At 47.5% G+C, this 254,796-nt stretch overlaps 2 protein-coding genes across 6 annotated transcripts in view; one reads left to right on the top strand and one right to left on the bottom strand.

The window, feature by feature from the left end:
* Positions 1–11,699: 11,699 nt before the first annotated feature.
* On the bottom strand, positions 11,700–188,841 carry LOC140483550 (cytosolic 10-formyltetrahydrofolate dehydrogenase-like). The gene is made up of 23 exons (XM_072581754.1): positions 188,554–188,841; positions 173,112–173,298; positions 159,455–159,689; positions 153,599–153,764; positions 150,971–151,072; positions 149,716–149,805; positions 90,635–90,769; positions 87,892–88,017; positions 84,349–84,440; positions 73,966–74,113; positions 73,539–73,658; positions 72,580–72,707; positions 68,858–69,008; positions 68,487–68,557; positions 66,130–66,235; positions 63,009–63,096; positions 61,900–61,993; positions 58,987–59,086; positions 55,820–55,918; positions 47,679–47,844; positions 45,871–45,976; positions 45,455–45,654; positions 11,700–13,597 (listed from the first exon to the last, which is right to left on the bottom strand). Exons 2-23 carry the CDS (start codon positions 173,236–173,238, stop codon positions 13,542–13,544), a joined length of 2,706 nt encoding a protein of 901 aa, XP_072437855.1. The 5' UTR covers positions 173,239–173,298; positions 188,554–188,841; the 3' UTR covers positions 11,700–13,541.
* A 31,891-nt stretch (positions 188,842–220,732) lies between these two features.
* lamb2l (laminin, beta 2-like) overlaps positions 220,733–254,796 on the top strand; it is a 178,829-nt gene continuing 144,765 nt past the window's right edge. The window contains exons 1-4 of one of the 5 annotated variants that reach the window (XM_072581750.1): positions 220,737–220,752; positions 226,692–226,851; positions 227,658–227,729; positions 246,957–247,126. In XM_072581750.1, the coding sequence (XP_072437851.1) occupies positions 227,699–227,729; positions 246,957–247,126 (201 nt within the window). In that variant the 5' untranslated portion in view covers positions 220,737–220,752; positions 226,692–226,851; positions 227,658–227,698. The other 4 variants (XM_072581749.1, XM_072581753.1, XM_072581752.1 and 1 more) reach the window with 4 other exon arrangements.

Raw genomic sequence — 254,796 nt, 5'->3', positions numbered from 1 at the left:
CCACAGTATGTAGATTGCTCAACAAGGGGCAAGGCCACATTGCATTTGGTACTGGGTAATGAACCCAGGCAGGTGTTAGGTTTGGAGGTAGGTGAACCCTTTGGTGATAGTGACCACAATTCAGATATATTTACTTTAGCGATGGAAAGGGAGCAGTATATACCACAGGGCAAGAGTTATTGCTGGGGGAAAGGTAATTATGATGCGATTAGGCAAGATTTAGGATGCATAGGATGGGGAAGGAAACTGCAGGGGATGGGCACAATTGAAATGTGGAGCTTATTCAAGGAACAGCTACTGTGAGTCCTTGATAAGTATGTACCTGTCAGGCAGGGAGGAAGGAGTCGAGCAAGGGTGCTGTGGTTTACCAAAAAGTTAAATCTTTTGTCAGGAGGAAGAAGGAGCCTTATGTTAGGATGAGATGTGAAGACTCGGCTAGGGTGTTTGAGAGTTACAGGTTAGCCAGGAAAGACCTAAAGAGAGAGCTAAGAAGAGCCAGGAGGGGACAGGAGAAGTCATTGGCGGATAGGATCAAGGAAAACCCCTAAAGCTTTCTATAGGGATATCAGGAATAAAAGAATTACTGGAGTAAGATTAGGGCCATTCAAGGACAGTAGTGGGGGAAGTTGTGTGTGGAGTCAGAGGAGAAAGGGGAAGTGCTAAATGAACATTTTGTGTCAGTATTCACACTGGAAAAAGACAATGTGGTCGAGGAGAATACTGAGATACAGGCTATTAGACTGGATGGGATTGAGGTTCACAAGGAGGAGGTGTTAGCAATTCTGGGAAGTATGAAAATAGATAAGTCCCCTGGGCCGGATGGGATTTATCCTAGGATTCTCTGGGAAGCCAGGGAGGAGATTGCCGAGCCTTTGGCATTGATCTTTAAATCGTCATTGTCTGCAGGAATAGTACCAGAAGACTGGAGGATAGCAAATATGGTTCCCCTGTTCAAGAATGGGAGTAGAGACAACGCTGGTAATGATAGACCAGTGAACCTTACTTCAGTTGTTGGTAAAGTGTTGGAAAAGGTTATAAGAGATAGGATTTATAATCATCTAGAGAGGAGTAATTTAATTAGGGAGAGTCAACACAGTTTTGTGAAGGGTAGGTCGTGCCTCACAAACCTTACTGAGTTCTTTGAGAAGGTGATCAACAAGTGGGTGAGGGTGAAGGGAGATTAGATTAGATTAGATTCCCTACAGTATGGAAACAGGCCCTTCAGCCCAATAAGTCCCCACCAACTATCCGAAGACTAACCCATCCAGATGCATTCCCCTACCCTGTATTTACCCCTGACTAATGCACCTAACACTATGGGCAATTTAGCATGGCCAATCCACCCGAACATCTTTGGATCATGGGAGGAAACTCACACAGTCACAAGCCAATGTGCAAACTCCATACAGCTAGCTGCCCAAGGTGGGAATCGAACCCAGGTCCCTGGTGCTTTGAGGTACCACTGAACCACCGTGCCACCCATATGTGGTGGACACTGTGCCGCCCATGATGTAGTGTATATGGATTTCAGTAAAGTGTTTGATACGGTTCCCCACAATAGGCTATTACAGAAAATACGGAGACATGGGATTGAGGGTGATTTAGCGGTTTGGATCAGAAATTGGCTAGCTGAAAGAAGACAGAGGGTGGTGGTTGATGGGAAATGTTCATCCTGGAACTCAGTTACTAGTCGGGGATTGCAAGGATCTGTTTTGGGGCCACTGCTGTTTGTCATTTTTATAAATGATCTGGATGAGGGTGTAGAAGGATGGGTTAGTAAATTTGCAGATGACACAATGGTTGGTGGAGTTATGGATAGTGACGAAGGATGTTGTAGGTTACAGAGGGACATAGATAAGCTGCAGAGCTGGGCTGAGAGGTGGCTAATGGAGTTTGATGCGGAAAAGTGTGAGGTGATTCACTTTGGTCGGAGTAACCGGAATGCAGAGTATTGGGCTAATGGGGAGATTCTTGGTAGTGTAGATGAGCAGAGAGATCTCAGTGTCCATGTACACAGATCCCTGAAAGTTGTCTCACAGGTTGACAGGGTTGTTAAGAAGGCATACGGTGTGTTAGGTTTTATTGGTAGAGGGAGAGTTTGGAGCCATGAGGTCATGCTGCAGCTGTACAAAACTCTGGTACGGCCGCACTTGGAGTATTGTGTACAGTTCTGGCCATCGCATTATAGGAAGAATATGGAAGCTTTGGAAGGGGTTCAGAGGAGGTTTACCAGGATGGTGCCTGGTATGGAGGGAAGGTCTTACGAGGAAAGGCTGAGGAACTTGAGGCTGTTTTCGTTAGAGAGAAGAAGGTTGAGAAGTGGCTTAATTGAGACATTTCAGATAATCAGAGGGTGGACAGGGAGAGCCTTTTTCCAAGTATGGTGATGGCGAGCACAAGGGGACAGGGCTTTAAATTGAGGGGTGATAGATATAGGACAGATGTCAGAGGTAGTTTCTTTACTCAGAGGGCGTGGAATGCCCTGCCTGCAACAGTTATAGACTCACCAACTTTAAGGACATTTAATTGGTTATTGATAGGCGTATGGATGATAATGTAATAATGTAGGTTAGATGGGCTTCAGATTGGTTCCACAGGTCGGCACAACATCGAGGGCCGAAGGGCCTGTACTGCGCTGGAATGTTCAATGTTCACCATGTCTAATTCTGGCCTCTTGAGCATCTCCAATTTAATCCGAGGCTTCTGCTCCATGCTCCCAATCTCTCAGATCCCCTCCCTTTCTCCATCCCTACTTGCTCCTTGCTTTTCTACTTTAAAAATCTTTATGAAATCACCTTCTTTGACCAGGCTATGGGACATGATGGTGTAGTGGTACTGCCACTGGGCTAGCTCTCCAGAGGCCCAAGCTAACGCTCTGGGCATGTGGGTTCGAATCTCACCACGGCAGATGTTGCTGCTTGAAATCAATTCCTAAATCTGGAATGATGACCAGCTGCTGCACTTAAATCCTTATGGGAAGGAAATCTGCTGCCCTTACCTTGGCTAATCTCCACGTGACTCCAGACCCATAGCTCTAAAGCAGAACTTAACTGCCCTCAGAAATGGAATTATAACACACTTACTCTGTGCATTTGCAATTTAGGACAGGCAATAAACGTTAGAGTTGCCCAGATCCCAAGGCAGAGTGCAGAAATGGGAAGGTTATTAATCCGGAGACTGAACTAATGTCCTGGGGACCTGGGTTCAAATCCCAGCACAGCAGATCTGAATTCAAATTTTTTAAAAATCTGGAATTATGAATCTGTCATGTTGATTGTTGGGAAAATCCCTTGCAGTTCATTAATGTTCTTAAGGGAAGGAAATCTGCCATCCTTACCTGGTCTGACCTACATGTGATTCCAGACCAATGTGGTTGACTCTTAACTGCCCTCTGGAAAGGCCCAGCAAGCCACTCAGTCCAAGGGCAGCCCAGGGTGGGTAACAAATGCTGGCCAGACAGTGACACCAATGACCCATGAGTGAATGAATGAACCAAAACAGAAAAGAAGGAGAAATTGGAGCAGAAGTCCGCCATTCGGCCCCTTGACCTGCTCCGCCATCTGATATGATCCAGGCCTCGACCTCCCTTTCCCACTCCATTGGAAGAGAGTCACAGGATTGTGATGGTGCAGAAGGAGACCCTTTGGTCCACCCTTTCCTGGTGCCGATCCCCTGCCTGTTCCAATATCCCTGCACACCATTTCTATCAGAATAAAGATCCAATGGCTCGATTAAAAACTTTTGCTTTCCCTACAAAATGAAATATATCCTTCTCAGCTTTGACTGTAATTGAGAGTATCTGCAGTCAATAATTCGGCTCGCTCCTCTGATTTGGCTTTGGAGCCACATTTCAGGTAATAACTACCCCATGAACCGTGGTTTTATTGCATTGATTTGATGATGTTTAAGATGCTCTTTGAGTTGTAATTTGGAAGATGTTTTTGAAGGAGCCTTGTGGGTTTCTGTTAGTGCGTTTTATCGATGGTACAGCGTTCTTGTAGTGGAGGGGGTGAATGTTTCATGGACTGGTTGGAGTAACGCTGGTAGGATACAGATTGCAAACTCTGCCCCTTACTCCCAGTCTCAAATGGTGAATGGCAAAAAATAAGCACATGGTACATCGCTGCCTCCTAGTGCCCCAGCCGCAGTATTACAAGCCCTCCGCCTGCACTGACTTGACGTGTATGGTCTTTGCAAAACTCCCCAGTTCTTTTAATTCACTCACAGAATGTGGGTCAGCATTTATTGTCCATCTCTAACTGCCCAGAGGGACATTAAGAGTCAACTGCATTGCTGTGAGTCTGGAGTTACATGTAGGCTGGAGAAGACCAGGTAAGGATGGCAGTTTCCTTCCCCAAAGGGCGTTGATGAACCAGATGGGCCTTTCTCAATAATGGATTCATGGTCATCAGTAATTCTAGATTGTTACGGAACACAAATGCCACCATCTCCTGTGGCAGAGTTCAAACCTAGGCTCCCCCAGAACCTTACCGGGGATTAGTCTGGATTAATAGTCCAGTGAGAAGACCTCGTGACCATCATTCCCAGTAGGGCTGGTGGATTGAAAAGGAATGTGTTGGCATTGCCCATGTTGCTTTCCTCAGCAGTAGAGACTAATTGTGGGTCAGTGCAACAGGAACCGTTGTTTGTTTGTGTAACCTGGAGATCAGTCCTTTCACTGCAAGGTCATCAGCTCCTAAAGACACAAACACCTTTGATCAGTGTTAAAAATCACACAACACCAGGTTATAGTCCAACAGGTTTAATTGGAAGCACTAGCTTTCGGAGCGACGCTCCTTCATCAGGTGGTAGTGGAGGGCTCGATCGTAACACAGAATTTATAGCAAAAATTTTTACCTTTGATCAGGGCATCCACATTTCCCAGGGGAAGCAGCTGGAAAATGGTGGAATGGCTGCAAATACTGACTGAATATTTCCCATTGGAACCCTTTACATTGCGACAGTGCCCACTCCCTCAGCACTGACCCCCCCGTCAGTGCCCACTCCCTGAGTACTGACCCTCCGACAGTGCTGCACTCCCTCAGCACTGACCCTCCGACAGTGCCCACTCCCTCAGCACTGACCCTCCGACAGTGCGGCACTCCCTCAGCACTGACCCTCCGACAGTGCTGCACTCCCTCAGCACTGACCCTCCGACAGTGCTGCACTCCCTCAGCACTGACCCTCCGACAGTGCCCACTCCCTCAGCACTGACCCTCCGACAGTGCTGCACTCCCTCAGCACTGACCCTCCGACAGTGCCCACTCCCTCAGCACTGACCCTCCGAGAGTGCAGTATTCCCTCAGTACTGATCCTCCGACAGTGCTGCACTCCCTCAGCACTGACTCACCGACAGTGCCCACTCCCTCAGCACTGACCCTCCGACAGTGCGGCACTCCCTCAGCACTGACCCTCTGACAGTGCTGCACTCCCTCAGCACTGACCCTCCGACAGTGCTGCACTCCCTCAGCACTGACCCTCCGACAGTGCCCACTCCCTCAGCACTGACCCTCCGACAGTGCTGCACTCCCTCAGCACTGACCCTCCGACAGTGCCCACTCCCTCAGCACTGACCCTCCGAGAGTGCAGTATTCCCTCAGTACTGATCCTCCGACAGTGCTGCACTCCCTCAGCACTGACTCACCGACAGTGCGGCACTCGCTCAGCACTGACCCTCCGACAGTGTGGCACTCCCTCAGCACTGACCCTCTGACAGTGCAGCACTCCCTCAGCACTGACCCTCTGACTGTGCAGCACTCCCTCAGCACTGACCCTCCAACAGTGCAGTGTTCCCTCATCACTGACCCTCCGACAGCGCGGCACTCCCTCAGCACTGACCCTCCGACAGTGCGGCACTCCCTCAGCACTGACCCTCCGACAGTGCGGCACTCCCTCAGCTCTGACCCTCCGACAGTGTGGCACTCCCTCAGCACTAACCCTCCGTCAGTGCGGCACTCCCTCAGTACTGTCCCGCTGTGATGAACACTAAGGGGTGAGAATGGCTCTGAGCCACAGCTGAAATATCTTGTCGACACACATTTCCAGTTCCTGTGTGACAGCCTGTCTGGTTATAAAGAATAAGAGCAGGGCTGTGTCTGAATGCTGCATAATGCTTGTCATCTCCTGCTCCTCTCCATTGTGTGCTGTGTTTGAGTCAGGAGACTGCTGTCTGTGTGTGTGTGTGTGTGTGTATGTGTGTGTGTGTGTGTGTGTGTGTGTGGGTGTGTGTGGGTGTGTGTGTCTGTGTGTGTGTGTGTGTGTGTGTCTGTGTGTGGTGTGTGTGTGTGTGTGTGTGTGTGTGTCTGTGTCTGTGTGTGTGTGTGAGAGGTGTGTGTGTGTGTGTGTGTTTGTGTGTGTGTGTGTGAGTATCCGTCAGCATTACCCTCCCAGAGCTGCTCCCGTTGGGCATAATCCCAAGAAACTGCTCCAGATTTTTCTCAACAAAATCTCTGTTACTATTGTCAATATTTGATTAATGGAAATATTGGCGTGGTGTTAATTTGTCTGAAGAAGGTTATTGTGAGTCATCATTATAATTCATGTTTCTAACATTGACCTTTATCACCTTCATAACTCATGTCTTTATCACAGTTAGCAGTGAAATAGGAGTCAATTGTTGATATTTTCTTGTAATTCCCAGGTTTCACTCCTCCATGGGAATTTCTCTCTTTTCTAAATGAGCCATGCTCTCCCATTTCCCAGGGGGAATCTGATTGCAACAGCCTGCAGTTGACCAAGAGAGATTCGCAATCCCGGAATAACGAGGTGGAGTGGCCCTGATCCTGGAATAATGAGGTGGAGTGATCCTGGTCATAGAATCATGGAATGTTACACTACAGGAGGTCACTTGGCCCATCATGTCTGTACTGGCTCCTGAAAGAGCTACCCAGCTGGTCCCACTCTCCAGCCCTATCTCTGTAAATTCATCCCTTTCCAATCTACACCCAGCTCTGCTTTGGAACCTCCAATGGAACCTGCCTCCCCGACTCTCCCAGGCAGCGCATTCCAAATCCGAACAACTCTGTGAGTAAAGACATTTTTCCTCATCTCACTCTGAGCCCACTTGCTGACAGTCTTGAAATTGGGACCCCTAGTTACTGACATGCAAACCATTGGTAACAGAATATCCCTCTTTACCCTGTCAAAGTTGTTCTGAACACCTCAACCAGGTCACCTTTTAATCTTCCCTGCCCCCAAAGCAGAATAAGCCCAATTTCTCCAATCTCACTTCATATCTAAAATCCCTCATTCCTGGAATCATTCCAGTAAATTTTCTTTACACTCTCTCCGGGGCTTTTTCCTAAACAAGGTGCCCAGAACGGAATGCAATACTCCAAAGGTGGTCTGACCAATGATTTATTGAGCTGTATCATCACCTCTTTAGTTTTATACTCTATGTCTCTATTCATAAACCCAAGGATCCTGTAACCCTTCTTCACAACTGTCTCAGCTTGCTTGGTCCAAATATACAACATCCACAGCACCACCCTCATCCACTGCCTGGGTCACCTTGTCGAAGACATTTGTCAGGTATGACTTGCCCTTGACAAAGTCATGTTGACTGTCTGTATTCATTTATTTTTCTCGAAGTATATATTTACCTTTCCCTGTATTAGGGTCTCTGCCCGTTTTCCCAATGTTGCTGAAGGGCTGACAGGTCTGTAGTTGTTTGAGTTATCCTTTGTCCTTTTCTTAAACAATGGTGTCATGTTTACAATCCTCCGCTCCCCCAGGAACGATCCTGTTTTCAGAGAGGGCTGGAAAACTTCTGTCATTGGCTCCGCAATTTGTTTCCTTCCCTCCCTCAGCAATCTGGGATGCATCCTGTCTGGGTCTGCTGATCCTGGAATAACGAGGTGGGGAAACACTGTTCCACAGCAGTCAGGAATAGAGTACTGAGTGCATGCATGTTGGGTAAAAAGGTACAGTCAGTTCTACTAGAACATGTCCTTCATTCACATGGGTTGGCTGTAAACTGATTGGAGAATAGCAAACACTGTTTCTAAAATGTGTACTTGTAAAATGCGTGTGGCTATAACGTGGTTAGATCGCCAACACTTTAAGTGTTATTGTATTGTGTGGCTTTTGTAGGGTGCGGGGTCACACAGGAATGTAACTATCTCGTTATAGAAGAAATGACTACTTTTCTTTAGGCAGAAGTGGGTGCTGCAGACGCTGGAAATTGGAATCAAGATTAGAGTGGTGCTGGAAAAGCACAGCAGGTCAGGCAGCATCCGAGGAGCAGGAAAATCAACATTTCGGGCAAAACCCTTGTAAATTTTCATAAACTTGTATAAATTTACTGTAGTTTGTGATGGCATTAACCTGAAAGTTCCAGTTTAAATCATGCATTTGCCAGCCTTAGGTAACTCTCAGCTTCCACAGAAAGAGCAGTTTAATAGAGAAGGTGACAGGCATTTTGTGTTCGGGCAGAAGGACAGTGAGAGTGGGGATGGGGTGAGGAGAGCATTATTGACATAGTTACAAATATTATACAGGTAGTTCTTGTATAAAGCATGTTCTGGCAGCGCAACGTGGCTCTAACGTTGCTGAAGAACTAGGGAATGGTATTTTCGGGAGACCTTACCCCTCTTTGCAATAGTGCAGTGGTTGTTTCACACTTGCTTCGTTCTGCCCATTCACCAACATCAGCTACCATCAGAGCATGTGAGAGGTCCGGTCCTATACAGTGAACAGTTTCAGCTCCAACATTAAACCAGATCCATTTACTCCTGCAATCACAACCGCACCTGAAGCTGGCGATGATGATCACCCTCTGTCCCTACATTAACAATATTTTCTCAATGTAATGTGTTAAAGTTTGGGAGAAGATTTGTAGCTCGGGTGCTCATTGTTGTGGTTCTGTTCGCCGAGCTGGGAATTTGTGTTGCAAACATTTCGTCCCCTGTCTAGGTGACATCCTCAGTGCTTGGGAGCCTCCTGTGAAGCGCTTCTGTGATCTTTCCTCCGGCATTTATAGTGGCCTGTCTCTGCCGCTTCCGGTTGTCAGTTCCAGCTGTCTGCTGCAGTGGTCGGTATATTGGGTCCAGGTCGATTGATTAAATCAGTGGATGAGTGCCTGGACCCAATATACCGGCCACTACAGCGGACAGCTGGAACTGACAACCGGAAGCGGCAGAGACAGGCCACTATAAATGCCGGAGGAAAGATCACAGAAGCGCTTCACAGGAGGGTCCCAAGCACTGAGGATGTCACCTAGACAGGGGATGAAATGTTTGCAACACAAATTCCCAGCTCGGCGAACAGGACCACAACAGTAATGTGTTAAATTTACATTTGTTTCGTTAATAAATATAATTTTGATCTTTATTCAGGCTGTGCTAGACTGTGTTGGACATTTGGGTGATTTTTGAGCGATCGTGAGTGATATTTTTGCCGGTTTGCCCCAACCCATTTTTCCCATAGGCCCCATTATTTATTTTAAGCGACTTTCTTTGAAGCGAGGTTTGGCTGGAATGCAACTACAGTGTTATAGAACTATGCCTGTGACAACATGAGGCCTACCTTCAGAGGAGTCAGGGACCTGTACACTGTGACAACACGAGGACTAACCTCAGAGAAGTCAGGGACGTGTACATTGTGACAACATGAGGACTACCCTCAGAGGAGTCAGGAACATGTACACTGTGACAACACAAGGCCTAACCTCAGAGGAGTCAGGGATGTGTACGCTGTGACAACATGAGGCCTACCCTCAGAGGAGTCAGGGAGGTGTACACTGTGACAACACGAGGACTACCCTCAGAGGAGTCAGGGATGTGTACACTGTGACAACATGAGGCCTACCCTCAGAGGAGTCAGGGAGGTGTACACTGTGACAACACAAGGACTACCCTCAGAGGAGTCAGGGATGTGTACACTGTGACAACATGAGGCCTACCCTCAGAGGAGTCAGGGAGGTGTACACTGTGACAACACAAGGACTACCCTCAGAGGAGTCAGGGATGTGTACACTGTGACAACACGAGGACTACCCTCAGAGGAGTCAGGGAGGTGTACACTGTGACAACACGAGGACTACCCTCAGAGGAGTCAGGGATGTGTACACTGTGACAACTTGAGGCCTACCGTCAGAGGAGTCAGGGAGGTGTACACTGTGACAACACGAGGACTACCCTCAGAGGAGTCAGGGATGTGTACACTGTGACAACTTGAGGCCTACCGTCAGAGGAGTCAGGGAGGTGTACACTGTGACAACACGAGGCCTACCCTCAGAGGAGTCAGGGATGTGTACGTTGTGACAACATGAGGCCTACCCTCAGAGGAATCAGGGACATGTACGCTATGACAACACGAGGCCTACCCTCAGAAGAATCAGGAATGTGTACGCTGTGACAACACGAGGCCTACCCTCAGAGGAATCAGGGATGTGTACGCTGTGACAACACAAGGACTACCCTCAGAGGAGTCAGGGGACCTGTACAGCCCCTTTTTAGCTTGTGATTGTTTACAGTTGAAAGGAGGGTCAGCAGCAAAGCTTTATATTAAGCAAGGTGAAGGTTACTTCATTGTAAAACAATTACTGTATTTACTCCAGTTATCTAAAACATACATATATAGTGATTAAAAGGAGGTCATGATGAAGGATGTTTATAAAGGTGAATGTAAGATCAGTTTCCAAGATCGTTATGGGCTTGGCTTGTTTAAAGGCTTATGTTAATGTTATGAAAGGGTTGAACATTGAAGTCAAATTCTATGATGACTCTTGTAGTTGAATGCTCAGTGTTTGCATTACAGTTGGAGATGACCGTTGAGAGTATGGTGCTGCAAAGACACAGCAGGTCAGGCAGAATCTGAGGAGCAAGAGAAACTGCAGTACAGTTGGACTCAGCAGGACGTGGCAAAGACAGAGAGGTTACTTGTTCCTTGTTCTGTGGTTACAGTGTTTGCAGATTGCCTGGTGTTTCAGCAGCATGTCCGTGGATTTCCATGTGCTGCCTTTGGTTGACGACGGTGTCTCTGATGGTGTCTCTTGGAGTTCTTTGTGGGGCTATGGGGGTGGGGAGGGGTGTGATCGGGTGTTTGGTCACAGTCCTCTAAGCATGAACAGGCTGCTATCCCAATACTTCCATATGAAGCACGAGATTGGTCTAGGCCTGGAGTGTAGGTCAAATCAATTCATGTCGTTGAGATAATTAACTTTTCAAACTGTATCTTGAACATCTCTAATTCTCACATCACAGTGGGTTAGGAAGAGCTAATCCCACCTGAAGGTGAACCATTGTCAAGGGGGTTTCTATTTCTCCTTGGTGTGTTTTTCCTGAGATAATTACAAATTCAACCAAATACCAGCTGAATCCTCAAGTATAGTCATGTGATTTCTGGAAGCTATTTCTGTAAGTTGGTTTGTTCACTTTGAAGACAAATTGTCTTTCTTGACAAAATATTGAATATTGTAATTACACAGTCATGGAATGACAGTGGCAAAAGTGATACCAGGAAATCTTCTTCACCAGTTGAACGGTTAGGATCAGGACCACCCAGTCTGTCAGCCTGCTGGATGGAGGTTTAACTGAGATTTTCAGATGAGAATGAGATTAATATCTGGAAATAAGCAAGATACAAAGTAATGGGGAGAAGGTGCTGGGTGTGATCCTCATTTGGAGAGGCAGTGTAGATATGATGGGCTGAGTGGCCACCATCTGTGCTGTGAGACTGAAGAACAAGCAATTGCAGAATAAATCTAATTCAATAGCATTTATTACCAAACTATTAAACATCACGTACAAATCATTGACAGTGACTGCAAAGTGCAAAAGGAAACATGGCTCCGTTGGTTGGGGTGGGGGGAGGGAAACGGCTTTGTGAATCACCAGGGATCTCCGGGAATCCTCTGAGAGGTACAAATGGCCAGTTGAATCCAGGTATAGCAAGAGATTGCGTGAATATCCAATCACTGTCATTTCTCCAGTGGATTACTCCTTGTTTAGTGAACATGACTGGAGCCTGACTGGTACATTCCTGGGATCCACCTTGGGTAAGATCCAAGGGTTGAAATGAAATCTGATAATTGCAGCCTGAGTGGGTTACTCAGTACAGAACACAGCACAGATTCGTTGACCCAAATGGCCAAATGGAGCTCTGTACGGTTTGGTTGTAAAATTCATATTGAGGAGAAAAATCCAAAGTTCAAATGTGCTGTCTGGCTAGGGGTACCGTCATTAGCTTTGCTCACTAGGCTGGAAAGAGAATGGAACTAGAGTATAGTAATGGAGCAGGTCACTGACTCCTGTTTGATAGAGAGAGAGAGAGAGAGCGAGAACAAGCCAGGGAGAGAGACTGGGGTGGGGGGGGGGAGAGAAAGGGCAGAAGTGTAGAATATGGGGATAGACAGCAGAAGAGATAGAGTTGTGGCGGGGGGGGGTAGGGAAGGGGGGAGAGAGGAGATGGAGAGTGTGCAGCAAGGATTGGACAGAGAGGATGGTGTTACTGAGATGTTTAAATGAATCAAACAGTTGATAGCGTCAACAGAGAGAACCTGTGGTGGGTTTGGTACAGGGAGTCAGGAGACCAGAACAAAATTATATTCCCTCAAATTTAAAACCAGGCTGAGCAGGGCTGTGGTCAGAAAGCAATTCTCCACACAACGAGGAGTTGAAAACTGGAATTCCCAAAGATTTGTGGACATCAGTTGGAGATTTCAAGATTCTTGTTGGAAAAGGGCAGCAAGGGATTTGGAGCGAAACTGTTGGTGAAGTTGAGGTGATCTGATTTGATTTTGGTTTTGATTAGATTTATTATTGTCACATGTACCAAGACACAGTGGAAAGTATCATTTTACATGCTATCCAGACAAATTATACCTTCCATCAGGGTAATAGAACAGAATGCAGAATATGATGTTACAGCTACACAGAAGGTGCAGAGAAAAATCAACTCCAATATTTGAGAGGTCCATTCATAAATCTGATAACAGTGGGGAAGAAACTGTTCTTAAATCTGTTGGTGTGTATTTTCAAACTTTTGTATCTTCTGCCTGATGGAAGAGGGTGGAAGGGAGTATAACCAGGATGGGAGGGTCACAGGGCAACCTCAAGGACATTTTTCAAAAATCTGTTGGTTGGTTGTGAGGGTCACTGGCTGGGTCAGTGTTTATTGTCCATCTTTAGAATGTGCCCCGATGGCTTCCTCCCTCGTCCAATACTTAACTGACGATTGACTTCTGCTGATTGTAAAAATATGGAGGAGTTAAGGCCAAAGATTTTGTACGCAGACTCTCGATCAATGATGGCAATAACACTGGTTATCAGTGCATCATAGAATGGCACAGGACAGAAAGTAACCATTTAGTCACCCGAGTCTGCTCCGGCCCTTTCAAAGAGAAATCCAGTTAATTACAGTTTTCCACCAATTGGCCAAATACTGGGAATGGGGTCAGAGGTGTTGCTAGAATTGCATCATTATTGATTATTAGGAAATGGTTATCTGTTTATTCATTCCTTTTTCAGAAAGTGACATGGTCAGTGACGAGAATCGCTGGAACAAACAATCTCCCTTCTTTTCCTGCTCTCAGTCCGTTGCTAATATTCAATGGTGACTGTTTTGGTCCTCAGATACTCGTTCAGAGCTTCTTGTCCTGTGGAATAAGAGAGGGATAGTAACAGTCAGCAGGAAATGACGCTACCTCATCCCAATTCCTTCTGCCATCAACCGAGGAACACAAGGGAGGCCATTCTGACACTCAATCACATTACTGACCCTGACCATTACAAGGTTGACCTGTAGCTTAATGCCTTTGTTCCAGAATGACAAGGACACATGAGAAATTAACCCTCACTAAGTACTCCCCAGTGCCCCACAGGATTACAACCAGGGAGCACGTCAGTTATATGGGGGTAGGGGTTGGGGGGGCAGGGGGAGTGCTGTGAGGTGGAAAGCGGGAACAGCCAGGAGCCACTCCCAAACTCACAACCACTTCCATCTAGAAGGACAAGGGCAGCAGGTACATGGGAACACCCACCCCCTGCAAGTTCCCCTCCAAGCCCCGCACCATCCTGACTTGGAAATATATCACCGTTCCTTCAGTGTCACTGGGTCAAAATCCTGGGCACTGTGGGTCTACACACAGCACATGGACTGCAGCGGGTCAAGAAGGCAGCTCACCCCCACCTTCTCAAGGGGCAACTAGGGACGGGTAATAAATACTGGACCCAGCCAGTGACACCTCCATCCCATAATATTTTTCATTATTCATTCACAGGATGTGGGTGTCACTGACTAGGTCAGTATTTATTACCCATCCCTAATTGCTCAGAGGGTGGTGAAGAGTCAACCACATTGCTGTGGGGTCTGGAGTCACATGTAGGACAGACCAGGTAAGGATGGCAGCTTCCTTCCCTGTGGGATATTAGTGAATCAGATGGGTTTTTCTGACAATTGACCCATAGTCATCATTAGACTCTGAATTCCAGAAATATTTTGAATGCAAATTCCACCATTGTGGGGGATTTGAACCTGGGTCCCCAGAACATCACCTGGATCTCTGGATTAAGATTAGTGATAATACTACTTGGTCATCACCTCCCTCTGTAAACAATCATTCCAATAAAGTAAGCTTTCATTTTAGGCAGTCAAAGCAAAGCGGCTACCCCACTTTGTGGTCTGCTGCAGAATTCTGTAGAATGCAGTGTGACACTATCCCCACACACAGTGTATGTGTTTGTATAGCTGCCCTCCAGCTGCCTTCATCAGGATTCAATGTGTGATTGCCGTTTTGAAGGGATGCAGTTTAAATTGCATGAATTAGATATCCTTTTATCTCACTGCACCTGTTAAAGCTGAGTATGTTACAACCAATAGAGTTATTTTCCTGTTAGAGCACAACCCTGCTGTGAGTTATTTTTGTGCTGAGCGGCTGTCAGTGGGAAAGTTGGTTATTCTGGGGGTTTGTGCAGGAATTTTCCAAATGCTGTGGCAGTTAGTGGGACAGTGCGGGGACAGTTAGTGAGACAGTGCTGTGGCAGTTAGTGGGACCGTGCGGTGACAGTTAGTGGGACAGTGCGGTGGCAGTTAGTGGGACAGTGCGGGGACAGTGAGTGGGACAGTGCGGTGACAGTTAGTGGGACAGTGCGGTGACAGTTAGTGGGACAGTACTGTGGCAGTTAGTGGGACAGTGCGGGGACAGTTAGTGGGAAAGTGCGGGGACAGTTAGTGGGACAGTGCGGTGACAGTGGGACAGTGCGGTGACAGTTAGTGGGACAGTGCGGGGACAGTGAGTGGGACAGTGCGGTGACAGTTAGTGGGACAGTGCGGTGACAGTTAGTGGGAAAGTGCGGGGACAGTGAGTGGGACAGTGCGGTGACAGTTAGTGGGACAGTGCGGTGACAGTTAGTGGGACAGTACTGTGGCAGTTAGTGGGACAGTGCGGGGACAGTTAGTGGGAAAGTGCGGGGACAGTTAGTGGGACAGTGCGGTGGCAGTTAGTGGGACAGTGCGGTGGCAGTTAGTGGGACAGTGCGGGGACAGTTAGTGGGACAGTGCGGGGACAGTGAGTGGGACAGTGCGGTGGCAGTTAGTGGGACAGTGCGGGGACAGTTAGTGGGAAAGTGCGGGGACAGTGAGTGGGACAGTGCGGGGACAGTTAGTGGGACAGTGCGGTGGCAGTTAGTGGGACAGTGCGGGGACAGTTAGTGGGACAGTGCGGTGGCAGTTAGTGGGACAGTGCGGTGACAGTTAGTGGGACAGTGCGGTGGCAGTTAGTGGGACAGTGCGGGGACAGTTAGTGGGACAGTGCGGTGGCAGTTAGTGGGACAGTGCGGTGACAGTGAGTGGGACAGTGCGGTGACAGTTAGTGGGACAGTGCGGGGACAGTTAGTGGGACAGCGCGGTGACAGTACTGTGGCAGTTAGTGGGACAGTGCGGGGACAGTTAGTGGGAAAGTGCGGGGACAGTGAGTGGGACAGTGAGGTGACAGTTAGTGGGACAGTGCGGTGGCAGTTAGTGGGACAGTGCGGTGGCAGTTAGTGGGACAGTGCGGTGGCAGTTAGTGGGACAGTGCGGGGACAGTTAGTGGGAAAGTGCGGGGACAGTGAGTGGGACAGTGCGGTGACAGTGAGTGGGACAGTGCGGTGACAGTTAGTGGGACAGTGCGGGGACAGTTAGTGGGACAGTGCAGAGACAGTTAGTGGGACAGTGCGGGGACAGTTAGTGGGACAGTGCGGTGACAGTGAGTGGGACAGTGCGGTGACAGTTAGTGGGACAGTGCGGTGGCAGTTAGTGGGACAGTGCGGTGGCAGTTAGTGGGACAGTGCGGTGGCAGTTAGTGGGACAGTGCGGGGACAGTTAGTGGGAAAGTGCGGGGACAGTGAGTGGGACAGTGCGGTGACAGTGAGTGGGACAGTGCGGTGACAGTGAGTGGGACAGTGCGGTGACAGTTAGTGGGACAGTGCGGTGACAGTTAGTGGGACAGTACTGTGGCAGTTAGTGGGACAGTGCGGGGACAGTTAGTGGGAAAGTGCGGGGACAGTTAGTGGGACAGTGCGGTGGCAGTTAGTGGGACAGTGAGGTGACAGTTAGTGGGACAGTGCGGTGGCAGTTAGTGGGACAGTGCGGTGGCAGTTAGTGGGACAGTGCGGTGGCAGTTAGTGGGACAGTGCGGGGACAGTTAGTGGGAAAGTGCGGGGACAGTGAGTGGGACAGTGCGGTGACAGTGAGTGGGACAGTGCGGTGACAGTTAGTGGGACAGTGCGGGGACAGTTAGTGGGACAGTGCAGAGACAGTTAGTGGGACAGTGCGGGGACAGTTAGTGGGACAGTGCGGTGACAGTGAGTGGGACAGTGCGGTGACAGTTAGTGGGACAGTGCGGTGGCAGTTAGTGGGACAGTGCGGTGACAGTGGGACAGTGCGGTGACAGTTAGTGGGACAGTGCGGGGACAGTGAGTGGGACAGTGCGGTGACAGTTAGTGGGACAGTGCGGTGACAGTTAGTGGGAAAGTGCGGGGACAGTGAGTGGGACAGTGCGGTGACAGTTAGTGGGACAGTGCGGTGACAGTTAGTGGGACAGTACTGTGGCAGTTAGTGGGACAGTGCGGGGACAGTTAGTGGGAAAGTGCGGGGACAGTTAGTGGGACAGTGCGGTGGCAGTTAGTGGGACAGTGCGGTGGCAGTTAGTGGGACAGTGCGGGGACAGTTAGTGGGACAGTGCGGGGACAGTGAGTGGGACAGTGCGGTGGCAGTTAGTGGGACAGTGCGGGGACAGTTAGTGGGAAAGTGCGGGGACAGTGAGTGGGACAGTGCGGGGACAGTTAGTGGGACAGTGCGGTGGCAGTTAGTGGGACAGTGCGGGGACAGTTAGTGGGACAGTGCGGTGGCAGTTAGTGGGACAGTGCGGTGACAGTTAGTGGGACAGTGCGGTGGCAGTTAGTGGGACAGTGCGGGGACAGTTAGTGGGACAGTGCGGTGGCAGTTAGTGGGACAGTGCGGTGACAGTGAGTGGGACAGTGCGGTGACAGTTAGTGGGACAGTGCGGGGACAGTTAGTGGGACAGCGCGGTGACAGTACTGTGGCAGTTAGTGGGACAGTGCGGGGACAGTTAGTGGGAAAGTGCGGGGACAGTGAGTGGGACAGTGAGGTGACAGTTAGTGGGACAGTGCGGTGGCAGTTAGTGGGACAGTGCGGTGGCAGTTAGTGGGACAGTGCGGTGGCAGTTAGTGGGACAGTGCGGGGACAGTTAGTGGGAAAGTGCGGGGACAGTGAGTGGGACAGTGCGGTGACAGTGAGTGGGACAGTGCGGTGACAGTTAGTGGGACAGTGCGGGGACAGTTAGTGGGACAGTGCAGAGACAGTTAGTGGGACAGTGCGGGGACAGTTAGTGGGACAGTGCGGTGACAGTGAGTGGGACAGTGCGGTGACAGTTAGTGGGACAGTGCGGGGACAGTTAGTGGGACAGCGCGGTGACAGTTAGTGGGAAAGTGCTGTGGCAGTTAGTGGGACAGTGCAGGGACAGTTAGTGGGACAGTGCGGGGACAGTTAGTGGGACAGTGCGGTGGCAGTTAGTGGGAAAGTGCTGTGGCAGTTAGTGGGACAGTGCGGGGACAGTTAGTGGGACAGTGCGGGGACAGTTAGTGGGACAGTGCGGTGACAGTTAGTGGGACAGCGCGGTGACAGTTAGTGGGAAAGTGCTGTGGCAGTTAGTGGGACAGTGCGGGGACAGTTAGTGGGACAGTGTGGGGACAGTTAGTGGGACAGTGCGGGGACAGTGAGTGGGACAGTGCGGGGACAGTTAGTGGGACAGTGCGGGGACAGTTAGTGGGAAAATGCTGTGGCAGTTAGTGGGACAGTGCGGGGACAGTTAGTGGGACAGTGCGGGGACAGTTAGTGGGACAGTGCGGTGGCAGTTAGTGGGACAGTGCGGTGACAGTGAGTGGGACAGTGCGGTGACAGTTAGTGGGACAGTGCGGGGACAGTGAGTGGGACAGTGCGGGGACAGTTAGTGGGACAGTGCGGGGACAGTTAGTGGGAAAGTGCTGTGGCAGTTAGTGGGACAGTGCGGGGACAGTTAGTGGGACAGTGTGGGGACAGTTAGTGGGACAGTGCGGTGACAGTTAGTGGGACAGTGCGGTGGCAGTTAGTGGGACAGTGCGGTGACAGTTAGTGGGACAGTGCTGTGGCAGTTAGTGGGACAGTGCGGTGACAGTTAGTGGGACAGTGCGGTGACAGTTAGTGGGACAGTGCTGTGGCAGTTAGTGGGACAGTGCGGTGACAGTGAGTGGGACAGTGCGGTGACAGTTAGTGGGAATGTGCGGTGACAGTTCGTGGGACAGTGCGGTGACAGTTAGTGGGACACTGCGGTGGCAGTTAGTGGGACAGTGCGGTGACAGTTAGTGGGACAGTGATGTGGCAGTTAGTGGGACAGTGCGGTGGCAGTTAGTGGGACAGTGCGGTGACAGTGAGTGGGACAGTGAGGGGACAGTTAGTGGGACAGTGCTGTGGCAGTTAGTGGGACAGTGCGGGGACAGTTAGTGGGACAGTGCTGTGGCAGTTAGTGGGACAGTGCGGTGACAGTGAGTGGGACAGTGAGGGGACAGTTAGTGGGACAGTGCGGTGACAGTTAGTGGGACAGTGCTGTGGCAGTTAGTGGGACAGTGCGGGGACAGTTAGTGGGACAGTGCGGTGGCAGTTAGTGGGACAGTGCGGTGGCAGTTAGTGGGACAGTGCGGGGACAGTTAGTGGGACAGTGCGGGGACAGTGAGTGGGACAGTGCGGTGACAGTGAGTGGGACAGTGCGGGGACAGTGAGTGGGACAGTGCGGGGACAGTGAGTGGGACAGTGTGGTGACAGTTAGTGGGACAGTGCGGGGACAGTTAGTGAGACAGTGCGGGGACAGTTAGTGGGACAGTGCTGTGGCAGTTAGTGGGACAGTGCGGGGACAGTTAGTGGGACAGTGCTGTGGCAGTTAGTGGGACAGTGCGGGGACAGTTAGTGGGACAGTGCTGTGGCAGTTAGTGGGACAGTGCGGGGACAGTTAGTGAGACAGTGCTGTGTCAGTTAGTGGGACAGTGCAGTGGCAGTTAGTGGGACAGTGGTGTGACAGTGGGACGGTGCTGTGTCAGTTAGTGGGACAGTGCGGTGACAGTGAGTGGGACAGTGTGGGGACAGTTAGTGGGACAGTGCTGTGGCAGTTAGTGGGACAGTGCGGTGGCAGTTAGTGGGACAGTGTGGTGACAGTTAGTGGGACAGTGTGGTGACAGTTAGTGGGACAGTACTGTGGCAGTTCGTGGGACAGTGCGGTGGCAGTTAGTGGGACAGTGCGGTGACAGTTAGTGGGACAGTGCGGGGACAGTTAGTGGGACAGTGCGGTGGCAGTTAGTGGGACAGTGCGGTGACAGTTAGTGAGACAGTGAGGGGACAGTTACTGGGACAGTACTGTGGCGGTTAGTGGGACAATACTGTGGCGGTTAGTGGGACAGTGTGGTGGCAGTTAGTGGGACAGTGCGGTGACAGTTAGTGGGACAGTGAGGGGACAGTTAGTGGGACAGTGCGGTGACAGTGAGTGGGACAGTGCGGGGACAGTTAGTGGGACAGTGCGGTGACAGTTAGTGGGACAGTACTGTGGCAGTTAGTGGGACAGTACTGGGACAGTGGGACGGTGCTGTGTCAGTTAGTGGGACAGTGCAGTGACAGTTAGTGGGACAGTACTGGGACAGTGGGACAGTGCTGTGGCAGTTAGTGGGACGGTGCTGTGGCAGTTAGTGGGACGGTGCAGTGGCAGTTAGTGGGACAGTGCGGTGGCAGTTAGTGGGATGGTGCGGTGACAGTTAGTGGGACAGTGTGGTGACAGTTAGTGGGACAGTGCGGTGGCAGTTAGTGGGACAGTGCGGTGACAGTTAGTGGGACAGTGCGGGGACAGTTAGTGGGACAGTGCGGTGACAGTTAGTGGGACAGTGCGGGGACAGTTAGTGGGACAGTGTGGTGACAGTTAGTGGGACAGTGCGGGGACAGTTAGTGGGACAGTGCGGTGACAGTTAGTGGGACAGTGCGGGGACAGTTAGTGGGACAGTGCGGGGACAGTTAGTGGGACAGTGCTGTGGCAGTTAGTGGGACAGTGCTGTGGCAGTTAGTGGGACAGTGCGGTGACAGTTAGTGGGACAGTGCGGGGACAGTTAGTGGGACAGTGTGGTGACAGTTAGTGGGACAGTGTGGTGACAGTTAGTGGGACAGTGCGGGGACAGTTAGTGGGACAGTGCGGGGACAGTTAGTGGGACAGTGCAGGGACAGTTAGTGGGACAGTGCTGTGGCAGTTAGTGGGACAGTGCTGTGGCAGTTAGTGGGACAGTGCGGGGACAGTTAGTGGGACAGTGTGGTGACAGTTAGTGGGACAGTGTGGTGACAGTTAGTGGGACAGTGCGGGGACAGTTAGTGGGACAGTGCGGGGACAGTTAGTGGGACAGTGCTGTGGCAGTTAGTGGGACAGTGCTGTGGCAGTTAGTGGGACAGTGCGGGGACAGTTAGTGGGACAGTGTGGTGACAGTTAGTGGGACAGTGTAGTGACAGTTAGTGGGACAGTGCGGGGACAGTTAGTGGGACAGTGCGGTGACAGTTAGTGGGACAGTGCGGGGACAGTTAGTGGGACAGTGCGGGGACAGTTAGTGGGACAGTGCTGTGGCAGTTAGTGGGACAGTGCTGTGGCAGTTAGTGGGACAGTGCGGTGACAGTTAGTGGGACAGTGCGGTGGCAGTTAGTGGGACAGTGCGGTGGCAGTTAGTGGGACAGTGCTGTGACAGTTAGTGGGACAGTGCGGTGGCGGTTAGTGGGACAGTACTGTGGCGGTTAGTGGGACAGTGCGGTGGCAGTTAGTGGGACAGTGCGGTGACAGTTAGTGGGACAGTGCGGTGGCGGTTAGTGGGACAGTACTGTGGCGGTTAGTGGGACAGTGCGGGGACAGTTAGTGGGACAGTGCGGTGACAGTTAGTGGGACAGTGTGGTGGCAGTTAGTGGGACAATGCGGTGGCAGTTAGTGGGACAGTGTGGTGACAGTTAGTGGGACAGTGCGGTGACAGTTAGTGGGACAGTGCGGGGACAGTTAGTGGGACAGTGCGGTGACAGTTAGTGGGACAGTGCGGTGGCAGTTAGTGGGACAATGCGGTGGCAGTTAGTGGGACAGTGCGGTGGCAGTTAGTGGGACAATGCGGTGGCAGTTAGTGGGACAGTGCGGTGACAGTTAGTGGGACAGTGCGGGGACAGTTAGTGGGACAGTGCGGTGACAGTTAGTGGGACAGTGCGGTGGCAGTTAGTGGGACAATGCGGTGGCAGTTAGTGGGACAGTGCTGTGGCAGTTAGTGGGACAGTGCGGTGACAGTTAGTGGGACAGTGCTGTGGCAGTTAGTGGGGCAGTGTGGTGACAGTTAGTGGGACAGTGCGGGGACAGTTAGTGGGACAGTGCGGTGACAGTTAGTGGGACAGTGCGGGGACAGTTAGTGGGACAGTGCTGTGGCAGTTAGTGGGACAGTGCTGTGGCAGTTAGTGGGACAGTGCGGGGACAGTTAGTGGGACAGTGTGGGGACAGTTAGTGGGACAGTGTGGTGGCAGTTAGTGGGACAGTACTGTGGCAGTTAGTGGGACAGTGCGGTGACAGTTAGTGGGACAGTGTGGGGACAGTTAGTGGGACAGTGTGGGGACAGTTAGTGGGACAGTGTGGTGGCAGTTAGTGGGACAGTACTGTGGCAGTTAGTGGGACAGTGCGGTGACAGTGAGTGGGACAGTGTGGGGACAGTTAGTGGGACAGTGTGGTGGCAGTTAGTGGGACAGTACTGTGGCAGTTAGTGGGACAGTGCGGTGACAGTTAGTGGGACAATGCGGTGGCAGTTAGTGGGACAGTGCGGTGACAGTTAGTGGGACAGTGCGGGGACAGTGAGTGGGACAGTGCAGGGACAGTGAGTGGGACAGTGCGGGGACAGTGAGTGGGACAGTGCGGTGACAGTTAGTGGGACAGTGCGGGGACAGTGAGTGGGACAGTGCGGTGACAGTGAGTGGGACAATGCGGTGGCAGTTAGTGGGACAGTGCGGGGACAGTTAGTGGGACAGTGCGGTGACAGTTAGTGGGACAGTGCTGTGGCAGTTAGTGGGACAGTGCGGGGACAGTTAGTGGGACAGTGCTGTGGCAGTTAGTGGGACAGTGCGGGGACAGTTAGTGGGACAGTGCTGTGGCAGTTAGTGGGACAGTGTGGTGACAGTGAGTGGGACAGTGTGGGGACAGTTAGTGGGACAGTGCGGGGACAGTGAGTGGGACAGTGCGGTGACAGTGAGTGGGACAGTACTGGGACAGTGGGACGGTGCTGTGTCAGTTAGTGGGACAGTGCGGAGACAGTTAGTGGGACAGTGCGGTGACAGTGAGTGGGACAGTACTGGGACAGTGGGACGGTGCTGTGTCAGTTAGTGGGACAGTGCGGAGACAGTTAGTGGGACAGTGCGGTGACAGTGAGTGGGACAGTACTGGGACAGTGGGACGGTGCTGTGTCAGTTAGTGGGACAGTGCGGAGACAGTTAGTGGGACAGTGCGGTGACAGTGAGTGGGACAGTACTGGGACAGTGGGACGGTGCTGTGGCAGTTAGTGGGACGGTGCGGTGGCAGTTAGTGGGACAGTGCGGTGGCAGTTAGTGGGACAGTGCGGAGACAGTTAGTGGGACAGTGCGGTGACAGTGAGTGGGACAGTACTGGGACAGTGGGACGGTGCTGTGGCAGTTAGTGGGACGGTGCGGTGGCAGTTAGTGGGACAGTGCGGTGGCAGTTAGTGGGACAGTGCGGTGACAGTTAGTGGGACAGTACTGTGGCAGTTAGTGGGACGGTGCGGTGGCAGTTAGTGGGACAGTGCGGTGACAGTTAGTGGGACAGTACTGTGGCAGTTAGTGGGACAGTGCGGTGACAGTTAGTGGGACAGTGCGGTGACAGTTAGTGGGACAGTACTGTGGCAGTTAGTGGGACAGTGCGGTGACAGTTAGTGGGACAGTACTGTGGCAGTTAGTGGGACAGTGCGGTGACAGTTAGTGGGACAGTACTGTGGCAGTTAGTGGGACAGTGCGGTGACAGTTAGTGGGACAGTGCGGTGACAGTTAGTGGGACAGTACTGTGGCAGTTAATGGGACAGTGCGGTGACAGTTAGTGGGACAGTACTGTGGCAGTTAGTGGGACAGTGCGGTGACAGTTAGTGGGACAGTGCGGTGACAGTTAGTGGGACGGTGCTGTGGCAGTTAGTGGGACAGTGCGGTGACAGTTAGTGGGACAGTGCGGTGGCAGTTAGTGGGACAGTGCGGTGGCAGTTAGTGGGACAGTGCGGTGACAGTTAGTGGGACAGTACTGTGGCAGTTAGTGGGACAGTGCGGTGACAGTTAGTGGGACAGTGCGGTGACAGTTAGTGGGACAGCACTGTGGCGGTTAGTGGGACAATACTGTGGCGGTTAGTGGGACAATACTGTGGCGGTTAGTGGGACAATACTGTGGCAGTTAGTGGGACAGTGCGGTGACAGTTAGTGGGACAGTACTGTGGCGGTTAGTGGGACAGTGCGGTGGCAGTTAGTGGGACAGTGCGTTGGCAGTTAGTGGGACAGTACTGTGGCAGTTAATGGGACAGTGCGGTGACAGTTAGTGGGACAGTACTGTGGCAGTTAGTGGGACAGTGCGGTGACAGTTAGTGGGACAGTGCGGTGACAGTTAGTGGGACGGTGCTGTGGCAGTTAGTGGGACAGTGCGGTGACAGTTAGTGGGACAGTGCGGTGGCAGTTAGTGGGACAGTGCGGTGGCAGTTAGTGGGACAGTGCGGTGACAGTTAGTGGGACAGTACTGTGGCAGTTAGTGGGACAGTGCGGTGACAGTTAGTGGGACAGTGCGGTGACAGTTAGTGGGACAGCACTGTGGCGGTTAGTGGGACAATACTGTGGCGGTTAGTGGGACAATACTGTGGCGGTTAGTGGGACAATACTGTGGCAGTTAGTGGGACAGTGCGGTGACAGTTAGTGGGACAGTACTGTGGCGGTTAGTGGGACAGTGCGGTGGCAGTTAGTGGGACAGTGCGTTGGCGGTTAGTGGGACAGTACTGTGGCGGTTAGTGGGACAGTGCGGTGACAGTTAGTGGGACAGTACGGGGACAGTTAGTGAAACAGTGCGGGGACAGTTAGTGGGACAGTGCGGTGGCGGTTAGTGGGACAGTACTGTGGCGGTTAGTGGGACAGTGCGGTGGCAGTTAGTGGGACAGTGCGGTGGCGGTTAGTGGGACAGTGCGGTGGCGGTTAGTGGGACAGTGCGGGGACAGTTAGTGGGACAGTACTGTGGCGGTTAGTGGGACAGTGCGGTGGCGGTTAGTGGGACAGTGCGGGGACAGTTAGTGAAACACTGCGGGGACAGTTAGTGAAACAGTGCGGGGACAGTTAGAGGGACAGTGCGGTGACAGTGAGTGGGACAGTGCGGGGACAGTTAGTGGGACAGTGCGGTGGCAGTTAGTGGGACAGTGCGGTGGCAGTTAGTGGGACAGTTCTGTGACAGTTAGTGGGACAGTGCGGTGACAGTTAGTGGGACAGTGCGGTGACAGTTAGTGGGACAGTGATGTGGCAGTTAGTGGGACAGTGCGGTGACAGTTAGTGGGACAGAGCGGTGACAGTTAGTGGGACAGTGATGTGGCAGTTAGTGGGACAGAGTGGTGACAGTTAGTGGGACAGCGCGGTGACAGTTAGTGGGACCGTGATGTGGCAGTTAGTGGGACAGTGCGGTGACAGTTAGTGGGACAGAGCGGTGACAGTTAGTGGGACAGTGATGTGGCAGTTAGTGGGACAGTGCGGTGACAGTTAGTGGGACAGCGCGGTGACAGTTAGTCGGACAGTGTGGTGACAGTTAGTGGGACAGTGCGGGGACAGTTAGTGGGACAGAGCGGTGGCAGTTAGTGGGACAGTGCGGTGACAGTTAGTGGGACAATGCGGTGACAGTGGGACAGTGCGGTGACAGTTAGTGGGGCAGTGATGTGACAGTTAGTGGGACAGTGCGGTGACAGTGGGACAGTGCGGTGACAGTTAGTGGGACAGTGCGGTGGCAGTTAGTGGGACAGTTCTGTGACAGTGAGTGGGACAGTGCGGTGACAGTTAGTGGGACAGTGCGGTGACAGTTAGTGGGACAGTGTGGTGACAGTTAGTGGGACAGTGCGGTGGCAGTTAGTGGGACAGTGCGGTGGCAGTTAGTGGGACAGTGTGGTGACAGTTAGTGGGACAGTGCGGTGACAGTTAGTGGGACAGAGTGGTGACAGTTAGTGGGACAGTGCGGTGGCAGTTAGTGGGACAGAGTGGTGACAGTTAGTGGGACAGAGTGGTGACAGTTAGTGGGACAGTGCAGTGGCAGTTAGTGGGACAATGCGGTGACAGTTAGTGGGACAGAGTGGTGACAGTTAGTGGGACAGAGTGGTGACAGTTAGTGGGACAGTGCGGTGGCAGTTAGTGGGACAATGCGGGGACAGTTAGTGGGACAGTGCGGTGACAGTTAGTGGGACAGTGCTGTGGCAGTTAGTGGGACAGTGCGGGGACAGTTAGTGGGACAGTGCTGTGGCAGTTAGTGGGACAGTGCGGGGACAGTTAGTGGGACAGTGCTGTGGCAGTTAGTGGGACAGTGTGGTGACAGTGAGTGGGACAGTGTGGGGACAGTTAGTGGGACAGTGCGGGGACAGTGAGTGGGACAGTGCGGTGACAGTGAGTGGGACAGTACTGGGACAGTGGGACGGTGCTGTGTCAGTTAGTGGGACAGTGCGGAGACAGTTAGTGGGACAGTGCGGTGACAGTGAGTGGGACAGTACTGGGACAGTGGGACGGTGCTGTGTCAGTTAGTGGGACAGTGCGGAGACAGTTAGTGGGACAGTGCGGTGACAGTGAGTGGGACAGTACTGGGACAGTGGGACGGTGCTGTGTCAGTTAGTGGGACAGTGCGGAGACAGTTAGTGGGACAGTGCGGTGACAGTGAGTGGGACAGTACTGGGACAGTGGGACGGTGCTGTGGCAGTTAGTGGGACGGTGCGGTGGCAGTTAGTGGGACAGTGCGGTGGCAGTTAGTGGGACAGTGCGGAGACAGTTAGTGGGACAGTGCGGTGACAGTGAGTGGGACAGTACTGGGACAGTGGGACGGTGCTGTGGCAGTTAGTGGGACGGTGCGGTGGCAGTTAGTGGGACAGTGCGGTGGCAGTTAGTGGGACAGTGCGGTGACAGTTAGTGGGACAGTACTGTGGCAGTTAGTGGGACGGTGCGGTGGCAGTTAGTGGGACAGTGCGGTGACAGTTAGTGGGACAGTACTGTGGCAGTTAGTGGGACAGTGCGGTGACAGTTAGTGGGACAGTGCGGTGACAGTTAGTGGGACAGTACTGTGGCAGTTAGTGGGACAGTGCGGTGACAGTTAGTGGGACAGTACTGTGGCAGTTAGTGGGACAGTGCGGTGACAGTTAGTGGGACAGTACTGTGGCAGTTAGTGGGACAGTGCGGTGACAGTTAGTGGGACAGTGCGGTGACAGTTAGTGGGACAGTACTGTGGCAGTTAATGGGACAGTGCGGTGACAGTTAGTGGGACAGTACTGTGGCAGTTAGTGGGACAGTGCGGTGACAGTTAGTGGGACAGTGCGGTGACAGTTAGTGGGACGGTGCTGTGGCAGTTAGTGGGACAGTGCGGTGACAGTTAGTGGGACAGTGCGGTGGCAGTTAGTGGGACAGTGCGGTGGCAGTTAGTGGGACAGTGCGGTGACAGTTAGTGGGACAGTACTGTGGCAGTTAGTGGGACAGTGCGGTGACAGTTAGTGGGACAGTGCGGTGACAGTTAGTGGGACAGCACTGTGGCGGTTAGTGGGACAATACTGTGGCGGTTAGTGGGACAATACTGTGGCGGTTAGTGGGACAATACTGTGGCAGTTAGTGGGACAGTGCGGTGACAGTTAGTGGGACAGTACTGTGGCGGTTAGTGGGACAGTGCGGTGGCAGTTAGTGGGACAGTGCGTTGGCAGTTAGTGGGACAGTACTGTGGCAGTTAATGGGACAGTGCGGTGACAGTTAGTGGGACAGTACTGTGGCAGTTAGTGGGACAGTGCGGTGACAGTTAGTGGGACAGTGCGGTGACAGTTAGTGGGACGGTGCTGTGGCAGTTAGTGGGACAGTGCGGTGACAGTTAGTGGGACAGTGCGGTGGCAGTTAGTGGGACAGTGCGGTGGCAGTTAGTGGGACAGTGCGGTGACAGTTAGTGGGACAGTACTGTGGCAGTTAGTGGGACAGTGCGGTGACAGTTAGTGGGACAGTGCGGTGACAGTTAGTGGGACAGCACTGTGGCGGTTAGTGGGACAATACTGTGGCGGTTAGTGGGACAATACTGTGGTGGTTAGTGGGACAATACTGTGGCAGTTAGTGGGACAGTGCGGTGACAGTTAGTGGGACAGTACTGTGGCGGTTAGTGGGACAGTGCGGTGGCAGTTAGTGGGACAGTGCGTTGGCGGTTAGTGGGACAGTACTGTGGCGGTTAGTGGGACAGTGCGGTGACAGTTAGTGGGACAGTACGGGGACAGTTAGTGAAACAGTGCGGGGACAGTTAGTGGGACAGTGCGGTGGCGGTTAGTGGGACAGTACTGTGGCGGTTAGTGGGACAGTGCGGTGGCAGTTAGTGGGACAGTGCGGTGGCGGTTAGTGGGACAGTGCGGTGGCGGTTAGTGGGACAGTGCGGGGACAGTTAGTGGGACAGTACTGTGGCGGTTAGTGGGACAGTGCGGTGGCGGTTAGTGGGACAGTGCGGGGACAGTTAGTGAAACACTGCGGGGACAGTTAGTGAAACAGTGCGGGGACAGTTAGAGGGACAGTGCGGTGACAGTGAGTGGGACAGTGCGGGGACAGTTAGTGGGACAGTGCGGTGGCAGTTAGTGGGACAGTGCGGTGGCAGTTAGTGGGACAGTTCTGTGACAGTTAGTGGGACAGTGCGGTGACAGTTAGTGGGACAGTGCGGTGACAGTTAGTGGGACAGTGATGTGGCAGTTAGTGGGACAGTGCGGTGACAGTTAGTGGGACAGAGCGGTGACAGTTAGTGGGACAGTGATGTGGCAGTTAGTGGGACAGAGTGGTGACAGTTAGTGGGACAGCGCGGTGACAGTTAGTGGGACCGTGATGTGGCAGTTAGTGGGACAGTGCGGTGACAGTTAGTGGGACAGAGCGGTGACAGTTAGTGGGACAGTGATGTGGCAGTTAGTGGGACAGTGCGGTGACAGTTAGTGGGACAGCGCGGTGACAGTTAGTCGGACAGTGTGGTGACAGTTAGTGGGACAGTGCGGGGACAGTTAGTGGGACAGAGCGGTGGCAGTTAGTGGGACAGTGCGGTGACAGTTAGTGGGACAATGCGGTGACAGTGGGACAGTGCGGTGACAGTTAGTGGGGCAGTGATGTGACAGTTAGTGGGACAGTGCGGTGACAGTGGGACAGTGCGGTGACAGTTAGTGGGACAGTGCGGTGGCAGTTAGTGGGACAGTTCTGTGACAGTGAGTGGGACAGTGCGGTGACAGTTAGTGGGACAGTGCGGTGACAGTTAGTGGGACAGTGTGGTGACAGTTAGTGGGACAGTGCGGTGGCAGTTAGTGGGACAGTGCGGTGGCAGTTAGTGGGACAGTGTGGTGACAGTTAGTGGGACAGTGCGGTGACAGTTAGTGGGACAGAGTGGTGACAGTTAGTGGGACAGTGCGGTGACAGTTAGTGGGACAGAGTGGTGGCAGTTAGTGGGACAGAGTGGTGACAGTTAGTGGGACAGAGTGGTGACAGTTAGTGGGACAGTGCAGTGGCAGTTAGTGGGACAATGCGGTGACAGTTAGTGGGACAGAGTGGTGACAGTTAGTGGGACAGAGTGGTGACAGTTAGTGGGACAGTGCGGTGGCAGTTAGTGGGACAATGCGGTGACAGTTAGTGGGACAGTGCGGTGGCAGTTAGTGGGGCAGTGTGGTGACAGTTAGTGGGACAGTGCGGTGGCAGTTAGTGGGACAGTGTGATGACAGTTAGTGGGACAGTGCGGTGGCAGTTAGTGGGACAGTGCGGTGACATTTAGTGGGACAGTGCGGTGGCAGTTAGTGGGACAGTGCGGTGACAGTTAGTGGGACAGTGCGGTGGCAGTTAGTGGGGCAGTGTGGTGACAGTTAGTGGGACAGTGCGGTGGCAGTTAGTGGGACAGTGATGTGGCAGTTAGTGGGACAGTGCGGTGACATTTAGTGGGACAGTGCGGTGGCAGTTAGTGGGACAGTGCGGTGTCAGTTAGTGGGACAGTGCGGTGGCAGTTAGTGGGGCAGTGTGGTGACAGTTAGTGGGACAGTGCGGTGGCAGTTAGTGGGACAGTGATGTGGCAGTTAGTGGGACAGTGCGGTGGCAGTTAGTGGGACAGTGCGGTGACAGTTAGTGGGACAGTGCGGTGGCAGTTAGTGGGACAGTACTGTGGCAGTTAGTGGGACAGTGCGGTGGCGGTTAGTGGGACAGTGCGGTGGCGGTTAGTGGGACAGTACTGTGGCGGTTAGTGGGACAGTGCGGTGGCGGTTAGTGGGACAGTGCGGGGACAGTTAGTGAAACAGTGCGGGGACAGTTAGTGGGACAGTGCGGTGACAGTGAGTGAGACAGTGCGGGGACAGTTAGTGGGACAGTGCGGTGGCAGTTAGTGGGACAGTGCGGGGACAGTTAGTGGGACAGTGCGGGGACAGTTAGTGGGACAGTGCGGTGGCAGTTAGTGGGACAGTTCTGTGACAGTTAGTGGGACAGTGCGGTGGCAGTTAGTGGGACAGTGCGGTGACAGTTAGTGGGACAGTGCGGTGACAGTTAGTGGGACAGTGATGTGGCAGTTAGTGGGACAGTGCGGGGACAGTTAGTGGGACAGTGCGGGGACAGTTAGTGGGACAGTGATGTGGCAGTTAGTGGGACAGTGCTGTGGCAGTTAGTGGGACAGAGCGGTGACAGTTAGTGGGACAGTGCGGGGACAGTTAGTGGGACAGCGCGGTGACAGTTAGTGGGAAAGTGCTGTGGCAGTTAGTGGGACAGTGCGGGGACAGTTAGTGGGACAGTGTGGGGACAGTTAGTGGGACAGTGCGGGGACAGTGAGTGGGACAGTGCGGGGACAGTTAGTGGGACAGTGCGGGGACAGTTAGTGGGAAAGTGCTGTGGCAGTTAGTGGGACAGTGCGGGGACAGTTAGTGGGACAGTGCGGGGACAGTTAGTGGGACAGTGCGGTGGCAGTTAGTGGGACAGTGCGGTGACAGTGAGTGGGACAGTGCGGTGACAGTTAGTGGGACAGTGCGGGGACAGTTAGTGGGACAGTGCGGGGACAGTGAGTGGGACAGTGCGGGGACAGTTAGTGGGACAGTGCGGGGACAGTTAGTGGGAAAGTGCTGTGGCAGTTAGTGGGACAGTGCGGGGACAGTTAGTGGGACAGTGTGGGGACAGTTAGTGGGACAGTGCGGTGACAGTTAGTGGGACAGTGCGGTGGCAGTTAGTGGGACAGTGCGGTGACAGTTAGTGGGACAGTGCTGTGGCAGTTAGTGGGACAGTGCGGGGACAGTTAGTGGGACAGTGCGGTGACAGTTAGTGGGACAGTGCGGTGACAGTTAGTGGGACAGTGCGGTGGCAGTTAGTGGGACAGTGCGGTGACAGTTAGTGGGACAGTGCTGTGGCAGTTAGTGGGACAGTGAGGGGACAGTTAGTGGGACAGTGCGGTGACAGTTAGTGGGACAGTGCTGTGGCAGTTAGTGGGACAGTGCGGGGACAGTTAGTGGGACAGTGCGGTGGCAGTTAGTGGGACAGTGCTGTGGCAGTTAGTGGGACAGTGTGGGGACAGTTAGTGGGACAGTGCGGGGACAGTGAGTGGGACAGTGCGGTGACAGTGAGTGGGACAGTGCGGGGACAGTGAGTGGGACAGTGCGGGGACAGTGAGTGGGACAGTGTGGTGACAGTTAGTGGGACAGTGCGGGGACAGTTAGTGAGACAGTGCTGTGACAGTGGGACGGTGCTGTGTCAGTTAGTGGGACAGTGCGGTGACAGTTAGTGGGACAGTGCGGTGGCAGTTAGTGGGACAGTGCGGGGACAGTTAGTGGGACAGTGCTGTGGCAGTTAGTGGGACAGTGCGGGGACAGTTAGTGAGACAGTGCTGTGTCAGTTAGTGGGACAGTGCAGTGGCAGTTAGTGGGACAGTGGTGTGACAGTGGGACGGTGCTGTGTCAGTTAGTGGGACAGTGCGGTGACAGTGAGTGGGACAGTGTGGGGACAGTTAGTGGGACAGTGCTGTGGCAGTTAGTGGGACAGTGCGGTGGCAGTTAGTGGGACAGTGTGGTGACAGTTAGTGGGACAGTGTGGTGACAGTTAGTGGGACAGTACTGTGGCAGTTAGTGGGACAGTGCGGTGGCAGTTAGTGGGACAGTGCGCTGACAGTTAGTGGGACAGTGCGGGGACAGTTAGTGAGACAGTGAGGGGACAGTTAGTGGGACAGTGCGGTGGCAGTTAGTGGGACAGTGCGGTGACAGTTAGTGAGACAGTGAGGGGACAGTTACTGGGACAGTACTGTGGCGGTTAGTGGGACAATACTGTGGCGGTTAGTGGGACAGTGTGGTGGCAGTTAGTGGGACAGTGCGGTGACAGTTAGTGGGACAGTGAGGGGACAGTTAGTGGGACAGTGCGGTGACAGTGAGTGGGACAGTGCGGGGACAGTTAGTGGGACAGTGCGGTGACAGTGGGACAGTACTGTGGCAGTTAGTGGGACAGTGCGGGGACAGTTAGTGGGACAGTGCGGGGACAGTTAGTGGGACAGTGCGGGGACAGTTAGTGGGACAGTGCTGTGGCAGTTAGTGGGACAGTACTGGGACAGTGGGACGGTGCTGTGTCAGTTAGTGGGACAGTGCAGTGACAGTTAGTGGGACAGTGCGGTGACAGTTAGTGGGACAGTGCTGTGGCAGTTAGTGGGACGGTGCTGTGGCAGTTAGTGGGACAGTGCAGTGACAGTTAGTGGGACAGTGCTGTGGCAGTTAGTGGGACGGTGCTGTGGCAGTTAGTGGGACGGTGCAGTGGCAGTTAGTGGGACAGTGCGGTGGCAGTTAGTGGGACGGTGCGGTGACAGTTAGTGGGACAGTGTGGTGACAGTTAGTGGGACAGTGCGGTGGCAGTTAGTGGGACAGTGCGGTGACAGTTAGTGGGACAGTGCGGTGGCAGTTAGTGGGACAGTGCGGTGGCAGTTAGTGGGACAGTGCGGGGACAGTTAGTGGGACAGTGCGGTGACAGTTAGTGGGACAGTGTGGTGGCAGTTAGTGGGACAATGCGGTGGCAGTTAGTGGGACAGTGCGGTGACAGTTAGTGGGACAGTGCGGTGGCAGTTAGTGGGACAATGCTGTGACAGTTAGTGGGACAGTGCGGGGACAGTTAGTGGGACAATGCGGTGGCAGTTAGTGGGACAGTGCTGTGGCAGTTAGTGGGACAGTGCGGTGACAGTTAGTGGGACAGTGCTGTGGCAGTTAGTGGGGCAGTGTGGTGACAGTTAGTGGGACAGTGCGGGGACAGTTAGTGGGACAGTGCGGTGACAGTTAGTGGGACAGTGCGGGGACAGTTAGTGGGACAGTGCTGTGGCAGTTAGTGGGACAGTGCTGTGGCAGTTAGTGGGACAGTGTGGTGACAGTGAGTGGGACAGTGTGGGGACAGTTAGTGGGACAGTGTGGTGGCAGTTAGTGGGACAGTACTGTGGCAGTTAGTGGGACAGTGCGGTGACAGTTAGTGGGACAATGCGGTGGCAGTTAGTGGGACAGTGCGGTGACAGTTAGTGGGACAGTGCGGGGACAGTGAGTGGGACAGTGCGGGGACAGTGAGTGGGACAGTGCGGTGACAGTTAGTGGGACAGTGCGGGGACAGTGAGTGGGACAGTGCGGTGACCGTGAGTGGGACAATGCGGTGGCAGTTAGTGGGACAGTGCGGGGACAGTTAGTGGGACAGTGCGGTGACAGTTAGTGGGACAGTGCTGTGGCAGTTAGTGGGACAGTGCGGGGACAGTTAGTGGGACAGTGCTGTGGCAGTTAGTGGGACAGTGCGGGGACAGTTAGTGGGACAGTGCTGTGGCAGTTAGTGGGACAGTGTGGTGACAGTGAGTGGGACAGTGTGGGGACAGTTAGTGGGACAGTGCGGGGACAGTGAGTGGGACAGTGCGGTGACAGTGAGTGGGACAGTACTGGGACAGTGGGACGGTGCTGTGTCAGTTAGTGGGACAGTGCGGAGACAGTTAGTGGGACGGTGCTGTGGCAGTTAGTGGGACGGTGCGGTGGCAGTTAGTGGGACAGTGCGGTGGCAGTTAGTGGGACAGTGCGGTGACAGTTAGTGGGACAGTACTGTGGCAGTTAGTGGGACAGTGCGGTGACAGTTAGTGGGACAGTGCGGTGACAGTTAGTGGGACAGTACTGTGGCAGTTAGTGGGACAGTGCGGTGACAGTTAGTGGGACAGTACTGTGGCAGTTAGTGGGACAGTGCGGTGACAGTTAGTGGGACAGTGCGGTGGCAGTTAGTGGGACAGTGCGGTGGCAGTTAGTGGGACAGTGCGGTGACAGTTAGTGGGACAGTACTGTGGCAGTTAGTGGGACAGTGCGGTGACAGTTAGTGGGACAGTGCGGTGACAGTTAGTGGGACAGCACTGTGGCGGTTAGTGGGACAATACTGTGGCGGTTAGTGGGACAATACTGTGGCGGTTAGTGGGACAATACTGTGGCAGTTAGTGGGACAGTGCGGTGGCAGTTAGTGGGACAGTGCGGTGACAGTTAGTGGGATAGTGCGGTGACAGTTAGTGGGACAGTGATGTGGCAGTTAGTGGGACAGTGCGGGGACAGTTAGTGGGACAGTGCGGGGACAGTTAGTGGGACAGTGATGTGGCAGTTAGTGGGACAGTGCTGTGGCAGTTAGTGGGACAGAGCGGTGACAGTTAGTGGGACAGTGCGGGGACAGTTAGTGGGACAGCGCGGTGACAGTTAGTGGGAAAGTGCTGTGGCAGTTAGTGGGACAGTGCGGGGACAGTTAGTGGGACAGTGTGGGGACAGTTAGTGGGACAGTGCGGGGACAGTGAGTGGGACAGTGCGGGGACAGTTAGTGGGACCGTGCGGGGACAGTTAGTGGGAAAGTGCTGTGGCAGTTAGTGGGACAGTGCGGGGACAGTTAGTGGGACAGTGCGGGGACAGTTAGTGGGACAGTGCGGTGGCAGTTAGTGGGACAGTGCGGTGACAGTGAGTGGGACAGTGCGGTGACAGTTAGTGGGACAGTGCGGGGACAGTTAGTGGGACAGTGCGGGGACAGTGAGTGGGACAGTGCGGGGACAGTTAGTGGGACAGTGCGGGGACAGTTAGTGGGAAAGTGCTGTGGCAGTTAGTGGGACAGTGCGGGGACAGTTAGTGGGACAGTGTGGGGACAGTTAGTGGGACAGTGCGGTGACAGTTAGTGGGACAGTGCGGTGGCAGTTAGTGGGACAGTGCGGTGACAGTTAGTGGGACAGTGCTGTGGCAGTTAGTGGGACAGTGCGGGGACAGTTAGTGGGACAGTGCGGTGACAGTTAGTGGGACAGTGCGGTGACAGTTAGTGGGACAGTGCGGTGGCAGTTAGTGGGACAGTGCGGTGACAGTTAGTGGGACAGTGCTGTGGCAGTTAGTGGGACAGTGCGGTGACAGTGAGTGGGACAGTGCGGTGACAGTTAGTGGGACAGTGCGGTGACAGTTCGTGGGACAGTGCGGTGACAGTTAGTGGGACACTGCGGTGGCAGTTAGTGGGACAGTGCGGTGACAGTTAGTGGGACAGTGATGTGGCAGTTAGTGGGACAGTGCGGTGGCAGTTAGTGGGACAGTGCGGTGGCAGTTAGTGGGACAGTGCGGTGACAGTGAGTGGGACAGTGAGGGGACAGTTAGTGGGACAGTGCTGTGGCAGTTAGTGGGACAGTGCGGGGACAGTTAGTGGGACAGTGCTGTGGCAGTTAGTGGAACAGTGCGGTGACAGTGAGTGGGACAGTGAGGGGACAGTTAGTGGGACAGTGCGGTGACAGTTAGTGGGACAGTGCTGTGGCAGTTAGTGGGACAGTGCGGGGACAGTTAGTGGGACAGTGCGGTGGCAGTTAGTGGGACAGTGCTGTGGCAGTTAGTGGGACAGTGTGGGGACAGTTAGTGGGACAGTGCGGGGACAGTGAGTGGGACAGTGCGGTGACAGTGAGTGGGACAGTGCGGGGACAGTGAGTGGGACAGTGCGGGGACAGTGAGTGGGACAGTGTGGTGACAGTTAGTGGGACAGTGCGGGGACAGTTAGTGAGACAGTGCTGTGACAGTGGGACGGTGCTGTGTCAGTTAGTGGGACAGTGCGGTGACAGTTAGTGGGACAGTGCGGTGGCAGTTAGTGGGACAGTGCGGGGACAGTTAGTGGGACAGTGCTGTGGCAGTTAGTGGGACAGTGCGGGGACAGTTAGTGAGACAGTGCTGTGTCAGTTAGTGGGACAGTGCAGTGGCAGTTAGTGGGACAGTGGTGTGACAGTGGGACGGTGCTGTGTCAGTTAGTGGGACAGTGCGGTGACAGTGAGTGGGACAGTGTGGGGACAGTTAGTGGGACAGTGCTGTGGCAGTTAGTGGGACAGTGCGGTGGCAGTTAGTGGGACAGTGTGGTGACAGTTAGTGGGACAGTGTGGTGACAGTTAGTGGGACAGTACTGTGGCAGTTAGTGGGACAGTGCGGTGGCAGTTAGTGGGACAGTGCGCTGACAGTTAGTGGGACAGTGCGGGGACAGTTAGTGAGACAGTGAGGGGACAGTTAGTGGGACAGTGCGGTGGCAGTTAGTGGGACAGTGCGGTGACAGTTAGTGAGACAGTGAGGGGACAGTTACTGGGACAGTACTGTGGCGGTTAGTGGGACAATACTGTGGCGGTTAGTGGGACAGTGTGGTGGCAGTTAGTGGGACAGTGCGGTGACAGTTAGTGGGACAGTGAGGGGACAGTTAGTGGGACAGTGCGGTGACAGTGAGTGGGACAGTGCGGGGACAGTTAGTGGGACAGTGCGGTGACAGTGGGACAGTACTGTGGCAGTTAGTGGGACAGTGCGGGGACAGTTAGTGGGACAGTGCGGGGACAGTTAGTGGGACAGTGCGGGGACAGTTAGTGGGACAGTGCTGTGGCAGTTAGTGGGACAGTACTGGGACAGTGGGACGGTGCTGTGTCAGTTAGTGGGACAGTGCAGTGACAGTTAGTGGGACAGTGCGGTGACAGTTAGTGGGACAGTGCTGTGGCAGTTAGTGGGACGGTGCTGTGGCAGTTAGTGGGACAGTGCAGTGACAGTTAGTGGGACAGTGCTGTGGCAGTTAGTGGGACGGTGCTGTGGCAGTTAGTGGGACGGTGCAGTGGCAGTTAGTGGGACAGTGCGGTGGCAGTTAGTGGGACGGTGCGGTGACAGTTAGTGGGACAGTGTGGTGACAGTTAGTGGGACAGTGCGGTGGCAGTTAGTGGGACAGTGCGGTGACAGTTAGTGGGACAGTGCGGTGGCAGTTAGTGGGACAGTGCGGTGGCAGTTAGTGGGACAGTGCGGGGACAGTTAGTGGGACAGTGCGGTGACAGTTAGTGGGACAGTGTGGTGGCAGTTAGTGGGACAATGCGGTGGCAGTTAGTGGGACAGTGCGGTGACAGTTAGTGGGACAGTGCGGTGGCAGTTAGTGGGACAATGCTGTGACAGTTAGTGGGACAGTGCGGGGACAGTTAGTGGGACAATGCGGTGGCAGTTAGTGGGACAGTGCTGTGGCAGTTAGTGGGACAGTGCGGTGACAGTTAGTGGGACAGTGCTGTGGCAGTTAGTGGGGCAGTGTGGTGACAGTTAGTGGGACAGTGCGGGGACAGTTAGTGGGACAGTGCGGTGACAGTTAGTGGGACAGTGCGGGGACAGTTAGTGGGACAGTGCTGTGGCAGTTAGTGGGACAGTGCTGTGGCAGTTAGTGGGACAGTGTGGTGACAGTGAGTGGGACAGTGTGGGGACAGTTAGTGGGACAGTGTGGTGGCAGTTAGTGGGACAGTACTGTGGCAGTTAGTGGGACAGTGCGGTGACAGTTAGTGGGACAATGCGGTGGCAGTTAGTGGGACAGTGCGGTGACAGTTAGTGGGACAGTGCGGGGACAGTGAGTGGGACAGTGCGGGGACAGTGAGTGGGACAGTGCGGTGACAGTTAGTGGGACAGTGCGGGGACAGTGAGTGGGACAGTGCGGTGACCGTGAGTGGGACAATGCGGTGGCAGTTAGTGGGACAGTGCGGGGACAGTTAGTGGGACAGTGCGGTGACAGTTAGTGGGACAGTGCTGTGGCAGTTAGTGGGACAGTGCGGGGACAGTTAGTGGGACAGTGCTGTGGCAGTTAGTGGGACAGTGCGGGGACAGTTAGTGGGACAGTGCTGTGGCAGTTAGTGGGACAGTGTGGTGACAGTGAGTGGGACAGTGTGGGGACAGTTAGTGGGACAGTGCGGGGACAGTGAGTGGGACAGTGCGGTGACAGTGAGTGGGACAGTACTGGGACAGTGGGACGGTGCTGTGTCAGTTAGTGGGACAGTGCGGAGACAGTTAGTGGGACGGTGCTGTGGCAGTTAGTGGGACGGTGCGGTGGCAGTTAGTGGGACAGTGCGGTGGCAGTTAGTGGGACAGTGCGGTGACAGTTAGTGGGACAGTACTGTGGCAGTTAGTGGGACAGTGCGGTGACAGTTAGTGGGACAGTGCGGTGACAGTTAGTGGGACAGTACTGTGGCAGTTAGTGGGACAGTGCGGTGACAGTTAGTGGGACAGTACTGTGGCAGTTAGTGGGACAGTGCGGTGACAGTTAGTGGGACAGTGCGGTGGCAGTTAGTGGGACAGTGCGGTGGCAGTTAGTGGGACAGTGCGGTGACAGTTAGTGGGACAGTACTGTGGCAGTTAGTGGGACAGTGCGGTGACAGTTAGTGGGACAGTGCGGTGACAGTTAGTGGGACAGCACTGTGGCGGTTAGTGGGACAATACTGTGGCGGTTAGTGGGACAATACTGTGGCGGTTAGTGGGACAATACTGTGGCGGTTAGTGGGACAATACTGTGGCAGTTAGTGGGACAGTGCGGTGACAGTTAGTGGGACAGTACTGTGGCGGTTAGTGGGACAGTGCGGTGGCAGTTAGTGGGACAGTGCGTTGGCGGTTAGTGGGACAGTACTGTGGCGGTTAGTGGGACAGTGCGGTGACAGTTAGTGGGACAGTGATGTGGCAGTTAGTGGGACAGTGCTGTGGCAGTTAGTGGGACAGAGCGGTGACAGTTAGTGGGACAGTGCGGGGACAGTTAGTGGGACAGTACTGTGGCGGTTAGTGGGACAGTGCGGTGGCAGTTAGTGGGACAGTGCGTTGGCGGTTAGTGGGACAGTACTGTGGCGGTTAGTGGGACAGTGCGGTGACAGTTAGTGGGACAGTACGGGGACAGTTAGTGAAACAGTGCGGGGACAGTTAGTGGGACAGTGCGGTGGCGGTTAGTGGGACAGTACTGTGGCGGTTAGTGGGACAGTGCGGTGGCAGTTAGTGGGACAGTGCGGTGGCGGTTAGTGGGACAGTGCGGTGGCGGTTAGTGGGACAGTGCGGGGACAGTTAGTGGGACAGTACTGTGGCGGTTAGTGGGACAGTGCGGTGGCGGTTAGTGGGACAGTGCGGGGACAGTTAGTGAAACAGTGCGGGGACAGTTAGTGAAACAGTGCGGGGACAGTTAGAGGGACAGTGCGGTGACAGTGAGTGGGACAGTGCGGGGACAGTTAGTGGGACAGTGCGGTGGCAGTTAGTGGGACAGTGCGGTGGCAGTTAGTGGGACAGTTCTGTGACAGTTAGTGGGACAGTGCGGTGACAGTTAGTGGGACAGTGCGGTGACAGTTAGTGGGACAGTGATGTGGCAGTTAGTGGGACAGTGCGGTGACAGTTAGTGGGACAGAGCGGTGACAGTTAGTGGGACAGAGTGGTGACAGTTAGTGGGACAGCGCGGTGACAGTTAGTGGGACCGTGATGTGGCAGTTAGTGGGACAGTGCGGTGACAGTTAGTGGGACAGAGCGGTGACAGTTAGTGGGACAGTGATGTGGCAGTTAGTGGGACAGTGCGGTGACAGTTAGTGGGACAGCGCGGTGACAGTTAGTCGGACAGTGTGGTGACAGTTAGTGGGACAGTGCGGGGACAGTTAGTGGGACAGAGCGGTGGCAGTTAGTGGGACAGTGCGGTGACAGTTAGTGGGACAATGCGGTGACAGTGGGACAGTGCGGTGACAGTTAGTGGGGCAGTGATGTGACAGTTAGTGGGACAGTGCGGTGGCAGTTAGTGGGACAGTGCGTTGGCGGTTAGTGGGACAGTACTGTGGCGGTTAGTGGGACAGTGCGGTGACAGTTAGTGGGACAATGCGGTGACAGTGGGACAGTGCGGGGACAGTTAGTGGGACAGTACTGTGGCGGTTCGTGGGACAGTGCGGTGGCAGTTAGTGGGACAGTGCGTTGGCGGTTAGTGGGACAGTACTGTGGCGGTTAGTGGGACAGTGCGGTGACAGTTAGTGGGACAGTACGGGGACAGTTAGTGAAACAGTGCGGGGACAGTTAGTGGGACAGTGCGGTGGCGGTTAGTGGGACAGTACTGTGGCGGTTAGTGGGACAGTGCGGTGGCAGTTAGTGGGACAGTGCGGTGGCGGTTAGTGGGACAGTGCGGTGGCGGTTAGTGGGACAGTGCGGGGACAGTTAGTGGGACAGTACTGTGGCGGTTAGTGGGACAGTGCGGTGGCGGTTAGTGGGACAGTGCGGGGACAGTTAGTGAAACAGTGCGGGGACAGTTAGTTAAACAGTGCGGGGACAGTTAGAGGGACAGTGCGGTGACAGTGAGTGGGACAGTGCGGGGACAGTTAGTGGGACAGTGCGGTGGCAGTTAGTGGGACAGTGCGGTGGCAGTTAGTGGGACAGTTCTGTGACAGTTAGTGGGACAGTGCGGTGACAGTTAGTGGGACAGTGCGGTGACAGTTAGTGGGACAGTGATGTGGCAGTTAGTGGGACAGTGCGGTGACAGTTAGTGGGACAGAGCGGTGACAGTTAGTGGGACAGAGTGGTGACAGTTAGTGGGACAGCGCGGTGACAGTTAGTGGGACCGTGATGTGGCAGTTAGTGGGACAGTGCGGTGACAGTTAGTGGGACAGAGCGGTGACAGTTAGTGGGACAGTGATGTGGCAGTTAGTGGGACAGTGCGGTGACAGTTAGTGGGACAGCGCGGTGACAGTTAGTCGGACAGTGTGGTGACAGTTAGTGGGACAGTGCGGGGACAGTTAGTGGGACAGAGCGGTGGCAGTTAGTGGGACAGTGCGGTGACAGTTAGTGGGACAATGCGGTGACAGTGGGACAGTGCGGTGACAGTTAGTGGGGCAGTGATGTGACAGTTAGTGGGACAGTGCGGTGACAGTGGGACAGTGCGGTGACAGTTAGTGGGACAGTGCGGTGGCAGTTAGTGGGACAGTGTGGTGACAGTTAGTGGGACAGTGTGGTGACAGTTAGTGGGACAGTTCTGTGACAGTGAGTGGGACAGTGCGGTGACAGTTAGTGGGACAGTGCGGTGACAGTTAGTGGGACAGTGTGGTGACAGTTAGTGGGACAGTGCGGTGGCAGTTAGTGGGACAGTGCGGTGGCAGTTAGTGGGACAGTGTGGTGACAGTTAGTGGGACAGTGCGGTGACAGTTAGTGGGACAGAGTGGTGACAGTTAGTGGGACAGTGCGGTGGCAGTTAGTGGGACAGAGTGGTGACAGTTAGTGGGACAGAGTGGTGACAGTTAGTGGGACAGTGCAGTGGCAGTTAGTGGGACAATGCGGTGACAGTTAGTGGGACAGAGTGGTGACAGTTAGTGGGACAGAGTGGTGACAGTTAGTGGGACAGTGCGGTGGCAGTTAGTGGGACAATGCGGTGACAGTTAGTGGGACAGTGCGGTGGCAGTTAGTGGGGCAGTGTGGTGACAGTTAGTGGGACAGTGCGGTGGCAGTTAGTGGGACAGTGTGATGACAGTTAGTGGGACAGTGCGGTGGCAGTTAGTGGGGCAGTGTGGTGACAGTTAGTGGGACAGTGCGGTGACAGTTAGTGGGACAGTGCGGTGGCAGTTAGTGGGACAGTACTGTGGCAGTTAGTGGGACAGTGCGGTGGCAGTTAGTGGGACAGTGCGGTGGCGGTTAGTGGGACAGTACTGTGGCGGTTAGTGGGACAGTGCGGTGGCGGTTAGTGGGACAGTGCGGGGACAGTTAGTGAAACAGTGCGGGGACAGTTAGTGGGACAGTGCGGTGACAGTGAGTGGGACAGTGCGGGGACAGTTAGTGGGACAGTGCGGTGGCAGTTAGTGGGACAGTGCGGGGACAGTTAGTGGGACAGTGCGGGGACAGTTAGTGGGACAGTGCGGTGGCAGTTAGTGGGACAGTTCTGTGACTGTTAGTGGGACAGTGCGGTGGCAGTTAGTGGGACAGTGCGGTGACAGTTAGTGGGACAGTGCGGTGACAGTTAGTGGGACAGTGATGTGGCAGTTTGTGGGACAGTGCGGGGACAGTTAGTGGGACAGTGCGGGGACAGTTAGTGGGACAGTGCTGTGGCAGTTAGTGGGACCGTGATGTGGCAGTTAGTGGGACAGTGCGGTGACAGTTAGTGGGACAGTGATGTGGCAGTTAGTGGGACAGAGCGGTGACAGTTAGTGGGACCGTGATGTGGCAGTTAGTGGGACAGTACGGTGACAGTTAGTGGGACAGAGCGGTGACAGTTAGTGGGACAGTGCGGTGACAGTTAGTGGGACAGTGCGGGGACAGTGAGTGGGACAGTGCGGGGACAGTTAGTGGGACCGTGATGTGGCAGTTAGTGGGACAGTGCGGTGACAGTTAGTGGGACAGCGCGGTGACAGTTAGTGGGACCGTGATGTGGCAGTTAGTGGGACAGTGCGGTGACAGTGGGACCGTGATGTGGCAGTTAGTGGGACAGTGCGGTGACAGTTAGTGGGACAGCGCGGTGACAGTTAGTGGGACCGTGATGTGGCAGTTAGTGGGACAGTGCGGGGACAGTTAGTGGGACAGTGCGGTGACAGTTAGTGGGACAGCGCGGTGACAGTTAGTGGGACAGTGTGGTGACAGTTAGTGGGACAGAGCGGTGACAGTTAGTGGGACAGTGCGGTGACAGTTAGTGGGACAGTGATGTGACAGTGAGTGGGACAGTGCGGTGACAGTTAGTGGGACAGTGCGGTGACAGTTAGTGGGACAGCGCGGTGACAGTTAGTGGGACAGTGCGGTGACAGTTAGTGGGACAGTGATGTGGCAGTTAGTGGGACAGTGATGTGGCAGTTAGTGGGACAGCGCGGTGACAGTTAGTGGGACAGTGCGGTGACAGTTAGTGGGACAGTGATGTGACAGTTAGTGGGACAGTGCGGTGACAGTTAGTGGGACAGTTCTGTGACAGTGAGTGGGACAGTGCGGTGACAGTTAGTGGGACAGTGCGGTGACAGTTAGTGGGACAGTGCGGTGACAGTTAGTGGGACAGTTCTGTGACAGTGAGTGGGACAGTGCGGTGACAGTTAGTGGGACCGTGCGGTGGCAGTTAGTGGGACAGTGCGGTGACAGTTAGTGGGACAGTGCGGTGGCAGTTAGTGGGACAGTGCGGTGGCAGTTAGTGGGACAGTACTGTGGCAGTTAGTGGGACAGTACTGTGACAGTTAGTGGGACAGTGTGGAGACAGTTAGTGGGACAGTACTGTGGCAGTTAGTGGGACAGTGTGGTGACAGTTAGTGGGACAGTGCGGTGACAGTTAGTGGGACAGTGTGGTGACAGTTAGTCGGACAGTGCGGTGACAGTTAGTGGGACAGTGTGGTGACAGTTAGTGGGACAGTACTTTGGCAGTTAGTGGGACAGTGCGGTGGCAGTTAGTGGGACAGTGCGGTGGCAGTTAGTGGGGCAGTGTGGTGACAGTTAGTGGGACAGTGCGGTGACAGTTAGTGGGACAGTGCGGTGGCAGTTAGTGGGACAGTGCGGTGACAGTTAGTGGGACAGTGCGGTGGCAGTTATTGGGACAGTACTGTGGCAGTTAGTGGGACAATGCGGTGACAGTTAGTGGGACAGTGTGGTGACAGTTAGTGGGACAGTACTGTGGCAGTTAGTGGGACAGTGCGGTGGCAGTTAGTGGGACAGTGCGGTGACAGTTAGTGGGACAGTGCGGGGACAGTTAGTGGGACAGTGCGGGGACAGTTAGTGGGACAGTGCGGTGGCAGTTAGTGGGACAGTAATGTGGCAGTTAGTGGGACAGTGCGGTGACAGTTAGTGGGACAGTGCGGGGACAGTTAGTGGGACAGTGCGGGGACAGTTAGTGGGACAGTGTGGGACAGTTAGTGGGACAGTGCGGGGACAGTTAGTGGGACAGTGCGGTGGCAGTTAGTGGGACAGTACTGTGGCAGTTAGTGGGACAGTGCGGTGACAGTTAGTGGGACAGTGCGGGGACAGTTAGTGGGACAGTGTGGGGACTGTTAGTGGGACAGTGCGGGGACAGTTAGTGGGACAGTGCGGGGACAGTTAGTGGGACAGTGTGGGGACAGTTAGTGGGACAGTGCGGGGACAGTTAGTGGGACAGTGTGGGGACAGTTAGTGGGACAGTGCGGTGACAGTTAGTGGGACAGTGTGGGGACAGTTAGTGGGACAGTGCGGGGACAATTAGTGGGACAGTGCGGTGGCAGTTAGTGGGACAGTGCGGTGACAGTTAGTGGGACAGTGCGGTGGCAGTTAGTGGGACAGTACTGTGGCAGTTAGTGGGACAGTGCGGTGACAGTTAGTGGGACAGTGCGGTGACAGTTAGTGGGACAGTACTGTGGCAGTTAGTGGGACAGTGCGGTGACAGTTAGTGGGACAGTGCGGTGACAGTTAGTGGGACAGTACTGTGGCAGTTAGTGGGACAGTGCGGTGACAGTTAGTGGGACAGTACTGTGGCAGTTAGTGGGACAGTGCGTGGACAGCTAGTGGGACAGTGTGGTGAAAGTTCGTGGGACAGTACTGTGGCAGTTAGTGGGACAGTGCGGGGACAGTTCGTGGGACAGTACTGTGGCATTTAGTGGGACAGTGCGGTGGCAGTCAGTGGGACAGTACTGTGGCAGTTAGTGGGACAGTGCGTGGACAGTTAGTGGGACAGTTTGGTGACAGTTCGTGGGACAGTACTGTGGCAGTTAGTGGGACAGTGTGGTGACAGTTAGTGGGACAGTGCGGGGACAGTTAGTGGGACAGTGCGGTGGCAGTTAGTGGGACAGTGCGGGGACAGTTAGTGGGACAGTGCGGTGGCAGTTAGTGGGACAGTGCGGTGGCAGTTAGTGGGACAGTGCGGTGACAGTTAGTGGGACAGTGCGGGGACAGTTAGTGGGACAGTGCGGTGGCAGTTAGTGGGACAGTACTGTGGCAGTTAGTGGGACAGTGCGGGGACAGTTAGTGGGACAGTGCGGGGACAGTTAGTGGGACAGTGCGGTGACAGTTAGTGGGACAGTGCGGGGACAGTTAGTGGGACAGTGCGGTGGCAGTTAGTGGGACAGTGCGGTGACAGTTAGTGGGACAGTGCGGGGACAGTTAGTGGGACAGTGCGGTGGCAGTTAGTGGGACAGTACTGTGGCAGTTAGTGGGACAGTGCGGGGACAGTTAGTGGGACAGTGCGGGGACAGTTAGTGGGACAGTGCGGGGACAGTTAGTGGGACAGTGCGGTGACAGTTAGTGGGACAGTGCGGGGTCAGTTAGTGGGACAGTGCGGGGACAGTTAGTGGGACAGCGCAGAGACAGTTAGTGGGACAGTGCGGGGACAGTTAGTGGGACAGTTCGGGGACAGTTAGTGGGACAGTATGGTGCGATTATCAGCATACTCTTCCTAGTGATACTGTGACATCTGGAGTGGACCTTTGGCTGTTTGGTTTGTGTGTATAGAGCAGCCCCTGATCCAGGAGTTCAGGCAGGTACTGTACCTAGATCCTTGCCAAAGCCAGATTGTTTAAAGCCCCCGAATGGTGCTGCCACGTCAGTTTTGTTGTAGGTGTTGATGAAGACAGTTCCAGCTTGTAGTTTCTCACTGACGTACAGAGCTTTACTGAGATCACGGGTGAACACGCCTGAAGCCAAACCATACTCGGTGTTATTAGCTCGTCTCAGCACCCCTTCGAGATCCCTGTTGAAACAAAACCCAGAGTTGGCACAACAACATCACTTCACAATGCTCAAGTCACCCTATGCCTGTAGAATATGACTCAACTTCAGCCCAGAGCAGACTCAGCGTCACAATTATTAAGCATTCCATCATCATCCCTCAGTCTGCCCTGTGCTGCATACATTTACCACATCTCTTTTGCAGTGAGTGGGGAGCAGGGAGTTTGAGAGAACCTACCCATTTTGAAATTTGGAGATAATCATGATCGGCCCAAAGGATTCCTCCTTCGCAATGAACATACTGTCCTGTACATCAGTAAACACTGTCGGTTCAAAGAAAAATCCTGTAAAAGAACCAGAAGCTCACAGTAATTGTACACAATATATACTGTTCATATCCAGGCAATGTTCAATGGGAAACAGTGTAGAAGGAGCTTTACTCTAACCCTGTGCTAGGTTGGAGGGTCAGTACTGAGGGAGTGCAACACTGTCGGAGGGTCAGTGCTGAGGGAGTCCTGCACTGTCGGAGGATTAGTGCTGAGGGAGTGCAACACTGTCGGAGGGTCAGTACTGAGGGAGTGCTGCACTGTCGGAGGGTCAGTGCTGAGGGAGTGCTGACTGTCGGAGGGTCAGTACTGAGGGAGTGCTGCACTGTCGGAGGGTCAGTGCTGAGGGAGTGCTGACTGTCGGAGGGTCAGTACTGAGGGAGTGCTGCACTGTTGGAGGGTCAGTGCTGAGGGAGTGCAACACTGTCGGAGGGTCAGTGCTGAGGGAGTGCAACACTGTCGGAGGGTCAGTACTGAGGGAGTGCTGCACTGTCGGAGGGTCAGTGCTGAGGGACTGCTGACTGTCGGAGGGTCAGTACTGAGGGAGTGCTGCACTGTCGGAGGGTCAGTGCTGAGGGAGTGCAACACTGTCGGAGGGTCAGTACTGAGGGAGTGCTGCACTGTCGGAGGGTCAGTGCTGAGGGAGTGCTGACTGTCAGAGGGTCAGTACTGAGGGAGTGCTGCACTGTCGGAGGGTCAGTGCTGAGGGAGTGCAACACTGTCGGAGGGTCAGTGCTGAGGGAGTGCAACACTGTCGGAGGGTCTGTACTGTTGAATGTGCCATTTTTCATAGCATGCATTTCTACCTGAAACAACATGATTAACACATTATAGGAAGGGTGTGGAAGCGTTAGAGAGGGTGCAGAGGAGATTTCCCAGGATGCTGCTGGAGTGGAGGGTGTGTCTTATGAAGAAAGGTTGAGGGAGCTAGAGCTTTTCTTAGTGAAGAAGGATGAGAGGTAACTTGATAGAGATGTCCTTGATGATGAGAGGCATCGATAGAGTGGATAGCCAGAGAGTTTTCCCCAGGGTGGAAATGGCTATCATGAGGGGGCATAATTTTAAGGTGATTGGGGGAAGGTTTAGGAGAGATATCAGAGGTAGGTTCTTTACACAGGGAGTGGTGGGTGTGTGGAATGCACTGCCAGCGGTGGGAGTAGAGTCAGAGACATTAGGGACATTTAAGCGACTCTTGGATAGGCACATGGAAGGGTGTGTAGATTAGTCTGATCTTCGAGTAGGATAAGAGGCAGGCACAACATTGAGGGCTGAAGGGCCTGTACTGTGCTGTATGTTCTATGTATGTTCTATGCATTGAGCCATTGTTGGAGTACTGCTTGTGGGATCTTGCTATGCACAACTATCTTCCTGTGTGCAGACAATGACAATAATTCATAAAGTGCTGGAATGGCTCTATTTTACCATGGGGTGTTCCAAAGGTACCAAACAAATCCAGATTGTTTTTGATCAGTCATCTGTGATAGGAACACATTGGGATTTGTCTGGGTCCTGTGATAGGAACACATTGGGATTTGTCTGGGTCCTGTGATAGGAACACATTGGGATTTGTCTGGGTCCTGTGATAGGAACACATTGGGATTTGTCTGGGTCCTGTGATAGGAACACATTGGGATTTGTCTGGGTCCTGTGATAGGAACACATTGGGATTTGTCTGGGTCCTGAGGTTACTGTTTGTGTAAATCCTGCTGCATTCACACACCTGGCCGTGGGACTTGCTTCCCTCCATATGCGAGTGTGGCCCCTTCCTTCACCCCTGTAGCACAATACTCAATCAGCTTGTCCAAGTGGGCCTTATGGTTCTGAGGTCCATGGTCTGTTGACCTGTCCAGAGGATTGCCAATCTTCATTTTCTTTACTTCTTCAACCTGTTAGATAGTAAGAAAGGAAGAAGGATAGAAATGAATTCTGAAGAAGAGTCTCAATGGACTTGAAAGAATGGGTCAGGGGACCTTTCTAGATGGTAGAAAGTTAAATACAGTGGATGTCCAAAGAGACTTGAGGGTTCAAGTGCATAAATGTCACAAACAGAAAATAATCAAGAAAGCTAATGGAATGCTGGCTGATTGGAATGCCGAAGTCATGTTTCAGTTATACAAGACCCTGGTTAAAGCCGACTTGGAGCAAAACTAGGCACTATACCTGAGGAAGGATAGATTGTCCTTGGAGGGAGAACAATGTAGCTTTACAAAAATGATACCTGGACTTTCAGGGGTTAAGTTCTGAGGAGAGAGCATACAAAATAGCTTATTTTCTCTGGAATTTAGAAAGTTAAGGGGCAATCTGATTTAGTACTCATGACAATAACAGGAAAACTATTCCCACTGGTTGGGGATTCGTGAACTAGGGGCATAGCCTGAGAATTAGTGCCAGACTGTTCAGGGGAAATGTTAGGAAGCACTTGCACACACAAAGGGTGGGAGAGTTTTGGGATTCTCTTCCACAAACAGCGGTGGATGCTGAATCAGTTGTTAATTTTAAATCTGTGGTAGATCATATTTTTTGTTCAGTGAAGGTATTAAGGAATATGGGCTAAAGGCAGTTATATGGAGTGAAACCACAGATCAGCCGTGAAATGATGAAATGATGAAACATGCTGGAGAAGTTAAATGGCCTACTCTTATTCCTATGTTTCTTTGAACTGTTAATTCTGTTTTTCTCTTCACAAATACTGCCAGATCTGCTGAGTTTCTCCCATATTTTCTGGTTTCATTTCAGATGCCCAGGATCTGCAGAGTTCTATTTTTAATTAAGCCCAGTGTTGGCTCCACAACATTAGTCTCCAAAGAATGTTCCTTATATGGATCATAATCCTCTCATTTTACTGGAATGATTCTATGACATACATCTGAGTGTGTTCCATTGGAGTTTAATACTGCAACCATTCAATTTGAAAATAATGCATGCAGTGGAAAGGGACAATATTAGAGCCACATTTTAATCAAGATATGGAGGGAAACAAATTCATCAACCAAATGGATTTGTGTGGAATATGATTGTTATGGAAATTCTGATCTGTGTAATGTCAATATAATATTAGCTTTAATATATAGTAGAAATAGTGATGAGAGATTGCTGCCAGAAAATGAAATTGCCTCTTGAGGATTCCTTTCTATTTTGGGGGCAGTATAGAGCTGTGACAAAGATTTATAGTATATTCTTATTACTTGGAACTTGGTTTTAAAGTAGAGTCATAGAGATGTACAGCATGGAAACAGACCCTTTGGTCCAACTTGTCCATGCTGACCAGATATCCCAACCCAACCTGCCAGCACCCTCCAAACCCTTCCCATTCATATACCCATCCAGATGCCTTTTAAATGTTGTAATTGTACCAGCCTCCACCACATCCTCTGACAGCTCATTCCATACACGTACAACCCTCTGCGTGAAAAAGCTGCCCCTTAGGTCCAGCCAAACAGCCAAGCTTGTATCCATGCTAGCACCTTGCCTCTAACACCACAGGCCCTTATCGTACTCCTGTGCGGCACATCGTCAAAGTCCTAATTGAAGTCCAGGGAGATGACATCCATTTGCACATTATCCAGATGTGATTCTCTCCATCTCTGAGACAAAGACTAACTCACTGATATTTCTCACTATATTCTCAGGAAAGCTCAGGGTTTTTTCCAGTCCCATCTACTTGACCACTAAAACAACTTAACATTTCAATTCAGTTCTAGTGGTCTGGAGACTGCCTAAATAATACTGTTTCTCTGCTGGAATAGAACATCGAACAGTGAACATTACAGCACAGTACAGTACAGACCCTTCGGCCCTCAATGTTGTGCTGACCTGTGGAACCAACCTGAAGCCCATCTAACCTACACTATTCCATTCTCGTCCATATGTTTATCCAATGACCATTTAAGTGCCCTTAAAATTAGCGAGTCTACTACTGTTGCAAGCAGTGTGTTCCACACCCCTACAACTCTGATTAAAGAAACTACCTCTGACATCTGTCCTATATCTATCACCCCTCAATTTAAAGCTATGCCCCCTTGTGCTCACCATCACCATACTTGGAAAAAGGCTCTCCCTGTCCACCCTATCTAACCCTCTGATTATTTTATACGTCTCTATTAAGTCACCTCTCAACCTTCTTCTCTCTAGCCAAAACAGCCTCAAGTCCTTCAGCCTTTCCCCTCCATACCAGGCAACATCCTAGTAAATCTCCTCTGAACCCTTTCCAAAGCTTCCACATCCTTCCTATAATGCAGTGACCAGAACTGTACACAATACTCCAAGTACGGCAGTGCCAGAGTTTTATACAGCTACAGCATGATCTCATGGCTCCAAAACTCAATCCCTCTGTCAACAAAAGCTAACACATTGTATGCCTTCTTTACACCAGCCTCATTCCTGAAGATTGGCTTATGCCTGAAACGTCGATTCTCCTGCACCTCGGATGCTGTGTTTTTCCAGCACCACATTTTTCAACTCTGCCTTCTTAACAACCCTATCAACCTGGGTGGCAACTTTCAGAGATCTATGTACATGGACACCAAGATCTCTCTGCTCATCTATCTTACAAATTAGCTCAGTGCTCTTTATTCCTGTTGCTTCTTCCAAAGTGAATCATCTCACACTTTTCCACATTAAACTCTATCTGCCACCTCTCAGCCCAGCTCTGCAGCTTATCTATGTCCCTCTGTAACGTACAACAGCCTGCAGCACTATCCACAACTCCTCCATGCGTAGTGTCATCCCCAAATGTACTAATCCTTCCACACCCTCATCCAGGACATTTATAAAACTGACAAACAGCAGTGGACCCAAAACAGACCTTTGCAATCCCCCACTAGTAACTGAACTCCAGGATGAACATTTCCCATCAATCACCACCCCCTGTCTTCTTTCAGCTAGCCAATTTCTGATCCAAACGGCTAAATCACCCTCAATCCCATGCCTCTGTATTTTGTGCAATAGCCTACCATGTGGAACCTTATCAAACACCTTACTGTAATCCATATACACCACATCAACTGCTTTACCCTCATCCACCTGTTTGGTCACCTTCTCAAAGAACTCAATAAGGTTAGTGAGGCACAACCTACCCTTCACAAAATCATGCTGACTATCCCTAATCAATGCATTCCTCTCTAGATGATTATAAAGCCTATCTCTTACAACTTTTTCCAACACTTTATTCACAACTGAAGTATGGCCCACTGGTCTATAATTACTGGGGTTGTATCTAATCCCCTTCTTGAACAGAGGAACCACATTTGCTATCTTCCAGTCTTCTGGCACTATTCCTGTAAACAACGACAACATAAAGATCAAAGCCAAAGGCTCTGCAATCTCCTCCCTGGCTTCCCAGAGAATCCTGGGATAAATCCCATCCGGTCCAGGGGACTTATCTATTTTCCCCCTTTCCAGAATTGCTAACACCTCATCCTTGTGAACCTCAATCCCATCTAATCTAGTAGCCTGTACCTCGGTATTCTCCTTGACCACATTGTCTTTTTCCAGTGTAAATATTGACGAAAAATATTCAGTTAGTGCTTCTCCATCTCCTCTGGCTCCACGCACAACTTCCCACTACTATCCTTGATTAGCCCTAATCTTACTCTAGTCATTCTTTAATCCGTGATATACCTATGGAAGGCCTCAGGGTTTTCCTTGATCCTATCTGCTAACGGCTTCTCCTGTCCCCTCCTGGCACTTCTTAGCTCTCTTTTTAGGTCTTTTCTGGCTAACCTGTAACTCTCACACACCCGAACTGAGCCTTCACATCTCATCCTGACATAAGCCGCCTTCTTCCTCTTGACCAGAGATTCCACTTCCTTAGTACACAAAAATGAATCTTTTCTTTACCATTGCAACCTGTTTCAGCATTTTGGCCCCTTTATTATCATAAAAAAAGCTCAACTGCACAACATTTTGGCAATTATCTCACCAGGTTATTTGGTTATCCAGTTTAATCACAGGACTTCCTAAAAAACACAAGTTCCTTTACTGAACTGAAAACTAAAAGCTCATTTAACTTTACTTGATAAATGTGAGGTGTTGCATTTTGGAAAAGCATACCAGAGCAGGACTTATAGACTAATGGTAAAGTCCTGGGGAGTGTTGCTGAACCAAGAGACCTTGGAGTCCAGGTTCATAGCTCCTTGAAAGAGAAATCGCAGGTAGATAGGATAGTGAAGAAGGCATTTGGTATGCTTTCCTTTATTGGTCAGAGCACCGAGTATAGGAGTTGGGAGGTCATGTTGCAGCTGTATAGGACATTGGTTAGGCGACTGTTGGAATATTGCGTGCAATTCTGGTCTCCTTCTTATTGGAAAGATGTTGTGAAACTTGAAAGGGTTCAGAAAGGATTTACAAGAATGTTGCCAGGGTTGGAGGGTTTGAGCTATAGGGAGAGGCTGAACAGGCTGGAGCTGTTTTCCCTGGAGCGTCGGAGGCTGAGGGGTGACCTTATAGACGTTTATAAAATCATGAGGGTCATGGATAGGATAAACAGACAAGGTCTTTTTTTTGAGGTGGGGGAGTCCAGAACTAGAGTTTAGGTTTAGGGTGAGAGGGGAAAGATATAAGACCATAAGACCATAAGACACAGGAGCGGAAGTAAGGCCATTCGGCCCATCGAGTCCATTGCGCCGTTCAATCATGGCTGATGGGCCTTCTCCCTGTAGCCCTTAATTCCTTGTAACATCAAAAATTTATCAATCTCTGCTTTGAAGACATTTAGCGTCCCAGCCTCCACTGCACTCCGCGGCAATGAATTCCACAGGCCCACCACTCTCTGGCTGAAGAAATTTCTCCGCATTTCTGTTCTGAATTGACCCCCTCTAATTCTAAGGCTGTGTCCACAGGTCCTAGTCTCCTCCCTTAACGGAAACAATTTCCTAGCATCCATTCTTTCCAAGCCAAGTACACATTTGGAGTATTGTGGGCAGTTTTGGGGTCCATACCTCAGGAAGGATGTACTGGCCCTGGAGCATTCAGAGGAGGTTATCGAAATGGTCCCAGGAATGAAAAGTTGAACATATGAGGTATGTTTAAGGACTCGATGGAGATTAGAAGGACGAGGGGGGATCTAATTGAAAATTACATGAGGGCACAGCCTTAGATTAAAGGGAAGACCTTTTAGAAGGGAGATAAGGAGAAACTCCTTCAGCCAGAGAGTGGGGAATCGAAGGATAATATACCCACAGAAGGGTGGGGAGGCCAGGTCAATGAGGAGATTTAAGACTGAGATTCTTGATTGTCAAGGGGATCAAGGGTTACAGGGAGAAATCAGGAGAATGAGAAATATCAGCCATGATTGAATGGTGGTCAGAGTCAAAAAGACTACATATGTCAGTCCTATACTCGAAATGTCAACTTCTCTCCCTCCTTATGCTGCCTGCCTTGCTGTGTCCCCCTCCCTCCTGATGCTGCCTGCCTTGCTGTGTCCCCCTCCCTCCTGATACTGCCTGCCTTGCTGTGTTCCCCCAGCCTCCTGATACTGCCAGCCTTGCTGTGTCCCCCTCCCTCCTGATGCTGCCTGCCTTGCTGTGTCCCCCTCCCTCCTGATACTGCCTGCCTTGCTGTGTTCCCCCAGCCTCCTGATACTGCCTGCCTTGCTGTGTTCCCCCAGCCTCCTGATACTGCCTGCCTTGCTGTGTCCCCCTCCCTCCTGATACTGCCTGCCTTGCTGTGTTCCCCCAGCCTCCTGATACTGCCTGCCTTGCTGTGTCCCCCTCCCTCCTGATGCTGCCTGCCTTGCTGTGTCCCCCTCCCTCCTGATACTGCCTGCCTTGCTGTGTTCCCCCAGCCTCCTGATACTGCCTGCCTTGCTGTGTCCCCCTCTGTCCTGATACTGCCTGCCTTGCTGTGTCCGCCTCCCTCCTGATACTGCCTCCCTTGCTGTGTCCCCCTCCCTCCTGATACTGCCTGCCTTGCTGTGTTCCCCCAGCCTCCTGATACTGCCTGCCTTGCTGTGTCCCCCTCTGTCCTGATACTGCCTGCCTTGCTGTGTCCCTCCCCCTCCTGATACTGCCTGCCTTGCTATGTCCCCCTCCCTCCTGATGCTGCCTGCCTTGCTGTGTCCCCCTCCCTCCTGATACTGCCTGCCTTGCTGTGTTCCCCCAGCCTCCTGATACTGCCTGCCTTGCTGTGTCCCCCTCTGTCCTGATACTGCCTGCCTTGCTGTGTCCCCCTCCCTCCTGATGCTGCCTGCCTTGCTGTGTTCCCCTCCCTCCTGATACTGCCTGCCTTGCTGTGTCCCCCTCCCTCCTGATGCTGCCTCCCTTGCTGTGTCCCCCTCCCTCCTGATACTGCCTCCCTTGCTGTGTCCCTCCCCCTCCTGATACTGCCTGCCTTGCTGTGTCCCTCCCCCTCCTGATACTGCCTGCCTTGCTGTGTCCCCCTCCCTCCTGATGCTGCCTCCCTTGCTGTGTCCCCCTCCCTCCTGATGCTGCCTCCCTTGCTGTGTCCCTCCCCCTCCTGATACTGCCTGCCTTGCTGTGTTCCCCCTCCCTCCTGATACTGCCTCCCTTGCTGTGTCCCTCCCCCTCCTGATACTGCCTGCCTTGCTGTGTCCCCCTCCCTCCTGATACTGCCTCCCTTGCTGTGTCCCTCCCCCTCCTGATACTGCCTCCCTTGCTGTGTCCCCCTCCCTCCTGATACTGCCTGCCTTGCTGTGTCCCCCTCCCTCCTGATACTGCCTGCCTTGCTGTGTCCCTCTCCCTCCTGATACTGCCTGCCTTGCTGTGTCCCCCTCCCTCCTGATACTGCCTGCCTTGCTGTGTCCCCCTCCCTCCTGATACTGCCTGCCTTGCTGTATCCCTCTCCCTCCTGATGCTGCCTGCCTTGCTGTGTCCCCCCCCCTCCTGATACTGCCTGCCTTGCTGTGTCCCTCTCCCTCCTGATACTGCCTGCCTTGCTGTGTTCCCTCTCCCTCCTGATACTGCCTGCCTTGCTGTATTCCTCTCCCTCCTGATACTGCCTGCCTTGCTGTGTCCCTCTCCCTCCTGATACTGCCTGCCTTGCTGTGTCCCCCTCCCTCCTGATACTGCCTGCCTTGCTGTGTCCCTCCCCCTCCTGATACTGCCTGCCTTGCTGTGTCCCTCTCCCTCCTGATACTGCCTGCCTTGCTGTGTCCCTCTCCCTCCTGATACTGCCTGCCTTGCTGTGTCCCCCTCCCTCCTGATACTGCCTGCCTTGCTGTGTCCCTCTCCCTCCTGATACTGCCTGCCTTGCTGTGTCCCTCCCCCTCCTGATACTGCCTGCCTTGCTGTGTCCCTCTCCCTCCTGATACTGCCTGCCTTGCTGTGTTCCCTCTCCCTCCTGATGCTGAGTTGATATTTCACTCAGGTTGAGTGTCCTCCATATCCTGAAGAAGGGCTGATGCCTGAAACGTCGATTCTCCTGTTCCTTGTAAGTTGCCTGACCCGCTGCGCTTTTCCAGCAACACATTTTCAGCTCTGTCCTCCATATCTAGTCATGATTAAAAGCTGGCCATTATATTGTGTCTTCCCTCTGCAAGCATTATTTTCAAGTTGTATGGTTGCAGCGTTAATCTCAAATGTACGTATCGAATCATTCCAGTGAAAGGAGATAAGGGACATTCTCTGCCGACTTGCTGGATATATTAAGGGGATTACTGTGTGATAGAAGGTTAGATTGTTCTTTGTGTTGTTTCCAAATGGTCTTTTAAATACATATCTTTTGTTTAATAAATGTGTTATCTTTGTTATTCAATGACAGAGCACCATGGTGAACAAGTTGGGCTTACATTTTGTTTAAGAATTGGAATATGTTAGTGTCTGAGGGAGAAAGTGATTCTGCACCCATCCAGGTTTGAGACCAAGTGCATTCTGACCTGAACAGGCAGAGGACTGTCAGACTCACCACTTTTTGCAGAAACTGATCGTGAATAGATTCTTCAATGAAAAGCCGGCCAGCAGCGATACAATTCTCTCCCTTGTTGAAAAACACAGCCCCCATTCCCTAAAGAGAAAGTAAATGTTAAAGGTACATTCACATTAATAACCGTCCCACTGCCCGGGAGGGGAGCTGAAGCAGGAAATGTCACAACCTTTAAAAAGTACTTGAATGAGCACTTGAAGTGTCATAACCTTCAAGGCCTAGTGTAGGAAAGTGGGGTTACTGTGGATAGTACAGGCAGTGACTGGTGGGAAAGTGGGGTTACTGTGGATAGTACAGGCAGTGACTGGTGGGAAAGTGGGGTTACTGTGGATAGTACAGGCAGTGACTGGTGGGAAAGTGGGGTTACTGTGGATAGTACAGGCAGTGACTGGGTTTTGAGTGGATCTGTCCTTGAGTTCATTTGTAAATCGATTTGAACCAGTTGGAGCTTTAAAATTACACTCCTGCGTGGGACCGTGTTTTTAAGGGTGAGCATTTGTAAGTCGGACGTTGGTAAATAGGGACACTCGGAGTCTATTTTTGGTGGTACTGATTAGATGGGCCAAAGGATGTCTCTGTCCTGTAACCGTATGATAGGTAATATATTCCTGCCCTACGGTGTTGGGAGACTGGCATCACTACCCATTCACAACATCAGCCACAGTGTTGGACTGGAGTTACGTATGGATCCAGGCTCGGTAAAAAAAATCCCTAGAGTGTGGAAACAGGCCATTCAGCCCATCAAGTCCACACTGACCCTATAAAGAGCATCCCACCCAGACCCGAGTTCACCCCCTCCCCCCACCAGCATGCTCCCTGTGACCCTGCATTTCCCATGGTTAGCCCACCTAACCTGCACAACTATGGACAATTTAGCATGGCCAATCCACCCTAACCTGCACATCTTTGGATTGTGGGAGGAAACCCACACAGACGTGGGGAGAATGTACAAACTCCATACGGACAATTGCCAGAGGCTCATAGGTGAATTCCTGGAAAGACATGTGTTAAGCAGTTGGACTTTATCCCATAGGTTAATGATCACCTTCTTCCAGCCCCACTCTGCAAGTTATTCAGATTCTTTTAACTTTATTTAATTACTTGGCTTAACTCATAACCAATGAATTATTACCATTTACTCTAACAATAACCATCACACAATCCAATCTTGCCGTCCAGCCTCCTGCCTAGTGAGGATGATTTCTACATTTCTAAAGATTGTGAACAGTTCATGGCAGAATCAGGGGAAGAGCTCTTCACCTCTTGAGTGATCTGGGATTGTATGTATTAAAGCCTACGGCCTCCATGGTTTTATTACCAGAACAATAAAGATCACAAACAGTAGATACAGAGAATGCTGGAGAAACTTGGCACGTCAGCAACAACTGTGGAGAAACTGAGTTAACATTTTAAGTGCAGTATGACTCTTCTTCAGAATTCTAAATAAAAAATCTGTTTCTCTATCCAGTGATGCTGCCAGACCTGCTGAGTTTCTCAAGCAATTTCACTTTTACTTCCGATCTCCAGCATCTGCAGAACTTTGCTTTTATTTTGGAGGTTTTGTGAAAACCATTACAAAGATTGGGTAAGCCTCAGACGGGGAATTGTGTTAACATCTAGACCTCACCCTTTCATAAGGATGGCAATGTCTTGGAAAGGATGTGAAGGAGATTAACCAATGTCAGGGATGGTATGGGGAGGCGCGGTTTCAGTCATGTTTAGAGAGGAGAGAAGGTTGGATTTCGGAAAGCAAGACAGTGGAGTGGAGGCTCCATGCAGGTGTTGGAATCAGGAAGAAACTGTTCCCATTGGCTGGAGACTCAGTAGCAGCAGAGGGTGGGGGGGGGGGGGGGGCTCTCGGATTGAACATTAATGTGAAAAATATCAAAGAGAGGGAGGATTTGTACAGAGTTCACTGATACCATTTGAAATGATTTGAATGTGAAAGTGAATGGATGAATAAATAAATTAGGTCATATTTTCAGGACTTTGAGCAGAGAAGGATAGTGGAGAAACTGGACAGCTGACCAAACAGCTCACCTGACCAAGCTCTGACGGCTCGTGATTTCAAATAGTCCTGTTGGACTATAACATGCTGTCATGTGACTTCTGACTTTGTCGATTCTAGTCCACCACGGGCACCTCCACCTCACATCAAAGAGTTAGCACTGGTGCGATAGACCAGTTGGCCATTGGATGTGATTCAATGATTGAAAAAACAACCCAGTACTTCCTGCTTGGTTCTAGTGAAAGTCTGCCTGGTTCCAAGCTCTTTAACAGATAGTCTGACTATAAAGTCCTTAAGAAATATTCTCCAAGTGAAGTTTGGGAAGATCAAAACCATTGTGTTCAGCTCTCATGATTAAGTCCTCTCCCTAGCCCGAGTCAGTCTAAAACCAACGGTTCACAATCTCACATCCAACTTGACCCCCAGTGGAGTTTCTGACCCCATTATCCCTCGGCTTCCAATTCAGGTCCATCTACTTCCAATGAAGATGGCAGCCTCCCCAACTCTGCTTCAGTGCTGCTCAAACTCTTCCCTATATTTTTGTTACCTGCAGTTTTGACTGTTCCAAGGAGCCAGTTGCAATGTATGAACCTGAACGCTGGGTGTCAAGAGATCTTTCAGACAAGGGGTGAATTGCAATCCTCACCTGTCCTTCCTTCAGCTGACAGACACACGTGCACTTTATAATTGCACAAAGTGGACAATAATCACAAGCAGAAATTCTGGCTGCCCCAGGGGTGGATACTCAGCTCCTTCTCTCTTGTTAACCTCAGCATCCCCGCAACCCCCCTCCCCCCCACGCCAAATCAGGCTAGCCCAGTCCTGGGGCCACAGTCCCTGCAGCTGACAGTGGGTGGGTTGGGGAATGGGGGGACAGGATGGGGTGGAAGGTGCTGCACTGAGGTGGGGCATGTCTGGAGTCCAGTGTTGTTTTGTGTGGGGGAGTGACCAAGCCCTCTCTGTCTGGGTGGGGGGTCCAGGGTTCGGATCCATTCACCCCAATGAGGATCGAGGGTTAATGGAAGAGAAAACCAGAGCTCCTCTCAGTCCAGTTTCTCTGTTGCACGATGACTATCAGTTAGAAAGATCCGCACTAATTTTAACCATTTCAGGGTCATAGTTTTGAGTTGAATCTTCTTACCGCACGTACAGCTTTGACTAAGTCACAGTCACTGAAGATGATGAGAGGAGACTTTCCCCCCAGCTCCAGAGACACCTTCTTCACATTAACCAGGGCACAGCTGCAAAGGGAGGAACACCACAGTTTCAAATGGAGAAAACACAGGTTCATTTTCAAATTTCAAGAAAGCACAAGGTCTCTATTTCCTTAGGAGGCTAAGGAAATTCAGCATGTTCACAAAGACTCTCACTTATTTTCATAAATGCACCATAGAAAGCCATGACTTGGAGGAGTCAGTGTTGGACTGGGGTGGACAAAGTTAAAAATCACACAACACCAGGTTATAGTCCAACGGGTTTAATTGGAAGCACTAGCTTTCGGAGTGCTGCTCCTTCATCAGGTAGTTGTGGAAAGCTAGTGCTTCCAAATAAACCCGTTGGACTATAACCTGGTGTCGTGTGAGTTTTAAGCATAGAAAGTATCCTATCTGAATGCATCAAATGTGGTTTGGCAGCTACCCTTCCCAAGACCGCAAGAAACTACAGAGAGTCATGAACACAGCCAAGTCTCTTATACAAACCAGCCAGCCATCCACTGTCTCCATCTAGACTTCCCACTGCCTCGGGAAAGCAGCCAACATCATCATGGACCCTTCCCACCCCCGTTACACTCTCTTCCATCAAGGAGAAGATATAAAAGTTTGAAAACACATATAAACAGATTCAAGAACAGCTTCTTCCCCGCTGTTATCAGACTTTTGAACGTATCTCTCAAATGTTAATTCTGATCTCTCTCTCTCTGCATTTTCTCTGTGGCTGTAACACTGCATTCTGTGCTCTGTACTGCTACCCTGGTGCACTTTGTATGGTATGATCTGCCTAATGCTGTGTGCCTAATGCTGTGACCGCCAACCGCCGACCGCCAACCTCCCCCACCACCCCCCCCCGCCCCACCCCCCCCCCCAAACCCCCAACCCTGCAAAACTGAATTGGCTGGACAGCTGGTTTACAGTGCAGAGGGATGCCAACAATCTGGAACCACACTGACTGAAGTTCCTATGAAGGACTCTCCATCTCACCCTCTCCCCTTACCCTAGTGACCCTTAGGCTAAACCACTTTCCAGTCATGTCTTTCTAACCAGACAGCAGTCTTGTGGTCTGGTAGGACTCTGGTGACTTGAATGTTTATTTTATTCTTCCAATATATTTTTCTTATTCTCTCATGGGATGGGGATGACATTGACAAGGCTCAATCTTGTTGCTCTCTCTGCCCTGGAGAGGTGGTGGTGAGCTGCCTTCTTGAACTCTTGCAGAGAGCCCCACATTACGGTCAGGGAGGGGATTCCAGGATTCTGACCCAGCCACACTGAAGGAACGGCGATTTATTTCCAAGTCAGGATGGTGAGGGGTTTGGAGGGGAACTTGCAAGGGATGGTGTTCCCATGTATCTGCTGCCCTTGTCCTTCTAGGTGGAAGTGGTTGTGGGTTTGGAAGGTGCTGTCTGAGGAACTTGTAGATCCTACACACTTCTGCTACGGAGTGTGGACGGTGGAGAAAGCGGTGAATTGTGTCAGTTCAAAAAGGTCTCCGACAAACTTCTCAAGGAGGAATGATATAGAGTCATAGAGTCACATGGGTGGACAGTACCATTGAGTTCCAATCTGCACATTTACTGGAATGGAGCTTTTCACTCTGGCACTGGGGTTTGAATCCAAACTCACTGACTGAGGTCAGTCAAGCAAAATTGAGAGAAAATTTAATTTAGATTGAATGAAGTATTTAGCAGTTAGGGTAATGAATGGGGTAACATTGAGGATTGAGGTGCAAATGTTAATGAGGTCTCTGGGGAGAACCCCCTTGCTCACTTCCAAATAATGGTCAGGGGATTTAAAAAAAAACTTCTCCCCATTTTACCATGACCATCAAGCCAGGGCATCAACCCTGGTTCAATGGAGAGTGCAGGAGGGCATGCTGGGAGCAGCACCAGGCATACCTGAAGATGAGGTGTCAACCTGGTGAAGCTCCCAAACAAGACTACTTGCACACTGAACAGCTTAAACAGCAAGTGACAGACAGAGCTAGGCAATCTCAAACCAATGGATCAGACCTAAGCTCTGCACTTCTTCCACATCCAGTGGTGAATGGTGGTGGGCAATTAAACAACTCACTGGAGGAGGAGGCTCCACAAATATCTCCATCCTCAATGATAGAAGAGCCCAGCACTTTGGGGCAAAAGATAAGGCTGAAGCATTCACAGCAATATCAAAAAATGGCTGCTGGCACTGGATATTGCAAATGGGTTTTGACAACATTCCAACAATATTACTGAAGACGTGTGCTCTAGAACTTGCTACTCCCCTAGCCAAGATGTTCCAGTGCAGATACAACACTGGCATCTAGCTGACAATGTGGAAAATTGCCCAGATATGTCCTGTACACAAATAGTAGGACAAATCCAACGTGGCCAATTACTGCCCCATTCAGTCTCCTCTCGATCATCAGTAAATTGATGGAAGTAGTCACCAACAAGCAGCACCTGCTCAGCAATAACCTGCTCAGTGATGCCCAGTCTGGGTTCCCCCCAGGGTCACTCAGCTCCTGACCTCATTCCAGCCTTGGTTCAAATATGGACTAAAGAGCTGAATTCCAGAGGGGAGGGGAGAGGGACAGCCCTTGACATCAAGACAGCACTCGACCGAGTGTGGCACCAAGGAATCCTGGCTAAGCTGGAATCAATTGGAATGAGGGGGAGTTCTCCACAAAGATTCAAGAAGGCAGCTCACCATCACCTTCTCCTGGGCAATCAGTGCTGGCCTAGACAGCAACAGCCATATTCTATGTATGAATAAAATGTTTCTCTTTTCTTTAATCAAACATTATCTTTGATAAAATGAAGGTGATTCGCTGGTCACATTCCGTCCAGTTTCACAGATACCTTTTCATAATTTGTTTCCCGACTGGGGTGGATCCGGTAAAGCCAAGCTTTCGAACATCAGGATGGTCAGCTATTCTTTGTCCAATCAATGAACCTGAAGACAGAAAAGGGACCTCTGACAGAACAGATCGAAAACTACATCTCGGAGCAAATTACTGCAGATGCTGGAATCTGTACTGAAAACAAAATGTTGGAAATCACAATGGGTCAGGTAACATCCATGGAGAGAGAGCAAGCTAACATTCTGAATCTAGATTAATCTTTACCACAGCTTCATCAGATGAAGAGCCATCTGGAGTCGAAACATTAGCTTGCTCTCTCTCCATGGATGCTGCTTGACTCACTGGGATATCCACCACTTTATGTTTTCAGATCTAAAACCCCAGGAGATCCTCACAGCAATACTGCAGGACATGAGGGTCACATCTGATCAATGACCCTGGGTGGGCAGTTCCCGTCTGGAACAGGAAGAGCTAATAAATGTTTCCCGGGGGGGGAGGGGGTGGTCAAGTAGTCAGGAGTTCAGGTCTCACCCCACAGCCCCTTGAGTCCATCATTCAGAGAGTCTCAGTGCGATACTGAGGGAATGCAACCCTGTCCCAGGTGCTGTCTCTCAGCTGAGACCTCAGCACAGAGGCTGGTCTCTGACCTCGTATTTTGAAGAAGGACAGAGGAGTTTTCTTGGGGGCTCTGATCAATATTAAAACCTCAAAACAAGATCACTCAAAGCAGATGATCAGCTGTTATTGTACTACTATTTGTGAAATCTTGCTGCATGAAAATTGAATACAGATTTTCCTAAAACAATGAACATTTTCAAAAAGTCCTTCGTTGCCTTTGAAGCACTTTCGGATAACCCGAGGATGCAAAAGGTGCCATGCAAATGTAGCTCATTACTCCAGTTAGGGAACAATCTCAGCCAATGATTTCGCGCGGAATCTTGTCCAGAAGATGATCCCAGTTTTTGCTCAATTTTAACTGGTTTTAACAACCAGCTGCCTCTGGTTGAGAAATCCCAGAATGAGATCGCTGGGATTTCCTGCTGAGTGTCACATGGCTGCCCACTAACCGGTTGGCTTCCTCTGTGTGAGGCCATTCTGCCTGCATACCTGCTCCTGGCAAAATGTTCACGACTCCCTTTGGGAATCCAGCCTTCACTGTCAGCTCTGCGAATTTCAACGCTGTCAAAGGAGTCACCTGTCGAAATGAACCAGACCATCCCTATATCAGTAACAACTCTCTGATCACCCTCCACACCTCACCCAGCTGACACCCAACCTGCCCCATGGCCATGATACTCCACCTGGCACCTTTCCCTAAAGCAAGACTGAGACACACTCTCCATTGGCATCACCCAGGACACAGCCAGAACACTGACCATTGGCATCACCCAGGACACAGCTGGATCAGTGACCATTGGCATCACCCAGGACACAGCTGGATCACTGTCCATTGGCATCACCCAGGACACAGTCGGATCATTGACCATTGGCATCACCCAGGACACAGCTGGATCAGTGACCATTGGCATCACCCAGGACACAGTCGGATCATTGACCATTGGCATCACCCAGGACACAGCCAGAACACTGACCATTGGCATCACCCAGGACACAGCCAGAACACTGACCATTGGCATCACTCAGGACACAGCCGGAACATTATCCATTGGCATCACTCAGGACACAGCTGGATCACTGACCATTGGCATCACCCAGGACACAGCCGGAACATTATCCATTGGCATCACCCAGGACACAGCCAGAACACTGACCATTGGCATCACCCAGGACACAGCTGGAACACTGACCATTGGCATCACCCAGGACACAGCTGGAACACTGACCATTGGCATCACAAAGGACACAGCTGGATCACTATCCATTGGCATCACCCAGGACACAGCTGGAACACTGACCATTGGCCTCACCCAGGACACAGCCAGAACACTGACCATTGGCATCACCCAGGACACAGCTAGAACACTGACCATTGGCATCACCCAGGACACAGCCAGAACACTGACCATTGGCATCACCCAGGACACAGCCAGAACATTATCCATTGGCATCACCCAGGACACAGCTGGAACACTGACCATTGGCATCACCCAGGACACAGCCAGAACACTGACCATTGGCATCACCCAGGACACAGCCAGAACACTGACCATTGGCATCACTCAGGACACAGCCGGAACATTATCCATTGGCATCACTCAGGACACAGCTGGATCACTGACCATTGGCATCACCCAGGACACAGCCGGAACATTATCCATTGGCATCACCCAGGACACAGCCAGAACACTGACCATTGGCATCACCCAGGACACAGCTGGAACACTGACCATTGGCATCACCCAGGACACAGCTGGAACACTGACCATTGGCATCACAAAGGACACAGCTGGATCACTATCCATTGGCATCACCCAGGACACAGCTGGAACACTGACCATTGGCATCACCCAGGACACAGCTGGAACACTGACCATTGGCCTCACCCAGGACACAGCCAGAACACTGACCATTGGCATCACCCAGGACACAGCCAGAACACTGACCATTGGCATCACCCAGGACACAGCCAGAACATTATCCATTGGCATCACCCAGGACACAGCCGGAACATTATCCATTGGCATCACCCAGGACACAGCTGGAACACTGACCATTGGCATCACCCAGGACACAGCCAGAACACTGACCATTGGCATCACCCAGGACACAGCCAGAACACTGACCATTGGCATCACTCAGGACACAGCCGGAACATTATCCATTGGCATCACTCAGGACACAGCTGGATCACTGACCATTGGCATCACCCAGGACACAGCCGGAACATTATCCATTGGCATCACTCAGGACACAGCTGGATCACTGACCATTGGCATCACCCAGGACACAGCTGGATCACTGTCCATTGGCATCACTCAGGACACAGCCGGATCACTGTCCATTGTCATCACCCAGGACACAGCTGGATCACTGTCCATTGGCATCACTCAGGACACAGCTGGATCACTGACCATTGGCATCACCTAGGACACAGCCGGAACACTATCCATTGGCATCACCCAGGACACAGCTGGAACACTGACCATTGGCATCACCCAGGACACAGCCGGAACACTATCCATTGGCATCACCCAGGACACAGCCAGAACACTGACCATTGGCATCACCCAGGACACAGCTGGATCACTGTCCATTGGCATCACCCAGGACACAGCCAGAACACTGACCATTGGCATCACCCAGGACACAGCTGGATCACTGTCCATTGGCATCACCCAGGACACAGCTAGAACATTATCCATTGGCATCACTCAGGACACAGCTGGATCACTGTCCATTGGCATCACCCAGGACACAGCCAGAACACTGACCATTGGCATAACCCAGGACATAGCCAGAACACTGACCATTGGCATCACCCAGGACACAGCCGGAACATTATCCATTGGCATCACCCAGGACACAGCCTTATAAATGATTAAAAGTAGTGGACCCAGCACCGATCTTTGTGGCACTCCACTGGTCACAGGCCTCCAGTCTGAAAAAACAACCCTCCACCACCACCCTCTGTCTTCTACCTTTGAGCCAGTTCTGTATCCAAATGACTAGTTCTCCATGAATTCCTTGAGATCTAACCTTGCTAACCAGACTCCTATGGGGAAACTTGTCGAATGCCTTACTGAAGTCCATATAGATCACATCTACTGCTCTGCCCACATCAATCCTCTTTGTTACTTCGCCAAAAACCTCAATCAAGTTTGTGAGACATGATTTCCCACACACAAAGCCATGGTGACTATCCCTAATCAGTCCTTGCCTTTCCAAATACATGTACATCCTGTCCCTCAGGATTCCCTCCAACAACTTGCCCACCACCGACTCCAGGCTCACTGGTCTATAGTTCCCTGGCTTAGGTTTATTTGGAAGCACTAGCTTTCAGAGTGCAGGTCCTTCAATCACCTGATGAAGGAGCAGCGCTCTGAAATCTAGTGCTTCCAAATAAACCTGTTGGACTATAACCTGGCGTTGTGTGATTTTTAACTGTCCGTCTGGAATCTGTGTGGCTCAGAGTTTGAGGGAATTATGAATCTGTCCATTCCAGCCCCCTTACACCACCCCAGTGTTCTCTGATTTCGGCTTCACTACTCTGACATTAAAACAGGAATTCACTCCAGTGCTTAGTAAGGGTCTAGAGCAGCCAACGTACCTGAGCTGGTTTGAGGACCACAGTGTTCCCAGCAGCTAGACAGGCTGCAGTCTTCCAGGCCAACATCATCAGCGGATAATTCCAGGGGATCACAATTCCACACACACTGTCTCAACAGAGAAACAGGAACATGGCTGGTTATTGTGAGAGTGACTGGAGTTTCACCCACAGAAACGGCAGCTCAGGCTGCACTGCCCACACCTTGGAATATTCGTGAAAAGTTGGCATATGATTAGATTCCCTACAGAGTGGAAACAGGCCCTTGGGCCCAACCCGTCCACACCAACCATCCGAAGAGTAACCCACCCAGACCCATTTCCCTGTAACTAATGCACCTAACACTCTGGCCAATTCATCTGACCGGCACATCTTTGTGACTGCAAGCAGAAACCGGAGCACCCAGAGGAAACCCACACAGACACAGGGAGAATGTACAAACTCCACACAGACAGTCACTGGAATCGAACCTGGGACTCTGGTGCTGTGAGGTAGCAGTGCTAATCACTGAGCCATTGTGCTGCCCATATCAAAGGCCTTTCCAGACACAGGAAGGGGCTAGTGAAATCACATCTGTAGTACTGTGACCAGTTTTGGTCCCATTACATAAGGACAGATATTATTTAATTAAAGGCAGTTCAGAGAAGATCCTTGGATTGTCTTATGGACAAAGGTTGAACAGGTTGGGACTCTGCTCCCTGGAGTTTACAAGAATGAGAGGTGATCTCATGGAAACATGTTGGATTCTTAAGGGGCTTGACAGGATCAATACTGAGAGGATGGTCCCCCTCATGGGAGGGTCTGGTACCAGAGGGCACAGTCTCAGAGTAAAGGGGGCACCAATTTCAGACTGAGATGGGGAGGAATTTCTTCTCTCAGAGGATTGAGAGTCTTTGGAACTCCTTACCACAGAGAGAGCTGTGGGGGCAGGGTCCGTGTGGATATTTAAGGCTGAGAGAGAGAGAGGGATTCTTGATCAGTCCGGGAATCGAGGGGAAAGGGCAGGGAAGTGGAGATGAGGAATGTCGGATCAGCCAGGATCCTATAGAATGGTGGAGTAGGCTCGAAGGGCTGAATGGACCACTCCTGTTCCTATTTCTTACAGTTCTTACCAGTGTAGTACAAAGAGAGAGCAGCACTGTTGGAGGGTCAGGGCTGAGGGAGCGCCGCACTGTCAGAGGGTCAGTGCTGAGGGAGTGTCACACTGTCAGAGGGTCAGTGCTGAGGGAGTGCTGCACTGTTTGGAGGGTCAGTGCTGAGGGAGTGTCGCACTGTCAGAGGGTCAGTGCTGAGGGAGTTTCGCACTGTCGGAGGGTCAGTGCTGAGGGAGTGCCGCACTGTCACAGGGTCAGTGCTGAGGGAGTGCTGCACTGTTTGGAGGGTCAGTGCTGAGGGAATGCCACACTATCGGAGGGTCAGTGCTGAGGGAGCGCTGCACTGTCGGAGGGTCAGTGCTGAGGGAGCGCCGCACTGTTGGAGGGTCAGTGCTGAGGGAGTGCCGCACTGTCGGAGGGTCAGTGCTGAGGGAGTGCTGCACTGTTGGAGGGTCAGTGCTGAGGGAATGCTGCACTGTTGGAGGGTCAGTGCTGAGGGGGCACCGCACTGTCGGAGGGTCAGTGCTAAGGGAATGCCACACTGTCAGGGACATTGAGATGAGACATTAAACTGGGGTCACATTTTGACTGTTTGTTGAGAACCTTGCCACTACTGTGTGGAAATGTGATTGAGTTTTTAACTCGTGTCTTTACCAATAGTTATCCTTTACCAATAGTAGGACAACAATATTGTGACTGTTGTGACACAGCTCTCTGTGTTTGCTGGCTGTGACAGGATGTGCTGTTTTCTTTCCTGTGTAACACGGTACTTCAAAATAACCCAATTGTGTTGGTATGTCATCATGTTACTTGCTAAATGAAAATCTTTCCCTCTTCTGACTGTTAGTAAATACAGTCTTGCTTTCTCCAACAACATTGTTGAACCAGTCCAGTATTGTTGGGTCATTTTCTTGATGTCAAAGCCTTACTGTATTTATTTGAATACTGTCCGCAGTTAGAGAACTGTTATTTGAAACCAAACCTTGTGAACTGTTGCAGGTGAAAATGAGAGCTGCTTTCTGGAAAATTTCAAAAGTGAGGTCTTGCAATGCGTCACTTGCTCATTCACGACAGTGAGGAACTGAGTTTTGGTACAGATTGGCATTTTGTTCAGGTCCTCTTCATGTACTCTGTTGTGGGGCTCAGGTGGCTCCAGTGGTCATGTCCCTGCCTCTAAAACAGAGGGTCTGGGTTCAAGTCCCAGCTGCTCTGGAGGTAAACAACCAATGCTCTTACCCAAGAAATAAAAACAGCCAATACTCTTACCCAACTGGCTCCCTCTTAGTGAAGGTTAAGTTGTGATTGGGCCGAGCTTGGTTAATGGGGATGGTGCAGCCCTAGACAGGGAGAGAGAGATGGACATCATTAGTGATAAAATAAACTGGCTCTCTCACAGACTCATTCAGGTAACTGTGTGCACAGCTCTATACAACTGTTCAGATGGGTGCAGGTATATAGGTATGTGCAGGTATACAGGGCATGTGCATATATATTTGCATGTGCAGGTATATAGCCATGTGCAGGTACCCAGGTGTGAGCAGGTAAACAGAGTGTGTGAAGGTGAATATAGTGTGTGGTGAATCATGGAAGGGTCTGTGGATTCTCGTTCGGGAATTATGGTTAAGATAAACTCCAACCTGAATCTTGTCGCACCATCCAGCGAAGTAGCGGAATGTTTGGATGGACATTCCCACATGGGTCTTTAGTGCCAGAGTGTACACAGCGCCTGAGTCAATAGCTTCAATTGTTGCCAATTCCTCCTGGTGTTGCTCCATTAAGTCAGCAAGTCTACAGGGAACACCAATCCCCAGGAACAGATGATCAAAATATACATTCAGGTAGCGTCTATGAGTGCTTTAACTAATGGGGTCAAGGTTCATCAATGGGGCTTTGATGCAGGTTGGTCTGTCCCCAGCTTTGTCCCTGCTCCATCGCTTCCTGTGAGAAAACTGCTCTTCCATTTGTGACTGAACACCCACAATATCCTTCCCCAGCCACTGAACACCCACAATGTCCTTCCTCCAGCCACTGAACACCCACAATATCCTTCCTCCTGCCACTGAACACCCATAATATCCTTCCCCAGCCACTGAACACCCACAATATCCTTCCTCCTGCCACTGAACACCCACAATATCCTTCCTCCTGCCACCCTACAGACACACAGCAAGACCATCCATGTGCACAGCCATGTGCACACCCATATGCACCCCCATGTGCAGTCCCATGTGCACACCCATGCACAACCCCATGCACAGCCCCATGTGCAGTCCCATGTACACACCCATGTACAGCCCCATGTGCAGCTCCATGAGCAACCCCGTGTACACACCCATGTACAGCCCCATGTTCAGCCCCATGTGCACACCCCATGTAGAGCCCATGTGCCCATCTATGTGCACACCTATGTACACACCCATGTACACATCCATGTACACAGCCATGTAGACAGCCATGTGCAGCCCCATGTGCAACACTGTGTACAGCCCCATGTACACACCCATGTGCAGCTCCATTTGCAACCCCGTGTACTACCCCATGTACACACCCATGTACACACCCATGTGCAAACCCATGTGCAGCCCCACGTGCAGCCCCACGTACAGCCCCATGTGCACACCCATGTGCATACCCATGTTCATCCCCATGTGCAGCCCCATGCACACACCCATGTGCAGCGCCATGTACAGCCCCATGTACACTCCCATGTACAGCCCCATGTACAGCCTCATGTACAGCCCCATGTACACACCCATGTGCAGCCCCATGTACAGCCCCATGTACACACCCATGTGCAGCCCCATGTACAGCCCCATGTACACTCCCATGTACAGCCCCATGTACACTCCCATGTACACTCCCATGTACAGCCCCATGTACAGCCCCATGTACACTCCCATGTACAGCCCCATGTACAGCCCCATGTACAGCCCCATGTGCAGTGCCATGTACAGCCCCATGTACACTCCCATGTACAGCCCCATGTACAGCCTCATGTACAGCCCCATGTACACACCCATGTGCAGCCCCATGTACAGCCCCATGTACACACCCATGTGCAGCCCCATGTACATCCCCATGTACACTCCCATGTACAGCCCCATGTACAGCCCCATGTACACACCCATGTACAGCCCCATGTACACACCCATGTACAGCCCCATGTACACTCCCATGTACAGCCCCATGTACACTCCCATGTACAGCCCCATGTACACACCCATGTGCAGCCCCATGTACAGCCCCATGTACACTCCCATGTACAGCCCCATGTACACACCCATGTGCAGCCCCATGTACAGCCCCATGTACACTCCCATGTACAGCCCCATGTACACACCCATGTGCAGCCCCATGTACAGCCCCATGTACACTCCCATATACAGCCCCATGTACAGCCCCATGTGCACACCCATGTGCATACCCATGTTCATCCCCATGTGCAGCCCCATGTATACACCCATGTGCAGCCCCATGTACACACCCATGTGCAGTGCCATGTACAGCCCCATGTACACTCCCATGTACAGCCCCATGTACAGCCCCATGTACACACCCATGTGCAGCGCCATGTACAGCCCCATGTACAGCCCCATGTACACACCCATGTGCAGCCCCATGTACAGCCCCATGTACACACCCATGTACACACCCATGTGCAGCCCCATGTACAGCCCCATGTACACACCCATGTGCAGCCCCATGTGCAGCCCCATGTACAGCCCCATGTGCAGTCCTACAATCAGCTGCCATTCGTTTCAAGCTCTCAAATGCCCTTTCTGAATTTCCCCATCACTTCCTCCTTCATCGAGACCTTCCTGGTATCTCCTGAGCTGTGATGGTATGTCGTACTGAGGCTCAGAGTTTAACATTGTCCTTCCAGCAGTGTCTGAAGATCAATTACTAAGTTAATGAAGTAAATGCAAGGCATCAAACCCCATGCTGTCCCTGTCCTGGGAGTGTTTGATGGGGGGACAGTGCAAAGAGAGCTTTACTCTATATCTAACCCCGTGCTGTCCCTGTCCTGGGAGTGTTTGATGGGGGACAGTGTAGAGAGAGCTTTACTAACTCCTTGCTGTCCCTGTCCCTGGGAGTGTCTGATGGGGGACAGTGTAGAGGAAGCTTTACTCCGTATCTAACCCCATGCTGCCCCTATCCTGGGAGTGTTTGATGGGGGGACAGTGCAGAGAGAGCTTTACTCTGTATCTAACCTAGTGCTGCCCCTGTCCTGGGAGTGTTTGATGGGGGGACAGTGTAGAGAGAGCTTTACTCTGTATCTAACCCTGTGCTGTCCCTGTCCTGGGAGTGTTTGATGGGGACAGTGTAGAGAGAGCTTTACTCTGTATCTAACCCTGTGCTGTCCCTGTCCTGGGAGTGTTTGATGAGGGACAGTGTAGGGAGAGCTTTACTCTGTATCTAACACCGTGCTGTCCCTGTCCTGGGAGTGTTTGATGGGGGGGACAGTGTAGAGGGAGCTTTACTCTGTATCTAACACCGTGCTGACCCTGTCCTGGGAGTGTTTGATGGGGACAGTATAGAGGGAGCTTTACTCTGTATCTAACCCTGTGCTGTCCCTGTCCTGGGAGTGTTTGATGGGGGACAGTGTAGAGGGAGCTTTACTCTGTATCTAACCCTGTGCTGTCCCTGTCCTGGGAGTGTTTGATGAGGGACAGTGTAGATGGAGCTTTACTCTGTATCTAACACCGTGCTGACCCTGTCCTGGGAGTGTTTGATGAGGGACAGTGTAGATGGAGCTTTACTCTGTATCTAACACCGTGCTGTCCCTGTCCTGGGAGTGTTTGATGGGGGGGACAGTATAGATGGAGCTTTACTCTGTATCTAACCCCGTGCTGTCCCTGTCGTGGGAGTGTTTGATGGGGACAGTGTAGAGGGAGCTTTACTCTGTATCTAACCCTGTGCTGTCCCTGTCCTGGGAGTGTTTGATGAGGGACAGTGTAGAGTGAGCTTTACTCTGTATCTAACCCCGTGCTGTCCCTGTCCTGGGAGTGTTTGATGGGTACAGTATAGAGAAAGCTTTACTCTGTATCTAACCCCGTGCTGACCCTGTCCTGGGAGTGTTTGATTCTGATACTAGTATCCAATAGAGAGCTAACACCATTCTCTTGTCCTCCCCTCTTTTTCCAAGGCAGCAATGAAAATATTGAATAGTTAATTCTTAAAACTATTTCCATTATATTTCAGAAGCCTCCAATCACTAATGTACGGTCTCCAATAGAAATGACAGTCTGCTGTCAGCTTCTCACTCCGATTTGCTCATTTACGTGGTTCCTATTCTTTGTGGTGACCTGTTGGTTCTGTTTCTCTCTAAGGTTTCTGTGAACGCACTTTCAGTACTTACTTGTAGATGAGTCGACCCCGGTCTCTGGGATTCATTCTCCCCCATTCTCCAGTCTCAAAAGCCTCTTTCGCTGCTGCCACAGCTTTGTCAACATCAGCTACCTGAGCAAGCGACACTCTGCAGATAACCTGGGAGGTAGAGGCAGTGAGAGAGGGACTGAGAGAGTGGGAGATAGAGAGAGAGACAGCACGGCGCAGGGAGAGAGAGAGAGAGAGAGAGACATCACGGCGCAGGGAGAGAGAGAGAGAGAGAGACATCACGGCGCAGGGAGAGAGAGAGAGAGAGAGAGATCACGGCGCAGGGAGAGAGAGAGAGAGAGACAGCTCGGCACAGGGATAGAGAGAAAGAGAGAGATAGCATGGCTAAGGGAGAGAGAGACATGGAAGGAGAGAGAGAGAGAGAGAGAGAGAGAGAGAGAGATAGCACGGCACAGGGAGAGAGAGAGAGAGACAGCTTGGCACAGGGATAGAGAGAAAGAGAGATAGCATGGCTAAGGGAGAGAGAGACATGGAGGGAGAGAGAGAGAGAGAGATAGCACGGCACAGGGATAGAGAGAGAGAGAGAGAGAGATAGCACGGCTAAGGGAGAGAGAGAGTGGGGGAGAGAGAGAGAGAGACATCACGGCACAGGAAGACAGAGTAAAGATGGGAACGAAAGAATGAGGGAGAAAACTCAACATACAGCAGAGTTGGAGTGGAGGGACAGGGAATGAGTTTGGGAATGTGGCAGAGAGAAAGGGACTGAAATAGCGAGTATGAGATACATGTCACAGCGGCATACAGCACAGACACATGCCCTTCAACCCAACTCGTCCATGCTGACCAGGTTTCCTAAACTGTGTTTGGCGTGATGGAGAGAATGAGATATTGGAAAGGGAAAGAGTGAACAAGGATTCCCTCTCATTCTCTCAGCTAAAGGCAGTTCTGTGGGGAGATGTGAACCAAACATTCAGAACTCACAGAGCCATCGGTTGGGTTAATCGAATTGTAACATTTCCCCCCTTCGGCATCGACAAACTGCCCATCGATAAAGACTTGATGGGGCATTCGCAGAGTCAGGTTATTGATGTTCAACTCAACCTGCCAATTCAAACAGAACAATAATGGTCAGAAATCGGATCACTTCACGTGAACATTAACACTCAATGAGGGCGAGGGGGGGCTGGGGGAGATGCCCCTGTACCGGATCATTCTAAGATTCGCAAAGGGCATGACTGAATTTCTGAAAGGGAAGGGTTTCAGACTGGCAGAAACACAAACAGGCCGAGACCATGACCTTGTTTCACTGACGCTGTCATCATTCCAGAGACAAATCTGCTTTAAAAAACCAGGACAATCTTTAACCTGTGCTGGGTTATTTATAATTATTATTGCAAGCTTCACGTACGTAATCTATTAGCAGCTCTTCCTCATCATCTTCACCACGAAGTTTCTTCACAAGTGTTTGTGTCAGGTCCCCGAATGTCGTCGCCATGTACACATCTTCATTCTGCAGCTGAACACCCTGACACTTTAATTTGATCTCCTCCACCAATCTGCAGACAGCAAGAACAAAGAAGATTCTGACATCTGTTCAGGGACAGTGAAGCCTCTGATTGGGATCACCCTCTGCCACCGCAACGGTTACACCATCCTCACCACAGACCCCTGAACTCAAGGCACAATGAATTCAACACAACACCATCTCAACACCACTTCAACACCGCCTCAACACCATCTCAACACTGCCTCAACACCGCCTCAACACCACCTCAACACCATCTCAACACTGCCTCAACACCGCCTCAACACCACCTCAACACCACCTCAACACCGCATCAACACTGCCTCAACACCACCTCAACACCATCTCAACACCGCCTCAATACCACTTCAACATAGTCTCAACACAGTCTCAACACCGCCACAACACAGCCTCAACACCGCCTCAACACCACCTCAACACCGCCTCAACACCACTTCAACACTGTCTCAACACCACTTCAACACCATCTCAACACCGCCTCAACACCGCCTCAACACCACCTCAACACCGCCTCAACACCGTCTCAACACCGCATCAACACAGTCTCAACATCGTCTCAACACCACCTCAACACCGCCTCAACACCGCATCAACACCGTCTCAACACCGTCTCAACACCGCCTCAACACCGTCTCAACACCGCATCAACACAGTCTCAACACCGTCTCAACACCACCTCAACACCGCCTCAACACCGCATCAACACCGTCTCAACACCGTCTCAACACCACCTCAACACCGCCTCAACACCGCATCAACACCGTCTCAACACTGCCTCAACACAGTCTCAACACCACCTCAACACCGCCTCAACACAGTCTCAACACAGTCTCAACACCACCTCAACACCGCCTCAACACAGTCTCAACACCGTCTCAACACCATCTCAACACCGCCTCAACACCGCCTCAACACAGTCTCAACACAACCTCAACACCGCCTCAACACCGCCTCAACACCACCTCAACACCGCCTCAACACCACCTCAACACCATCTCAACACTGCCTCAACACCGCCTCAACACCACCTCAACACCACCTCAACACCGCATCAACACTGCCTCAACACCACCTCAACACCATCTCAACACCGCCTCAATACCACTTCAACATAGTCTCAACACAGTCTCAACACCGCCACAACACAGCCTCAACACCGCCACAACACAGCCTCAACACCGCCTCAACACCACCTCAACACCGCCTCAACACCACTTCAACACTGTCTCAACACCACTTCAACACCATCTCAACACCGCCTCAACACCGCCTCAACACCACCTCAACACCGCCTCAACACCGCATCAACACTGCCTCAACACCACTTCAACACCACTTCAACACCACTTCAACACAGCCTCAACACCGCCTCAACACAGCCTCAACACCGCCTCAACACAGTCTCAACACCGCCACAACACCGCCTCAACACCGCCACAACACCGCCTGCACAGTCTCAACACAGTCTCAACACCGCCTCAACACCGCCTCAACACCGCCACAACACCGCCTCAACAGTCTCAACACAGTCTCAACACCGCATCAACACCGCCTCAACACCACCTCAACACAGCCTCAACACCGCCTCAACACAGTCTCAACATTCTCAACACCACCTCAACACAGTCACAACACCGCCTCAACACCACCTCAACACCGTCTCAACACCACCTCAACACCGCCTCAACACAGTCTCAACATTCTCAACACCACCTCAACACCACCTCAACACAGTCTCAACATTCTCAACACCACCTCAACACCACCTCAACATTCTTAACACCACCTCAACACCACCTCAACATTCTCAACACCACCTCAACATTCTCAACACCACCTCAACACCGCCTCAACACCGCCTCAACACAGTCTCAACACCGCCTCAACACAGTCTCAACACAGTCTCAACACAGTCTCAACACAGTCTCAACACCGCCTCAACACAGTCTCAACACAGTCTCAACACAGTCTCAACACAGTCTCAACACCGCCTCAACACCACCTCAACACCGCCTCAACAGTCTCAACACAGTCTCAACACGGCCTCAACACAGTCTCAACACCATCTCAACACCGCCTCAACACCACATCAACACCGTCTCAACACCGCCTCAACACCATCTCAACACCGCCTCAACACCGCATCAACACCGTCTCTACACCGCCTCAACACAGTCTCAACACCACCTCAACACCGCCTCAACACCGCCTCAACACAGTCTCAACACAGTCTCAACATCGTCTCAACACCACCTCAACACCGCCTCAACACCGCATCAACACCGTCTCAACACCGTCTCAACACCACCTCAACACCGCCTCAACACCGTCTCAACACCGCATCAACACAGTCTCAACACCGTCTCAACACCACCTCAACACCGCCTCAACACCGCATCAACACCGTCTCAACACCGTCTCAACACCACCTCAACACCGCCTCAACACCGCATCAACACCGTCTCAACACTGCCTCAACACAGTCTCAACACCACCTCAACACCGCCTCAACACAGTCTCAACACAGTCTCAACACCACCTCAACACCGCCTCAACACAGTCTCAACACCGTCTCAACACCATCTCAACACCGCCTCAACACCGCCTCAACACAGTCTCAACACAACCTCAACACCGCCTCAACACCGCCTCAACACCACCTCAACACCGCCTCAACACCACCTCAACACCGTCTCAACACTGCCTCAATACAGTCTCAACACCGTCTCAACACCGCCTCAACACAGTCTCAACACCATATCAACAACGCCTCAACACCGTCTCAACACCGCCTCAACATCACCTCAACACCATATCAACACCGCCTCAACAATGCCTCAATACCGTCTCAAAATTGCCTCAACACCATCTCAACACAGTCTCAACACCGCCTCAACACCACCTCAACACTGCCTCAACACCACCTCAACACCACCTCAACACCGCCTCAACACCACCTCAACACCACCTCAACACCATCTCAACACCGCCTCAACACCACCTCAACACCACCTCAACACCACCTCAACACAGTCTCAACACCGCCTCAACACCGCCTCAACGCCGCCTCAACACCACCTCAACACCACCTCAACACCGCCTCAACACCACCTCAACACCACCTCAACACCATCTCAACATCGCCTCAACACCACCTCAACACCACCTCAACACAGTCTCAACACCGCCTCAACACCGCCTCAACGCCGCCTCAACATCACCCCAACACCGCCTCAATACCGCTTCAACACAGTCTCAAAACCGCCTCAACAACGCCTCAACACAGTCTCAATACCGTCTCAACACCGCCTCAACACCGTCTCAACACCGCCTCAACACCATCTCAACACTGCCTCAACACTGCCTCAACACCGTCTCAAAACTCCCTCAACACCGCCTCAACACCGTCTCAACACTGCCTCAACACCGCCTCAACACCATCTCAACACTGCCTCAACACTGCCTCAACACCGTCTCAAAACTCCCTCAACACCGCCTCAACACTGCCTCAACACCGCCTCAACACCATCTCAACACCGCCTCAACATGGCCTCAACACCATCTCAAAACTGCGTCAACACCACCTCAACACCACCTCAACGCCGCCTCAACACCGCCTCAACACCATCTCAACACCGCCTCAACGCCGCCTCAACACCGCCTCAACACCATCTCAACACACCCTCAACACCACCTCAACACCGCCTCAACACCGCCTCAACATCGCCTCAACATCGCCTTAACACCGCCTCAACACCGCCTCAACACCGTCTCAACACACCCTCAACACCACCTCAACACCGCCTCAACACCATCTCAACGCCGCCTCAATACCGCCTCAACACCGCCTCAACACCGTCTCAACACACCCTCAACACCGCCTCAACACCGTCTCAACGCTGCCTCAATACCGCCTCAACACCACCTCAACACCGCCTCAACACCGCCTCAACACCATCTCAACACACCCTCAACACCACCTCAACACCGCCTCAACACCGCCTCAACACCGCCTTAACACCGCCTCAACACCATCTCAACACCGCCTCAATACCGCCTCAACACCGCCTCAACACCGCCTTAACACCACCTCAACACCACCTTAACACCGCCTCAACACCATCTCAACGCCGCCTCAACACCGCCTCAATACCGCCTCAACACCGCCTCAACACCGCCTTAACACCGCCTCAACACCATCTCAACGCCGCCTCAATACCGCCTCAACACTGCCTCAACACCATCTCAACACCGCCTCAACACCGCCTTAACACCGCCTCAACACCACCTCAACACCACCTCAACGCCGCCTCAACACCACCTCAACACCATCTCAACACCGCCTCAACACCGTCTCAACACCACCTCAACACCACCTCAACACCGCCTCAACACCGCCTCAACACAGTCTCAACACTGCCTCAACACCATCTCAACACCGCCTCAACACCGCCTTAACACCGCCTCAACACCACCTCAACACCACCTCAACGCCGCCTCAACACCACCTCAACACCACCTCAACACCGCCTCAACACCATCTCAACACCGCCTCAACACCGCCTCAACACCACCTCAACACCACCTCAACGCCGCCTCAACACCACCTCAACACCATCTCAACACCGCCTCAACACCATCTCAACACCGCCTCAATACCATCTCAACGCCGCCTCAATACCGCCTCAACACCGCCTTAACACCGCCTCAACACCATCTCAACGCCGCCTCAATACCGCCTCAACACCGCCTTAACACCGCCTCAACACCATCTCAACGCCGCCTCAATACCGCCTCAACACCGCCTCAACACCACCTCAACACCACCTCAACGCCGCCTCAACACCGCCTCAACACCATCTCAACACCGCCTCAACACCGCCTTAACACCGCCTCAACACCATCTCAACGCCGCCTCAACACCATCTCAACGCCGCCTCAACACCACCTCAACACCGCCTCAACACCGCCTCAACACCGCCTCAACACCACCTCAACACCGCCTCAACACCATCTCAACGCCGCCTCAACACCATCTCAACGCCGCCTCAATACCGCCTCAACATCGCCTCAACATCGCCTTAACACCGCCTCAACACCGTCTCAACACACCCTCAACACCGCCTCAACACCGCCTCAATACCGCCTCAACACCGCCTCAACACCGCCTCAACACCATCTCAACGCCGCCTCAATACCGCCTCAACACCGCCTTAACACCGCCTCAACACCATCTCAACACCACCTCAACACCGCCTCAACACCACCTCAACACCGCCTCAACACCACCTCAACACCGCCTCAACACCACTTCAGCACTGTCTCAACACCACTTCAACACCATCTCAACACCGCCTCAACACCGCCTCAACACGGCCTCAACACGGCCTCAACACCACCTCAACACCGCCTCAACACCGCCTCAACACGGCCTCAACACGGCCTCAACACCACCTCAACACCGCCTCAACACCGCCTTAACACCGCCTCAACACCACCTCAACACCGTCTCAATACCGCCTCAACACCGCCTCAACACCGCCTCAACACGGCCTCAACACCATCTCAACACCGCCTCAACACGGCCTCAACACCGCCTCAACACCACCTCAACATCGCCTTAACACCGCGTCAACATCGCCTTAACACCGCCTCAACACCGCCTCAACACGGCCTCAACACCATCTCAACACCGCCTCAACACCGCCTCAACACGGCCTCAACACCACCTCAACACCGCCTTAACACCGCCTCAACACCACCTCAACACCATCTCAACACCGCCTCAACACGGCCTCAACACCATCTCAACACCGCCTCAACACCGCCTCAACACGGCCTCAACACCATCTCAACACCGCCTCAACACGGCCTCAACACGGCCTCAACACCATCTCAACACCGCCTCAACACGGCCTCAACACGGCCTCAACACCACCTCACTTGTTTCTTCATTCATTCATTCAAGGGATGTGTGTGTCGCTGGCTGGGCCAACATTTATTGCCCACCTCAATTACCCTTTAGTGGCTTGTTTGGGCATTTCAGAATGCATTTCTAACATTGGCAGTTAGAAGTCAATTACGTTGTTGTGAGTATAGAGTCAGGGGCATATAGGAGTACATAATGACTCAGTGGTTATCACTGCTGCCTCACAGTGCCAGGGACCCGGGTTCAATTCCAGCCTCATGTGACTGTCTGTGTGGAGTTTGCACATTCTCCCCATGTCTGTGTGGGTTTCCTCTGGGTGCTCCAGTTTCCTCCCACAATCCAAAGATGTGCAGGTCAGGGTGGATTGGCCATGCTAAATTGTCCATAGTGTCCAGTTATGTGCAGACTAGGTGCGTTAGCCATGAGAAATGCAGGGTTACAGCGATAGAGTAGAGGCTGAGTCTGGGTGGGATGCTCTTCAGAGGGTTAATGTGGACTCAATGAGCCGAATGATCTGTAGAGATTCTATGACATGTAGACCTGATCAGGTTTCCTTCCTTAAAGGACACTAGTGAACCAGATGGGTTTTAACAACAACTGGCAATAATTAACATTGATCATTACTTATTTTTATTGAATTCACATAGCACCATCTGCTGTGGTGGGGTTCAAACTTATGTCCCTGGAACATTAACCAGGGGTCCAACTGGATTGCTAGCCCAGTGTACACTACCACTAACCACTTGGCTCAGTAGCTTCCCTGCTCGGATTCTATGTGAAACTGTCTAATTGACACTGCTGGGACCATTCATTGCAATATAAAACCAAGCGTGACCAAAGTTCACAGACTCTGAGGTTCGTACGAAAGCCCAGATCACAGCAATCCTCTGCCTCTGGCTGTGGTTGGTTGGTTAATATTTTGCCTTACTAATGCAGGCTGCTGTCATGTGGTTCACCCAGTCACTGTCAGAGCCATTAAACTCAATGTTCATCATTCTCCAGCAAGCCAGCAATCCTCCAAGTCAGTGTGCCTGACAGACACACCCCTCTCTCAACAATGATTAGCCAATTTCCCATTTAATCCATTCTTGGCATTGGCTCTGGAAAATTCAACTTTATTGCCCCTCCCAAGTTGCTGTAAAAACAGGAGAGGGGGGAGGTGGAGGTTAGGAGGCTTGTTAAACTTCTTCATGACTCCTTGGTAAATGTTTAGAAACATAGAAACATAGACAACAGGTGCAGGAGTAGGCCATTTGGCCCTTCGAGCCTGCACCATCATTCAATACTGATCATCCAATCTCAGTATCCCATTCCCACCCTCTCCCCATACCCCTTGATCCCTTTAACCAGCTCCCTCTTGAATATATCTAACAAACTGACCCCAACAGCTTCCTGTGGGAGAGAATTCCACAGGTTCCCAATTCTCTGAGGGAAGAAATTCTTCCTCATCTCAGTCCTGAATGACTTACCCCTTATTCTTAGACTGTGACCCTTAGTTCTGGACTTCTCCGACATCGTGAACATTCTTCCCACATCGAGCCTGTCCTGTCCCATCAGGATTTTATTTGTTTTTAGGAGATCCCCCTCATTCTTCTAAATTCCAATGAGTACAAGCCCAGTCGATCCAGTCTTTCCTCAGGTGTCAGTCCTGCCATCCTGGGAATCAGGCTGGTGAACCTTCGCAGGACTCCCTCAATAAGGACAAGGAGCATGTCCTTCCTCAGAGTAGGAACCCAAAACTGCCCACAATCCTCAAGGCGTGGCCTCATTACAGCCCAGTATAACTGCAGCAAGACATCCTTACTCCAGTCCTCTTGCTATGAAGGCTAGCATGCTATTAGCTTTCCTCACTGCCTGCTGCACCTTCATGCTAAACTTCAGTGACTGTTCCACCATGACACCCAGGTCTCGTTGCACCTCACCTTTTCCTAAACTGCCACCATTCAGTTAAATATCTGCCTTCCTGATTTTGCCACCAAAGTGGATAACCTCACATTTATCCACATTATATTGCATTTGTCAAGTACTTACCCACTCAACAAAGACACCCTGCAGCCTCTTAGCATCCTCCTCACAGCACACTCTGCCACCCAGCTTAGTGTTATCTACACATTTGGAGATATTGGATTCAATTCCTTCATCCAAATCATTAATGTATACTGTGAACAGGTGGGGTCCCAGTACTGAACCCTGTGGTACCCCACTCGTCACTACCTCTCACTCGTTTATTCCAACTCTCTGCTTCCTGTCTGCCAACCAGCTCTCTATCCATGTCAATACATTACCTCCAGTACCATGGGCTTTAATGTTCCTTACTAATCTCTTCTGGAACCTTGTCAAAAGCCTTTTGAAAGTCCAGATAGACAATGTCTAGTTTGATATAACTGAGGGCCTGAGGAGCCAATTCCATCTGGGTAGGGCTGGAGTCACATGTAGACCCAGAGGAAGGGCTGGTTTCCTTTCCAAATGGCTATCAGTGATCCGCTGGGTTTTAAGGTTTCACTGAGAGCAATTTTTACTTGTGAAAATTTTTTAAATGGAATCGAGGTTTTTTCTTTGCACCCAGTGGGACCTGAGCTCACGTTCTCCAGATCTGGGTTACTTGCGCACAAACATTCCCATTGCTTTCTTACACTGTCCACAAACAACATCACTGAAGGTCAGAAAATAAAGACAAGGAAGTGCTGGAAACATTCAGCCGGTTGTGGAGAGCGAACAGGGCTAATGTCCCACCTCATTAGAACAGAGGAAGGGGAGAAGGTGGCCTAGTGGTATTATCGACTGAGTGTAAATCCAGAGACTCAGCTAATGTTCAAGAGGCCTGAGTTTGAATCCTGCTACAGCAGATGGTAGAATTTGAATTCAATAAAAACCTGGAATGAAGGTTGTGGTCTAATGATGACCATAAAACAATTGTCAGGGAAAACCCATTGAGTTCACTAATGTCCTTTAGGGAAGGGAACTGCCATCCTTACCTGGTCTGGCCTACATGTGACTCCAGACCCACAGCAATGTGATTGATTCTTAACTGCCCACTGGGCAATTAGGGATGGGTAATAAATGCTGGCCTGTGCTAGCTTCATCCTGTGAATGAATAGTAAAGGGCAGATAGACCGTGACAAATTCTGAGTGACAATGAAGCAAAAGGAAAGTGTTGAAGACAGTGACGTTTCATGACGAAAGACTTCCATAAAGAAATACAAATGTGTCCAAAACCATGAAAGAACAGCCCAGTAACGGTGACTGAACTCAGCATTGAGTTCTACAAATGTAGGTAGCTGGTTCCATTGCTTTCTCTATTCATTTACAATCTGCTGTCTAAACCCTTCCCAAACCCACCTTTTCATTCTTTACCCAATTCCAGAAAGCCTTTGTCATATCATCTCTCCTGACTGTTCCAGACCTTCCCTTGTGCTCCTATTCCACCCAGTCCATGACCCTTCCCTCCCCAACACACCTCGCTCCCTCTGCTCCCTGACCTTTGACTCCCACCAAAAGCACCAAGCCCCAGCCCCTACCCTCAGGCTCCTGGCTCCACTCCAGACTGGGTCCTGGGAAGGTGGGGGTGGGAGGGATCCTGTCATCATTCGATCTCCACTTCACTCCATCCCCAGATGGGGAGGATGACGGATGGCCACCCCCTGCCACTGCCAGTTCAGGCCATGAGGTCAATTCATGGTCATTTAAGCCCCTTATTCCAATCCCAGTAAGTGCTAACCCCCTCCATGGCCCTTTGGTTGTATTGTTCCTTCATAATGCTAAAGATTGGGGGACCTCAAATGTCAATACTCACCTGCTCTAACCTGGGGCCTGGTCTAACCTGGGGCCTAGAATAACCTTGGGCCCGGTCTAACCTGGAGCCCAGTCCAACCTGGGGCCTGGTCTAACCTGTGGCCCGGTCTAACCTGGGGCCTGGTCTAACCTGGGGCCAGGCCTAACCTGGGGCCTGGTCTAACCTGGGCCTATCTAACCTGGGTCAAGATTAGAGTAGTGTTGGAAAAGCACAGCAGGTCAGGCAGCATCCTGATGAAGGGCTCCTGCCCAAAACATCGATTTTCCTGCTCTTTGGATGCTGCCTGACCTGCTGTGCTTTTCCAGTGCCACTTGATCTCTGATCTCCAGCATCTGCAGTCCTCACTTTCGTCCTCACACTCTAACTTGGGGCCAATCTAATCTGGGGCCAGTCTAATCTGGGCCTGTTCTAACCTGGGACCTGTTCCAACCTGGGCCTGGGTTAACTGGGCCTGTTCTAACTGGGCCCGGTCTGACCTGGGGCCCAAGGTTATGTACAGCTGAGGAGGGATGAGGGGCAGTACCTGACCACATCCATCGAGGCAGCTCCTGATTTGAAAAAATCGGTTGAATCTACAATTTCTGTGACATTCGAGAGGATGCCCTTCCAGATAACCTCATCAAAACAAAACATGGAGAAACATTAAAACCCAGGGAGAGGTACAGACACAGAATCAACAACTGGTGCCTCACTAAAGCAACACATTCTCAGAACAGAAAAACAATAAAAATTCAAGCAGTTTTTAAAAAGTATTCACTTAATTTTGTACTTATCCAAATGTAGATGACAGTGTGAAAATGAAATACAACCAGCGGCAATTTCAAACACTCCCAGGACAGGGACAGCACAGGATTAGATACAGAGTAAAGCTCTCTCTCTGAAAGTTGCCACCCAGGTAAATAGTGCAGTGAAGAAGGCATATGGCGTACTGGCTTTTATTGGTAGAGGAATTGAGTTCCGGAGTCCTGAGGTCATGTTGCAGTTGTATAAGACTCTGGTGCGGCCGCATCTGGAGTATTGTGTGCAGTTTTGGTCGCCATACTATAGGAAGGATGTGGAGGCACTGGAAGGGGTGCAGAGGAGGTTTTCCAGGATGTTGCCTGGTATGGTAGGAAGATCCTATGAGGAAAGGCTGAGGCACTTGGAGCTGTTTTCATTGGAGAAAAGAAGGTTTAGGGGTGACTTGATAGAGGTGTACAAGATGATTAGGGGTTTAGATAGGGTTGACCATGAGAACCTTTTTCCACGTATGGAGTCAGCTATTACGAGGGGGCATAGCTTTAAATTAAGGGGTGATAGGTATAGGACAGATGTTAGGGGTAGATTCTTTACTCAGCGGGTTGTGAGTTCATGGAATGCCCTGCCAGTAGCAGTGGTGGACTCTCCCTCTTTATGGGTATTTAAGCGGGCATTGGATAGGTATATGGAGGATAGTGGGCTAGTGTAGGTTAGGTGGGCTTTGATCGGCGCAACATCGAGGGCCAAAGGGCCTGTACTGCGCTGTATTTTTTCTATGTTTTCTATGTTCTATACTGTCCCCCATCAAACACCCAGGACAGGGACAGCACGGGGTTAGACACAGAGTAACGCTCACTCTACACTGTCCCCCATCAAACACTCCCCAGGACAGGGACAGCACAGGGTTAGATACAGAGTAACGCTCCCTCTACACTGTCCCCCCATCAAACACTCCCAGTAGAGGGACAGCACAGGGTTAGATACAGAGTAACGCTCCCTCTACACTGTCCCCCATTAAACACTCCCAAGACAGGGACAGTACAGGCTTAAACACAGAGTAACGCTCCCTCTACACTGTCCCCCATTAAACACTCCCCAGGACAGGGACAGCACAGAGTTAGATACAGCGTAACGCTCCGTCTACACTGTCCCCGCATCAAACACTCCCAGTACAGGGACAGCACGGGTTTAGAGACAGAGTAAAGCTCCCTCTACACTATACCCAAAAAACACTCCGAGTACAGGGACAGCACGGGGTTAGATACAGAGTAAAGCTCCTCTACACTGTCCCCCCATCAAACACTCCCAGGACAGGTACAGCACGGGGTTAGATACAGAGTAACGCTCCCTCTACACTGTCCCCCATTAAACACTCCCAAGACAGGGACAGTACAGGCTTAAACACAGAGTAACGCTCCCTCTACACTGTCCCCCATTAAACACTCCCCAGGACAGGGACAGCACAGAGTTAGATACAGCGTAACGCTCCGTCTACACTGTCCCCGCATCAAACACTCCCAGTACAGGGACAGCACGGGTTTAGAGACAGAGTAAAGCTCCCTCTACACTATACCCAAAAAACACTCCGAGTACAGGGACAGCACGGGGTTAGATACAGAGTGAAGCTCCTCTACACTGTCCCCCCATCAAACACTCCCAGGACAGGTACAGCACGGGTTTAGAGACCGAGTAAAGCTGCCTCTACACTGTCCCCCATCAAACACTCCCAGGACAGGGACAGCACGGGGTTAGATACAGAGTAAAGCTCCCTCTACACTGTCCCCATCAAACACTCCCAGGACAGGGACAGCACGGGGTTAGATACAGAGTAAAGCAATGTGAGCCATGTGTCCCAACTTCAGACTAACCTGTCCTACTTCAGGGTGAAGTTTTCTCAATCCTTTCAAGTTGAAGTTACTCGGTGAGTTAACTGAAGTCACCCTGATGAACCCAGGCCCAGGAGGACTGAATCTGGGAATACTGAACCCCTTTGTGAGGGGCCTCCTACCAGCCAGGCAGAGGGAGAGGTAACTAACTCCTTCAGGACACATTCATTCCAAATCAGAATTCAGAGATAGATGGGGCTGGAGTTGTGGCTGTGGGGAGATTCAGTCTGAGGTGATGGGATACTGGAGGACCAGATGGTCCCACTCTTGTTCATATCTCTAAGCAGAGATGTGACCCATCAGACTATTCCCTTCCTGCCTCTCCTGTGTGTTTATCCAAAATCCCCTTCAATACATTAATATAATTCCCCTGGCGCAGGGCCCTGTGGGAATGAGTCCTCCACTCTCCCCACTCTCTGTGAGAGTGAGTCCCACATTCTCCCCTATTCCCTGAGGGGGTAAGTGTCCCACATTCTCCCCCCACTCTCTATGGGAGTCAGTCCCACATTCTCCCCCACTCTCTGTGGGAGTCAGTCCCACATTCTCCCCCCACTCTCTGTGGGAGTTAATCCCACATTCTCCCCCCACTCTCTGTGGGAGTCAGTCCCACATTCTCCCCCCACTCTCTGTGGGAGTCAGTCCCACATTCTCCCCCCACTCTCTGTGGGAGTCAGTTCCACATTCTCCCCCCACTCTCTGTGGGAGTCAGTTCCACATTCTCCCCCCACTCTCTGTGGGAGTTAATCCCACATTCTCCCCCCACTCTCTATGGGAGTCAGTCCCACATTCTCCCCCCACTCTCTGTGGGAGTCAGTCCCACATTCTCCCCCCACTCTCTATGGGAGTCAGTCCCACATTCTCCCCCCCAATTCTCTGTGGGAGTCAGTTCCACATTCTCCCCCCACTCTCTGTGGGAGTCAGTCCCACATTCTCCCCCCACTCTCTGTGGGAGTCAGTTCCACATTCTCCCCCCACTCTCTGTGGGAGTTAATCCCACATTCTCCCCCCACTCTCTGTGGGAGTCAGTTCCACATTCTCCCCCTCACTTTCTGTGGGAGTCAGTCCCACATTCTCCCCCCCAATTCTCTGTGGGAGTCAGTCCCACATTCTCCCCCCACTCTCTGTGGGAGTTAATCCCACATTCTCCCCCCACTCTCTGTGGGAGTCAGTTCCACATTCTCCCCCTCACTTTCTGTGGGAGTCAGTCCCACATTCTCCCCCCCAATTCTCTGTGGGAGTCAGTCCCACATTCTCCCCCCACTCTCTGTGGGAGTCAGTCCCACACACTGTCCCCACTCTCTGTGGGAGTCAGTCCCACACACTGTCCCCACTCTCTGTGGGAGTCAGTCCCACACACTGTCCCCACTCCTCAGGTGAAACCTTTCCCCTGAATTCCCCATTGGACAGTATCCGATTGAACACAACATGTCTTCAGCACTTACTCGGAGTTGCTCTTTGATTTTCCCCTCCACTTCAGTTAGCTGTAAGGAGGAACTTTCTGAAGAGGAAAAGTATTTGGAGGCTGGGATCATTTTACCATCTTCAAACTGCAAACTCTTCACCAAAAGCTGTAAGGAAACCACGTGGTTCACAAAAACGTTTCCTCAATAAGGTACCGGGGGCAAAGGTCAATGTGCAATAGGACATCATCGCATCATCCATTCACCATCGCTCACAATTACTCACTATTACTCTCAATTACTCACCATCTGCATTGATTACTCACCATTGCACTCAATTACTCAACCATCACTCTAGATTACTCACTATTACTCTAAAATACTCACTATCATTCTTGATTAGTCACCATCACACTCAATTACTCGCTATTACACCCATCACTCTCAAATACTCGCCAGCACTCTCCATTACTCACTATTACACTCAGTTACTCGTCATCACTCACCATTATTTACCAGCACTGTCCACTATTAAACCTCAACTCTTGATTACTCACCAACACTCTCAATTACTCACTATTACACTCAATAACTCACCATTGGTCTCCATTATTCACCAGCACTCTCCATTACTCACCATTGCTCTTAATTACTCACCATCACTCTTGATTACTCACTATTACACTTGATTACCGACCATCACACTTGATTACTCACCATCAATCACAATTACTCACCATCACTCTCCATTATTCATTATCACTCTTGATTACTCACAATCACTCTCCATTACTCACCATCACTCTCGATTACTTACAATCACTCTCAATTATTCACTCTTACACTCAATTACCCACCATCACTCTCCATTACTCACCAGCACTCTCCATTACTCACCATTGCTCTTGATCAGAGCTGAAAATGTGTTGCTGGAAAAGCGCAGAAGGTCAGGCAGCATCCAAGGAGCAGGAGAATTGACGTTTTGGGCATGAGCCCTTCTTCAGGAAAGGCTTGATTTCACATTATTACTCTCAATTACTCACCATCATTCTCGATTACTCACTATTGCGCTCAATTACTCACCATCACTCTCCATTATTTATCAGCACTCTCCATTACTCACCATTACTCTTGATTACTCAGTATCTCTCCTTATTACACATTATTACCCTAAATTACTCACCATCACTCTCCATTACTCACTATTGTACTCAATTACTGACTATCATTCTTGATTACTCACCATCACTCTTGATAACTCATTATTACTCTCAATTACTCACCATCACTCTCAATTACTCAGCATTGCATTCAATTACTGATTATCACTCTCAAGTACTCACCATCACTTTCAATTACTCACTATTACATTCAATTACTCACCATCACTCTCCATTATTCATGAGCACTCTCCATTACTCACCATTGCTCTTAATTACTCATCATCACACTTGATTGCTCACCATCACTTTTGATTACTCACTATTACACTCAATTACCCACCATCACTCTTGATATCTCACCATCACTCTCAATTACTCACCATCGCTCTTAATTACTCGCCATCACTCTCGATTACTCACTATTACACTCAATTACCCACCATCACTCTTGATATCTCACCATCACTCTCAATTACTCACCATCGCTCTTAATTACTCGCCATCACTCTCGATTACTCACTATTACACTCAATTACTGACCATCATTCTTGATTACTCACCATCACTCTTGATTACTCACCATCACTCTTGATTACTCACTATCACTCTTGATTACACAATATTACTCTCAATTAATCACCATCACTCTCAATTACTCAGCATTGCACTCAATTACTGATTATCACTCTCAATTACTCACCATCACTCTCAGTTACTCACTATTACACTCAATTACTCACCATCACTCTCCATTATTTACCAGCACTCTCCATTACTCAGCATTGCTCTCAATTACTCATCATCATACTTGATTACTCACCATCACTTTTGATTACTCACTATTACACTCAATTACCCACCATCACTCTTGATTACTCACCATCACTCTCAATTACTCACCATCACTCTTGATTACTCACCGTCACTCTCAATTACTTACCATCGCTCTCGATTACTCATCATCACTCTCCATGATTCACTATTGTACTCAATTACTGACCATCACTTTTGATTATTCACCTACCTCTTGATTATTCACTATCACTCTCAATTACTCATTATCACACTCAATTACTCACCATCACTCTCAATAACTCAATTTCTGATTATCACTCTTGATTACTCACCATCAAACTCAGTTCCTCACAATTGCTCTCAATTACTGACCATTGCTCTCAATTACTCACCATCGCTCTCAACTACTTACAATTACACTCAAGTACTCACCGTCACTCTCAATTAATCACCATTACTCACCATTGCACTCAATTACATTTCATTGTACTTAATTACTCACCATACTCTCAATTACTCACCAACACTCTCAATTGCTCACCATTGCTCTCAATTACTCACCAACACTCTCAATTACTCATCATCACTCTCAATTACTCACTATTACTCTCAGTTACTCACCATCACCCACAGTTACTCACCATTGCTCTCGATTACTCACTATCATTCTCAATTACTCAGAATTGCACTCAATTACTCATCAGCACACCCGATTACCATGACAGTTTGATTACACCAGAACTGGGTCATATTTATTCCTCTGCTCGTTTCAATCAGAAAACTTTCTGAAGATGCAGAATCCAGAGTTTGAAGAACAGGATTATTACCATTTTCCCATCATTCCCAAAGAGGAACAGACCATTCCTGCTGACAATGGCAGGGGCATGAGCTCCCTGAATTTCCAGGGTCTGACCCTGGGGCGAGGCGTTACTGACCAATGTCGAGCCAAAAAACGTCAGCTTCTGAAATAGAAGAAGGACAACATGATCTTGTTTGTGCTACACACCCACATGACAGTAAAGAGGCCATTTAGCCCTTTGAGTACATCCCAGTATTCAATGAGATGTTGATGTTCCTAAACAGCCATTTCTGCTCCAGCCCTTTCCCATTGCTGGTCTCAGTGTTGGCGAAAAGAGTCCAAATACCAGGTCCATGGCAATAAATGACTGTTATGTGAACTTTTAACTTAATACTTTATTTTCCACTTTATACCTAAGAGTTTGTACCTGTGACAATGCTGTCACTTTAAGGGGTTATTTTGTCCAGGTTTTTTTGAAGTGAGGCAGTAAGGCAGAGGCTCAAAGCTGTCTCTCAGAGAGTAAACAGTTTGTGAGGCCTTGGTTTATGCTGGAACAATGGAACAGCCTGGGTGTGGCCAGCTATCACAGATCCAGATTCCTGGCTTTTGTTTTTTTTCAGTAACATAAGAAGCTTTTAAGGGTCTCAACAGAGTTAGAGCCTTCGGAGCATATTTGCTCACTGCTATTCTCTCTGAATCGTCTCTTGTTCTTTCCTCCTGGATTGGAGAACTGCATGTGAGAATCGGTGTCTCAATTTGCCTTTTTTGCCAAGGGGTGTGTTTATGGGATGTTACTGTAGTGGAACAGTTTATTAGTAATAGTTCATGTATCCATTATTCTCTTAAATTTTCCAATAATCCAGTTATTCCACAGTCCTCTTTCTTGTGGTTGTATTTGTGTTTACATAAACTGTGTTTTGTTTAACATCAAGCAGTTTGACCAATCACATTTCATCTGGAACATTGCACCTCACACCTACCTTTCAAATAAGAAAAACCTAGAGTCTGGGCTACCTTCTTAAGATATATTGAGAGGGTCTGGTCTGGTCCATAACAGCACCTTTGTCTGTAACATAGGCCCAGAGATCGGTGACTTTAAACACTTTTCACTGTAATCCTATATCCCTGTACTCATGCACAGGTGATAATAAACCTAATCCAAAAACTGAATTTTATCCCTTGGTAGTTTTGGATAGCAAAAATTGCTCAGTTTCAGGTTGAAAAACTAATATGTGCTGTAGTTTCAGTTGTCGTTTGTGGAAATCTTTTCCAACTTCCCTCACATCCTTTGTGGTTCCTAGTGTCACTCTAGACCAGCCTGGTGCTAATGTTTTGACTCCCCGCCCCACACCCCTCCCTTTCTCCTGGACTGGCCAGCAGCTAAAATCAATTTGCTCCGTTTTACCTTCTTGGTTCTCCTCAATCCCATTCAAGCTTTGATCAAATTGCCCCCTTAACCATCTAAATACTAGGAAATACAACTGAAACATGCAATCCATCCTCATTCTTTAACCCCTTGATTTCAGGTATCAGACACAAACAACAACAGAGGAACACAACAGGTTTGGCAGCACCTGTGGGAGAGAGAAACAGAGTTAATGTCCTGAGTCTAGTTTGACATGTCACCCGGACTGAAAAAGAAATCACTTTGGTAAGAACAGGACTGAAAGCAGCTAAAAGGTGGTATAGGGTGACAATAAAACTAATGGATGGTGAACAAGAAAAGTCAGAACAGAAATCCTGTTGGAGAGTGGAGCAGAACGTCTTCAAGCTGGACATATCTGGGCTACTAACAGTTCTGAAAAATGGTGTCTGGACTTCAAACGTTAACTCTGTTTTCCTCTCTCCACTCATGCTGCCAGACCTGCTGAGTTTCTCCAGTACTTCCTGTTTTTGTTTCAGACCTCCAGCATCCACAGTTCTTTGTTTTATTTTAACCCTTTCAGTAACACTGTGCACCCTCTAAGGCCATTGTCCACCCTAAGGTGTTCTGCCCAGAATTGCTTTGATTCACTCCAGGTTTAACCAGGCTTGGGTGTAGCTGGAGCATGACTTTGACTGCTCTGAATTCCAGTTGTTTTGATATAATGATTGCTATATAGTACGTGTGTAGAGATTGCTATATAGTACGTGTGTAGAGATTGCTACATAGGAAGCATGTACGAAATGCAATATAGTACGCGCGCAGAGATTGCAATATAGTACGTGTGGAGGGATTGCTACACAGTACGTGTGTAGAGATTTCTATATAGTTCATGTGTAGCAATTGCTATATAGCACACGTATAGAGATTGCTATACAGTACGCGTGTACAGTTTGCTATATAGTACATGTATAGAGATTGCTGTATAATACGCGTGTAGAGATTACGATATAGTACGTGTGGAGGGTTTGCTATATACTACACGTGCAGAGATTGCTATATAGTATGTGTGTCGGGATTGCTATATAGTACATGTGTAGAGATTGCTACATAGTACGTGTGTAGGGATTGCTACATAGTACGTGTGTAGGGATTGCTATATAGTACGTGTGTAGAGATTGCTATATAATACATGTATAGAGATTGCTACATAGTACGTGTGTAGGGATTGCTATATAGTACGTGTGTAGGGATTGCTATATAGTACGTATGTAGAGATTGCTATATAGTACGTGTGTAGGGATTGCTATATAGTACACGTGTCCGGATTGCTCTGTAGTATGTGTGTAGAGATTGCTATATCGTAGTGTATAGGGATTGTTATATAGTAGGTGTGTAGGGATTGCAATATACTGCAAGTATAGGGATTGCGATATAGTACACATGTAGGGATCGCTTTATACTACGTTTGTAGGAATCGCTATATAGAACGTGTGCAGGGATTGCGGCATGGTGCATGTGTAGAGTGTGCTATATAGTACGTGTGTAGGGATTGCTATATAGTGCATGTGTAGAGATTGCTATAATGTACATCTGTAGAGATTGTTATATATTACGCATGTAGAGATTGCTATATAGTACGCATGTGCAGATTGCTATATAGTACGTGTGTAGAGATTGCAATATAGTACGTGTGTAGAGATTGCAATATAGTACGTGTGTAGGGATTGTTATATAGTGCACGTGTAGAGATTGCTACATGGTGCACGGGTAGAGTGTGCTATATAGTACGTGTGTAGGGATTGTTATATAGTGCACGTGTAGAGATTGCTATAATGCACGCCTGTAGAAATTGCTATATATTACGTGTGTAGAGATTGCTATATAGAATGCATGTAGAGATTGCTATGTAGACAACATGTAGAGATTGCTACCTAGTACGTATGTAAGGATTGCTTTATATAGTACACGTGTAGGGATTGGTATATAGTATGCATGTAAAGATTGTTATGTAGTGCGCATGTAGAGATTACTATATAGTAAGTGTGTAGGGATTGCTATATAGTACACGTGTAGAGATTGCTATATAGTACGCGTATGCGGATTGCTATATAGTACGTGTGTAGAGTTTGCTATATAGGATGTGTGTAGAGATTGCTATATAGTACAGGTGTAGAGATTGTTATATAGTACATATGTAGGGATTGCTATATATTACTCGCGTAGAGATTGGTATATATTATGCATGTAGAGATTGCTATATAGTACACGTGTAGAGATTGCTATATAGTACGCATGTGCAGATTGCTATATAGTATGTGTGTAGAGTTTGCTATATAGTACGTGTGTACTGATTGTTATATAGTGCACGTGTAGAGATTGCTATAAGGTACACCTGTAGAGATTGCTATATAGGATGCATGTAGAGACTGCTATATAGTACACATGTAGGGATTGCTATATAGTACATGTGTAGGGATTGCTACATAGCATGTATGTAGGGAATGCTATATAGTACATGTGTAGAGATTCCTGAAGAAGGGCTTATGCCCGAAACATTGATTCTCCTGCTCCTCGGACGCTGCCTGGCCTGCTGTGTTATTCCAGCACCACATTTTTCAACTATTTAGTAGACGTGGAGGGTTTACTATATACTACGCGTGTAGAGGTTGCTATATAGTACATGTGTTGGGATTGCTATATAGTACATGTGTAGGGATTGCAATATAGTCTGCATGGAGGGATTGCTATACAGTACATGTGTAGAGATTTCTATATAGTACGCCTGTAGGGATTGCTATATAGTATATAGCAATCTCTACACACGTACTATATAGCAATCCACACACACGTACTATATAGGACACGTGTAGACATTGCTATATAGTACACATGTAGAGATTGCTATATAGTACGTGTGTACAGATTGCTATACAGTACATGTGTAGAGATTGCTGTATCATACGCGTGCAGAGATTGCTATTTAGTGTACATGGAGGGTTTGCTATATACCACGCGTGTAGAGGTTGCTATATAATACGTGTGTACCGATTGCTATATAGTACACGTGTAGAGATTGCATATAGTACGCGGGTACGGATTGCTATATAGCACATGTGTAGAGATTGCTATATTGTGCATGTGTAGAGATTGCTATATAGTACACATGGAGAGATTGCTATATAGGACGCGTGTAGAGGTTGCTATATAGTACACGTGTAGCGATTGCTATATAGTACGCGCGTAGAGATTGTTATATAGTACGTGTGTAGGGATTACTATATAGTACGTGTGTAGAGATTGCTATATAGTACGTGTGTAGGGATTGCTATACAGTACATGTGTAGAGATTGCTATATAGTACATGTGTACGGATTGCTCTGTAGTACACGTGTAGAAATTGCTATATTATAAGTGTGTAGAGATTGCTATATCGTAGTGTGTTGGGATTGCTATATAGTACGTGTGTAGGGATTGCAATATAGTACACGTGTAGCGATCGCTTTATAGTACGTGTGTAGGAATCGCTATATAGAACACGTGTACCGATTGCTATATAGTACGCATGTGCGGATTGCTATATAGTACGTGTGTAGGGATTGGTATACAGTATGAGTGTAGAGATTGCTATATAGTGCGCATGTAGAGATTGCTATACAGTACACGTGTAGAGATTGCTATATAGGATGCATGTAGAGATTGCTATATAGTGCACGTGTAGAGATTGCTATAATGTATGACTGTAGAGATGGCTATATCGTATGTGTGTAGAGATTGCTATATAGAATGTGTGTGGAGATTGCTATATAGTACATATGTAGGGATTGCTATATAGTATTCGTGTAGAGATTGCTTTATAGTACGCCAGTGTGGATTGCTATATAGTACATGTGTAGAGATTGCTATATAGTACGTGTGTGCGTATTTCTATACAGTTCGTGTGTGGAGATTGCTATATAGTACACATTTAGGGATTGCTATATAGTACGTTTGTAGAGATTGCAGTATAGGAAGCATATAGAGATTGCTATATAGTACTTGTGTAGGGATTGCTATATAGTACACCTGTAGGGATTGCTATATAGTGCGCATGTAGAGATTGCTATGTAGTACGTGTGTAGAGATTGCTATATAGGAGGCATGTAGAGATTGCGATGTAGGATGCATGTAGAGATTGCTATACAGTACGCATGTAGGGATTGCTATATAACGTACGTGTAGAGATTGGTACAATTGACGCCTGAAGAGATTGCTATATTGTACGTGTGTAGAGATTGCTATATAGGATGCATGTAGAGATTGCTATATAGTACATGTATAGGGATTGCTACATAGCATGCATGTAGAGATTGCTATATAGTACGCGTGTATGGATTGCTATATAGTATGTGTGTAGCAAATGCTATATGGTACACGTGTAGGGATTGGTATATAGTACACGTGTAGAAATTACAATATAGTATGCATGTGCGGATTTCTATACAGCACGTGCGTAGAGATTGCTATATAGTACATTTGTAGAGATTGCTATATAGTAAATGTGTAGGGATTGCTATAGAGTACGCGTGGAGGGATTGCTATATAGTACGTATGTAGAGATTACTATATAGTATGTGTGTAGGGATTGCTATATAGTGCACATGTAGAGATTGCTATAATGTACGCATGTAGAGATTGCTACATAGGAAATGTGTGGAGATTGCTATATAGAACGTGTGTAGAGATTGCTATATAGTACGCATGTAGTGATTGCTATATAGTAAGTGTGTTGGGGTTGCTTTATAATACATGTATAGGGATTGCTATATAATGCGCATGTAGAGATTGCTATAATGTCCGCGTGTAGAGATTACTATATGGTATGTGTGTACAAATTGCTATGTAGTACGTGTGTAGAGATTGCTATATAGTGTGTTGGGTTTGCTTTATAGTACACGTGTAGGGATTGCTATATAGTGCGCATGTAGAGATTGCTATATGGTACATGTGTACAAATTGCTATATAGTACGCGTGTAGAGATTGCTGTACAGTACATGTGTAGAGATTGCAATATAGTACACGTGGAGGGATTGCTATATAGTACACATGTAGAGATTGCTATATAGGGATTGGTATATAGAATGCGTGTAGAGATTGCTATATGCTATGCGTGCACAGATTGCTATGTAGTGCGTGTGTAGAGATCGCTATATAGTACAAGTGTACAGATTGCTATAGAGTACCAGTGGAGGGATTTCTATATCGTACGTGTGTAGGCATTGCTATACAGTACCTGCGTAGGGTTTGCAATATAGTGCAAGTGTAGGGATTGCTATATAGTACATGAGTAGGAATTGCTATATGGTACATGTGTACAAATTGCTATATAGTACATGTGTAGAGATTGTGGTACAGTACATGTGTAGAGATTGCTATATAGTATGTGTGTACGGATTGCTATATAGTACATGTGCAGAGATCGCAATATAGTACGCGTGTAGAGATTGCAATATAGGACGTGTGTAGAGATTGCTATATAGTACGTGTGTAGAGATTGCAATATAGTACACGTGGAGGGATTGCTATATAGTACACATGTAGAGATTGCTATATAGGGATTGGTATATAGAATGCGTGTAGAGATTGCTATATGCTATGTGTGCACAGATTGCTATGTAGTGCATGTGTAGAGATTGCTATATAGTACATGTGTGCAGATTGCTATAGAGTACACATGGAGGGATTGCTATATAGTACGTGTGTAGAGATTGCTATATAGTATGTGTGTAGGGATTGCTATATAGTGCGCATGTAGAGATTGCTATATAGTACACATGTAGAGATTGCTATGTTGTACACATGTAGAGATTGCTATATAGGACTTGTGTAGATATTGCTATATGGTGTGCATGTAGAGATTGTTATACAGTACGCATGTAGAAATTGCTATCTAGTACACATGGAGGGATTGGTATATAGTACGCATGTAGAGATTGCTATATCGTATGTCTGTAGAGATTGCTATATAGTGCTATATAGGACACATGTAGAGATTGCTATGTAGTACGTGTGTACGGATTGCTATGTAGTACGTGTGTAGAGATTGCTATATTATAAGTGTGTAGAGACTGCTATATCATAGTGTGTGGGGATTGCTATATAGTACCTGTGTAGGGTTTGCAATATAGTGCAAGTGTAGGGATCATTATATAGTATGTGTAGGGATCGCTATATAGTGCGCATGTAGAGATTGCTATATAGTAAGTGTGTAGTGGTTGCTTTATAGTACACGTGTAGGGATCATTATATAGTATGTGTAGGGATCGCTATATAGTGCACGTGTAGAGATTGCTATATAGTAAGTGTGTAGTGGTGGCTTTATAGTACATGTCTAGAGATTACAATATAGGACGTGTGTAGAGATTGCTACCTAGTATGCGTGGAGGGATTGTAATATAATACGTGCGTAGTGATTGCTATATCGTACATGTGTAGGGTTTGGTATATAGAACGCATGTAGAGATTGCTATATAGTACGCGTGTACGGATTGGTATGTAGTACGTGTGTAGAGATTGCTATATTATAAGTGTGTAGAGACTGCTATATCATTGTGTGTGGGGATTGCTATATAGTACCTGTGTAGGGTTTGCAATATAGTGCAAGTGTAGGGATTGCTATATAGTACACGTGTAGGGACTGCTATATAGTGCGCGTGTAGAGATTGCTATGTAGTACGTGTGTAGGGATTGCTATATAGTACTCATGTTGAGATTGCTATATAGTAAGTGTGTTGGGGTTGCTTTATAGTACACGTGTAGGGATTGCTATATATAGTGCACGTGTAGAGATTGCTATAATGTCCGCGTGTAGAGATTGCTATATGGTATCTGTGTACAAATTGCTATGTAGTACGTGTGTAGAGATTGCTATATAGTACGCATGTACAGATTGCTATATTGGGATTGGTATATAGAACGTGTGTAGAGATTGCTCCATACTTTGTGTGCACGGATTGCTATCTAGTGCATGTAGAGATTGCTATAATGTATGTCTGTAGAGATTGCTATAGAGTACGCGTGGAGGGATTGCTATACAGTACATCTGTAGAGATTGCTATTCTTACATGTGGAGGGATTGCTATATAGGACACATGTAGAGATTGCTATATAGTACCTGTGTAGGGTTTGCAATACAGTGCAAGTGTAGAGATTGCTATATAGTAACGTGTAGGGAAGACTATATAGTATGGGTATAGGGATCGTTATATAGTACGTGTGTAGGAACTGCTATATAGTGCTCGTGTAGAGATTGCTATAATGTACACATGTAGAGAATGCTACATAGGAAGCGTGTAGAGATTGCTATATAGAAAGTGGGTAGAGATTGCTATATAGTACGCATGTAGTAATTGCTATATAGTAAGTGTGTTGGGGTTGCTTAATAGTACACGTATAGGGATTGCTATATAATGCACATGTAGAGATTGCTATAATGTCCGTGTGTAGAGATTACTATATGGTACGTGTGTACAAATTGCTATGTAGTATGTATGTAGAGATTATTATATGGTATGTGTGTACAAATTGCTATGTAGTACGTGTTTAGAGATTGCTATATAGTAAGTGTGTTGGGGTTGCTTTATAGTATACGCGTAGGGATTACTATATAGTACGTGTGTACAAATTGCTATGTAGTACGTGTGTAGAGATTGCTATACAGTATGTGTGTAGAGATCGCTAGATAGTACACATGTAGAGATTGCTATGTAGTACAGGTGTAGAGATTGCAATAGAGTATGCATGTAGAGATTGCAATATAGCACATATGTAGAGATTGCTATATAGTATGCGTGTAGAGATTGCTATATAGTACGCATGTACGGATTGCTATATACTACATGTGGAGAGATTGCAATATCGTACGCATGTAGAGATTGCAATATAGTACGTGTGGAGGGATTGCTATATAGTACACGTGTAGAGATTGCTATATAGGGATTAGTATATAGGACACGTGTAGAGATTGCTATATACTATGTGTGCAAGGATTGCTATGTAGTGCGTGTGTAGAGATTGCTATATAGTACATGTGTAGAGATTGCTATAGAGTACGCGTAGAGGGATGCTATATAGTACGCGTGGAGGGATTGCTATACAGTACGCATGTAGAGATTGCTATATAGTACACATGTAGAGATTGCTATATAGGACACGTGTAGAGATTGCTATAAGGTGTGCGTGCAGAGATTGCTATAATGTATGCGTGCAGAGATGTACATGTAGAAATTGCTATATAGTACACGTGGAGGGATTGGTATAATGTATGCGTGCAGAGATGTACATGTAGAAATTGCTATATAGTACACGTGGAGGGATTGGTATACAGTACGCGTGTAGAGATTGCTATATAGGACACGTGTAGAGATTGCTATATAGTACGCGTGTACGGATTGCTATGTAGTACGTGTGTAGAGATTGCTATATTATAAGTGTGTAGAGACTGCTATATCATAGTGTGTGGGGATTTATATATATTACCTGTGTAGAGTTTGAAATATAGTGCAAGTGTAGGGATTGCTACATAGTACACGTGTAGGGAAGACTATATAGTACGAGTGTAGGGACTGCTATATAGTGCGCGTGTAGAGATTGCTATAATGTACGCATATAGAGATTGCTAAATAGGAAGTGTGTAGAGATTGCTATATAGTACGTATGTAGAGATTGCGATATAGTACGCGTGTACAGATTGCTATATAGTACATGTGTAGAGATTGCAATATAGGACGTGTGTAGAGATTGCTATATAGTAAGTGTGTTGGGGTTGCTTTATAGTACACGTGTAGGGATTGCTATATAGTGCGCGTGTAGAGATTGCTATATAGTACGTGTGTAGAGATTGCTATATAGTACGCGTGTACAGATTGCTATGTAGTACAGGTGTAGAGATTGCAATAGAGTATGCATGTAGAGATTGCAATATAGCACATATGTAGAGATTGCTATATAGTATGCGTGTAGAGATTGCTATATAGTACGCATATAGAGATTGCTATATTGGGATTGGTATATAGTACGTGTGTAGAGATTGCTATATACTATGTGTGCACAGATTGCTATGTAGTACGTGTGTAGAGATCGCTATATAGTACATGTGTAGAGATTGCTATAGAGTATGCGTGGAGGGATTGCTATATAGCACATATGTAGAGATTGCTATATAGTATGCGTGTAGAGATTGCTATATTGGGATTGGTATATAGTACGTGTGTAGAGATTGCTATATACTATGTGTGCACAGATTGCTATGTAGTACGTGTGTAGAGATCGCTATATAGTACATGTGTAGAGATTGCTATAGAGTATGCGTGGAGGGATTGCTATATAGTACGAGTGTAGAGATTGCTATATAGTATGTGTGTGGGGATTGCTATATAGTGCACGTGTAGAGATTGCTATAATGTACACCTGTAAAGATTGCTATATCGTACATGTGTAAAGATTGCTGTGTAGGACACGTGTAGAGATTGCTATATAGTACATCTGTAGAGATTGCTATTCTTACATGTGAAGGGATTGCTATATAGGACACATGTAGAGATTACTATATAGTACGCGTGGAGAGATGCTATATAGTACATGTAGGGATTGCTGTATAGTATCTGTGTAGAGATAGCTATATAGTGCACATGTAGAGATTGCTATAATGTTCACCTGTAGAGATTGCTATATCGTACATGTGGAGAGATTGCTGTATTGGACGAATGAATAGATTGCTATATAGTATGTGTGTAGGGATCTCTATGTAGTACATGTATAGGGATTGATATATAGTGCGTGTGTAGAGATTGCTATATAGTACATGTGTAGGGATTGCTATATAGTACACGTGTAGTGATTGCTGTATAGCGTGTGTGTCGAGATTGCTATACAGTACGCATGTAGAGATTGCTATATAGGACACATGTAAAGATTGCTATATGGTGTGCGTGTAGAGATTGCTAAAATGTACGTGTGTAGAGATTGCTACACAGTACGTGTGTAGAGATTGCTATATCATACGTCTGTAGAGATTGCTATATAGTAAACGTGTAGAGATTGCTATATAGTACGCGTGTAGAGATTGCTATATAGTACGTGTGTAGAGATTGCTATATCATACGTCTGTAGAGATTGCTATATAGTAAACGTGTAGAGATTGCTATACAGTACGCGTGTAGAGATTGCTATATAGTACGCGTGTAGAGATTGCTATACAGTACGCATGTAGAGTTTGCTATATAGTACATGTGTAGAGATTGCTATATCATACGTCTCTAGAAATTGCTATATAGTAAACATGTAGAGATTGCTATATAGTACGCGTGTAGAGATTGTTATATCGCATGTCTGTAGAGATTGCTATATAGGAGACGTGTAGAGATTGCTATATAGTACGTGTATAGGGATTGCTATATAGCACACATAGAACATAGAACATAGAACAATACAGCACAGAACAGGCCCTTCGGCCCACGATGTTGTGCCGAACTTCTATCCTAGATTAAGCACCCATCCATGTACCTATCCAAATGCCGCTTAAAGGTCGCCAATGAATCTGACTCTACCACTCCCTCGGGCAGCGCATTCCATGCCCCCACCACTCTCTGGGTAAAGAACCCACCCCTGACATCTCCCCTATACCTTCCACCCTTCACCTTAAATTTATGTCCCCTTGTAACACTCTGTTGTACCCGGGGAAAAAGTTTCTGACTGTCTACTCTATCTATTCCTCTGATCATCTTATAAACCTCTATCAAGTCACCCCTCATCCTTCGCCGTTCCAACGAGAAAAGGCCGAGAACTCTCAACCTATCCTCGTACGACCTACTCTCCATTCCAGGCAACATCCTGGTAAATCTTCTCTGCACCCTCTCCAAAGCTTCCACATCTTTCCTAAAGTGAGGCGACCAGAACTGCACATAGTACTCCAAATGTGGCCTAACCAAAGTCCTGTACAGCTGCAACATCACCTCACGACTCTTGAATTCAATCCCTCTGCTAATGAACGATAATACTCCATAGGCCTTCTTACAAACTCTATCCACCTGAGTGGCAACCTTCAAAGATCTATGTACATAGACCCCAAGATCCCTCTGTTCCTCCACCTGACCAAGAACCCTACCATTAACCCTGTATTCCGCATTCTTATTTGTTCTTCCAAAATGGACAACCTCACACTTGGCAGGGTTGAACTCCATCTGCCACTCCTCAGCCCAGCTCTGCATCCTATCTAAGTCCCTCTGCAGCCGACAACAGCCCTCCTCACTGTCCACAACTCCTCACTGTCCACACGTGCAGGGATTGCTATATACTACATGTGGAGACTGCTGTATAGGACACGTGTAGTGATTGCTATATGTTACATGTAGGGATTGCTATACAGTACGCATGTATGGATTGCTATGTAGTGCATGTGTAGAGATTGCTAAATTATAAGTGTGTAGAGACTGCTATATCGTACGTGTCCAGGGATTGCTATATAGTACCTGCGTAGGGTTTGCAATATAGTGCAAGTGTAGGGATTGCTATATAGTACATGAGTAGGAATCGCTATATAAAACACATGTAGTGATCTCTATATAGTACGTGTGTAGGGATTGCTGTATAGGACGCATGTAGAGATTGCTATATGGTATGTGCGTACGAATTGCTATGTAGTACGTGCGTAGAGATTGCTATACAGTACATTGTAGAAATTGCTATATATTACACGTGGAGGGATTGCTATATAGGACACATATAGAGATTGCTATGTAGTACATGTGTAGAGATTGCTATATAATAAGTGTGTAGAGAATGCTATATTGTACGTGTGTAGGGATTGCTATATTGTACGCCTGTAGAGATTGCTATATAGTACGCGTGTAGGGATTGCTATATAGTATGTGTGTAGAGATTGCTATATAGTACGAGTATAGTGATTTGCTATATAGGACGTGTGTAGGGATTGCTATATTGTACGCCTGTAGAGATTGCTATATAGTACGCATGTAGGGATTGCTATACAGTATGTGTGTAGAGATTGCTATATAGTACGAGTGTAGTGATTTGCTAAACAGGACGTGTGTAGGGATTGCGATATATTACTTGTGTAGGGATTGCTATATAGTACGTGTGAAGAGATTGCTATAATGTACGCCTGTAGAGATTGCTATATAGTACATGTGTAGAGATTGCTATATAGTACCTATGTAGGGTTTGCAATATAGTGCAAGTGTAGGGATTGCTATATAGTATACATGTAGGGAACGCTATATAGTACATGTGTAGGGATTGCTATATTGGAAGTGATTAGAGATTGCTATATAGCACATCTGTAGGGATTGCTATAGAGTACGCATGTAGGGACTGCTATAATGTCCACGTGTAGAGATTGCTATATAGTACACGTGTAGAGATTGCTATATAGTACGCGTGTACAGATTGCTACATAGTACATGTGTAGAGATTGCTATATAGTATGTGTGTAGGGGATTGATATATAGAACGAGTGCAGAGATTGCTATATACTATGTGTGTACGGATTGCTATGTAGTGCATGTAGATATTGCTTTATAGTACATGTGTAGAGATTGCTCTACCCTCTCCACCCTCTCCTCCTTGACCTATCACCTTCATCCCCTCCCCCACTCACCCATTGTACTCTATGCTACTCTCTCCCCACCCCCACCCTCCTCTAGCTTATCTCTCCACGCTTCAGGCTCACTGCCTTTATTCCTGATGAAGGGCTTTTGCCCGAAACGTCGATTTCGCTGCTCGTTGGATGCTGCCTGAACTGCTGTGCTCTTCCAGCACCACTAATCCAGTATTTGGTTTTCAGCATCTGCAGTCATTGTTTTTACATTGTTTTTACCTTGGTCCTCCTGGGAGCAGATCCGGCGGAAGCGGAGGAATTGTGAATACGGGATGGCATTTTTGCAAGAGGTAGGGTGGGAAGAGGTGTAATCCAGGTAGCTGTGGGAGTCGGTGGGTTTGTAAAAAATGTCAGTGTCAAGTCGGTCGTCATTAATGGAGATGGAGAGGTCCAGATGTGTCAGAGATGGTCCAGGTAAATTTAAGGTCAGGGTGGAATGTGTTGGTGAAGTTGATGAATTGCTCAACCTCCTCGCGGGAGCACGAGGTGGTGCCAATGCAGTCATCAATGTAGCAGAGGAAGAGTTGGGGAGTGGTAATTACGGAAGATCAACTACTCTACATAGCCAACAAAGAGACAGGATAGCTGGGGCCCAGACATGTGCCCATGGCTACCCCTCTTGTCTGGAGGAAGTGGGAGGATTCAAAGGAGAAATTGTTAAGGGTGAGGACCAGTTCGGCCAAACGAATGAGAGTGTCGGTGGAAGGATACTGTTGGGGACATCTGGAGAGGCTGGGAGGCCCTGGTCATGGCGGATGGAGGTGTAGAGGGATTGGATATCCATGGTGAAGATGAGGCGTTGGGGGCCAGGGAAACGGAAGTCTTGGAGGAGGTGGAGGGCGTGGGTGGTGTCTCGAATGTATGTGGAGAGTTCCTGGACTAGGGGGGATAGGACAGTGTCGAGGTAGGTAGAGATGAGTTCAGTGGGGTAGGAGCATGCTGAGACAATGGGTCAGCCAGGGTGGTCAGGCTTATGGATCTTAGGAAGGAGGTAGAACCGGGCAGTGCGGGGTTCCTGGACTATGAGGTTGGAAGCTGTGGGTGGGAGATCTCCTGAGGTGATGAGGTTCTGTATGGTCTGGGAGATGATGGTTTGGTGATGGGGGGTGGGGTCATGGTCGAGGGAGCAGTAGGAAAAGGTGTCCTTGAGTTGACGTTTGGCTTCAGCGGTGTAGAGGTCAGTGCGCCAGACTACCACTGTGCCCCCTTTATCCGCTGGCTTGATGGTGAGGTTGGGATTGGAGCACAGGGATTGGAGGGCTGCGCGTTGTGAGGGTGAGAGGTTGGAGTAGGAGAGGGAGGTCGACAGGTTGAGGCGGTTGATGTCCCGGCAGCAGTTGGAAATGAAGAGGTGGAGGGCAGGTAATCGGCCAGCGCGGGGTGTCCAGATGGATGCAGTGAGTTGGAGGTGGGCGAAGGGGTCCTCAGAAGGTGGGCGGGAGTCCTGATTGTGAAAGTAAACTCGTAGGCAGAGGCGACGGAAGAATTGTTCGACGTCACAGAGTGGAGGTCCTGGGCCTCCTTCCCCGCCGCTCCCTTACCACCAGATGCCTGGAGGAAGAACGCCTCATCTTCCGCCTCGGAACACTTCAACCCCAGGGCATCAATGTGGACTTCAACACTTTCCTCATTTCCCCTTCCCCCACCTCACCCTAGTTCTAAACTTCCAGCTCAGTAACTGTCCCCATGACTTGTCCGGACTTGTCCTACCTGCCTATCTCCTTTTCCACCGATCCACTCCACCCTCTCCTCCCTGACCTATCACCTTCATCTGGATTAGTGGTGCTGGAAGAGCACAGCAGTTCAGGCAGCATCCAAGTAGCTTCGAAATCGACGTTTCGGGCAAAAGCCCTTCATCAGGAATAAAGGCAGTGAGCCTGAAGCATGGAGAGATAAGCTAGAGGAGGGTGGGGGTGGGGAGAAAGTAGCATAGAGTACAATGGGTGAGTAGGGGAGGGGATGAAGGTGATAGAGGTAAAAACAATAACTGCAGATGCTGGAAACCAGATTCTGGATTAGTGGTGCTGGAAGAGCACAGCTCCATTCATAATGTGCTCCATTCTCAAAGTATTCCATTCACAGTTTACTCCATTCACAAGGTACTCCATTCACAATGTGCCCAATTCACAATGTACTCCATTCACAATGTGTTCCAATCACAATGTGTTCCATTCACAATGTACTCCATTCACAATGTACGCCATTCTCAATGTACTCCATTCACAATTTACTCCATTCACAATGTACTCCATTCACAAAGTGTTCCATTCACAATGTACTCCATTCACAAAGTGTTCCATTCACAATGTACTCCATTCACAAAGTGTTCCATTCACAATGTACTCCATTCTCAATGTACTCCATTCACAATGAACTCCATTCTCAATGAGCTCCATTCTCAATGTACTCCATTCACAATGTACTCCATTCACAATGTGCTCCATTCGCAATGTGCTCCATTCACAATGTACTCCATTCACAATGAACTCCATTCTCAATGTGCTCCATTCTCAATGTGCTGCATTCACAATGTACTCCATTCACAATGTGCTCCATTCGCAATGTGCTCCATTCACAATGTACTCCATTCACAATGTACTCCATTCTCAATGTGCTCCATTCTCAATGTACTCCATTCACAATGTGCTCCATTCACAATGTGCCCCATTCACATTGTGCTCCATTCTCAATGTACTCCATTCTCAATGTACTCCATTCACAATGTACTCCATTCTCAATGTGCTCCATTATCAATGTACTCCATTCACAATGTGCTCCATTCTCAATGTACTCCATTCACAATGTGCTCCATTCACAATGTGCTCCATTCACAATGTGCTCCATTCACAATGTGCTCCATTCTCAATGTACTCCATTCTCAATGTACTCCATTCACAATGTGCTCCATTCACAATGTGCTCCATTCACAATGCATTCGATTCACAGTTTAGTCCATTCACAATGGACTCCATTCACAATGTACCCCATTCACAATGTGTTCCATTCACAATGTACTCCATTCACAATGTGCCCCATATTTAATGTACTCCATTCTCAAAGTACTCCATTCACAATGTGCTCCATTCTCAATGTGCTCCATTCACAATGTACTCCATTCACATTGTGCTCCATTCACAATGTGCTCCATTCTCAATGTACTCCATTCACAATGTGTTCCATTCACAATGTACTACATTCACAATATACTCCGTTCACAATGTGTTCCATTCTCAATGTACTCCATTCACAATGTGCTCGATTCACAATGTGTTCCATTCTCAATGTACTCCATTCACAATGTGCTCCATTCACAATGTACTCCATTCACAAAGTACTCCATTCACAATGTACTCCAATCACAATGTACTCCATTCTCAATGTACTCCATTCACAATGTGCTCCATTCTCAATGTACTCCATTCACAATGTGTTCCATTCTCAATGTGTACCATTCACAATGTGTTCCATTCTCAATGTGTTCCATTCTCAATGTACTCCATTCACAATGTGTTCCATTCACAATGTACTCCATTCACAATGTGCTCCATTGGAGTACATTGTGAATGGAGCACATTGTGAATGGAGTACATTGAGAATGGAGCACATTGAGAATGGAGTTCATTGTGAATGGAGTACATTGAGAATGGAGTACATTTTGAATGGAGTACACTGTGAATGGAGCACATTGTGAATGGAGTACATTGTGAATGGAGCACATTGTGAATGGAGTACATTGTGAATGGAGCACATTGAGAATGGAGCACATTGTGAATGGAGCACATTGTGAATGGAGTACATTGTGAATGGAGCACATTGAGAATGGAGCACATTGAGAATGGAGTTCATTGTGAATGGAGTACATTGAGAATGGAGTACATTTTGAATGGAGTACACTGTAAATGGAGCACATTGTGAATGGAGTACATTATGAATGGAGTACATTCTGAATGGAGCACATTATGAATGGTGTTCATTGAGAATGGAATACATTGCGAATGGAATACATTGTGAATGGAGTGCATTGTGAATGGAGTACATTGGGAATGGAGCACATTGGGAATGGAGTACCTTGTGAATGGAGCACATTGTGAATGGAGTACATTGTGAATGGAGTACATTGTGAATGGAGTACATTGTGAATGGAGCACATTGTGAATGGAGTACATTGTGAATTGAGCACATTGCGAATGGAGCACATTGTGAATGGAGTACATTGTGAATGCAGCACATTGAGAATGGAGCACATTGAGAATCGAGTTCATTGTGAATGGAGTACATTGTGAATGGAGCACATTGCGAATGGAGCACATTGTGAATGGAGTACATTGTGAATGGAGCACATTGAGAATGGAGCACATTGAGAATGGAGTTCATTGTGAATGGAGTACATTGAGAATAGAGTACATTGTGAATGGAGTACATTATGAATGCAGTACATTGAGAATGGAGCACAATGAGAATAGAGTACATTGTGAATGGAGCACATTGTGAATGGGGCACATTGAGAATGGAGCACATTGAGAATGGAGTACATTGTGAATGCAATACATTGTGAATGGAGTACATTGTGAATGGAACACATTGTGAATGGAGTACATTGTGAATGGAGTACATTGAGAATGGAACACATTGTGAATGGAGTACATTGTGAATGGAGTACATTGTGAATGGAGCACATTGTGAATGGAGTACATTGAGAATGGAGTACATTGAGAATGGAACACATTGTGAATGGAGCACATTGTGAATGGAGCATATTGAGAATGGAGCACCATGAGAATGGAACACATTGTGAATGGGGCACATTGTGAATGGAGCACACTGTGAATGGAGTACATTGTGAATGGAATACATTGTGAATGGGGCACATTGTGAATGGAATACATTGAGAATGGAACACATTGTGAATGGAGTACATTGTGAATGGAGCACATTGTGAATGGAGTACATTGTGAATGGAGCACATTGTGAATGGAGCACATTGTGAATGGAGTACATTGAGAATGGAGTACATTGAGAATGGAACACATTGTGAATGGAGTACATTGTGAATGGAGTATATTGTGAATGGAGCACATTGAGAATGGAGCACATTGAGAATGGAGTACATTGTGAATGGAGTACATTGTGAATGGAGCACATTGAGAATGGAGCACATTGAGAATGGAGTTCATTGTGAATGGAGTACATTGTGAATGGAGCACATTGCGAATGGAGCACATTGTGAATGGAGCACATTGTGAATGGAGTACATTGAGAATGGAACACATTGTGAATGGAGTACATTGTGAATGGAGTACATTGTGAATGGAGCACATTGTGAATGGAGTACATTGTGAATGGAGTACATTGTGAATGGAGTAAATTGTGAATGGAGCACATTTTGAATGGAGTACTTTGTGAATAGACCACATTGAGAATGGAGCACATTGAGAATGGAGTACATTATGAATGGAGTACATTGTGAATAGAGCACATTGAGAATGGAGCACATTGAGAATGGAGTACATTGTGAATGGAATACATTGTGAATGGAGCACATTGTGAATGGAGCAGATTGTGAATGGGTCACATTGAGAATGGAGCACATTGAGAATGGAGTACATTGTGAATGCAATACATTGTGAATGGAGTACATTGTGAATGGAACACATTGTGAATGGAGTACATTGTGAATGGAGTACATTGAGAATGGAACACATTGTGAATGGAGTACATTGTGAATGGAGTACATTGTGAATGGAGCACATTGTGAATGGAGCACATTGTGAATGGAGTACATTGAGAATGGAGTACATTGAGAATGGAGCACATTGTGAATGGAGCACATTGTGAATGGGGCACATTGTGAATGGAATACATTGAGAATGGAACACATTGTGAATGGGGCACATTGTGAATGGAATACATTGAGAATGGAACACATTGTGAATGGAGTACATTGTGAATGGAGCACATTGTGAATGGAGTACATTGTGAATGGAGCATATTGAGAATGGAGCACCATGAGAATGGAACACATTGTGAATGGGGCACATTGTGAATGGAATACATTGAGAATGGAACACATTGTGAATGGGGCACATTGTGAATGGAATACATTGAGAATGGAACACATTGTGAATCGAGTACATTGTGAATGGAGCACATTGTGAATGGAGTACATTGTGAATGGAGCACATTGTGAATGGTGTACATTGAGAATGGAACACATTGTGCATGGAGTACATTGTGAATGGAATACATTGAGAATGGAATACATTGTGAATGGGGCACATTGTGAATGGAATACATTGAGAATGGAACACATTGTGAATGGAGTACATTGTGAATGGAGCACATTGTGAATGGAGTACATTGTGAATGGAGCACATTGTGAATGGAGCACTTTGTGAATGGAGCACATTGAGAATGGAGCACATTGAGAATGGAGTTCATTGTGAATGGAGTACATTGAGAATGGAGCACATTGAGAATGGAGTTCATTGTGAATGGAGCACATTGTGAATGGAGTACATTATGAATGGAGTACATTGTGAATGGGGCACATTGAGAATGGAGCACATTGTGAATGGAGCACATTGTGAATGCAATACATTGTGAATGGAGTACATTGTGAATGGAGCACATTGTGAATGGGGCACAATGAGAATGGAGCACATTGTGAATGCAATACATTGTGAATGGAGTACATTGTGAATGGAGCACATTGAGAATGGAGCACATTGAGAATGGAGTTCATTGTGAATGGAGTACATTGAGAATGGAGTACATTGTGAATGGAGTACATTATGAATGCAGTACATTGAGAATGGAGCACATTGAGAATAGAGTACATTGTGAATGGAGCACATTGTGAATGGGGCACATTGAGAATGGAGCATATTGAGAATGGAGTACATTGTGAATGCAATACATTGTGAATGGAGTACATTGTGAATGGAACACATTGTGAATGGAGTACATTGTGAATGGAGTACATTGTGAATGGAGTACATTGAGAATGGAACACATTTTGAATGGAGTACATTGTGAATGGAGTACATTGTGAATGGAGCACATTGTGAATGGAGTACATTGAGAATGGAGTACATTGAGAATGGAACACATTGTGAATGGAGCACATTGTGAATGGAGCATATTCAGAATGGAGCACATTGTGAATGGAGTACATTGTGAATGGAGCACATTGTGAATGGAGCACATTGTGAATAGAGTACATTGAGAATGGAGTACATTGAGAATGGAACACATTGTGAATGGAGTACATTGTGAATGGAGTATATTGTGAATGGAGCACATTGAGAATGGAGCACATTGAGAATGGAGTACATTGTGAATGGAGTACATTGTGAATGGAGCACATTGAGAATGGAGCACATTGAGAATGGAGTTCATTGTGAATGGAGTACATTGTGAATGGAGCACATTGCGAATGGAGCACATTGTGAATGGAGCACATTGTGAATGGAGTACATTGAGAATGGAACACATTGTGAATGGAGTACATTGTGAATGGAGTACATTGTGAATGGAGCACATTGTGAATGGAGTACATTGTGAATGGAGTACATTGTGAATGGAGTAAATTGTGAATGGAGCACATTTTGAATGGAGTACTTTGTGAATGGACCACATTGAGAATGGAGCACATTGAGAATGGAGTACATTATGAATGGAGTACATTGTGAATAGAGCACATTGAGAATGGAGCACATTGAGAATGGAGTACATTGTGAATGGAATACATTGTGAATGGAGCACATTGTGAATGGAGCACATTGTGAATGGGTCACATTGAGAATGGAGCACATTGAGAATGGAGTACATTGTGAATGCAATACATTGTGAATGGAGTACATTGTGAATGGAACACATTGTGAATGGAGTACATTGTGAATGGAGTACATTGAGAATGGAACACATTGTGAATGGAGTACATTGTGAATGGAGTACATTGTGAATGGAGCACATTGTGAATGGAGCACATTGTGAATGGAGTACATTGAGAATGGAGTACATTGAGAATGGAGCACATTGTGAATGGAGCACATTGTGAATGGGGCACATTGTGAATGGAATACATTGAGAATGGAACACATTGTGAATGGGGCACATTGTGAATGGAATACATTGAGAATGGAACACATTGTGAATGGAGTACATTGTGAATGGAGCACATTGTGAATGGAGTACATTGTGAATGGAGCATATTGAGAATGGAGCACCATGAGAATGGAACACATTGTGAATGGGGCATATTGTGAATGGAATACATTGAGAATGGAACACATTGTGAATGGGGCACATTGTGAATGGAATACATTGAGAATGGAACACATTGTGAATGGAGTACATTGTGAATGGAGCACATTGTGAATGGAGTACATTGTGAATGGAGCACATTGTGAATGGTGTACATTGAGAATGGAACACATTGTGCATGGAGTACATTGTGAATGGAATACATTGAGAATGGAATACATTGTGAATGGGGCACATTGTGAATGGAGTACATTGTGAATGGAGCACATTGTGAATGGAGTACATTGTGAATGGAGCACATTGTGAATGGAGCACTTTGTGAATGGAGCACATTGAGAATGGAGCACATTGAGAATGGAGTTCATTGTGAATGGAGTACATTGAGAATGGAGCACATTGAGAATGGAGTTCATTGTGAATGGAGCACATTGTGAATGGAGCACATTATGAATGGAGTACATTGTGAATGGAGCACATTGAGAATGGAGCACATTGAGAATGGAGCACATTGAGAATGGAGTACATTGTGAATGCAATACATTGTGAATGGAGTACATTGTGAATGGAGCACATTGTGAATGGGGCACATTGAGAATGGAGCACATTGTGAATGGAGCACATTGTGAATGCAATACATTGTGAATGGAGTACATTGTGAATGGAGCACATTGTGAATGGGGCACAATGAGAATGGAGCACATTGTGAATGCAATACATTGTGAATGGAGTACATTGTGAATGGAGCACATTGTGAATGGAGCATATTGTGAATGGAGTATATTGAGAATGGAACACATTGTGAAGGGAGCACATTGTGAATGGGGCACATTGAGAATGGAGTACATTGTGAATGGAGCACATTGTGAATGGGGCACATTGAGAATGGAGCACATTGTGAATGGAGCACATTGTGAATGCAATACATTGTGAATGGAGTACATTGTGAATGGGGCACATTGAGAATGGAGCACATTGAGAATGGAGTACATTGTGAATGCAATACATTGTGAATGGAGTACATTGTGAATGGAGCACATTGTGAAGGGAGCACATTGTGAATGGAATACATTGTGAATGGAGCACATTGTGAATGGAGTACATTGTGAATGGAGTACATTGTGAATGGAGTACATTGTGAATGGAGTACATTGTGAATGGAGCACGTTGTGAATGGAGCACATTGTGAATGGAGCACATTGTGAATGGAGTACATTGTGAATGGAGTACATTGTGAATGGAGTACATTGTGAATGGAACACATTGAGACTGGGGCACATTGTGAATGGAGCACATTGTGAATCGAGTACATTGTGAATGGAGTACATTGAGAATGGAACACATTGTGAATGGAGCACATTGGGAATGGAACACATTGTGAATGGAGTACATTGTGAATGGAGTACATTGTGAATGGAGTACATTGTGAATGGAGCACATTGTGAATGGAGTACATTGTGAATGGAGTACATGGTGAATGGAGTACATTGTGAATGGAGCACATTGTGAATGGAGTACTTTGTGAATGGACCACATTGAGAATGGAGCACATTGAGAATCGAGTACATTGTGAATGGAGTACATTGAGAATGGAACACATTGAGAATGGGGCACATTGTGAATGGAGTACATTGTGAATGGAGTACATTGTGAATGGAGTACATTGAGAATGGAACACATTGTGAATGGAGTACATTGTGAATGGAGCACATTGTGAATCGAGTACATTGTGAATGGAGTACATTGAGAATGGAACACATTGAGAATGGGGCACATTGTGAATGGAGTACATTGTGAATGGAGTACATTGTGAATGGAGTACATTGAGAATGGAACACATTGTGAATGGAGTACATTGTGAATGGAGCACATTGTGAATGGTGTACATTGAGAATGGAACACATTGTGAATGGAGTACATTGTGAATGGAGGACATTGTGAATGGAGTACGTTGTGAATGGGGCACTTTGTGAATGGAGCACATTGTGAATGGAGTACATTGTGAATGGAGCACATTGTGAATGGAGTACATTGTGAATGGAGTACATTGTGAATGGAGTACATTGTGAATGGAGTACATTGTGAATGGAGCACATTGGGAATGGAACACATTGTGAATGGAGTACATTGTGAATGGAGTACATTGTGAATGGAGTACATTGTGAATGGAGCACATTGTGAATGGTGTATATTGTGAATGGAGTACATTGTGAATGGAGTACATTGTGAATGGAGCACATTGTGAATGGAGTACTTTGTGAATGGACCACATTGAGAATGGAGCACATTCAGAATGGAGCACATTGTGAATGGAGTACATTGAGAATGGAGCACATTGTGAATGGAGCACATTGAGAATGGAGCACATTGTGAATGCAATACATTGTGAATGGAGTACATTGTGAATGGAGCACATTGTGAATGGAGTATATTGAGAATGGAACACATTGTGAAGGGAGCACATTGTGAATGCAATACATTGTGAATGGGGCACATTGTGAATGGAGTACATTGTGAATTGAGTACATTGAGAATGGAGCACATTGTGAATGGAACACATTGTGAATGGAACACATTGTGAATGGGGCACATTGTGAATGGGGCACATTGTGAATGGAGCACATTGTGAATGCAATACATTGTGAATGGAGTACATTGTGAATGGAGCACATTGTGAATGGAGCACATTGTGAATGGAGCACTTTGTGAATGGAGCACATTGAGAATGGAGCACATTGAGAATGGAGTTCATTGTGAATGGATTACATTGAGAATGGAGCACATTGAGAATGGAGTTCATTGTGAATGGAGCACATTGTGAATGGAGTACATTATGAATGGAGTACATTGTGAATGGAGCACATTGAGAATGGAGCACATTGAGAATGGAGCACATTGAGAATGGAGTACATTGTGAATTGAGTACATTGTGAATGGAGCACATTGTGAATGGGGCACATTGAGAATGGAGCACATTGTGAATGGAGCACATTGTGAATGGAGCACATTGAGAATGGAGCACATTGAGAATGGAATACATTGTGAATGGAGTACATTGTGAATGGGGCACATTGAGAATGGAGCACATTGTGAATGGAATACATTGTGAATGGAGCACATTGTGAATGGAGGACATTGTGAATGGAGCACATTGTGAATGGAGGACATTGAGAATGGAACACATTGTGAAGGGAGCACATTGTGAATGCAATACATTGTGAATGGAGTACATTGTGAATGGGGCACATTGAGAATGGAGCACATTGAGAATGGAGTACATTGTGAATGCAATACATTGTGCATGGAGTACATTGTGAATGGAGCACATTGTGAATGGAGCACATTGTGAATGGGTCACATTGAGAATGGAGCACATTGAGAATGGAGTACATTGTGAATGCAATACATTGTGAATGGAGTACATTGTGAATGGAACACATTGTGAATGGAGTACATTGTGAATGGAGTACATTGAGAATGGAACACATTGTGAATGGAGTACATTGTGAATGGAGTACATTGTGAATGGAGCACATTGTGAATGGAGCACATTGTGAATGGAGTACATTGAGAATGGAGTACATTGAGAATGGAGCACATTGTGAATGGAGCACATTGTGAATGGGGCACATTGTGAATGGAATACATTGAGAATGGAACACATTGTGAATGGGGCACATTGTGAATGGAATACATTGAGAATGGAACACATTGTGAATGGAGTACATTGTGAATGGAGCACATTGTGAATGGAGTACATTGTGAATGGAGCATATTGAGAATGGAGCACCATGAGAATGGAACACATTGTGAATGGGGCATATTGTGAATGGAATACATTGAGAATGGAACACATTGTGAATGGGGCACATTGTGAATGGAATACATTGAGAATGGAACACATTGTGAATGGAGTACATTGTGAATGGAGCACATTGTGAATGGAGTACATTGTGAATGGAGCACATTGTGAATGGTGTACATTGAGAATGGAACACATTGTGCATGGAGTACATTGTGAATGGAATACATTGAGAATGGAATACATTGTGAATGGGGCACATTGTGAATGGAGTACATTGTGAATGGAGCACATTGTGAATGGAGCACTTTGTGAATGGAGCACATTGAGAATGGAGCACATTGAGAATGGAGTTCATTGTGAATGGAGTACATTGAGAATGGAGCACATTGAGAATGGAGTTCATTGTGAATGGAGCACATTGTGAATGGAGCACATTATGAATGGAGTACATTGTGAATGGAGCACATTGAGAATGGAGCACATTGAGAATGGAGCACATTGAGAATGGAGTACATTGTGAATGCAATACATTGTGAATGGAGTACATTGTGAATGGAGCACATTGTGAATGGGGCACATTGAGAATGGAGCACATTGTGAATGGAGCACATTGTGAATGCAATACATTGTGAATGGAGTACATTGTGAATGGAGCACATTGTGAATGGGGCACAATGAGAATGGAGCACATTGTGAATGCAATACATTGTGAATGGAGTACATTGTGAATGGAGCACATTGTGAATGGAGCATATTGTGAATGGAGTATATTGAGAATGGAACACATTGTGAAGGGAGCACATTGTGAATGGGGCACATTGAGAATGGAGTACATTGTGAATGGAGCACATTGTGAATGGGGCACATTGAGAATGGAGCACATTGTGAATGGAGCACATTGTGAATGCAATACATTGTGAATGGAGTACATTGTGAATGGGGCACATTGAGAATGGAGCACATTGAGAATGGAGTACATTGTGAATGCAATACATTGTGAATGGAGTACATTGTGAATGGAGCACATTGTGAAGGGAGCACATTGTGAATGGAATACATTGTGAATGGAGCACATTGTGAATGGAGTACATTGTGAATGGAGTACATTGTGAATGGAGTACATTGTGAATGGAGTACATTGTGAATGGAGCACGTTGTGAATGGAGCACATTGTGAATGGAGCACATTGTGAATGGAGTACATTGTGAATGGAGTACATTGTGAATGGAGTACATTGTGAATGGAACACATTGAGACTGGGGCACATTGTGAATGGAGCACATTGTGAATCGAGTACATTGTGAATGGAGTACATTGAGAATGGAACACATTGTGAATGGAGCACATTGGGAATGGAACACATTGTGAATGGAGTACATTGTGAATGGAGTACATTGTGAATGGAGTACATTGTGAATGGAGCACATTGTGAATGGAGTACATTGTGAATGGAGTACATGGTGAATGGAGTACATTGTGAATGGAGCACATTGTGAATGGAGTACTTTGTGACTGGACCACATTGAGAATGGAGCACATTGAGAATCGAGTACATTGTGAATGGAGTACATTGAGAATGGAACATATTGAGAATGGGGCACATTGTGAATGGAGTACATTGTGAATGGAGTACATTGTGAATGGAGTACATTGAGAATGGAACACATTGTGAATGGAGTACATTGTGAATGGAGCACATTGTGAATCGAGTACATTGTGAATGGAGTACATTGAGAATGGAACACATTGAGAATGGGGCACATTGTGAATGGAGTACATTGTGAATGGAGTACATTGTGAATGGAGTACATTGAGAATGGAACACATTGTGAATGGAGTACATTGTGAATGGAGCACATTGTGAATGGTGTACATTGAGAATGGAACACATTGTGAATGGAGTACATTGTTAATGGAGGACATTGTGAATGGAGTACGTTGTGAATGGGGCACTTTGTGAATGGAGCACATTGTGAATGGAGTACATTGTGAATGGAGCACATTGTGAATGGAGTACATTGTGAATGGAGTACATTGTGAATGGAGTACATTGTGAATGGAGTACATTGTGAATGGAGCACATTGGGAATGGAACACATTGTGAATGGAGTACATTGTGAATGGAGTACATTGTGAATGGAGTACATTGTGAATGGAGCACATTGTGAATGGAGTATATTGTGAATGGAGTACATTGTGAATGGAGTACATTGTGAATGGAGCACATTGTGAATGGAGTACTTTGTGAATGGACCACATTGAGAATGGAGCACATTCAGAATGGAGCACATTGTGAATGGAGTACATTGAGAATGGAGCACATTGTGAATGGAGCACATTGAGAATGGAGCACATTGTGAATGCAATACATTGTGAATGGAGTACATTGTGAATGGAGCACATTGTGAATGGAGTATATTGAGAATGGAACACATTGTGAAGGGAGCACATTGTGAATGCAATACATTGTGAATGGGGCACATTGTGAATGGAGTACATTGTGAATGGAGTACATTGAGAATGGAGCACATTGTGAATGGAACACATTGTGAATGGAACACATTGTGAATGGGGCACATTGTGAATGGGGCACATTGTGAATGGAGCACATTGTGAATGCAATACATTGTGAATGGAGTACATTGTGAATGGAGCACATTGTGAATGGAGCACATTGTGAATGGAGCACTTTGTGAATGGAGCACATTGAGAATGGAGCACATTGAGAATGGAGTTCATTGTGAATGGATTACATTGAGAATGGAGCACATTGAGAATGGAGTTCATTGTGAATGGAGCACATTGTGAATGGAGTACATTATGAATGGAGTACATTGTGAATGGAGCACATTGAGAATGGAGCACATTGAGAATGGAGCACATTGAGAATGGAGTACATTGTGAATTGAGTACATTGTGAATGGAGCACATTGTGAATGGGGCACATTGAGAATGGAGCACATTGTGAATGGAGCACATTGTGAATGGAGCACATTGAGAATGGAGCACATTGAGAATGGAATACATTGTGAATGGAGTACATTGTGAATGGGGCACATTGAGAATGGAGCACATTGTGAATGGAATACATTGTGAATGGAGCACATTGTGAATGGAGGACATTGTGAATGGAGCACATTGTGAATGGAGGACATTGAGAATGGAACACATTGTGAAGGGAGCACATTGTGAATGCAATACATTGTGAATGGAGTACATTGTGAATGGGGCACATTGAGAATGGAGCACATTGAGAATGGAGTACATTGTGAATGCAATACATTGTGCATGGAGTACATTGTGAATGGAGCACATTGTGAATGGGGCACATTGAGAATGGAGCACATTGAGAATGGAGTACATTGTGAATGCAATACATTGTGAATGGAGTACATTGTGAATGGAGCACATTGTGAAGGGAGCACATTGTGAATGGAATACATTGTGAATGGAGCACATTGTGAATGGAGTACATTGTGAATGGAGTACATTGTGAATTGAGTACATTGTGAATGGAGTACATTGTGAATGGAGCACGTTGTGAATGGGGCACATTGTGAATGGAGCACATTGTGAATGGAGTACATTGTGAATGGAGTACATTGTGAATGGAGTACATTGTGAATGGAGCACATTGTGAATCGAGTACATTGTGAATGGAGTACATTGAGAATGGAACACATTGAGAATGGGGCACATTGTGAATGGAGTACATTGTGAATGGAGTACATTGTGAATGGAGTACATTGAGAATGGAACACATTGTGAATGGAGTACATTGTGAATGGAGCACATTGTGAATGGTGTACATTGAGAATGGAACACATTGTGAATGGAGTACATTGTGAATGGAGGACATTGTGAATGGAGTACGTTGTGAATGGAGCACTTTGTGAATGGAGCACATTGTGAATGGAGCACATTGTGAGTGGAGTACATTGTGAATGGAGCACATTGTGAATGGAGTACATTGTGAATGGAGCACATTGTGAATGGAACACATTGAGAATGGAACACATTGTGAATGGAGTACATTGTGAATGGAGCACATTGTGAATGGAGTACATTGTGAATGGAGTACATTGTGAATGGAGTACATTGTGAATGAAGCACATTGGGAATGGAACACATTGTGAATGGAGTACATTGTGAATGGAGTACATTGTGAATGGAGTACATTGTGAATGGAGCACGTTGTGAATGGGGCACATTGTGAATGGAGCACATTGTGAATGGAGTACATTGTGAATGGAGTACATTGTGAATGGAGTACATTGTGAATGGAACACATTGAGACTGGGGCACATTGTGAATGGAGCACATTGTGAATGGAGTACATTGTGAATGGAGCACATTGTGAATCGAGTACATTGTGAATCGAGTACATTGAGAATGGAACACATTGAGAATGGGGCACATTGTGAATGGAGTACATTGTGAATGGAGTACATTGTGAATGGAGTACATTGAGAATGGAACACATTGTGAATGGAGTACATTGTGAATGGAGCACATTGTGAATGGTGTACATTGAGAATGGAACACATTGTGAATGGAGTACATTGTGAATGGAGTACGTTGTGAATGGAGCACTTTGTGAATGGAGCACATTGTGAATGGAGCACATTGTGAATGGAGTACATTGTGAATGGAGCACATTGTGAATGGAGTACAGTGTGAATGGAGCACATTGTGAATGGAACACATTGAGAATGGAACACATTGTGAATGGAGTACATTGTGAATGGAGCACATTGTGAATGGAGTACATTGTGAATGGAGTACATTGTGAATGGCGTACATTGTGAATGGAGTACATTGTGAATGGAGCACATTGGGAATGGAACACATTGTGAATGGAGTACATTGTGAATGGAGTACATTGTGAATGGAGCACATTGTGAATGGAGTACTTTGTGAATGGACCACATTGAGAATGGAGCACATTGAGAATCGAGTACATTGTGAATGGAGTACATTGAGAATGGAACACATTGAGAATGGGGCACATTGTGAATGGAGTACATTGTGAATGGAGTACATTGTGAATGGAGTACATTGAGAATGGAACACATTGTGAATGGAGTACATTGTGAATGGAGCACATTGTGAATCGAGTACATTGTGAATGGAGTACATTGAGAATGGAACACATTGAGAATGGGGCACATTGTGAATGGAGTACATTGTGAATGGAGTACATTGTGAATGGAGTACATTGAGAATGGAACACATTGTGAATGGAGTACATTGTGAATGGAGCACATTGTGAATTGTGTACATTGAGAATGGAACACATTGTGAATGGAGTACATTGTGAATGGAGGACATTGTGAATGGAGTACGTTGTGAATGGAGCACTTTGTGAATGGAGCACATTGTGAATGGAGTACATTGTGAATGGAGCACATTGTGAATGGAGTACATTGTGAATGGAGCACATTGTGAATGGAGTACATTGTGAATGGAGTACATTGTGAATGGAGCACATTGGGAATGGAACACATTGTGAATGGAGGACATTGTGAATGGAGCACATTGTGAATGAAGTACATTGTGAATGGAGTACATTGTGAATGGAGTACATTGTGAATGGAGCACATTGTGAATGGAGTACTTTGTGAATGGACCACATTGAGAATGGAGCACTTTGAGAATGGAGTACATTATGAATGGAGTACATTGTGAATAGAGCACATTGAGAATGGAGCACATTGAGAATGGAGTACATTGTGAATGGAATACATTGTGAATGGAGTACATTGTGAATGGAGCACATTGTGAATGGGGCACATTGAGAATGGAGCACATTGAGAATGGAGTACATTGTGAATGCAATACGTTGTGAATGGAGTACATTGTGAATGGAGCACATTGTGAATGGAGCATATTGTGAATGGAGTATATTGAGAATGGAGTACATTGTGAAGGGAGCACATTGTGAATGGAATACATTGTGAATGGAGTACATTGTGAATGGAGCACATTGTGAATGGAGTACATGGTGAATGGAGGACATTGTGAATGGAGGACATTGTGAATGGAGTACATTGTGAATGGATAACATTGTGAATAGAGTACATTATGAATGGAGTACATTGAGAATGGAGTACATTGAGAATGGAACACATTGTGAATGGAGCACATTGTGAATGGAGTACATTGTGAATGGTGTACATTGTGAATGGAGTACATTGAGAATGGAGCACATTGAGAATGGAACACATTGAGAATGGGGCACATTGTGAATGGAGCACATTGTGAATGGAGTACATTGAGAATGGAGTACACTGAGAATGGAACACATTGTGAATGGAACACATTGAGAATGGGGCACATTGAGAATGGAGTACATTGAGAATGGAACACATTGTGAATGGGGCTCATTGTGAATGGAGCACATTGAGAATGGAGTACATTGTGAATGGAGCAGATTGAGAATGGAACACATTGAGAATGGAACACATTGAGAATGGAACACATTGTGAATGGAGCACATTGTGAATGGAGTACATTGAGAATGGAGTACATTGAGAATGGAACACATTGTGAATGGAGCACATTGAGAATGGAACGCATTGTGAATGGGGCTCATTGTGAATGGAGCACATTGAGAATGGAGTACATTGTGAATGGAGCACATTGTGAATGGAGTACATTGTGAATGGAGTACATTGAGAATGGAACACATTGTGAATGGACCACATTGAGAATGGAACACATTGTGAATGGAGTACATTGTGATTGGAGTACATTGTGAATGGAGTACATTGTGAATGGAGTACATTGTGAATGGAGTACATTGTGAATGGACCACATTGAGAATGGAGTACATTGAGAATGGAACACATTGTGAATGGAGTACATTGTGAATGGGGCACATTGTGAATGGAGTACATTGTGAATGGAGTACATTGAGAATGGAGCACATTGTGAATGGAACACATTGTGAATGGAACACATTGTGAATGGGGCACATTGTGAATGGGGCACATTGTGAATGGAGCACATTGTGAATGGAGTACATTGTGAATGGAGTACATTGTGAATGGAGTACATTGAGAATGGAACACATTGTGAATGGAGTACATTGTGAATGGAGCACATTGTGAACGGTGTACATTGAGAATGGAACACATTGTGAATGGAGTACATTGTGAATGGAGGACATTGTGAATGGAGTACGTTGTGAATGGAGCACTTTGTGAATGGAGCACATTGTGAATGGAGTACATTGTGAATGGAGCACATTGTGAATGGAGTACATTGTGAATGGAGCACATTGTGAATGGAGTACATTGTGAATGGAGTACATTGTGAATGGAGCACATTGGGAATGGAACACATTGTGAATGGAGTACATTGTGAATGCAGTACATTGTGAATGGAGTACATTGTGAATGGAGCACATTGTGAATGGCGTACATTGTAAATGGAGTACATTGTGAATGGAGTACATTGTGAATGGAGCACATTGTGAATGGAGTACTTTGTGAATGGAACACATTGAGAATGGAGCACATTGAGAATGGAGCACATTGAGAATGGAGTACATTATGAATGGAGTACATTGTGAATAGAGCACATTGAGAATGGAGCACATTGAGAATGGAGTACATTGTGAATGGAATACATTGTGAATGGAGTACATTGTGAATGGAGCACATTGTGAATGGGGTACATTGAGAATGGAGCACATTGAGAATGGAGTACATTGTGAATGCAATACGTTGTGAATGGAGTACATTGTGAATGGAGCACATTGTGAATGGAGCATATTGTGAATGGAGTATATTGAGAATGGAACACATTGTGAAGGGAGCACATTGTGAATGGAATACATTGTGAATGGAGTACATTGTGAATGGAGCACATTGTGAATGGAGTACATTGTGAATGCAGTACATTGTGAATGGAGTACATTGTGAATGGAGTACATTGTGAATGGATAACATTGTGAATAGAGTACATTGTGAACGGAGTACATTGAGAATGGAACACATTGTGAATGGAGCACATTGTGAATGGAGTACATTGTGAATGGTGTACATTGTGAATGGAGTACATTGAGAATGGAGCACATTGAGAATGGAACACATTGAGAATGGGGCACATTGTGAATGGAGCACATTGTGAATGGAGTACATTGAGAATGGAGTACATTGAGAATGGAACACATTGTGAATGGAGTACATTGTGAATGGAGCACATTGTGAATGGAGTACATTGTGAATGGAGCACATTGTGAATGGAACACATTGAGAATGGAACACATTGTGAATGGAGTACATTGTGAATGGAGCACATTGTGAATGGAGTACATTGTGAATGGAGTACATTGTGAATGGAGTACATTGTGAATGGAGTACATTGTGAATGGAGCACATTGGGAATGGAACACATTGTGAATGGAGTACATTGTGAATGGAGTACATTGTGAATGGAGTACATTGTGAATGGAGCACATTGTGAATGGAGTACATTGTGAATGGAGTACATTGTGAATGGAGTACATTGTGAATGGAGCACATTGTGAATGGAGTACTTTGTGAATGGACCACATTGAGAATGGAGCACATTGAGAATCGAGTACATTGTGAATGGAGTACATTGAGAATGGAACACATTGAGAATGGAACACATTGTGAATGGAGTACATTGTGAATGGAGCACATTGTGAATCGAGTACATTGTGAATGGAGTACATTGAGAATGGAACAAATTGAGAATGGGGCACATTGTGAATGGAGTACATTGTGAATGGAGTACATTGTGAATGGAGTACATTGATAATGGAACACATTGTGAATGGAGTACATTGTGAATGGAGCACATTGTGAACGGTGTACATTGAGAATGGAACACATTGTGAATGGAGTACATTGAGAATGGAGTACATTGAGAATGGAACACATTGTGAATGGAGCACATTGTGAATGGAGTACATTGTGAATGGTGTACATTGTGAATGGAGTACATTGAGAATGGAGCACATTGAGAATGGAACACATTGAGAATGGGGCACATTGTGAATGGAGCACATTGTGAATGGAGTACATTGAGAATGGAGTACATTGAGAATGGAACACATTGTGAATGGAGTACATTGTGAATGGAGCACATTGTGAATGGAGTACATTGTGAATGGAGCACATTGTGAATGGAACACATTGAGAATGGAACACATTGTGAATGGAGTACATTGTGAATGGAGCACATTGTGAATGGAGTACATTGTGAATGGAGTACATTGTGAATGGAGTACATTGTGAATGGAGTACATTGTGAATGGAGCACATTGGGAATGGAACACATTGTGAATGGAGTACATTGTGAATGGAGTACATTGTGAATGGAGTACATTGTGAATGGAGCACATTGTGAATGGAGTACATTGTGAATGGAGTACATTGTGAATGGAGCACATTGTGAATGGAGTACTTTGTGAATGGACCACATTGAGAATGGAGCACATTGAGAATCGAGTACATTGTGAATGGAGTACATTGAGAATGGAACACATTGAGAATGGAACACATTGTGAATGGAGTACATTGTGAATGGAGCACATTGTGAATCGAGTACATTGTGAATGGAGTACATTGAGAATGGAACAAATTGAGAATGGGGCACATTGTGAATGGAGTACATTGTGAATGGAGTACATTGTGAATGGAGTACATTGATAATGGAACACATTGTGAATGGAGTACATTGTGAATGGAGCACATTGTGAACGGTGTACATTGAGAATGGAACACATTGTGAATGGAGTACATTGTGAATGGAGGACATTGTGAATGGAGTACGTTGTGAATGGAGCACTTTGTGAATGGAGCACATTGTGAATGGAGTACATTGTGAATGGAGCACATTGTGAATGGAGTACATTGTGAATGGAGCACATTGTGAATGGAGTACATTGTGAATGGAGTACATTGTGAATGGAGCACATTGGGAATGGAACACATTGTGAATGGAGTACATTGTGAATGGAGTACATTGTGAATGGTGTACATTGTGAATGGAGCACATTGTGAATGAAGTACATTGTGAATGGAGTACATTGTGAATGGAGTACATTGTGAATTGAGCACATTGTGAATGGAGTACTTTGTGAAGGGACCACATTGAGAATGGAGCACATTGAGAATGGAGCACATTGAGAATGGAGTACATTATGAATGGAGTACATTGTGAATAGAGCACATTGAGAATGGAGCACATTGAGAATGGAGTACATTGTGAATGGAATACATTGTGAATGGAGTACATTGTGAATGAAGCACATTGTGAATGGGGCACATTGAGAATGGAGCACATTGTGAATGGAGTACATTGAGAATGGAACACATTGAGAATGGAACACATTGTGAATGGAGTACATTGTGAATGGAGCACATTGTGAATCGAGTACATTGTGAATGGAGTACATTGAGAATGGAACAAATTGAGAATGGGGCACATTGTGAATGGAGTACATTGTGAATGGAGCACATTGTGAATGGAGCATATTGTGAATGGAGTATATTGAGAATGGAACACATTGTGAAGGGAGCACATTGTGAATGGAATACATTGTGAATGGAGAACATTGTGAATGGAGCACATTGTGAATGGAGTACATTGTGAATGGAGTACATTGTGAATGGAGTACATTGTGAATGGAGTACATTGTGAATGGATAACATTGTGAATAGAGTACATTGTGAATGGAGTACATTGAGAATGGAGTACATTGAGAATGGAACACATTGTGAATGGAGCACATTGTGAATGGAGTACATTGTGAATGGTGTACATTGTGAATGGAGTACATTGAGAATGGAGCACATTGAGAATGGAACACATTGAGAATGGGGCACATTGTGAATGGAGCACATTGTGAATGGAGTACATTGAGAATGGAGTACATTGAGAATGCAACACATTGTGAATGGAACACATTGAGAATGGGGCACATTGAGAATGGAGTACATTGAGAATGGAACACATTGTGATTGGGGCTCATTGTGAATGGAGCACATTGAGAATGGAGTACATTGTGAATGGAGCAGATTGAGAATGGAACACATTGAGAATGGAACACATTGAGAATGGAACACATTGTGAATGGAGCACATTGTGAATGGAGTACATTGAGAATGGAGTACATTGAGAATGCAACACATTGTGAATGGAGCACATTGAGAATGGAACGCATTGTGAATGGGGCTCAGTGTGAATGGAGCACATTGAGAATGGAGTACATTGTGAATGGAGCACATTGTGAATGGAGTACATTGTGAATGGAGTACATTGAGAATGGAACACATTGAGAATGGAGCACATTGAGAATCGAGTACATTGTGAATGGAGTACATTGAGAATGGAACACATTGAGAATGGAACACATTGTGAATGGAGTACATTGTGAATGGAGCACATTGTGAATCGAGTACATTGTGAATGGAGTACATTGAGAATGGAACAAATTGAGAATGGGGCACATTGTGAATGGAGTACATTGTGAATGGAGTACATTGTGAATGGAGTACATTGATAATGGAACACATTGTGAATGGAGTACATTGTGAATGGAGCACATTGTGAACGGTGTACATTGAGAATGGAACACATTGTGAATGGAGTACATTGTGAATAGAGGACATTGTGAATGGAGTACGTTGTGAATGGAGCACTTTGTGAATGGAGCACATTGTGAATGGAGTACATTGTGAATGGAGCACATTGTGAATGGAGTACATTGTGAATGGAGCACATTGTGAATGGAGTACATTGTGAATGGAGTACATTGTGAATGGAGCACATTGGGAATGGAACACATTGTGAATGGAGTACATTGTGAATGGAGTACATTGTGAATGGTGTACATTGTGAATGGAGCACATTGTGAATGAAGTACATTGTGAATGGAGTACATTGTGAATGGAGTACATTGTGAATTGAGCACATTGTGAATGGAGTACTTTGTGAAGGGACCACATTGAGAATGGAGCACATTGAGAATGGAGCACATTGAGAATGGAGTACATTATGAATGGAGTACATTGTGAATAGAGCACATTGAGAATGGAGCACATTGAGAATGGAGTACATTGTGAATGGAATACATTGTGAATGGAGTACATTGTGAATGGAGCACATTGTGAATGGGGCACATTGAGAATGGAGCACATTGAGAATGGAGTACATTGTGAATGCAATACGTTGTGAATGGAGTACATTGTGAATGGAGTACATTGTGAATGGAGCACATTGTGAATGGAGCATATTGTGAATGGAGTATATTGAGAATGGAACACATTGTGAAGGGAGCACATTGTGAATGGAATACATTGTGAATGGAGAACATTGTGAATGGAGCACATTGTGAATGGAGTACATTGTGAATGGAGTACATTGTGAATGGAGTACATTGTGAATGGATAACATTGTGAATAGAGTACATTGTGAATGGAGTACATTGAGAATGGAGTACATTGAGAATGGAACACATTGTGAATGGAGCACATTGTGAATGGAGTACATTGTGAATGGTGTACATTGTGAATGGAGTACATTGAGAATGGAGCACATTGAGAATGGAACACATTGAGAATGGGGCACATTGTGAATGGAGCACATTGTGAATGGAGTACATTGAGAATGGAGTACATTGAGAATGCAACACATTGTGAATGGAACACATTGAGAATGGGGCACATTGAGAATGGAGTACATTGAGAATGGAACACATTGTGAATGGGGCTCATTGTGAATGGAGCACATTGAGAATGGAGTACATTGTGAATGGAGCAGATTGAGAATGGAACACATTGAGAATGGAACACATTGAGAATGGAACACATTGTGAATGGAGCACATTGTGAATGGAGTACATTGAGAATGGAGTACATTGAGAATGCAACACATTGTGAATGGAGCACATTGAGAATGGAACGCATTGTGAATGGGGCTCAGTGTGAATGGAGCACATTGAGAATGGAGTACATTGTGAATGGAGCACATTGTGAATGGAGTACATTGTGAATGGAGTACATTGAGAATGGAACACATTGTGAATGGGGCACATTGTGAATGGACCACATTGAGAATGGAACACATTGTGAATGGAGTACATTGTGATTTGAGTACATTGTGAATGGAGTACATTGTGAATGGAGTACATTGTGAATGGAGCACATTGAGAATGGAGTACATTGAGAATGGAACACATTGTGAATGGAGTACATTGTGAATGGGGCACATTGTGAATGGAGTACATTGTGAATGGAGTACATTGAGAATGGAGCACATTGTGAATGGAACACATTGTGAATGGAACACATTGTGAATGGGGCACATTGTGAATGGGGCACATTGTGAATGGAGCACATTGTGAATGGAGTACATTGTGAATGGAGTACATTGTGAATGGAGTAGATTGAGAATGGAACACATTGTGAATGGAGTACATTGTGAATGGAGCACATTGTGAACGGTGTACATTGAGAATGGAACACATTGTGAATGAAATACATTGTGAATGGAGTACATTGTGAATGGAGCACATTGTGAATGGAGTATATTGAGAATGGAACACATTGTGAAGGGAGCACATTGTGAATGCAATACATTGTGAATGGAGTACATTGTGAATGGGGCACATTGTGAATGGAGTACATTGTGAATGGAGTACATTGAGAATGGAGCACATTGTGAATGGAACACATTGTGAATGGAACACATTGTGAATGGGGCACATTGTGAATGGGGCACATTGTGAATGGAGCACATAGTGAATGGAGTACATTGTGAATGGAGTACATTGTGAATGGAGCACATTGTGAATGGAGCACATTGTGAATGGAGCACTTTGTGAATGGAGCACATTGAGAATGGAGCACATTGAGAATGGAGTTCATTGTGAATGGATTACATTGAGAATGGAGCACATTGAGAATGGAGTTCATTGTGAATGGAGCACATTGTGAATGGAGTACATTATGAATGGAGTACATTGTGAATGGAGCACATTGAGAATGGAGTACATTGTGAATGCAATACATTGTGAATTGAGTACATTGTGAATGGAGCACATTGTGAATGGGGCACATTGAGAATGGAGCACATTGTGAATGGAGCACATTGTGAATGCAATACATTGTGAATGGAGTACATTGTGAATGGAGCACATTGTGAATGGAGCATATTGTGAATGGAGTATATTGAGAATGGAACACATTGTGAAGGGAGCACATTGTGAATGCAATACATTGTGAATGGAGTACATTGTGAATGGGGCACATTGAGAATGGAGCACATTGAGAATGGAGTACATTGTGAATGCAATACATTGTGAATGGAGTACATTGTGAATGGAGCACATTGTGAATGGGGCACATTGAGAATGGAGCACATTGAGAATGGAGTACATTGTGAATGCAATACATTGTGAATGGAGTACATTGTGAATGGAGCACATTGTGAAGGGAGCACATTGTGAATGGAATACATTGTGAATGGAGCACATTGTGAATGGAGTACATTGTGAATGGAGTACATTGTGAATGGAGTACATTGTGAATGGAGTACATTGTGAATGGAGCACGTTGTGAATGGGGCACATTGTGAATGGAGCACATTGTGAATGGAGTACATTGTGAATGGAGTACATTGTGAATGGAGTACATTGTGAATGGAACACATTGAGACTGGGGCACATTGTGAATGGAGCACATTGTGAACGGAGTACATTGTGAATGGAGCACATTGTGAATCGAGTACATTGTGAATGGAGTACATTGAGAATGGAACACATTGAGAATGGGGCACATTGTGAATGGAGTACATTGTGAATGGAGTACATTGTGAATGGAGTACATTGAGACTGGAACACATTGTGAATGGAGTACATTGTGAATGGAGCACATTGTGAATGGTGTACATTGAGAATGGAACACATTGTGAATGGAGTACATTGTGAATGGAGGACATTGTGAATGGAGTACGTTGTGAATGGAGCACTTTGTGAATGGAGCACATTGTGAATGGAGCACATTGTGAATGGAGTACATTGTGAATGGAGCACATTGTGAATGGAGTACATTGTGAATGGAGCACATTGTGAATGGAACACATTGAGAATGGAACACATTGTGAATGGAGTACATTGTGAATGGAGCACATTGTGAATGGAGTACATTGTGAATGGAGTACATTGTGAATGGAGTACATTGTGAATGGAGTACATTGTGAATGAAGCACATTGGGAATGGAACACATTGTGAATGGAGTACATTGTGAATGGAGTACATTGTGAATGGAGTACATTGTGAATGGAGTACATTGTGAATGGAGTACATTGTGAATGGAGCACGTTGTGAATGGGGCACATTGTGAATGGAGCACATTGTGAATGGAGTACATTGTGAATGGAGTACATTGTGAATGGAGTACATTGTGAATGGAACACATTGAGACTGGGGCACATTGTGAATGGAGCACATTGTGAATGGAGTACATTGTGAATGGAGCACATTGTGAATCGAGTACATTGTGAATGGAGTACATTGAGAATGGAACATATTGAGAATGGGGCACATTGTGAATGGCGTACATTGTGAATGGAGTACATTGTGAATGGAGTACATTGAGAATGGAACACATTGTGAATGGAGTACATTGTGAATGGAGCACATTGTGAATGGTGTACATTGAGAATGGAACACATTGTGAATGGAGTACATTGTGAATGGAGGACATTGTGAATGGAGTACGTTGTGAATGGAGCGCTTTGTGAATGGAGCACATTGTGAATGGAGCACATTGTGAATGGAGTACATTGTGAATGGAGCACATTGTGAATGGAGTACATTGTGAATGGAGCACATTGTGAATGGAACACATTGAGAATGGAACACATTGTGAATGGAGTACATTGTGAATGGAGCACATTGTGAATGGAGTACATTGTGAATGGAGTACATTGTGAATGGAGTACATTGTGAATGCAGTACATTGTGAATGGAGCACATTGGGAATGGAACACATTGTGAATGGAGTACATTGTGAATGGAGTACATTGTGAATGGAGCACATTGTGAATGGAGTACTTTGTGAATGGACCACATTGAGAATGGAGCACATTGAGAATCGAGTACATTGTGAATGGAGTACATTGAGAATGGAACACATTGAGAATGGGGCACATTGTGAATGGAGTACATTGTGAATGGAGTACATTGTGAATGGAGTACATTGAGAATGGAACACATTGTGAATGGAGTACATTGTGAATGGAGCACATTGTGAATCGAGTACATTGTGAATGGAGTACATTGAGAATGGAACACATTGAGAATGGGGCACATTGTGAATGGAGTACATTGTGAATGGAGTACATTGTGAATGGAGTACATTGAGAATGGAACACATTGTGAATGGAGTACATTGTGAATGGAGCACATTGTGAATTGTGTACATTGAGAATGGAACACATTGTGAATGGAGTACATTGTGAATGGAGGACATTGTGAATGGAGTACGTTGTGAATGGAGCACTTTGTGAATGGAGCACATTGTGAATGGAGTACATTGTGAATGGAGCACATTGTGAATGGAGTACATTGTGAATGGAGCACATTGTGAATGGAGTACATTGTGAATGGAGTACATTGTGAATGGAGCACATTGGGAATGGAACACATTGTGAATGGAGTACATTGTGAATGGAGTACATTGTGAATGGAGTACATTGTGAATGGAGCACATTGTGAATGAAGTACATTGCGAATGGAGTACATTGTGAATGGAGTACATTGTGAATGGAGCACATTGTCAATGGAGTACTTTGTGAATGGACCACATTGAGAATGGAGCACTTTGAGAATGGAGTACATTATGAATGGAGTACATTGTGAATAGACCACATTGAGAATGGAGCACATTGAGAATGGAGTACATTGTGAATGGAATACATTGTGAATGGAGTACATTGTGAATGGAGCACATTGTGAATGGGGCACATTGAGAATGGAGCACATTGAGAATGGAGTACATTGTGAACGCAATACGTTGTGAATGGAGTACATTGTGAATGGAGCACATTGTGAATGGAGCATATTGTGAATGGAGTATATTGAGAATGGAACACATTGTGAAGGAAGCACATTGTGAATGGAATACATTGTGAATGGAGTACATTGTGAATGGAGCACATTGTGAATGGAGTACATTGTGAATGGAGTACATTGTGAATGGAGTACATTGTGAATGGAGTACATTGTGAATGGATAACATTGTGAATAGAGTACATTATGAATGGAGTACATTGAGAATGGAGTACATTGAGAATGGAACACATTGTGAATGGAGCACATTGTGAATGGAGTACATTGTGAATGGTGTACATTGTGAATGGAGTACATTGAGAATGGAGCACATTGAGAATGGAACACATTGAGAATGGGGCACATTGTGAATGGAGCACATTGTGAATGGAGTACATTGAGAATGGAGTACACTGAGAATGGAACACATTGTGAATGGAACACATTGAGAATGGGGCACATTGAGAATGGAGTACATTGAGAATGGAACACATTGTGAATGGGGCTCATTGTGAATGGAGCACATTGAGAATGGAGTACATTGTGAATGGAGCAGATTGAGAATGGAACACATTGAGAATGGAACACATTGAGAATGGAACACATTGTGAATGGAGCACATTGTGAATGGAGTACATTGAGAATGGAGTACATTGAGAATGGAACACATTGTGAATGGAGCACATTGAGAATGGAACGCATTGTGAATGGGGCTCATTGTGAATGGAGCACATTGAGAATGGAGTACATTGTGAATGGAGCACATTGTGAATGGAGTACATTGTGAATGGAGTACATTGAGAATGGAACACATTGTGAATGGACCACATTGAGAATGGAACACATTGTGAATGGAGTACATTGTGATTGGAGTACATTGTGAATGGAGTACATTGTGAATGGAGTACATTGTGAATGGAGTACATTGTGAATGGACCACATTGAGAATGGAGTACATTGAGAATGGAACACATTGTGAATGGAGTACATTGTGAATGGGGCACATTGTGAATGGAGTACATTGTGAATGGAGTACATTGAGAATGGAGCACATTGTGAATGGAACACATTGTGAATGGAACACATTGTGAATGGGGCACATTGTGAATGGGGCACATTGTGAATGGAGCACATTGTGAATGGAGTACATTGTGAATGGAGTACATTGTGAATGGAGTACATTGAGAATGGAACACATTGTGAATGGAGTACATTGTGAATGGAGCACATTGTGAACGGTGTACATTGAGAATGGAACACAATGTGAATGGAGTACATTGTGAATGGAGGTCATTGTGAATGGAGTACGTTGTGAATGGAGCACTTTGTGAATGGAGCACATTGTGAATGGAGTACATTGTGAATGGAGCACATTGTGAATGGAGTACATTGTGAATGGAGTACATTGTGAATGGAGCACATTGGGAATGGAACACATTGTGAATGGAGTACATTGTGAATGCAGTACATTGTGAATGGAGTACATTGTGAATGGAGCACATTGTGAATGGAGTACATTGTGAATGGAGTACATTGTGAATGGAGTACATTGTAAATGGAGCACATTGTGATTGGAGTACTTTGTGAATGGAACACATTGAGAATGGAGCACATTGAGAATGGAGCACATTGAGAATGGAGTACATTATGAATGGAGTACATTGTGAATAGAGCACATTGAGAATGGAGCACATTGAGAATGGAGTCCATTGTGAATGGAATACATTGTGAATGGAGTACATTGTGAATGGAGCACATTGTGAATGGGGCACATTGAGAATGGAGCACATTGAGAATGGAGTACATTGTGAATGCAATACGTTGTGAATGGAGTACATTGTGAATGGAGCATATTGTGAATGGAGTATATTGAGAATGGAACACATTGTGAAGGGAGCACATTGTGAATGGAATACATTGTGAATGGAGTACATTGTGAATGGAGCACATTGTGAATGGAGTACATTGTGAATGCAGTACATTGTGAATGGAGTACATTGTGAATGGAGTACATTGTGAATGGATAACATTGTGAATAGAGTACATTGTGAACGGAGTACATTGAGAATGGAGTACATTGAGAATGGAACACCTTGTGAATGGAGCACATTGTGAATGGAGTACATTGTGAATGGTGTACATTGTGAATGGAGTACATTGAGAATGGAGCACATTGAGAATGGAACACATTGAGAATGGGGCACATTGTGAATGGAGCACATTGTGAATGGAGTACATTGAGAATGGAGTACATTGAGAATGGAACACATTGTGAATGGAACACATTGAGAATGGGGCACATTGAGAATGGAGTACATTGAGAATGGAACACATTGTGAATGGGCCTCATTGTGAATGGAGCACATTGAGAATGGAGTACATTGTGAATGGAGCAGATTGAGAATGGAACACATTGAGAATGGAACACATTGAGAATGGAACGCATTGTGAATGGAGCACATTGTGAATGGAGTACATTGAGAATGGAGTACATTGAGAATGGAACACATTGTGAATGGAGCGCATTGAGAATGGAACGCATTGTGAATGGGGCTCATTGTGAATGGAGCACATTGAGAATGGAGTACATTGTGAATGGAGCACATTGTGAATGGAGCACATTGAGAATGGAGTACATTGAGAATGGAACACATTGTGAATGGAGTACATTTTGAATGGGGCACATTGCGAATGGAGTACATTGTGAATGGAGTACATTGAGAATGGAACAAATTGTGAATGGAACACATTGTGAATGGAACACATTGTGAATGGGGCACATTGTGAATGGGGCACATTGTGAATGGAGCACATTGTGAATGGAGTACATTGTGAATGGAGTACATTGTGAATGGAGCACATTGTGAATGGAGCACATTGTGAATGGAGCACTTTGTGAATGGAGCACATTGAGAATGGAGCACATTGAGAATGGAGTTCATTGTGAATGGAGTACATTGAGAATGGAGCACATTGAGAATGGAGTTCATTGTGATTGGAGCACATTGTGAATGGAGTACATTATGAATGGAGTACATTGTGAATGGAGCACATTGAGAATGGAGCACATTGAAAATGGAGCACATTGAGAATGGAGTACATTGTGAATGGAGTACATTGAGAATGGAGCACATTGAGAATGGAGTTCATTGTGATTGGAGCACATTGTGAATGGAGTACATTGTGAATGGAGTACATTGTGAATAGAGCACATTGTGAATGGGGCACATTGAGAATGGAGCACATTGTGAATGGAGCACATTGTGAATGCAATACATTGTGAATGCAGTACATTGTGAATGGAGCACATTGTGAATGGGGCACAATGAGAATGGAGCACATTGTGAATGCAATACATTGTGAATGGAGTACATTGTGAATGGAGCACATTGTGAATGGAGCATATTGTGAATGGAGTATATTGAGAATGGAACACATTGTGAATGGAGCACATTGTGAATGCAATACATTGTGAATGGAGTACATTGTGAATGGAGCACATTGTGAATGGGGCACATTGAGAATGGAGCACATTGTGAATGGAGCACATTGTGAATGCAATACATTGTGAATGGAGTACATTGTGAATGGGGCACATTGAGAATGGAGCACATTGAGAATGGAGTACATTGTGAATGCAATACATTGTGAATGGAGTACATTGTGAATGGAGCACATTGTGAATGGGGCACTTTGAGAATGGAGCACATTGAGAATGGAGTACATTGTGAATGCAATACATTGTAAATGGAGTACATTGTGAATGGAGCACATTGTGAAGGGAGCACATTGTGAATGGAATACATTGTGAATGGAGCACATTGTGAATGGAGCACGTTGTGAATGGGGCACATTGTGAATGGAGCACATTGTGAATGGAGTACATTGTGAATGGAGTACATTGTGAATGGAGTACATTGTGAATGGAACACATTGAGACTGGGGCACATTGTGAATGGAGCACATTGTGAATGGAGTACATTGTGAATGGAGCACATTGTGAATGGAGTACATTGTGAATGGAGTACATTGTGAATGGAGTACATTGTGAATGGAGTACATTGTGAATGGAGCACGTTGTGAATGGGGCACATTGTGAATGGAGCACATTGTGAATGGAGTACATTGTGAATGGAGTACATTGTGAATGGAGTACATTGTGAATGGAACACATTGAGACTGGGGCACATTGAGACTGGGGCACATTGTGAATGGAGCACATTGTGAATGGAGTACATTGTGAATGGAGCACATTGTGAATCGAGTACATTGTGAATGGAGTACATTGAGAATGGAACACATTGAGAATGGGGCACATTGTGAATGGAGTACATTGTGAATGGAGTACATTGTGAATGGAGTACATTGAGAATGGAACACATTGTGAATGGAGTACATTGTGAATGGAGCACATTGTGAATGGTGTACATTGAGAATGGAACACATTGAGAATGGGGCACATTGTGAATGGAGTACATTGTGAATGGAGTACATTGTGAATGGAGTACATTGAGAATGGAACACATTGTGAATGGAGTACATTGTGAATGGAGCACATTGTGAATGGTGTACATTGAGAATGGAACACATTGTGAATGGAGTACATTGTGAATGGAGGACATTGTGAATGGAGTACGTTGTGAATGGAGTACATTGTGAATGGAGTACATTGTGAATGGAGTACATTGTGAATGGAGCACGTTGTGAATGGGGCACATTGTGAATGGAGCACATTGTGAATGGAGTACATTGTGAATGGAGTACATTGTGAATGGAGTACATTGTGAATGGAACACATTGAGACTGGGGCACATTGAGACTGGGGCACATTGTGAATGGAGCACATTGTGAATGGAGTACATTGTGAATGGAGCACATTGTGAATCGAGTACATTGTGAATGGAGTACATTGAGAATGGAACACATTGAGAATGGGGCACATTGTGAATGGAGTACATTGTGAATGGAGTACATTGTGAATGGAGTACATTGTGAATGGAGTACATTGTGAATGGAGTACATTGAGAATGGAACACATTGTGAATGGAGTACATTGTGAATGGAGCACATTGTGAATGGTGTACATTGAGAATGGAACACATTGTGAATGGAGTACATTGTGAATGGAGGACATTGTGAATGGAGTACGTTGTGAATAGAGCACTTTGTGAATGGAGCACATTGTGAATGGAGCACATTGTGAATGGAGTACATTGTGAATGGAGCACATTGTGAATGGAGTACATTGTGAATGGAGCACATTGTGAATGGAATACATTGAGAATGGAACACATTGTGAATGGAGTACATTGTGAATGGAGCACATTGTGAATGGAGTACATTGTGAATGGAGTACATTGTGAATGGAGTACATTGTGAATGGAGTACATTGTGAATGGAGCACATTGGGAATGGAACACATTGTGAATGGAGGACATTGTGAATGGAGGACATTGTGAATGGAGTACATTGTGAATGGAGCACATTGTGAATGGAGTACATTGTGAATGGAGTTATTTGTGAATGGAGTACATTGTGAATGGAGCACATTGTGAATGGAGTACTTTGTGAATGGACCACATTGAGAATGGAGCACATTGAGAATGGAGTACATTATGAATGGAGTACATTGTGAATAGAGCACATTGAGAATGGAGCACATTGAGAATGGAGTACATTGTGAATGGAATACATTGTGAATGGAGTACATTGTGAATGGAGCACATTGTGAATGGAGCACATTGAGAATGGAGCACATTGAGAATGGAGTACATTGTGAATGCAATGCGTTGTGAATGGAGTACATTGTGAATGGAGCACATTGTGAATGGAGCATATTGTGAATGGAGTATATTGAGAATGGAACACGTTGTGAAGGGAGCACATTGTGAACGGAGTACATTGTGAATGGAGTACATTGTGAATGGAGTACATTGTGAATGGAGTACATTGTGAATAGAGTGCATTGTGAATGGAGTACATTGAGAATGGAACACATTGTGAATGGAGCACATTGTGAATGGAGTACATTGTGAATGGAGTACATTGTGAATGGAGTACATTGAGAATGGAGCACATTGAGAATGGAGCACATTGAGAATGGAACACATTGAGAATGGGGCACATTGTGAATGGAGCACATTGTGAATGGAGTACATTGAGAATGGAGTACATTGAGAATGGAACACATTGTGAATGGAACACATTGAGAATGGGGCACATTGAGAATGGAGTACATTAAGAATGGAACACATTGTGAATGGAGCACATTGAGAATGGAACACATTGTGAATGGGGCTCATTGTGAATGGAGCACATTGAGAATGGAGTACATTGTGAATGGAGCAGATTGAGAATGGAGTACATTGAGAATGGAACACATTGAGAATGGAACACATTGTGAATGGAGCACATTGTGAATGGAGTACATTGAGAATGGAGTACATTGAGAATGGAACACATTGTGAATGGAGCACATTGAGAATGGAACGCATTGTGAATGGGGCTCATTGTGAATGGAGCACATTGAGAATGGAGTACATTGTGAATGGAGCACATTGTGAATGGAGTACATTGTGAATGGAGTACATTGAGAATGGAACACATTGTGAATGGGGCACATTGTGAATGGACCACATTGAGAATGGAACACATTGTGAATGGAGTATATTGTGATTGGAGTACATTGTGAATTAAGTACATTGTGAATGGAGTACATTGTGAATGGAGCACATTGAGAATGGAGTACATTGAGAATGGAGTACATTGTGAATGGGGCACATTGTGAATGGAGTACATTGTGAATGGAGTACATTGAGAATGGAGCACATTGTGAATGGAACACATTGTGAATGGGGCACATTGTGAATGGGGCACATTGGGAATGGAGCACATTGTGAATGGAGTACATTGTGAATGGAGTACATTGTGAATGGAGCACATTGTGAATGGAGCACATTGTGAATGGAGCACTTTGTGAATGGAGCACATTGAGAATTGAGCACATTGAGAATGGAGTACATTGAGAATGGAGCACATTGAGAATGGAGTTCATTGTGAATGGAGCACATTGTGAATGGAGCATATTGTGAATGGAGTATATTGAGAATGGAACACATTGTGAAGGGAGCACATTGTGAATGCAATACATTGTGAATGGAGTACATTGTGAATGGAGCACATTGTGAATGGGGCACATTGAGAATGGAGCACATTGTGAATGGAGCACATTGTGAATGGAGCACATTGTGAATGCAATACATTGTGAATGGAGTACATTGTGAATGGAGCACATTGTGAATGGGGCACATTGAGAATGGAGTACATTGTGAATGGAGTACATTGTGAATGGAGCACATTGTGAATGGAGTACATTGTGAATGGAGCACGTTGTGAATGGGGCACATTGTGAATGGAGCACATTGTGAATGGAGTACATTGTGAATGGAGTACATTGTGAATGGAACACATTGTGAATGGAACACATTGAGAATGGGGCACATTGAGAATGGAGTACATTGAGAATGGAACACATTGTGAATGGAGCACATTGAGAATGGAACACATTGTGAATGGGGCTCATTGTGAATGGAGCACATTGAGAATGGAGTACATTGTGAATGGAGCAGATTGAGAATGGAACACATTGAGAATGGAACACATTGAGAATGGAACACATTGTGAATGGAGCACATTGTGAATGGAGTACATTGAGAATGGAGTACATTGAGAATGGAACACATTGTGAATGGAGCACATTGAGAATGGAACTCATTGTGAATGGGGCTCATTGTGAATCGAGCACATTGAGAATGGAGTACATTGTGAATGGAGCACATTGTGAATGTAGTACATTGTGAATGGAGTACATTGAGAATGGAACACATTGTGAATGGGGCACATTGTGAATGGACCACATTGAGAATGGAATACATTGTGAATGGAGTACATTGTGATTGGAGTACATTGTGAATCGAGTACATTGTGAATGGAGTACATTGTGAATGGAGCACATTGAGAATGGAGTACATTGAGAATGGAACACATTGTGAATGGAGTACATTGTGAATGGGGCACATTGTGAATGGAGTACATTGTGAATGGAGTACATTGAGAATGGAGCACATTGTGAATGGAACACATTGTGAATGGAACACATTGTGAATGGGGCACATTGTGAATGAGGCACATTGGGAATGGAGCACATTGTGAATGGAGTACATTGTGAATGGAGTACATTGTGAATGGAGCACATTGTGAATGGAGCACATTGTGAATGGAGCACTTTGTGAATGGAGCACATTGAGAATGGAGCACATTGAGAATGGAGTACATTGAGAATGGAGCACATTGAGAATGGAGTTCATTGTGAATGCAATACATTGTGAATGGAGTACATTGTGAATGGAGCACATTGTGAATGGAGCATATTGTGAATGGAGTATATTGAAAATGGAACACATTGTGAAGGGAGCACATTGTGAATGCAATACATTGTGAATGGAGTACAATTTGAATGGAGCACATTGTGAATGGGGCACATTGAGAATGGAGCACATTGTGAATGGAGCACATTGTGAATGGAGTACATTGTGAATGCAATACATTGTGAATGGAGTACATTGTGAATGGAGCACATTGTGAATGGAGCACATTGTGAATGGAGCACATTGTGAAGGGAGCACATTGTGAATGGAATACATTGTGAATGGAACACATTGTGAATGGAGTACATTGTGAATGGAGTACATTGTGAATGGAGTACATTGTGAATGGAGTACATTGTGAATGGAGCACGTTGTGAATGGAGCACGTTGTGAATGGGGCACATTGTGAATGGAGCACATTGTGAATGGAGTACATTGTGAATGGAGTACATTGTGAATGGAGTACATTGTGAATGGAACACATTGAGAATGGGGCACAGTGTGAATGGAGTACATTGTGAATGGAGTACATTGTGAATGGAGTACATTGAGAATGGAACACATTGAGAATGGAGTACATTGTGAATGGAGTACATTGTGAATGGAGCAGATTGTGAATGGAGCACATTGTGAATGGAGTACATTGAGAATGGAACATATTGTGAATGGAATACATTGAGAATGGAGTACATTGTGAATGGAGCACATTGTGAATGGAGTGCATTGAGAATGGAGTACATTGTGAATGGGGCACATTGTGAATCGAGCAGATTGTGAATGGGGCACATTGTGAATGGAGTACATTGTGAATGGGGCACATTGTGAATGGAGCAGATTGTGAATAGGGCACATTGTGAATGGAGTACATTGTGAATGGGGCACATTGAGAATGGAGCACATTGTGAATGGGGCACATTGAGAATGGAGCACATTGTGAATGGGGCACATTGTGAATGGAGCAGATTGTGAATGGGGCACATTGTGAATGGGGCACATTGTGAATGGAGTACATTGTGAATGGGGCACATTGTGAATGGGGCACATTGTGAATGGAGTACATTGAGAATGGAGCACATAGTGAATGGGACACTTCCAGCAAAGATCATGTTTGCAAAGCAAGTGAGAATATTCCTGCCAGGCTTTACCTACCTCAATTCTCCAAATGCAGCACACACTGCTCGATAAACAAGAGAGGATAAGATGATTGGTCTGTAGGTGTAGAACTGCCTGAGGTACAGAGGGCAGAGAGCCTGAAGGGGCACATTGAGTCACATACCAGGGGCAGGATTGGGCACGTGAACCCAGATTTACAAAGGGGAAGTTATTCCTGACAAATCTACCAGAATTCTTTGAGGATGTAACTAGTAGCATTGATCGGTGTTGGGGGACCCTGCTGGAGATGTGGTTTATTAGGAGTTTCGAAGGCTTTTGACAAAGTCCTAGGTAAAAACAAGGACTGCACATGCTGGAAACCAGAGTCTGGATTAGAGTCGTGCTGGAAAAGCACAGCAGGTCAGGCAGCATCCGAGGAGCAGGAAAATTGACATTTCGGGCAAAAGCCCTTCCTCAGGAATAGAGGCAGAGTGCCTGCAGAGTGGAGAGACTTTTGACAAAGACCCTCATACGAGATTAAAGTATAAAATCAAAGTAGGGAGAAACTTGGTCTCCTGTCACGAAACAAATAGTAGGAATAAATGTCTAGTGGGATATTGTAGGAGTCAGTGCTGGGACCCCAGCTGTTCACAATATATATTAACGATTTAGATGAGGAAACTAAATGCAATATCTCCAGGTTTCCAGGTAACACAAAGAGGGTGAGCTCTGAGGAGGATGCAGAGATGTTTCAGTGTAATGGGGACAGGCTGAGGGAGTGGGTTAATGCATGGCAGATGCAGTTTAATGTGGATCAACGTGAGGTTAGCCACTTTGGGAGCAAGAACAGGAAGGCAGATTATTATCTGAGTGGCAGCAAATTGAGAGGGGAGAATGTTCAACAAGACCTGGGTGTCCATGTCCACCAGTCACTGAGAGTAAGCGTGCAGGTACAGCAGGCAGTGAAGAAGGTAAGCTGTGTGTTAGCCTTCACAGTGAGAAGAGTCAGGTACAGGAACAGGAATGCCTTGCTGCAATTGTACAGGGCCTTGGTATGACCACACCTGGAGTATTGTGCGCAGTTTTGGTCTCCTTATCTGAGGAAGGATGTTTTTGCTGTGGACAGTGTGCAGTGAAGAGTCACCAGGCTGACTCCTGGGATGGTGGGACTGATGTTTCAGGAGAGATCAAGTCAGTTAAGATAGTTTTCACTGGAGTTCAGTAGAATAAGGGAAAGGGGGATCTCATAGAAACCTAAAACATGATGTTTTCAAGAAGGGGATAGCTGTAGCTCTTGTGGCTAATGGGATCAAGGGATTTGGGGGGGTGGGGGGGGAAGGGGGTGGGATTGGGGCATTGAGGTTGATGATCAGCCATGATCATATTGAAGTGTGGAATGGGCTCAAGGAATGAATGGCCTATTCCTGCTCCTATCTTCTATATTCAATGTTTCTGTGTCTTACAAAGTCACAACATCCAACAGAGCAATGTTGAGGAGCAACAGAAGTCAGCTCAGGCATCTTGCAGTTTGACATCGATACTGTAATGATTCCTTGTGCTATATATATGTAACCCAAATAAGGTGTGTGGATTCTATCTAAAGTTCACTGGCAGGACAGCCAAATTTATTTACAGCTGCACTAACAGAGCACAGCTGACAGCAAAATCCCAACCTACCAAACAGACACAAACGAATACAATCAATGATGCAGTTATAGAACACCAAGATAACAACCAACACAGGACAAATACATGCACAATCAAGAGCAACCTGGGCAAAACCCACACTTGCAGAAAGTTACACCAACATTTGGAAGAAGTTTCAAATCGCCAAAACAATATACAAACTGTTGAACTTCAGTACTTGTAAAATTTACAGTGTTATCTCTATACTCATAAACTTCAAAATACTGTTCTTTATTTAACTAGTACTGCTATTGTGCAATGTTCATATCCTTTCATTTTCAGCATTACAAGATTTACCTTTGGAAAGATATATTGTTGTATTGTCACTTTAAGAGCTCAGAACGCAGATGGGCCAAGGGCCAAAGTGTCATCATAGAAACCCAGAACATTACAGCACAGTACAGGCCCTTCGGCCCTCGATGTTGCGCCAATCTGAAGCCCATCTAACCTACACTATTGCATTCTCATCCATGTGTTTATCCAATGACAATTCAAATGCCCTTAAAGTTGGCAAGTTTACTGCTGTTGCAGGCAGGGTATTCCATGCCCATACTACTCTGAGTAAAGAACCTATCTCTAACATCTGTCCCTATATCTATCACCCCTCAATTTAAAGCTGTGACCCCTCATGCTCGCCATCACCATACTTGGAAAAAGGCTCTCCCTGTCCATCCTATCTAACCCTCTGATTATCTTATATGTCTCTATTAAGTCACCTCTCAACCTCCTTCCCTCCAACAAAAACAGCCTCAAATCCCTCAGACTTTCCATACCAGGGCGGCACGGTGGCACAGTGGTTAGCACTGCTGCCTCACAGCGCCAGAGACCCGGGTCAATTCCCGCCTCAGGCGACTGACTGTGTGGAGTTTGCACATTCTCCCCGTGTCTGCGTGGGTTTCCTCCGGGTGCTCCAGTTTCCTCCCACAGTCCAAAGATGTGCAGGTCAGGTGAATTGGCCATGCTAAATTGCCCGTAGTGTTAGGTAAAAGGGGTAAATGTTGGGGAATGGGTGGGTTGCGCTTCAGCGGGTCGGTTGGACTTGTTGGGCCGAAGGGCCTATTTCCACACTGTAAGTAATCTAATCCTCGCAAATTTCCCCTGAACCCTTTCCAAAGCTTCCACATCCTTCCTATAATGCAGTGACCAGAACTGTACACAACACTCCAAGTGCTGCCGCACCAGAGTTTTGTACAGCTACAGCATGATATCATGATTCTGAAACTCAATCCCTCTACCAATAAAAGCTAACACATCGCATGCCTTCTTAACAATCCTATCAACCTGTGTGGCAACTTTCGGAGATCTATGTACATGGACACCGAGATCTCCCTGCTTAAATACACTTCCAAGGATCTTACCATTAGCCCAGTACTCTGCATTCCTGTTGCTCCTTCCAAAGTGAATCACCTCACACTTTTCTGCATTCAACTCCATTTGCCACCTCTCAGCCCAGTTCTGCAGCTTATTTATGTCCCTCTGTAACCTGCAACATCCATCGTCACTATTCACAACTCAACGCCTTTCGTGTCATCTGCAAATTTACTAACCCATCCCTCTACCTGTCATCCAGGTCATTTATAAAAATGACAAACAGCAGCGGCCCCAAAACAGATCCTTGTGGTATCCCACTAGTAACTGAACTCCAGGATAAACATGTCCCATCAACTAGCACCCTCTGTCTTCTTTCAGCTAGCCAATTTCTGATCCAAACGGCTAAATCACCCTCAATCCCATGCCTCTGTATTTTCAGGAATAGTCTACCGTGGGGAACCTTATCAAATGCCATACTGAAATCCATATACACCACATCAATTATTTTACCCTCATCCCCCTGTTTGGTCACCTTCTCAAAGAACTCAGTAAGATTTGTGAGGCATGACCTACCCTTCACAAAACTGTGTTGACTATCCCTAATCGACTTATTCCTTTCTAGTTGATTACAAATTCTATCTCTTAATCACCTTTCCCAACACTTTACCCACAACCGAAGTAAGGTTTTCCAGCACCACTCTAATCTAGACATTTGCTATCCTCCAGTCTTCTGGCACTATTCCTGGAGACAATGACAACATAAAGATCAAAGTCAAAGGCTCTCTGGCTTCCCAGAGAATCTGAGGATACATCCTATCATGTGACCAGAGGACAGGGTCACTCAGTGTTGTAACACTCCAGGCCCAGGCTCTATTTGAAGTTTACTCTGCCCTGTCTTGATAATGTAGCTGGAAATAAACTCAGCGGCCAGCTTTAACAAAGGCCACACACCTTGTTTGTGTTGTGCATTGACTGTACAGTGTCCATGTCAAACTCCACAAGAGAAACTCAACTTGCCCGATCCTACGTCTTCTCCTATCACCCTGTTTAAGAATCCTTACATTCTTTATTAAATTCTCTTTTGAAAGCCACAACTGAATCTGCCTTCAGCCCCTTCCAAGGCCATACATTCCAAATCCAACCACTGGAAAGAAAACCAATGGCAGTAAAGGAACACAAACTTCATCTTTACACCTTTTAAAAAGAGTGTTGAACCAAGAGTCACTGCAACAAAAAATTAACTCTGTTTCTCTCCCCACAAACGCTCCCAGAGCGACCGAGTTTCTCCTGTTTGTGCCATTTTAAAATGTTTAGTAAAGTCAGGGACAAACCTTCAGTTTATTAAGGGCTGCTTGACATTCTGCTGACGAGACCAGTTTTGTATGTTTCTGTAACAAGTTTGTGAAAAGAATAGCTATTGTACTGAAGTTAGGTACAGATCTCCAATAAAGTCCACATATTCCTAAAAATCCCATTTAATTTTAGGAGCAGGGAATTCTGCTAAAACGTTCACTTTTACCATTGTGGCAACCTCTTCATTTCCCCTAGGCTCAAGTTAAGTTATTTTTGCTTTTATAAGTTCACTTTTGGCAACACGTATTACTAAGCAATCAGCAACGGTCTGAACAGTTTCTCTAATTGCCGTACATGCGCTCCCTATGTCTTGTTTTTATATCTTATACCATCATCCAAATACAGTGACCCTTCTCTGGACCCAAAACGTTAACTCTGATTTCTCTCCACAGATGCTGCCAGACTTGCAGAGGTTTTCCAGCAACTTCTGTTGTTGAATTGGATCTGAATCTGTTGTTATGATTATACTTACTTTTCTCCGTCAATGCAGAATCTCGGTGATCTGCCCAGCTGGGGAAAAAGATCACCCATGAACCCGAGCTGCATGGGAGAAGGTCAATGAAGTAATTTTCCGGCATGTATTGAATCTTTGTTTCTACTGAAGCATGTTTTTCGGCTGGTAAGGCTGCTGGTTTCTTGGCACTGGGTCCCATTTGTACATTATGTCTAGCTAGCATCAAACATCCAGGTGGATTGCTCCAGACTTCCTTACACTCACTAAGTAGCCCTACTAGATCTTCCTGTTGTCCTTTTTCTAAATACAGAAACAGTGTCTACCTGCCCTAGTGTTTGAAGTATTGTTGAGGCAAATTTAGGAAGTTTACTTTGTGAACTGGTCCTTCTACCTCACTCTAACAATCTCTATTATCCATTACATCTCTTACCAACCCACACACTCGCTATTTCCAGGCAATCGTACAATTTCAATCTGTTCATGTGACATAATCAAATTTCCTTCCTATGATCGGGAGTATCTGTCTAATACGAACATAGGACCAGGAGTAGGCATTGACCTAGTGGGGAGAAGGGCCTGTTTCTATGCTGTATGATTCTATGCCTCTTTGGAGAGGGTGCAGAGAAGATTTACCAGGATGTTGCCTGGAATGGAGAGTAGGTCGTACGAGGATAGGTTGAGAGTTCTCGGCCTTTTCTCGTTGGAACGGCGAAGGATGAGGGGTGACTTGATAGAGGTTTATAAGATGATCAGAGGAATAGATAGAGGAGACAGTCAGAAACTTTTTCCCCGGGTACAACAGAGTGTTACAAGGGAACATAAATTTAAGGTGAAGGGTGGAAGGTATAGGGGAGATGTCAGGGGTGGGTTCTTTACCCAGAGAGTGGTGGGGGCATGGAATGCGCTGCCCATGGGAGTGGTAGAGTCAGAATCATTGGCGACCTTTAAGCGGCATTTGGATAGGTACATGGATGGGTGCTTAATCTAGGTTAGAAGTTCGGCACAACATCGTGGGCCGAAGGGCCTGTTCTGTGCTGTATTGTTCTATGTTCTATGTTCTATGTTCTATTGAATGGTTCTTCAAACACAAGGGTAGGTACGAAAAGGTGCTGGTCTAATCACATGTCAAGATTTTCCTGAGTTGTGTTACATACTTTCCAGAACAGCATGAAATCCCCCTGGAGTCTCAGCCATATAAACCACCTGTTTATTGACTTTTCCATCCTCCTATCGGCAGTGCTGGAGGAGTTTCAGTGCTGCTTGTAGTATGTCCTTCCATTATCTGGGCACCATCGCTGTCTGGGGAACAACTGCCCATTCTTCAGCTGCAGCTCTCTGGGGATGTCTCCTGACCCTTACAAGTCAGAGGCATCTTCTTCACCAACCGTTTAGAACCTACCCCCTTTAAGGAGCAGGGTGAGTGAGAACCTCCTGAAAGTGAAAGGGAGTGCGGTGCCCCAATCCCCATTCCCAGCCCATCGTTTTCCCAGTCAGACACGGCCTTACCAACTAGCCCAATGCTTTCCCTGAACATTTGGCTTGTTTTGTCACCATGGAGACCGTCGAGTTGGATCAGCATTATTCACCATTATTCTACTCAACACTTACGTGTCCATTCACCTCTGACCAGGCTCCAGGGACCTTGTCATTGCCTCGGATCCAGTTGTGAATGGCCTCTGCTGGTTGATCCCAGTTAATCTGCAAGGAGACACAATGATGAAGACAGTCATCCTCTGCCCATTCAATCCCCTCCAGTCATGTCCTTACTCAAACCTCCTCCTGCTGGTACCTGAGGCTGCTTTGTTTCTTCTCATTCACACAGAGTCTGTTTGCCCATTCTCACTGACTTCCAATCCAGCAGCAAGTTGAACTGAAAATTCTCACCCTTATTGAACATACAACACAGAGCAGTACAGCACAGGAACAGACCCTTCAGCCCACCATGTCTGTGCTCACCATAATGCAATTCTAAACTAATTCCACCTGCCCTCTATTCCCTGCCTGTTCAGGTGTCAGTCTAAATGCCTCTTAAACATTGCTATCATATCTATGACCACCTCCCCAGGCACCTACCACCCTCTGTGTAAAAAAACCTGCCTCACACATCTCCTTTAAAACTCTCCCTGACTGTATCTCTACAGATGTTAATCCAGCTACCCCCTCACACTGTCACTCAGTAACCCCTCTCCCCCCCCAGGGCCCTGTGTTACTAACAGTATCTCTACAGATGTTAATCCAGCTCCTTCACACTGACACTCAGTAGCCCCTCTCCCCAGCGCCCTGTGTTATTGACTGTATCTCTGCTGATGTTAGTCCAGCTCCCTCACACTGTCACTCAGTAACCCCTCTCACCCCCAACACAGACCTGTGTTACTGACTGTATCTCTCCTGATGTAATCCAGCTACCCCCTCACACTGTCACTCAGTAACCCCTCTCCCCCCCCCAGGGCCCTGTGTTACTAACAGTATCTCTACAGATGTTAATCCAGCTCCCTCACACTGTCACTCAGTAACCCCTCTCCCCAGTGTCCTGTGTTACTGACTGTATCTCTGCTGATGTTAGTCCAGCTCCTTCACACTGACACTCAGTAGCCCCTCTCCCCAGCGCCCTGTGTTACTGACTGTATCTCTGCTGATGTTAATCCAGCTCCCTCACACTGACACTCAGTAACCCCTCTCCCCACCCAGAGCCCTGTGTTATTGAGTATACCTCTGCTGATGTTAATCCAGCTCGCTCAGCCTGTTATGAGTATTTATGCCCTTTTAGTACCACTCTATGATGCCAGCATAAACACCATATAAACATTTACAACAGGAGACAAAGGAATATTTAACCCTGAATGAATAAAACAGAATGCCACACCTTTGCATTTTCTTTCTTCTGAATGCCCTCGTAAGTTCCTCCCTCAGGTGGCTGGTTCATTCTTGGGGCCTTCCCAGTGGCGATGAGGTCCACCGACTCAACCTGTAAACCGGTCAAACAGGGGCTTGTTAATGTCCAGGCCAGCAGCAGACTGTCCCCATCCCCCTGATCTGCCCGAGTTCAGTTTTTGCTGGTACTGGCTACTGTCTGCAGCCTTTGAGTGGGTAGGCTATGGGACTACAGCAAACAACTAGGGGTCTCAGTCTCAAAGAGAGTGCCGAGCTGGGGAAACATAGAAACACAGAAACTAGGAGCAGGAGGAGGCCATTCGGCCCTTCGATCATGCCGGATCCTCCATCCGAACAAATTCTTTCCATAACCCTTCATGCCTTTATCTTCTAACAATTTATCTATTTATTTCTTGAAAATACTCAGTGACTTAGAGCCATAGAGTCATAAGTATAGCAGCAGGCTCTTCAGCCCACCATGCCTATACCGACCAACAAACACCAAACCACACTACTCCCATTAGCCAGCACTTGCTCCATAGCCTACTGTGCCCTGCCATTGTAAATGCTCATCCAGATACTCCTTAAATGCTGTGGGAGTACCTGCCCCCACCACCCTCTCAGGCAGCACGGTCCATATTTCTACCAACCTCTGGATGAAAAAATGTTTCCTCAGATTTCCTCTAAACCACGTGCTCCTCACTTTTAACCTATCCCCTCTGGCCTTAGGGAAAAGATTCACATGATGGATTCTGTCTATGCCTGTCATGATATTGTACATGCAATCCTCGCCTCAGCCTCCTCTGGTCCAGGGAAAACAAACCCAGTCTATCCAGTCTCTCCTCATAAGCCAATTTTGGATCCAGTTTGCCAATGTGCCTTGGGTCCCATGGGCTCTTACCTTTTGGATTAGCCTCCCAAATGGGACTTTGTCAAAGGCCTTATTGAAGTCCATGTAAACCACAGCTACTGCAGTACCTTCATCAATATATTTAGTTAGTTTTTCCAAAAGTTCTAATAAAATACTCAAATAAGATCCCCATTAAACAATCATGTGCTAATTATCCCTGCTCAACCCCTACCTTTCCAAGTGTGGATTAATACTGTCCTTCAGAACATTTCCAATAATTTCCCTACTACCGACATCAGACTACAGTCAGTTCTTCTATGATGTGATGGTTTTGTTCTTGTGAAAACCCGTGCTATAGAAAAATCGTGCTTTAGAAGCAATGCTTAAAATGTTGGCGATGTAATTGTGTTACAGCCACCGCACATTTTCAAAGTTTGCACTTTATAAACAGTGACCCCAATTTGTCAATCACGTTACCCTGAATTTGCATTAACGAGCGTGCATTATTACAGAATGACCTGTAACTGCTTTGTAATTACCTGGCCTATCCCTGCGCCTTTCTTGAACAAAAGAACCACATTAGCTATCCTCCAGTCATTCAGCCCTTCACCTGTGGCCAGTGAGGTATTAAATATTTCTGCCAGGGCCCCAGCAATCTCCTCCCTTGCTCCCATAGCAGCCTAGGATACAATCCATCAGGCCCTGGGGATTTATGCCCACTAAAATATCTAATGTTGCCTCTTTATTAATCTTACTGTGCTCTAGAACTTCACCATCCCAAATGAAATCCCCAGCTACAATGTCTTTCTCCTCTGTGAATACAGATGTGAAATATTCATTTAAGACCTCATCCTCGCCCAATGCATCTACACCCAGATTGCTTCTTTGGTCTCTAATGGATCCCACCCTTTCTCTGTGATCCCCTTATTCTTAATATAATCATAAAAGTCCTGGGACTTTCCTTGATCCCATCAGTCAGCGATCCCCATGGCCCCTCTCTGCCTCCTAGTTCCCTTTTTCGATGACTGAAGAGCCTCCCCTGTTTTTAATGCCCCGTATCTGACATCTGCTTCCTTCTTTTTCTTTATCAAACTTTCGATATCCCTGGGACCTGCCCTTGCCCTTCACTCTGAGAGGGACACGCTGGCCCTGAATTCTGACTGTGCTGTTTTTAAGAGACACCCATTTCCAAATGGAGGCTGCCCTGTGAGTGACTACTCCCAGTCTATGTTTCCCAGATCCTGTCGAATGATATTGAAATTAGTCCAATTTATTTTGTAAGCCATGGTTGAACGACCTTTCCTCTATTATTTTTGCAGCAGACATAAATGAATTATTGTTGTATTTATGCAAATGTTCCTTAACTATTAGCCGTTGCCTATGCACTCTCAAACTTTTCAGCAAGATACCCCAATCTATCATTGTTGACTTACATCTCAAACTCATAATTTTCCCTTTATTTATATTAGGACTCTAGTTTCGGATTCATCTCAACCTTGATGAATAGTTCTGTCACCTTCTGGTCAATGGACCCCACACAACAGGATTGTCAAAAGTGCAAAATGTAAAGCTGAAATCATGTCTGTCAAAGGTCCAAGAGTACACCAATATTGATCCTTCAGTCAACATCACTCAAACAAACTCAAAGCTTCCCAATGTCACTTTACTGCTGGTGGGATCGTGCTGTGTGCACATTTCCTGGGGTGTTTCCTATGTTACAGTCTGTCTGTAAGCAGCAGCATCACCTGATACTGTTTGAATGAGCCATACCATGCCTTTAATTCCTTCAGGGAAGAGGAATCGGTTGTACAGCGTGCTGATGGTGTCATCAGGAAACACCTCACATTCTTTCTGCATGAGAATGGGACCTGTATCTAAGCCATCGTCTGCCCAGAAAATACTGAACCCTCCTTTCTTGTCTCCATGGATCAGAGTCCTGAGGAGAGAAACAAATACATCAGACGTTGCTCATAAATTCTAAAATAAAACAAAGAATGACAGAGGCTGGGAAAAGGGTCTGAAGAAGGATCACCGGACTCAAAATGTTAACTCCGCTTTCTCTCCACAGATGCTGCCAGATCTGCTGAGTTTGTCCAGCAATTTCTGCTTTTTCTGCTCATAAACCCATGTGATTAGGAAAGTCTGCAGCCCAATGTATTCAATGTTGAGATGGTTGGACAAAGCCAGGGTGACCATGGGGATGTTACAACTGAGGTTCTCTTGAAACTGGAGAGACTACTCCAGCACAGTCCTCACACCTGACTGCCATTGTCTGTCAAAAACCTGCCTACATGAATGTGAGTGTGAATTTGAGGGAGAGCAGAATGGATCTAAGACTACTATTTTAAGCTTAAACATGGCTTGACACTAGCTAAGATAAACTGGAAAACTACATTAAAGTGATACAATGCTAGATGTTCAAAGAGATATTCAGAATACCCAGGAAATGTTTATTTCAATCAGAATAGCAGCTTCTAAAGGAAGGATGCACCATCTAAGGCTAACTAAGGGAGTTAAAGACAGTGTCAAACTGAAAGAAAATATGCATAAAGTGCACAAAGGTAAGTGGAAGGTAAAGACCAGGCAGCACATCACACATAGCAAAGGGCAACTAATAGAATCATAGAAGGGATAAGGTAGATCAATTGAACAGATATTTTGTGTCTGTTTTCACAATAGAGAGTGTGAATAACTTATTCAAAATAAGTGTGACTCAGAGGAGGGAGGAACTTAAAACAATGACAACCACCAGGGAAATGATGCTGAAAGATTTAATGGAAGTAAAATCAGACCAATGCTCTGGTCCTGAAGGACTTCACCTTAAGGCCTGAATGGAACTGGCTGCTGAGGTTGGAGAGGCTTTGGAATTAATTTTTCAAAATTCCGAGGGAAGGTCTCATCAGAATGGAAAATAATTACAATCATTACATTTGGTGAAGGTACAGAAACAGGTCGAAGTGTAGGTTGTGAGAGGAAACAGGAGTCTGACTCTGGGTCCCCCGATCATTGGTATCTCAGGATCTTTACTTCTTCCAAGCTCCATGTGAATCCAGGCATCACAACTCAAACCCATGACTCTAGCTCTTCCATATAACTAATGTTTGTCATCGCAGCTCCAATTAGAAACAGAGAAAATAGGTTCAGGAGTAGGCCATTTGGCCCTTCAAACCAACCCTGCCATTTGCAACATACAGCCATGGAGGTCTACAGTGTATATAGAGGTTCTTCAGCCCATCGCCGTGCCGGTTAAAAACGTTCACCTAATTGATCTAATCCCAGTTTCCAGCCGTGTATACCTAGGGATTGATCATGTATATTTAAATATTTCTTAAATGTTCTGAGAGTTTCTGCCTGTCCCGCCCTTACAGGCAGTGATTCAGATTCTCACCGCCCTCCATCATAGTCAGAAGTGAGGATATTCACTGAATGTTCAGCAACATTCGTAACTCTGCAGATACTGAAGCAGTCTATGACCAAATGTAATAATATCAGGACAATGACTAGATTTGGGCTGACAAGATGAAAATTATGTTTGCACCACAGTAGTGCCAGGCAATGACCATCACCGATAAGAGACAATCTAAACACCACCCTTTGAGATAAATTGGAGGTGCTCGATTTTGGGAGAGCAAATCTTATCGGTAAGGTCCTAGGGAGTGTTGCTGAACAAAGAGATCTTGGAGTGCAGGTTCTTAGCACCTTGAAAGTGGAGTTGCAGGTAGATAGGATAGTGAAGGTGGCATTTGGTAAGCTTTCCTTTATTGGTCAGTGTATTGAGTACAGGAGTTGGGAGGTCATGTTGCGGCTGTACAGGACATTGGTTAGGCCTCTGTTGGAATATTGCGTGCAATTCTGGTTTCTTTCCTATAGGAAGGATGTTGTGCAACTTGAAAGGGTTCAGAAAAGATTTACAAGGATGTTGCCAGGGTTGGAGGGTTTGAGCTATAGGGAGAGTCTGAACAGGCTGGGGCTGTTTTCCCTGGATAGTCAAAGGCTGAGGGGTGACCTTATAGAGGTTTACAAAATCATGAGGGGCATGGATAGGAAAAATAGACAAAGTCTCTTCCCTGGAGTCGGGGAGTCCAGAACTAGAGGGCATAGGTTTAGGGTGAGAGGGGAAAGATATAAAAGATACCTAAGGTGCAACCTTCATGCTGTACATCTCCATGACTCTATGATTCTATGACATTCACTAGTGTTGTCATCACTGAATCTCCACAACTAACCTCCTGGGGGTGGACCTGAAACTTAACTCAACTTGTCACATCAAACGCGTTGGCTAGGGAAGGGGTTGGGGGGGTAGAGGGTTGCATTCAGAGACTAGGAATCCTGCAGCTAGTAACCCTACCTCCTAACTCCCCAAAGCCTGTCCACCATCTACAAGGCACAAGTCAGGAGCGTGATGGAATTCTCCCCACTTGCCTGGATGGGGGCAGTTCAAGAAGCTTGACACCATCCGCGACAAAGCAGCCGCTTGATTGGCACCATATCCACAAACATCCCTCCACCAGTGACGCTCAGTAGCAGCAGTGTCTAGTTTTTACAAGATACTGGATTAGTGGTGCTGGAAGAGCACAGCAGTTCAGGCAGCATCCAACAAGCAGCGAAATCGACGTTTCGGGCAAAAGCCCTTCTATTCCTGATGAAGGGCGTTTGCCCGAAACGTCGATTTCGCTGCTTGTTGGATGCTGTCTAAACTGCTGTGCTCTTCCAGCACCACTAATCCAGAATCTGGTTTTCAGCATCGGCAGTCATTGTTTTTACCTTGTAGTTTTTACAAGATGCCTTACAGACATTCACCAAAGATCCTCAGGCGGCACCTTTCCAAACCCACGATCTCAAAGCACAGCGGATACTTGGGAGCACCACCCTCTGTGAGTTTCCCTCCAAGCCACTCACCATTCCAACTTGGAAATATATCACTTTTCTTTCAGTGTCGCTGGGTCAAAATCCTGGAATTCCTTCCCTAAGGACATTGTGGGCCTACACAAAGCATATAGACTGTAGCTGTTCAAGAAAGCAACTCACTCCTTCTGAAGGAGTAACTAGGGACGGGTAATAAATGCTGGGCCCAGCCAGCGATGCCCATTTTTCTTGAGTGGATAGATAAAAAAAATCTCCTCTACATCTTCTTCATTGCAATCACATCAGTCCAATAATGTGGATTCCAGAATTGCACACAACACTCCAGAAGCAGCCTAATCAACTTATTGTACAGATCCAGCATAATCTCCCTGCTCTTAAACTCTATACCTTGGCTAATCAAGACAAGTATGCCTTCTTAACCACTTTATCTACCTGTCCTGATACCTTAAGGGACTTGTGATCATGCACATTAAGGTCCCTCTGATCCCAGGGTCTACTGTTCATCATGTATTCCCTTTGCCTTGTTTGTCCTAACCATGTTCATTACCTCACATTTGTCGAAATTGAATTCCATTTGTCACTGATTGGCCTAACCGATCAGCCTGTTAATATCTTCCTGTAATCTAAGACTATCCTCCTCACTATTTACCAGTACATCAATTTTCATATTATCCACAAACTTAGTGATCAACCCTCCTACATTCAGTTTAAATTATTTATACAAACCATTATTTATACAAAAGGAAATTAGGAAATCTAAAAGGTGAATGTAAGGATAATTATATGTAGAATAAAGGAAAATCCCAAGTTGTTTTAAATATATAAAGGATAACGAGGGAAGGAGTAGGATCCATTAAGGAGCACAGTGGAGCAGAGGATTAGATAGTGTTCTGAATGAATACTTTGTGTCAATGTTCAGTTGTGAGAGGGATGATGTGGTATTGAAATCAGGGGAAGGACTGTGAGCTGCTTAAAGAAATGAACAAAGACAGAGACATGGCTCTGAGAGAACTGATCGCTTCAGGAGTCGATAAATCTCCAGGGCCAGATGAAGCAAGGGTGACAACACTGATCCCTATGGAACCCCACTGGATATAGGTTTCTAGTCAAATAAACAGCTGTCAACCATCAGCCTCTACCTCCTGCCATCCAGCCAATTCTGGATCCAATGAGCCAAATTTCCTTGGATCCCATGGACTCTTACCACTGTTATCAGCCTCCCATACAGGATCCTATCAAAGCCTTGTCGAAGTCCAAGAAGACTAAATCAGAAGCATTGCCCTCACCTACACAGCTGGTCACCTCTTCGGAAAATTCAATCAAGTCGGTCAGACACGACTTCCTTTTATCAAAACCATTCCAGCTGTTCTTGGTGAGTCCCTGCTTCTCCAAATGCAGATTAATTCTGTCCATCAGAATTGTTTCGAATAATTTCTCCACCACTGAGTTGACACTGACTAGCCTGTAGTTCCCCTGCTCCCTTCTTAAATCATGGTTCCACATTGATTATCCTCCAGTTCTCTGCCATCTCTCCTGTGACCAGAGAGGAATTGAAAATCATTGCAAGTCATCTTGTTACTTCCTCCTTTGTCTCACTCAGCAACCAGGGATACATTTCATCTGGCCCTGGAGATTTATCGACTCCTGAAGCGATCAGTTCTCTCAGAGCCATGTCTCTGTCTTTGTTCATTTCTTTAAGCAGCTCACAGTCCTTCCCCTGATTTCAATACCATATCATCCCTCTCACAACTGAACATTGACACAAAGTATTCATTCAGAACACTATCTACATCCTCTGCTCCACTGTGCTCCTTAATGGATCCTACTCCTTCCCTCGTTATCCTTTATATATTTAAAACAACTTGGGATTTTCCTTTATTCTACATATAATTATCCTTACATTCACCTTTTAGATTTCCTAATTTCCTTTTTAAGTTTCCTTGTGCACATTTTGTATTCCTCTTGGGCTTTGGACCCTCAGTATCTGCCATAAGGCTCTCCTTTCATTTCTCTCTTCAATCCTGTGCATACCTCAATGTTCAGGGATGGCTGGTTATGGTGGTCCCACCCTTTGTCTGTAATGGAACACACTGGCCGTATATTCTCCCTATCACCTTCTTGAATGCATCTCACTGCTCTGACACAGATTTACCTCAAAGTATCTGCTCCAGTCCACTCTGGCCAAATCATTTCAGATCTTTGTAAAATCAGCTTTTCCCCAGATTAGAACTTTGATTTCAGGGTTAGCCTTGTCCTTGTCGTTAATAATCTTGACTCAAATGGAGTTAATCTTGCTCCCTCTAAACCTTTCGCACTATGACTACCCCAGTTAATGCCAGGACAGTTAAAACCCCCACTAACACTACCTGATTACCTTTAATATGATCATAACTGATCAGTCAACTCTTTAAAGATACAAGCGGGTGATTTAGGACTGAGATGAGGAGAAATGTCTTCACTGAGAGAGTGGGACAGCTTGGGGAATTCCCTGCCACAGAACATGGTCGAGACCTAAATATGACATGCTTTCAAGAAGGAGGTAGATATAGTTTTTAGGGCTGAAGGGATCAAAGAGGATGAGGAGAAAGTGGGGTCGGGGGATGATAGGGGGAGATAGAGCCCATAAAGAGAGAACAACAGCTGGACAAAGCAATGGGTAGAGGTCAGTCTGGAGAATGAATAGCTGGTCATTGGGCTGTATTAGTAGCTGACGTTGGATAATCAGCCATGATCGCACTGAATTTGTTGTGGTCCCCTTACCAGTTGATGGCGGAGGCTCCCCTGTGCCTGGGCAGGAGGGATGGATGGTAGATGATGGAGCCATGTTTGGGGAAGTCAATTATTTCCATTGGAATGAACTGGGAGCAGAAAGGCAACACATTCAGCTCTGCTCCGAGACTCGAATACTCGTTCACCACCTCTGGAATCGCCTTCCCTTTCACCCGCCAGCGTGTGTACTTGAACACGGGTGTACCATCCTTCACCCCCTCTGCAGCTGTTAGAGAAAATGTTAGAGAGATTATTAAAATAAGGCCAGCAGTTAATGTCCGATCCTAGTTACCTTAGAGAAGGAGATGGTGAGCCACTGCAGTCTGAAATAGCTCCATAGAGGCCGGTATCCTATCACCAAGTCCCCCTTTATTTACACTTGGAGAGTCCCTGACACTGATCCAACTCCCTCAGAGCCAGCTCTCAGAGTGAACAGAACCTCGGACACTCCTGTTTTTGTCTGTCAGCCAGGGCTCCCTGATTGAACCAGATTAACAGCCCCAATCAGGGAACTCAGATTCAGTGAGGTGCACCTGACTGGCCTCGTTACAGTCACTACATCCCTCCACCTCTGAGCCTGAGGACATTGGCTGGGTTTTGTTTTGTAACTCCTCCTGGAGTGTTATCGTACTGGGTCAGGATTCTCTAACTCTTCCTCCGATACGGGCGCCATGTAACACACAGGAGCTCGCCTCTCGCACCCGGAGCATCTCGGAGGACATTCATTCTCCTCTTCAGGAGCAAAGGCATCAAAGGCAGTGACATCTGCTGTGTCCATCTCAGACTCTGAGGTATCTTCAACACTTGATGGAGAGGGAGAGCCTACAGGTTCTGGAACAGTTGGAGATGTTGTCAATTCAATGGGATGTTAAAATCAAGGAACCTGGCACCTTTTGCTCCTGCATTGTTTGCGAGTTTGCAGTTTTCATAAGGTTCATGTGTTTGTTCAGGACCATCACACCTACCTGAACATTATACATCACTGGACCTAACCTTGTATCAACCATGCCTCTTACCATGTAGGAGATTCCTGTGATACCTACACCAAATTTTGTCCCCTAAAGTAAACTGTGTCTCCTGTGTTGGCAGTCCTAACGCCAATTCCCATCCACCCCCCCCCCCCCCCCCCACCCGATGCAGGGTCTTCTCCTCATTAGTGCCTCTGCTGGAGCTATCCCTGTAGTTGCATGAGGGGCAGTCCGATAATGAAACAGGAACTGGCACAGTGCGGTATCTTATGAAGCTGTGGGCTGTTTTTTTAAGCCTCCAAAGTTTGGACTGCTCTTCCCACCAGCCCATTGGATGACGGATGGTATGGAGCTGTCCTTACATGCTGAATGCCATTCAATTTTAGGAAATATTCAAATTCGTTGCTGGTAAACGATGGCCCGTTATCCATGACCAAAATTTCCAGGAATCTGCAAAAGATGCACACAGCTTTTCTCTCATCCTCCCCAATGTTTGGTGAATGAACTCTATACATGTCCATGAGCGAGCATCCACAATGACTGAGAACATTCAGACCTGCATAGTTTACCGGGTCATTCCCACGAATGTAGGGGAGCTGCTGACTATAATTTTTGTTTTTGTTGGCACACTAGGCACTGCCCCACCAATGTAGCTATGTCTGCATCCAATCCTGGCCACCCAAACATAACTTCATGCCAACAACAGAAGTAGAGAAATACAGCATGGGAACAGATCCTTCAGTCCACTTTGTCCGTGCTGACCAGCCATCGTAAATTAATCTAGTCCCATTTGCCAGCACTTGGCCTTTATCCCTCTAAATCCTTGCTATTCACTTACCCATCCAGGTGTCTTTTAAATGTAATCTATTCACCCTATCCATGCCCCTCTTAATTTTATAAGATCACCCCTCAGCCTCCGACGGTCCAGGGAAAACAGCCCCAGCCTGTTCAGCCTCTCCCTGTAGCTCAAATCCTCCAACCCTGGCAACATCCTTGTAAATCTTTTCTGAACCCTTTCAAGTTTCACAACATCTTTCCTGCAGCAGGAGTCCAGAATTGAATGCAATATTCCAACAGTGGCCTAACCAATGTCCTGTACAGCCGCAACATGACCTCGCAACTCCTGTACTCAATACTCTGACCAATAAAGGAAGGCATACCAAACGCCTTCTTCACTATCCTATCTACCTGTGACTCCACTTTCAAGGAGCTATGAACCTGCACTCCAAGGTCTCTTTGTTTAGCAACACTCCCTGGGACCTTACCATGAAGTGTATACATCCTCCCTGATTTGCTTTTCCAAAATGCAGCACCTCGCATTTATCTAAATTAAACTGTATCTGCCACACCTTGGCCCATTGTACTGCATCACCAATTTTGGAGTCACCTGCAAACATACTCACCATACCTCCAATATTCACATCCACATCATTTACATAATGACAAAAAGTACTCCACGTACTGATCCTTGCAGCACACCGCTGGCCACAGCCTCCAGTCTGAAAAGCAAGCCACCACCATCACCCTCTGTCTCCAACTTCAAGCCAACGTTGTATCTAAATGGCTCACTTTCCCTGATTCCATGTGATCTGCAATATCTTCATTTCGGAGACCTCCGGATGACCCAGGTGGAGATCAGCCAGTATTTGGTGGTGACCTTGCTCCCCATAATACACTGCCATCCTCTACTGCGGTCTGATCTCTCCAAAACGGTTTCAGTTCTGGTTGTGATGGCTCTTTGATTTCCTCCATCACTACCAGCTGTTTCAGTTCTGCCAGGACTGGATCATTCTGTATCCAAAGTCTGATATTGTCAGCTGTGACGGGAAGTGTGTACAGGAATTTAAAACCATTATGGACTGTTCCAGCAGTGGTCGAACTGGGGGTTGTATCTGCCAGTGGGAGGCAACTCAATGCATCCACATTCGCTACTTGGTCTCCGGGATGGTGTTCCGAATTGTAATTATACGCACTTAGTATTGGAGCCCACTATCAAATTCAGTCTGAAGCTATGGGCAGCACTGTCTTGTTCACTTTAACTGGACCTAGCAGGGGTTTATGGTCAGTCATTATTACAAATTTACATCTAAAAAGGTATTGGTGGAACTTCCTGACTCCAAATATGATTGCTAACATTCCTTCTCTATCTGGGCGTATTTACGCTCTGCATCAGGCGAAGTGCTGAATGTATACAGTATTGGGTGTTCCTCTCCACTGGGCCATCTATGAGCTAATATTACCCTGATGCTATACGGGGAGACATCATATATCAATCCCAGATCTCACTTGGGATCATAGTATGCCAACACCTTATAGGATGACAATTGAAGCATAAACTTCCTATTCTTGCATTCAATGCCCCTCACAATAAACCAGAATATTCTATTAGCTTTCCTGATGACTTGCTGTCACTGTGAATTAGTCTTCTCATGCACTGTAACACCCTCTGCATCTCACAGCTCTCACTATTTAGATAACATGCTTCTTTTTAATTCCTTCTGCCAAATGCAAGATCTTTGCCCACTCACCTAACCTTCCGGTATCTTTTTATAGTCTCCTCATATTCTCTTCCCCACATTCTTTCACAATGTGTTAAACATGCAAAGATAAATGTTTTTGAACAGAGTCCAAGTCCACACTTTCAGCCACAGTTTTATTTCAGGTAGCCACACACCCCTTCCAAAGATTATTAACCCTTCATACTTATACAAATAGCTCACACCCAATTCACCCTTCGTTCATATCTTAACAACCTGTTCCCCGGTTCCATTCAGTCTCAAATAACTCTTCAGACGTTATTAGTTGATATCAGATTCTCTTTTTAACTTTTTTAATAAGTCCACGTCTAATAATAATACAACAAATATGATAAACAAATGACAACATGGTGTATTCCATTTTTTGTTTGTGTATTAAATTCCAATCATCTTGTTTCCAGTAATTCCAACAGTTTCTTAGAGATAGAACAAAGAAGAACAAAGAACAAAGAAAATTATAGCACAGGAACAGGCCCTTCGGCCCTCCAAGCCTGCGCTGATCCAGATCCTCTATTTAAACCTGCTGCCTATTTTCTAAGGATCTGTACCCTTCTGCTCCCTTCCCATTCATGTATCTGTCTAGATGCAGCTTAAAAGATGCTATCATTCCCACCCCTACCACCTCCACTGGCAACGCATTCCAGGCACCCACCACCCTCTGCGTAAAGAACTTCCCACGCATATCTCCCCTGAACCATTCCCCTCTCACTTTGAAATCGTGACCCCCTAGTAATTGAGACCCCCACTCTGGGAAAAAGTTTCTTGCTATCCCCCCGTCTTTACCTCCAATGACTTTGTAAGCCTCAATCAGATCCTCCTTGAACCTCCGTCTTTCTATTGAAAATCATTGTAATCTACTCAACCCCTCTTCATAGCTAGCACCCTCCATACCAGACAATATCCTGCTGAACCTCCTCTGCACCCTCTCCAAAACATCCACATTCTTTTGGTAATAGAAGATAGAAAAGTACAGCACAGAGCAGGCCCTTTGGCCCACGATGTTGTGCCGAGGTTTAATCCTAATGTAAGATATAATAAATTAACCTACACACCCCTCAACTCACTGCTATCCATGTGCATGTCCAGCAGTCACTTAAATGTTCCCAATGACTCTGCTTTCACCACGTCAGCTGGCGACGCATTCCATGCATTCACAACTCTCTGTGTAAAGAACCTACCTCTGATGTCTCCTTTATACCTTCCTCCTAATATCTTCAAAATATGACCCTGTGTACCAGTCAATCCTGCCCTGGGGAAAGGTCTCTGGCTACAGACTCTATCTATTCATTCATTATCTTTTATACCTCAATCAGGTCTCCCCTCTTCCTTCTTCTCTCCAGACAGAAAAGTCCGAGCTTATTCAACCTTTCTTCATAAGGCAAGACCTCCAGTCCAAGCAACATCCTGGTAAACTTTCTTTGCACCCTCTCCAAAGCCTCTGTATCTTTCCTATAGGAGGACAACCAGAACTGGATGCAATGTTCCAAGTGTGGTCTCACCAGGGACTTGTAGAGCTGTAGTAAAACCTCGTGGCTCTTAAACTTGATCCCCCTGTTAATGAAAGCCAGAACACCATATACTTCTTAACAACCCTATCCACTTGGATGGCAACTTTGAGAGATCTATGTACTTGCACACCCAGATCCCTCTGTTCCTCCACACTGCCAAGAATCCTGTCTTTAATCCTATATTCAGCATTCGAGCTCGGCCTTCCAAAATGCATCACTTCACATTTATCCAGGTTGAACTCCATCTGCCATCCCTTAGCCCAGCTCTGCATCCTGTCAATGTCGTGCTGCAGCCTGCAGTAGCCCTCGATACTATCGACGACACCTCCAACCTTTGTGTCATCGGCAAATTTACTAACCCACCCCTCAACCCCCTCATCCAAGTCATTTATAAAAAGTACAAAGAGCAGAGGCCCAAGAACAGAGCCCTACAGGACCCCACTCAACACTGACCTCCAGGCAGAATACTTTCCATCTACAACACTCTCTGCCTTCTGTCAGCCAGCCAATTCTGAATCCAGATAGCCAAATCTCCCTGTATCCCATACTTCCTGACTTTATGAATGAGCCTATCATGGGGAACCTTATCAAATGCCTTGCTGAAGTCCATATACACCACATCCACTGCTCGACCTTCGTCGACCTGTCTTGTCACCTCCTCAAAGAACTCAATAAGTTTTGTGAGGCATGACCTGCCCTCACAAAGCCATGCTGACTGCCTTTAATCACACTATGTTTTGCCAAATAGTCCTAAATCCTATCCCTCAGAATTCTTTCCAAAACCTTGCTGACCACAGACGTAAGACTGACTGGTCTGTAATTGCCAGGAATTTCCCTATTACCGTTCTTGAAAAGAGGAACAACATTCTCCTCCTTCCAATCCTCCGGTACAACTCCTGTGGAGAGTGAGGAGGCAAATATCCTCGTCAGCAGCTTAGAAACCTCCTTTCTCACTTCACGGAGCAGCCTGGGATAAATCTGGTCTGGCCCTGGGGAATTATCAATCTTCATGTTTTCCAAAATTTCCAGCACATCAGCTTCATCAATCTTGATCTGTTCAAGCCTGTATCCCAGCTCCTCAAAGTTCTCATTCACAACAAGGTCCCTTTCCGTAGTGAAAACCGAAGCAAAAAAACTCATTTAGGGCTTCCCCTATCTGCTCAGACTCCAAGCACAAGTTCCCTCCACTCTCCCTGATCGGCCCTACCTTCTCCCTCATCATTCTCTTATTCCTCACGTATGAGTAAAATGCCTTTGGGTTCTCACTAATCCTTTCTGCCAAGCCTTTTTCATGCCCCCTCCTGGCTTTCCTCAGTCCATTTCTGAGCTCCTTTCTAGCAAGCCTGTAATTCTCTAAACCTGTGCTATATCCTTGCTTCCTCCACCTTACATAAGCTGCCTTCTTCCTTTTGATGAGAAGCTCCTCTGTTCTCATCATCCAAGGTTCCTTAATCTTACCCCATCTTACCTATTTCAGAGGAACAAATTCGTGCATCACAATGTGGCGATCAGAACTATACGCAGTATTTGAAATGTGGCCAACCAAAAGTCCTATACAACTGTAACATGACCTGCTAACTCTTGTACTCAATACCCCCTCCAATGAAGGAAAACATGCGTTGCCACCTTCAGGGAATAGCACCCAGATCTCTCTGTATGTCAGTATTCCCCAGGAATTTTACATTTATTGTATAGTTCACTCTTGAATTGGATCTTCTAAAATGCATCCTCGCGCATTTCCCCAGACTGAACTCCATCTGTCATTTCACTGCCCAACTCTCTAATCTAGCTGTATTCTGCTATATTATCTGACAGTCCCCTTCACTATCTGCTACTCCACCAACCTTAGTGTGATCTTCAAACTTGCTAATCAGACAACCTGTACCTTCCTCCAGATCATTTATATATATCACAAATAACAGTGACCCCACACGGATCCCTGTGGGACACCACTGGTCACAGGGTTCCATTTTGAGAAGCTCCCTTCCACTCTCTGTTTCCTGTTGCCCATCCAGTTCTCTATCCATTTAGCTAGTACAGCCTGGACCCCATGCGACTTCACTTTCTCCATCAGCCTACGCGGGGCAACCTTATCAAATGCCTTACTAAAGTCCATGTATATGACATCCACAGCCCTTCACTCATCAATCAACTTTGTCACTTCCTCAATTCTACTAAATTGGTAAGACATGACCTTCCCTGCACAAAACCATGCTGCCTATCACTGATAAGCCCACTTTCTTCCAAATGTAATTAGGTCCTATCCCTCAGTATCTTCTCCAGCAGCTTCCCTACCAGTGACATCAGGCTCACAGGTCTGTAATTACCCGGATTATTCCTGCTGCCCTTCTTAAACAAAGGGACAACATTAGCAATTCTCCAGTCCTCCAGGACCTCACCCATGTTCAAGGATGCTGCAAAGCTATCTGTTAAAACACCAGCTATTTCCTCCCGACTTCCCTCAGTAACCTGGGATAGATCCCATCTGGGCCCAGGGACTTGTCTACGTTAATGCCTTTTCGAATGTCCCACACTTCCTTCCTCCTTATGCCGACTTGACCTAGAGCAATCAAAGATGTATCCTGAACCTCAATATCCGTCATGTCTCTCTCCTCGGTGAATACCGATGCAAAGTACTCATTAAGAATCCCACCCATTTTCTCTGACTCCATGCATTACTTTCCTCCTTTGTCCTTGAGTGGGCCAACCCTTTCTCTAGTTACCCTCTTGCTCCTTATATATGAATAAAAGGCTTTGGGATTTTCCTTAACCCTGTTTGCTAAAGATATCTCATTACCCCTTTTAGCCCTCTTAATTCCTTTTTCAGATTGGTCCTACTTTTACCGATATTCTTCCAAGGCTTTGTCTGTCTTCAGTTGCCTAGACCTTGTGTATGCTTCCTTTTCCCTCTGAGCTAGTCTCACAATTTCACCCGTCATCCATGGTTCCCTAATCTTGCCATTTCTATCCCTCATTTTCACAAGGACATGTCTGTCCTGCACTCTAATCAACCTCTCTTTAACAGCCTCCCACGTATAAAAGGTGGATTTACCTTCAAACAGCTGCTCCCAATCCACATTCCCCAGCTCCGGATGAATTTTGCTATAGTTGGCCTTTCCCCAATTTAGCACTCTTCCTTTAGGATCACTCTCATCTTTGTCCATAAAACTTACTGAATTGTGATCACTGTTCCCAAAGTAATCCCCTACTGAAATTTCAACCACCCGGCCGGACTCATTCCTCAACATAATATACTGGCAGGGAGATTTGCTACAGCGGCTTGGGAGGATTTAAACTAGTAAGGTGGTGGGAGTGAGGGGGTGGGGGGGGGATCCCAGGGGGGTGGGACCCAGGAAGATAGTGAGGAAAGCAATCAATCTGAGACTGGTAGAGTTGAGAACAAAAGCGAGTCAAACAGACATGGCAAGCAGGGACAAGGTAGGACTAATAAATTAAACTGCAGTTATTTTAATGCAAGGGGCCTAACAGGGAAGGCAGATGAACTCAGGGCATGGTTAGGAACATGGGACTGGGATATCATAGCAATTACAGAAACATGGCTCAGGGATGGGCAGGACTGGCAGCTTAATGTTCCAGGATACAAATGCTACAGGAAGGATAGAAAGGGAGGTAAGAGAGGAGGGGGAGTGGCATTTTTGATAAGGGATAGCTGTATTGAGGGAGGATATTCCTGGAAATACGTCCAGGGAAGTTATTTGGGTGGAACTGGGAAATAAGAAAGGGATGATCATCTTATTGGGATTGTATTATAGGCCCCCTAATAGTCAGAGGGAAATTGAGAAACAAACTTGTAAGGAGATCTCAGCTATCTGTAAGAATAATAGGGTGGTTATGGTAGGGGATTTTAACTTTCAAAATATAGACTGGGACTGCCATAGTGTTAAGGGTTCAAATGGTGAGGAATTTGTTAAGTGTGTACAAGGCAATTTTCTGATTCAGTTTGTGGATGTACCTACTAAAGAAGGTGCAAAACCTGACCTACTCTTGGGAAATAAGGCAGGGCAGGTGACTGAGATGTCAGTGGGGGAGCACTTTGGGGCCAGTGACCACAATTCTATTTGTTTTAAAATAGTGATGGAAAAGGATAGACCAGATCTAAAAGTTGAAGTTCTAAATTTGAGAAAGGCCAATTTTGACGGTATTAGGCAAGAACTTTCAAAAGCTGATTGGAGGCAGATGTTCGCAGGTAAAGGGATGGCTGGAAAATGGGAAGCCTTCAGGAATGAGATAACGAGAATCCAGAGAAAGTATATTCCTGTCAAGGTGAAAGGGAAGGCTGGTAGGTATAGGGAATGCTGGATGACTAAAGAAATTGAGGGTTTGGTTAAGAAAAAGAAGGAAGCATATGTCAGGTATAGACAGGATAGATCGAGTGAATCCTTAGAAGTGTATAAAGGCAGGAGGAGTATACTTAAGAGGGAAATCAGGAGGGCAAAAAACGGGGACATGAGATAGCTTTGGCAAATAGAGTTAAGGAGAATCCAAAGGGCTTTTACAAATATATTAAGGACAAAAGGGTAACTAGGGAGAGAATAGGGCCCCTCAAAGATCAGTGAGGTGACCTTTGTGTGGAGCCATAGAAAATGGGGGAGATCCTAAACGAGTATTTTGCATCAGTGGAAAAGGATATGGAAGATATAGACTGTAGGGAAATAGACGGTGACATCTTGCAAAATGTCCATATTGCAGAGGAGGAAGTGCTGGATGTCTTGAAACGTGTAAAGGTGGATAAATCCCCAGGACCTGATCAGGTGTACCCTAGAACTCTGTGGGAAGCTAGAGAAGTGATTGCTGGGCCTCTTGCTGAGATATTTGTATCATCGATAGTCACAGGTGAGGTGCCAGAAGACTGGAGGTTGGCTAATGTGGTGCCACAGTTCAGAAGGGCGGGAAAGACAAGCCAGGGAACTATAGACCAGTGAGCTTGATATCAGTGGTGGGCAGGTTGTTGGAGGGAATCCTGAGGGACAGGATGTACATGTATTTGGGAAGGCAAGGACTGATTAGGGATGGTCAACATGGCTTTGTGCGTGGGAAATCATGTCTCACAAACTTCATTGAGTTCTTTGAAGATGCAACAAAGAAGATTGATGAGGGCCAAGCAGTAGATGTGACCTATATGGACTTCAGTAAGGCATTCAACAAGGTTCCCCATGGGAGACTGATTAGCAAGGTTAGATCTCATGGAATACAGGGAGAACTAGCCATTTGGATACAGAACTGGCTCAAAGGTAGAAGACAGAGGGTGGTGGTGGAGGGTTGTTTTTCAGTCTGGAGGCCGTGACCAGTGGGGTGCCACAAGGATCAGTGCTGGGTCCTCTACTTTTTGTTATTTACATAAATGATTTGGATGCGAGCATAAGATGTACAGTTAGTAAGTTTGCAGATGTCACCAAAATTGGAGGTGTAGTGGACAGTGAAGAAGGTTACCTCAGATGACAACAGGATCTTGATCAGATGGGCCAATGGGCCAAAAAGTGGCAGATGGAGTTTAATTCAGATGAATGCAAGTTGCCGCATTTTGGGAAAGCAAATCTTAGCAGGACTTATACACTTAATGGTAAGGTCCTAGGGAGCGTTGCTGAACAAAGAGACCTTGGAGTGCAGGTTCATAACTCCTTGAAAGTGGAGTCACAAGTAGATAGGATAGTGAAGAAGGCATTTGGTATGCTTTCCTTTATTGTCAGAGTATTGAATACAGGAGTTGGGAGGTCATGTTGCGGCTGTACAGGACATTGGTTAGGCCACTGTTGGAATATTGCATGCAATTCTGGTCTCCTTCCTATCGGAAAAATGTTGTGAAACTTGAAAGGGTTCAGAAAAGATTTACAAGGATGTTGCTAGGGTTGGAGGATTGAGCTGTAGAGGGAGGTTGAATAGTCTAGGGCTGTTTTTCCTGGAGCATCAGAGGCTGAGAGGTGACCATATAGAGGTTTATAAAATCACGAGGGACGTGGATAGGATAAATAGGCAAAGTCTTTTCCCTGGGGTGGGGGAGTCCAGAACTAGAGGGCATAGGTTTAGGGTGAGAGGGGAAAGATATAAAAGGGACCTAAGGGGCAGGTTTTTCACTCAGAGGGTGGTACGTGTATGGAATGAGCTGCCAGAAGAAGTGGTGGAGGCTGGTACAATTGCAACATTTAAAAGGCATCTGGAAGGATATATGAATAGGAAGGGTTTGGAGGGATATGGGCCGGGTGCTGGCAGGTGGGAATAGATTAGGTTGGGATATCTGGTTGGCATGGACGGGTTGGACCGAAGGGTCTGTTTCCGAGCTGTACATCTCTGTGACTCTATGACCAGCTCCAGTAAGGCCCCTTCCCAAGTTGGACTGTTTACACACTCTCTAGAAAACCCTCCTGGATGCTCGTTACAAATTCTGCTCCATCTCGACCTCTAACACTAAGTGAATCCCAGTCAATGTTGGGAAAATTGTAATCTCCCATCACCACCACCCTGTTACTCCTGCCTCTTTCCATAATCTGTTCACATATTTGTACCTCTATCTCATGCTCACTGTTGGGACGACAGTAGTACAATCTCAACATTGTTACCGCACCCTTCCTATTTCTGAGTTCTGCCCAGATTCCTCCTTTCTTTGTCAAAGTCAGATAGCTGAGTGCTGCTATCATTTCAGTTTAGACATTTCTCTGTTCTCCAGTATTTGTTCTAAAACAGCAATATCAATCCTCAGACTTTTCTCATTTCAGGTGAAATAACTGCACAGAGGCCAGTATCCTGTCACTAACTCACCCTTTAAGAACCCTTGACATTTATCCAGCTTCCTCACAGCCAGCTCAGGAGCAGAAACTTCAGTTCTGAAGCTGGGTCACTGGATCCAAAACGTTAACACTGCTTTCTCTCAACAGATGTTGCTGAGATTTTTCAACAATTTCTATTTTTGTTTCTGAATTCCAACATCTGCAGTTTATCCCTTTTTTTCTGAAGTTTAATATCTGTTGTACAAAGTCAGGGGCTCAAACCACTGCCAGACCATACCTAGAGAGGGATCATTCCACAGACAGAACACACCCAGAGAAGGAACACACCCAGAGAGGGAACACACCCACAGAGGGAACACACACCCACAGAGGGAACACACCCACAGAGGGAACACACACCCACAGAGGGAACACACCCACAGGGGGAACACACCCACAGAGGGAACACACCCACAGGGGGAACACACCCACAGAGGGAACACACACCCACAGAGGGAACACACCCACAGAGGGAACACACACCCACAGAGGGAACACACACCCACAGAGGGAACACACCCACAGGGGGAACACGCCCACAGGGGGAACACACCCACAGAGGGAACACACACCCACAGAGGGAACACACCCACAGGGGGAACACACCCACAGAGGGAACACACACCCACAGAGGGAACACACCCACAGGGGGAACACACCCACAGAGGGAACACACACCCACAGAGGGAACACACCCACAGAGGGAACACACACCCACAGAGGGAACACACCCACAGGGGGAACACGCCCACAGGGGGAACACACCCACAGAGGGAACACACACCCACAGAGGGAACACACCCACAGGGGGAACACACCCACAGAGGGAACACACACCCACAGAGGGAACACACCCACAGAGGGAACACACCCACAGGGGGAACACACCCACAGAGGGAACACACACCCACAGAGGGAACACACCCACAGAGGGAACACACCCACAGGGGGAACACACCCACAGAGGGAACACACACCCACAGAGGGAACACACCCACAGAGGGAACACACCCACACAGAGGGAACACACACCCACAGAGGGAACACACCCACAGAGGGAACACACCCACAGAGGGAACACACTCACACAGAGGGAACACACCCAGGGAGGGAATACACCCAGGGAGGGAACACACCCACAGAGGGAATACACCCACAGAGGGAACACACCCAGGGAGGGAACACACCCAGGGAGGGAACACACCCAGAGAGGGAACACACCCACAGTGGGAATACACCCACAGAGGGAATACACCCACAGAGGGAACACACCCAGAGAGGGAACACACCCACAGAGGGAACACACCCACAGAGGGAACACACTCACACAGAGGGAACACACCCACAGGGGGAACACACCCACAGAGGGAACACACCCACAGAGGGAACACACCCACAGAGGGAACACACTCACACAGAGGGAACACACCCAGGGAGGGAATACACCCAGGGAGGGAACACACCCACAGAGGGAATACACCCACAGAGGGAACACACCCAGGGAGGAAACACACCCAGGGAGGGAACACACCCAGGGAGGGAACACACCCACAGAGGGAACACACCCAGGGAGGGAATACACCCAGGGAGGAAACACACCCAGTGAGGGAACACACCCAGAGAGGGAACACACCCACAGAGGGAACACACCCACAGAGGGAACACACCCACAGAGGGAACACACCCAGAGAGGGAACACTGACAGACGGAATACACCCACAGAGGGAACACACCCACAGAGGGAACACACCCAGAGAGGGAACACTGACAGACGGAATACACCCACAGAGGGAACACACTGAAAGAGGGGCCATTCCCACAGAGAAATTGCAGCTTTACAAAACAGTACCCACCAAGAGGATCCTCCTTGCCATCTTTATCGGGGATTGTGAATATTCCAACAATCTGGTGGCCTGCCTTTTTGAGTTCCTTGTACACCTCTTGGCCAAACAGACTCTGTCCAATCACAGCAATCTTCATCTTCCTTCAGCACTGAGTACTGAGATCCTGAGACACAGGGAAACCAAACACTGGGTATTCCTGGAGGGAGACAAAATGACAATGATTCACTCTCCTCAATGATGCTGTTATTGGAAAGACCAAGTCCATCCCAGGTTGGAATCTGGTCAGTATATCCCACAACAATTCCCAGACAAAACCAAACACGATGATCCTAGTCACCTGATAGGTATCCACTACCTTTTCAGGTTCCCACCTTCTCTGGTCTCCAGTTTCTTTGTTTGTTCCATTATCTCTGATTCACAAAGTTCCAGGTTCAGGTTCTAGTCCAGAAGCCAGATGATGGAGTGCTGCACTGTCGGAGGGTCAGTGCTGAGGGAGTGTCGCACTGTCAGAGGGTCAGTGCTGAGGGAGTGCTGCACAGTCGGAGGGTCAGTACTGAGGGAGTGCTGCACAGTCGGAGGGTCAGTACTGAGGGAGTGCTGCACAGTCGGAGGGTCAGTGCTGAGGGAGTGCCGCACTGTCGGAGGGTCAGTGCTGAGGGAGTGTCGCACTGTCAGAGGGTCAGTACTGAGGGAGTGCTGCACAGTCGGAGGGTCAGTGCTGAGGGAGTGCCGCACTGTCGGAGGGTCAGTGCTGAGGGAGTGCCGCACTGTCAGAGGGTCAGTGCTGAGGGAGTGCTGCACAGTCGGAGGGTCAGTACTGAGGGAGTGCCGCACTGTCAGAGGGTCAGTACTGAGGGAGTGCCGCACTGTCGGAGGGTCAGTGCTGAGGGAGTGTTGCACTGTCAGAGGGTCAGTACTGAGGGAGTGCTGCACAGTCGGAGGGTCAGTGCTGAGGGAATGCCGCACTGTCGGAGGGTCAGTGCTGAGGGAGTGCCGCACTGTCAGTGGGTCAGTGCTGAGCGAGTGCTGCACAGTCGGAGAGTCAGTACTGAGGGAGTGCCGCACTGACGGAGGGTCAGTACTGAGGGAGTGCCGCACTGTCGGAGGGTCAGTACTGAGGGAGTGCCGCACTGTCAGAGGTCAGTGCTGAGGGAGTGCCGCACTGTCGGAGGGTCAGTGCTGAGGGAGTGCCGCACTGTCGGAGGGTCAGTACTGAGGGAGTGCTGCACAGTCGGAGGGTCAGTGCTGAGGGAGTGCCGCACTGTCGGAGGGTCAGTGCTGAGGGAGTGCCGCACTGTCAGAGGGTCAGTGCTGAGGGAGTGCTGCACAGTCGGAGGCTCAGTGCTGAGGGAGTGCCGCACTGTCAGTGGGTCAGTGCGGAGGGAGTGCTGCACAGTCGGTGGGTCAGTACTGAGGGAGTGCCGCACTGTCAGAGGGTCAGTACTGAGGGAGTGCTGCACAGTCGGAGGGTCAGTGCTGAGGGAGTGCCGCACTGTCGGAGGGTCAGTGCTGAGGGAGTGCCGCACTGTCAGTGGGTCAGTGCTGAGGGAGTGCTGCACAGTCGGAAGGTCAGTACTGAGGGAGTGCCGCACTGTCAGAGGGTCAGTGCTGAGGGAGTGCCGCACTGTCAGTGGGTCAGTGCTGAGGGAGTGCTGCACAGTCGGAGAGTCAGTACTGAGGGAGTGCCGCACTGACGGAGGGTCAGTACTGAGGCAGTGCCGCACTGTCGGAGGGTCAGTACTGAGGGAGTGCCGCACTGTCAGAGGTCAGTGCTGAGGGAGTGCCGCACTGTCGGAGGGTCAGTGCTGAGGGAGTGCCGCACTGTCGGAGGGTCAGTGCTGAGGGAGTGCCGCACTGTCGGAGGGTCAATGCTGAGGCAGTTCCACACTGTCAGAGGGCCAGCTTTATACTGGAGGGATTTCCAGGATATTGGTCCAGCGATGGTGAAGGAACTTGCTGTAGTATTCCCAGTTCCTGACCTGTTTCTATCACCGCTGTGTTTATGTGAACATAGAACAGTGAACATTACAGCACAGCACAGACCCTTGAGCCCTCGATTTTGAGCTGACCTGTGGAACCAATCTGAAGCCCATCTATCCTACACTATTCCATTCTTGTCCATATGCCTATCCAATGACCAATTAAATGCTCTTAAAGTTGGCGAGTCTACTACTGTCGCAGGCAGTGTGTTCCATGCCCTTACTACTCTCTGAGTAAAGAAACTATCTTTGACGTCTGTCCTATATCTATCACCCCTCAATTTAAAGCTATGCCCCCTCGTGCTCGCCGTCACCATACTTGGAAAAAGGCTCTCCCTGTCCACCCTATCTAACCCTCTGATTATCTTATATGTCTCTATTAAGTCACCTCTCAACCTTCTTCTCTCTAACGAAAACAACCTCAAGTTCCTCAGCCTTTCCTCGTAAGACCTTCCCTCCAAACCAGGCAACATCCTAGTAAATCTCCTCTGCATCCTTTCCAAAGCTTCCACATCCTTCCTATAATGCGGTGACTAGAACTGTACGTAACACTCTAAGTGCGGCCACACCAGAGTTTTGTACAGTTGCAGCATGACCTCATGGCTCTGAAACTCAATCCCTCTACCAATAAAAGCTAACACACCGTATGCCTTCTTAACAACCCTATCAACCTGTGAGACAACTCTCAACAATCTTACCATTAGCCCAGTACTCTGTATTCTTGTTGCTCCTTCCAAAGTGAATCACCTCACACTTTTATGCATTCAACTCCATTTGCCATATTTCAGCCCAACTCTGCAGCTTATCGATGTCTCTCTGTAACCTACAACATCCATCGTCACTATTAACAACTTACTGTCATCCGCTAATTTACTAACCCATCCTCCTACACCCTCATCCAGGTCATTTATAAAAATGACAGTCAGCAGTGGCCCCAAAACAGATCCTTGCACTCCCCGACTAGTAACTGAGCTCCAGGATGAACATTTCCCATTAACCACCACCCTCTGTCTTCTTTCAGCTAGCCAATTTCTGATCCAAACCGCTAAATCACCCTCAATCCCATGCCTCCATATTTTGTGGAGAATGGGAGCCTATGTGGGGAATGTTATGAAACCACTTACTGAAATCCATGTACACCACATCAACTGCTTTACCCTCATCCACCTGTTTGTTTACCTTCTCAAAGAATGTGGTGTGTGATGGGGAATTGATTTGTTGGTAAAGTCACTGGATTAGTAATCCAGGTTAATTTTCAGAGTTCAAGCATTGGAATCCCACTACAACAGATGGTGCAAAGTGAGTTCAGTAAAATTCTAGAATATAGAGCTCAGACGAATACTAACCAAAAGTATAAAAACCCCATCTGGTTCACTAATATCCTCCAGGGAAGGACACTCTCCTCTCTACCTGGTCTGGACAGCGTGACTCCAGACCCATAGAGATATGGTGGACTCTAACTGCCCTCTGCACTGGCCGAGACAGGCGGTTCATTCAAGGGGCAATTAGGGATGGGCAATAAATGGTAGCCCATTCAGTGATGCTAACATCCCATGAACGGCAACAGACTGGCCACACGCTGGTGTTTTCCCAGTTTCTGTGTAAAGAAAAATCTCTTGGAGGAGGCGTGGTCAGGAATTTCCTGGATCCAATAGGACACATGCATCTTTCAAGTCCCCAGTTGGAGTCAGAGAGATCGGGCCTGCTCAAGGTCCCGGGGCTCAGTCTGACTGGGAACACACACACCTCCCTGGGGCTCAGTCTGACTGGGAACACACCCAACCCCCTGGTGTTCAGTCTGACTGGGAACACACACACCTCCCTGGGGTTCAGTCTGACTGGGAACACACACACCCCCCTGGGGTTCAGTCTGACTAGGAACACACCCAATCCCATGGGGTTCAGTCTGACTAGGAACACACCCAACCCCATGGGGTTCAGTCTGATTGGGAACACAAACACCTCCCTGGGGTTCAGTCTGACTGGGAACACACCCAACCCCCTGGGGTTCAGTCTGACTGGGAACACACCCAACCCCATGGGGTTCAGTCTGACTGGGAACACACACACCCCCCTGGGGCTCAGTCTGACTGGGAACACACCCAACCCCCTGGGGCTCAGTCTGACTGGGAACACACCCAACCCCCTGGGGTTCAGTCTGACTGGGAACACACCTAACCCCCTGAGGCTCAGTCTGACTGGGAACACACCCAACCCCCTGGGGTTCAGTCTGACTGGGAACACACCCAACCCCCTGGGGTTCAGTCTGACTGGGAACACACCCAACCCCCTGGGGTTCAGTCTGACTGGGAACACACACACACCCCTGGGGTTCAGTCTGACTGGGAACACACCCAACCCCTGGGGTTCAGTCTGACTGGGAACACACCCAACCCCCTGGGGGTCAGTCTGACTGGGAACACACACAACCCCCTGGGGTTCAGTCTGACTGGGAACACACACACCCCCCTGGGGTTCAGTCTGACTGGGAACACACCCAACCCCCTGGGGTTCAGTCTGACTGGGAACACACACGCCTCCCTGGGGTTCAGTCTGACTGGGAACACACATACCCCCCCTGGGGTTCAGTCTGACTGGGAACACACCCAACCCCCTGGGTCAGTCTGACAGGGAACACACCCACCCCCCTTGGATTCAGTCTGACTGGGAACACAAACACACCCCTGGGGTAACTCTGACTGGGAACACACACAGCTCCCTGGGGTTCAGTCTGACTGGGAATACACCCAACCCCCTGGGGTTCAGTCTGACTGGGAACACACACACCCTCCTGGGGTTCAGTCTGACTGGGAACACACCCAACCCCCTGGGGTTCAGTCTGACTGGGAACACACCCAACCCCCTGGGGCTCAGTCTGACTGGGAACACACCCAACCCCCTGGGGTTCAGTCTGACTGGGAACACACACACACACCCCTGGGGTTCAGTCTGACTAGGAACACACCCAACCCCATGGGCTTCAGTCTGACTAGGAACACACCCAACCCCATGGGGTTCAGTCTGACTGGGAACACACCCAACACACTGGGGTTCAATCTGACTGGGAACACACACACCCCCCTGGGGTTCAGTCTGACTGGGAACACACACATCTCCCCGGGGTTCAGTCTGACTGGGAACACACCCAACCCCCTGGGGTTCAGTCTGACTGGGAACACACCCAACCCCCTGGGGCTCAGTCTGACTGGGAACACACCCAACCCCCTGGGGTTCAGTCTGACTAGGAACACACCCAACCCCATGGGCTTCAGTCTGACTAGGAACACACCCAACCCCCTGGGGTTCAGTCTGACTGGGAACACACACACACCCCTGGGGTTCAGTCTGACTGGGAACACACCCAACCCCCTGGGGTTCAGTCTGACTGGGAACACACACGCCTCCCTGGGGTTCAGTCTGACTGGGAACACACACACCCCCCCTGGGGTTCAGTCTGACTGGGAACACACCCAACCCCCTGGGTCAGTCTGACAGGGAACACACCCACCCCCCTTGGATTCAGTCTGACTGGGAACACAAACACACCCCTGGGGTAAGTCTGACTGGGAACACACACAGCTCCCTGGGGTTCAGTCTGACTGGGAATACACCCAACCCCCTGGGGTTCAGTCTGACTGGGAACACACACACCCTCCTGGGGTTCAGTCTGACTGGGAACACACCCAACCCCCTGGGGTTCAGTCTGACTGGGAACACACCCAACCCCCTGGGGCTCAGTCTGACTGGGAACACACCCAACCCCCTGGGGTTCAGTCTGACTGGGAACACACACACACACACCCCTGGGGTTCAGTCTGACTAGGAACACACCCAACCCCATGGGCTTCAGTCTGACTAGGAACACACCCAACCCCATGGGGTTCAGTCTGACTGGGAACACACCCAACACACTGGGGTTCAATCTGACTGGGAACACACACACCCCCCTGGGGTTCAGTCTGACTGGGAACACACACATCTCCCCGGGGTTCAGTCTGACTGGGAACACACCCAACCCCCTGGGGTTCAGTCTGACTGGGAACACACCCAACCCCCTGGGGCTCAGTCTGACTGGGAACACACCCAACCCCCTGGGGTTCAGTCTGACTAGGAACACACCCAACCCCATGGGCTTCAGTCTGACTAGGAACACACCCAACCCCATGGGGTTCAGTCTGACTGGGAACACACACACCACCCTGGGGGTCAGTCTGACTGGGAACACCCCCCCCCCCCCCTCCCGGGGTTCAGTCTGACTGGGAACACACCCAACCCCCTGGGGCCCAGTCTGACTGGGAACACACCCACCCCCCTGGGGTTCAGTCTGACTGGGAACACACCCAACACACTGGGGTTCAATCTGACTGGGAACACACACACCCCCCTGGGGTTCAGTCTGACTGGGAACACACACATCTCCCCGGGGTTCAGTCTGACTGGGAACACACCCAACCCCCTGGGGTTCAGTCTGACTGGGAACACACCCAACCCCCTGGGGCTCAGTCTGACTGGGAACACACCCAACCCCCTGGGGTTCAGTCTGACTGGGAACACACACACCCCCCTGGGGTTCAGTCTGACTGGGAACACACCCAACCCCCTGGGGTTCAGTCTGACTGGGAACACACCCAACCCCCTGGGGCTCAGTCTGACTGGGAACACACCCAACCCCCTGGGGTTCAGTCTGACTGGGAACACACACACACACACCCCTGGGGTTCAGTCTGACTAGGAACACACCCAACCCCATGGGCTTCAGTCTGACTAGGAACACACCCAACCCCATGGGGTTCAGTCTGACTGGGAACACACCCAACACACTGGGGTTCAATCTGACTGGGAACACACACACCCCCCTGGGGTTCAGTCTGACTGGGAACACACACATCTCCCCGGGGTTCAGTCTGACTGGGAACACACCCAACCCCCTGGGGTTCAGTCTGACTGGGAACACACCCAACCCCCTGGGGCTCAGTCTGACTGGGAACACACCCAACCCCCTGGGGTTCAGTCTGACTAGGAACACACCCAACCCCATGGGCTTCAGTCTGACTAGGAACACACCCAACCCCATGGGGTTCAGTCTGACTGGGAACACACACACCACCCTGGGGGTCAGTCTGACTGGGAACACCCCCCCCCCCCCCTCCCGGGGTTCAGTCTGACTGGGAACACACCCAACCCCCTGGGGCCCAGTCTGACTGGGAACACACCCACCCCCCTGGGGTTCAGTCTGACTGGGAACACACCCAACACACTGGGGTTCAATCTGACTGGGAACACACACACCCCCCTGGGGTTCAGTCTGACTGGGAACACACACATCTCCCCGGGGTTCAGTCTGACTGGGAACACACCCAACCCCCTGGGGTTCAGTCTGACTGGGAACACACCCAACCCCCTGGGGCTCAGTCTGACTGGGAACACACCCAACCCCCTGGGGTTCAGTCTGACTGGGAACACACACACCCCCCTGGGGTTCAGTCTGACTGGGAACACACACACCCCCCTGGGGCTCAGTCTGACTGGGAACACACACACCCCCCTGGGGTTCAGTCTGACTAGGAACACACCCAATCCCATGGGCTTCAGTCTGACTGGGAACACAAACACACCCCTGGGGTAAGTCTGACTGGGAACACACACAGCTCCCTGGGGTTCAGTCTGACTGGGAATACACACAACCCCCTGGGGTTCAGTCTGACTGGGAACACACCCAACCCCCTGGGGTTCAGTCTGACTGGGAACACACCTAACCCCCTGAGGCTCAGTCTGACTGGGAACACACCCAACCCCCTGGGGTTCAGTCTGACTGGGAACACACACACCCTCCTGGGATTCAGTCTGACTGGGAACACACCCAACCCCCTGGGGTTCAGTCTGACTGGGAACACACACACCTCCCTGGGGTTCAGTCTGACTGGGAACACACACACCCCCCTGGGGTTCAGTCTGACTGGGAACACACACACCTCCCTGGGGTTCAGTCTAACTGGGAACACACACACACCCCTGGGGTTCAGTCTGACTAGGAACACACCCAAACCCATGGGGTTCAGTCTGACTGGGAACACACACACCCCCCTGGGGTTCAGTCTGACTGGGAACACACCCAACCCCCTGGGGCTCAGTCTGACTGGGAACACACCCAACACACTGGGGTTCAATCTGACTGGGAACACACACACCCCCCTGGGGTTCAGTCTGACTGGGAACACACACATCTCCCCGGGGTTCAGTCTGACTGGGAACACACACACACCCCTGGGGTTCAGTCTGACTGGGAACACACACACCCCCCTGGGGTTCAGTCTGACTGGGAACACACATAACCCCCTGGGGTTCAGTCTGATTGGGAACACACACACCCCCCTGGGGTTCAGTCTGACTGGGAACACACATAACCCCCTGGGGCTCAGTCTGACTGGGAACACACACATCTCCCCGGGGCTCAGTCTGACTGGGAACACACCCAACCCCTTGGGGCTCAGTCTGACTGGGAACACACCCAACCCCCTGGGGTTCAGTCTGACTGGGAACACACACACCTCCCTGGGGCTCAGTCTGACTGGGAACACACCCAATCCCCTGGGGCTCAGTCTGACTGGGAACACACCCAACCCCCTGGGGTTCAGTCTGACTGGGAACACACACACACCCCTGGGGTTCAGTCTGACTAGGAACACACCCAACCCCATGGGCTTCAGTCTGACTAGGAACACACCGAACCCCATGGGCTTCAGTCTGACTAGGAACACACCCAACCCCCTGGGGTTCAGTCTGACTGGGAACACACACACCCCCCTGGGGTTCAGTCTGACTGGGAACACACCCAACCCCCTGGGGTTCAGTCTGACTGGGAACACACACGCCTCCCTGGGGTTCAGTCTGACTGGGAACACACACACCCCCCCTGGGGTTCAGTCTGACTGGGAACACACCCAACCCCCTGGGTCAGTCTGACAGGGAACACACCCACCCCCCTTGGATTCAGTCTGACTGGGAACACAAACACACCCCTGGGGTAAGTCTGACTGGGAACACACACAGCTCCCTGGGGTTCAGTCTGACTGGGAACACACACACACCCCTGGGGTTCAGTCTGACTAGGAACACACCCAACCCCATGGGCTTCAGTCTGACTAGGAACACACCCAACCCCATGGGCTTCAGTCTGACTAGGAACACACCCAACCCCCTGGGGTTCAGTCTGACTGGGAACACACACACCCCCCTGGGGTTCAGTCTGACTGGGAACACACCCAACCCCCTGGGGTTCAGTCTGACTGGGAACACACACGCCTCCCTGGGGTTCAGTCTGACTGGGAACACACACACCCCCCCTGGGGTTCAGTCTGACTGGGAACACACCCAACCCCCTGGGTCAGTCTGACAGGGAACACACCCACCCCCCTTGGATTCAGTCTGACTGGGAACACAAACACACCCCTGGGGTAAGTCTGACTGGGAACACACACAGCTCCCTGGGGTTCAGTCTGACTGGGAATACACCCAACCCCCTGGGGTTCAGTCTGACTGGGAACACACACACCCGCCTGGGGTTCAGTCTGACTGGGAACACACCCAACCCCCTGGGGTTCAGTCTGACTGGGAACACACCCAACCCCCTGGGGCTCAGTCTGACTGGGAACACACCCAACCCCCTGGGGTTCAGTCTGACTGGGAACACACACACACACCCCTGGGGTTCAGTCTGACTAGGAACACACCCAACCCCATGGGCTTCAGTCTGACTAGGAACACACCCAACCCCATGGGGTTCAGTCTGACTGGGAACACACCCAACACACTGGGGTTCAATCTGACTGGGAACACACACAGCCCCCTGGGGTTCAGTCTGACTGGGAACACACACATCTCCCCGGGGTTCAGTCTGACTGGGAACACACCCAACCCCCTGGGGTTCAGTCTGACTGGGAACACACCCAACCCCCTGGGGCTCAGTCTGACTGGGAACACACCCAACCCCCTGCGGTTCAGTCTGACTAGGAACACACCCAACCCCATGGGCTTCAGTCTGACTAGGAACACACCCAACCCCATGGGGTTCAGTCTGACTGGGAACACACACACCACCCTGGGGTTCAGTCTGACTGGGAACACACCCAACCCCCTGGGGCTCAGTCTGACTGGGAACACACCCAACACACTGGGGTTCAATCTGACTGGGAACACACACACCCCCCTGGGGTTCAGTCTGACTGGGAACACACACATCTCCCCGGGGTTCAGTCTGACTGGGAACACACACACACCCTTGGGGTTCAGTCTGACTGGGAACACACACACCCCCCTGGGGTTCAGTCTGACTGGGAACACACATAACCCCCTGGGGTTCAGTCTGACTGGGAACACACACACCCCCCTGGGGTTCAGTCTGACTGGGAACACACATAACCCCCTGGGGCTCAGTCTGACTGGGAACACACACATCTCCCCGGGGCTCAGTCTGACTGGGAACACACCCAACCCCTTGGGGCTCAGTCTGACTGGGAACACACCCAACCCCCTGGGGTTCAGTCTGACTGGGAACACACACACCTCCCTGGGGCTCAGTCTGACTGGGAACACACCCAATCCCCTGGGGCTCAGTCTGACTGGGAACACACCCAACCCCCTGGGGTTCAGTCTGACTGGGAACACACACACACCCCTGGGGTTCAGTCTGACTAGGAACACACCCAACCCCATGGGCTTCAGTCTGACTAGGAACACACCGAACCCCATGGGCTTCAGTCTGACTAGGAACACACCCAACCCCCTGGGGTTCAGTCTGACTGGGAACACACACACCCCCCTGGGGTTCAGTCTGACTGGGAACACACCCAACCCCCTGGGGTTCAGTCTGACTGGGAACACACACGCCTCCCTGGGGTTCAGTCTGACTGGGAACACACACACCCCCCCTGGGGTTCAGTCTGACTGGGAACACACCCAACCCCCTGGGTCAGTCTGACAGGGAACACACCCACCCCCCTTGGATTCAGTCTGACTGGGAACACAAACACACCCCTGGGGTAAGTCTGACTGGGAACACACACAGCTCCCTGGGGTTCAGTCTGACTGGGAACACACACACACCCCTGGGGTTCAGTCTGACTAGGAACACACCCAACCCCATGGGCTTCAGTCTGACTAGGAACACACCCAACCCCATGGGCTTCAGTCTGACTAGGAACACACCCAACCCCCTGGGGTTCAGTCTGACTGGGAACACACACACCCCCCTGGGGTTCAGTCTGACTGGGAACACACCCAACCCCCTGGGGTTCAGTCTGACTGGGAACACACACGCCTCCCTGGGGTTCAGTCTGACTGGGAACACACACACCCCCCCTGGGGTTCAGTCTGACTGGGAACACACCCAACCCCCTGGGTCAGTCTGACAGGGAACACACCCACCCCCCTTGGATTCAGTCTGACTGGGAACACAAACACACCCCTGGGGTAAGTCTGACTGGGAACACACACAGCTCCCTGGGGTTCAGTCTGACTGGGAATACACCCAACCCCCTGGGGTTCAGTCTGACTGGGAACACACACACCCGCCTGGGGTTCAGTCTGACTGGGAACACACCCAACCCCCTGGGGTTCAGTCTGACTGGGAACACACCCAACCCCCTGGGGCTCAGTCTGACTGGGAACACACCCAACCCCCTGGGGTTCAGTCTGACTGGGAACACACACACACACCCCTGGGGTTCAGTCTGACTAGGAACACACCCAACCCCATGGGCTTCAGTCTGACTAGGAACACACCCAACCCCATGGGGTTCAGTCTGACTGGGAACACACCCAACACACTGGGGTTCAATCTGACTGGGAACACACACAGCCCCCTGGGGTTCAGTCTGACTGGGAACACACACATCTCCCCGGGGTTCAGTCTGACTGGGAACACACCCAACCCCCTGGGGTTCAGTCTGACTGGGAACACACCCAACCCCCTGGGGCTCAGTCTGACTGGGAACACACCCAACCCCCTGCGGTTCAGTCTGACTAGGAACACACCCAACCCCATGGGCTTCAGTCTGACTAGGAACACACCCAACCCCATGGGGTTCAGTCTGACTGGGAACACACACACCACCCTGGGGTTCAGTCTGACTGGGAACACACCCAACCCCCTGGGGCTCAGTCTGACTGGGAACACACCCAACACACTGGGGTTCAATCTGACTGGGAACACACACACCCCCCTGGGGTTCAGTCTGACTGGGAACACACACATCTCCCCGGGGTTCAGTCTGACTGGGAACACACACACACCCTTGGGGTTCAGTCTGACTGGGAACACACACACCCCCCTGGGGTTCAGTCTGACTGGGAACACACATAACCCCCTGGGGTTCAGTCTGACTGGGAACACACACACCCCCCTGGGGTTCAGTCTGACTGGGAACACACATAACCCCCTGGGGCTCAGTCTGACTGGGAACACACACATCTCCCCGGGGCTCAGTCTGACTGGGAACACACCCAACCCCTTGGGGCTCAGTCTGACTGGGAACACACCCAACCCCCTGGGGTTCAGTCTGACTGGGAACACACACACCTCCCTGGGGCTCAGTCTGACTGGGAACACACCCAATCCCCTGGGGCTCAGTCTGACTGGGAACACACCCAACCCCCTGGGGTTCAGTCTGACTGGGAACACACACACACCCCTGGGGTTCAGTCTGACTGGGAACACACCCAACCCCCTGGGGTTCAGTCTGACTGGGAACACACCCAACCCCCTGGGGGTCAGTCTGACTGGGAACACACACACCCCCCTGGGGTTCAGTCTGACTGGGAACACACACACCCCCCTGGGGTTCAGTCTGACTGGGAACACACCCAACCCCCTGGGTCAGTCTGACAGGGAACACACCCACCCCCCTTGGATTCAGTCTGACTGGGAACAGGCCCCCCCGGGTTCAGTCTGACTGGGAACCCACCCCCGCAGGGCTGTCATTCTCTGGGAAACTCTCCACTCATCCTGCAGCTGAAGGCAGTGCTGGGTGGGGGTGGAAGTCAGTGAGGGGTAGGGGCAGGGGTCAGTGGGGTGGGGTGGGGTCAGTGGGGGAGGGGTCAGTCAGGGGGACAGGTCAGTTGGGGGAGTGGTCAGTCGGGGAGGGGTCAGTGGGGGGAAGGGGTCAGTGGAGGAGCGGTCAGTCAGGGGAGGGGTCAGTCGGGGAGGGGTCAGTGAGGCGGAGGGGTTAGTGGGGGGGCGGGTTCAGTCAGGGGAGGGGTCAGTGGGGGGTCAGTGAGGGGGGAGGGGTCAGTGAGGGGGAGGGGTTAGTGAGAGCGGAGTGTTCAGTCATGGGGAGGGGTCAGTGAGGGGGAGGGGTCAGTCAGGGGAGGGGTCAGTCAGGGAGAGGGGTCAGTGGGGGGGTCAGTGAGAGGGGAGGGGTCAGTGAGGGGGTGGGGTCAGTCAGGGGAGGGGTCAGTGAGGGGAGGGGTCAGGGAGGGGGAGGGGTCATTGAGGGGGAGGGGTCAATGAGGGGAAGGGGTCAGTGAGGGGGATGGGTCAGTGAGGGAGAGGAGTCAGTGGGGGGTCAGTGAGAGGGGAGGGGTCAGTGAGGGGGAGGGGTCAGTCAGTGTCAGGCTGTCACATTGCTGCATGGTTCTGTCTGTAATGGGGGGGGGGGGTGTTGCCCCTTTTCCTGGCGGTCGGGGGTCAGTGCGGAATTCCAAAAGGGTTTTCCAATCTGAAAACCGACAGCGCCAGAAATCCGGAACTCACCGTCTAACCATTGCCGCAGTGAACACCCTCTGTCCCTCTGTCTCTCTGTCCCTCTGCCTCTCTGTCCCTCTACCCCTCTGTCCCATTGCCCCTCTGTCTCTCTGTCCCTTGTCCCTCTGTCTCTCTGTCCCTCTGTCCCTCTGTCTCTCTGTCCCTTGTCCCTCTGTCCCTCTGCCCCTCTGCCCCTCTGTCCCTCTGTCCCTCTGCCCCTCTGCCTCTCTGTCCCTCTGCCCCTCTGTCCCTTGTCCCTCTGTCCCTTGTCCCTCTGCCCCTCTGCCTCTCTGCCCCTCTGCCCCTCTGTCCCTCTGTCCCTCTGTCCCTCTGCCTCTCTGCCCCTCTGCCCCTCTGCCCCTCTGCCCCTCTGTCCCTCTGCCTCTCTGTCCCTCTGCCCCTCTGTCCCTCTGTCCCTTGTCCCTCTGCCCCTCTGCCCCTCTGCCCCTCTGTCCCTCTGTCCCTCTGCCTCTCTGCCCCTCTGTCCCTCTGCCCCTCTGTCCCTCTGTCCCTCTGTCTCTCTGTCCCTCTGCCCCTCTGCCCCTCTGTCCCTCTGTCCCACTGCCCCTCTGCCTCTCTGTCCCTCTGTCCCTCTGTCCCACTGCCTCTCTGTCCCTCTGTCCCTCTGTCCCTCAGTCCCTCTGTCCCTCTGCCCCTCTCCCTCTGACTCTCTGTCCCTTGTCTCTCTGTCCCTTGTCCCTCTGTCTCTCTGTCCCTCTGTCCCTCTGTCTCTCTGTCCCTTGTCCCTCTGCCCCTCTCCCTCTGTCTCTCTGTCCCTTGTCCCTCTGTCCCTCAGTCCCTCAGTCCCTCTGTCCCTCAGTCCCTTAGTCCCTCTGTCCCTCTGTCTCTCTGTCCCTTGTCCCTCTGCCCCTCTGTCCCTCTGCCCCTCTCCCTCTGACTCTCTGTCCCTTGTCCCTCTGTCTCTCTGTCCCTCTGTCCCTCTGTCTCTGTCCCTTGTCCCTCTGCCCCTCTCCCTCTGTCTCTCTGTCCCTCTGTCCCTCTGTCTCTCTGTCCCTTGTCCCTCTGTCCCTCAGTCCCTCAGTCCCTTAGTCCCTCTGTCCCTCTGTCTCTCTGTCCCTTGTCCCTCTGCCCCTCTGTCCCTCTGCCCCTCTCCCTCTGACTCTCTGTCCCTTGTCCCTCTGTCCCTTGTCCCTCTGTCTCTCTGTCCCTCTGTCCCTCTGTCTCTCTGTCCCTTGTCCCTCTGCCCCTCTCCCTCTGTCTCTCTGTCCCTCTGTCCCTCTGTCTCTCTGTCCCTTGTCCCTCTGCCCCTCTCCCTCTGACTCTCTGTCCCTTGTCCCTCTGTCTCTCTGTCCCTCTGCCCCTCTCCCTCTGTCCCTTGTCCCTCTGCCTCTCTGCCTCTCTGTCCCTCTGCCCCTCTCTCTCTGTCCCTCTGTCCCTCTGTCTCAGGGACAAGGCTCCGAGCATGGAGAACCTCTCGCTGCTGTTTCACAAAGATACCCACAGAGTTCCTCCAACCAGATCCTGATCCTGATCCTGATCGCTGCCCCCAGGGACCTGACCACTTCAACCCCACGCCAGGATCATCCAACTTACGAACAAATGCAGTTTGTGGTTTAAAACGGGCTAAAAGATGTTGTTTTATCGCCAGGTGAACCTGCAAGAATGAACTATCCCGCCGTGAATGTGCAAGTCCATGTCCCGAGGGGTTTAAATATTACAAACAGTTTATATTTTATCCAAAATACACCCTATTCCCCAAATTGTCAGTTACCTGATTGTAGCTCCCGGATCTCCGGATGACTGAAAATACAAGATCCAACTTCACAGAAGGAGCCCCCGGGGAGAGCTCTCGAACTCTGAAGAGCTTGGGAGTGAAGATTGTCGAAGGGACTTCCAGAGAGAGTGCAGGATGGAGCCCGCTGCGTCTGTTTGTACGTCCCACAGAATGGGCCGAGAACTGGGATAGACTCAGACAGAGCTCGCCTCTGATCGAACTCAGGAGGAAACGATTGGTTTGGCATTGAACCAGAGACATTCCACAGCGCCAAGAGAGGACGGGGAGAGGGGATTAGTATCAGTAAGGTAGACTGACTGACTGACACACACTGACTCTCACTGGAATACAGTCCCACCCACATATATACACACACACTGACTCTCACTGGGGTACAGTCCCACACACACTGACTCTCACTGGGGTACAGTCCCACACACACTGACCCTCACTGGGGGATAGTCCCATACCCACACACTGACTCTCACTGGGGTACAGTCCCACACACACTGACCCTCACTGGGGTACAGTCCCACACACACACACTGACTCACTGGGATACAGTCCCACACACACACACTGACTCTCACTGGGTACAGTCTCACATACACACTGACTCTCTCTGGGATACAGTCCCACACACACTGACCCTCACTGGGGGATAGTCCCACACCCACACACTGACTCTCACTGGGGTACAGTCCCACACACACTGACCCTCACTGGGGTACAGTCCCACACACACACTGACTCTCTCTGGGATACAGTCCCACACACACTGACCCTCACTGGGGGATAGTCCCACACCCACACACTGACTCTCACTGGGGTACAGTCCCACACACACTGACCCTCACTGGGGTACAGTCCCACACACACTGACCCTCACTGGGGTACAGTCCCACACACACACACTGACTCACTGGAATACAGTCCCACACACACACGCTGACTCTCACTGGGGTACAGTCTCACACACACTCTCACTGGGGTACAGTCCCCGTCTGAGGTTAATGTGTAAAATTAAAGCTTGTGTGATTGGGGTAGTATATTGAGATAGATAGAAAGCTGGTGACAGACAGGAAACAAAGAGTAGGTCTTTTTCTGAATGGCAAGCAGTGACTATTGGGATATCACATGGATTGGCACTGGGAACCTAGCTATTCACAATATCTTTTTAAATCATTTGAGGGACATGGGTGTGGCTCGCTGGTTGCAGTTTTTATTGCCCGTCCCTAGTTGCCCCTTGAGAAGGTGGGGGTGAGCTGCCTTCTTGACCCGCTGCAGTCCATGTGCTGTAGGTAGACCCACAATGCCCTTGGGGAGGGAATTCCAGGATTCTGACCCAGTGACAGTGAAGTAATCGCGATGTATTTCCAAGTCAGGATGGTGAGGGGCTTGGAGGGGAACTCGCAGGGGGTGGTATTCCCATATATCTTGTCCTTCTAGATGGAAGTGGTCGTGGGTTTGGAAGGTGCTGTCTAAGGATCTTGATGAATTTCTGCAGTGCGTCTTGTAGATGTTGGTGGATGTGGTGCCAATCAAGTGTTGTTTGAGTAGCACCCATCCAGGCAGAAGTGGACACTGCAGATGCTGGAGATTAGAGTCAAGGTTAGAGAGGTGCAGGTCAGGCAGCATCCGAGGAGCAGGAGAATCAACACTTTGGGCAAAAGCCCTTCATCAGGAATGAGGCTGGGAGCCTCGGGGGTGGAGAGATAAATCGGAGGGGGTTTGGGGCTGGGGGGAAGGTAGCTGGGAGTGCAATTGGTGGATAGAGGTGGGGGTGAAGGTGATAGGTTGGGGAGGAGGGTGGAGCAGATAGGTGGGAAGGAAGATTGACAGGTAGGACAGGTCATGAGGATGGTGCTGTGCTGGAGGGTTAGAACTGGGGTAAGGTGGGGGGAGGGGAAATGTGGAAACTGGTAAAGTCCACATTGATGCCCTGGGGTTGAAGTGTTCCGAGGCGGAAGATGAGGCGTTCTTCCTCCAGGCGTCTGGTGGTGAGGGAGTGGCGGTGAAGGAGGCCCAGGACCTCCATGTCCTCGGCAGAGTGGGAGGGGGAGTTGAAATTTTGGACCACGGGGTGGTGGGGTTGTTTGGTGCGGGTGTCCCAGAGACGTTCCCTAAAGCGCTCTGCTAGGAGGTGTCCAATCTCCCCGATGTAGAGGAGACCGCATCGGGAGCAACGGATACAATAAATGATATTGGTGGATGTGCAGGTGGAACTTTGATGGATGTGGAAAGCTCCACATGTGGAAGGGTGTGGAAAGTATTCCATCACACTCCTGCCTTGTGCCTTGTAGGTGGTGAACAGGCACTGGGGAGTCAGGGGGTGAGTTACTCGCTGCAATATTCCTAACCTCTGACCTGCTCTTGTAGCCACTATGTTTATGCAGTGAGTCCAGTTGAGTATCTGGTCAATGTTAACTCCCAGGATGTCAAGAGTGGGGATTCGGCGATGATAACACCATTGAATCCAGAGAGTGTGGTGCTGGAAAAGCACAGCAGGTCAGGCAGCATCCGAGGAGCTGGAGAATCGACGTTTCGGGCTGATCGATGTTGCCTGACCTGCTGTGCTTTTCCAGCACCACACTCTCGACTAGAGTTTGGAACAATGAGGGATAGTTTCATTGAAGCCTATGAAATTCTAACAGGATGAGACAGGGTAGAGGAAGGAAGGATGATCCTGATGATGGAGGGAGTCCAGACCAGGACAATAGACAATAGACAATAGACAATAGATGCAGGAGTAGGCCATTCTGCCCTTCGAGCCTGCACCGCCATTCAATATGATCATGGCTGATCATTCCTAATTAGTATCCTGTTCCAGCCTTATCTCCATACCCCTTATTGTCTCAGGATTCAGTGTAGGCCATTTAGGACTGAGATGAGGAGAAATATCTTCACCCAGAGACTGGGGATGGCATTGCCAAAGGAAGCAGCTGAGGCCAAAATATTATGTTTTCAAGAAGCAGGTGATATAGCTGTAGTGGCTAAAATGGTCAAGGAATCTGGTGGGAGTGTGGGAGTGAGGCACTAAGCCGGATGGTCAGCCATGATCATATTCAATGGCAGTGCAGGCTCAAAGGGACAGAATGACCTACTCCCACCCCTCTCTTCTATGTTCCCTCCGAGCCTCACACCATCCTGATTTGGAAATGTATCGATGTTCTTTCAGTCAAACTCCTGGAACTCCAACACACCACCTCCCCCAAGGGCATTGTGGGTGGACCTACAGTACACAGACTGCAGCGGTTCAAGAAGGCAGCTCACCCCCACCTTCTCATGGGGCAACTAGGGATGGGCAATAAATACTGGGCCCAGCTAGTGACACCTACGTCCCTCGGCTGAATTTTTAAAAAGTCATCCGCACCCCATTTCTGACTTCTCTTTACCAAGCATTCCACAGAGAGTATTCTGTCCCACCAGAGTCGAGGAAATGTTTCAAAACCTAATGTTTATTTTAAAACTCCACTGGAGTATTTTCAGTTGAGATGTGCTATATCTAAAGGATCAGGTAGAAGAGATGAACGAACAAAGAGATTGAATTGTTTTCGTATTGACTGATTATTCCAATTGGGTCATTAATGACATAGAGTAGAGGTCACAGCTATAGATTACACAGAGGAAAGACTGGACGTTATATGTTTGGGATATTCAAACCCCAAAGAAGAGGTGAACTGTGGAACAGGTTCTATAGTGAGTGAGCTGGTGGGCGGGAGAGTGCAGGTCTAGCAGTTGGAATATGAGGTGGTGTGCTGGATTGCGAATTGTCTGTGATTCCTTCCACAGTGGAACAGCTCCCAGATGGGGAGGGAAGGAGCTGAGCACACTTTGGAACTTTCTAGAAAAAGAGGAGAGTGACACAGCTAAAGTAAACCGTCAACTCTCTCCTGTGAATGGGCTTGGTGTCTGGGCCGAGTCCAGGATTGCAGCTCATTGTGGTTAAACTTCAACATTCCCAGCTCCACTCACAAGGTCATTGCCCCTGTCATTGCTGAATCAAGGTTACCTCCAGCTTCACACCAGCCAGTGAGGGACTGTAATTGGAGCAAACTGTGGGATGATAAACACAGCCCAGCAGGAGGACTGCTCCAGGATAAAGAATATTTCTATCCTGTTCTCACAAGGCCCATATGCTGCCTTGTAAAGTCAGTCAGGACTCACATAAACTGTAAAGATAATGTAATCGATAATGTTAAGACTGCATCTTGTGGTGCAGTGGTAGTGTCCCTACCTCAGAGCCAGTAAATCCAGGTTCAAATCCCACCTGCTCTAGAGGGTGTAATAACACCTCTCAATAAGTCAACTTAAAAATGCCCCATTCATGATGTTATTCTGACAAGATTGGATTGGAAGAACAGACCAGAGAGAAGAGTTTAATCGAGTGCAAGATACAAAGCTGTACTCAGTAATCGATATATATTTAAATAAATTATTATAATATTGAAGAAGATTAGAGAACCCTACTCGAAGATAAGGATGAACTTGGGGCTCGAGAAACAAAGAATAGTGACAATTTTGTAAGAAGGGAGCAGCCTCACGGAGTGTTCAGAAAATCCTCCTTTAAAGCTGTGGAAATCAGGAACCAACTTTAAGTGAATCACAGATTCCCAAGAAGTCACTACTAAAACTAAACTTAGGTTCCTTTAGATACTTCGTGCTCAGAGAAAAAACACATGAGAATGCAAAATAAACACTAGAAACACTCTGTGTCAATGACTTGAAGTAACATGCAAAGGCAAACAAATCAGTAAAAATAAACAGGAATGCTGTACAGTTCAGTACTTTAGGATCTATCTCAGTAGAACCCCTTAAAAACTTCATTAGATTGAAATGGCACACATCTCTCAAGTCATAGACACAGAGAGATGTACAGCACAGAAACAGACCCTTCAGTCCAACCCGTCCATGCTGACCAGATATCCTAACCTAATCTAGTCCCACTTGCCAGCACCCGGCCCATATCTCTCTAAACCCTTCTATTCATACACCCATCCAAATGCCTTTTAAATGCTGTAATTATACCAGCCTCCACCACTTCCGCTGGCACCTCATTCCACACACATTCCATTCCACCCTCTGCATGAAAAGGTTGCCCCTTAGGTCTCTTTTATATCTTACCCCTCTCACCCTAAACCAGGGAAAAGACTTTATGTATTTATCTTATCCATGCCCCTCATGATTTTATAAACCTCTATAAAGTCACCCCTCAGCCTCCGATGCTCCAGGGAAAACAGCCCCAGCCTGTTCAGCCTCTCCCTGTAGCTCAAATCCTCCAACCCTGGCAACATCATCGTAAATCTTTTCTGAACCTTTCAAGTTTCACAACATCCTTCCTACATCCATAAAGAAAATAACTTTTAAAATAAAGAAATATTAAAAATATGGAAAAAATACAAGATTAAAGTAAGTGCTGTGAACATTTAAGGTCAAAGAAATAATCAAGTGCTTGCTAAAACTTGAAGTTTTCATTGACAATACTCCATCTAGTGGCATAAAATAGAACAAATAACTCAGGATGCTGGAAACCTGAATCAAAAGCAGAAATTTCATGAGAAAGCAGTGTTTATCTTTCGTATCCAGTGACTCTTCATCGGTTCTCCTTCTTGAAACGTTAACTCTGTTTCTCTCCCCATAGAGGCTGCCAGACCTGCTGAGTTTCTCCAGCACTTGCTGTTTCTGCTCCATCCAGTGGTAGCAGGTGGAACTACACCTGGTGGAAGGGGTAAAAACAATGACTGCAGATGCTGGAAAGCAAATACTGGATTAGTGGCGCTGGAAGAGCACAGCAGTTCAGGCAGCATCCAACGAGCAGCGAAATCGACGTTTCGGGCAAAAGCCCTTCCAACGAGCAGTGAAATCGACGTTTTGGGCAAAAGCCCTTCATCCTGATGAAGGGCTTTTGCCCGAAACGTCGATTTCACTGCTCGTTGGATGCTGCCTGAACTGCTGTGCTCTTCCAGCACCACTGATCCAGTATACACCTGGTGGAACGCAGGCCATTAGTGCAAGTCCAGAAGCAGAGCCAGGTCAGGAGCAGGCACCGGCCAGTTTAAAGGAAGGAACAGACGGCAGCATTGGGAGCCTGGGGGGCAAGAGGCTCTGAGGTTAAGGGCAGGAACCAGACGAAGGCTGTGGGATTTCAGGACTGAGTGTAGGAATGAAGCATGAGGTAAAAGCTGGAAGTAGACAATCAGGAGGCAGGGAGAACACAACAAGCCAGGAGGTGGAGAAGTCAACATTTCAGGTGTAACCCTTCTTCAGGACATTCTCCACTTCCTGACGCTGTCTGGCTTGCTGTGTTCTTCCAGCCTCCAGCTTGTCTACCTTGGATTCCAGCATCTGCATTTTTTTTGGTTCTGTACTAATTTGAAGAGCAGGCAGAGTGCAGAGCTGAAAGTCTGGTAAGCAATGTTAAACTAAAATTCACCATGTTAAACAACTATGTTGTCATTATTTTATTAATGGCATTAAAGTGAAACAATTGAGGCAACTTTAAACAGTCTCTGAAGACATCCAATGCCCAGAGAAACTAGAGATGATACTGTGTGCTCATAAAATACACCAGCACCACAGAGTGACTGCAGGATTCCAAGATGCAGGGGAATCTCGGTGTTCTAGTGCATGAGGCACAGTATCCAGGTACAGCAGGTAATCAGGAAGGCCAGCGGAATGCTTTATTATGAGAGGAATTAAATATGAAAGGAAGGATGTTATCCCTCAGTGACACAAGGCATTGGTGAGATCACATCTCAAATACCTTGGGCAGTTTTGAATTGAATTGAATTGAATTTATTGTCCCGTGTACCGAGGCACAGTGAAAAGTTTTGTCTTGTGAGCAATCCAGGCAGATCACAGTAACATAGCACAGATAGTAAATAACAGGTAAACAGCGGCAAAAACAAAAACACAGGGACAGGCGAATGCTAAGAGTTTGAGAGTCCATTCAGTATTCTAACAACAGTAGGGTAGGAACTGTTTCAAAACCGGCTGATATGTGTGTTCAGGCTTCTGTACCTTCTCCCCGATGGTAGAGGTGTCAGGGTGGGATGGATCTTTGAGAATGCTGGCGGCCTTTCCTTGACAGCGGGCCTGGTAGATGGATTCTATAGATGGGAGGTTGGTCTTTGTGATTGTCCGGGCCGAGTTCACCACTCTCTGTAACCATCTCCGATCTTGAATGGTACAGTTGCCATACCAGGTAGTGATACATCCAGACAGAATGGTCTCGATGGTGCACCTATAAAAGTTGGTGAGGGTATTCGCCGTGATGCCAAATTTCCTCAGTTGCCTGAGGAAGAAGAGACATCGTTGGGCCTTTGTAACCAGTGCGTCCACATGAAGACTCCCAGAAAGCTTGTTGTGGATGACCACTCTCAGGAGCTTGACACTGTCCATATGTTCCATCTCTGTGCTGTTAATGTGTAGGGGGGGCATGAGTAACATCACGCTGAAAGTCAATAATGAGTTCCTTGGTTTTGCTGGCATTGAGAGCGAGGTTGTTCTCAGTGCACCATTTTTCCAGGTCTTCCACCTTCTGTCTGTCGTCTGTTTCGACGCCATCTGAGATTTGACCGACTATGGTGGTGTCATCAGTGAACTTGTAAACGATCTCCTTATTTAAGGAAGGATGTGAATGGACTAGAGGTGGTTCAGAGCAGGTTTACTGGCTGGATAGCTGGACTGAGTGGGGTTGTTTGGTGAGGGATGGTTGGACAGACTGGGCTGGTTTCCACTGGAGTCCAGCAGAGTGAGGATTGAAGTGTGTAGGATCCCAAATTATCTTCACAAGGTGATTGTGGAAAGGAAAAGGACTATTTTCCATTCCTGATGAAGGACGTTTGCCCGAAACGTCGACTCTCCTGCTCTTCAGATGCTGCCTGACCTGCTGTGCTTTTCCAGCAACACACTCTCGACTCTATTTTCCATTGTGGGTCAGGCCATGGTGGATCAGTGGTTAGCAATGATGCCTCAGAGCACCAAGGTCCCAGGTTCGATTCCAGCCTCGGGTGACTGTCTGTGTGGAGTCTGCACATTCTCCCCATGTCTGTGTGGGTTTCCTCCGGGTGCTCCGGTTTCCTCCCACAGTCCAAAGATGTGCAGGTCAGGGTGGATTGTCCATGCTAAAAATGCCCATAGTGTTAGATGCATTAGTCAGAGGGAAATGGGTCTGGGTGGGTTGCCCTTTGTAGGGTCGGTGTGGACTTGTTGGGCCGAAGGGCCTGTTTCCACACTGTAGGGAATCGAATCAGAATGAGGCGGCTCTGTTTACAAAGTGAAAAGGTGTCCAAAAGAAGATTAGATTAGATCACTTACAGTGTGGAAAACAGGCCCTTCGGCCCAACAAGTCCACACCAACCCGCCGAAGCGTATACCACCCAGACCAATACATTTACCCCTTCACCGAATACTACGGGCAATTTAGCATGGCCAATTCACCTAACCTAAGGAAGTGTAGTCATGGAAAGATCGTGATTTAATCAATTGTCCCAGTGACAATGGGAATCAATTGAAGCATTTTTACCAGATTTTTATCAGATCGCTGCAGAGATGGAACCTTAAAACTAAGTTAATAAGAGATGGCAGCCTTTTTGGTGCTGGGATGACATGGGCAGGGTAAAGCATGCCGGAGGGCCAGAGAGCTAATCAGTATGGAATTTAATGCAGGTAAGGGTAAGGCAGACAAACTTAGATTTTGCTGCTCGTTGGATGCTGCCTGAACTGCTGTGCTCTTCCAGCACCACTAATCCAAACTTAGATCAGCACAAGGGAATATGATATTGTTACAATCACTGAGACATGTTTGAAGGAAGCACAGGACTGGCATCCCAGGGTGAAGGAAGTTCAGGGGCAATGTGGGGGATGGAAAAGAGGTGGTACCATTGCATTCTTGACAAAGGAGACTATCCTTGCAGTAATGAGAGAGAATGTTCCAGAAGGGTCTTCAATGAGGCCATCTGGGTGGAGCTTAGAAATGAAAAAGGAGCAATAAATAAGACGAGCCACAATATCGACAAATCTTGATATTCACAGGGAGGGGGGGCATGAGAGGAACAGGGTGATATTCACGGGGAGGGGGGTGAGAGGAACAGGGTGATATTCACAGGGAGGGGGGTGAGAGGAACAGGGTGATATTCACGGGGAGGGGGGTGAGAGGAACAGGGTGATATTCACAGGGAGGGGGGTGAGAGGAACAGGGTGATATTCACGGGGGGTAGGTGAGAGGAACAGGGTGATATTCACAGGGAGGGGGGTGAGAGGAACAGGGTGATATTCACAGGGAGGGGGGTGAGAGGAACAGGGTGATATTCACAGGGAGGGGGGTGAGAGGAACAGGGTGATATTCACGGGGAGGGGGGTGAGAGGAACAGGGTGATATTCACAGGGAGGGGGGTGAGAGGAACAGGGTGATATTCACAGGGAGGGGGGTGAGGAACAGGGTGATATTCACAGGGAGGGGGGTGAGGAACAGGGTGATATTCACGGGGGGTAGGTGAGAGGAACAGGGTGATATTCACGGGGGGGTAGGTGAGAGGAACAGGGTGATATTCACGGGGGGGTAGGTGAGAGGAACAGGGTGATATTCACGGGGAGGGGGGTGAGAGGAACAGGGTGATATTCACAGGGAGGGGGGTGAGAGGAACAGGGTGATATTCACGGGGGGGTAGGTGAGAGGAACAGGGTGATATTCACAGGGAGGGGGGTGAGAGGAACAGGGTGATATTCACGGGGAGGGGGGTGAGAGGAACAGGGTGATATTCACGGGGGGGTAGGTGAGAGGAACAGGGTGATATTCACGGGGGGGTAGGTGAGAGGAACAGGGTGATATTCACAGGGAGGGGGGTGAGAGGAACAGGGTGATATTCACAGGGAGGGGGGCGAGAGGAACAGGGTGATATTCACAGGGAGGGGGGTGAGAGGAACAGGGTGATATTCACAGGGAGGGGGGTGAGAGGAACAGGGTGATATTCACGGGGAGGGGGGTGAGAGGAACAGGGTGATATTCACAGGGAGGGGGGTGAGAGGAACAGGGTTATATTCACGGGGAGGGGGGTGAGAGGAACAGGGTGATATTCACAGGGAGGGGGGTGAGAGGAACAGGGTGATATTCACGGGGAGGGGGGTGAGAGGAACAGGGTGATATTCACAGGGAGGGGGGTGAGAGGAACAGGGTGATATTCACAGGGAGGGGGGTGAGAGGAACAGGGTGATATTCACAGGGAGGGGGGTGAGGAACAGGGTGATATTCCCGGGGGGCGGTGAGAGGAACAGGGTAATATTCACAGGGAGGGGGGTGAGGAACAGGGTGATATTCACAGGGAGGGGGGTGAGGAACAGGGTGATATTCCCGGGGGGCGGTGAGAGGAACAGGGTAATATTCACGGGTGGGATGAGAGGAACAGGGTGATATTCACATGGAGGGGTGGTGAGGAAAAGGTGATATTCACAGGGAGTGGGGGGGTGAGAGGAACAGGGTGATATTCACGGGGGGGAGTTGAGGAACAAGGTGATATTCACAAGGTGGGGGTTGAGGAACAGGGTGATATTCAATAGACAATAGGTGCAGGAGTAGGCCATTCTGCCCTTCAAGCCTGCACCACCATTCAATATGTTCATGGCTGATCATCCTTAATCAGTATCCTGTTCCCGCCTTATCTCCATAACCCTTGATTCCACTATCCTTGAGAGCTCTATCCAACACTTTCTTAAATGAATCCAGAGACTGGGCCTCCACTGCCCTCTGGGGCAGAGCATTCCACACAGCCACCACTCTCTGGGTGAAGAAGTTTCTCCTCATCTCTGTCCTAAATGGTCACATATTTTTAAACTGTGTCCTCTGGTTCGGCACTCACCCATCAGCGGAAACATGTTTCCTGCCTCCAGAGTGTCCAATCCTTTAATAATCTTATGTGTTTCAATCAGATCCCCTCTCAGTCTTCTAAACTCAAGGGTAGATGAAGGGCTTTTGCCCAAAACGTCGATTTCGCTGCTCCTTGGATGCTGCCTGAACTGCTGTGCTCTTCCAGCACCACTAATCCAGAATCTGGTTTCCAGCATCTGCAGTCATTGTTTTTACCTCATTGATTTAAACTCAAGGGTAAACAAGCCCAGTCGCTCCAGTCTTTCAGCGTAAGGTAATCCCACCATTCCAGGAATTGATCTCGTGAACCTACGCTGCACTCCCTCAATAGCCAGAATGTCTTTCCTCAAGTTTGGAGACAAGACTGCACACAATATTCCAGGTGTGGTCTCACCAGGACCCTGTACAGCTGCAAAAGAACCTCTTTGCTTCTATACTCAATCCCTCTTGTTATGAAGGCCAGCATGCTATTAGCCTTCTTCACTACCTGCTGTACCTGCATGCTTACCTTCATTGACTGGTGTACAAGAACACCCAGATCTCTCTGTACTGCCCCTTTACCTAAATTGATTCCATTTAGATAGTAATCTGCTTTCTGGTTCTTGCCACCAAAGTGGATAACCATACATTTATCCACATTAAACTGCATCTGCCATGCATCTGACCACTCACCTAACCTGTCCAGGTCACCCTGTAATCTCCTAACATCCTCCTCACATTCACCCTGCCACCCAGCTCAGTATCATCAGCAAATTTGCTAATGTTATTACTAATACCATCTTCTATATCATTAATATATATTGTAAATATATATAATCACAGGGAGGGGGGTGAGGAAAAGGTGATATTCACAAGGGGGGGTTAGGAACAGAGTGATATTCACGGGGGGGTGTGAGGAACAGGGTGATATTCACGGGGAGGGGGATGAGAGGAACAGGATGATATTCACAGGAAGGGGGTTGGGGAACAGGGTGATATTCATGGGGAGGGGGGAAGTGAGGAACAGGGTGATATTCACAGGGGGGGGTGTGAGGAAAAGGTTGATATTCATGGGGAGGGGTGAGACGAACAGGCTGATATTAACAGGGAGGGGGGTTAGGAACAGGATGATATTCACGGGGGGGGTGAGAGGAACAGGGTGATATTCACAGGGAGGGGGGTGAGGAACAGGGTGATATTCACAGGGAGGGGGTGAGAGGAATAGGGTGATATTCACAGGGAGGGGGTGAGAGGAACAGGGTGATATTCACAGGGAGGGGGTGAGAGGAATAGGGTGATATTCACGGGGGGAAGGGTGAGAGGGACAGGATGATATTCACGGGGGGCGGTGGTGAGAGGTTTAGAGCGATATTCACGGGGGCGGTGGTGAGAGGTATAGGGCGATATTCTGGGGGATTTATCCTAAGGACAGACTGACGGGCAGAGGGGGTGGGGTGGCCATGTTGGTAAGGGATGATATTCAATCCCTTGCGCCGGGGGTCCTAGAATCAGGGGATGTAGAGTCAGTATGGATAGAGCTGAGAAATACTAAGGGTAAAAAGACCTTCTTGGGAGTTATCTACAGGCCCCCAAACAGTAGTCTGGATGTCGGATGTACATTGAATCAGGAGCTGAAATTGGCCTGTCGCAAAGATGTTACTACAGTTGTTATGGGGGATTTCAACATGCAGGTAGACTGGGAGAATCAGGATGGTATTGGACCTCAAGAAAGAGACTTTGTGGAGTCCCTCCGAGATGGATTCTTAGAACAGCTGGTGCTGGAGCCGACCAGGGAGAAGGCAATTCTGGATCTGGTATTGTGCAACGAACCAGAATTGGTCAGGGATCTCGAAGTGAAGGAGCCATTGGGAAGTAGTGACCATAATACAATAAGCTTCAATCTGCAGTTTGAGAGGGAGAGGGTACAATCGGAAGTGACAATATTTCTGTTGAATAAAGGGAACTATGGAGCTATGAGGGAGGAGCTGGCCAAAGTTCAATGGTGCAATACCTTGGCAGGGATGGCAGTGGGAGGAACAATGGCGGATATTTCTGGGTATAATGCAGAAGGTGCAGGATCAGTTCATTCCAAAAAGGAAGAAAGATCCTAGGAGGAGGCAGGGGTGGCTGTGGCTGACGAGGGAAGTTAAGAAACATATAAAGTTAAAAGAGAAAAAGTATAACATAGCAAAGATGAGTGGGAAAACGGAGGACTGGGAAGCTTTTAAAGAACAACAGAGGATTACTAAGAAGGAAATACGCAGAGAAAAAATGAGGTACGAAGGTAAACTGGCCAAGAATATAAAGGAGGATAGTAAAAGCTTTTTTAGGTATGTGAAAGGCAAAAAAATGGTTAAGACTAAAATTGGGCCCTTGAAGACAGAAACAGAGGAATATATTACAGGGAACAAAGAAATGGGAGAAGAATTAAATTGTTACTTCAGATCTATGTTCACTGGGGAAGACAAGCAATCTCCCTGAGGTAACAGTGGCTGAAGGACTTGAACTGAAGGGAATTTATATTTGCCAGGAATTGGTGTTGGAGAGACTGTTAGGTCTGAAGGTTGATAAGTCCCCGGGGCCTGATGGTCTACATCCCAGGGTACTGAAGGAGGTGGCTCGAGAAATCATGGATGCGTTGGTGATTATTTTCCAGAGTTCGATAGATTCAGGATCAGTTCCTGCGGATTGGAGGGTGGCTAATGTTTGTACCACTCTCTTGTATCAGAGAGAAAGCAGGAAATTATAGACCAGTTAGTCTGACCTCAGTGGTGGGAAAGATGCTAGAGTCTATTATAAAGGATGAAATTACAACACATCTGGATAGTAGTAACAGGATAGGTCAGAGTCAGCATGGATTTATGAAGGGGAAATCATGCTTGACTAATCTTCTGGAATTTTTTGAGGATGTAACTCTGAAGATGGATGAGGGAGATCCAGTAGATATAGTGTTCCTGAACTTTGATAAAGCTTTTGATAAAGTCCCACATAGGAGGTTAGTGAGCAAAATTAGGGCGCATGGTATTGGGGGCAAAGTACTAACTTGGATTGAAAGTTGGTTGGCTGACAGGAAACAAAGAGTAGTGATAAACAGCTCCATTTTGGAATGGCAGGCAGTGACCAGTGGGGTACCGCAGGGATCAGTACGTGGACCACAGCATTTTATAATATATATTAATGATATAGAAGATAGTATTAGTAATAACATTAGCAAATTTGCTCATGATACTAAGCTGGGTGACAGGGTGAAATGTGAGGAGGGTGTTAGGAGATTACAGGGTGACCTGGACAGGTTAGGTGAGTGGTCAGATGCATGGCAGATGCAGTTTAATGTGGATAAATATATGGTTATCCACTTTGGTGGTAAGAACAGGAAGGCAGATTACTACCTAAATGGAATCAATTTAGGTAAAGGGGCAGTACAGAGAGATCTGGGGTGTTCTTGTACACCAGTCAATGAAGGTAAGCATGCAGGTACAGCAGGTAATGAAGAAGGCTAATAGCATGCTGGCCTTCATAACAAGAGGGATTGAGTATAGAAGCAAAGAGGTTATTCTGCAGCTGTACAGGGTCCTGGTGAGACCACACCTGGAGTATTGTGTGCAGTCTTGTCTCCAAATTTGAGGAAAGACATTCTGGCTATTGAGGGAGTGCAGCGTAGGTTCATGAGATCAATTCCTGGAATGGTGGGATTACCTTATGCTGAAAGACTGTAGCGACTGGGCTTGTATACCCTTGAGTTTAGAAGACTGAGAGGGGATCTGATTGAGACATATAAGATTATTAAAGGATTGGACACTCTGGAGGCAGGAAACATGTTTCCGCTGATGGGTGAGTGCCAAACCAGAGGACACAGCTTAAAAATACGGGGTAGACCATTTAGGACAGAGATGAGGAGAAACTACTTCACCCAGAGAGTGGTGGCTGTGTGGAATGCTCTGCCCCAGAGGGCAGTGAAGGCCCAGTCTCTGGGTTCATTTAAGAAAGAGTTGGATAGAGCTCTCAAGGATAGTGGAATCAAGGGTTATGGAGATAAGGCAGGAACAGGATACTGATTAAGGATGATCAGCCATGATCATATTGAATGGTGGTGCAGGCTTGAAGGGCAGAATGGCCTACTCCTGCACCTATAGTCTATTGTCTATTATCTATTGTCTATTGTCTATTAAACGTTTCTAACATTAACTGGGGTTGCTTTAGTATGGAAAGTTTTGACGAGGTGGGACATTATCAAAGGCCTTGCTAAAGGCCCATGTAAACTACATTAAATGCACTACCCTCACTAATATATTTAAACACTTGTTCAAAAAGCTCAAATAAATTTATTAGACAGGTTCTCCCTCCAATAAATCTATACTGACTATCCCTGAATACTCCCTGCCTTACCAAGTGTTGATTAGTCCTGTCCCTCAGAACGTTTTACAATAATTTCCCTCCCTGACTTCAGACTATCTGCTCTGTAAACACTTGGCCTATCCCTGCTCCCTTCTTGAACAAAGGAACCACATTAGTTGTCCCCCAGTCATCCAGCAGGTCACCTGTGGCCAGTGAGATATTAAATATCTTCACCAGGGTTCCATAACAGCCTGGGATACATTCCATCGGGCCCTGGGGATTTGTGCTCCTGTATGTTTGCTAAAATATCTAATGCCTCCTCATTAATCTTACTGTGCTCTGGAACCTCACCGTCCCAACTGAAATCCCCAGCTACAATGTCTTTCTCCTCTGTGAATACAGATGTGAAATATTCATTTAAGACCTCATCCACGCCTACTGGCTCCACATATATATGTTGTCCCTTTGCTCTCAAAAAGGCCCCTCTGTCTCTATTATTCTCTTACTCTTAATATACTTACAAAACACTTTGGGATTCTCCTAATTTCCTTTTCAAGCAACCTCCTACACTCTCTATATTGGTCCAAAAGGCAAGAGCCCTTAGGATCCAAGGCAAGTTGGCAAACAGGAGGCACAGGGGGATGGTGGAGAGATGTGTTTGTGATTGAAAGGCACTGACCAGAGATGGACCACGGGGATTGGTGCTGGGAACTTTGCTACTTGTTAAGTACCTTAAGGACTTTGATATGAATATAGAATGTGTCGTTAGTAAGTTTGTGGGCGACATAACAATTGAGGGTGATGTTGAAAAGTGAGTAGGATGGTCTCAGGCTACAGTCTGATGTTGATCAGCTGGTAAACTGGGCAGAGCAATGGCAGATGGAATTTAATCCCAATATGTGTGAGGGGATGCATTTTGAGAGGTTTAATAAGAGAAGGATTTACACAATAGTAAATCCCTAGGGAGTACTGAGGAACAAGGGGAGCTTGGTGTACAAGTCCATAGATTCCTGAAGGTGTCAGCACAGGGAGATGGGACAGGAAAGGAGGCATATGGGATAATTGCCTTCAGTAGCCGGGACAGGGAATATAGGAACGAGGAGGTCTTGTTACAACTTTATAAAACATTAGTGAGGATACAGATGGAATACTGTGTGCAGTTCTGGTCCCCACACGATCAGAAAGACACAATTACACTGGAGATTCACCAGGATGTTGCCTGGGATGGAAGGTCTCAGTTACAGGGTGGGCTGGGATTGTTTTCCCTGGAGCAGAGGAGGCTGAGGGGGAGCTGACTGAGGTTTATACAATTATGAGAGGCACAGACAGAGTAGATTGTGAGAATCTTTTCCCCACGGCAGACTTATCTAAGACCTGAGGGGATACGTTAAAGGTGAGGAACAAGTGGTTCAGAGGAAACTTGAAGAAATATTTATCCCCCAGTGGGAGGCAGTCCTTCCTAATCCATATGTGAGGATACTAGTGAGAGAGGGTCATGTCGTTTTGTGGTTAGTTGATGTTCATGTGTCCTGGTGGCTAGTTTTCTGCCTGTTTGTCCAATGTAGTGTTTGATACAGTTCTTGCACAGTATTTTGTAAATGACATTAGTTTTGCTAGGATTAACATTCCATACTTTGCAATGTAGTGGGATCTTCCCTAAATTTAGAAAATTTCAGAAAATAGAAACTAACACATTGACAATCTCATTCGCAAATTCTTTGAGATCAGACAATGAAGTGGACCAGGGCTGAGGGACTGTCAGCCTTATCTCCATTAATTTATTCAGTCCCATTTTCTGGTGATTGTAATGTTTTGCAGGTTCTCCCTTCCTTCCATTTCCTGATTTACTGCTATTTCTGAGATGTTACATATAACCTGTAGACTGAAGATGATGCAACATTAAAACTGTCATCTCCTTAAATCTTTGGTTTCAGTTCTATGCAATAATGTGGCATGAGCACTAGGTGGCAGGATTGTGCCATGGCGATGTTCCCATTGGACAGTAAAAGACTCGTTCTGGTCACTCTTACACACTTCACCTTTCAGAAGAATATCATGTTATTAAATGTCACATTTTTAATATTTTCAGTAACAACTAAAACCATCATAAGGAATGAGACAGAGTACAGGAGTTGGGAGGTCATGTTACGGCTGTACAGGACATTGGTTAGGCCACTGTTGGAATATTGTGTGCATTTCTGGTCTCCTTCCTATCGGAAAGATGTTGTGAAACTTGAAAGGGTTCAGAAAAGATTTACAAGGATGTTGCCAGGGTTGGAGGATTTGAGCTATAGGGAGAGGCTGAACAGGCTGGGGCTGTTTTCCCTGGAGCGTCGGAGGCTGAGGGGTGACCTTATAGAGGTTTACAAAATTATGAGGGTTATGGATAGGGTAAATAGACAAAGCCTTTTCCCTGGGGTGGGGGAGTCCAGAACTAGAGGGCATAGGTTGAGGGTGAGAGGGGAAAGTGGTGGAGGCTGGTACAATTGCAACATTAAAAAGGCATTTGGATGGGTATATGAATATGAAGGGTTTGGAGGGATATGGGCTGGGTGCTGGCAGGTGGGACTAGATTGGGTTGGGATATCTGGTCGGCATGGACGGGTTGGACCGAAGGGTCTGTTTCCATGCTGTACGTCTCTATGACTCTATGACTCTATAACTGTTAATTTTCAATGGCAGGGAGGAATTGAATAAACAATCAAACTAATAAAAGTTCATTAAAACTTTGATAAGACAACATTCAACTTTCTTCAATAAATATTAATTAAAATGAGAGATGCACAGGAAGATGGAGTTAGAGGGGCACAGAGATTTTAGCAGGTTGTTGGGCCCTAAGAGGTTACAGCCGTGGGGGAAGGGGCAGAGCAACAGTGGGAATTGAAGACAAGAAGGATCATTTTAAAAGTGAGACATTGCCTTCTGATGAAGGGCTTTTGCCCGAAACGTCGATTTCGCTGCTCCTTGGATGCTGCCTGAACTGCTGTGCTCTTTCAGCACCACTAATCCAAATCTGGTTTCAGGCATCTGCAGTCATTGTTTTTACCTAGAAGTGAAGAGTTTATTACCGACAAGCTGTTGTAAAGATCCCACATTCCAGAACTGCAGGTCACATTCCCAACTTGATGTTACATGCAAGTCTCTAACTCAAACAATACCTCACATGCACTCTCATTCAGCAGCTCAGCCAATTAAAACCAGTAGTTACGTTTACACATACTTCTACTGACAGATTACACCAAGTGTGATAGATTGAAATCAGAAACTTCAATTTCTGCATTCCTGATTATCACAAAACTTCCTCATTTAATTTTATTGAACTTGCCCATCAAAGTTCCTGCTGGTCATTCTAACCTGAGATCCCCTGAATGTCAATATTACTGAGAGGGCATTGACCAGACAGAGACCTCTGGGACATGAGAGAAACTGGCTAGGTCAGTATTTATTGCCCAGAGGGTGGTTCAGAGTAAACCCCATTGCTGTGGCAAGAACAGGAAGGCAGATTACTACCTAAATGGAATCAATTTAGGTAAAGGGGCAGTACAGAGAGATCTGGGTGTTCTTGTGCACCAGTCAATGAAGGTAAGCATGCAGGTACAGCAGGTTGTGAAGGCCAGACCAGATAAGGATGGCAGCTTCCTTCCCTAAAGGATGTTAGTGAATCAGATGGGTTTTTCTGACAATGGTCAATCCTTTCATGGTCACCATTAGATCCTTAATTCCAGGTCTTTACTGGATGCAAATTCCATCACCTGTCACAGCTGGGTTTGAATCTGGGTCCCCAGAACATTACCTGGGTCTCTGGATTGATAGTCCAGCAGTGATATCACTAGAACATTGTTTTGAGAAGATGTGAGAGAAAAACCTTTTTACCCAGAGGGTAGTGGGGAATCGGGGTGCTTGCTGCCCATGAGGGTGGGAGAGGCAGAAACTCCCATCACATTGTGCACCTGCAATGCCACAGCACACAGAGCTATGGGCCAGGTGCTGTGAAATTTGACTAGAATACTTAGCTGGTTGCTTTTGGCTGGCACAGATGTAATGGGCCTTTTACCAGGTGTCTGTGCCTCTAACAGCTGCTATTGCCAGATTTGACCCGTAGTCTGGCTCTCTGCGTTGCTGGTCTAATGACACTTCCACTCAGGCAGCATCTTCCCAGCAGTTCAGTCCAGCTCAGCCTCACTCGTGAATGGGATCACTGCAGGTCAGGATTCTGACCACTCAGTTATAGATATCCCAGATATGCTTGGGATTTTGAAACTTTGATCAGGGTCTGAACCGTATCCTAACACCAACCCCCTCCGTTACTGCCCTTTACGTTAACAATTACTTTGGTGGGAAAAGCTTCTTCATTGACCCCATGAATTCATTGCAAAATCTTAAAGAATTCATCAAATCACCCTTTAAGCTACATAAACCCAGTTTATCGAATCACTCCTCGTAATAACACTCTTCAAGCCCTGGTACATTCTGAAGAATTTGTGCTGCATTCCAACCTCAGCATCGTTTTGTGCAAGATCTGATGTCCAAAGTTATGCATAGAATTCTTGACCTGGTCTCACAGAGTTTTGTAAAGGAACAGCTAATTATTCTCCTCAATTTCTCATCCAGCTACTATGACATTATATTAGAAACATCGAATCAGAAAATAGGGGCAGGAGGAGGCTATTCACCCTTTTGAACCTAGCAGTAGCCCTTTTAACTGTGATGAGTGATGAGTGCACATGGATCTTTTATAATTTAAATGCTGCATTCTGTCTTGAAATGAATAATCTCCTCAAGCAGGTCCCCAATTACAAATGTCCAACTTACAAATACTCATATTTATGATTGAAGTCCCTTTATTAATATTATTGTTAAGGACCAGCCATATAAACATTCATTTATATTTAGGAACAGTTGTTATGCTGCACAGTACTATGTTCCAACTTGTGTACAAACCAACTCATGAACATACTCAGGAACAGAACCCTTTCATAAGCTGGGAACTGCCTGGACTTTAAAATCCATCTTCCATAGTTTTTCCCACTTGCATAATCTTTGCAATTTAATGTTCCTGTTTGTGTTGCCTGTTATATCGCAAATCTCTGGGTCACTGGCAAGCTTGGAAATATAACTCTCTGCTGAAGTGATAGAAAGAGTTGGTGAGTGGAATGTGGTTGATATCTTTCTTTGAGCTTTCAAAAAGTGTCTAACAAAGTTCCACATAATATTCTTGTGAACACTGTAGAAACTCATGGGATTAAAGAATGAGTGATTTAACAGAGACAAGTGATGAGTCTGTGTTTCTCAGACTGGAGAGCAGTATGCAGCAATATTCCCCAGGTCTCAGTATTGGGACCCATGCTCTACACTAACAGCCTGAACCGAAATAGAAGGTAACATGAAATTCGAAAACATCCTAAACAGAGAGAGGGATAAAAACTTCAGGAGGACATTGAGAGACTGATCAAACAACAGATCAAACTGAATGCAGAGAAATGTAAGGTGACACACTTTGATGGGAAGAATGAACAACAAGAATCTAAATTAAAATGGCAAAATCTCACAGACAGTGCATGGGCAAATGTACACAAATCTTTGAAGGTAACAGGACAGCGTGAGGGAATGTTTGATAGATAATATTGAAATCCTTGGCTTTGTTAAGAGAGGATGTTACCAAAGTAAGGAAGTTATGCTGAACAGCCTTCAGTTTTTCCCTCCATCTATATCACCAATGTTTTCAAATGTCTGTCTGTGTCTGCCTGTGTATTTGCTAGTCTCCTGTGGAAGGCCATGACTCAGGCATCTACAGTTTCCTCACCTTCTTCCTTCTGGGCTGGAAACCATCAGGCCGAGTCAAGATTCTCCATGGCAATACCTCTACCAATGAGAGTTCACTTGCCAACCAAACAGCACTCTCATGCAGTGAAAATGTTGGTATTCTTGTGAATGGTCCTGATGAGGGCAAGAGGAAATGTTCAATCTGCTTCTTTTCAGCAAGCCTCATATTGTTATTATTTCACACCCATTTAGAGTCATAGAGCTGTATAGCACAGAAACAGATCCTTCGGCCCAACTCGTTCGTGCCCATCAGATATCCCAACCCAATCTAGTCCCATCTACCAGCACCCAGCCCATATCCCTCCAAACCCTTCCAATTCATATACCCATCCAGATGCCTCTTAAATGTTGCAATTGTACCAGCCTCCACCACATCCTCTGGCAGCTCATCCCATACACGTACCACCCTCTGCGTGAAAAAGTTGCCCCTTAAGTCTCTTCTTTATCTTTCCCCTCTCACCCTAAACCTAGCCCCTCTAGTTCTGGACTTGTCCACTCCAGGGAAAAGATTTGTTTACGATTCTGTTTTTAACAGATGTGTGTGATTAGTTTTGTTTTACTTTGATGTTCATGGTTGCTTTCACAGTCTTTGGGGTCTCTACTGCTCTTTGCATGTTCTCTCTGAGTTTGATCTTCCCTCTCAGCTGTTTTGTTCAGTGTCATTGCTTTACACAATGTCAGGACATTGGAAAGCACTTCACAAACAATGAAGCATAAATGACCTTGCCAACAAAACATTATAAATAATCTTATATAAATATTAAAATCAATCCTTACTCCCGTCACACTCAGAAAAGTTTTCTGTAGCTAAACAGATGGCTACCTCACTGACACATAGAACATGATGAACAAGAGCAGACCATTCAGCTCCTCCAGACTGTTATGCTATTCGATTAGACCAACGTTGATCATTGGCTGAACCCTATTTCCAGCTTAGTTCCATATGCTAGTCTCCCCAGTAAAACCTGATCAACTTCAGTTTTGACATTTTCAGCAACCTCCCCCCTCCCCCCCACCCCCCCCCCCCCCCCACCCCCCCAACCTCAAACTATACAGTTTGGAGAGAGTTCCAGATTTCCACTCAAACATTTCATTTGTTCAGAAGACCCCTTCCAGGAGAAGTAATTTGTGTCTGTCGGTGTCAATGGTTTTTTAAATCACATTAAGGATAAGATGTCCCTTCTTCAATGTTGTTGAAGTATTCCTTGTAAATTGTTGTGTTGATGAAGGCAACTTTAAAAACTGACAGGAATATGAGTCTGTGTACAACAGCAACAAGCACTTGCACTTCCTTTAACTTAATAAAATCACACCCAAGGCATTCTCAAACAAAGATCATTACCAAATAAATTCCATTGAGCCCCATGAGGAGATCTGGGAGCAGGCAACACAAAGTTCAAAGAGATTTTAAGGAGGGATTGAAAGGAGACAAAAAAGTGGGAACTTAGGGGTACACAAACAGAAATTGCTGGAGAAACTCAGCAGGTCTGGCAGTATCTGAGGAGAGAAAGCAGAGTTAACATTTTGGGTAAAGTTCTGAACAGTGCAGAGGGGTCATTGGACCCAAAATGTTAACTCTGCTTTCTCTCCACAGAGGAGAAAGTGAGGACTCCAGATGCTGGAGATCAGAGCTGAAAATGTGTTGCTGGAAAAGCGCAGCAGGTCAGTCTAGGAGAAGGGCTGATGCCCGAAATGTCGATTCTCCTGCTCTTTGGGTGCTGCCTGACCTGCTGCGCTTTTCCAGCAACACATTTTCAGCTCTTTCTCTCCACAGATACTGCCAGACCTGCTGAGTTTCTCCAGCAGTTTCTGTTTGTGCTTCTGATCTCCAGCATCCACTGTCCTTTGTTACTTTTTGTCTTGGGTAGCATAAACATGGTGCTCGAGTAAATGGGTCTCCAATTTACAAACATCCAACTTACAATCACTCATATCTACAACCGCAATCTGTACCAGAGGACATGTAAACCGACTCGAGAACAGAACCGTATGTAACCCAGGGAATGCATGGACTACAGATACCCAGGCCAACATCCAAGAGATAGCAGTTTGACTCCACTGTCATGGCACTATGAACTTGTCACTCCAAGGTCTCCCTTGTTCAGCAACACTTCCCAAGAACTTACCATTAAGTGTATAAGTCCTGCCCTGATTTGCCTTTCAAAATGCAGCACCTCACATTTATCTAAATTAAACTCCATCTGCCACTCCTCAGCCCATTGGCCCATCTGATCAAGATCCCGTTGTACACTGAGGTAACCTTCTTTGTTGTTTTAGCTTCTCACACAGTGTGATTTTCTTTTGTCCTTTTATCTATCCCGAATCTGCTCCATATGAGAAGCAGCAACATGCTCACTCTGTTATCCCTGTACATTTCATCCAGATCTCTGCTGCCTGTGTCCCAGGTCTCCTTCCACTGAGCTCACTGGCTGACATTGCTTCCTGCTCTGACAACACTGCAATGTTAAAATTCTCATTGTCTCACACAGATTCCTTTCCGGCTTCACTTCTCCTTATCTCTGTAATCTCCTCGGCCGCACAGATCTCTGAAATTCTCTCCTCTTCAACATTCCCAAGTTCCTTTGCTGCACACTTAGAATTCAGCTGCCAGTGCCCTGAACTCTGTAATTCTCTCCCTAAACCTCTCTATTCCTTTCAGAAACTCAGACAGTGGTAGAGGGATACAGCATGGAAACAGACCCTTCAGTCCAACCTATCCATGCCAACCAGATATCACAATCCAACCTAGCTCCATTTGCCAGCACCTGGCCCATATCCCTCCAAACCCTTCCTATTCATATACCCATCCAAATGCCTCTTAAATGTTGCAATTGTACCAGCCTCCACCACTTCCTCTGGCAGCTCATTCCATACACACACCACCCTCTGCATAAGAAAGTTACCCCTCAGGTCCTTTTAAATCTTTCCCCTCTCATCTTAAACCCTACCCTAGGAAAATGATGTTGTGATATTTACCCTGTCCATGTCCTTTTTGATTTTATAAACCTCTATAAGGTCACTCTGCAGCCTCTGACACCCCAGGGAGAAAGGTGCCAGCCTATCCAGCCCCTCCCTATAACACAAACTCTATAGTCCCAGCACCATCCTTGTAAATCTTTCCTGCACCCTCTTAGGTTTAACAACATCCTTTCTATAGAAGGGCAAACAGAATTTTAAAAGTGGTCTACCCAATGTCCTGTACAGCTGCAACATGATGTCCTAACTCCTGTACTTAATGAAAGCAAGCCTTCTTCACTATCCTATCTACCTGTGATTCCACTTTTAAGCTACTATGAACCTGCACTCTAAGATCTTCTTGTTCAGCAACACTCCCCAGAACTTTACCATTAACTGGATAACTTCTTCCTTGATTTGCCTTTCCAACCCTCATTTATCTAAATTAAATTCCATCTGCCACTCCTCGGCGCATTGGCCAAACTGAGGAAGGTCCCATTGTACTCTGGCATAACCTTCTTTGCTGCCCACTACACCTCCAATTTTGGTGTCATCTGCAAACTTACTAACTGTACCACCTGTATTTACATCTAAATCATTTATATAAATGGCAAAAAGCAGGTGGACCCAGCACTGATCCTTGTAGCACACCATTGGTCACAGGCTTCCACTTCAAAAAGCAACCCTCTACCACTAGCCTCTGTTTCCTACCTTCAAGACAATCTTATACTCAATTAGCTATCTATACCTAGCTGCCATTTGACCTAGCCAATCTACCTTACGGAACCTTGTTGAATGCTTTGCTGAAGTTCATACTGACAACATCTATCGCTCTGCCTTCATCAATCCTCTTTGTCACCTCTTCAAAAAACTCAAACAAGTTAACGAGACATGATTTCCCAACAAAGCCATGTTGACCATCCCAACTCAGTCCTTCCCTTTCCAAATGCATGTAAATCCTGTCCCTCAGAATCCCCTCCAACAACTAAACCCACCACTGACATCAGGATCACCGACCTATAGTTCTTTGGTTTTTCCTTACAGTCTTTCTTAAATAATGGCTTCACATTAGCCAACTCCAGGCTTCTGGCACCTCACCTGTGTCTACCGATGATACAAATACCTCAGGAAGGGGCCCAGTAATCACTTCCCTAGCTTCCCACAAAGTTTCCTTAAAGTTTAGCTTCTTTTCTTCTCTTGTGGACACGTGTGTCACTGGCTGAGCCAGCAGCTGTTTCTTGTCCCTTGAGAAGGTGGGGGTGAGCTGCCTCCTGACCCGCTGCAGTCCATGGGCTGTGGGTTGACCCACAATGTCCTTAGGGAGGGAATTCCAAGATTCTGACCCAGCGACAGTAAAGGAATAGCAATATATTTGCAAGTTGGAATAGTGAGCGGCTTGCAGGGGATGGTGTTCCCATGTATCTGCTGCCCTTGTCCTTCTCGATGGAAGTGGTTGTGGGTTTGGAAGGTGCTGTCTGAGGATCTGTGGTGAACCTGTTTAATCATGGGCTTTTATCATAATAAATGTTTACATTCTCCATTTCTCTAATGCCTAATTATAATAATTATACTATCCAATTACAATAATCACTGTATCTGATTGTGTCTGATAATGTTTCTGGAAAGCACCTTGGGCTGTTTTACTATGTTAAAGGTGCTATAAAAATGCAAGTTGTTGCTGTTTTCTTTTCTAATCAGGTCTTTTATACTTATGAAATACACAAATTATATTACATAAAATCTTTCATCCCTAAAGGGAAACAGTGACATAATGGTACTGACACTGGATTAGGAGTCCAGAGGCCCATATTAATGTTCTCTAGGACATGGGTTTGAATCCCATCATAACAACTGATGAAATATGAATTTAAACCCCTCACCCCACCCCACCCCCCCCTCCCACACACACTCCGCCAAGGACATGCAAGTCCTGGGCCTCCTCCACCGCCAAGTCCAACCCACCCAATAGCTGGAGGAAGAACGCCTCATCTTCCACTTTGGGACCCTCCAACTGCACGTCATCAATATTGACTTCACCAGTTTCTTCATCACCCCACCCCCACCTCATCCCAGATCCAACCCTGCAACTTGGCACCACCCACTTGAACTATCCTACTTGTCCATTCCCCTTCCCACCTATCTGCTCCACCCTCCCCTCTGACCCACCACCCCCCAATTTCATCTACCTATCACCTTCCCAGCTACCTTCCCCCAAGCTCCAACCCCATCCTCCTATTTATCTCTCAGCCTCCTCCCTCACTCACCCCCTCTTCATTCCTGATGAAGGGCTTGTGCCCAAAGTCTCTCCTGCTCCTCGGATGCTGCCTGACCTGCTGTGCTTTTCCAGCGCCACACTCTCGACTCTGATCTCCCGCATCTGCCGTCCTCACTTTATTTTTTTAATAAAAATGTAACAACCATCATCAATTGTTGTAAAAACCCATCTGGTTCACTCAAGGAATGAAATTGCCGTCCTTAACCAGTCTGGTCAACACGTGACTCCAGACCCACAGCAATGTGGTTGACTCTAAACTGCCCTCTGGGCAATTAGGAATGGGCAATAAATGTGGGTCTAATCGGTGATGCCCATTAGCAAAGTTTTGAAAGGAAATCTTTCAAATTAGATTACTTACAGTGTGGAACCAGGCCCTTCAGCCCAACAAGTCCACACCAACCCTTCGAAGAGTAACCCACCCAGACCCATTCTCCTACCCTACATTTACTAAAGCACCTAACACTATGGGAAATTTAGCATGGCCAATTCACCTAACCTGCATATCTTTGGAATTGTGGGAGGAAACCCAAGCAGACTTGGGGAGAATGTGCAAACTCCACACAAACAGTCACCCGAGGCAAGAATCGAACTCGGGTCCCTAGTGCTGTGAGGCAGCAGTGCTAACCACTGAGCCACCGTGCCACAATCTTTTGCCTGATCATTTCGCAGACACAAATATTCTACAAATTAGAGTCACTTGGACAGTGATGGTTTATCTGGAACCAGAGCAGAGGGTTACAATCAATTTCCAGTTGCAGTGATTGAAAACAGGGAGTTTCCAGAAGCTTCTCTAAAGAAGTGGTTAGAAAAGTGAGGCGGGGGCGAGTAGAGATGATCAAAATGTGGAACGGTCTTCCAGGGTCAATGCTGCAGAGCAGTCTCTGCATGAGGTCACAGAATGTCATTGTGGGATGTCTCAGTTCAAGAAAGGCTGTATTTACTGCTGATGTCACCACTAGGTGGAGCACTGTGGCAGAGAAAGGTGAGAGGGCTAACACCAGACTGACTATGGCAAAGGTAAAAATCACACAACACCAGGTTATAGTCCAATGGGTTTATTTGGAAGCACTAGCTTTCAGAGTGCTGCTCCTTCATCAGGTGGTTGTGAAGTATATGATTGTAAGACACAGAATTTATAGCAAAGGTTTACAGTGTAATGTAACTGAAATTATATATTGGAAAAGACCTGGATTTTTTGTTCAGTCTCTCATCTTTTAGAATGAACATATTGGTTTCAGTCCTTTCACATGTAAATCACAGAACTTTTTTAAAAGTTACATTCTCAAGTGAACTTTAACAGTTGGTGTCATGTCGGCCCAGATAATGTATTGAAGGTAGGAGGTGCCCTGTGCAAGGCTGTCTGTGCCAGGATGGTCAGAAAGGTGACCGTATCTGAGGCAGCAAAAAGTATTCCAAGCAAGAAATAAATAACTAGAAAGCAGCAATCTCTACATGGAAAGTCATTTGAATGTGATTGTAAGATCTTGGAAAACAGCAAAAAATTGTTGCTAGGAGAGAAGTTAAAGAGGAGGGCCTCAAAGGTAGTGATCTTGGGATTGCTACCAGTGCCACGTGCTAGCCAGCGTACAAATGAAAGAATAGGCAGGATGAACACATGGCTTGAGAGGGATGGTGTAGGAGGGAGAGGTTCAGATTTGTTGGACATTGGAACCGGTTCTGGGGAAGGTGGGACTATTACAAAATGGACGGTCCACATCTGAACCAAACCGGAACCAATGTCCTTGGGGGAGTTTTTGCTACTGCTGTTGGGTTTTACACTAATGTGGCAGGGAGCTGGGAACCAGAAGAGAAGACAAGTCGGCAGTGAGGTGGAAACTGGAGACTGTAAGAAATATGAAGCTAGCATTAATAAAGGGAAGAATAGGCAGAGAGCAGGTGAATGCAAAATAATTGGTGGCCTGAAATGCAAGGAGTACAGTGGGTAAGGCAGATGAACTTAGGGCTTGGACTGGTGCCTGGGAGTATGATGTTATTGCAATCACAGAGACTTGGTTGAAGGAAGGGCATGATGATTGGCAACTAAATGTTCCAGGATATAGACGCTTCAGACAGGACAGGGAGGGAAGTAAAAGAGGGGGGTGGAGTTGCATTGCTGGTCAAGGATGATACCACGGCTGTGCTAAAGGAGGACACTATAGAGGTCTTGGGTAGTGAGGCATTATGGGTGGAGCTGAGAAATAAGGAGGGTGCAGTTACATTGTTGGGGCTGTATTACAGGCCTCCCAACAGTGAGTGTGAGGTAGAAGAACAAATAGGTAAACAGATTATGGAAAGGTGTAGAGGCAATAGGGTGGTGGTGATGGGAGATTTTAACTTTCCCAACATTGACTGGGATACACTTAGTGCCAGAGGTCTGGATGGGGCAGAATTTGTAAGAAGCGTCCAGGAAAGTTTTCTAGAGCAGTATGTCAATAGTCCGACGAGGGAAGGGGCCATATTGGACCTGGTACTGGGGAACGAGCCAGGACAGGTGGTAGAAGTTCCGGTGGGGGATTTCTTTGGGAACAGTGACCACAATTCTGTAAGTTTTAGAATACTCGTAGATGAAGATGAGAGTGGTCCTAAGGGAAGAATATTAAACTGGGCCAAGGCCAATTATATCAAAATTAGGCAGAGCTGGGAAATATGGATTGGACACAGCTATTTGAAGGGAAGTCCACATTTGAGATGTGGGAGACTTTCAAAGATAGTGCAGGATAGGCATATCCCATTGAAGGCAAAGGATAGAAAGGGCAAGATTCGTGAACCGTGGATGACGGGAGAAATTGTACGACTAGCCAAGAGGAAAAGGGAAGCGTACATAAGGTCTAGGCAGCTATGAACAGAACGGGCCCTGGAAAAATATTGGAAGAGTAGGACAAGTCTTAAACGAGGAATCAAGCGGGCTAAAAGGGGTCATGAAATAGCTTTAACGAGGAGAATTAAGGAGAATCCCAAAGCATTTTATTCTTGTATAAGAAGCAAGCGGGTAACTAGAGAAAGGATTGGTCCACATAAGGATAATGAAGGAAGGCTGTGTGTCGAACCTGAGAGAGTGGGTGAGATTCTGAATGATTACTTTGCATCAGTGTTCACTGAGGAGAGGAACATGATGAATGTTGAGATTGGAGATAGAAGTTTGATTAGTCTGGATCACGTTGACATAAGTAGAGATGATGTGTTGGGTATGCTAGAGGTTATTAAGGTGGACAAATCCCCAGGACTGGATGGGATCAATCCCAGGTTGCTGAGGGAGGTGAGAGGGGAAATGGCTGGGGCCCTGACAGATATCTTTGTAGCATCCTTAAATACAGGTGAGGTGCCGGAGGACTGGAAGGTTGCTCATGTTGTACCCTGTACAAGGAGGGTAGTAGGGATATTCCAGGTAACTACAGACCAGTAAGCCTGACGTCGGTGGTGGGAAGTTTCTCGAAATGGAGAAAAGTGACAAGTGGTGTTCCAGAGGGGTCAGTGTTAGGGCCACTGTTGTTTGTGATATACATAAATGATCTGGAAGAGGGCACTGTTGGTATGATCAGCAAGTTTGCAGATGACACAAAGATTGGTGGAGCAGCAGAAAGCGTAAGGGACTGTCAGAGAATACAGGAGGATATAGATAGACTGGAGAGTTGGGCAGAAAAGTGGCAGATAGTTTTCAATCCAGAAAAATGTGAGGTGATGCATTTAGACAAGACTAATTCTAGAGCGAATTATACAATGAATGGAAGAGCCTTGGGAAAAGTTGATGGGCAGAGAGATCTGGGAGTGCAAGTCCATTGTACCCTGAAGGTTGCTGCACAGGTGGATAGAGTGGTCAAGAAGGCATATGATATACTTGCCTTCATTGGACAGGGTATTGAGTATAATAGCTGGCAAGTCATGTTAACATTGTACACGACATTGGTTCGGCTGCATTTAGAATACTGTGTACAGTTCTGGTCGCCACATTACCAAAAGGATGTGGACACTTTGGAGAGGGTGCAGAGAAGATTTATGAGGGTGTTGCCTGGTATGGAAGGTGCTTGCTATGAAAAAAGATTGAGTGGGTTAGGTTTATTTTCATTAGAAAAAAGGAGATTGAGGGGGGACCTGATTGAGGTTTACAAAATCATGAAGGATATAGACAGGGTGGTTAGAGACCAGCTTTTTCCCAGGGTGAAGGATTCAATAACGAGAGGTCATGCTTTCAAGGTGAGAGGTGGAAAGTTTAATGGGGATACACGCGACAACTACTTCAGACAGAGGGTGGTGGGCATTTAGAACGCGGTGCCAGCAGAGGTGGTAGAGGCAGGCACGGTAGATTCATTGATTCTGTGGGTGAAGGAGTTTCTCATTAATTCCCCAGTGGAATTATTTGTTTAACATTGATGGCCTCCCCATTTATGGAATTGTTTCTGAGAGAAAGCTTTGTTTTCTGTATCAGTACACAACAGCCATGTAAATAATTGTGAAGGGTTCTCAATGATCACACCCCTCAGCCTGGTCATTCTCACTGAAATGGGCCGACACTGTAGAGTATATTCTCAGAATGAGAGCCTCCCAGTTGGGGCACGACCCTTCACAACTTATTTTGTCATTATCTCAAAACGTACGTGAACAGTGACCTTGTCAGTAATGCCCATGAACTGGGAATGGATAGCCAGGATGTGGAGGAGCTGGTGTTGGACCAGGATGGACAAAGTTAAAAATCACACAACACCAGGTTATAGTCCAACAGGTTTATTTGGAAGCACTGGCTTTCAGAGCACTGCTCCTTTGTCAAGTAGCTGTGGAGCAGGATCAAATTATTCTGTGCTATAAATTCTGTGTCTTAAGGTCCTGTTCCACAGCTATCTGATGAAGGACAGCACTCCAAAAGCCAGTGCTTCCAAATAAACCTGTTGGACTATTACCTGGTGTTGTATGATTTTTAACTGGAAATATCTCCATCTCCAGTACTTGGTGTGTTTTTGATCCAGTCACTTAGAGAGCTCAGCTTACACCCAACCTACAGACCCACATTAGGTTTGTCTATTTATAGAATCAACCAATCTTACAGCACAGGAGGCCATTTGGTCTATTGTGCCTATACTGTCTCAGTGCAAGAATGATCCAATTTACTCCCCTTCCTCCCTGCTCTTGCCCCATTGTCCTGGAAAGTTTTTACTTCACACAGAGGGTGGTGGGTGTTTGGAACGCGTTGCCAGCAGAGGTGGTAGAGGCAGGCACGGTAGATTCATTTAAGGTGCGTCTGGACAGATGCTTGAGCAGGTGGGGAGCAGAGGGATACAGATGTTTAGGAATTGGGCAATAGGTTTCGACTGTGGATTTGGATCAGCTCAGGCTTGGAGGGCCAAAGGGCCTGTTCCTGGACTGTACATTCTCTTTGTTCTTTCCTGTCCAGTATTTCCCCAAACCCCTTTCTGAGCATTCCGATTGCACCAGTTCACTGTATACAAACATTGGTCCTTACCTCCCCACTGCTCTCCTCTGCTGTCAGGCCCTCCCTCCTGTCACTTCCCCCTCACCAGTACTGAGTTATTTTCACCGGCTCTGCTAAATGTCGCCTTAACCTTCTCTGTTCCACACATTCGGTGATGGCCCTGTCGTTCCTGGGGGCTATCGTAATGCAACTCGTGAGTTGTAGCTTTCAATGTTGCAGTGGTAAAGCGCCTGCGCTGCCGGGTTGGAGAGGTAACCGGCCCGGGCTGTGAGAGGATTGGGAAGAGACAGTGCAGGGACTGGCAGAGACCAGGGGCTCGCCTTCTGACATTCTAGTGTCTTAGCAACCGAGACGTGCTTTGAGAGAGAGCCCGGGCACATTTACATTGCCATTGTTCAGCAGCACCCGCTCAAAATAAAACATAACTCCCATTCTGGGATTGGCTATTTCTACTTTGCTGTTGTTATTGTTCAAGGTTTTATCTCTTGGACCATCAGTGCAACCTGGAGACTACCAGAACACTGTGTGTAAACTGTTATTCCAGTGAGTTATCTATCCAGCTGTAATTGTAGAAAAGGTTTGACATAATTCCTCCTTGTTTTTAACAACAGTGCTTTTGTTGTCTATTTTCGTGTCCTTTCTGGTTTCATTCCATCTACACGGTTTTTCACTCTGCCCTCTCTCCTCTCTCCCTCTCCCTGTGCATCCCTCTCTCCAATGGATCGCTGTTGGTGCGCGCTGGGAAGGGCAGAGGCGTGTTCGCCTTGCTGGGCTATTCGGCAGTGAGAGGCATCGTGGTTGGATGAATACTGGCCTGACCCCGCCTTACCTACCCAGACAGACAGAGTGTGAACAGCAGGAGTGTCCGGGGGGGGGAAGCACAGCCCTCTCTCCCTCTCCCTCTCTCCCTCTCTGCCTGGCGAGTTCACTTGCAGCAACTTGTTACTTGAATCCGGGATCACAGGTGATCTGAGAGAGCTCTCCTTCCCCTCCCTGAGGATCAGGTCGCACTCTCAGCCCCTCGGGACTGTTCCAGGGGGTCATCTCACCTTGTGATCTCCTGGAGGTGTTTCTGTGTCAGAGAGAGAGAGAGAAAACTTTCCCTGGTCGCTGTGTCAGGAAGTAACCGGTGAATGTCCCTGGATTTGAAGGTGGGTCCATCAAGGAGTTTGTTTGAAATGGTACAGAAGGGTCCTGCGGTGCTGTCTGTGAAATGATCAGGGAACAGGTTCGGGTTTCACGCTGCTCACTGTCAGAAGCTCAGAGAGAGGGAGGGAGAGAGGGAGAGAGGGAGGGAGAGAGAGAGGGAGGGAGAGAGGGAGGGAGGGAGAGGGAGAGAGGGAGGGGGAGAGAGGGAGAGAGGGAGGGAGGGAGAGAGGGAGGGAGGGAGAGGGAGAGAGGGAGGGAGGGAGAGAGGGAGAGAGAGAGGGAGGGAGAGAGGGAGAGAGGGAGGGAGGGAGAGGGAGAGAGGGAGGGAGGGAGAGAGGGAGAGGGAGGGAGAGAGGGAGAGAGGGAGGGAGAGAGGGAGAGAGGGAGGGAGAGAGGGAGGGAGAGAGGGAGGGAGAGAGGGAGGGAGAGAGGGAGGGAGAGAGGGAGGGAGGGAGGGAGGGAGGGAGGGAGGCGGCAGCTCCTTGTTCTTCCCAGTTTCAGGGTCAGAGACGGGAGACAATCCCAACGGTTCCCCCCCTTTTCAGAATGAACTCACTTCACAAACTGCTCCTGACAAATGCCAGGGTGGGGGCAGGCTCTGGAGGTCATGGTAGTGTCTCACTGAGGGGGTGGGGGTGTTTGCACCCTGTGTGGGGTGGTGGGGGTGACTTCACCCTAGGGGGGTGGTGGTGGGGGTGTTTGCACCCTGTGTGGGGTGGTGGGGGTGTCTGCACCCTGTGTGGGGGGGGGGGGGATGGGGGTGTCTGCACCCTGTGGGGGGTCAGGGTGTCTGTACTCTGACCACTGGCCGAGTTGCTCACAAACAGTCTCCATGTTTATTCAGCAACAGAAAGACAATGTCCAGACCGTAATCTCCTGATTAATATTAATGAGCTGGATCTTGCCGTTACAAGTTTGCAGATAATAATAAATTTGGAAGAATTGTTAACTGTGAGGGCGATAGTGTGGCACTCCAGAAGGACATTGACAAGTTAGTTGAGTGAGCAGAGAGGTGGCAGATTGAGGTTTAATGCAGGGAAATAAGAGGTGATGCATTTTGATCAGAAGAACATTGAAAAATAACTTAAAATAGGGGTTAATTTCTAAAGGGGATGCAGGAGCAGAGGGAGCTGGGTGTATTTATGCACGGAGCAGGACACAATAAAGCACACAGCATTCTCAGCTTCATTAATAGGGGCATGGAATACAAGAGCAAGGAGGTGATGTTGAACTTGTACAAGAAACTAGTCAGAATGTAGCTGGAAAATTGTACACTGATGTGTACCACATTATAGGGGATACATGTGAATGCATTTGAGCGAGTGCAGATTAACAAGAATTGTTCCAGGAATGAGAAACTTTGGTGATGAGGATGGATCGAAGACATTGGGACAGTTCTCCTGGGAGAGGATACAGCAGAGAGGAGTTTTGATAGAGGTTTTCAGTGAGCTGGACTGTGAGGCAGGGAGAAACTGCTCCTACTAATCAAAGGAACAAGAGCAAGAGGGGCATAGATTTAAAATGATGAGCAAAAAAAATCAAGGGCAATGTGAGAAAAAAGTTTTCATTCCCACCAAGTGGTTGGGGTGTGGACTGCACTGCCTCAAGATGTGACAGAGGTAAGTTTAACTGAGGCATTTGAGAGGGGCATTGGATGGATATCGTGGATAGGAAAGGTCAGCAGGGATATGGAGAAAAGGGAGAGATTGGCGCCAGGGAATACAACCAGCGCACGGTCTGCATGGATCCTGTGGTGTGATGAATGTGTGATTCAGTGCATGTCACAGGATGTTTGAAAGAACAGCACAATGGATGGCATCTGAGTGCACCCCACCCACACAACATCCCTAAGGGCACAAACCTGGACAGTAAAGGCACAGTTGGCAAAAATTCCACACCAGCTGGTCATCCTGAACGAGAGATGCCTGCTCTTGTTGCAGATTATCTAGAAGATAATTTGAATCATTGACTCATAGACAACACTGTACTCGCCTGGGCAAAGTTACAAGTATCCTAATGGCAATATGGATCTGACAGTGAAGGATGAACAGGAGTGAGGATCTAGGGTGATCAGGATCAAGGACTCGGTGGATCCGTATCTTCGGAGATCCTTGAAAAGAGGCAGATTTAGCACTGTCGGAGGGTCAGTGCTGAGGGAGTGCTGCACTGTCGGAGGGTCAGTGCTGAGGGAGTGCCGCGCTGTCGGGGAGGGTCAGTGCTGAGGGAGTGCCGCGCTGTCGGTTGTTGGGGGGGGGGGGGGGGGGGGGGTTGGGGGGAGTGGGGTGGTGGGCGGGGTCAGTGCTGAGGGAGTGCTGCACTGTCGGGGAGGTCAGTGCTTGATTGGATGCAAATTCCTTCTTTACTTAGTGTCTCTTTCCTTTGCTGTCTCTCAGTCAGACTGAAGGTCACTCAGGTTTGTCTAATCATCCAGTTGTTGTGGCACATTGCTTTTACTGATGACTTGCTGCATGGTTGAGATTATAATCAGTTCATGGACCTGCAATATAAATAGAAATTCTCTCTTAGTAACACAACACAGTGACCTCGATTGATTATTTAATCCAGATGGCTGGCTTCTAATTACATAAGGTTTAGATAAATCCATTGTAGAACAAATATTTCAATATTTCAGAACTCCAATCTCGCATGTGCTGCCTGGTGGCCCACAGCACCAACTCCAGTCAGGGACAATGGTTGAGGGATGGTGATGGAGATGGTGAGGCTGGTGCAGATGACAATGGTGGTGGAGAATTTGATGGTGGTATCGATCGTGATGATGGTGATAGTGGTGGAGATGGCGATGATGAGAGTGGAGATGGTGATGGTGGTGGAGATGGTGATTTGGGTGGTGATGGTGGCAATGGTGATGATCATGCTAATGGCGGAGATTTTGATGGTGGATTTGGTGCTGGTGGAGATGGTGATAATGATGGAAATGGTTATTGTGGTGATTATAATGGTGGTGGCGATGGTGATGATGGTGGACATGGTAGTGGTGATGGTGGAGGTGGGGATGATGGTGGGGATGGTGATGGTGCTAGCGAAGGTGAAGGTGGTGATGATTTTAATGGGGATGATGGTGGTGACGGCGATCATGATGATGGTGGAGATGGTGATGGCATTGGCAATGGTGATGGCGATGATGATGGAGATGGTGGGGATGATCTTGGGGATGGTGATGGTGCTAGTGATGGTGACGGCGGTGGTGGAGATGGTGATGATAACGGTAGTGGTGCTGTTAGTGGTGAGTAGGGAGCTATCTCATTCCTCCTGTCCTAAAAACCTCACCAATGCTTTCACTATCTCTGCAGCTACTGCCTTTCAAACCCTTGAGTGCAGGTCCACAGACCCTGGAGATTTGTCTGCCTTTAGCCCCGTTAGTTTGTCAAAGAGATTGTCCCCTGTGAGAGACACTGCTGTAATATCTTGCCTCCCATTAGCACCTTGCTTATTGTTGGGATGTTCATATTGTCCTCCACCATGAAGCTTGATGGAAAATGTTTGTTTAACTTATTGCCATTTCCCTTGTGCTCCATTGCTCCCCAGTTGCATTCTCTGAGGGTCCCACGCTTACTTTTTATCTACAAGGACCCTGCCCCCACAGCTCTCTGTGGTAAGGAGTTCCAAAGACACTCAACCCTCTGAGAGAAGAAATTCCTCCCCATCTCAGTCTGAAACTGGTGCCCCTTTATTCTGAGACTGTACCCTCTGGTCCCAGACCCTCCCATGAGGGGAACCATCCTCTCAGCGTTGACCCTGTCAATCCATTTAAGAATCATATGTGTTTCAATGAGATCACCTCTCATTCTTCCAAACCCCAGGGAGCAGAGTCCCAATTTGTTTAAACCTGTGCTCATAAGACAATCCCTGCATACCAGGGATCTTCCTAGTGAACCTTCTCTGAACTGCCTCCAGTGAAATGATATCTCTCCTTTTAATAAGGGGACTAAAACTGATCTTTGGAGTCCAGGTGTGCTCTCCCCAGTACCTTGTACAGTTGCTGTATAATACTTGTACTCCAACCCCATTGAAATAATGGTCAACATTCCATGACCATTCCTGATTACCTGCTGCCCCGTGTGCTAGCTTTGTGTTTCATTTACAAGCTCCCCCCAAGTCCTTTTGTGTTGCAGCTTCTTGCAGCTTTTCTCCATTTAAAGTATACTCTGTCCTTTATTCTCCCTTCCAAACTGAACAACTTCACATTTTTCCACATTATACTGCATTTGCCAACATTTTGCCCACTTACGTAACGTGTCAATACCTCTCTGGTTCTAAAACACTTTGTGATGACAATCATTGTTTCTGAAGGGTAGACATTAAGAAAACACAGCAGTCAATTTCCACGCAGCAAGCTCCTACAGACACCAATGGAGTAATGATCAGGTATCCTATAAAGCCCTGGTTAGACCACACTTATAATATTGCGTTCAGTTCTGAGTGCCTCATTATACGAAGGATGTGGAAGCTTTAAAGAGGGTGGAGAGGAGATTTCCCAGGATGCTGCCTGGACTAGAGGGTATGTCTTATGAAGAAAGGTGGAGGGAGCTAGGGCTTTTCTCATTGGAGCGAAGAAGGATGAGAGGTGACTTGATAGAGGTGTACAAGATGGTGAAAGGCATAGATACAGTGAATAGCTAGAGACTTTTTCCCAGGGCAGAAATGGCTGTGACAAGGGGCATAATCTTAAGGTGATTGGAGGAAGGTTTAGGGGAGATGTTAGAGGTAGGTTCTTCACACAGAGTGGGGGTGGGGGGGGCGGGGGGTGCGTGGAATGTACTGCCAGTGGTGGGAGTAGAGTCAGATACATGAGGGATATTTAAGAGACTCTTGGATAGGCACATAGATGATAGTACAATGAAGGGGACGTAGGTTAGTCTGATCTTAGAGTTGGATAAAAGTTTAGAACAACATCAAGGGCTGAAGGGACTGTACTGTGATGTTCTGCTCTATATTCTCTGTTTTTTAATTCCGTTTTTGTTGGGGGTCAGTTATTTATCAGTATACCTGGGAAGGCCTGGGCTCTCCATTGAAATAATGGCCTGGGCGTCTTTTCCATTTGCCTGAGATGGAAGGGAAGCCTTAGGTTTCTCATCGCATCCAAATGTGGAACCCCTGAAAGTGAACCCTTCAGTATTTTACTGAGACTATCATAAAACCATAGGTACAGGAGCAGACTTAGGCCATTCAGCCCATCAAATCTGCTACACTATATGAACATGGCTGATATGTTCCTCAACCCCATTCTCCTGCCTTCTCCCCATGACCCTTGACCCCCTTACTAATCAAGAACATATCTATCTATGTCTTAAATAATGCCTTGGCCTCCACAGCTCTCTGCGGCAATGAGTTCTACAGATTTTCCACCCTCTGGCTGAAGAAATTCCTCTTCATCTCAGTCCTCAAGGATCATCCCTTCACCCTGAGGCCTTTGGGTCCTACAGTTGGGAACATCTTCTCCTTGTCCACTCTATCCAGGCCTCTCAGTATTCTGTAAGTTACAATCAGATCACCCCCTCATCCTTCAAAACTCTATCGGGTACAGACCCAGAGTCCTCAACCACTCCTCCCATGACCAGGGGTTTCATCTCAGGGATCATTCTGGACCCCCTTCTAACAGAAGGCTTACATAGATGACCCTCCCCGTCCAGTACATCTCATACCTGGATGTGTTAAAGATATCTCTGCTATTTCCTCTCTGACATCCTTCACGTTTGAGCTGAGAGGCCTTTTCCATAGTAAATTCCAATGTTTATCTTTCAGTATTATTTCCCGATCTCTGGGTCTCCTGGTTAATTATCCCACTGCCTTCCCTTGCATGATAATGATTTAACCAATTTTAATGATGGTCAATATTTTAAAGTGTGCGATAATGATTCAGAAACTTGCTTCACAACGCTCCTGGTTTTTACTTCCATCGAATTGTCATCAAAATTGAAATTACTGCTCAGCTTGTGCTTTCACTTGAATTGAATTGTATAGAACATACAGCACTGAAACAGACCATTCGGCCCTTGGACCATGCTGGCGTTTCTGCTCCACATGAGCCCCTTCCCACTCTCTGCTTCATCTCACCCTGTCAGAGACATTCTCGGCATGGTGTATTGTGGATAATTATGACGTGCCAGCACATGGGGAAAAGGCAGGGGTTTGACGCTCAGTAATAGAGCCAGGCGAAATGCGAAATGGTTTGTTAATTCACCCCTATGATTTGAAATGTTTCTGAAGATTGTCTTGTTTGCTTTAGTGTGGGTTATTGTGTTTGATTCTATGTAATGGTTTGCTTTTGTTCATTGCAGTTGTGCCTTGTGGAAAGCAGAATTGGCTGTGACCACTCAGAATGACACGCTTACTAGTCCTGGTGCTGTTCGGTAAGTCTCCCTTTCTGTCTTTCAGAAAGTCAGTCACTGAATGCACTAAACCATATCCATAGCCACAGAATCTCAGCTGTTACGTTGAGTCATTGGCTCTTCCAACCTGTTCTCTGATTCAGTATGATCATGCAGTTATATAAATTGGTTATGATAGGGATATTCATTCCATTCACCCACTTATTATTCAGATTATTCATCCAATAACCATCATGTCCTTGCCCAATACATATCAGATTTCAAAGTTTTCACCTGACAGCATCCTTTCCTGAAGAAGGGCTCATGCCCGAAACGTCGATTCTCCTGCTGCTTTGATGCTGCCTGACCTGCTGCGCTTTTCCAGCAACACATTTTTAAGCATCCACAGTGTTCCCTAGGGAGACAGTGTAATTTTCTTCTATGGACTGAGACCTTGATATTTTCTATTTAACCCGTTCTGAGATGTTAAGACACTGTTCTGGAGCAGACGGAATTCAAACCGTGGCCTCCTGGTCTTGAGGTAGGAACACTACCACAGTGCCTCAAGATCCCCTTGTCTGAGACCTAATGCGCTGAGGGAACAGACGTTGGATATATTAAAGTGACAAAAACAGATGTGGATTAAAGATCTGAAACACAACAAAACGGAAATTGCTGGAGAAACTTTGCAAGTCTGGCAGAGAGAAACAGACGTAATGTCTCAAAACTGTACTTGATGGAGATTAGAGGGATGAGGAGGGGGATCTGATTGCAAGTTACAGAATACTGAGAGGCCTGTGTTGAGTGGATGTGGAGAAGATGTTACCAACTCATAGGAGAGACTAGGATCGAGTGCACAGCTTTAGAGTAAAGGGGTGACCCTTTGGAACTGAGATGAGGAGGAATTTCTTTAGCTGGTGGGTGGGGAATGTCTGGAACTCATTACTGTTGAGGACTGTGGAGGCCAAGTCATTGAGTGTCATTAAGACAGAGATAGACAGCTTCTTGACTATTAAGGGAATCAAGGGTTACAGGGAGAAATATATCAGCCATGATTGAACAGTAGGGCATATTCAATGGGCCAAATGGTCTAATTCTGTTCCTAATCTTATGATTTTATGGAGTCCAGTGACCCTTTGTCAGAGTCCTTTTCATGGAGATATTAATGAAGGGTTAGTTGAGTGTAAACTAGCTGTATAAATATGAGGTGCTGTAATCATTAGGGGGTGAGTTGAATGGCTGACTGAATTAAAGTTCTCACTAAAAGCACGGATTTGAACCCTATTTAGATACAATTAATGAATGAGGAGATGGTTTCCTGACATCATCCACACATGGCCCAGCTCACATTTGTCCCTTATTCTGCGGCAATCCCCAAGAACACACCTCCCCCAACCTCACCACCAGAAATACATTCTTTCTATTGAATATATCAACCTCTTTAATCGTCTTAAACAGCTTGATTAGAATGTGCCTGTTAATCTCCTATACTCCACATTCATCTCTGCTCTCTGTGCTTTGTTATTGCAACTGAACTCTTTTAAATCATAAAAAAAACAGAAATTGCTGGAGAAACCCAGCAGGTCTGGCAGCATCTGTGCAGAGAAATCAGAGTTAACATTTCAAGTCCAGTATGACACTTAGAGTCATAGAGTTATAAGAAAGCCCTGAATTCTGTTTTAAGTAAAAGAGGATGTGCTAATAGAGATATTGGTATTGGTTATGGTAAACATATTCATTTTACTTCCCAATTGGCATTCAATAACTTTAATATTCTTGCCCAATTAAAATTGGCAATCTCAGCTTTTAAACGGGACATTGTTTCTGAAATTCTGAGTCTGGCCAATGGGTCATATTCGAATACAGGGTTCATGGAGCTGCAATGTCATTTCTGAGTCAGTGCACAGAGCTGAGCATGAAATCTAGGGTGATAACTCTGTGCAGTACAAGGGGGTAGAAGGTCAGAGGTCAGGCCCTCATGTCTTCTCTCAGGTGGATGAGAAAGATCAATGGCTACTATGTGAAAGAAGTGAGAGAGGTTCTCCCCTGTTTCATGTCCAGTATCTCTCCCTCAGTCAACATCACAACAAAAAACAGATGATCTGCTCATTCAGGTAGGCTTGTTTCATATCCAACATTGACTCCAGCTCCCATATGGAGCCTGGTATCTCTGACGATACCCATTCCTTGGTCAGTATATGCTGTGGTTAAAGTCACCAGAACTATTTGAGACGCTTTTGATGAATTCATAGCCACCAAACCTTCTGATTTGTGTTTGTCTAAATGGTGAATATCGTGTAAGGCAGGATACCCACACAAAGTCTTCAACTGAAGAAAATTTCAATTCTCATGAACAGAATCGGTTTAGTATATAGTATTTAATAGAATTAGCATTAGATTTATTGTTGTGAGTACTTAAGCACAGGAGTACAGTGCAAAGTGCACAAAGTCACCACTCACTGGCACCATCTTAGGTACAAAAACCCATGTTTAAAAAATCTAGATACGAAAATCAACATTATAACTGATATAGAGGACAGGAGAAAGTGAGCACTGCAGATGCTAGAGATCAGAGTCGAGAGTGTGGTGCTGGAAAAGCACAGCAGGTCAGGCAGCATCTGAGGAGCAGGAGAATTGATGTTTCGAACATAAGCTCTTCATCAGGAATGTGGGAGAGCTCAAGGGGCTGAGAGATAAATGGGAGGGGGGATGGGACTCTGGAGGTGATAGCTGGGAATGCGATAGGTAGGTCAGGGTGGGGGATGATGGCGATAGGTTTTCCTGCCCCTCCACATACATTCTCCTGTGTCCATTGCTCTCGATGTGGTCTCCTCTACACTGGGGAGACAGGACACCAACTCGACAAATGTCTCAGAGAATATCTCTGGAACACCCGCACTAACCAATCCCACTGCCCTGTGGCTGAACACTTCAATTCCCCCTCCCACTCGGCCAAGGACATGTAGGTCCTGGACCTCCTCCACCACCAAATCCTAGCCACCCGATGCCTGGAGGAAGAATTTGTGTCTCTGTGATCCTGATTTGAGATTGTGATAGGTCACATTAGAGGGAAGCTTTGTGTGACCTATCCCCACACCTTCCCATCACCCCCCACACCTGGGTTCCATTGGGTATTCCAGTGCTCCTCAGATGCTGCCTGACCTGCTGTGCTTTTCCAGCACCACACTCGGCTTCCATTGGGTACTGTAGAGTCGGAAGCTCATTAGCTCTAGTCATTGTAGTGGCATTCCCTCATTGTTGAGCACACATCCAACAGGTGTATTGCCCCTCCAACAGGTTCAATGTCACAATCCCTTGTCACTGTGAAAATCTCAGACAGTCAGTGGCCACAATTACAGCTCATCATTTGTGTTGCCTAACACTGGGAAGCGAGCTATGCAATCTGACAGCCCCTTGCATATGGAAATATCAGCCCTTCAGTTTGCAGAGGTACGTCCAAACTGAATGCATTCTTACAAGGTTGCTGCCTGGTTGAACATACTCAATGAAAATCCTGAAGGGGTTTACTATTTGCCAGTTCCGCTGGTGAGTGACAGACCAGTGCCAGGCCAAAGACTGTGTGTGAAAATGATCGGCAAATGTATAAATGTCCTCAGTTAGTTGCCTAGCTACAGATACAAAGGGTTTATAGCAGGGCACTCAGAGTTCAAAATACAAAGATCATCGGCAAAAAGCAGGGTGAGAAACTGGGAGGGAGTAACCTCAATCGTCCTGTTGATTATTCCGTTTCTAATCAAGGCTGACACATGGAGAGCAAAGACCATGCTTCAAACTCCCGTCTTTTATATTCAAAGTTAAGCCTAAGTCCTGCTTGGGTGGATGTTAAAGGTCCTTTTGTGTAGCTGGAAGACCGTAAGGGAAGTCTTTCCTGGTCATTGTCAGTAATTGAATGTTCACGCGTACACTGACTGTACCAACTCTGAGCCCCTCCATTACCAGAGGCCCATGCTGACACCCTTCTAGCTCACGCGAAGGGCCATCATGAACTGGGCTTCAATATCGACATTCCAGCAGGTTCCATCTCCACAATCTCAGCCGTCTCCAGATCCACTGACTCCAGCTCCTTCTGATTCGACTCCGGATTTTCTGGAGTTAGTTCAGCCTAACTCCACAATTCCTCACCTGTGCTTATCATTTCACCCTCAACATTAATTGCCACTTTCCTGCTACCTCTGATCCCTCCTCCTGTCCCTTCCCTCCCTCCCTCTTCATCTCCATCTCCATCACTCTCTCTCCCTCCAGCTCCCTTTTCCTCCTTACCTTTCTCCTTTGATTTCTTTCTATACCTCCCCCCCGCACTATTCCCATTGCCATTGTTTTGAAAAGGGACAGGGGAGTCAGTGCAGGTGACCTGGCTAATGTAATCCTGAATCGTCAGGCCAAAGAGAAGAGGCAGAACCCACACCTCTTTGTTATATTACCTGTGCGATCATTTGGCTGCACCTTTCGGTCACACAGACACACGCGCACACCTACCTACCTTGGAATACCAATGATAAGTGACCCTCTGGCTGAATATGTTCATCTTTATCTCCATCTGAATTGGAACACTATTTATTTTAAAGATGTCTGTCTACTTCTAGTCTCTCCCACACTCTCACACCACACCCGATCAAATCCCCTCACGATCTTACAGCTCTCACCCCCCCCCCCATTCTTCTAAACTCTAATGGGTACAGGCTCAAACGCCACACCCTTTCCTCCTTCATGTCAGGAACCAGCCGAGTGTGTTTCATTTCATGTGTTTTAATTGCTACTGCTTCAAAAGTGCAAGTTACTTGTGCAGAGGTCACATGACTATGGCAAGTTACAAGTGTACAGTGTCCTTAAAATTGGATTGCCCTAAACATTTGCCTTTCTATAAAACTATTAACTATGTATGGTTTACAAATAACATTACCACACATGAACATGAACTATATGCTCATTCTCATCAGCTCCACTTTTGTCAGTCTCTACATGTACATAATCCATAATCTTTAAAATGTTGAAGTTTTTTACTGACCCATATGCAAGTTTCTGACAGCAGTTTCTCCATGAGCTGATCATTCCTGGACTGATGTTCCTTCTCTGTTTCTGTAGGGACTCTTTGATCAGAGTAAGACCCTTGTCTTTCAGATTTAATGTCCCTGTTAAATTAAAAACCAAAATAATTGCAGATATTGGTCTGAGGAAAGGTCATTGGACCCAAAACATTAAATCTGATTTTTCTCCACAGATGCTGAGCTTTTCCAGCAGGTTCTGTTTTTGTCTCCCTTGAGTTGTTGGTTTCTGGAACGTTGTCGAGCTGTTGATGCCTATTGGTTTTAGTGAAAGATGTTTCATGTTTGATACTCCAATACCACTGCACATCCTTAGCAGTGAGCTTGTGCAATGGCTCTGAAGTCCAATTAGTCAAGGCATTTACTAGGTAGCTCACAAATCTAACAAATTATTTCACTTTTTTCACATCTGCCTGTGGCTGCAGCTCTGTTACAGTTCTCACTTTGGGATCTGGGTAAAGTCCTATCACTGTTCACACATGACCCGTGCACTTAACTTTGAAAATCTTCAATTAAAACCCTTTCTTGTTCAGCTTCAGGTTTATCTGGTGAGTTCTCTCTTGCAGATCAAGTTCTGAGATGGCTTCTTCCATCATGTCTCCAAATCCATAGATTAACAGACCAAACAGGATAGCCTCTAGACCAGGAAGATCACTGACTATCCTGTGCTGTCTGTACTAATGTTCTTATGGAGCAGTGGGAATGCCAAATGGCCCCTCAGGATCTCTTGAATGGTATCCAGAATGAGGTTAGAAAATTATTGATTTCATCCAGCTTTGCTTCCCAGTGACCATCATTTGTAAAAGAGACAATAAACAAGAGTCTTGGCAAATTGTGGCAATATTTCTTCAATGGTTGGCTTGAAGTGTCTTCAAGATTTTAGTTGGATCCTATGGGTCGATGCATACTCTTAGCTTTCCAGATTATTGCACTGCTCCCATGCTGCTAATCCATTCTGCAAGATTGATATGTTCTTGATCATTCCCTTATTTTCCAGCTCCTCGGTTGTCTTCAGGCTGGATGTGGGGCAGCTAGAACTCTCCTTGGTAGATGCTGAGTTAGTCTCATGCTTTCATCTACATTGATGTGATGTTGACCAGGAAGAAATCCAAGATGTGTATTAAGTTAAAAATCCCCCAACACCAGGTTATAGGCCAATAGGTTTATTTGGAAGCACTCGCTTTTGGAGCGCTGCTCCTTCATCAGGTGGTTGTGGAGTAATTACAAAGATGCATCTTGGCATCTTTGTAATTATTTAGGATCTGTTCAGCAATCAGTGATTTAGTGGTCAGTGAAACACTGCAAATCCCACCCATTAACATCCTCTAGATGATGGTTGACTACCTCAGAGCTTCTGTACAGATCATTGGTCTCCTCTCCCAGTAGATGTGCTCTCATAGCAGGATCTCTTCTGCCTCAGAAAATCCCATTTATAATGAAATCATCTTTCAGTTGTTCACAGGGTTCAGCTAGACATGTAAATGACTTCATAGACTGATAAATCATCTCCATTGCCCCTTGACCCCTAATGTTGAACACATAGTATTCATAAGTACTGTTCCTCAATGAGATATAGGGTCCAATGCAACCTGTGGCTCGCTCTTTAGCACAAATAACAACGTGATTTGTTCAGGTTTCTTATTTAACTCTATAGTTACCTCATCATTTTGCCATTGGGTTTGGAGGAAATTCCATTTTTGTCTTATACTGTCTTTCATTTGTATAGCACCAGGGACTTGAAAAATCACAATCGTTCTGACTTAACCAGTGGCTCAAAAGTGCAACTAATTCTTCCTTCATGTTTCTTAGAGTAACTAGTTCTCTTCCAGCTCTAAACATCCACACAATTTCAGCTGCACATTTGACGCCATCTTTCCAACATAAGTTTGTGTTTTTTAATGGCCAGTGTTTCCAGAGTAAAAGCATCAGAGGTTACCTGACTATGGCAATTCGTCTGTGAATATGGTCCTAACAAATACATTCCTCTAAAGATAGAGAACCTTCTCTGAAATGTTTCCAATGCAAGTTTATCACTTCTTAGGTCAGGAGATCCAATCTGTGCAGAATACTCCTGGTACAGCCTCACCAGTCTCTTATACAGTTGTAGTAAGACTTCGTACAAAAGTAGAATCCCCACAGTGTGACAAGAGACCTTTTGGCCCATCAAGTCTGCACCAACCCTCCTAAGAGCATCCCACCAAACCCAACCCGTACCCTGTCCCTGTAATTCTGCATTTCCCATGGCTAAGCCACATAACCTGCATATCCGTGGTTACAATGGACAATTTCCCATGGCTGATTCACCCTAACCTTCAAATCTTTTGACTGTGGAGAGGAAACGAGAGCACCCAAAAGGAAATCCACACAGACACGGGGAAAATGTGCAACCTCCACACGGACTGTCACCCAAGGTTGGAATTGAACCTGGGTTCCTGGCACGTGAGGCAGCAGTGCTAACCACTGAGCCACCATGCCACCCCATTTCCTATACTTTAAAAGTACAATCGTTGGCTGTAATGTGAGGAAACGTGGAAATGTGAGGCTTTATTTCTTTCCTCTCCTCCTCTTCCTTTCTTACTCACCTTTCCTCTCTATCCCTGTCTTTCCCCCCCCCCCCCCCCCCACCACTCTTTCCATAGAGTAGGCTATCCAGTGCCAATCCCATTCTTGTATCGATGTTTCAACTGGGTTTGGTGTCTGAAGGAGTTTTTTTAAAATGAATCCACAGGATTTTGGCACTGTTGGATAGGCCAGCATTTATTGTCTGTCCCCAGTTGCCCAGGGGACAGTTTAGATAGAGACAACCTCAATGCTTTCAGTCTGAAGCCATGTGTAGACCAGAACAAGGATGGTAGATTTTCCTCCGATAGACTCTTAATTCCAGATTTTTATTAGGCTTGTAGAATCATTCAGGTTAGAAACTGGCCCTTTGGCCCACCATGTCTATACCAACCAACAAGCACTAGAGAGGAAATAGCTGGGACCCTGACAGATATTGTGGCATCCTTAAATACAGGTGAGGTGCCTGAGGACTGGAGGGTTGCTCATGTTGTTCCCCTGTACAAGAACGGTAGTAGGGATATTCCAGGTAACTACAGACCAGTGAGCCTGACGTCGGTGGGGGGAAATTTGGTGGAGAAGGTACTGAGGGATATGATCTATTAATATTTAGAAAAGAATGGGCTTATCAGTGATAGGCAACATGGTTTTGTGCTGGGGAGATCGTGCCTTACCAACTTAATAGAGTTCTTTGAGGAAGTGACCGAGTTGATAGATGAAATCCCTGGCAGGGTTCAAACCCAGGTACCCAGAACAGTAACTGGATCAGTGGATTAATATTCTCGTGATAATGTGATGAGACAGTCATTCCTTGGGTAGGAATCAGCTCCAGTTCAGTCCCCCTCCACCCACCATCACAAGACCAAGAAACATTGATGTGTGGACAGCCAGTGGTACGAGGAGCTTGACCTGGCTGTGATGAACCTCCTGGTTGAACAGTTAGATAGCACAGTGTCGAAGCTCCCACTTAAAGGAAGTTCACTTTGGTTGGTCCTGATTGGATGATTTGTGGAAGCAGAGCCCTGGTGTGAGTTCAGTATCTCCCTGTGGGCTGTGTATGAGTCGGAGGAGGGAGTGGTGGATGGGTGATGAATCTGGATTTTATCAGCCTTTCTGTGAGGTGGTGTACAACTGTTTGTAAATAAGGGATTACAAAGGATTGGTTGAATTTTCGGTGTGTGTAGTGAAGGGAATTACCCACAATGAGGGCATGTTGGAACATGTACTTTATCCTGATCTATGATGTCTGATTTGTTCAATTAATCATTGACTCTGGTGATTGGAAGGTAACGCTGACTGTAGTCTCTCTGCAGGGAGGGACCAGGAGGACTCGATGGCAGCTGTTTGCCTCCTGTCACTTTTCCATTCCACTCTTGGCTCTGTCTCAGAATGCTGAGAGCTCAAGTTTCACTGCCGAGGCATAAACCAGGTCGTTAGTGTGCACTACTGAGGGGGTGAAGCACTGTTGCAGGTGCCATCTTTCAGATTAGACATAAAACCAAGGCCTTCTCAGGGTATACCTGATAGACTTCCTTGACTAGTGTTGCACATCAGAAAGGGAGTGCTCCCTGGGGTCCTGGCCAATATTTATCACGTACACAGTTCTTTGGAATTTGTGTCACAGGAAGAAGGCATTTAGTACACTTGCCTTCATTGCTCAGACCATTGATTCCAGGTGTTGGGTTGTCCTGTTGAGGTTGTCCAGGACATTGGTGAGGCCACTTTTGGAGTACCATGTACAGTTCTGGTTGCCCGACCAAAGGAAGGATATTATTAAATTGGAGAGGGTTCAGTAAAGATTTATCAGGATGTTGCTGGGTCTGGAGGGTTGAGTTATAAGGAGAGGCTGGATTGGCTGGGACATTTTTTCACAGGAGCATAGGAGGTTGGGGTTGACCTTATTGAGGTTTCTAAAGTCATGAGGGGCAGAGATAAGGTGAATAGGGGTGCAGGAGCTCAAAACTAGAGAGCATAATTTTTAAGGTGAAAGGAGAAAAATTTAAAAGGGACCTGACGGGCAATTTTTTCACACAGGGGGTGGTGCACGTAAGGAATGAACTGCAAGAGGAAGTGGTAGATTCAGATACAGTTGCAACATTTAAAAGACATTTGGCCAGGTACATGAATAGGAAAGGGTTGAGAAGGATATGGGCCAATGCAGGCAAGTGGGACTGGTTTAGTTTGGGAAACTTGGCTAGTAAGGATGAGTTGGACCGAAGGGTCTCTTTCCATGCAGTATGACTGTGATTCTAAATGACATCATTAAAAACTGAATGCTTGGTCATTAGTTGTACAGCTGTGTATGCATTGGCTGCTGCATTTCCTACATTAGCACAATGGCTGGATTTCATAAATTGGCTACAAGAGACTTTGTGATGTCATGTTGTTGAAAAAGGTGTGAGAGGAAGGAGTGTCTTTTCTGTTTTCTTCAGCTGATCATCCTGCACCTCGGTGATGCTGGGCCAGGAGAAATAACCACTGACTGTTGTAAACAAATAATCCATCAGGTTCACTCATATCCTTCAGGGAAGGAAATCTGCCATCCTGACCTGGTCTGACCTATAAGTGACTCCAGACCTACAGCAATGTGCTTCAAACTAAACTATACTTTGGAAGGGTTCAGTGAGCCACTCAGCTCAAAACGATTCGGGAAGCACAAATAATTCAGGATGTGTCAATGATGCACACGAATAAATGAAAAGAAGTTGTACAAAACTCTGGTGTGGCCGCACTTGGAGTATTGTGTACAGTTCTGGTCACTGCATTATAAGAAGGATGTGGAAGCTTTGGAAAGGGTGCAGAGGAGGTTTACCAGGATGTTGCCTGGTCTGGAGGGAAGGTCTTACAAGGAAAGGCTGAGGGATTGAGGCTGTTTTCGTTAGAGAGAAGAAGGTTGAGAGGTGACTTAATAGAGACGTATAAGATAATCAGAGGGTTAGATAGGGTGGACAGGGAGAGCCTTTTTCCTCGGATGGCGAAGGCTAGCCCAAGGGGGCATAGCTTTAAATTGGGGGGTGATAGATATAGGACAGATGTCAGAGGGAGTTTCTTTACTCAGAGAGAAGTAGGGGCATGGAATGCCCTGCCTGCAACAGTTGTAGACTCGCCAACTTTAAGGGCATTTAAATGGTCATTGGATAGGCATATGGATGAGAATGGAATAGTGTAGGTTAGATAGGCTTCAGATTGGTTCCACAGGTCGGCGCAAAATCGAGGGCTGAAGGGCCTGTATTGCGCAGGAATGTTCAATGTTAAATTTTCCATTCAGTTATCATGCTTTGATTTTACTCATCTGCTGCTCCTTTTAAAAGTTAATCATTACACACTCCAGGAATCAAGGTGGAGATGTGAGAATCGAGTATCTGAAGGTGTGTGCAGTCAGGGATCACTAATGGGAATATTTCAAATAGTTTGCATGCTACTCTATTGAATTTTATGTTCTGAATATTGGGTTGAGATTGGAGCTGCTTCTCTGAGCTCTCTGTAACCGAGCTCCCTACGGGAATAAGACAGCCCCTGAGCTCCCTAAGGGGTACACAGTAATCCCTGAGCTCCCTACGGGGTACACAGTAATCCCTGAGCTCCCTACGGGGTACACAGTAATCCCTGAGCTCCCTACGGGGTACACAGTAATCCCTGAGCTCCCTACGGGGTACACAGTAATCCCTGAGCTCCCTGTGGGGTACACAGTAATCCCTGAGCTCTCTGTGGGGTACACAGTAATCCCTGAGCTCCCTGTGGGGTACACAGTAATCCCTGAGCTCTCTGTGGGGTACACAGTAATCCCTGATTTCCCGATGGGGTACACAGTAATCCCTGAGCTCCCGATGGGGTATACAGATGTCTTGAGGTCACTGCATGATTTTGCCACCTGACTGCTGCAAATTGTCTGCAACAAAACAATGAGACAGGAATCTCACCAGCGGCATCGCAGGATAAAAATCTGGGAGGCTCCAATCCCATGCATTGATTCACAAAACATAGACTGGTACTGAAGTAGATACCTGAGGTAGTACCACGCTGTAGGAGTGTCAGTGCTGAGGGAATGCCGCGCTGTCGGTGGGTAAGTGCTGAGAGGGGGGCCACACCGTCGGTGGGTAAGTGCTGAGGGAGTGCCGCACTGTCGGTGGGTAAGTGCTGAGGGAGTGCCGCACTGTCGGTGGGTAAGTGCTGAGGGAGTGCCGCACTGCCGGTGGGTCAGTGCTGAGGGAGTGCCGCACTGTCGGTGGGTCAGTGCTGAGGGAGTGCCGCACTGTCGGTGGGTCAGTGCTGAGGGAGTGCCGCACTGTCGGTGGGTCAGTGCTGAGGGAGTGCCGCACTGTCGGTGGGTAAGTGCTGAGGGAGTGCCGCACTGTCGGAGGGTAAGTGCTGAGGGAGTGCCGCACTGTCAGTGGGTAAGTGCTGAGGGAGTGCCGCACTGTCGGAGGGTCAGTGCTGAGAGGGGGGCCGCACTGTCGGTGGGTCAGTGCTGAGTGGGCGCCGCACTGTCGGAGGGTCAGTGCTGAGGGAGTGCCGCACTGTCGGAGGGTCAGTGCTGAGGGAGTGCCGCACTGTCGGAGGGTCAGTGCTGAGGGAGTGCCGCACTGTCGGAGGGTCAGTGCTGAGGGAGTGCCGCACTGTCGGAGGGTCAGTGCTGAGGGAGTGCCGCACTGTCGGAGGGTTAGTGCTGAGGGAGTGCCGCACTGTCGGAGGGTCAGTGCTGAGGGAGTGCCGCATTGTTGAATAGTTACATTTAGCATGGAGTCACCTCTAGGCCAGTCGAGGTGCACTCAGCTGTTCTGTACCCTGACGTACATTTCTGATGCAGATTGTTTGACTCTGAAATAACACGATCTGCAATAACACGATTCACTCCCACTGCCCAGAACATCACTCGGGTCTTTTGACTTCACTGTGTTGATAATATCACAAGGTATGTACCTCCCCTTCCGGTTACTAGTTGTGGGATCTTGCTCTGTGCAGAGATGTTTGCCCTGTTTCATGACATTGAAATGGCCCATGCACCATTTGAACAGACAGCATCATTGTTTCGGAAGTTCTAAGGTCATGAAAGGATATGTAAAAATGGAATATCGTGTGATTTCTGTTCATGATGTTGGAGAGTCTCTCTATCAGTTAGATTCCAAGTGGCTGTGTGACCAACCCTGGGCCACTGGCATCAGGTACTGGTTACACTGGTGCCAGGGATTGTGACTCTAACCATGGGCTTTGTTGCGACTGTTGATACGGAGCTCAGAAGCCTGGCGTTTCACTCCTAAACTCAGTTCACTCAGCAATGTGGCTCTATGTCAATGAACATACCTTTGCCTCTCATTGGCAGCTGTAATTTGTGGTGCACCTGGACAATGAAAACACTTCAATCATGGGGCAGTGCATCTCAGTGAAGTCTTCACCTCTTCTCTCCCGCCCCCCCCCCCACCCCACTACCCACCCCACTACCCACCCCATGCCTTGTGCTGCTGTGCTGGATAACAGTCCCATTCACATTCCAACATGACATGATGGAAACTGAAATATTCCAGCCCTCGGGCCTCGACACAGTATTCAGAGTCAGTCACTCACCGTTGCCAATCTCAGACATAGAATCAAGTTTCTCAGGATGAGATGAGAAACAGAGCAATTTGACGCATGCTCACAAATGATCTGACTTTCAAATTGATCAGGAGTTTCGGCTCAGGAGGAAGTGAAACTCACCCCGTCCCTTTCATCAACCTCAGAAAATATTAACTAATTTTGAGAGGTTTCTAAAGTGATCAATGGGGTAATAGTCACAGGATTGCAGGTTTATTACAGTGTATAAGGAGACCATCCAGTCCATCGTGTCCTCCCTGGCTCTCTGAATATTTTGACTGAGTGTCCTTCTCTATCCTCTTCCATGTTTCCCTGCCCCTTGTTTCTATTTAACTAATCAGGTGAATTGGCCATGCTAAATTGCCCGTAGTGTTAGCTAAGGGGTAAATGTAGAGGTATGGGTGGGTTGCGCTTCAGCGAGGCAGTGTGGACTTGTTGGGCCGAAGGGCCTGTTTCCACACTGTAAGTAATCTAATCTAATCTAATCACTAATTTCTCTCTTAGACATTTCAATTCAACCTTCCGCTACCTCCTTTTCAGTCACTTCAGTCCAGATCCTAACAACTCACTGTGTGATTAAAGAAGTACTTATTTGGTTATCTTCTTTTCCCACCTTACAACTGTTCCTCTGGTTCTGAATCTTTTTATAAATTAGATTACTTACAGTGTGGAAACTTTGGCCCAACAAGTCCACACCGACCCTCCGAAGAGCAACCCACCCAGACCCATTCCCCTACACCTAACACTACGGGCAATTTAGCATGGCCAATTCACCTAACATGCACATGTTTGGATTGTGGGAGGAAACTGGAGCACCCGGAGGAAACCCATGCAGACACGGGGAGAATGTGCAAACTCCACACAGACAGTTGCCTGAGGCGGGAATTGAACCTGGGTCTCTGGCGCTGTGAGGCAACAGTGCTAACCACTGTGCCACCCAATGGAAACAGTTTCAGCCTATCCACTTTAAACAGCCCTTTTATGATTATGAAAATCTCGATCAGATCTCATCTTAACCTTCTCTCCAACCAGAACAGCTGCACTTTCTCCAATATATCCTCGTGACCACAAAAACCCATCCCTGGAACCAATTTCATAAACCCAACTGGAGGTTGGCAAACGTGGTGCCAGTATTTAAGGAAAGTGGTAAGAAAAAGCCAAGGAGTTATAGACCGGTGAGCCTGATGTCGGTGGTGGGCAAGGTGTTGGAGGGAATCCTGAGGGACAGGATTTACATGTATTTGGAAAAGCAAGGACTGTTTAGGGATAGTCAACATGACTTTGTGTGTGGGAAATTATGTCTCATGAGTTTTGAGTTTTTTGAAGAAGTAACAAAGAGGATTAATGAGGGCAGAGTGGTAGACGTGATCTATATGGACTTCAGTAAGATGTTCGACAAGATTCCTCATTGGAGACTGGTTAGCAAGGTTCGGTCTCACGGAGTACAGGGAGAACTAGCCATTTAGATACAGAACTGGCTCAAAGGTAGAAGACAGAGGGTGGTGGTGGAGTTTTTCAGACTGGAGGCCTGTGACCAGTGGAGTGCCACAAGGATCAGTGCTAGGTCCTCTACTTTTCGTCATTTATATAAATAATTTGGATGTGAGCATAAGAGGTATAGTTAGTAAGTTTGCAGATGACACCAAAATTGGAGGGGTAGTGAACAGCGAAGAGGGATACCTCAGATTACAACAGGATCTGGACCAGATGGGCCAATGGGCTGAGAAGTGGCAGATGGAGTTTAGTTCAGATAAATGCAAGGTGCTGCATTTTGGGAAACCAAATCTTAGCAGGACTTATACACTTAATGGTAAGGTCCTAGGCAGTCTTGCTGAACAAAGAGACCTTAGAGTGCAGGTTCATAGCTCCTTGAAAGTGGAGTCGCAGGTAGATAGGATAGTGAAGAAAGCATTTGGTATGCTTTCCTTTATTGGTCAGAGTATTGAGTACAGGAGTTGGGAGGTCATGTTGTGGCTGTACAGGATATCGGTTAGGCCACTGTTGGAGTATCGTGCACAATCCTGGTCTCCTTCCTATCGGAAGGATGTTGTGAAACATGAAAGGGTTCAGAAAAGATTTACAAGGATGTTGCCAGGGTTGGAGGATTTGAGCTATAGGGAGAGGCTGAACAGGCTGGGGCTGTTTTCCCTGGAGCGTCGGAGGCTGAGGGGTGACTTTATAGAGGTTTATAAAATCTTGAGGGGCATGGGTAGGATAAATAGACAAAGTCTTTTCCCTGGGGTTGGGGAGTCCAGAACTAGAGGGCATAGGTTTAGGGTGAGAGGGGAAAGATATAAAAGGGACCTAAGGGGCAACTTTTTCACACAGAGGGTGGTACGTGTATGGAATGAGCTGCCAGAGGAAGTGGTGGAGGCTGGTACAATTGCACCATTTAAAAGGCATCTGGATGGGTATATGAATAGGAAGAATATGGACAGCATGGATGTGTTTGACCGAACGGTCTGTTTCTGTGCTGTACATCGCAGTGCCTCTGCTGAACTCTGCACTGTCCTCCATCTAACACTTCCAGGACAGGGCCATCACAGGGTTAGATACAGAGTAAAGCTCCCTGTACACTGTGCCCCATCAAACACTCCCAGGACAGAGACAGCACAGGGTTAAGATTAGTCCAATGGATGAATGTAGACCATGAAGAGGATTGTCAGGGTCCTGATGTCCTCCACAGAAAGGCAGGAAGATTTGAAAAGGGAAGAGCAGGCATTATTCCAAGCTGTGTCCTGTGGCTGAGTAAATTCTCCATTGAGCTTTACTGCATTGTCTTTCCAGCATGCTATTTTCATTGTGTTCGAGGTGGAGAGCTGAGGGTGAAACTGAATGGTCTGAGTTCAGTCAGTTCCATGTCTTATGCCGTGGTTAGGATGGTGCTGACTGCTAGAACAATGCCAGGCTGGGTGAGGTACCCTAGTCAGCTCACAGCTTGCTGCACCTTTTATCACCTCCTGAGTGAGCAATGACCCTGACCCTTTTGATTGAATCTGAAGGGGAGGATTACAATGATAAGACCTCACTGAAATGTCCCTCCTCTCAGTCATTTGCCTGGACTCATTACACTTTGTTATCCCCAATCTCCTTTCACTGTAGCCTCCCACATCCCCATTCCATACCCCATCCTACGGCCTCCCTCCAGCCAAATTCCAAACCTAAACACACCCACCTCCATCCCCCCTTTTTCCCCCTCCCTCAAAAGGATGGAGGCTGTGGCAAACATTAACTCCATAAGTCAGAGATTGCTGGAGAAGCTCAGCAGGTCTGGCAGTATCTGTGGAGAGAAATCAGAGTGAATGTTTTGGGTCAAGTAACCCTTTCTCAAAAGGATCCTCTGAGGAAGAGTCACCTGACCCCTGAACTCTGATTTCTCTCCACAGATGCTGCCAGACCTGCTGAGCTTTCCAGCAACCTTTGTGTTTGTGTCTGATTTACAGCTTCAACAATTTGTTCGGTTTTTACCTCCAAAAGTCTCTGTAAAGATCATGTCACTGCCCCTGTCTGAGAAAGGAAAAAACTCTACAACGGTGTCTTCTCCTGGGATATTTCTGACTCTGGTGAATGATTGTACGCTGAACTGAGCTGCCATTTAAGAGAGTTGAGTCCAAACTGTAAGCCCTGCCCTGAGGTCTGGATATCACCTCCCAGGATGGTGAGTGGCTTGGAGGGGAACTTGCAGTGGGATGGTGTTCCCATGTACCTGCCTTGTCCTTCTAGATGGAAGTGGTTGTGGATTTGGAAGGTGCTGTCTGAGGATCTTTGGTGAATTTCTGCAGTGCATCTTGTAGATGTTGCACACTGCTGTTACTGAGCGTCGGTGGCAGATGGAGTGGATGCTTGCGGATGTGGTGCCAGTTAAGTGGGCTGTTTTGTCCTGGATGGTGTTGAGTTTCTTGAAGTAGCTACTCCCATCCAGGCAAGAGGGGAGTATTCCATCGCATGCCCAGGACATCACCTATGGGTGGCACAGTGGTTAGCACTGCTACCTCACAGCAGCAGAGGCCCGGGTTCAATTCCTGCCTCAGGCGACTGACTGTGTGGAGTTTGCACATTCTCCCCGTGTCTGCATGGGTTTCCTCCGGGTGCTCCGGTTTCCTCCCACAGTCCAAAGATGTGCAGGTTAGGTGAATTGGCCAGGCTAAATTGCCCGTAGTGTTAGGCAAAGGGGTAAATGTAGGGGAATGGGTCTGGGTGGGTTACACTTCGGCGGGTCGATGTGGACTTGGGCCGAAGGGCCTGTTTCCACACTAAATAATCTAATATAAACTCCTGACTTGTTCTTTGTAGATGGTGGGCTGGCTTTGGGGAGTCAAGAGGGGAGAAATGTTGTTAAGCTTTTGGAAGAGGTGGCTAAGGTAGTGTACAGGGAATGTCTATCGACGTTATTGAGAAAGACATCCAGATGTCATCTGATAAGAGGCCATTTGTTAAAGTTGCACTTTATGGAATTGAAGGCATATTATTATTGATTTGGTTTGGATACTGGCTGAGCCACAGGAGACTGAAAGAGATGAGAGGCACCCATGCTGGGAATGTGTGACCAGTGGGGCCTCAACTACCCACAGGTTTTATACATGGGAGAGGCAGACTGCAGTGGTTTAAGGTGGCAGCTCACTACCAGGGCAACTAGGATTGGACCGTAAATGCTGGACCAATCAGCAGCACCTGCATCCCAAGGAGCAATGAAAGAAGAACCTCTAAATTAGAATTTACCGCTGGCACAAAGATAGGTGACATTGTAAGCTGGAATGGAGCTTACAAAGACATAGTTTAAGTAAGATTTGACAATGACAATGTGAGGGAGCTGGTTAACATCAGTAGTGATACAGTCACTACTGGTGGGGGGGATAATGGTCTGGGGGTGGGGGGGATAATGGTCAGGAATCAGGCTAATGCCCGAAACGTCGATTCTCCTGCTCCTCACTGCTGCCTGACTCGCTGTGCTTTCCCAGCAAAACACTTTTGGCTCTGATCTGCAGCATCTGCGGTCCACACTTTCTTCTGAGGTGGGGTGAGCATAATGGTTACTGAGTGACAGTGTGAAGGAGCTGGATTAACATCAGGATAGATACAGTCAGTAACACACGGCTCTGCGGAGTGAGGGGTTACTGAGTGACAGTGTGAAGGAGCTGGATTAACATCAGGATAGATACAGTCAGTAACACAGGGCTCTGCGGAGTGAGGGGTTACCGAGTGACAGTGTGAAGGAGCTGGATTAACATCAGGACAGATACAGTCAGTAGCACCGAGTGTGTAGATCCTGAGAGGGGGATTTGGGAGATTGGGAATGTTCCCACAGAAGGAGAGAAGATCTAAGAAAGGTTTTTATCATCTTGAAAGAGTTTTGATAGAGTGAAACTTTGATTATGATGTCATTGACAAATTGTTCCTAACTTAGATTGTCAGGAAGTGAGGAGAGAAATAAGATTAAATTTTCTTCTTGAAAGAATCATCAGCCCTGGTTGAGATAAAGCCTGTTGTATCTTTAATGAGATAGATGATAAATATTTGAGTCTGAAAAGGATCTCTGACTGGAATAGCGAAGGTGTGGAGGCACCATGGTGAGATTGGTTTGATTGTTGTTCTAAGGAACCAGCCAGGACCCGATGGGATGAATGGTCTCCCAATGATCTGGAAGGCTCTTCGTCTCTCTGGCTGTGGATTGCAGGAAGAAGAGGAATTTGAGGAAGTTGAGGAGTTTCCAGGGAAAGGGTGAGCTGAAGCTTCCGTGGAAGACAGTCAGGTAAATGGGATTGATGAGCAGATCAGGCATGTTCCAATCCCATGGTGGAACAAGATATCCAAAGATGTTGAGGTTAGGTGGATTGACCATGGTAAATGTGGGGCTACCAGGTCTGGGTGGGGTGCTGTTTGGAAGGTTGGTGCAGACTTGATGGGCCAGATGGCCTCTATCTGCATTCTAGGGATTCAATGATTCTATTCTAACAGGCTCTGACTGAATGGCTCCCACCTGTTGAAATGTTCATATGAACAACACACCATCCTGGTCACTGGTTACTGGTGCCTTTTCCCAAACCAACTCTGAAACTTGCTCTTTTCTCTCCTGTAGCAGGGAGCTGCTTTGCTCAGGATCTCCCATCCTTACCTCATGGATGTACAGAGGGAAGCTGTTACCCAGCAACCGGTAACCTCCTGATTGGACGAGCTCACAACCTGACTGCCTCATCTACCTGCGGGATGGAGGGGCCGAGTGACTACTGCATTGTCAGCCACCTCCAGGTAAGTGAGACATTTGGGGGGTGGGGGACACACAGCACCCGGCCATTGTCAATCCTCCAGGATTAGCTTACAAAATGATCATTTCTCCTGCAAGCAAACATTTAGGAGAAGACTCATTGGAGGGTTTTCTTACAGCCTATTGCAGTTTTATTTGGACTGTATACTGTTAGGACCATCGGAAAAAGGGGCAAGAGTAGGCCATTTGGCCCATTGAGCCTGCTCCACCATTCAACATAATGGAAGGCAAGAAAACACAGTGTTAACTCAAAGAGAGGGTCCCTGAGTGAGCAAGATCTGAGAAAGAGATCCAAGAGGATTGAAAGACAGACAGAAGTTGGGAGGTGTCAAGCAGTCAAAGATCAGAAAGAGGTGGAAAGAAAGACAGAGGTTTAACAAGCTTAAGAAATACAGCTAAGTAAAAACAAGGACTGCAGATGCTGGAAACCAGAGTCTAGATCAGAGTGGTGCTGGAAAAGCACAGCAGGTCAGGCAGCATCCAAGGTGCAGGAAAATCAATGTTTCGGGCAAAAGCCCTTCATCAAGAATAGAGCTCCTGATGAAGGGCTTTTGCCCGAAACATTGATTTTCCTGCTCCTTGGATGCTGCCTGACTTGCTGTGCTTTTCCAGCACCACTCTGATCTAGACCCCCATAAGAAATACAGCACAGACCAGGAATACCACCAGGAGCAGGAGCCCATGAGAACAGGAAATCTTAGTGGCCCTGATCAAACTGTCCATCGTGTCCAGGGATATGCAGGCTCAGTGGAATAGCTAAAGGAAATGCAGGGTTTCAGGGGTAGGGTACGGGGGGTTTGGGTGGGATGCTCTTCAGAGGCTCAGTGCAGATTCGATGGGCCAAATGGCTCTTGGGATTCAATGATTCAAACTAGAAGGCAAATCAATAGTAAACACCAAACAAGAATCCTAAAGATGGAGAGATTTTAGGATTTACACAGAGGTGTCAGAATGGGAATAAGCAGCTCTACCTCATCACTGGAGATGTACAGTAAGGGGGCTCCTGATTGGACATAGAACACTAATGCTAGGCTCAGGGCGCAAAGTTTTGGAGAAAATTGGGAGGTTGAGGATAGAAGGGTAGATTCACTGATGGCAGGAAAAACTATTTTGAATATTATTTTGTTTAGCAGTAAATGTTTGGGAGTTGAGCTCAATTGATACAAAAGCTCCAATTCCTCTCAAGAGGAAGAAGGCAGCTTATGTTATGATGTAATGTGAAGGCTCAGTTAGGGCCCTTGAGAGTTACAACTTTGCAAGGAAAGACCTAAAGAGAGAGCTAAGAGGAGCCAAGAGAGAACATGAGAAGTCATTGGCGGATAGGATCAAGGAAAACCGTAAGACTTTCTATAGGGATATCAGGAATAAAATAATGACTAGAGTAAGATTAGGGCCAATCAAACAAATTAGTGGGAAGTTGTGCGTGGAGTCAGAGGAGACAGGGGAAACGCTAAATGAATATTTTTCATCAGTATTCACACTAGAAAAAGACAATGCAAAATATAGGCTACTAGACTAGATAGGGTTGAGGTTCACAAGGAGGAGGTGTTCGCAATTCTGGAAAGTGTGAAAATAGATAAGTCCCCTGGGCCGGATGGGATTTATCCTAGGATTCTCTGGGAAGCCAGGGAGGAGATTGCCGAGCCTTTGGCTTTCATCTTTGTTGTCATTGACTACAGGAATAGTGCCATAAGCTGGAGGATAGCAAATGTTGTCCTCTTGTTCAATAAGGGGAGTAGAAACACCTAAAACCTGCGCCCACACCTCCTCCCTCACCTCTATCCAAGGCCCTAAAGGAGCCTTCCACATCCACTAATATCATTTATTGTATCCGTTGCTCCCGATGCGGTCTCCTCTACATTGGGGAGACTGGGCGCCTCCTAGCAGAGCCCTTTAGGGGACATCTCTGGGACACCCGCACTAATCAACCAAACCGCCCCGTGGCCCAACATTTCAACTCCCCCTCCCACTCTGCCGAGGACATGGAGGTCCTGGGCCTCCTTCACCGCCGCTCTCTCACCACCAGACGCCTGGAGGAAGAACGCCTCATCTTCCGCCTCGGAACACTTCAACCCCAGGGCATCAATGTGGACTTCAACAGTTTCCTCATTTCCCTTTCCCCCACCTCACCCTGGTTCCAAACTTTCAGCTCAGCACTCTCCCCATAACTTGTCCGGACTTGTCCTACCTGCCTATCTCCTTTTCTACTTTTCCACTCCACCCTCTCCTCCTTGACCGAATCACCTTCATCCCTTCCCCCACTCACTCATTGTACTCTATGCTACTTTCTCCCCACCCCCACCCTCCTCTAGCTTATCTCTCCATGCTTCAGGCTCACTGCCTTTATTCCTGATGAAGGGCTTTTGCCCGAAACGTCGATTTTTGCTGCTCCTTGGATGATTTAGATTAGATTACTTAAAGTGTGGAAACAGGCCCTTCGGTCCAACAAGTCCACACCGCCCCGCCGAAGCACAACCCACCCATACCCCTCCATTTACTCCTTACCTAACACTACGGGCAATTTAACATGGCCAATTCACCTAACCTGCACATCTTTGGATTGTGGGAGGAAACCGGAGCACCCGGAGGAAACCCACGCAGACACGGGGAGAACGTGCAAACTCCACACAGTCAGTCGCCTGAGGCAGGAATTGAACCCGGGTCTCAGGCGCTGTGAGGCAGCAGTGCTAACCACTGTGCCACCGTGCCGCCCCGCTGCCTGAACTGCTGTGCTCTTCCAGCACCACTAATCCAGAATCTGGTTTCCAGCATCTGCAGTTATTGTTTTTACCTTGGTAATTATAGACCAGTGAGTCTTTCTTCGGTTGTGGGTAAAATGTTGGAAGGGGTTATAAGAGATAGGATTTGTAATCATCTAGAAAGGAATAATTTGATTAGGGATAGTCAACATGGTTTTGTGAAGGGTAGGTCATGCCTCCTAAACCTTACTGAGTTCTTTAAGATGGTGACCAAACAGGTGGATGAGGATAGAGCATTGTGTTTTGAAATTTCTATCATGGGAATTATGAAACTTCTTGTTTTTAGTGATTTTTCTTCTGTAAATCTCTGTGATGAGTTCTTGAATGCAGGAGGGTTCACAATATTCCTAAAGATGAAAATATTGTGCTTTAAATTGGGAAAGTAAAAAGATCAAGGGAGTACTAAACAGTACCTTCGCAGCAGATTCTCTGTCTTGCTGAGGCAGTACATTTGGTATTTCTTTGATCAAAAATATTCGAAAAAGATTCAGCAGCAATACCCATTGACTGTTGTGCTGATAATCTCATGATGGGATAATGTATATTAAACAAAACGCATATGTAGTGGTTGTAATAAGGTCAGTCAGGTGGACCTCGTAGAATTTGAATTCCCTGATTGGGGCTGTTAATCTGATCCAGTCAGGGAACCCTGGCTGACAGATAAGAACAGGAGTGTCAGAGGTTCTGTTCACTCTGAGAGCTGGTTCTGAGGGTACTGTATCGGTTTAAAGGATTCTACACATGTAAATCAAGGGTGACTTTATGATGGGATACCAGCCTCTCTGGAGTTATTTCAGTAGAAATGAGAAAAAAACTGAGGATTGATATTGCAGCAGAGAACAGAGAAGTTTCTAAACTGAAATGGGTGGATAAGAACAGTCAGCTATCTGACCATTTGACAAAGAAAGGAGAAATCCATTAGAAACTGTTGGAATTATTGGAGACCGAATAATTGGAACTTAATGTACAGACAAAAATGGGAATACATTGTTGTGGTTCTGTTCGCCGAGCTGGGAATTTGTGTTGCAGACGTTTCGTCCCCTGTCTAGGTGACATCCTCAGTGCTTGGGAGCCTCCTGTGAAGCTCTTCTGTGATGTTTCCTCCGACATTTATAGTGGTTTGAATCTGCCGCTTCCGGTTGTCAGTTCCAGTGGTCGGTGTATTGGGTCTAGGTTGATGTGCTTATTGATTGAATCTGTGGATGAGTGCCATGCCTCTGACAGAGAACAGCCAGGGAATTCCTAGAGGCATGACACTCATCCACAAATTCAATCAATAAGCACATCAACCTGGACCCAATATACCGGCCACTGCAATGGACAGCTGGAACTGACAACTGGAAGCGGCAGATTCAAACCACTATAAATGTCGGAGGAAAGATCACAGAAGCGCATCACAGGAGGCTCCCAAGCACTGAGGATGTCACCGAGACAGGGGACGAAACGTCTGCAACACAAATTCCCAGCTCAGCGAACAGAACCACAACAACGAGCACCCGAGCTACAAATCTTCTCACAAACTTTGAATAGGAATACAATATATTATCATTTGTTTATCATGTTTGTTGTATTATTATTAGACATGGACTTATTTAAAAAGTTAAAAAGAGAATCTGCTATCAACTAATACTGTCTGAGGGGTTATTTGAGACTGAATGGAATCGGGGAACAGGTTGTTAAGATATGAACGAAGGGTGAATTGGGTGTGAGCTATTTGTATAAATATGAAGGGTTAATAATCTTTGGAAGGAGTGTGTGGCTACCTGAAATAAAACTGTGGCTGAAAGTGTGGACTTGGACTCTGTTCAAAAACACTTATCTTCGAGTATTTAACATGTTGTGAAAATATGTGGAGAAAAGAATATGAGGAGACTATAAAAAGATACCGGTAGGTTAGGTGAGTGGGCAAAGATCTTGCATTTGGCAGAAGGAATTAAAAAGAAGCATGATATCTAAATAGTGAGAGCTGTGAGATGCAGAGGAATCTGGGTGTTATAGTGCACGAGAAGACTAATTCACAGTGACAGCAAGTCATCAGGAAAGCTAATAGAATATTATGGTTCATTGCGAGGGGCATTGAATGCAAAAGTAGGAAGTTTGTGCTTCAGTTATGCAGGGCATTGGTAGGACCATAACTGAGATACTGTGTGCAGTTTTGGTCACCTCCTCTAAAAAGATAAAGATGAATGTTCAGAGAATACTCATCAAACAACATGTGGAATTAAAACACAACGTGCTGGGGAAACTCAGCAACATCTGGCATCATCATTGGAGAGAAAGAAAGAGTTAATGTTTCTGAGGCTGATATGAATCTTCTTCAGAACTTTGAAGATTGAGTAGATCATGAAGGGTGCAGGGAGTAAGGAGGAGAGCGAGATTAGACTGGGTGGGATATTAAAGGGTGTGGGACTGAAGGCTTAATGGCCTGATTCTCTGATGGAATCTTGAATGTTATTCCTGTGGCTCTCATTCTCTGTGGTGTCTTTCTGAATGCCGGCTTTCTCTCTCTTAGACTGCGCTGTCACCCCTACCATCGCTCTTTCTCCTCATTAAACACAAACTTTGATTTCTTGTTGTGAATTAAGCAAATAAAAAGAGATAAGATTGAAACGCTCGAGTAGACACCTCAGTGTGGGTGCCACCAACACAGCCCTCTGACTCATTAAAGGAGAAGCTCTCCTTATCAGCAGACTGCACTGTTGCCATGCCAACAGCCCTTGGAGATGCTGTGATACTGAGATGTGTGTGTTTATTTTGTCTAACATAATGTTGGTAAGATAAATATCAATTTGAAGTAAAAAGGGCAGATGGCATCAATGAATCGATCGTACCCTGGGGCAGGAGGTGATGAGGATAGAGCATTGGGGGAGGTTGGGCAGTCTCAGTGTGGCGCTGAACACAGTATCGTGTGGAGGGGGATAGGGGCAATGATAGACCCCTTGTTGCAATGTCGAAACTCCATAGCAGCTCAGGATGCAGCAGCATTTTGGTTACTGCAACCCTCAGAATTATGTTTGGGGAAAAAATCCACCACGAAGCTGAAGCAGATCAGAAATTCTAAATGATAAAGTGTGACTTCATTTATATTGTGCTTTTCTGGAGTTCAAGAAGCACTTAGCAACTCCAAAGCTCCAAAACAGTTAAAAACCAATTAAGGGCATTGAAACTGCTATCACTATCTTAGTGGTGCAGATTAAAACAGGAGTGGGATGGAATCCTCCCCACTTGCCCTGGATGGGGGCAGCTCCAACAACACTCAAGAAGCTCAACACCCTCCAGGACAAAGCAGCCACTTGATTGGCACCACATCTACTCCCTCCCCCACCAATGCTCAGTCACAGCAGTGTGTACTATCTACAAGATGTACTGCAGAAACTCACCAAGATCCTCAGACAGCACCTTCCAGACCCAGACCCACAACCACTTCCATCTAGAAGGACAAGGGCAGCAGATACGTGGGAACACCATCCCCTGCAAGTTCCCCTCCAAGTCCCTCCCCATCCTGACTTGGAATTATATTGTCGTTCCTTCACTGTCCCTGGGTCAGAATCCTGGAATTCCCTCCCTGAGGGCATTGTGGGTCTACCTACAGCATATGGACTGCAGCAGGTCAAGAAGGCAGCTCACCCCCACCTTCTCAAGGAGCAACTAGGGACGGGCAATAAATACTGGGCCCAGCCAGTGACCCCCACATCCCTTAAATGAATTTTTTAAAAAAAAGCAAATTGACAAAATAACTGAGCTAGCCATTACAGCGCAGTACTGGCCCTTCGGCTCTCGATGTTGTGCTGACCTGTGGAACCAATCTGAAGCCCATCTAACCTACACTATTCCATTCTCGTCCATATGCCTGTCCAATGACCATTTAAATGCCCTTAAAGTTGACGAGTCTACTACTGTTACAGGCAGGGCATTCCACATCCCGACTACTCTCTGATAAAGAAACTACCTCTGATGTCTGTCCTATATCTATCACCCCTCAATTAAATCCCCTCGTGCCTGCCATCACCATCCGAGGAGAAAGGGTAGACAGTGAGAGCCTATCTAACCCTCTGATTATCTTATACGTCTCAATTAAGTCACCTCTCAACCTCCTCCTCTCTAATGCAAGCAGCATTACGTTCCTCAGCCTTTCCTCATAAGACCGCCCCTCCATACCAGGCAACATCCCAGTAAATCTCCTCTGAACGTTTTCCAAAGCTTTCACATCCTCCTTATAATGCATTGACCAGAACTGTACGTAATACTCTAAGTGCGGCCGCACTAGAGTTTTGTACAGCTGCAACATGACCTCATGGCTCTGAAACTCAATCCCTCTCCCAATAAAAGCTAACACACTGTATGCCTTTTGAACAACCCTATCAACCTGGGGTACATAACCATTCAGACTGTTTTCAGTCGCCAGGTGAGGAATTTAAATATTTAAGAAGAAGTCGAGCCAATCAATGTTACTGGGGATTTACTCCGATTTCTGAGGGGGCTGGTGTGTACCCAGGACACGTTCCAAAGTTTACAGAGGGTGTGGAGATTGACCCAGGATGAAAGCAGTGATGAGGGACTGCAGTGAATGTGGGGACACTGGCAAAGCTGGAGTTGTGCAGTTTGGAATCAAGAAGATTAAGAAGAGATTTAATGGAGGATTTGGAAAATTCTGATGCATTCTGAAGTGTGCAGAAGTGGAAACTATTTCCAGTTACAGTTTCAGTTGTTAATTTTAAATCTGAGCTTGATCATTTTTTTGTAAAGTAATGTATTAAGGGATTAGGCCAAAGGCAGGTATATGGAGTTAGGCCTCAGATCAGCCATGATTTCATTGAATGCTGGAACAGGCTCGAGGGGCTGAATAGCCTCTGTTCCTATGTTCCTGATAGTCAGTTCAAAGGGGCACTGGGTGT

This window comes from Chiloscyllium punctatum, chromosome 12, assembly GCF_047496795.1.
Source record: "Chiloscyllium punctatum isolate Juve2018m chromosome 12, sChiPun1.3, whole genome shotgun sequence".
In the NCBI taxonomy this organism is placed as follows: domain Eukaryota; kingdom Metazoa; phylum Chordata; class Chondrichthyes; order Orectolobiformes; family Hemiscylliidae; genus Chiloscyllium; species Chiloscyllium punctatum.
Note: the sequence above shows the minus strand (reverse complement) of the source record. Positions and strands in the feature narration are given on the sequence as shown.

Coding starts and splice junctions, on each gene's coding strand:
- LOC140483550 (XM_072581754.1), bottom strand. CDS start 173,238: ATGAAGATTGCTGTGATTGGACAGAGTCTGTTTGGCCAAGAGGTGTAC. Junction 159,690..173,111: donor TGGCAAGGAGGATCCTCTTG/GTGGGTACTGTT, acceptor TTTCTCTAACAG/CTGCAGAGGGGGTGAAGGAT. Junction 61,994..63,008: donor GAACATTTTGCCAGGAGCAG/GTATGCAGGCAG, acceptor TTCTGTCTTCAG/GTTCATTGATTGGACAAAGA.